The 288358-nt window shown below is 39.2% G+C and overlaps 1 long non-coding RNA gene and 3 pseudogenes across 1 annotated transcript; 3 read left to right on the top strand and 1 right to left on the bottom strand.

Moving 5' to 3' along the window:
• The window catches only part of LOC127494006 (heterogeneous nuclear ribonucleoprotein A1 pseudogene), a 139715-nt pseudogene extending 17612 nt beyond the window's left edge, over positions 1–122103 (top strand).
• Positions 15025–15132, bottom strand: LOC149126922 (U2 spliceosomal RNA; annotated as a pseudogene).
• A 3966-nt stretch (positions 122104–126069) lies between the features above and the next one.
• Positions 126070–262548, top strand: LOC100338670 (pyruvate dehydrogenase E1 component subunit beta, mitochondrial-like; annotated as a pseudogene).
• Positions 262549–266624: 4076 nt separating this feature from the next.
• Positions 266625–272517, top strand: LOC108177928 (uncharacterized). The gene is made up of 3 exons (XR_001794589.3): positions 266625–266798; positions 269300–269369; positions 272182–272517. It is a non-coding gene; the product is annotated as an uncharacterized LOC108177928 (long non-coding RNA).
• The last annotated feature ends 15841 nt before the right edge of the window (positions 272518–288358 follow it).

The raw sequence follows: 288358 nt of genomic DNA, 5'->3' as shown, positions 1-288358 counted from the left end.
GAAAGCACTAGGTAATTAAAATTGATGGCTTGTCTCATATCTTTGTCTTACGATGCACTGGCTTCATACACAGAATTCCAAAAATCTATGTACTTGATTAAATATTTAAAAACCTAAAACTATAATTGTACTGCCATTTTGTGATGTCAAATTATTCCCAAGATAAAACTACTCCTTTCACACAGTGATAGTTTTAAAAAATAGATGACTATGGAAAAGTCATAACATAAAAGACAAGCATCATCAGGTCTTTTCCAAACAAAATATTTGCGTGTCAGTCTTCCCATTGTAAATGTAGAATTTTATAAATCCTTACCCAGGGGTCAGTGTTGGGGAAAAGAGGGTTATGCCACTGCTTACAACACTGGCATCCCATACCAGTTTGAATCCTGGCTGCTTCACTTCTGATTCTTCTTCCTGCTAATATCCTCTTGGAAGACAGCAGAAGAAGACCCAAGCACTTGTGTCCCTGGTCTCGTGGGAGACCAGGATGGAGTTCCTGGTTCCTGGTTCCTGGTTTCTGGCCCAGCCCTGGCTACTGCAGCCATTTGGGGAGTGAATGAGCAAATGGAATATCTCTCTCTCTCTCTCACTCTCCCACTCTCTCTCTCTCTCTCCCATATCTATCTGCCTACCCTCCTTCCCTCTCTCTGTCACTCTATCTTTCAAAGAAACAAATCAACAAATCTTTAAAAATAAAGAGGTAAATCTTTACCTATTACCTAATACTATTTTGAGAATAAATTGAAATAATGAGTATGAAAGTATTGGAAATCTGAACCATATCATTGTAATAAAATAACTACATGAGGGAATTTGAAAATGTTCAGCTCAGAGGGAAGACTAAGACTGGATAGGATAGATGACATCAAATATTTCAAACTGAATCATGGAAGTGAGTACAACTTGCCATATTACCTCTAATACATGTGTGCATATGTGTCTGTGTGTGCAGGATGTGTGCCCCAATAAATAGAAATAACTGAAAAATCGATTTGGGCTCACTAAAGCAAAAAGGAAAATATTTCTAATAAACTTTTTGGAAGCCATGCAGTACCTGGCACTAGAGATATTCAAATGTAAGTTAGAAGTCATTTTTATAAGAATACTGGGAAGAAAGTGCATATATCAAATTGACAGCTGAGCTCAATGGTCTGCAGAGCCCCTTCTAAAGTTAAGAATCTGTGTTTGAAACATGTCAAGCTTAATGGTTGTTATTTTCACTGTGCTTTGTGTAAGTATCCAAACCACCTGAAGCATAGGCTATGTGAACCTATAAGGTCCCTTTAAAAAGGCAAAATTCTTGCTTAACTGTATGTCTACAGTATAGAAGAAGTAGGTGAGCAGAAATGTTAGGAGTAAGCAAACCAAGAAATACACCTGACAAAGTAAATTTGCAAAATGCTAGAAGACAAAGCAGGAAGTAGAGGTACAAAGAGAAAGATGAAGTTATATAATAGAGTTGCTTTTTCCCAAACCTACACACAATGGAAAAAAACAGATAATTGTATGCTTTGAATTTAATCAAACTAATAGGATCTGTGATGATAGGGTCTTTATATTTAAACATGAGTAGTTAAGACTTTTTCCAAAAATGTTAAAGTAAGTAATTAACTAAGTAATTTATTATAATTATCAAGCAAATACATGAATCAGGAATTACTTACTATATTACATGCAGTCTAATTTAGTCAGGTCCTAACCCTTTTTCCTTAGTATCAGTGTTGTTATTGCTGCTTTTGCATGAATTACCTAGTTAATGTCCTCCAAGTTCTGTATAGTTGCCTCTCTGGGAACATCCTAAAATGCTGTAAACACAATGGAAAAATGCAGAAAATATTCTAAAAATTTTAGCAACATCCAACCTTTGCTAAGAGGCCTGGAACCGCCTGTTAAGACCAAATCCTCCATTACCAAATTCAGAGCATACCCAACATTAAATCAAAGGGACACACATTTTTATTTAATCAACATGTTGGGATGTTTTGTTGCTAGGGATTGGAGTTATAAAGATAAAAATCATCACTAAGGATATCTTGTGGTCAAAAAGACGCATTTTTGATTTCTCCAACTCTCACCCCTATATATATATGTATGTGTGTGTGTGTGTGTGTATAGTATATTTACAATTGAATACATAGTATATACATATATATACATACATCTAGTTACCTAGGTGAACAATATTTTACTAGTATAGAATTATATAAATAGGTAAATAAGGTAAACATTATTTCTGAAACACATTAAATATAGTATCATGTGAACTAATATATTTGAGTTTAGAGCAAATAATAATTCTGTAAAGTTGACTATATATAAAATTTCTATAAAATCCGAATCCTAGCCACTAGACCACCAGGGAATCAGCCCTAAAGGCATTCGGATCTGGCTGAAAAGCCCATGAGAGTATTTCAGGCATGGAAAGCCAAGACACTCTGGCAAAAGATCTCTGTGAGTGAGATCCCAGTGGAAAGAACAGGTCTTCAAAGAAGGAGGTACCTTTCTCTGAAGGGAGGAGAAAACCTCCACTTTGACTATGACCTTGTCTAAACAAGATAAGAGTCGGAGAACTCAGAGGGCTTCCATAGCCTTGGAAACTCATGACTGGAGCATAGGGAGATTACTGATGCCATAGACAGGAGTGTCAATTGGTAAAGTCAACAACAGGAGTCACTGAGCACTTACTCCTCATGTAGGATCTCTGTCCTTAATGTGCTGTGCATTGAGATTTAATGCTATAATGAGTACTCAAACAATATATTTCACTTTGTGTTTCTATGGGGGTGCAAACTGTTGAAATCTTTACTTAATGCATACTAAACTGATCCTCTGTAAAAAAAAAAAAAAAAAAAAAAAAAAAAAAAAAAAAAAAAGAAATTATCAACTCCCAACTTGACTCTCACTGGGATTAAACATGACAATAGGTCTGATCTGATTTCATCATCATTTTAAAAAAAATCATCTATTTTTTTCACTTTATGTTTCTGTGTGGGAGCAAACTGTTGAAATCCTTACTTAATGTATACTAAGCTGATCTTCTGTATATTAAGATAATCGAAAATGAATCTTGATGTGAATGGAAGGGGAGAGGGAGTGGGAAAGGGGAGGGTTGTGGGTGGGAGGGACGTTATGGGGGGGAAGCCATTGTAATCCATAAATCGTACTTTGGAAATTTATATTCATTAAATAAAAGTTAAAAAAAATTAGATATCTAGAAATACAATTAGCCAAAGAAATGAAAGATGTTTATCATGAAAATCATTAAATGCTGATAAAATAAATCATCAAAGACACACAAAAAGAAAAAAAAATTTCTATAAAATCCAATAAAAAGAATTTATTTTATTATCATTTCTTATATTACCTTTTAATTATAAATAAATGAAAAGTCAATTTTAGGTGAATATAGAAATATAGTTAAACTGTGTCTTGCCTAAAAAGCTGAGTCATTATCATTCAAACATCTCACAGAAATGGGGACTCTAGTGAAATACAAAGTTCTTGAAGTGCTAAGAAAAAAAAAAAAGGTCATCCTATAATAAAAGCAGCAATGGTTTGTTCATTCCTCTCCCTTTTTTTTCTTCTTAGCCACCAGAACCCACTAAAATAGTTATGCAAGCTATAAATCATTTCATCAGAATGAAAAAGTTCAGAAAAAAAATCAAAATATTCAACTGGCTAGAAACCATAAACAAAACAAGGTTCAAATTAAAATTCTGAACTAACAAGATGATTACAGTTATTTGTGTTTTATTAACATAAAATATATTTAATTTGTGGCAACTAAATAGAGCGCCGATGAAGGCATAAAATGAAAATTTGCCTTTTTCTTAGTAACTCAATGTGATAATATGAGCACCACGTGTCAGCTCAACTGAGACACAGTGGCAAACAGCAGTCATACCTGGTTCTTTATCCCTTTGTTTCAATGTCTTCATCTCCATCATGAATCTTGACTCTGAAGATGAGAAAGGCCAAGGAAGAATGAGATGGGCTGCACGTGGAGAGGGACAAGTCAAACAGCTGTGGAAGAATAGCCGGGCAAGAAGAGGAACCCTCCAGGCAAGTAGGATCCTTCAGCCTCAGGCTATTTTATGAGATTGAGAACTCAAAAGAAATTTTTATAAATTATTTATTTATCTGAAAGGCTGAAAAAAATGAGAGAGAGATGGAGAGAGAAATCCCCCATCCTCTGCTTCACTAACTAAATGCCTGAAACAAGTAGGGCTGGACCAGGTTGAAGCCAGAAAGCTGAGAATTCAACCAAACTTCAGGCACCCTAGAACCTGAACTATCATCTGCTGGTTCCCAGGGCGCACATTAGCAGAACGCTTGAATTAAGTGCAGAGCCAGGGCTCAAACCCAGACACTGGATTATTGGATGTGGACATTCCAAGCTGCATCTTAACCACTTCTCCAAACACCCACCTCAAGATTGACTCTTTTCAACACATATTTATGAAGATGCACTTAGAATGAAAGTCACAATCAAGAGAGAGTAGTGTGTACCCCAAATCAGCCTGACTTCAGTTCCACTCAGATGCTTAAGCTGTGAAGCCAGATTCAGACACACACTTCTGTGGTCCTCACATGCATGCTAACAGATCTAAAATACAGATTCCCAGCCTCTTGAGTTGGAACCCCAAGAGTTACTTTTTAACAATAACCCAGCTGATTTATTCTGAAACTCAGTGACATCTGTCATGAAAGATGATTGATTCTTAAACTATCAAATCCAACTACCTTGCTCAAAAAAGGGTGTCTCAAATGATTTACGAAGACCAATAGCATTGTGCTTCACTTTCAGTTTATTATCTTCATGAACACCTTCTTCTAGGACCTGGGTCTTCTCTATTTCTAATTCCCCAGGGCCAACACAATTATTTGGAACAAAGTACATGACAAGCATATATGAAGGGATTGCTTTCTCCCATTGTCCCAGTCTTAGAGTTGTTTTTTTTTTCTTCACTTTTTTCCTTCTCTTCTTCATATCAGTCTTCCACTTGAGTAGCAGGAACACAAGTAGTTGGATCATCAACTCAGACACATTGGGATAAAGCTGGATTGGAGCCGTAGATTAGCCAGGACTCAACAAGACACTTAGGGAATGTGGGCATCCTAAGGAGCACCTTTAACCTGCTGTACATTGTTGCTCACTCCTCCACAAACTGTTTGAAGTACCCTCACTGTTGGCAGTCAGCTGGATGGAACATTGGGCCTTGCCAACATTTACACATGTTTGAGGCTCTCTTGGGCATCTTCTAACCTCAAGAAGGCAGCCAGGCAAAGACCCAGCCTTATGTTGTCCTTTGCCATTGGCAGCAGCAGCAGCAAACACAGCAGCAATGAGTGAGAGAGGAGCAACTTGGAAAGAAATGCCTCCCAGCAGGAAAGGACCGTGGGTGGAAGGCCAGCTGGGAGCCTTCATCTTCTGGAGCCCATCCATGAAGTATGTACACCAATACTGACTCTGGCTTATGCACAGGGACAGGAACTTCTAGTGCTCAGACAACATATTTTGCTAGTAAATTATTACAAATTAAAATCAGGGAAGTGTTAAGATAAAAATATGATTTTTCAAGAAATGTTATAATCTCTTTTTAGAATTGCTTGAACGTTGCAAAGCAACTATCTGCAGACTTAGAAATTAAGTTTGCAGGGCCAGTGTTGTGGCTCAGCAGGTAATGCTGCCACCTGCAATACTGACATCCCATATGGGCATTGGTTCATGTCCTGTCTGCTCCACTTCTGATCCAGCTTCCTGGTAATAGCCCAGGAAAAGCAGCAGAAAATGGACCAAGTACTTGGGCCCCTGCTACCCGTCTGGGAGACCCGGATGAAGTTCTTGGCTTCTGGCTTTCACCTGGCTCAGCTCTGGCTTTTGCAGCCATCTGGGAAGTGAACCACTGGATGGAAGATCTCCCTCTCTGCCTCTCCCTCTTTGTAACTCTGACTTTCGAAAAAAATAAATTAATTAAAAAATATTAGTTTACTGCATCTGATAGGAAAAAAAAAAAGTCCTCTTTTCTTCTTGCATCCACTGGTTTACTTTCCAAATGACCAAGAAAGCCAAGTCTGGTCCAGGCCACTCCAGGGTCCCAGAACTTTATCCAGGTCTCCCACATGGGTGACAGGGAACCAACAACCCCTTCCACTGCTTTCCCATGCATATGAGCAGGGAGCTGGATTAGAAGCAGCGTAGCCAGCACTCCTGTATGGGATGCTGGCATCCCAAGTGGAAGCTTAACCCACTGTGCCACCAGACCTGCCTCCAAAAGGTGCTCTTTTAATTTCTAAAGTTTTCTGTATACCCAAAGATATAGTGGTAGAATTATAGACAAAATATTTCAATTATATACAAATCATGAACATACTTTCAGTCTCTTGTCCAACCTTCCTAAAATACAGAAATGTTAGAGGAAGAATTAGCATGCAATTGTAGAAGTGGTCAATTATTTCAAACTTATAAAAACTGATTTACTTGAATTCTTTTAAGATTTTATTTTTCAAATTCTAGCTGTGTTCCCAATTCTAGTTTCCTGCTAACACACACCTGCAAGTCAGTAGATTATGACTCAAGTACTTGGCTCTCCATGCCTTCCTTGCAGAAGACCTGAATTTAACTTCCAGTTCTATACTTCAGCTTTGCCCAGTTTCATGTGCAGTGGGAATTTGTGGAGTGAACTAATGGGTGTGAGATCCCTATGTTTTTCTATTACTCTGCCTCTCATGTAAGTAAATAAAATACATTTTATTCAAAAAATTACATGGACTTCTGTATGGTTTTTATTTTGTCATCAATTTAATTCTCAGGAATTAAAGTCAAATTTTTAAAAATCCTGTCACTATGGACATTTGGACACCCAAAGACAGTGATGAATTCAGTTGATGTTACTAATTTAGGGGACAAGTATGGCAGAACAGATACATCCACCACTAGCAACACCAGCATCCCTTTATGTGCACCAGTTCATATCTCAGCTGTGCAACTTCTGATCCAGCTCAGGGCTACTGGACAGGGAAAAGCAGCAGAAGATGGCCCAAGTCTTCTGGCCCCTGCCACCCACGTGGGAGGCTTAGATGAAGCTCCTGGCTCCTGGCTTCAGCCAGGAATAAGCCTATGGACAAAAGACCTCTGTGTGTGTATGTGTGTTTGTGTGTGTGTGTGTGTCTTTCTCTCCTGTAATTCTGACTTTCAAAATAAAACTTAAAAAAAGAACTAATTAGAGGAATATTTTAAGCAAGAAACTTGGGAGAATCTATCTCAGAATTACAAAATTTTAGAGTTGGAAAGAACTTCAGAGATCTGGTTCAATGTTTCTCTCTCTCTCTCTTTTTTTTTTTTTTTAATTTTTTGACAGGCAGAGTGAACAGTGAGAGAGAGAGACAGAGAGAAAGGTCTTCCTTTGCCGTTGGTTCACCCTCCAATGGCCGCCGCGGCCCGCGTGCTGCAGCAGGTGTACCGCGCTGATCCAATGGCAGGAGCCAGGTACTTCTCCTGGTCTCCCATGGGGTGCAGGACCCAAGGACTTGGGCCATCCTCCACTGCACTCCCTGGCCACAGCAGAGAGCTGGCCTGGAAGAGGGGCAACCGGGACAGAATGCGGCGCCCTGACCAGGACTAGAACCCGGTGTGCCGGCGCCGCAAGGCGGAGGATTAGCCTAGTGAGCTGCGGCGCCGGTCCAATGTTTCTCAAAATATACTTTATGGACAACTCATCCTATACCATACTCCATTGTAAAAGGCTTCTGTGAAAGTCAGCTCACAAAAGCCATACTTTAAGTACCATTCCTTGGTGACTGCCTGTGAATAATAGGAAATGAACTATTCAGTTTTAATAAACCAGCCTATTTGTATTCCATAACTTTTCAAATTCCCAAGTGTACACCATTCACCTGGGCTTCTTGTGGAAATGCAGATTCTGATCCAGAATGGCTAAGGTGGGGCCCTGAAATCTGTTTTTTTAGCATGCTCCTACAGGATCGAGATTCTGTCAGTCCCGGGTCACATCTGAGAGAGCATAGTGCCTTTTCCTGCAGTGCAAGGGTGCGAGTATGCAGACACTTGGAGCCATTTAGGTTATGAAAATGCTGATAGACTTCAAAATCAACTGATATATTGTCACTAAACACTGAACAGTGCCTGCTTTCCAACTAACCCTGTTCTTCCCCGACCTCCCCAGGATCCATCAAGGAACCTCAAGCCCCTCACACCACTGGCCACTGAAAAGCCCCTCAGAACTGTAGCCAGCATTCGTTCTGTTTGGTCATTGACAGGCTGGCTGGTTGCTAACTGTTTCATAGCACATTTCCTTGGCAAAAGGAGGGCCAGACAGAGGCTCCGGGCAAAACTATGTTGACTCTATGGAAAGGATTCAAGAATTGATGCGGTATAGTCCCATGCTTATCTATCTCCTCTTTCTCCAGACTCATTCCATCAAGGGTACTTTTCAGAGACACTTTGATCTACTTCACCCTATTCATTTTGCCAACGTGAGAAATGGAGATCAGAGGGTTGCAGTGCCAGAAATCAGTTCTTCCCGCTCCCGCAAAAGCCATGCCCAATTGAATTTTCCTCAAATAAAAGACTATTTAGTTTGGCTGTCAGATGGTGGTGACAACCTATAAAGCTTATATTGGGAACCAGTTGCACTATTTGAATTAGCATTACTTGAAAGAAATTTTTGCAGTCATCATTCAGTATTCGGTATCCAAGGGGGACCGGCTCCAGGATCCCCACGAATACCAAACCCTGTGAATACTCAAGTCCCTTGTATAAAATGGCACAATATTGGCATTGATCTACACACATCATCCCATAAACTTTACATCTCTAGACCACTTATAATACCTAACACGGTGTAAACGCTGTGTAATTCTTGTTATACTGTATTGCTTAAGGAATAATGCCAAGAAAAAGTCTATACATGTTCATTTCAGAAGCTGGGTTTTTTCCTGAATATTTTCAGTCCTCAGCTGGTCTATTCCACAAATGCAGAATGTGAGGATACAGAAGATCATCTGTATGTCTTGAACTTCAAACCCTCAGCTTAGAAATGTAATTTTTAACTGGATTATAGAAATCTTATATGAAAATAATATATCTATTGTATCTAAAATCTTTATGGCATGCTGTCAAAAACCTCTCACGACAGATGCTGAATTGAACCTGCCTAAAGGGACTTGTTTGGCGTCACGTGGTGATTTAATGACAACTCCAAGAGCAAAACTGAGATGTCTTTACTCTCACCGTGGCACTCATTCCTCCAAACCACAAACGCATTCACTTTTGTTGTTTAAAGGAAGTATCTGTAGGAACAGCTCAAGCAGCTATGTAACTAGGTTACTGACTACAAATTTATTTTTCCTGGGAACAAGGTGTGAACACCCGCTGCCCTGTGAGAAGAGTGGGAGGCCTGCAAAAGTGCCTGTATGCTTGAGGAAACTGCCCCCTGCTGGCACGCGGCGATGTGGCCCTGAATAGCACCTTGGGAAGAGAAATGAAACTATTAAAGGTTCCCTGAGGTTCAATGAGGAATAAAGGGGGCATGCGGAGATACTCATACATGGAAGCAAAATGTTTTGTCATATCTTTCATAGAACATTATTTCCAAGCTGCGGTCAAGGTCACTTTTACAACTGCATGTGGAGTTGTAGCCCCCACTCAGCATCTGGCTGCTCAAGGATGACCCTGGGGCGTATCTGTTACAGGGCTAGATGCTCTCTTGTGAGGAATCTGGGGGCTATAATCCCTGCAGCTTGCCCACCCCAAACCACAAGGACACAGTGGCGACCATTGTGTGTTTACAGAGTGCATCAGAGACGTGTCTGTGATTCAGTTTAAGGCCAAGATAATTGCTCCAGCCCCTGCACTAGAGAGCTTTGCATAGGAAATAGCACCATCAAGCTGCAACGCTGATCTTCCTGTCTAATACTCAAAAGGAACTGCCCTCGATAAATCATCTTCCTAATGGAAATGACAGAATTATTATCCCAGGAGGACGGCACAAACCACACGCTCCTCTCAAGGCGGATAGGAAGGAAGTGTGGAGCCGTAGCCACCTGGGAGGATCTAAGGCTTCCTTGGGATTTGTTACCCTCTGGCCCTCTCTGGTCACTCATGTAACTTTTGCAAGTCATTGTTTGCACATAAAAGAGAGAACCCTTCTCAGAAAGTTCACTCCCTGATTTTTTTTAAATAAAACTATCTCAATGGTTAACCACAAGATAAATCATCATATGTCCTAAGCAAAAAAAAAAAAAAGTTGTGCATCAGTATACCTTTTTATTAATACATGAAATAAGTTCAATGGAAACAGGAGTAACTTTGGGGGAATACTATGTGTGACTATCCACCCCTTCTGTGAGCTTTGCTTATTTTAAAATTTCCTATTTCTCCAATTAGATTATAAGGTACTTGCTATTTAAAATCATTTAGCATATGGAAGCAATGTAGTCTACAATAAGGGTATAGAGGCACGCTAATATCACTATCTACTTTTTGAAGTGGAGCAGAAAGGAACAGATAATATGAAATTCACAAAAAAAAAATAAAAAATTTAAAAAAAAAGAAATTCACAGCCAGGCCTGCTAACTTACATTCACATCAAGGCATTACTTTTATTAAGAATTTATAATGAACTTTGAATAGGGCATTTGGCACAAAAATTTCAGCTCATTCTTTCTTAAATGAATTTGATAAAACTCATGGTTTCTTTTCCAATCAAAATGTTAGGAAGTACCACGCCCAGACCACTCTGTAGCCAGGCTTTTGATTTCTGAGAAATTCTTGTCCAGGCCACCAGGGAATGAAAGGTCAGCTTTAAGGGAGTTTCCGGAACAAGAAGAATATCAATGAAATTGGCTTGATTTTTTTAGGTGATGAAAAAAAAAAATCCCTTAACTAGAGCAAGTGTATGGGAGTAAGACCATAGTTTTATCAAATTTAACATAAGCATTTGTTCAGATTCTTCAAAACTTTTTCCCATGATTAAAATTCTTGTTTGCTGCATTTTTGGCATGATAGCTATGTGACTTTGAGCACTGGTCCAAAAGTCATAGTACAGTTTTTTGTTGCTGTTACAATAAATTAATAAATTGGAGGAAATAGTTTTTTTGACATTCACAGTGAATAGCCCACTTTGGGGGAAAATAATCACAATTTGTTATCAGATATGATCTTTATGCATTCTTCACTTGTTTTGCCAAAAGTTGCCTGGATAAATCTTGGGGAACACTTAAATAAGACAGTTGTCCATGTATGGTCCAAGGAACACAGAGGTTCCCAAAATCCTTTCAGGGAACCTATACTTTCCTTACTTTTCCATCAAAAGATCTACAAGAAGTCAGCATTTCTCTAAGCATTTGAACCAAAACAACATAGTGGAACACACTGAATGTAGAAGCAGTTAAGAGAATTTGTGTTCTGTTCAAGCCAGACTCCTAGAGGGATCAACAGGTGCTGAATTATGGAAGACAATAAAATTGCCCTCAAGCAGCTAAAAATAAACATGTACACCTCAGCATACAGGAGTTTAAATTCCATGTATGTTTCTGTATTGTATTTGATGAATGTATGATCCATCCTGTCCAGGGATTCTGATTTATAGTAAATACAAGCCAAACCAGCTCCCATAAGCAGCTCAGTACATGCATAATCTTGTGTCACATGTTTGCAGAAGCAGATTCCACATTCCTGCTATTCTCATCCAACTATGGTTTCTCCTTTCCATAAATGTCTTCTGGGCTTACATCCAGAGATCAAACTGTACCTTCTCTAACGAACAGTTCCTTTATGAAATTCTCTGAAATAAGATGAATCTGAAAATGTCTCTAATTGTCTATATTTCCTTTTACCCAAGCATTTTTCAAGGTTTTTTTTAGTTCATCTCATTAAGAAGTAGACTCTGTTTCTCTATTCCTTAAAACTTGGATGGTTTCATGATTTACTTTGTCCATTAACAAATAATAAAGCTTACTCTACCAATTCCAAGTCTAGACCTTTCTCTCTTGCTCCTTTGCCGTCTTCACAGGAACAAGCTCGGAAGAGCATCTGGAAGATGAAAGAGCATGTATAGCGTAGCCGTGTCACCCCAGTTGGGGCAACTCCGGGTCAGCCAGCCCCAACTTCCCACTATTTGACCACAGAAGCATGAATAAATCCAACCAAGAGTAGATATTTCTGGCCTGTATTAAAAGAGCCACACGCAAAAGAAAATACCCACCCCCCCACACCCAGCCAAAATTTAAGCTTATGATAAATAACAACATTTTTTTTGTTTTATACAAAACATCATACTCTGAACAAACTGTTCCCTGTTAGACCAATTATAAATAAGAAAAATAAATGTATTATTTTGCTTTCACTGATTACTTCTATAATGTTTTGTTTTTGTAGGAAATTTGTAGATTCAACTTTCTGAACTGTATGACATTTTCCTTCTCTCTGAATGACTCTAACAGTTATTGCAAGGCAGGTCTACTGGAAATAAATTTCTTAAATTTTTGTTTCTCTGGGAAAACATCTCAAATTAACTTTTCCATAATAATTTCACAGGTACAGAATTTTAGGTTACTTGCCCCCTCCCCAACACTCTCAATTTTTTCTCCACTCTATTGCTTGCATGATTTCTGAGGAAAAGTTATATGCAATTCTTATCTTTGGTCCTCCAAAGGCAAAGTGCCCCCTCCATCACCACCACTTTCAATCTTTTTTCTTTTTTTTAACTTTTATTTAATGAATATAAATTTCCAAAGTACAGCTTCTTGATTACAATGGTTCCCCCCCATAACGTCCCTCCCACCCGCAACCCTCCCCTTTCCCTCTCCCTTCCCCCTTCCATTCACATCAAGATTCATTTTCAATTCTCTTTGTATACAGAAGATCAGTTTAGCATATATTAAGTAAAGATTTCAACAGTTTGCACCCCCATAGAAACACAAAGTGAAATATACTGTTTGAGTACTCGTTATAGCATTAAATCACAATGTACAGCACATTAAGGACAGAGATCCTACATGAGGAGTAAGTGCACAGTGACTCCTGTTGTTGACTTAACAAATTGACACCCTTGTTTATGGCATCAGTAATCACCCTAGGCTCTTGTCATGAGTTGCCAAGGCTATGGAAGCCTCTTGAGTTCACAAACTCTGACCTTATTAGGCAAGGCCATAGACAAAGTGGAAGTTCTCTCCTCCCTTCAGAGAAAGGTAACTCCTTCTTTGATGACATGTTATTTTCACTGGGATCTCACTCACGGAGATCTTTCATTTAGGTGTTTTTTTTGTTTGTTTGTTTGTTTGTTTTTTCCAGAGTGTCTTGGCTTTCCATGCCTGAGAAACTTTCATGGGCTTTTTAGCCAGATCAAAATGCCTTAAGGGCTGATTCTAAGGCCAGAGTGTCAAGCTTTTTTTTTTTTTTTTTATCTTCACTTTTCTACAGTTTAAATATGCATGTGCATAGCCTCACTTTTTTGGTTTGGGAATTTTTCTATGTTTTTGTTTTCATTTTATTCTTTTTCTGTTTGTTTTGTTTTTCAGGGGCATGCAATGATTATCCTGTCTTATGTTCTCTGAACTTTCAAGTAGTTTGGTGTAGTTTGGTGTCCAGGTGATTCAATTTGGGGAAATTCCCCATTTTTGTTTAAATTATTTCTTAAGTTACTTGAGCCCTTTCTTCTTCTGAAATTCTCATTATACATTTGCTATGCATTTTGTAGTTGTCCCATAGTTTTGGTATCCTGATTTTTTTTTTAGTCTTTTTTCTGTTTGACTTTTAGAAGTTTTTACTGATAATACCCTTAAGCTCAGAGATTTGTTCTCAGCTATGTGCAGTCTACCAATACTACCATCAAAAGCATTCTCCATTTCTGTAATGTTCTTGATCTCTATCATTGTTTGTTAGCATTTCTTAGAATTTCCATCTCTCTGCTTAAACTGCCCTTCTCTTCTTGCATATTTTTCACTTTATTTATTAAAAACCTTAGTATATTAATCATAGATGCCTTAAATTCAGTCTGATGGTTTCTTGCCTTTATAGCATGCCTTATATTTTTTGTTGAAAGCAAGGCATAATTTATTAGGTAAAAAGAATTCTGGCAAAAAAGCCTTTTTGATGGGGTGGTAAGTCACAGGAATGGGAGAAGCATTGAACAGCCTTTGAGTTAGGTTTCAGTCTTCTAATAAGCCTGTGCCCCTACTCTTTGAAGTTCACCAATGATTCTCAAACCGCCACTCCCACCTTTAGATGTTACAGAATGGCTAGAGGGGGCTAGAATTGGGTATTTTCCTTTCTCCAATAGGTTGAGTGTTGATAAACTTCATAAGTTAGGGTCTGGTAAAGTTACCCGTGAAAGCAGGTCCAGGGAAAACAGAACACTCTGGCATACTTCCATACGGCAGTTTTTCCTCTCCCCTCATCAAAAACATGAGCCAATTTTTCTCTAATCTGGTGGAGATTGTAGAGGTTCTTTCACCACCTGGCAGATCTGGAGGTAAACACAAAAGAGATGATGGTACCCTAGAACCGTATCGTCCTGCAGTAGTAGATCATGGCTCAATACCTGAGTCTGCCACATATGTAGAAGGCCCAGGCCTGGCTGTTGTGGCCATTGGGAAATTGTTTCTTGGATTAACATGTAATACTTCCATGTTTTTAAGGGGTACAATCAACTTTTCAACACATATACATAACTTAAACCAACCATACCAGTCAACCATCCTTGGAGATCATGAGTAAAATAAACCAAAAAGACAAATCTGGCAATTCTTTAAAAAGAGTTTAGATTTTCTGATCACAGTACTTTTTCCCCAATAAGTTTCTGCATGTGCATTTATACTCTACTGTTTCATTATTCTCTGTATGCACACATCTTTTACTCCAGTTTTGCAGGTACTTTTTGCCTTGTGTTTTCATTTCTTCACTTGATCTTAGCCAAAAGGCCAAGACATAATGGCTTCATTTCTCTAAGAGTTCATTTTCAGTTTTTATTTTAGGATGAAATAAGAACCCCTTAGTCCCTTAAATGTTGAACTAGAACCTGGAAGTCCTAAAGAAACTATTAAAAAGAACTTTTAAACTGATAAGAACAGATACTACACTTGATCTTAGCCAAAAGGCCAAGAAGTGATTTTTAATTATTTGAAAATTCTGACCATGCCTCAATCCAGTCATTCATTCCTAAATCATGTATACAGCCAACTCAGATATGAAATCAAACACAGTAGTCATCAAAACTACCTCCAATGGGATAGTGACTGAATGTAGTTTGAGAAAATTTGTTCTCAGGCAATATTCCATGTATGGCTTATAAGGACTGTAGAAACCATTGTGTTCAAGACTGTTCAGGGGAAGGTATAGAGGCATTGTGTCCTGGCTACTTTGCCTCTAATCCAGTTCCCTGCTAAGTAGCATATGATGGCTCAAGTACTTGAGTCCACTACCCATGTGGGAGGCCCAGCCCTGGCTTATCTGTCCATTAGGGAATTACACCAGCAGATAGAATTACACCAGCAGATATGTCAGTATGAAGCCAGGGCCAGGAGTATCATCTGGGTCTCCCATGTGGATGTCAGGTACCCAAACACTTTGTCTATCTTTCATTGCTTTTCCCAGACACTCTTATTTATGACGTCAGTAATCACCCTAGGCTCTTGTCATGAGCTACCAAGGCTATGGAAGCCTCTTGAGTTCACAAACTCCGACCTTATTAGGCAAGGCCATAGTCAAAGTGGAAGTTCTCTCCTCCCTTCAGAGAAAGGTACCTCCTCCTTTGATGGCCTGTTCATTCCACTGGGTTCTTTCACAGAGATCTTTCATTTAGGTTTTTTGTTGTTGTTGTTGTTGTTGTTTTGTTTTGTTTTGTTTTTTGTTTTTTTGTTTTTGTTTTTGTTTTTTTTTGCCAGAGTGTCTTGGCTTTCCATGCCTGAGAAACTTTCATGGGCTTTTTAGCCAGATCCAAATGCCTTAAGGGCTGATTCTGAGGCCAGAGTGCTGTTTAGGTAATAGGCAGGATTATTTTTAAAGTTAAAAATACACCCTAAACTGAATAACATAAAATCCCCCTTAAATAATTTTTCTACAATTGCAACCTAAGCTTACTAGTTAACAAAGCACAGTATTCCTTTCAAAAATCTGGTTTTTTAGACATGCCTGAGAGATTTCTCCCATAAGTTCTCAAAAAACAGTACATCATCATGAGGAGAGCAGCATCTCAAACCACCTCCCTAAAATTACACCAATGGCATGGCTCCAACACGTATTTCTATAAAAATTATTTTATGAGCAAATAAAAACATGGTTAATTTGGCATAAACTGCAGTATTGAAAAGGTTCTAAAATCCCTCTAATTCTAAATGTCTGTGACTGCTAACTCATTAGCACATATTGCATTCTTTACATCTGGGTAATCATGATAATTCACTTTTAAATGATTAACAGATCTGCTGCTATATATAAATACATGCTTTTCCGAAAATCATACAATAAGCGGCTACATACTTTACTTCAAGTAAAACTGCCATATCCAGTCCTACAATTGTAAATAAGACAGTTTCAATTGTTCAGCATTATCAATTATAAATTCCAATAGTGTAGCAATAGTCATAAGAATAAAGGGGCCGATGCTGTGGCGTAGCAAGTAAAGCTGTGGCTTGCAGTGCTGACATCCCACATGGTGCCACTTCAAGTCCTGGCTACTCAAATTACTATCCAGCTTTTTAGGCAAGTAAGACTTACTATCCAGGCCCTTGGGCTCCTGCACCTGCAAAGGAGATTCAAAAGAAGCTGCTGGCTCCTGGCTTTGGATCGGCACAGCTCCAGCCATTGTGGCCAAATGGGGAGTGAACCAGCGGTTGGAAGACTGCTCTCTCTCTCTCTCCTTCTCTCTGTGTGTAACTCTGACTTTCAAGTAAAATAAATGAATCTTTTTAAAAAAGGACGAAATAACTTTTATTTAATAAATATAAATTTCCAAAGTACAGCTTTTGGATTACAGTGGCTAAAAAAAAAAAAAGAATGGAAATTAAAGTGCATTCACAAACAGATAGATTGCAAATTCCTTAGCCAGCTCTCCATTACTAGTTTCCCAAATTAGGATTTTGATAAAAATTGCACAATTTTAAATTATTTCTCTGGTGAAACCTGAAGTTCATATGTGAGATGTAGGAAATAACTCACAGATCATTATGTTTTGATAATCAATTGAGTCCACAGGGAGACTGACATCCCCTTATTAAAATGAAAGTTCTAGCAAAGACTTAGGTTTGAGTAGACTTTCATCCAACTACTGCAAGGAGTTTATCTAGCATAATGACTCTGGACAGAGCCAACAGTTTACTTAGTCTATCTTGGAGGTGCTGCAAACATGTGCAAATCAGTAACTGAGGCTCCAATGTTCTCCATTTGAAAATATGAGAATATAGCTACAAATATTTTAATAAGAAAATATGACCAGGTGTTACAAATCTTCTCAGTATCCATTTATAATGTCAGTTAAGTATCTCCATAGTACACTGACTATTAAATACAGAATTTAAACTACATTTGCCTTTTGGTGACTTTCTATAGTAAATTTAAAAAGCATCGTTACAGGTTTTTCTCCAGCCCAAGTAAGAAACTGAGGAGCAGGAAAAGTTGCGCACTTAGACTAGTTCAAAGTCTTGGGATTGTCAGGATATCATGGCGTAATATTCTCCTGCCTCAAAAGAATTATAAACAGAACTTCAATGATTTGCTAATTGCTATTCCATATTAACTTATGTAAGCTTCTTAGTTGAACTGATTGGTTTGAAAACAAAAGCCATGGAATTAAGTTCCAATTGGTGGAAGATCCAAGTGCAGGCATGCTCACTTCAGCTGCCCTGGGACACACAAATAACAAAAAAAGAACCACATTTCCAGTGGTCTGACCAATGAAAATTTTCAGTGGAGAAGTGAAAAAAACAACAAAGACTCCATGAACAAGAGAAGGGAGGACAGAGATGCTGCTCGCTGCTGTGGCAGAATGTGCTGTGCAGCCATCTGCAGTCTGGGAGTAACCATCTTCTCAAACCAAGATAAGAAGAAACCATTGCATGCCCCACCAGCAGCAGCTTTAGCTGAGAGAGAATTCTGCTTTCACTCAACAAATTTCTCTCCAGCCCAGAATGACTGGGTTCTGACCCACGTCTTAGTTATGCAAAGGGAAGGCACATTGCCTCTCCCCTTCCCTCTTCCACCCTGCAGAGTGACAGACTGCTTTTAAAGTAGTGCAGCAGATCTGTGGTCTGCTGCTACCAGAAGTAACCATAGTCAGAGTCAGGGCAACTTTTGGGGTAGAGGAGAGATCTGCATCCTGTAACTGTGGGAGTTTTGGGGGCATTAGGTCCAGAGCTATGCTCACTCACTCTGCCTGAGTGGGGGCATTTCCCTGAGCTTCTGGGGCTAGCACCAGCAGCAGCTCATAAAAATTCCATTCCCATCCTGGGAGATCTAGGAAATTACTCCATTGTGCCCTGCAAATCCAGGACTGTAACTGTTAGTTCCATTTCCCTCAGTTCCTCTGGAATCTGCTCAGTGAACCTAGGAAAGAACCTGCCTGCATTTCACCTCACCACTAGAACAAAACTTCCTGTAGACGCTGTAGGCACCCTGTGGGATGGGACCAGGGCTTAGTTTGCATCCCCCATTCCCAGTACTAGAGCCACAGCACAAGCTGCACTCTCATAGCAGGACCTGAGGAAAGGCCCAGCCACATCACAGCCCTAGAGTCAAAGCATTTTGTGCCCCAAGTCCCAGCATCACTCAGGCTTGCCATCAGGAAAGGGGTTAGCAAATTTCGTCACCCTCAGCACCAAGAACAAGGCCCTGGCTATCACAATCTCCAGGATGGCTGACATTGAACTCTGGACTGAAGATACACCCCTAAGAAACCCATTTTCAGATCAAAGACACACTTCTGTCCCCACAAACTGCAGCATACTAGAATACTGTGTCACTTGTAGACATAAATGACATTCATTAAAGCAAAAGAATCACCCAGAGGCTATACTCCTGGGCTCACATAGAACCATATCCAAAGCAATAATCAAGTTGAACCCTGCATTCCATCTAAACCATAAGTTCTATTCCAATAAAACCTACATCATAAAAAAGGGACAATTACACCAGATGTAAAGACATCAATGTAGGGACATAAGAGACATGACGAAGCAAAGTGGCATGATGCCTCCAAAAGAAAGCCATAGTAGTCCAAACTTAAATCCTGAACTAAATCAATGAAATGCCATAAACAGAATTCAAAACTATGATTTCAAGGAAACTCAATGTACTGCAAGAGAATATAGATAGAAATCACATGATACCACCAAATTTACTAACAGACTAGGTCTAGTCAGTGATAGTTTTTACATATCAGTACTAACCTTGAACATAAATGAATTAAATTATCCATCCAAAAGACCAAGATTGGTTGAAGGAACAAAAAACAAAGAACCCACTATACGCTGCCTACAAGAAACTCACTTCACAAGCAAAGATACACACATACTGAAAGTAAAGGGCTAGAAAAAGATATTCAGGGCAAGGAGAAATAGAAACCAAAAATAAGCAGGAGTAACATTCCTTCCATCAGATAAAACAGATTTTAAATTAAGTCTATATTAAAATGATACACTTAAAAAATTAAAAACTATAAAATTAAAAACTATAAAAAGAGACAAATAAAGACATTATATTTTGACAATAGTTTATGTTTAGCAAGAAGACAAAACATAATAAGTATATACACACCCAACACAAGCCCACCGAGATATATACAACAAATACTATTAAATCTAAAGTTAGAGATAGACTACAGTACAAGAATAACAGATGACTTCAACACCCCATTCTCATTAATGGACAGATTATCCAGAAATAAAATCAATAAAGATACATCAGAGTTGAAACATACTATCAAGCAAATGGATCTAACATATTCACAGGACATTTCACCCAACAGCTACAGAATACACATTCTTCTCATCAGCACATGGAACATTTTCAAGGACTGACCATATATTGGGGCTCAATTGAACTCAGTAATTTTTTAAAAAAAATTGAAGTCATATCATGCAACCTCTCATACAACAAAAGTTTAAAATTAGAAATCAACAACAAGAACAATAGAATACTTACATATATGTGAAAATTAAGCAACATGTTACTAAATGATCAATGGACCCATTTTTTTTTTTTCAAAAAAAGAAGAAATAATCAGTATGGAGGCATCACATTACCAGACTTGAAAGCATACTACAAAGTAACAGTAATTAAAACAGCATGGTTCTGACATGAAAATTGACAGAGATTAATAGAACAGAACAGAGGGCCCAGAAATTAATCATTGTACATACAGCCAAATGATTTTTGACAAAAGTGCTTAGACCCATAGGATGGAGAAAGGACAATTTCTTTAACATATGATACAGGCAAAACTGAATGTATATATGCAGAAGAGTGAAATTAGATCCATATCTCTTAACCACCTAAAAAATTAACTCAAGATGTATCAAAGACCTAAATTTAAGACCTGAGATTATGAATTTGCTGGAAGAATATGTAAGGGAAACACTCAGAGACATTGCTATAGATGACAATTTCTTGAATAAGAACTCTAGAGCACAGGCAACAAAAGCAAAACTAAACAAATGGGATTATATCAAGCTCAGGAGCTTCTGCACAGCAAAGGAAACAACAGGCAGAGTGAAGAGACATCCAAAAAAATGGGAAAAATCTGTGTGAACTACCATTCCTATAAACTATTAATATTCAGAATGTCAGTATCTTAAAAAACTCAATAACAAAGAAACCAATCCAGTTAATAAATTCACAAAGGATCCCAAGAGACAGTCCTGAAAAGAATAAATACAAATGCCCATCAAATATATGAAAAAATGCTCAACATTACTAGCTATCAGGGAAATGAAAGTAAAAACCACAATGTGATATCGCGTCACCCTTGTCAGAATGGCTAAAATCCAAAACAGAGATTAACAAATGCTGGCAAGGATGTGGAGAAAGGGTAACACTTATATGCTATTGGTGGGAATATATATTAATCCAGCCACTGTGGAAAATTCCTTGTTTAAAAAATTTTATTTAAGGAATCCAAAATTCATGTATTTTTTATATACAGCTTTAGCAAAATAATGATACTCCCCCTCCCTCCCTCCCACCCATGCTCCTATCCTTCTTCCTTCCTCTCCTAATCCCTCTCTTTAATTTTTACAATGATGTACTTTCAGTTCATTTTATACTCATAAGGTTAACCCTACACAAAGTAAAGAATTAAATAAATTGATATTTCGTTCTAACTAGAAATAAAAATGTCATATGATCCAGGAATCCCATTTCTGCACATATACCTAAAAGACAGGACCACATTGTATCAAAATACCTAAACCACCATAGCAGCACTGTTCACAATAGCCAAACTATGTAACCAACCAAAGTTTCCATCATCAGATGAATATGTAAAGAAAATATGGCCTCTACACAAACACAATAGAATATTTTTCAGTTGTTAAAAAGAATGAAATTCTACCATCTGCAACAAATTGTAATCCAATGGAGGATTGTAATCCATGTTGCATGAAATCAGCTGGACACAGAAAGAAAAAGACCATAGTTTTCCTTTATATGTGGGAGCCAAAATTAAAAGTATAGCTGCTGTCTATACTTCTACTAAACTAGGATGTTTTTTGCCTTTTACTTGTTGAAAACTTTATTTCCTGGATCAGTAATCACTTGATTGCGATTTAAATTAAAAGTATATAATCTCAAAAGTGAAGGAGATAAAGGGGAGAGAGAGAGTGATAATAGAAGGGAATATCATTATATTCTCAAAACTGTATATATATACTATATTGAACTATATTGAATACTATATTGAACCTGTTAGTAAATTTTCAAAAATAAAATAAGGTACAAAAATGGTTAGTAACTAATCCATTTTGTTCAAACTAATCAAACTCTGCATGTTAAGAAATTTACCATCAACAATGATGATCAATAAGTGAAAAGGGGGATGAGGAAAATATATGAATTTGAACTTACAATGTGGTACAGTATACTGGAGTTTCAAAAAGATGCTGACACAATGATAACAGATGGAAACGAGTAGTGGTGGAGGAAGTGGTTAAAAATTTCACAGAAAAACAATTGCAAAAGAAAGACCAAGTTCAATTGCTCATCTTCTACATGAGTCTTTATAATCATCACTTTTAACAGAAAGTTTTATTTTCATTCTGGTTACTAATACATCTGAGTGACTTGCACATTATTCTCCAGGGTTATATATAAAAAGTCAATGGAGAAATAAATGTCCTTGATAGATGCAGACTTATTTGTAAAAGACATTATCAAGGTCAGCCTTAAAGGCAAACTGGATTGAAAGTCTGCTGGTCATCAAAACAGTGAACACATTGACTCACAAGGAACTCATTTTGCTGGGATTCCATTAGTCACGAATATTCTATGTTGGTAGCTCCAACCTGACCTCTATACCATGAATAACATGCTATGACAGTCGAACTCTTTGTCCAACTTCCAAACTGGGAGATTCTTTGGCACATTTCTGACAACAGTTCTGGGATGTATAGTTATGGAAGTCAGAGAAATGTGATTTTCTTTGAATTCTTGATCTGGGACCAGTTAAGACTGAGAAGACACTATGACTTACTGATATATCATTCCCAAAGTGAGTCTGTTGATGATACAATGCTTGGCTGAGGCCCACAGCGTAAAGCATATGCAGATACTCATGATCGCTGAATGGGCGTGCCTGATGTAGTCAGATGTCATCTAATAAGTCAACACAGTATAGAGTGAAGAACCATCTTTTATCAGATTAAATGAGCATGAGAGCTAAATGTCACTTGGTAAGAAACAGACTGATCATCTCTCAAATATTTTACATTGTGCTAAACATCTCTGTACATTATTCCGTTCTTTCTTTTCAGTACAATATTTGGGTGGAATTCTGTATCCCAAGAATTCATGTGATAGAATCCTGGCCACTAGTGCCTCAGAAGGGGACCCTATTTGGAGTTGGGGTAGTTGAAGGTACAATTGGTTAATATAAGATTATGTGGGAAGAATAGCTATATTCCTAAAGTTGTACTTATTAAATTTATATTCCTTAAAAAATAAATTAAAATAAAAAGACACACACACAATAAAAAAGATTATATAAGAGGGTGTGGTGCAGTGGGTTAAAGCCCTGGCCTGAAGCATCTGCATCATATATGGGTGCCGGTTTGAGTCCCAGCTGCTATACTTCCAATCCAGCTCTCTGCTGTGGCCTGGGAAAGCAGCAGAGAACTTGCCAAGTTCTTAGGACCCTGCACTCACATGGGAGGTCTGGAAGAAGCTCCTGGCTTCAGAACATTTCAGCTCCAGCCATTGCAACCATTTGGGGAGTGAACCAGCGGATAGAAGACCTTTGTCTCTGTCTCTACCTCTCTTTGTGGTTATAGCACCTCTAGCAAACTAATACACACAATATTGGATAAATATTTAAACATAAGTAAGGTGGACTAAAACTGTTTTAATATCTAAATTAAATTAAATCTATGAATCAAATCTATAAGTCTATCAATTAAATGTTATGCTATCAATTAAATGGTATAAATGTTAAACAGACAAGAAAAAAGAACACTTCTCCATTCTTCCTAGCTCCATGGCAAATGTAGAAAAATGCTAGCACAGGGAATGACGGTCTTGTGTGTCATAACAAGTTCAGACTCAAGCATTTTCGTTATTAACTCCCCTGCATGTAAGTCTGGCTAAGAGAACAAGATTGCTGTTTTTGGTCAGGTGCTTTCCAGTCCATTCAGGATGGTTATTAACAAGCTGTTACGCTCCCATTAAAAATGATAACTATAAAGTAGTGAATAGGAAGAGTACAGAGGGTTTTTAGGGCAGTAAAAATGATATAAATGATACTATAATGACGGATACATGCCATGCATTTGTCCAAACCCATAAAATATACAACACAAAGCATGAATCCTAATGTAAATTCCATGATGTGTCAGTGTAGGTTCATCAATGGTAAAACATGTAGTACTTTGGTGGAGGATGTTGATATAATAATGGCTATGTATGGGACAGGAAATACATGGGGAAATCTTGTATCTTTTACTTTTGCTGTGAACCGAAAGCTGCTCCAAAATAATGAAGGCTTTAAAGTCACCACAGTGCCCACTACTAAAAATCCCTTCACTTTTGTGAGCCCTCTCTTTACTGTAAGATTGCGAATAGTAATAGAAATCTGTCCCCTACCAAGCAGAGGGAGATAAGTGCCAACAGTAGGAACCACTCTCATTTTCTAAATGAGAGAAACAATGCTTAAATAAAAAGCATTCTGCTTAAGTTCTTACAGTTCATAAATAAAAGTCCAGTTTAAGTTTCTTTTAAAAAGGGCCGCTGTGGCGTTGCAGGTGAGGCCACCCACCTGCAGTGCTTGCATCCCATATGTGCCCTGGTTTGAGTCCCAGCTGCTCCACTTCTGATCCAGCTCTCTGATGTGGCCTGGGAGAGCAGTGGAGGATGGCTTGAGTCCTTGGGCCCCTGGACCCACGTGGGTCCAGGCTCCTGGCTTCAGATCAGTGCATTTCAGCTATTGCTGCCAAATAGGGAGTGGGTAGAAGACCTCTCTCTCTCTCTCTCTCTCTGCCTCTCCTTCTCTCTTTGTGTAACTCTGACTTTCAAATAAATAAGTGAATCTTTTTTAAAAAATTTTTAAAAATACTACAAATGTGTGTTCAGAAATGTTATGTATACTGGGCATCCTCTCAAAATCCATTTATTAGCTTGAGATAATAATAGTATGTGGAATAAGATTTTCAACTTTGCACTTTTTATGTAAAAAAAAATGCATGGTTGTGGCAGAATGAGAAGGCCATGCCGAGATGGCCGCTGGCAACGAAAACTGCCTGGCAACAGGCTGTGGTTGGTTAGGGCATAGACCACCCCTTGACCAGATTGGCTGCCTTTGCTATTTAAGCTGCTGTACCAACTGAAATAAATAAGTCTGAAGGCTGCTCCCCTCTGGCCTGCTTTCCCTGACTCCCGGGTCTGTGTGGTGACTCCGCTCCTCTTGCCCCCACCACGCTCCTCCTCTCAGAACAAATCCACAGCAACAACGGTTGTTTCCAGTATTTCAACACTAGTAGGTTATAATAAGTATTATTATTTATATCTTTTGTATTTAATCTTTTATGTGCAGAACAGATTCCAAAAGTTGATAGTGCTATGTCAAATACGGTATTAATTTTTAAATCTTTTATAAGAATTATCAAATTACTTTCCAAACTGTTGTATCCATTCATACTCCAATATCATGGCATAAGAATAGCAACCTCCCCACACTCTTGCCAGTCCAGAATTTTATTAATATACATGATCAAGCACAGGCAATTACAAACTGGTTACTTTAGCAGCTCCCTTATGTTCATTCTCCGCATTAACTTATTTGGGATTCATTTAGTTATCCCCTTTATTCACATTATGACCACTGAATTTCTAGAGCACGTTTCTTCCTGTGGACATGTAAGCAACAAAGACTACCATGGTGACATAAACATGAAAATAACTTGTTAAAAGACTAAGAAGTATCTCACAGAACCACTGGAGAGACAGGAGAACCAGGTGTAAGGACCAGCCAAAACAGCAGTCAGACTGACACAGAAACTTCAGACCACTTAAAAATCATGAAACAAAATCATGGATATGACTGCCAGTTCTGCACCAAGAAAATTAGTATTTCAGTAACCGCTAATTACTTCCAGAGAATTCGCTACTCTGATATTGTAAAATATTTATTGGCTCTCTACTCTGGTTCCTGACATGGTTCCTAACACCCCTGTAGATAGGTTTGTTAGGACAGCCATTTATTCTGGTATTTGGTCTTTGACCCCATTTCCTAACACAGAACTCCGAGGACTTTCATAGCTTCCTGAGTTATAGGAGTGTCCAACAAAGCTTCTAAAATGCTTTGAATTTCCTGGGTGGCAGGAGTATCGTTTGTACTAATGATGCAACTCTGATAGGCTCCTGGATAGCTTTAGAATGAGGACTGATTGCCGGGGCAGTCAACCTTGTGGTCAATAGGTTGACACTTCTGCCTTGTCCCCCAATCTTGAGGCAGGAGGTGCTGAAGATAGAGTTCACCACCAATGGTCAGTTAATGGGCAGGAGCAAAGAGCTTCTAGATGCTGAACAAATGGAGACACGAAGAGGGTAGCATGACTACAGTGGGTACGGAAGCACTATGAACCTCCTCTGCACTTTTTTTCTTTGTCTCTTCCATCCAGCTGTTCATCATTTTCATCCTTTGTAGTATCCTCTACAATTTATGTGTAAATGTGGAATGTTCCGTGAGTTCCATGAGCCACTGAAGCAAATTAGCTGAACCTAAGGAGTGGGTTGTGGGAAGCCCAATTTATAGTCAGTGGATCAGAAGCACAGGTCACAACTGGAGTATGTGGTTGACATTTGAAGTCAAGGAAGTCTTTTAGGATTTAGTTCTTAACCCAAGGATATGATGCAAACACCAGGTAGACAGTGCTAGAAGGGAAGTGAATGGCAGATAGTACACAACTTACAAGGTTTAACTTACTGTTTTTGACTTCACAATGGTTTGTATATATATATATATAGTATAAATATATTATATATTTATATGTTTATATAATTTTAATATATAAAAATATATTTACATATATATTTATATAATTAGAAATTATATATTTATATGATTTTAATATATAAAATATATTTATATAATATATTATATTTATAATATATATATTAACCATAATTTGAATTTCCAATTTTGAACCTTATCTGGACTGTGCTGTGCAATACATTCTCATGATGCTGAGCACTGGCAGCAGCCACAGCTTCTATGCAAGATCATGAGAGGTAAACAACTGAAAACTCAACATTGTGCTGTGTTGCTAAGCTACATTTGGCAGGTTAGATGTATTCAATGCATATTCCACTTAAAATGTTTTCACCTTAATATGGGTTTAGCAGGCTATAACATTATAATTTGAGGAATATCTGTATAAGATCCCAGGTTGGTCTGCTGGAGAATTCTTTGCAATGTGGGGGAAAATCTACGCACATTTTGGGAACCAGAGATGAGGTCTTTTGTGTAGTATATTGAGAGTGGAAAGTAGAAAAAAATGTTTGCTATTTCATCAGACTACCATTTCTTTTTATCGTACCACTTGAAGGAGTCAAGGTCATATTGTATGATGTCACAGACCATTTTTGTGCTAATATAACATAATACCTGAGACTGACTAATTTACAAAGAACAAAGATTCATTTCACAGACTTCTGGAAACTTTATGTCAAAGACTGTATAGCCACATCTGGTGAAGGTCTTCTTGTTGCATAACAACATGGTAGAAAGTATCACATGGTGGGAAAATGCACACGTGGGAAAGAGCACACAAAAGAAGGTTAAACTCACATCTACAAAACATCCACTACCATGATAATGACATTTATCTATTCATGATGGCAAGTCCCTCTTGACCTATGATCCTTAAAGATTCTACTTTCGGGGCTGGACTGTGGCGCAGCAGGTTAAAGCCCTGGCTTGAAGCACCAGCATCCCATATGGGTGCTGGTTCAGGTCCTGACTGCTTCTCTTCTGATCCAGCTCTCTGCTATGGCCTGTGATAGCAGTAGAAGATGGCCCAAGTCTTTGGGCCCCTACACCCATGTGGGAGACCCAGAAGAAGCTCCTGAATCCTGGTTTCAGGTCAGCACAGCTCTGGCCATTGCAGCCATCTGGGGAGTAAACAAGCGGATGGAAGACTTCTCTCTCTGTCTGTACCTCTGTCTGTAACTCTGTCTTTCAAATAAATAAATCTTTTGAAAAAAAAAAAAGATTCTACTTTCAACACAGTCACACAGGGGATAAATTTCCAACACATAAACTTTGGGGTACATATTCAAACCATAGCAAACAGGAAGATATTTAACTTGGTATCTAAAGATTTCAACATTTCTATTAGAAGGTAGTCTGTACCTCCCACCAAAAATCATGAGAATGCTTCAAAGGATAGAAAGATGATTTTACACGGTAGTTAGCAAGAAAGAATAATCAGCATTTGCTGCATAGATTATTTTTTGATTTAGCCATCCTGATATGAAAAAAATGATTTTCCATTCCTTATTATATTTTCCCAGTATTTTAAATGTTATTTTATTTCAGTTTCCTAATTGTGTTATTGTCTTTTTGAATTATAATATTTGGCTCTTAAATTTCAATGCAATTTATTTGTGCTGTTATAAACTATCAATCATTTTATGATATATTCACCTTGAAATATGGCTAGGATTTGAACTTTTGAATTAAGTAATGGCATTGTAATTCAGCCATAACTGGCAAAAACTATCAATGTTTGAAATGTGGTAAAAACAAAAGTTCCAGTTCCTGGAAGAGGGGATTTCAAGTGAACATATTGATGTGGTGTAATCCAGGACAGCCAAATAGCCTGTCTGCCAATAAAAATTAACATTGCCAGCATGAAACCTGTTTTCTGATTTAGGACATCAAAACCTAAGAACCATGTGAAAACAAAGAAATTAGCATTCATTGAGTTGTTCACTCATCAAAAATTTTTAAACTTTATTTGTTATGATATATAAAAACAAATATATTTATGTGGTACAATGTGACATTTTGATATATGTATACATTAAAGAATGATTTCATTAAGCTAATTAACATATCTCTTCATATACATTTTTTGTTGTGTGAACATCTAAAATCTACTCTTATAGCAGTTTTGAAATAGAGATTACATTTTATTAGCTATAACTATCACATTTTGCAACAAATATCTAAAACTGATTCCTCCTATCAAACCAGAATTGTAAGTCAAGCTAGCAGGCATATAACTAAGGGCAAATTATGTCAGCTCTTTTCAATGTTTCCACATTTAAAATAGGGATGTTAATATTACTGATCTCATGATTTGCTCTGAAACTTAAATGATACTCTAAAGTTCTGAGCACTCCGCGTTTAGTGCATAGTTTAGAACCAACAAATCCCAGGTAACATAATAAACATTTTATCATTACATTTATTTATTCATTTATTTCAAAATCAGAGTTCCAGAGAGAGAGAGACAGAGATATTCTATTCATTAGGTCATCCTCCAAATGGTTGTAATAGCCAGGGCTGGGCCAGGTCAAAGCTAAGAGCCAGGAGCTTCTTTTGGGTTTCCCATGTAGGTGCAGAGACCCAACCACTTGGTCCATCTTCTGCTGCTTTCCCAGGAATATTAGTAGGGAGCTGGATTAAAGTAGAGCAGTTGGGACTTGAACTGCCACCTCTATGGAATGACAGTATCGCAAGTGGTGGCTTAACCTGCTACACAACAATGCCAGCCCTGTCATTATTAATAAACCCAGAATCAATTACAACAAGATGTGCTAAATTCATAAAAGACATAGGAAGTAGGTGAGGCTGCATGACTGATGAGAGGACAGAAAAAATGGTACTGCCAGAACTGCAGCAGGGTAAAGAAAATTTATAAGAGGATTGTAAGATATTAACCTTACGCCAAATTGTCAAGAACGATCATGGAATATTTTGAAGAAAGTACATGTATTGGGTGATAGACAAATGAAATAGAATATCAGGCTATGGAGCTGTGAAAGAATGAGGAAAGCAGTTATTAAACATAATTTGGGCCAGGACATAACCCATCTGTGGGAGATGGATAGAGATAAGGATATTCAAATTATGAATGGTCACAAACACAATGCTGAGTTGAGGTTTTATCTTCAAAAATATGAGAAGACATTAAAAGATTTGGGAGATCACGGTGTTCGTGTTTTACATACCCTACTCATATAGTATGGATAAAATAATTAAGGGAGTTTAAGATTAGCGTATAGGAAACCTCCTTCTCGTCGTTGCACTAATCTCATAGGGAGCACTAATGGCTGGCCCAAGGTGGCCATGAGGGAAACGCTCAGATACACATTTAGGAGGTGGAAAGGACTTGAAATATATTGGCCAAAAAACAGAGAAAGTTCTTCAACAGTTACCAGATTTCTGGTTTGGGCAACCATGTTAATGTGGTATTATCAACAGGTTTGGAATGTAGAAGGCAAGGGTCAGCTTGGTGATTTCATGCAAACACTGAGATGTTTGTAGAACACTCTTCCCATGAACTTTGAACTCACTCTATGTAGTTGCATTTTTGTAGCACACAGGTCATGTGTAAATTGTGCTGGGCTTACGTTCCCAGATCGTCTTCTTCATGTGATTCCTATATATATGGACAGCAAGACACACCATGTAAAGATATTTAGAAAACAGAAATTAAGTAACAGCCAGATTATTTTTGTATTCCAGAGGATAGAACTGGAAATGAGATGCCAGAGCTACAACAATCATATTCTATCTGCTGACCTATCTCAGGGGAAGCATTCAACGTTCAAGTCTGTATAGCTTCCTGCTCCTGATGAAACTCTTTCTTAAGCATCTATGTAACTTGGGCCATGTGAATAACAAAGGGCACTGGCTTCTATTACAGGACACACCTGTTATCAATGTAGCCATTAAGAGGAAGTAAGAGACTGATGTGGGTTCCAGTCCATGGTCAAAATCACTTCTCTAAGACATTCCAGTTGTCCTCATGGGGTCTAGCTCACTTTTCGGTTTCCAGCATATCCATGCTGCCCTTGTTGAAGACCAGCTCTGATCATTTCTAGCCGCAACACCACATAGAAGAAAGAGCTTCCTGTATATTATTGAACTAGTTCCCTGAATTACACAAGATCAAATCTCTAGAAAATATCTGATGGTTCTGCTTCTCTGATTGAATCCTGGCTTTCACAACAAACATGGGTTTACAGGCCTCCTTGTCAGTTAACACAGCTTTGTATACATTGTCACCTTCCAGAGACTTTAGCCTTGGGAACAGTCAGCGATTTTAAAGCACCACCAGCTGAAGGCACTGTAGTTCAGTTAGTTAGCTTTATGCCAACAGTTCATCTTTCAGATTCAGATATTATAAGTACAATAGAAGGATAATTTAAAGCAGAGACTGGCTGACATCTTCTGTTAGAGTCAGATTGTAAATATTTTAGAATCTGTAGCCCATAAGGTCTCTATTATAACTCTTCAGTTTCCACTGTTGAACGAAAACAGTCATAGAAAACACGTAAATAATATATCTGTGGGCCACTAAAATGTTACTAATAAAACAAATGGAATGTTAGATTTGTCCATAGAGACAAAAATAGGACAAATCCTATATCATAAAGGTGCACTTATAATAAAAACATTTAACACTGAGAAAAAATAAATAAATTCGGTTTTAGAAAACCTGAGACAGTTGGGCTACACCCTGGTGCTTCTGTTTCCCATTAATTTACTTGAAAAGGTTAGTGCAATAGTTGAAGAAGATATGTTAGAAAATTTCTTTCTTATGCCTCCTTGTAAAAGCATCTAGTATTTTTTCCTTGAATCATAGACTGGACATAATAATTCATTCCAAATAAACAAAATATCTCAGAACTGGCAGTTACATAATTTCCAAAGCTAATTTAGAAATTGATTCCTTTGGGGTGGGTGCTATGGCATAGCAGGTTAGCTGCTGCCTGGGACACTGGCATTCCATAGGGGTGCCAGTTCAATTCTCACAGCTCCACTTCCAATCCAGTTCCTCACTAATTCACCTTGGAAAGCTGGGCCTTCTGCACCCATTTGGGAGACCTGATGAAGCTCCTGAGCTCCTGGCTCCTGGCTTCGATCCGGCTCAGCCCTGGCTGTTGTGGTCATTTATGGAGTACCAGCAGAGGCACGCTCACTCTCCTCTCTCTCTCTCTCTGACTTTCAAATAAAAATAAATCTTTGAAATAAAAGAATTAGACTGTCTCTCTACTCACACAACACAACAATGAAATCGTGAGAAAGCAAAGTGGCCAACTTTGTGTTCTGACCATCAGCCTGACAAAGGGTCCCAGCCAGCAGACAGAATTATCTGTCCAAAAAGTGAGACAGCAAACCATCATATGGTTCTAAACCTCAGTCTTTTAGGCTGATTCATTCGATGCCAAGTGAAGCAGACAATATTTGTCTCCAAAGGACTTACATAAATTGCAGGAGCTTAAGCAAAATAAACGTCATTATTTTAAGCCGCTAAATTTCAGGATGGTTTGTTTCATAGCAGTAGATTACTGAAACAAAAGGGTGCCCAGATATTCCCCAGTTATTACAGGAAAAGGACTTTGTAGGAATCTCCAAAACCTATTGACTTTCTGACTCATATCTTAATACTATTGACGATTATGTGTGTTCCCTCCACTATTAAAGAGATTCCCAACAATGTAAAGCAAATACCAGGAAAATAACTAAGAATACCCTCAAAAGCCAAAAAGAGGATTTAAGAGGCAGAACTAAATGACCTAACCTGGAAGTCGGCCAAAACTTTCAAGTTTGACACTCTTAACTCTGAAAAACAATGTGATGGGGCATTTAATGACCACCCTAGGTCAGGACTAGAGCTGGCCAAATCTTTTCCAAGTGGAACGGAACACCATTGCAACCTAATAGGCTAATGAATTTTTGAACTATTAAGTCTTTATTTTGTCCAGAATGCTTTTCAAAAGAAATGTAAATCAAAGAAAAGTATTGGCTTTAGGAGACATAAATATCCACAGGTCAGTTACAATCGGTGTTTAAGGATCTTTCTTAAATTCAAGATAAGATAGTGTGTGTGGTTTGAGGAAACAATATCTACACTTTTTGATCTGAGTATTGAGACAAAGGAGAGATAAACATTGGAAACTAAAGATGAACCTTAGAACAGAATAAGAAAATCTTCCAAATTTGTTGGAGCACCTTTTCCCTTTACCAAGATTGTATGCTCTGATGACACTGACCTAGCTACTCTTTCTCCAATTTTCTAATTGTTCCCCTACTGCCATAACTTCGCCTCCCTTAGCTCTTTTCCTGGAATATCCTCAGGACCGTGTTTTGGCATAGGAAAACCATGAAGTCACATAAATGTGCATTTAGAGGTCATATCTACTCCTAATTAATCAGGTAAATTAGAGCTTTGTTATTTATGACCATCAGTTTCAAGGCCTGTAAAATGAAGATAAAGTATCAATCCATATGTTAATTATATGGCTCAAATAAGAGAACATTTATTATATATCACAATGCAATAGGAAAGGTAAGGCAAGTCTGGAACCCTAATTCCCCACATCAATTTTATAATCCTGATGCTGCATCACTCCTCCATGTTATTCTTGCCAAGGTCCCTAAGCAAAGTTCAGCATCTCCCTGGGCCATCACAGACCTTAGATACATGGTATTGTCTTATTATGTGTCTGTCTGCTCTGTGTGGGTTTGGGACTTTATTGATTCCTTCTGTGTTTTGTACCTACATGATGATAGTCTAGGAATTTTTGTTTTGCAATAAAGGCATCAATAAACATGCCATTTATAAAAATTAGTATGTGCTATTTGAAACAGTTGGAATGTGAATTACTCAGTATTTGGGAATTTTTTAGTCAACATCACAGAAGGCATCTTTTTCGTTCGTCTGGTTCCCCTGGACCAACTGTCACTCTCCAGTGATTTATGAAAATCTGCTCTTCTTATGACCTTGCTTCTCATACCCTCTCAAGTCAGTTTGTTTTTGTAAACCTATACCTTATTAGTGACACTGTAAAGTACTCTTTAAAAATGTAAATCGACATATTACACACTGCCCAAAGGGGTACTGATAATTGCAAGGGGTGGAAAAACCACAGTTGCAAATGGTTATCTTTAAGATTTTTCTTTTTAGGAAAGGAGTTACATTTAAAAAAAATATTAAAGGCATGCATTTAGCCTACAAGCTGGGATGCCTGCATCCCATACCAGAGTGCCTGTGTTACTCAAACTTCTAGATTCACGTTAATCAAGACCCTTGGGGTAGTGGGCCATCAAATGAAGGCTCAAGGATTTCGACCAGGTAGGAGACCTGGATTGAGTTCTTGGTTCCTGGTTTTGGCCTCAGATCAACTCTGTACATTGGTATTGTTTGAGAATGAACTAGCATATAGGAACTTTCTCTTTCTCTAGTCTGTCTGCCCTCAAATAAATATATAAATACAAACTTTTAAAAAGGAAAGATTAATCTCTGATCCCTTTCCATCAATCTACCTAGTCCTGAACTGCTAAGTTTCTACAAATAATGATTATAATATATGTAATCTTTACTGAGTATTTACTATGGAACAATACCAGAATGAGAGCTTTTCATGTGTCTTCTAATTTTTATGGCTAACAGGAACTTATGAAAGGGATATAATCATATTAATTTCCAAGATAAGGAAGTCTACTTCGATGAAACTAATTCTATCAACCTGATTTGAATATTCTGTGAAATTTATTTATGAACTTATATATTGACAAATTTAGCCATCACTTAGAATTTATCATATTTTCATTGTTATCTTTTCTAGCATTTGGATGCAAGAGCTTATGTTAAGAATTTACAGTAAAGTCAATTTGGTTATGTGATTATCTTCTGTCAGCTTACTAGGATACATATGAATGTTTAACAGATAAGTGCACATTATTAAAAATTAGAAGCAGTGAATTAAAAAGTAAAGAAAAGTACAGGAATGGATGCCTCCTGCAACAGGCACCTTACAAGAGGTTCCTGGACAGTTAAAGAATTTCATGAATTCAAACAGCTCCCTAAGCAGATGAAATATGCAAGGAGAAACTAAAGCCCTCCTGCCAGTCACATTTTTTTATCTTTGCCAAAGCTGCAGGGGTCTAAGGCCTACAGTGCACTATTTTTTTGAAGACTTATTTATTTATTTATTTGAGAGGTAGAGTTATAGACAGTGAGAGAGAGAGACAGAGAGAAAGATCTTTCGTCCGTTGATTCACTCCCCAGATGGCAGATCAGCTGTGCTGATCCAAAGCCAGGAGCCGGGAGCTCCTTCTGAGTCTCCCACTTGGGTGCAGGGCCCAAGAACTTGGGCCATCTTCCACTGCTTCCCCAGGCCATAGCAGAGAGCTGGATTGGAAGAGGAGCAGCCAGGAGTAGAACCAGCGCCAATATGGGATGCCGGCACTGCAGGCGGAGGACTAACCTACTGCGCCATGGTGCTGGCCCCTACAGTACAGTATTAATTGCTGTGTTTATTAACTTTGAGGTAATAATCAGAAAACTTATCCCTGTTAATGCACCTGAGAAACCAGCAAAACCTGGGGAGACATAGATGAAGCTCCAGGCTCCATGATTCAGGCTGGCCCAACCATTGCATCTAGAGAGAGAATCAGCAGATAGATCTCTGTCTCTCCCTCTCTCTCTAACTCTGCCTTTCAAGTTGAATGAATCTTTTAAAAAAAAAAAATAGATACTGGTCAGGATGCCCACACCCCTCATCCAAGTATCTCAGTTGATATCTGGCTCCGGCTCCTAAAGCCAGCTACCTGCTCATTTTAGTGCTCTGGAGGCAGCGATGATTGCTCCCGTTTTTGGGTGTCTGCAACCATGTGGGAGAAAAGAACTGAGCTCTTGGCTCCCCATTTCAACCTGTCCCAGCCCCAGCTGTTGTGAGCATTTGAGAAGTAAATCATTGCATGGGAGATATCTCTCTCTCCCTCCCTCTCTCTCTCTCTCTCTCTCTTCAACTCTCAAATAAAATAATAAATAAATCTCCCCCAAACTCAAACAAAAAGAGGAAATATTGAATAACTTTTTTTTTAATTTTTTTGACAGGCAGAGTGGACAGTGAGAGAAAGAGAGACAGAGAAAGGCCTTCCTTTTTCATTGGTTCACCCTGCCATGGCCACTGCGGCTGGCGCACTGCTGCCGGCGCACTGCGCTGTTCCGAAGCCAGGAGCAAGGTGCTTCTGGTCTCCCATGTGGGTGCGGGGCCCAAGGACTTAGGCCATCCTCCACTGCCTTCCCAGGCCACAGAAGAGAGCTGGACAGGAAGAGGAGCGACCAGGACAGAATCCGGCGCTCTGACCAGGACTAGAACCTGGTGTGCCAGCGCCGCAGGCTGAGGATTAGCCTAGTGAGCCGTGGCGCTGGCAAGAAATTGAATAACTCTTAAAAATACCTTAAAATAATAATGTAAAATCTTCCCACAAAGCAACAGAGAGCTTCAAAGATGGATTCACTGATAGATTCTTTGAGATATTTACTACAAGTCTTACATAAACTCTTAGAATGTAGAGAACGAGTAAATACTTCCCAAAAGATGTTACAACATCCTCATAGCCTTGCTAGCAAAACCTAAGACGTTACAAGAGATGATATCACAGACCTATATTCCTCATGGATATAACAGCAATCATTCTAATCAAATCCAGTAAGTCAAATCAGCAATACAAGGCTACTTTTCGAAGTTTATGCAAAATGGGATTTGACTGATAAGTTTATTTCAGTGCAAAAATATTTGTAATACTTGCATAAATTTTTTCACAATGTGCATTTTTCCATGAGCTCTTTGAAAACTCCTAGTATATAAGAGGATAGTATGCTCTAAATCAGTATTCAATACTGATGTTACATTTATAAATTAATAAATATAATTGTCAAAATAACAGAGAAAAATCATATAAGCATCTAACACTTGAAGAAAATTGTTATCAAAATGCAACAGCAACTCATGATTTTAAAACATCTCAGCAAACTAAAACCAGAAAACAAAATATTGTAACAGACTTCTATATAAAATTTTAATGGTAAAATATTGATCATTTTTTTGAAATCAAGAAGTCTACTTTCACCACATCAATTTAACATTGTACTAGAGATCCTAACCACAGAGATGAACTAAAAAAATAAATCTAATAATAAGTCAGGGCAAGCATGTGCCGCAGTGGGCTAGACAGTGGGTTGTCACTCCTGCATTCCATACCCTAGTGTCTGATTCAAATCCTAGCTACTTCACAAATCTGATCCAGCTTCTTGATAATACACCTAGGAGGTAACAGATGATAGCCGAAATACTTGGGTTTTTGTCACTGAGGCGGGACACCCAGATGGAGCTTTTGTCTGCTGGCTTCCTCTGACCTAACCCTATCTGTTGAGAGAGCATTTTGGTAGTGAACCAGTGGATTAAAGATTTTTCTCACCTCTCCTTGGCCCCATCACTCTGTCTTTCAAATACACACATACATTTATACAAAAATCTTTTTTTTAAAAAAAGGAGCCAAATTACAAAGATTTGAAAGAAGGAAACAACACACTGAGGGACTACATGATTATATACATAGAAATCCCTTAGAAATATTATTAATATTCATGAATTCCTAGTGTGAAGTTAATTACATCCTAAGAAGCAAGATAAAAATTCTTTGTAAGCACATGCTGTTGGTTACCATAATCATCAGTAAATTACAAGTTGCATTTGACCATAATCTGCATCTAGAAGGGTAATATTAATTTAAGAATGAAACATACACTGAGTTATGTTAAGTAGCTCTAATCAAAATTAGTTGCTGCCATCTAAGAGTTTATGGATTATGAAATCCATTTTTTCATATTTTTATCTGAGAAATAGAGAAATAGACTGACAGAGAATCTGCCCATGTACTGATGTGTTTCACCAGCTTTCTATAACATTCAGGGCCAGACCAGGCTCCAAACTCAGTCCAGAACTTCCACATGGGTGGCAGGGCCCCACCTCCTTGAGCCATCACCTAATGCCTCCCGGGGTCTGCATTAGCAAGAATCTATAATTAGGAGAAGAGCTGGAACTTGAACTCTGCCACATTGATATGTCTTGCCACTACACCAAGCACCTGTCCCCAAATCCAAATCTTACTGTGAGGCTTAGACTGCAATTACATTTTACAACTAAATTCACAGTTAGTGTGTGTTCTTCTATGCGTGAATCATAACTTAGTCATCAGCACCCACTGTTAGTTATCACTACAGATAGATTAATTGCCCTCATCGTTATTTAATAGTCAAATGGGATAATAAAAATTAAATCTGAAAGGTGATTATTTTGGGGTAGAACAGAGTCATAAAGTGCTATTTTCAATCAAAAGATAAATTATTATTGAGATTTTCTTCAGATAATCTCCCCTAGAAGATAAATTGCATATAGCTCTTTAATTATTTCCACCTTATAGGTCAGGACAAAATTCCATCAGAGTCACTGTTCACAATCTCAGGAGTGAGAAATTAAGGACCATAATTGTAATAACTGTATAGACAATGATTATATTCTTCTTTCCCCACTTCAAAGATTGGTTTCTCTGTGAAACAGACTGAACGCAGTTGAATTCAAGTGTGTAATTAAAGGAGCCCATCAGGAAGATACACATGAGGACGTAGTCTACGAACAGGATTAAGGAGTTCAACTGTGATGTAGTTGCAACAGATTCCACCAATGACACATGTAACTCTAAAGGTAGTTGGGCCTTTAATGGTGGTCCAAAGTGAGGCAAGGGAGGCAGACCTTTGTACTTGTTTATCAGTCTATCACTGGATGTTGACTACCCCACACCCAAGAGTGCAGAACTTTGGGCAAGGCTGTTTCTTTGGCAGACTGGATGGAGTCAGCTGTGAATTATCAAGAGGTAACAAGCCTTGCAGCAAGAAGAATGAACACCTCTGGAACTGAACAGAGAGACCTGAAAGCATGTGATGGCATCCTATACATTCCATGGTAGATTGCAGAAAACTCTCTCTCTCTCACTGTCTACAAAAAAAAAAAAACTCTTTCATGATACCCATTTTTCTTCAATCAGTAATGTAAAAAGGGGGCAGATGTTTGCTGCTATGAGTAAGACACCACTTGGAATGCATGCAGCCCATATCAGGGTATCTGAGTTAGAATCCTGGCTCCACTTCTAACTCCAGCTTTCTGTTAATGTACACCTTGGAGGCAGTGGATGATGGTTCTAGCACTTGAGTCACTGTGTCCCAAATGGGAGGCTCAGATTAAGTTCATCCTAGCCAAGCTGCGGTGAGCATTTGAGGAGTAAACTAGCAAATGTGAGCATTGTCTCTCTCTCTCTTTCAAGTAAAAAGTAAATAAATAATTTAAAAAATCACATCACAATAAAGTAAAAGATTGCATTGAGATCTCTAGTACTCTCAGTTCTTTATGGATGGACTAAATGGTATTCACAAAAGTTTGTTGAATTTAATGGTGCTTTTGTTAAGATATAAAGTTTATATTTTTATTTTTATCTTTTAATTCCATTTTCCATGAACTTTTAAAGCCTCTTTGTACTGAATTCATTACTATCCACATTTTCAGGCATCCACTGGGAATAATCATGACTCCTATTATATATATATATATTATATAAGTATAATATTTCATCCTACTATATAATTGTTTCTATAATAGCTATTATTGTAAATGATTTGTTATTCTAGTTTATAATTGCATCTTATTCAGTCACTTTGCTTTGCTTTAATCTGTAATAGTCTTTGCAGGTTTCAACATTTTATATCCCCAAATGTATGTATTCAGGTGAATTAAATAAATGACTATGTTTCTATAGAAAAAAAACTTGGTCTGGAAAAATTAAAAAGTTGCTTAATCTTTTACAGAGACAGAAACTCACTATGTAGCCTTTCCTAACACATTGGAAAACATACCTTTGACAGCGACTTTTTCTATGCTCCAGTGACACAGGACTATCTGCAGCCCTGCTACATGGCCCAGATATTTGGAAAAGTCAGGGTCATTATGACCTATTATGATCTCAGTTCTTGAGAGAATGACTAGTTTAAAACATCCAGAAAAGATCTGTAGATATCCAGACAGGTGACTATAAACAACAAGAGAAATAATTATTCTTCTAAAACTGAAATAAGGTTTCAGAAAGTAATTTATTGCTCCATAAATTTGCAAAAAGAGACCATGGCGTTATGGTCTAATGATGGTTTAATCAAATAACTGAAATACTTTACATGTTATCAAGATTTTAGATACGGTGATAATTTTCAGTATAATTTCTCCATATTAGCTATCAATTTGTTGATTGTTGTCCCTAAAATGAAAATGAATTGTAAAATGGACCCAGAATATTTTTGATGATTGGATATTCAATATATTGAATGTTCTTTTGCATAAGAACAAAACCTAGCTTAGCACTTTCAGGGAAAAATATAACTTGCAATATATAGGACAACAAAAGCTAAAGAGACTGGAAAAATTAGATGACCTTCCAGAAAGTGTGTATTCCATTGATTTTTTGAGGAAGCATTAAAATACAGATAAGGTGTTTAAATGATAGAGAAGACCTTGAAGGAAAATTTTAATACATTCTTGTAACTATAAGGAAAATAATCAAGTTGTGTTCTATATTTTGTAAGAACATGGCGTTGAACCAGCTAAGGTGAATTCACACCAATTCTACCTTCTTATCCATGGCTCTGCCAATCCTAAAAATTGCTATGTTTATATCAACTGTGGGGAAATTAGGCACAGGAGGCAATTCAAAGATGGCACCTGCAGGGAAATTGGGCACACGAGGTAATTCAAAGATGGCGCCCAGAGGAAGTAAGGTGGTCGGTACCCAGAGTTGTTTACCACCAAAGCTAATTGGCCGTGCAGCATCAAGGGAGGTGACGACAACTGATGATGAGTGTAGAGACATATGGCTGGTCCTGTAGAAAACCACCCCGTAAAATGACCTTTTAAGTAATTGGTTGGTCCTTATGCCCTGCCCCAGTAATCCTGTGGTCTTGTGCTTTAAACAGCTTTGCTACGCTTGCAATAAATGAGTTCTTGCTTACTTGACTTGACTCTCGCTATGTCTGACTGTCCCCGGGATCGGGGGGGCTGGGGAACAGGCAAGTGGCACACTTACCTTTCTTCGGACCCAGTCCATCCTCATTCGGGTGGACTAAGACCCTGCAATCAACCAATTCATCCATCTGTTTTTTTTTATAGCAAAGTTTTACTGAACACTCACTAAATGTCAGGTTATAACTATAGATGATATATACACACACACATATACACATGCATATATATGTATATATGTCTGTGTGTGTGTATGTGTAAATACAATCACTGTCTACAAAGGGACTCATGAGCCAAGTTATGCACAACCATCTATTTTGACTTTATACTGCACACATAGTTTTGCTCCACTCAGCACAAATGTGAAACATATATAACTATTGCTTTTTCTCAATACAGTGGAATTATAACATATATTATTAAACTTAAGATACAATTTCCATTCTGAATGCTTATATCAATAATCTCAAATACTTTGTGAATAAAATTAGGCTAATAAAAATGCAATATCCCTATTGAATAAAATGAATTAATTAAATAGATTGATTAATTGATTCACCTCAATTATTATTAGATATTAGCTCACACAATTATGGGGTAGAAAAACCCATGGATCTGTCTTTTGCAAACTGGACATCCAGAAAAGCCAGTGTTAGAGTTGGGAGGCCTGAGAGATAGAAAGCTGTGGTCAGAAGTCTCAGGTCTAGCAATCAAACAGAAGAAAACTCAATCTTTCTCCTCCTTTTTGTTCTATTAGGGCCCTCAACCAATTGGATGATGCCAAAAGTGAGCTGAGTTAAATAGGATGGTCTGCTTTCCTCGGTCCATTAACTCAAAGACTGTTCTCTTCCCAAAACCCTCTCATGGTCACAGCCAGAAATAATAATTAACTAGCTATCTGGGCATCCTGTAACCCAGTCAAGTTGATAAGTAAAATTAACCAGCAAGATCCAGTGAGAATTTTTCTATCATCTGTTCACTTGAGATATATGTTTATCCTATAAGTACACATGTTTGAAATACACAACTCAATAAGTTCCATATAAACCCACATGATCACCAACGAATGAAGATACAGAACATTTCCATCACCTAAGAGAATTCTCTTTCTGTCCCCTTCAGGTATCCCAACCCACACCACCTCAGAAACAGTCACTGTTTTGATTTTAATTTCTTAAATGTCATATAAAGAGAATCAGAAAGATGTTTGGGCTTCTTCCACTCAACATAATTCTCTGAAATGCATCTATGTATTGACATGTGCATGTCATGATGCCATGTATCAATCACACATTCCATACCACAACTTGTTATTCACTAGTTGATGAACATTTGGATATTTTTCTATTTGGGGTTACTATGAGCAAAATTGTAATGAACACTCTTTTATACATATTTTTTAACTTTTATTTAATGAATATAAATTTCCGAAGTACGGCTTATGGATTACAATGGCTTCCCCCCCCATATTGTCTCTCCCACCCGCATCCCTCCCCTTTCCCATTCCCTCTCCCCTTCCATTCACATCAAGATTCATTTTCGATTATCTTTATATACAGAAGATCGGTTTAGCATACATTAAGTAAAGATTTCAACAGTTTGCTCCCACACAAAGTGAAAAATAATAGATGATTTTTTAAATGATGATGAAATCAGATCAGACCTATTGTCATGTTTAATCCCAGTGAGAGTCAAGTTGGGAATTGATAATTTCTTCTTTTTTTTTTTTTTAAAGAAGATCAGTTTAGTATACATTAAGTAAAGATTTCAACAGTTTGCACCCCCATAGAAACACAAAGCGAAATATACTGTTTGAGTACTCATTATACCATTAAGTCTCAATTTACAGCACATTAAGGACAGAGATCCTACATGAGGAGTAAGTGCACAGTGACTCCTGTTGTTGACTTTACCAATTGACACTCCTGTCTATGGCATCAGTAATCTCCCTATGCACCAGTCATGAGTTTCCAAGGCTATGGAAGCCTTTTGAGTTCACCGACTTTTATCTTGTTTAGACAAGGTCATAGTCAAAGTGGAGGTTCTCTCCTCCCTTCAGAGAAAGGTACCTCCTTCTTTGAAGACCTGTTCTTTCCACTGGGATCTCACTCACAGAGATCTTTCATTTAGGGTTTTTTTTTTTTTTTTTTTTTTTTTTTTTTTTTGCCAGAGTGTCTTGGTTTTCCATGCCTGAAATACTCTCATGGGCTTTTCAGCCAGATCCGAATGCCTTTAGGGCTGATTCTGAGGCCAGAGTGCTGTTTAGGACATCCACCATTCTATGAGTCTGCTGAGTATCTCGCTTCCCATGTTGGATCACTCTCCCCTTTATTTATTCTATCAGTTAGTATTAGCAGGTACTAGACTTGTTTATGTGCTTCCTTTGACTCTTAGTCCTTTCATTATGATCAGTTGTGAACTGAAATTGATCACTTGGACTGGTGAGATGGCATTGGTACATGCCACCTTGATGGGATTAAATTGGAGTCCCCTGTTTGTAGTCATATGTTACACATCTCTAGTGTAAGTTTGTAGTAAAGGAATCTCTAAACAATATGGTAAACACATATTTAATCTTATATGAATCTTTCAAACTATTATTCAAAGCAGTTGTACAATTTTATTCTCCCATCAGCATTTATGAGTTCCAGTTTCTCTTTATTATTACCAATAATTCTGTCAACCTTTAGCTTCAATCTAATCTTCAGAAAAATACCAGCTAACTTCAAAAAGCTCACAGAAATAGAATTGAAATATAAGTTCATTTTGGTGAAAATAAAATTAAAGCTCATGATAGCTTTTTCACAATATGTATTTTCTATTAATTGATCTAGCTCCCTGCTTATATGCCTAGCAAAGCAGAAGATGGCCAAGTGCTTGGGCCCTTGTATGTAAGAGAGAGATCTAGAGAAAGTTCCTGGCTCCTCCCTTCGGCCTCACCCAGCCACTGTCATTGCAGCCATTTGGGGTGTGAACCAGCAGAAGGAAGATCTCTCTCTCCCTATATCTCTCTTTCTCTGTAACTCTGCCTTTCAAATAAATAAACCTTAAAAGCAAAAACTAAACATTTATTTTTTAAAATGTCATTCATTCATATTTAACAATGATTTGATTAGTTTATAAATTTCCAAAAAATGAAATCCTGTATTTTGCAACAAAATGGATGCAAGTTGAAACCATATACAATGATAAATCTTTAAGAAATTTAAGTAAACATATTACAATGCTAATGAAATGAAACGTGACAATTTAAATTTATTGAAATCACTTTATACATTATATATAACTTTATATGCTATGTATGTTTTACATATATAAAGTAAATGCTATATATTTGTTCATTTTTATGTATTTTGATATATGAAATATTACACCAACATATTTTATATATTTCTAGTCTGATTGAATACTACAGACATTATCAATTCTTTGCATAATAATGTTGAAAAATGTTACCCTTGAGGAATACAAAATGCTCCAGTTTTGATTTCCTTCACATTCAAAATTAGTGGTTCACTCTGCTGATTAAACTTTCTTTGAAAAAACTTCATTCTCATGTCAAGCTCTCCTTACCCCATAGATAGCCTAGATCACACCTAAAATTTTCAAGTGTCATATTGACTAACAAGGAATAAAAAAAGCAAGACTCCTCATATAGCCTCTAAAAGACAATTCTGAATTTCTTAGAGATCACTAAAAAATCTAATGGTTTACAAAAACTTAGATATTCTTGCCCCAATTAAACACTATCAGTTTTTCAATATAGTTGATATGTGACTTAGCTGCTGCCACTTATGCACTTCTCCTGTGACATTGGTGAAGAGTAATGTCTGCAGAAAGCAAGTAGACAGATAGAATAGCTGATAGAATAAAAAAAGGGAGAGAACAATCCAACATGGGAAGTGAGATACACAGCAGACCCATAGAATGGCAGATGTCCTAAATAGCACTCTGGCCTCAGAATCAGCCCTTAAGGCATGCGGATCTGGCTGAAATGCCCATGAGAGTATTTCAGGCATGGAAAGCCAAGTCACTCTGGGGAAAAAAAAAAAAAAAAAAAAAACCCTAAATGAAAGATCTCTGTGAGTGAGATCCCAGTGGAAAGAACGGGTCATCAAAGAAGGAGGTACCTTTCTCTGAAGGGAGGAGAGAACTTCCACTTTGACCATGACCTTGTCTAAATATGATCAGAGTTGGTGAACTCAGGGGGCTTCCATAGCCTTGGCAGCTCATGACAAGAGCCTAGGGTGATTACTGATGCCATAGACAGGAGTGTCAATTTGTTAAGTCAACAACAGGAGTCACTGTGCACTTACTCCTCATGTAGGATCTCTGTCCTTAGTGTGCTGTACATTGAGATGTAATGCTATAACTAGTACTCAAACAGTATTTTTCACTTTATGTTTCTGTGTGGGAGCAAACTGTTGAAATCTTTACTTAATGTATGCTAAACTGATCTTCTATATATAAAGAGAATTGAAAATGAATCTTGATGTGAATGGAAGGGGAGAGGGAGTGGGAAAGGGGAGGGTTGCGGGTGGGAGGGACGTTATGGGGGGGAAGCCATTGTAATCCATAAGCTGTACTTTGGAAATTTATATTCATTAAATAAAAGCTAAAAAAATAAATAAATAAAAGAAAAAAAAAAAGAAAGCAAGTAGACAGAGAAGTTTCCAAAAGAGATGCAAGCCATTCTCTCCCTCTAACACAGGTGTAGGGAAATGCTCAAAAAAAAAAAAAAAATTTAAATTAAATTAAATTGAATTGAATTAAATTTAAAAAGTCCTCATTTCACATTCTCTTGGCCTGTTCTCATCATGATGAGGCCCCAGAGAGGGACTTTTCCACCTCAGGGCAGGGAGCAGCTCTGTACAGGGCCCTGCAAGGTCAGGTGTTTCAGAAAAGGAATGCAACCTGGAGGGAGGGAGGAAGGGATTAGCAGGACTGAGCTCTCCAAAGAGTCACTTGCTGAGTCTTGTTTAGCCTCCCACCCCCCTCTCCACCCATTTTAGTAAAATGAAAGCATTCCCTGGCTTCTGTGTACCATCCCAACCCTTTTTCTCTGTGCTTTACTGCACAGAGAAACCTCTAATGAACTAAAGGAAGATTTAGCATGCAAAAGTAAAGTGTTTTCCCTGTTGCCTGTAAAATCTGTAAAAAGAAACTGTCACTCACTTTGCTCAGTGGCAATATCATAGCCAGTGAAATTACCCAAGGCACAATTCTTACTAATAGTAAATGTCGCTGAAACTCACCACAAACAGCCTTTTCCATGAAACTCCTTCCAACTCAAGAGTCAGCAATTACCCTCTTGCATTGATCCCTAGAAATATTTATTATTGTCAACGTCTTCCTACTGTATGTATATACTGCTCCTCTTTGACTCCCAAGCTTTTACAAAATGATCTAAGAGGAAAAAGAAATAAAGAAAACATGAGAGACAATGGACTGTGCCTTTTGTATGCCCAATTTCTTATATGAACTTTGTCACAATCCATACTGAGGTATATAAAGGCTTCATAACGATAACGTTTCCTCATTCTCCAATCTCCAATGTGGTTATTGTCCTTTTTTTCTGGAACCCATGAATCTTACATGAACTTCAGGAAAAGGGCAAGGGAAAACATCTTTGTCGATCTACCCAAAAGACAAAGGTCTTTCTGTGAAACACATTCAATCATCCTCTGGACACCAACTTGTCTGAATCTGGTGAGATAATATTCATATGCCACTACAGGAAGTGAATTTCCTACTTACACGTGTAGCATGGGACAGAAGACTAAGATCTATTGTGAGCCACTTTCCCAAGGCTCAAGAAAGTTGCCTAAGGCAGCTAGGGTCTCCCTATTTGAACCACACACACAGCTCAAGGGTAATGTGACTCTCAGGGCTAAAGCTTTAACGGACATCCTATTCCCAGCAGACAGAACAGTGCCTTTGCTGTCCTGAGCATTTCTTCTCAACTCATGATGTTACATTCTCTGGGAGGAACAGGAACAAAGCCCTAGCTATTCCAGGAAGTCACTCCCTATCTCAGGATGTTATATTCCCAGAGGATCCTATAGCTATTCTTGAGAATGATAAATAAGAAAGCGAGAAGGGAGGTGGGAGAGTTTACCAGAAGAAATATCCTTCACCTTTTTTATTCCAGCCAAATTAAAAGAGAAAGTTAAGTCCAGTGATCTTTATAAATTCTGAAATGCTGTATGAAGCCTGGCTTGCACTGGATAACACATTTTGAAAGGAGAAATGAATCATTAAAAATGCCTTAAAACTCATAATTGACATGATACAGTAGACATAACCTTTGAGTGTGTTCCTAAAAAGTAGAGAATATGTTTCTAAATTATGTAAACTGCATTGGTTTTGTTTACATGCTTTCCTTTGATTTTGTGTCCAGCAGCATATTATGAAAATTCACTGAAAAGGAGTCACAATCACTGATATGATTACTCCACTAATGGGGAGTAGTTTATTACAGAATATGGTCGAATATGGTATAGCAAGGAAATGAGCTCTTGGGTTTTCTACTTGGTGACCATTCAGTTCAGGCAGTTTAAACTGAAGCTCACATTTTAAGTGAGCTTATTAGTCACCCTTTGTCCCAGGACTAGACAGTAGTTCAGCTCATACAAATGGACACCTTTGTGGTTGTGCAACTTAATCCAAAAGGGACATATTAATATCATTTTTTATTCATATGGCAAGCTTGTAAGGCTGGTTCTTTGATTTGATGTTATAGAGCAGTTTGGAGTTCAAAGTTCCACATAAAATACCTGGGGAAGTATGTTTACCAGTAAAATATTATTCTGCAAATTGCACATATGGCCTTTGGGGTGAGTCTCCCAAGGCTCTGCAGAGGATCTTTCAAGGCACCCAATATGTGAACTAAAAATTTAGAGTAAGAATAAAGTCCTTCCAGAAAACTAAGATAATCCAGTTACCAAGATTAAACTGTAGAGAACAAATTAGGAATGTATGCAGAACTATACAGATTTACAGTTACAAGCTTCTTCCTCCCTCTCTTATTCCCACTCTTATTTTTTTAATGAAATCTATCCTCAATTGGCTTTGTACATACACATATGATTAACTCTATGTTAAGTAAAGAGTTCAACTAATAGTATGAAGCAAAAAACAACAACAACAACAAAAAACCGAAACTGTTCCTCGACAGTCAAGACAAGGGCAGCTCAAGTTAGGAAAGATCAAGAGCAAATATTATAACCAATATCTTTCTTTAATATAAAACACTTTATCAAATAAATTCCAATGCATAATTAACAATATAATCATCTATAGTCAGCCTGATGTCATAATGCAGTTGGCATAATAACATGAGGGAACTTGTTTATTTTGTCTGGTGGTATGGAAAATTGGCCAGCAAACCATTGAGGGACATATGAGAAAGAAGTATTAGTCCTTACTCCTACCTGAAAACCTTCTTTTGATATTGATTCATGAGACCAAAAGAGGACAAAAATCAACATTTATACAATGGGTGTCACAGGAAGAGAATTTGAGAGACAATAGAAAAGCATTCTCAGGAAATGCTAGACTAATACAGACTTATGTGGTGATGCAGAGAATTGAGTCGTCCTGGAAGCTGCTGTTTAGGAAGAGGCCCCACTGCTGGTTCCCAGGTAGTGTGACCTTTCAGCAAACTTCAACCATAACCAATAGAACATCAGCTGGTGGCGAGGAAACATCTACTGTACATTAAGAAGTAGTCAGCTTTATGTCTTAGTGCCATTGTAGGAATAGTGATTAGTGACCCCATTGTTTGCCTTTCCCTGCATATAGAAACATACAGGGAGGGAACAAATATGGGGATGTAATATACCCCCTTCGTAAGGAAGTTTGTTTGTTATTACCAGGTGTTTTTCTATTTTTAAATGATGTGTTATTTGATTTTCAGTGGAATTGATAACCATACATAAATCTATGTTGTTTAAAACTGATTCAATGCAGGCAGTCACCCTGTAAGAAAAGTGTAAGAATCTAGAATCAAACTCTAGCTTGCAGAACAGTCAAATCAGGCAACTGAGTGGTTGGCTTGGAGTTTGCATTTTCAACCTAGCTAAAGAAACTTTAACTTTGATTTTTCAAATAAACTCTGATTCTTTCAATTAAAATAAAAAGGGAGAAAACATTTGCAAAATATTCATCTCACAAGAGATTGATATACAGAGTATATAAGGAAGTCAGCAGTAAAAACAAAAGTGATAAAAACAGTTCAGTTTTAAAAATAGACAAATCAACCAGACATTTCTCAAAAGAAGATATACAAATAGCCAAGAAGCTTATGAAAAAGTGTTCACCATCAGTGGCATCAGATAAATATAAATTAAAACTACAATGAGGTATCATCTCATCCTGTTTAAGCAGGTAGTTAGGTAGATATAAACAGGGAACTCCATGCCTGGAAACCTGCTCTCCAACAATTAGGCATGGGCAAAACCTCAGTTTAGCAACTGGCACTATGGCATAATGGGTAAAGCTGCTGCCTGCCACTCTGGCATCCCACACAGGCACTGGTTCATGCCCCAGCTGATCCACTTCCTGTCCAGGTCTCTGCTAATAGCCTGGGAAAAGCAGCAGAAAATGGCTCAAATATTTGAGCCTCTGCACCCACATGGGAGATACAGATGAAGTTCCTGGCGCCTGGCTTCAGCCTGGTGCTAGCCCTTGCAGCCATCTGGGGAGTAAAATAACAGATGGAAAATCTCTCTCTGTCTCTCCCCCCCCCCCTGTAACTCTTTCAAATAAATAAATAAATCCTTAATACACACAGAGAGAGAGAGAGAGAGAGAGAGAAGGAGAGGGAGCAAGTGAGTTCATCAGAAGCCATAGAGAGACAAAGTGGGGTTAAATCTTCCTTTGTCCCAGAGAGGACCCTGCTTTCATAATTGCCGTGACAGATCTGATCATGCCATATTGGGGCTAAAATTTGTTCCCTACTCTTTGCAGGTACCCCCTCACCATTCTACAGAAATGCCACCTTGTGCGAGAAATGGTTCATCTTTCAATTAACATAGGGATAACTCCCTTGCTGGTGGGAAAGCCATTCTTTGAACACCTGGCCATTTGATTCTTTCATGAATTCACTTTGTTTTTTTTTTTTTTTTAATTTCATGTAATATATTTTGCAATTTGGAGCATGAAACAGAATTTCATGGTTCGGCGTTTTCTTCTCATGAATTTTCTTTTTTTTTATTTTTTATTTTTTTTATTTTTTATTTTTTTTATCTTTTATTTAATGAATATAAATTTCCAAAGTACGACTCATGGGTTACAATGGCTTCCCCCCCCAATACCATCCCTCCCACCCACAACCTTCCCCTTTCCCACTCCCTCTCCCCTTCCATTCACATCAAGATTCATTTTCGATTCTCTTAATATACAGAAGATCAGCTTAGTATACCTTAAGTAAGGATTTCAACAGTTTGCTCCCACACAGAAACATAAAGTGAAAAATAATAGATGATTTTTTTAAATGATGATGAAATCAGATCAGACCTATTGTCATGTTTAATCCCAGTGAGAGTCAAGTTGGGAATTGATAATTTCTTCTTTTTTTTTTTTTCACAGAAGATCAGTTTAGTGTACATTAAGTAAAGATTTCAATCGTTTGCACCCCCATAGAAACACAAAGTGAAATATACTGTTTGAGTACTCGTTATAGCATTAAGCCTCAGTGTACAGCACATTAAGGACAGAGATCCTACATGAGGAGTAAGTGCACAGTGACTCCTGTTGTTGACTTTACAAATTGACACTCCTGTTTATGGCATCAGTAATCTCCCTATGCACCAGTCATGAGTTTCCAAGGCTATGGAAGCCCCTTGAGTTCTCCAACTCTTATCTTGTTTAGACACGGTCATAGTCAAAGTGGAGGTTCTCTCCTCCCTTCAGAGAAAGGCACCTCCCTCTTTGAAGACCTGTTCTTTCCACTGGGATCTCACTCACAGAGATCTTATTGCCTTACCCAAAGGAGTTTAAATTGATAAACAAAAAAGCGGTCTGCACCCTAATGTTTATTGCAGCACAATTCACAATAGCCAAGACCTGGAACCAACCTAAATGCCCATCAATGGTAGACTGGATAAAGAAATTATGGGATATGTATTCTTTAGAATACTATACCGCAGTAAGAAACAAGGAAATCCAGTCATTTGCAACAAAATGGAGGAATCTGGAACACATCATGCTGAGTGAAGTAAGCCAGTCCCAAAGGGACAAATACCATATGTTCTCCCTGATTGGTGACAACTGACTGAACACCAAAAAGGAAACCTCCTGAAGTGAAATGGACACTATGAGAAATGGTGACTTGATCAGCATAGCCCTGACTGCTAATGAACAACTTAATACATTATCCCTCATAGTATTTTTTTTGTCTGTTCTACTTAATATGACTGGTTTAATTCTGTAATTATCACACAGTTATTCTTAAGTGTTGAAAATTAACTGAAATGCGATCCCTGTTAAACATAAGAGTGGGAATAAGAGAGGGAAGAGATGTATAATTTGGGGCATGCTCGGGCTGACTTGCCCCAATTGGTAGAGTTGGAAACATACCAGGGGATTCCAATTCAATCCCATCAAGGTGGCATGTGCCAATGCCATCTCACTAGTCCAAGTGATCAATTTCAGTTCACAATTGATCATAATGAAAGGACTAAGAGTCAAAGGGAGCACATAAACAAGTCTAGTATCTGCTAACACTAACCGATAGAATAAATAAAGGGGAGAGTGATCCAACATGGGAAGTGAGATACTCAGCAGACTCATAGAATGGCGGATGTCCTAAATAGCACTCTGGCCTCAGAATCAGCCCTAAAGGCATTCGGATCTGGCTGAAAAGCCCATGAGAGTATTTCAGGCATGGAAAGCCAAGACTCTCATGAATTCACTTTGTTTAGTAAACTTCACTTCTCATTTGACTGATACTGTTTCTGAATTCTTTCTCTGACAATTTCAAGAACTGAGGTGCCCTTTCTCTTCTTTAAAAATCTAATAACAATCCCAGATAGAATGTATATTATTACAAAGACAAAAATAAATTTTGGCAAGTATGTAGAGAAAATGGACTGTTGGTGATACTGTCAATTGGTACAGCCATTATGGAAAATGGTATGGTGATACCTCCAAAACCTAGATATACTCCTAAAACTGCCATATGACCTAGTAATCCCACTTCTCAGGATCCATATCCATAGGAAATTAAATCAGTGTGTTGAAGAGGTGTTTCTATTCCTATGTTTATTGCAGCAGTAATCAAAGTAGCCAAGCTATGTCTTAAAGTGTTTCTCATATTTTCTTCTAGCAATTTCAAAGTTTCGGGGCTTACTTTGAGGTATTTGTTACATCTTGAGCTTATTTTTATATACAGTGAGAGGTAGGGATCTAACTTCATTTTTCTACATATGTATATCCAGTCATCAACAACAGATCAGCACCCACAAGAAATTCTGAAGGGAGTCCTACATTAGAAGTAGAAAGATCACAGCAACCATTACAAAAACACACAAATTACAAAGTTCACTCACAAAGCAAATATACAAAAGAAGAGAGGGGTTGGTGTGTTGCATCCAATCAAGCTGCCATTTGTGATACTGGCATCCCATATTGGAGTGCTGTTTTTACTCCCATCTGCTCTGCTTCTCATCCAGCTTCCCGCTAATGCGGATGGGAAGGCAGCAGGTAATGGCCCAAGGCTTGGGACACAGCAACCCACATGGAAGACCAGGATGGAATAGCATGGCTGTTGTAGCCATTGAAAGATGAACCAGTAGATGAAAGGGCGATTCTCTCTTCTCTCTCTCTCTCTCACACACACACACACGCACATGCACACACACACACACATACTCTGCCTCTCAAATAAATAAAATCTTTTACAAAGAGAAAAGAGGAAAGAATCCTGTCTTATCAGGCAGAAAACTACCACAACACAAAGTAAATAATAACAAAGGCATAAAGAAACAAAGAATGCATAAACAATCAGTAAGCAATCAATAAAATGAAGTTAGTTCTGATCCACCTATATTAATCTCAAATGTAAATGGATTAAATTCTCCAGTCAAAGGATATAAGTTGGCCAAATGAACAAAAGGAAAAAGAAAAAAGATCCAACTATATATTATCTGAAGGAAACTCACTTCGAAAGATAAACTTAGACCAGAAGTCAACAGTGAAAGATATTCCATGGAAACAGAAACCAACGTAAGCAGGAATAACTATACTTATATCTAATAGAACGAACTTGCACACAAAAACTGTAAAAATAGACAAGAATATTACATATTGATAAAAATAGTTTCAGCAGGAAAATGTTATTTTTAATGACTTGAGATAATCTGAGAGAGTTATCTTTGTCATCAAGATAAACACTCTGTATCATTGGTATATAGCTATTTTCTTCCATGATGACACAAGGGAACACCAATTGTCTATGTTCATCTGAACTGATTCAAGAAGGAAAATTTTACTATATTCACAATTTGAAATTTGAAAAAGTTTTATGATGCTTTTATTTTTTGCATGCAGTGTTTTATTTTAGGAAATTCCAAAACTTTAGAAAAGATGAAATGTTTGTATAATGAACACTAGAAATGTCACCTAGATGAATATTCTGCCTGATGGAAAAGTAAATTGTATACAATATTATATTTCAACTTTAAATACTTCAGCAAGTATTTTGTACATATAAGGATATCCTTCTATATAACCACAATACGAATACAACCTAACACTGAACTAATGTATATACAATGTATATACTAATGTATATACAATATAATATATACAATAATGTATATACAATATAATAACAAATACCTATGTAGCATAAATTTCTGTTTATCTTTTTTTTAAATCCAGTTTAGAATCAATAAGCACCCAAAGAATATGGTGAGTATGTCTCATTTTTTTGTAGAGAAGTCCCACAAAGAGTCTGGGAAAGACATCTCATAAAATATCCCATATTCTGGATATCCCATTGTTTGTTCTTGGAGTATTTATCTTCTGCCTTTATTTCCTGTAAACAGGAAATTAGGTCTTTTTTTTTTTTTTTTGGACAGGCAGAGTGGACAGTGAGAGAGAGAGAGAGACAGAGAGAAAGGTCTTCCTTTCCCATTGGTTCACCCTCCAATGGCCGCCACAGCTGGCACCCTGCAGCCGGCGCACCGTGCTGATCTGAAGCCAGGAGCCAGGTGCTTCCTCCTGGTCTCCCATGGGGTGCAGGGCCCAAGCACTTGGGCCATCCTCCACTGCCTTCCCGGGCTATAGCAGGGAGATGGACAGGAATAGGGGCAACTAGGACAGAATCCAGCACCCTGACCAGGACTAGAACCCGGTGTGCCGGCACCCCAGGTGGAGGATTAGCCTATTGAGCTGCGGTCCCAGCTGGAAATTAGGTCTTAAGGGATTAATTAAATGCAAGCAATCATTATTTAACTAATGCTTCACAGCTGCTATTATTATAGCATATGTGTCACTTCAGAAAGCATATAGTATCAGGTTATCGTCTATTAATGATATTGAATGTTAACATTAAATATTGATGCTTTCACTTATTCACCATTATAGAAAAACATTTTTTCTTTGTAATTATGGGGGTGACAGTTTAATGCTGTGCCTCATGAAATTTAATTTTTAAATATTTAAAGATTATTTATTTGAAAACCAGAGTTAAAGAGAGAGAGGTAATGATAAAGAGATCCTCTATCCTCTAAGGGCCCCAATGACCAGGACTTGGCCAGTCCTAAGCCAGGTACCAGGAACTTCATCTGAGTAACCAATATGGTTGCAGGACCATCTTCTGCTGCTTTCTCAGGTCCATTAACAGGGACCTGGATCAGAAGTGGAGCAGCCAGGACATGAGAAGGCACTCATTGGATGCTGAAATCACAGATACCAGTTAATCCACTGCACCATGACATCAGCTCTGCTTCATAAAAATTTTATTCAATGAGTGTAGCATACATAATAAAACTTACCAAATAAATTAGTCCACTGATATTTTGTTTCAGTCAACATTTTCCCTAAGAATAATTTATTTAAAAACATTAGTTATCTTGTCTACCTTTTCTTTATTATTATGCTTAAGTACTAATAGATCTTTTAAAATTTAATGTTATAATCATAAACATAAGTAATGTTACAGGTGCTTTAATTTTCCTAATATTGGCCAGCAGTTGAGTTTCTGAAATGGCTCCCTTCATGAACCTGTTTCCATGCTTTCTGTCAAAAGAAGATAATAGAGGCTCACCTCTCAACTGATCCCTGAAATAAAATCATTTCTAAGGTTATTTCCTTAGTTTAAAAATAATATCATTAATTTTATAATACTACTTTAGATTCTCTGCTAAACAGTTGGATGCTACAATTATAACCACTCTCATTCTCATAGCAACCACTGAGAGATGAGAAATTTTCCATAATACCTCATCTCATCTTTGCAGATGTGATAATAATATTTTATTACCTTCCAAATAAGAAAATAGGGGCTTAGTGAAATTAAGAAACATGCATAAGGTTACACAACTATGTCTGAATCTTAATTCTATAACCTTCTTTTTTTCACTATGCCAAGATGTTTCTCAGAGATTACAAAAAAGGATCCACGACAGGAGTTGCCCTGGTCTGAAATTCTTATGTGTGAACATTCATTTTCCACCGATTGAATAGATGACATACTAAAAGAGTTGGTCTTAACTTTCCATACTAACTTACTAAAAAGTCTGTAACAAGCCATTTGCTCAGGAAGCTAATGACTCAGCATACTACCCTAATAATATATGTTCCTATTTTGAAAATGCAATGCCTCATGAATACAAAATTTCTTTTCCATATGGATCTAATCAGCATTTGGTTTACATAACAGTAAATCTATACTGGTGGGAAAAATGTTTCAAGCCTCATCTTAGTTTAGTAGTCGGTATTTTTGACCATAATTAAATAGAAGAGTTAAAAAATTACAGTACAAATTATACTGCATAGTTTTCTAAAAGGATTTCTACAAACATAATTAATGGACACATTATCTTGATTAGGCTACAATTTCTCTGACATGAAAAACCACTCAATTCGTACACCTACAATTAAGATTATTGGCTTAAACCACCAAAGCCTGATCTTTTGAAAACCATGACCACAGTAAACACCTCTGGTCAATTTCTACAAATAGAGGCCAATATGACCATTTCGAAAAAGCAAGAACCAAAAGCTACCATAACATTTATCAGTCGACTTGTCACTGTGTAATTACTTACCCCACAAGCTTATATCTCATATCACTACATACAACAAGGGCCTTACACTTAAGTTGTACCTTTAAGAACATTTATTAAATAACTGAAAGTCAGCAGTTCAAACCCTTCACCCATTTTTAATCAAGTGATTAAGGGGATTTTTGTTATTGAGTTGTAGGAATTTCCTACATATTTTGGATATTAACAATTTATCAGATTTGTGGTTTGCAAATGCTTCCTCCAATTCCTTAGGTTCCTTCTTCACTCTGTTAATTGTGTCCTTTGCTGTGCACAAAATTTTTAGTGTAAGAGGTTATTGCATGCCTATTTTTGTTTTTGTTGCGTGTGCCATTGGTGTCATTTCCAAGAAATCAATGCCAAGGATGACATTGTGTAGAAAACTTCTGTTTATCCCAGGAGTTGTACTGTTTCAGGTTTACATTTAAGTTTTTCATCAATTTTGAATTGATATTTGTGTGTGTATAGTGTAAGATAATAATCCAAATTCATTAATTCAGATGTGGTGATCCAATTTTTATAATAAAATTTACCGACGAGATGATATATTTCTCCCATTCCATGTTCTTAGCACCATTATCAAAGATTAGTCATTGTTATTTGCATGGATTTATTTCTGTGTTCAGTATTTTGCTCCATTGGTCTTTATGTCTGTTTTTGCATATAAAACTCCATTTTAATTTCTGTACCTTTATAATATATTTTAAAATTAGCAATTTAGCACTTTCACTTTTATTCTTTCTTGATTGTTTTGGCTATTTAGAGTGTTTTGTGGTTCCATGTGAATTCTAGGATTCCCTTCTCTATTTCTACAAAAATAGATGTCATTGGATTTTGATAGCGATTGTGTTGAATCCATAGATTATTTTAAGCATGAACATATTAACAATGTTAATTATTGCAATATGTGTATACACACAATATCTTTCCATTTGTTTGTGTCTTCTTCTGCTTTATAGTTTTCAGTCTTTTGTTTTCTTGGTTAAATTTGTTAAGTATTTTACTCTTTCTGATACTATGTGAGATTTTTCTTCATTTCCTTTCCTGATGGTTCATTGTTAATATATAGAAGCACAATAGGTTTTTCTATGTTTATTTTATATGCTACAACTTATTGAATTAATTCTTTGGATCATTTTTGTATGTGTAGTCCTATAGAGTTTTAAATAAGAACATATATAAACTTGTTACTTGAAAAAAATATATTTTTATTTCTTTTTTTTTCAATTTTGATGCTTCATATTTCTTTTTCTAGCCTAATTACTGTGACCAATACTCCTATTACTATTTAGCAAGTGTGGGTATCCTTGTCTTGTTCTTGTCTTGTTGAAGAAATTATATATCCACATTCAAAACAATGAAAGCATAGAGGAAAAGCTTTCAGTTTTTCACTTTTTCATTTTATGCTATTTTTCTTGAAAATATATATCATAAAGTGATGGGATCAGAAAAATGATCATTACATGGGAGAAGAAAAGAGTATTGTCATTTACATGCTATGATTCAATAAAGCAATACTTACACACTATATACCAAATGATGTGACATCCACACATTTTATCTACTCTATACTAACTTCCACAAATAAGAGAAAATGTAATATTTGTATTTCTGATGATCTGCAGTTCCATCAATTTTGACGCAAATGACAGGATTTCATTCTTCTCTATGGCTAATATCCCATCCTGTACGTATATCACGTTTTCTTTATCCAATCATCAATTGATGGACATCTAGGTTGATTTCATATCTTTGCTGGTGTGGATTGAGATGCTATAAACATGAGATTGAAGATAACACTTTGATGTGCTGATTTCATTTATTTTGGATATTACTCCCAGGAGTGGGGTATCTGGGTCCTATGATAAATCTTTTTGTTAGTTTTCTGTGAAATCTCCGTACTGTTTGCCATAATGATTATACTGTTTTGCATCCACACCAAAAGTGTGTTAGGCTACCTTCATTACCACATCCTCATCAGTGTTTATTATTTTTAATCATTGAATAATAACCATTCTAAATGAAGTGAGGAGATAATTTCACTGTAGTTTGTATTCACAATTCCTTGATAGCTAGTGATCTTGTACTTTTTTGTGTGTCTGTTGGCCATTTGTATTTCATTATTTGAAAAAGCCTGTTCATATTCTTTATTCATTTGTTAACTATATTGTTTGTTTTGTTATTGTTGAGTTTCTTGAGCTCCTTATATTCTGGATATTACTCCTTTATCAGTTGTATAGTTTGCAAATATTTCCTGCCATTCTGTCATTTGCCTCATTACTTGCTAATTGTTTCCTCTGCTGTGCAGAATCTTCTTGACTTGACTTGTCTATTTTTGTTTTTATTGCCGATGCTTTTGGGGTCTTCAAAAAGAAGTCTGCCTAGGCCAGTGTCTTCTCAAATTTACCCTATGTTTTCCTGAAGTAGTTTGAAGGTTTCAGGCCTAAGGTTTAGAAACTTGATCTATTTTGAGTTGATTTTTGTGTAAAGTGTAAGGTAAGGTCCATGTTTCATACTTCTGCAAGTGGAAATCCAATTTTCCCAACACCATTTGTTGAACAGATGGTCCTTTCTCTAGGGAATGATTTTAGCTCATTTGTCAAAGATTAGTTGATTATAGTTGTGTGGGTTAATTTCTGGGGTTTCTATTGTATTCCATTGGTCAAATCATGTTTTCAGGGAGCTGGACTGGAAGCAGAACAGCAGGGACTGGAACCAGTGCACATATGGCACAGGCAGTAGCTTACCCTAAAAAAGAAGCAAATGATAGCTCAAATGCTTGTACTCCATGTCCTGCCACACATGTGGTATACTGGATAGAATTCCAGTCTCCTGTCTTCAGCCTGGCCAAAGAGAGATCTTCCATCTGCTGATGGTTCACTTCCTAATGCCTGCAACAACCAGGAACTAGGCCAAGTGAAAGCCAGGAGATTGGGACTCAATTTGATTCTCCCATAAGGATGGCAGGGACCCAAATACAGGAGCCATCATCTGCTGCCTCCCACAGTATGCATTTCCAGGAAGCTGAATCAGAACCAAGACTTGAACGCAGGCACTCCAGTATGGGATCAAGCATTCCAAGCAACATCTTTGTGTGTGCATGTGCATGTGTATACAAAAACACTCTATGTGTGAGCAGCTCAGACAAATTATAGAAAATGGTGCTGACTGCTAGGTTTGCTTAAGATTCTAAATCATCTAGCAGTCAGGTGCCATGTTGAAAACCAAGGTAGTCAAGGTTATGGAGCCACCCTTTGGGTTTGCTGCATCCTAACCACGGTGTCGAATTCTTCCTAACACCTGAGATCAAATTTTTTAAAGCTAAATCCATTTTTTCTTAAAAATAGTCATTTACTTCTTTAATCAGTGAATATCAAATTTAAACTCTAGAATTATGCTGGAATGAAGTATATTGTATAAGGTAAACAATCAGCAAATATGAGGTCTATTAAATTATATTGCAGAATCTCTCACAGTAGTTGAGATCGTTGGACACTGTCTGATATGATTTAAGACTGGTTTGCATGTCCTTCAGGATATAGTAAGATAGGAGGTTTGCCCTACAGGCTGACAGTATTGGAAAATGCTGTGGAAACTTAAGAGGTAGTTCTAGTGAGAGGTCCTTAGTCATTTGGAAGCATATCCTTGGAAAGTAGATCTTGTGGGAGTCCTTGGTAGTTCTTGGGAGAGGATTGTTATGAAAGCCTGAGTGTGGCTTACTCAGCCTTTCTCTATTCCTGATTTGAGATGTGCCCTCTTGCCTCAACACACACTCCTGCATTGCTATCTGCCTTCTACCATTTGCCTTCAGTTCCTCAGCAGAATTGAGCTGATGCAGATGTCCTGCCCTTGAACCTCAAAATTGTCACTAAACATACCTCTTTTCTTCATTTATGGCGTGTGTCAGGTATTCCCCTATAGTGATGAAAAGTTGACTACCTGTTTGATTCCAGATTATACCAAAGTGTTCATTGTCTCTGAAACAGAATATGAATTTGGAACGATCAATTAATTTTACAGATAACATATAAGAATCCTTATTATGCTTTCACATAACCTTCCCAACTTAGGTTAGGCAAATACACCTTTTCATGAAGTTCATGGTCTTCCCAAAATTATAATTATACCCCCTTATCCCTGATTTAATTTTCCAAAGTTTAAGCTTCCTGCAATCCACCATAGCAGAAATGGAAAATTCTGGAAATAAACAATTCAGAAGTTTTAAATTGTGTGATGAAATCTCATTCTGTCCCACTCTGTCCAACCTAAGATGTGAATCACACCTTTGCCCAGCATAGTATGCACTGCACAACACTCACTTAGCAGTCATCTCAGTTATGAGACCAAGTGTCGCAGTGTCGCAGTGTCGCAGTGCTTGTGTTCAAAACCCTTTCCCAGTAATCTAACGCTACCTCACAATGCCTTCTACATTCACCTCACTTCATCCCATCACAAAGACATTGTGTCATGTGACAACATCAGAACAAGAATGGACCAGCCCTGGCTGTTGGCAGCCATTTGGGAAGTGAACTAGCAGATGGAAGATCTCTCTCTCCCTCTTTTTCTCTGTAGCTCTGCCCTTAAATAATACAACATTTTTTTTTAATTTAAGTGCAGTGTACTATTTTGAGAGCAATCACATTCTCTTAACTTTCATTACTGTATATTGGTATAATCGTTTTTATTATGTTATTGTTCATCTGTTACTTGACTAATAAATTAAAAAGCATCATATGTATTTATGTCTAGGATCTGGTACAATTCAATATTTCAAGTATCTATCAGGAGTCTTGAAATGCATCCCTTGTAGATAAGGGGAAATTACTATAACAAATAATTCACATACTAAGTCCCAAAATCTTTAGATTATAGGGAATGCAATAAATGTCTCTCTGAACCTCTCAGTGATGTGTGTTTTTGTGTATTGATATTCCTATAAGCTGGAATGGGCATTTTGCCTAGCATTCAAGAAGATATATCCTCCATGGGAGTGCCTGGGTTCTTTTCCTGGTTCTGGTTCCCAATTTCAACTCTGCCAAACAAAGCAAACCTGGGAGGCAGCAGGTGCTTGCTCAAGTACGTGGGTCCCTTCCATGTACAGGGGAGACCTTGATTGAGTTGTGTGTCTTCCGGCCAGCCCCAACCCATCCCTGGCCATTGTGTGCTCTTGGGGAGTGAACCACTGGATGAGAGATCTTTCTCTTTAAGTGTCTCCTTGTCTCTTTGCCTTCAAGAGGTTAAAACATTTTCTTTAAAAAAAATTCCTGCAAGCAAAAATGAGTTTCAAGTAACTACCAAGTTAGAAAAGCTTTGATTCAGAATATTCATGATATCATAATTCATTGTAGTGCGAACAATTTTTGATTTTTTTCCCATATGGGAAAGTTAAAATATAATTTAAAATGGAATTTTACGTTTTGTTTAATCTATGGATGTAGCTAGAATCAAAACATATTATAGGGGCCAGAGCTGTGGCATAGCAGATAAAGCCACCACTCGCAGTGCCGGCATTCCATATGGATGGTCCCAAGGGATCTTTAAGACATAGTGCTTCAACAGTAGGAAAGGGATTGTCAGGGCTTGGAGGGTGGGACAAATAGAAAGATGTTGGCCAAAGGGTATAAACTTTCAGATTTAAGAAAAATTATATTCTGGGGTCGGCACTGTGGCACAGAGGGTTAAAGCCCTGGCCTGAACTGCCAGCATCCTATATGGGCACCAGTTCTAGTCCCAGCTGCTCCACTTCTGATCCAGCTCTCTGCTATGGCCTGGGATAGCAGTAGAAGATGACACAAGTCCTTGGGCCTCTGCACCCATATGGGGACCCGGAGGAAGCTCCTGGCTCCCGGCTTAGGATCAGCACAGCTTCAGCCATTGCAGCCAACTGGGAAGTGAACCAGCAGATGGAAGACCTCTCTCTCTCTCTCTTTGCCTCTCCTTCTCTCTCTGTGTCTCTGACTTTCAAATAAATAAAAAAAAATTAATTATAAATTCAGAATTGAGAGACAGAAAATACAATAGTTTTTAATTAAAATATGTCAAGAAATCACTGTGTGTCAATGGAATTCACCATGGAATATTACTCAGCCATAAAATAAATGAAATTCTGACATTGGCGACAAAATGGTTGGAACTACAAATAATGATGCTATTGAAATCAGTCAGACACAAAATGACAATTTTCATGTTATCTCTCAAATGTGGACATGCATATATATAATATGTATATGGTAAAAATATGTGACTGCCATATGAATTGATATATAGTTATGTATTGAGGTTGCCTTAACTGAATTATACACATTTCTTTCCTCAGTTTTGATTTTTGTCATGGATCGCACATTGGGTGATATTAATATATTCACATTTGTTTTCTTTCTTTTTTTTTTTTTTTTGACAGGCAGAGTGGACAGTGAGAGAGAGAGAGAGACAGAGAGAAAGGTCTTCCTTTCCCGTTGCTTCATCCTCCAATGGCCACCGCGGCCGGCGCACTGCGGCAGGTGCACCACGCTGATCCGAAGGCAGGAACCAGGTACTTATCCTGGTCTCCCATAGGGTGCAGGGCCCAAGTACTTGGGCCATCCTCCACTGCACTCCCTGGCCACAGCAGAGAGCTGGCCTGGAAGAGGGGCAACCGGGACAGAATCCGGCGCCCCGACCGGGACTAGAACCCCATGTGCCAGCACTGCAGGCGGAGGATTAGCCTATTGAGCCACGGCGCCGGCCCACATTTGTTTTCAAAAAAGAATGTGTGTGTATGTGTATGTATATACATATATGTGTGTGTTTGTGTGTGTATATAACATCTATATATGAAGTGAGTACAGCAAAATGTTCACAATTGTGAAATCTGTGTTATCATTGAATTTACACATCTCTGTATTATTTTTAAATAAAGAGATGAATAAAATGAGTATAAAATACATTTTATGCTTCATATTAAGAATAGTGAAATTATCCTGTGAATTCATAGTTTCCATAATTTTTAAATCATAATTGATAAATGACCCCAAAAGAGCTATATAACTTAATAGGAATTCTCTTAGTTTCTCTTTTTTTTTTTTTCAGTTATCACTCATATAGTTCGTTTCCTACTGTCAGTCACTGAACTCAGGAAATCAATGAACAGAGCCTTACCCTCAAACATTCCAGTCTGTTGAAAAGCAGAGACATGCAAAAGAAATCACTTCAACACAATGAGCTGTAGTAGGCAAAAGAGAATAAGAACATAAGCAGATGGACTTAGCAAAAGCTTCACAGGCAAGCTAATATTTGAGTTAAGTATTGAAGGATAAGTAGGACTTTATCAGGTGGAAAATAAGGAGAATAAAAATTTCGAACAGAGAACAGCCTGGACAAGTTAGCCCAGAACATATTCTTGGAAATTCCTGGAACTGTCAGGAGTCTGATAAGATGAGAAGTAAATGGGGAAAAAATGACACAGCCTGCAGCAGTGAGTATAAACCCATTTTTCCAGGATCTTATAAACCATGCTAAATAGTTTCTACTGAATTCAATAGACAAGGGACAACTTGATTTATTCAGTGACCAAATTTCTTCTGCAGTAGTTTTCAGGAAAGAATTGAGAAACATCAGACTTTGGAGAAAGGGCTTCAGTCAGATTTCTGTCGTGATGCTGCGTGGAAAGATCATAAACTGGGAAGAAACATTCATATAAAGAAGAAAGATATTTGAGAAAAGGACTCAATAGAGTTTGAACCAGTCACACTTCAGGAGTGCTAATTAGAAAAAGGAGAGGTATTTTTAGGATGAAGGGGACTTGAAGGAGCAAGCATTTAGCCTTGAGGTTAAAACACCCATGCCTACAGCAGAGAGACTGAGTTCAATTCTTGGCTCCAGCTCCTCATTCCACATTCCTGTTAGTGCAGGTGCTAGGAGCCAGTAGGTGACGGCTCACGTGGAGATGTGAGTAGTGTAATATATCTGCCTTCCTTGCAGTTGTGGATGTGGATAATATAATCAGCTTCTGGGTTTGGCCCCAGCCCAGCCCCTTCCATTGTAGGCATTGGAGAAGGAACCCAGCAGATTGGCATACTCTTGTTCCTTCTCTCTCTTTCTCACCTTGTCCCCCATCAAATAAATAAGTAAAAAAAAAAAAGATGCATACAGGACAGATTTAGGCTGATAGGGGGAAAAATGTCATAGCAGAAAAAAATCTGTGCAAGTCCCAAAGGGTGGGGAGGTATTCTACTCATCACTGTTTCCCTGCTACCAAGAACTGAAGGTAGCAGAATAGGCACTCAACAGATACTGTGTTTGTTGAATGAATTAATATTTGAAAATCAGTGCAGAAGGTAGCACAGCTGATCATTTTGTAATCTGCAGGCTCATCATCAAACTTAGTCCTTGGACATGATCTGCCAATACCTGGTCAGGAAGCAAAAAGTTTAAGGCTCTCCACACAGCACAGCTTCTCCTGGGGCAGCCTGCAATGTTCTTTCCACATAATGCACTTATTTTGTCATCAAATAATGGGTTGTGAAAGCCCAGTATTTCTTCTTTGTGATGAGTATTCTGGATTCCAAAATAAGGTAAATTTTTTCTCAGTATTTTTTCTAAATATTAAGGAAAAAAATAACTTGATGCATTCTTACTCCTCCTGGAAAACTGGATTTTATGGGTTGCCTTTAGTAACAAATATATTGTCTGGGGGCTGGCACTGTGGCATAGTAGGTAAAGTCACCACCTGCAATGCCGGCATCCCATATGCACACTGGTTCGAGTCCCGGCTGCTCCATTTCCGATCCAGTTCTCTGCTATGGCCTGGGAAAGCAGCAGAAGATGGCCCAAGTCCTTGGACCCCTGCACCCACCTGGGAGACCCGGAAGAAGCTCCTAGATCCTGGCTTCAGATCAGCACAGCTCCTGCCATTGTAGCTAATTGAGGAGTGAACCAGTGGTTGGAAGACCCCCCCTCTCTCTGCCTCTCCTCTCTCTATGTAACTCTTATTTTCAAATAAATAAACAAATCTTAAAAACAAATAAATATATTGTCTGTATTTTGTTAAAATTATAACATTGTATTAATTTGTAGAATTATTTACAGAGCATCTAAAAAGCTTCATTTATGTATTTAATCACCAAATAGTTAATTAATACTCAATATGTAGCAGAGAATGTGCTAAACAACCAAATAAAATTTCAAACTTTATTTTACTTGATTTTTACTTTCATTACAATAAAAATTATATGAAATAAATAAATAAGTATCTAGGACTTTAAAATTGTTGCAATCTGTGTTTTGTGACCCATTGCAGGCTACTCTGAGTCTACACCTCCAGGGATCCTGTAGGGCATTACTGATGCTTCCCTGTTATGTTTTGACTTTGGGCACCAAAATGCATCTTAACCAGGCTCCAGACTGCTCAGGAATGAAGATCTCTGTCGCTTTACGAATATCTAGGTCACATTTTGAAAGGAATCCCCCATTCCAAAGAGAATGAATAGAGTCTGGATGGATGATGGAAGCTGAACTTTGGGACAAACCACAGAGGGAGGAATGACTAAAGCTCATCTGATCAACCCTGTATCCACCATATTGAAGAAACCAGGGCTTCTTTGTGGAGTGAACTTCATGCCATGCATCTGAGCTATCCCAGATCTCTTTGGGTTCCTTTAAATGTCTCTCCTAACAGTCAGCACCCAACACTCTTCTTCAGACAAATCCCCTCAAGAGTTCCTAGGGTCTGTTTGCCAGCAAGCCTCTCAGAGACCAGTAGATGCTAGGAAATCCTCATTCCTATGAAGAATGCACCACTCACTGGCCTCCAGTGGTGATAAACTGAGGCATAAACCACACAGCATAGCTCCTCTGAAGAATCAACTTGACACCATCCTCCATGATCAGCTTCCTCTTATCCTTTACCTGCTTCTTGCTCTTTTATGGATGTATCCTTGGGACACTTCCCTCAAAAACCACTTGGCCACCGACTCTCATATCTCAAAACTGCTTCTGAGAAACTCAATCTAGTTTATCCCTAATCTCACTTTTAGGCATCCCCTTAGATACCTCATTCAATGGTGACATAAGGAATTCATAGCAACCTCTTAGTGACACATGGCAGATGACAACATTGCTTTCCAGAGTAAACCAAGAAAGTTCCTCTCTTCCACAATACTGAGGAGATAGACAAGTGTGTTTGTGTATGTTTTATGTGGAAAGGGGAAAATTGAGTAAAATCTTTAAATAAACTATAATATTGTTTTTAATAAGAAGTTATTCTCATTTTTTGCATTTTCCTCTTCATACTTACGTAGCTATAGCTCCAGGGAAGCTTTATTTTTTTTCACTCTTTTGTTCTCTGAATAAGCTCATAACTCCATGAAATCACTCCCACTGTGGTATTTAGTTTTAGTTGCTCAATCTCAGCCTGTAGTTGTGAAAAATGCCCTTTCCGTCTTTGCTCAAAGTTAGAATGATGGCAATGTGGTCTTCACAGCAAGGCTCAGGTTCCTACTTGGTTCACCCAGAGGTGTGTGCCTAACAGAGGGTGGCACTGAGAACTGCAGGTGGACTGTCTAAACTAGTCAATACAGCAACCTCTGCACACTCATTTGGTAGAGGTGGAGCAATTGTCCTAGGAAGAAGTCACCACCGTCCATGGAATCCCTTGGTTTCGATCCAGACTCTGCTCTAATTCCTACTTTCCACTGAGAAGATAGAGGTAACTCAAGGTTACCTAAAGATTTTTTGCAGAGTTGGAGATTAGAATCAGGTTATCCAGACTCTCACTGTATTCCACTTCATACAGGACTGGATTTGGTCTCTTTGCCTTAAAAAGGGATCCTTCAAGTGTTTTCCTATGATAGTAATGGGTTTTGCCACTCCCTTTATGGGAAAGACAGATGGAGTTTTTCCAGATAAGTTGCAGGTTTGATTTTTATGGAGCCAATATCTATAATACATGAAATTAGACATAATCATTTTATATGATGTTGGCCTGTGAATGACCTCATTTACAAAATGCTCAGCAAGGGGGAGGATATTGGAAGGCCCTGTTACCCAAAGTTATAAAATGGAAATTTCTTTCTCCTAATCTATTATAATCACATGGTGGAGCTGGCACCGTGGCTTAGCAGGTAAAGCCACCGCCTGCAATGCCAGCATCCCACAGGGCACCGGTTCAAGTCCCAGCTACTTCATTTCTGTTCCAGCTTCCTGATAATGCACCTGGGAAAGCAGTACAGGATGGCCCAAGTGCTTGGATCTCTGCACCCATGTGGGAGACCTGAAGGAAGCTCCTGGCTCTTGACTTCAGGTCAGCCCCGCTCCGGTCGTTGCAGGCATTTGAGGAGCGAACCAGTGGATGGCAGATCTCTCTTTCTCTCTCTCTCTCTCTCTCTCTCTCTCTCTTTCTCTCTGCCTCTGCCTCTCTGTAACTCTGCCTTTCAAAGGGAAGAAGGAAGGAAGGAAGGAAGGAAGGAAGGAAGGAAGGAAGGAAGGAAGGAAGGAAAGAAGGAAGGGAAGAAGGAAGAGAGAAAATCATATGGCAACTAGACTCCTGTGACCCAAACTAGTAGCAACATATTTTTCATCATGACTGAATATTTCAATTAAAAATAAATTTACAAATAGTGGACTACTCAAATAATTTGTGTTATTACATGTTCTAGTGCTTTCCTGATTTGGATCATTTTTGGTAGTGATGAAACAATTACTATTATTATGAATAAAATAATAAATAATTCATTATTTTTCATTTAAAATAATTTTGTTGAAAAGGAAATATGACATTTGGATTTCAGCAGAACTGTAGTTAAATGCATTCAGAGGGAAAAAAAGAGCATTTCTATTCACTACCGTTAATAGAAGGCATTTATAAAGCACAAGGATAGGTGGTTTTGTGTGTCAATTTGACTGTGCCACAGAGAGCCCGTATATTTGGTCAAACACTATTGGTGGGTGTTTTTCTGAGGGTATTTTGATGGGTTAAATACTTAAATTGATAAGACTGAGAGCAAATTAGCTACCTGGATGTGAGTAGGTCCCATTTGATAAGTTCAAGAGCTGAATATAATGAAAGGTTTTCCTTCCCCAAATAACAACAAAAAAAGGAACAATTCCTCATGCCTGATTGCTTAGGCTGACATATTAATCTTTTCTATCCTGATTATAAATTAAATATGGACCTTTTCAGGGCCTCAAGCTTACTGATTGTAGATCTTGAGATTTGTCAGTCTCCATACTTGGGTGAGTCAACTACTCTTAATACTTCTGGTCATATATGTGTGTGTGCATATGTGCGTATGTGTAAACATATGCACCCTGCAGGTTCTATTCTCTGGAGAACCCTAATACAAATGCCTTCTATGTGCCAGAAATTATAAATTGAATTTCGCAATAAAGCAGGAGGATATGTATTATTTCCCACCCCCTCATTCTGCAGATGAGAAAACAGAAGTAATATTAGTTTAGAAAACTTAACTTGAGATTATATGGTATAGGATATTTCCAGGAATCAAATTCAGGTTTGTCTGCTGTCACAGTCTACACTCAACATTCTGCCTTCAAAGCCTTACAACATCATTTTTTTTTTTCATTTTACACATATCTTCCTAAAACGTCTTGGTTCCCTCTTCTGCTTGGTAATGTAGTAAAGTGGTCAGAACCGAAGACTTCTTGGATGCATTGGGATCATGCTGTGCCTCAAAAAGTTGCTCTTGCGCATTAATTTTTCTTGTACAGGTCTGTGCATATGGCTATTTTAAGAGAAGTGGGTTGTCAGAAATCAGTAGTGACCACAGGGTATGTTCTTGAATGTTACTTTCTCTCTGATTTTAGGTATAGGCTTTGTAGGATGGATCCACTCATTAATGTATTTATGGCAACAAAAAGGATGCATAATTTCAACTTTCAGGCCTTGGTCTACTCTTACTCATAGCTCTCTTCCTCCCAGAGAGCCAAGGAAGGATTTCCATTTGGTAAACAGAAGCTTTACAAAGGACGTCCATTGGAATGTGATACAGTGCTGGACATTTTGGCAGACCCAGTACATCCCAGGGCTCAATTGTACACAGATAGGAATGTTGACTTCCAAACACAACAGAAGCGGAAGAGGGACAGATTGTTTCCCTGTGTAGAAGCTTCATTCTGAAGAACTCTCTTTGAAGTCAAAGAGATGGATGCCTCCAACAGATAGAGAGGGCAGAGTGCAATCAAGAATGGTGCTCATGTGTCACTCTTGAATACTTTTAACTTGGCTATTTTTAAGCCAAATGTCTTCAAATATGTCAAAGACACTTGTTCTAATTAAGAATAAAGGCCTTGGTAAGTTTGAATTGTTTTAACTGAGTAAGTTTTGTAGCTCTTTAAACATGATTGAATGCATCTGGAAGCTTTTGTTCAATTATGAAAACCATATTACTCCATCTTCATGAGTGGCCAATCCAAATTTCCTGATACTTAAAAATTTTAATACATATATATGTAAATATATATTCTATATATGTGTATCTATGTGAGTTAATGTATATATTACATGTGTATTTATTATGTACATATTAATATCAAGTATGGGAGTGTTAATCCAAAGGCCAATTTTGAGTGGAAAATTCCATATACTTTATCAGCAAGTTCCATAACTTTGATTTTTCCATTTCAATGCCAAAAGAGGGCAACAATAAAATTATGACAATTATGTTCCATTAAAATTTTCTACAACATTTTGTACAAAAATGTTATCTTGACCTATTAGTGATTTTTCAACCACAAAAATTATCGTTAGCCCACTTGTTAAAGAAAAATCTCCATGACAACAAGCATAACACACACTCTCACACAGTGTTTTTCAGGGTAGGAAAAAAGAAATTACTTATCATCTTGGCAGGTATTGTTGGAAATGCCAGATTACACAAAAATTCACTAATCAAGATCATAAACTTGAAGTAATAGTAGATATAGAAACAATAATATTACAATAATATTGGCCATACAAGTCCTAAGAGATCTATTCTGACCAGGATTTTTATAGATGGGAAAAACCACATGGTAGTAAAAAACGAAGGGATGTCATAAGTGAAGACACAGAGATCGGGTAAAGTAAGTCAGGAAAAATTCCCAATTAGAATTCTAGAATTCAGTATCCTGGGTAACACATGTCAAGGAGTAGGACATTGTAAGATCATGGGAGCTTCCAAGAAGTATTCAGATTGGAAAAAATATTAAAGTTTAGTTTATTTTTAATATGATGATGTGATAAAACTGGTATTTGAAGAAAATTGATATAATCATTACAGACATAAACAAATTTGTCTAGGTTTGCTGACACGTAAAACTAGGTTTGCTACATGCAAAATGGGAATCTACTCTTCTTCAACCTAATCATCAGGCCTACCTGGCCTCTTCTATACCTTTGCCATTACACTTTACACTTCATGGAGGCAGGAACTATTTCTTTCTTATTTGTTACTATAACCACTGTGCATATTGTCAGGCACATAATAGTTGCTCATCTTTAAAAAAAAATATTTATTTATTTATTTGAAAGGTAGATTACAGAGAGAGAGGGAGGGAGGGAGGGGGGGTGGGGGTAAACAGAGAGAGAGAGAGAGAGAATATCTTCCATCTGCTGTTTCACTCTCAGAATGATGGTAATCCCTGGCCAGAGCGAGGAATTTCTAGTTCTCCCATATGAGTGCAGTCCCAAGCACTTGGGCCACCCTCTGCTACTTTCCCAGGCATATTAGTGGGGAGCTGGATTGAAAGTGGAGCAGCAGGACTCTACCTGGAATTCATATGGGATACTGATATGCAGGCAGCAGCTTTACCTGCTACGTCGCAAGGCCTACCACAGCTCAGCTTTCAGTAAATGATGCAGCTATTACTGAATACAAGCCTATGACATAATGAAGATCTGACCCAAGATTATGTATATGAAAAGAGAGACAATGATAATGCAGCCACTATATGTTAACATGATTTTATAATAAAGATATCAAAATTCCAAAACTATACATCTGTGGAGAGCTTGATAATCTATGCAGTGTTTTTACAAATAGCTGAAGAATTTTAAGCTGCATTGTCACAAATTTTTAATCCTAAACAGACAAAATATGATGATGTCATTGACAAAATCCAAGAATTGAGTTACATCACTAATTGAATGGTATTTTCAAATTGTGGTCAGATTGGATATGAAAAGAAGGTACAACACTGACATGTGAACATCTAGCATTCAGTTGAGTATATGGATTGCTTAATGAAAGGACGAGTCTGAAACTATCAATCAATATGTTTTGTCAGAAGAAATTATGGCATACTTTTAAGAGAAAACCAGGTCAGTGTCATGATGTGTTCATTCTCCAATTATTAAAAAATTCGTTTTAGGATAGATATCAAAGGCATTTGTCAATTTGTGTATCCAAACAAACCAAAAACTTCCATCAACTTCAAGATTTTATTTAATTTTTAAAAATGGCATTGGAAATAGAGGTAATGTCCTCGAATCCAACCCTTAGTAATCTGCTCTGATGAAGCTTGCTGACTAGTATCTGTATTTCTGTTATAAAGCATCATTATACAATTGTACTTTTCTCAGAGGGGAGAGAAACTTGACTTTCATTCAGGGAGCAATGCAGGTGCTTTATTTACGATGGAAACATTTCTTAAGCAAAACTAACAATCTAATACCTCTCACATTATGAACTTCTATTGAGGACAGGCATATTGATGAACAAGTTTATAATTCTTCTCCTCCTAACCTCCATCCAGGAATTGAATCCAGAATCACAATGCTAGGTACATCCATGATTTCCTATACCAGTCAGGTAATTAACTCAGGAAAGATGAAACATGTAGGGTACATAAAATCAAAATTACCTAAGATGTCTATTTCCATCTACAAACACATATATCCTTTACGATTGATTCATAACCTCATAATCTGATATGGTCAAAATTTTCTATGGACTTTTTCTTAACTTTTGGCTAAGGAGTTGTTCTTTGATTAAATTGTTACTTATAATTCGTTTTAGTATTTCTCACACAGGGAAAAAAATACTTGAAACCTGCACATCAAATGTTTTTCAATTTAACACAACCTTGAAATGGAAAGTTTTCCAAAAGTTTTCATAGTAAAAAAATATGATCAAATAACTTATAGAAAGCCAAGATTTCAATTATAGTCTTTGCCATTTTCTTGGACTCTAAGACTATCAGGGGAAAAATGGGCAATTTGTAAAATTTAATGACTTTTTTTGAAGAAAATGCCTTTATAAAAATGAGATTACAGCAACATTTCATTGACATGGCTTGCTATAATATGGAATTTCAAAGATATCTGACTTAAACCTTTTCCAAGAAGTTGTTATCAGAAATGGAACCAGTGTCCCACATGGCACACAGCACAGCCTCACCTGCTAATTCAGCAGCCTCTAAGGAGAGCACAAATGTGGTTTCAAGTTTTGAAGCATTTTTGGACAAAGGATCTTTTTCAATTCTGTATGCATTATGTCTTCAATGAAGTCTTTTTTTTTTTTACTCTACATAGGATAACATAATCCTTTCCTGACCTTCCAGTGTTTCTAGGAAATGCATAGTTCAGAGTGCCTCTTCTTCTCTACGAGGACAGAATTTCTAACGTGTACAATAAGAATGCTCTAGCATGCTAAGATATAAGGAGAATAAAGAGGAGTTCCTCGTTTAAAACTGGCTCTCCAATTTGCTGCCTTAACTTCCCATCCTGAGTGTTGGCACTCAGGTTTTTCTTGGTAAAACACATAGTTCTTGAGCAGAATGAGGTAGGAAAATGCTATGAAGAAGCAAGAGATGAAAAATACATTCTTCAGTATTTTGCTAGCACTTTCTCTCTTTCCTTTATCCTTCTTTACCCCCTTTCTTCTCTACCCTCTCCCATCCTCATCATCATTATCATCTCCTTCTTTTTATTTCCTACTCTCTCCCTCTCTCTCGGCCCCCCATACCCTTTCCAACCCCCATAGTGAGATGCCATTGCAACACCAACAAAGGGGACTATTGGGACATGAGCACACTGGCATCAGCATCAGCACCAAAATTCCACAGTAGATTATCAGTGGAGTAAGATTTAAAATTGCATATTACAATAATTGCTGTTCTGGTTTTCCATAGAATAGTACAGTAATTATAAATTATAATTGATAAAGGAAATTAAAGGGGTTCATTGTCTCTTATGATTGGTTTAGGTTGTGTATATCTGCTGAGATATTCCAATATGCCCCATAACAATTTATACGTAATTCATATTAATCCAAAATTTTAAAAAGTCATTAATTGTACACCACTTCTTTGAATTCTATACTGGAATACCCAAAGTGAAACAATGAGAATCATAACCTGTCTGGCATGAAATGTCACACTTGTCTTCTGCAATGCAGGAATCTTATTTACTAATGCACTATAATTAGGTTTATAGAGCAGTGGTCTCCAAAGTGGGCCATATAAATAGAAAGAGATATGAGAATATATCAGAAGTAATGTAGATTTTTACATCAAAGGGAAACATAATCATAATAATTTAAGTATAGATAAGGACATCTTCACAAGCTTCATATATCAGGTTCCACTCACTGTGTTAAGTACATGAAACCTGAAAAGGAATGCTTCCTAATATATAGGGGTTGGCAGTGGAATTTTAATTCATTTGATAACTTTCAGCTTATTATAACCATAGGGATAAAATTATCTAGACATAATTGCTGTAATCCTCACACAGGGGGAAAGGGTCTTAGAAAGATTCTTGGGGATGTGAGGTGTTGCCAATAACAAAAGCAACTAGGAAATGGGTCCTGCTTTAGGGGCAAGTTCTTCAGTAATCATATCGTGAAACTTTAGAAACAATGACAATTTTCATCAGATATCACAAAAAGTCCTGCAATTTAAACAGTAAAAATCAATTGAAATATGGATTTATATCTAGCAGTATTGATTTTAACCTTGCCTTAAATGTGTTAGTGAAAGATAATAAAAAGAGATTAGTTTTTTACGAAAAATTGTTATGATTTTTATTAAAAGCCTTGTGATATTAAAATGCCCTATTTTTATATAAAGATTTATTTATTTATTTGAAAGAGTTACAGAGAGAGAGAGAGAGAGAGAGCTGGATCAGAAGTGGACCAGCCAGGACTCAAGCCAGCACCCATATGGGATGCTGGCACTGCAGGCAGCAGTTTCTAGGCCCCTAGAATGCCCTATTTTTTAGAACTGTAGAGGTTTTTAATAATTTGATCACCTACAAAATTCTTTCTGAAAATTCCCTGATATTCAGTTATGCAGTCTTTATATGGACATTTCTTGTGCTGGGGTACTAGTCTATTCCTATATGGGACAATTCAAAATTATCAGAAATTATTTACTTTAACAAGTTGAATATTATGTCCTTGTAGCTTCTTTTTCAATTTCCCATTCAAATACTTTCCAAATTGAGTGTTACCAGTTCCTCTGACATCACAATTGTTAAATCCTTCACTACCAGTCTAGTCTCTCATCCCAGGGTGGATTCCAACTTGCCCTCTATACCATGGGGAACTCAAAATATCACTCAGGATAGGAGCTAACCTGTGTGGTGGGCAGGTAGGCAGTAAAATAATTGTCTTTCATGTTCATTTATTCCCAAATACTAAGTGAGAAACTACTATGTGCCAAGCATTATTCAAGGCTGTACAGGTATGGTGATTATAAGGTAGGTAAGGTTGGGGTCAGGGCTGTGGCATAGCAGGTAAAGTTGCCACCTGCAGGGCCAACATCCCTTATGGGTGCCGGTTCGAGTTCCAGCTGCTCCACTTCTGATTCAGTTCTCTGCTATGACCTGAGAAAGCCATAGAAGATGGCCCAAGTCCTCAGGCCCCTGCACCTTCATGAAAGACCTGGAAGAAGCTCCTGGCTCCTGGTCCCTGACTTCAGATCGGTGCAGCTCTGGCCGTTGTGGCCATCTGGGGAGTGAACCAGTCAATGATAGACTTCTCTCTCTGCCTCTGCCTCTGTCTCTCTGTAACTCTGCCTTTCAAATGAATAAATAAATCTTTTTTTTTTTTTTTTAAAAAAAAAGGTAGATAACATCTTGCTCATAGTTTGTTTCAGTGAGGTGGCCACCAACAATTAGGTAGTCACAAATAAACAAGAAAAATATGACATCAACATACAGGAGTCAGAGAAGTACAGGGTGACAGGACAGATGATGACTTAGTGGCTAATTTGGATTGTTCCAGAATAGTCTTGCTCAGGTAGGCTATTCTTATATTTATTCTAAGATCCAGAAGAAGAACCTGCCCGGCAGAGGCATTATGTGTGCGAAGTCCCTGAGATGGGAGATAGTTTCACGATGAGAAATCAAAGCAAGTCTGTCAGGACTGGAGTGCAGGGGGTAAGGGAAAACTACATAAATCGAGGATGGAGAAGCAAACATGGGCCCATAAAGATGTATCTTCTCTAAAATGCTAAGAATGTTACTTTGTGCTGATTTTATACTGAAGAAGCTTAATTTGAGGAACACCAACTCTAACACCGTCTCTCTTTCACATTCCATAATTATTTACTGTTGGACTCTCAATCTGCCAGCCACTGAGAGAAGTTCCGGGATATGCTACCTATAGTTAACAATGCTATGAATTTTCTCTCTCTGCTGTAAAAGGCATTCAAACACTGCTTTCTGGTGGCATGCAATAGTCATTTCTTCACAATCCAAAGAATCCACTGATTCCTGCCACCCTGGCAGCCTATTATGTAGAACTTCCTTTTTCAGTCTCTGGATAAAAATGTATTTCAAAGGCCTTAAATTCAAATTCTGGGGCCCAGGCTGTGGCCCAGTGGATTAAACCGCCACCTACTGTGCCAGTATCCCATTAGGGTGTGGTTCAATTCCTGGCTGTTTCACTTCTGATCCAGTTCCCAGCTAAGGCTCCTGTAAAAACAGTGAAAGATGGCCCAGTGCTTGGGCCCCTGCCACCCATGTGGGAGACCCAGACGAAACTCGTGCCTCCTGGCTTCAGTCTGCCCAAACTCTGGACCTTGCCACTCCTTGAGGAGTGAACCAGAGGATAGAAGATCTCTCTTTCGCTCTCTCTTTCTCTCTCTATCTATCTGAACTCTGCCTTTCAAATAAAAAATAAATCTTGTTTAGAAAATTCAAATTTGGGGTTTTTTTCTGGAAACAGCAACATTGGAATGCTTTGATGATGTCTAATACTCTAGTATTTGGAATTCTTGAGTGCCTTAAAGATAAAAAGAATAACAGGAAAGATAAAAGTATCAAAGTAGAATAATCACTTAAATCTTATAAGATGAATGATGCAACACATATTAATATAATATGTAATAATACATTATAATATATTACTATGTATAAAATGTCACTCAAAAATTTCAAATTCCTCATAGTCTTTCCTTCTGCCATCTCACTGTTCAAAATAAAATGTTCAAGTTTTCATGACTTGCAACTCTATATCCAGAAAAACAAAAATGTGTTTTGCTTGAATGTCTTACAAAAGGAATTCATTGGCATATTTTCTTATAATTTCTGGACACTTATTCTTTGATTAATGACTTATATGTTTACACAGAGTTCATAGTTTTATACTTTTAAGCCACCCTCTAGTATAAATAAAAAAGTTTTGTGTCAAAATTGAACTTCAAATCTTATTTTGAATTGATTATTAAAGCAAAGTTAGTTAAATATCATTAGACAACACATGAAGCTCACTTCACTGTATATTTTGGACACATCTCTCTTTTCCCAAAAGTTTCTAAGTAAATTGATATGGTTTGAAAGATTAGTCTTTCATCTGTCACTGATCCTCTTGAACACTACCCCATGGCTTCCTGTACGCTTGGGTAAGAACACTGGTCCTCAAGTACTTCTATTTTTGACAGCATCTTGGCATATGTATCATTCAAGACTATTGTACATTTTCAGTATAGTTGTGAAAAATTACCATCAGTTCATAAAGTTTCTGAGCTTAGCTTTATTTATTTATTTATTTGGCAGGCAGAGTTAGACAGTGAGAGAGAGAGACAGAGAGAAAGGTCTTCCTTTTTCTGTTGGTTCACCCCCTAAGTGGCCGATCCGAAGCCAGGAGCCAGGTGCTTCCCCCTGGTCTCCCATGTGGGTGCAGGGCCCAAGGACCTGGGCCATCCTCCACTGCACTCCCGGGCCACAGCAGAGAGCTGGTCTGGAAGAGGAGCAACTGGGACAGAATCCGGCACCCCAACCGAATGCTAGCGCCGCAGGTGGAGGATTAGCCTAGTGAGCCACGGCACTGGCCGAGCTTAGCTTTATTTTAATAATAAACTAGGTGGGCATTTGGTTCAGCAGATATATCCCATAGTGCAGTCCTAGATTTGAGTCCTAGCTCTGCTTCCAATCCAGCTTCCAGCTAATGTGCACCATGGGAGTCAACAGGTGATAACTCAGTACTTAAGTCCCTGCCACCTACTGGAAGACTCAGACTGAATTATGGGCTCCTGGTTTGGAAATGATCCAGCCTGTGGTATTGCGGGCATTTCAAGAGTGAGCCAGCAGATGGGAGATTCTCTCTCTCTCTCTCTTTCTCAAATAAAATGAAAATGTAAGCAAATTTTAAGAGGTAATTATAAAGTCGCATTTGGTGGTGTATCCTGTGTTCACTGATAATAATTGGCTGAAGTTCATTCCCCTAAAAAACTAATGTGAGGGGCTGGCACTGCAGCTCAGTGGTTTAAAGCCATGGCCTGAAGCACCAGATCCCCTATGGGCATTGGTTCAAGTCCTGGCTGCTCCACTTCTAATCCAGCTCCCTGCCTGTGTGCCTGGGAAGGCAGCAGAGGATGGCCCGGGTCTTTGGGTCCCTGCCTCCATGAGGGAGACCCAGGTAAAGCTCTTGATTACTGGCTTCTTTCTCACACAGCCCTGATTGCTGCAGCCATCTGGGGTGTGGACCAGCAGATGAAAGAACACTCTCTGTATCTTCTCTCTGTGTTTATAATTCTGTCTCTCAAATAAATAAATAAAGCATAAAAAATTACTGTGAAATCCAACCCCAAAAACTTCAGAATGTGACTCTTTTCAAAGACATAGGTAACTAGGTTAAAAGAATCTAATTAATGTGGGGTTCTAATCCAATATGATCAGTGTCCTCAAAAGAAGAGATACAGACACTTAGACAGCTACAGATAGAGGATGATGTGAAGAGACATCTACAAGCCAAAGAAAAAGACCTACAACAGATCTTCCCTCACATCCCTCAGAAGGAACCAATGCTGCTGGTACCTTGATTTCAAATCCCTGGTCTCCAGAACTAAGAGAGAAGACATCTTTGTAGCTTATGCTATCCAGATCGTACTTCCTTGTAATGACAGCCCCAGTAAGCTAATAAACTGGTTCTAAATAGTTTGTGAAAATTTAAAACAATTCATATAATTTTATGTTTATGAGAAGACACTTTCTGTTATGTATCTGTTATATATATATTTTGAAATACATGAAATAAATACCATATACTGGTATAAAGACACTGAAATAATGACTAGAGCCAAAGCAAAATTAATGTGATTTCGTAAGTTAAATTTGCTTCACCAAATCACATGATCCTGTGATGATATTATGAAGCCTTACATTTTATCACTTATTGGTACCTCTCCCAATGATGCTAGAATAAAGTAGCCAAAAAAAAAAAAAACAACTTTTAGGATTTCTTTCCATTTGCTACCATTAAAATCTTCATTTTATCTCTGTTATTTCTTAGTAATCATCATTTTTGGATCCTTTAAATCACTGTGTGGATAGACTGTGTCTTCACTAAAAAAATATAGCTTAGAGCTATTAATTTGGTGCTCTCCTTTCTCCATCATCAACAATAATTAATGTTACTATTAAAGTAATATGATTTTAATTTGGTTTTGGGTTGCTAAGGACTAAGCATAACATGCAACTCAACAGAGCATTAAGGAACTACTAGTCCCACAAACCATAATCTGAGGTAAACATCATATGACTCAGTAAATCTAAGAAAATGTCTCTTAAAATTCAAATGCCAACTTGCAGGGCCAAGCACATGCCAGCAGTTTCATACTCATGACCAAGCAAAAACTAGAAGACTATGAACCTCAGAAAACAAATATTATCTTATCAGTAAAACAATTTTGCTCTGTGTTCTGTTAGCTATATTAACTGAGATGTATGACCCTTCTTTAACAAAGGAACAAACAACAACAAAAGTATTCATTTCTAGTCTTTACAAAAACAGAAAAATTGTATTAGGAGTTTATCCAGTATATGGAAAGTTTCTGCTAATGTAAACTACAAGTTTGAATAATGGGGTGAAGTAGCCTCTTTTGTCCACTGAGATGCCACATTATCTTAGCAATCCAGTTTGTTATTAGAAACATTTCTAAACCAATCACTTCTCTCCAAAAGACATGGCATATTCTCCCAATTCTATCTAAAACAAAGGACATGAGAACATGGATGAAAACAGATATGACTTCTGCTTTTAGCTGACACTTGAGGGGAATTCCAATTCAGCAAAAGGAGGGTTGCACCAGTGGTTTCTAGGTGGTGACATGCTCCGTCATGTGTCTGATACCCTCAAGGTTCCAAGTCAATGGTCTATTTCATATCCATCTCCACAAGTGACCATGATGATTCAGACTCTACAGCATCTAGAAAAGCATTCTGAAAAGAGCTGGATAGACCATCAAGTTCCTGAGTGGAGAAGTCAGTGAGGACTGCGATCACTAATCAGGGACCCAAGGAAGAAAGCCAGTTATGCCAACTGAACAAACAGTGTGCTGCCGTGAGCTGTTTGTAGCTGGGGTACTCACAGTTATTCATGATTCCATGTGAATACACCAAGTACCAAAGTGGCCAGCTCTAGACTACACATTGTGAAAGAACATGGCTTCTCTGTACTAAGCAGAATGAACTCCTAGATATCAAAGTACAGCCAAATTAGAGAAAAAGGCAATATTTAACACCTTTTTCTGGTAACAGAATAGATGTAGTTATTATTCTAATAAAATTATTCTAGAATCATCCACAAATTTAAAAAAAGCTGTGTATTCCAAAACAGAGTACTTCTTGATACTAATACTTGTGGAACTTCTACTCAAGGAAACCAAGTAGTAAGAATTTACTTTTGGAAAAGTCTTGAAATATTATAGCATTTAGGATCTCTAACATAATCCAATCTAATTCTTTATTTTGTTTATGAGAAAACTGAATTCAAGAAAATTGTTTTGGTCATGTAATTGGGATAATGTAGATAGGGAATGATAGCATATGAAAATATGGACTTATATTGAGTAATGAACAGCACCAGAAATAAAACTACAAGGGAAATGTATGTACTGAAAATGTCCTTTAATTCATTCAACAAAGAAAAATGTTGTATGCTATCCGTTATATGTGGGAGCTAAATTTAAAAAGAAAAAACAAATGCCTGTGTGGATTAGTATTCTTGCAAAAATAGCTTTGTCAAACTTTATTTTATATCTTTTTCAGAATATGCTACTTTTAATGATCTGTGATTATGTTAAAATTTACTGTATATGAGTGAAATAAACATTTTTCCAATTGATTATTATTTATAAACTTTGCCTATATTCCCACTGAACTGTGGTCTATTTATTTTTAACTTGTTGAGCTCGTTATTTAGTGGAGCATTTATGCCTTTGACTATAATCTAAATTAAAATGTGCTATCTCAAAAATTAAGATGAAAGGAAGGAGGAAGGAAGGGGAAAGAGGGAGAAAGGAAAGTATCGTTATATTCTTATAATTGTATCTGTGAACCAACGGCAAAAGGAAGACCTTTCTCTCTGTCTCTCTCTCTCACTGTCCACTCTGCCTGTCAAAAAAAAAAAAAAAAAAAAAAGAAAGAAAATTGAAAATTGGTAGATAGATGCTGGACAAGACAGGAAAATGGGTAATGGGCATAGAAATTATTTTTAAAGTTGAAAAATTCTTTAAGATTGGTTACTCAACAATGCAAATATAATTAATAATTAGCTGTGTACTAAAATTAATTTTTTACTATGTGAATTTTATCACAGTTGCAAAAATCATTATGTGAATACTGATTTCTTTTCTTTTTCTTTTTTTTACAGGCAGAGTGGACAGTGGGAGAGAGAGAGAGAGAGAGAGAGAAAGATCTTCCTTTTGCCGTTGGTTCACCCTCCAATGGCTGCCGCGGCCGGCACTCTGCGGCCTGCTCACTGCGCCTATCCGAAGGCAGGAGCCAGGAGCCAGGTGCTTCTCCTGGTCTCCCATGGGGTGCAGGGCCCAAGCACTTGGGCCATCCTCCACTGCACTCCCTGGCCACAGCAGAGAGCTGGCCTGGAAAAGGGGCAACCGGGACAGAATCCGGTGCCCCGACTGGGACTAGAACCCGGTGTGCCGGTGCCGCAAGGCAGAGGATTAGCCTAGTGAGCTGCGGCGCCGGCCTCCCTTGTACTTTTACTGAAATGTACTGATTTCAAAAAGAATTATGCACATTCAAAGAACAATGTAACCAAGGTAAATTGCTTTCATAATTTCAAAACATGAATAAATGTATATTGTCACTGAAGTAACAAAACAGAGAAAATGTCCTTTAAAGAAGGATTTTGAAGTTATTTTAAGATAAGCAAAAGACAAAGGAATTTTCCAGCACCAAATCTGCACTAAAAGAAGTTCTGAAGGATCTTTTTCAAGATGCAGAAAATAGTAATGACAGACATAGACTCATATCTTCAAGAATCAAGATCCCTGGAAATGGAAATATGTATTTTATGATAGAAAATACATTTTATTATGTATTTTATGATATAATACTGGGCAAATATGAGCCATGTTTTTTTTCTCATTATTACATTTTTCCTTAAAAGATGAATGACTATTTAGAGCATAAAGAAGATGGACTTTTCACATGACATGTGACAGCCACCCCAAAAATGGCACAAAGGTTGGATCATGTGGAAAACAGAATTAACTCATGGTAAAGTTATTGCAAGGGAAAGTGGTAAGTACTACCTGAGTAAGGTGGAGTATGACATTTGTATCATATTGATTCTAAACAGACTTTGATATATTTTAAGTCAGAGGCAGCTATTAAATATTAACTAAATATAAATAAAGAAAGTATAGCTAATAAGCCAGTAGAGCAAATAAATACAAAAAAAAAAAAAAAAAACAGAAAGGCGAGTCACAGACTGGAAGCAAACATTTGTCAGGTGTGCGTACATGTGTATGTGTATACAAAAGACATAAACAAAGAACTCTTAAAACTCAATAATAAAAAAAAGCACTTTAGGAAAGAAATTGACAAAAATTTTGAATAAACAAAATATATATATGAATGGTAAACAAGCCACAAAAAGATATTCTAGGGCCAGCGCCGCAGCTCACCAGGCTAATCCTCCGCCTACAGCACCGGTACCCCAGGTTCTAGTCCCGGTTGGGGCACCGGATTCTGTCTCGGGTGCTCCTCTTCCAGTCCAAGCTCTCTGCTGTGGTCCAGGAAGGCAGTGGAGGATGGCCCAGGTCCTTGGGCCCTGCACCTGCATGGGAGACCAGGAGGAAGCACCTGGCTCCTGGCTTTGGATCGGTGTAGCGTGCCAGCCGTGGCAGCCATTTGGGGGGTGAACCAACAGAAGGAAGACCTTTCTCTCTGTCTCTCTTTCTCTCCCTCACTGTCTAAATCTGCCTGTCAAAAAAAAAAAAAAAGGTATTCTAGATAACCTATGATTAGAAATATGCAAATTAAAACCACCATGTAATATCACTTCAAATCCACTTGGATACTTAATACATGACTCAATGACTCTAATCTTAGGAATAATTTAACCAAAATACATGAAAATATATATTCACAGAGGGGTGGGTGCTTGGTCTAGTAGTTAAGATACTATGTAAAATGCTCATATTTCACATCAGAATACCTGGGTTCAAACCCTGGTTTCACATTCTGAAATAAGCTTCCTCTTAATCCAGGCCCTAGGAGGCGGTGGTGATGGCTCAAGTAATTGAGTCCCTGACCCATGTGAGATACTTGGATTGAGCTCCCAGCTCCTCGCTTCAGGCTCACCAAACCTGGGCCATCGTGGGCATTTGGAAGTGAATGAGAATATACAAGAGCTCACTTCCTCTCTCTCTCTCTCTCTCTCTCTCTCTCTCTCTCTCCCTCTAGATAAATAAATAACATTTAAAGTATGTATGTGTGTGTGTATTTGTACAACTGTTCCTAGGTACCCACATGAACTGGTTCCACTATCTGCGAGGATAATCTGAGATGTTCAAATCCTTTATGGAGAATGGCATAGTATTGTGTATAATTTATGTGTATCCTCCCCAATGCTTTAAACCATCTCTAGGTTACTTATAATAACTAATACAGTAGAAGTGCTATATATAAATAGTGTTATATTTCATTTATATTGGCTGGCACTGCGGCTCACTGGGCTGGTCCTCCACCTGCAGCGCTGGCACTCCAGGTTCTAGTCCCAGTTGGGGCACCGGATTCTGTCTCGGTTGCTCCTCTTCCAGTCCAGCTCTCTGCTGTGGCCCGGGAAGGCAGTGGAGGATGGCCCAGGTCTTTGGGCCCTGCACCTGCATGGGAGACCAGGAGGAAGCACCTGGCTCCTGGCTTCAGATCGGCGCACATGGCGGCCATTTGAGGGGTGAACCAACGGAAAAAGGAAGACCTTTCTTTTTTTCTTTCTTTTTTTTTTGGTCAAGGCTTCCCACTGCATTTTTATTTGATCTATTTTTCATTTCTAATACTTCATTTTTGTTTCCTTTTAAAATCTCAATTTCATTGGGATAATTTTCCTTCATGTCATTGATTGCTTTTTAATAATGCTGTGATTAATCTTTTGAATTTCATTTCCAGGATTTTTTAATCTCTCATATTCACATTCTAATGTTGAAATGTTATGTTCCTTTGGGGTACTCATAATGCATTTTTTTATTCTTGTTTCTTGAATTTCTGTGCTTATTTTTAGGCATTTGTGGAGTTAGTTGTTAGTTTTTTTCTTTTGATGGCTTTTATCTTTGAACTATATGCTTCTGTGGCTTTTGGAATATTTGCACTTTAAGTAAATAGCAAGAGTTGAATGTTGGGTGTGACCAGAGAGCTCTGTTCAGTGCTCCAGGATGCAACAAGTATTCAGGGTTATAACCAAGTTGGGCACCACAGATGAACTTTTAACAGAGAGGGAAATGGTCACCTCTGTTGGTATGATCACCCCCATGCCTCCTCTCTAAGCTGAGCAATCCAGTGTTATTCCCCAGTGGGTTCAAGACTCATCAACATCACTGTATGAGCCACACAAATGACCTATGTAGTCCTCACTAAGAGTGCAGTGCCCACTGCAATGATCAGCCCCAGGAAACCAAGGAGGTCTGAGTATGTGAATCCACACCCAGTGATTGATCCAGAGACTCAGCTACACCTTGCACTGTCTCATGTAACCACAGAGTCCACACAGTTTCAGCACACAAGTCTGCCACAGTCTCTGGGTGCAGAGTTGCTACTCTGATCTGCCAGCTTGTCCGGTGACCAGAAGAGCGCATATTCCCTGAGACAGCTCCACTGATGCAGCTTGATCCCCAGAGCCTGTTTTATGCCTTACTCGGGTTGCCTCAGAGTTCTTCATGGGTGTCTTACCACCTGCCAGTCCTTCCAGTCAGACTCAAAGTAAGTGGGGAATTTGGCTATTTCTCTCCACTAGAATCTGGATCACACACATACACAAGAGCCACTAGCCAAGTGTTGCTCTCTCCTGCCACTGCTGCCAGTGCTAGTAAGACCATGGGATCCCGTCTCAGCCAGTTGCTGTGCATGCACACAAAGGCTTTGGCAGCTGCCACCCAAACCCCAAATGGCATCCATACTTTCTAAGCCAATCAGTGGGTGTTGTGGGGAGACTGAGGTGAGATAAATACACACCTTTTATTTACACTGAGTCCGTGGGTAACCGCTAGGACCAGCTAGTCCCTAGAGCTCTAATCTGGACTCACACTGTGCTCTCCCTCCAACTCTATCAGCACATGTTGCTGCAGTCTGGTCTCACCTTTGTCTCTAAGCTGCCACCCCCTCTGACTTTGGCTGCAGCATCTGTGTGTTGTGTCCTGGTTCATGCTGCATGTCCATATCTTCTACACAGGTCTATGGAAGTCCTCTACCTTTTATAGTTTCCAATGTGATTTTCTCTCTAATCTCCACTGAGAGTGCATTACCTACAGGTTTTTTTTTTTTTTTATTCTTTATCCCTAGCCTAGTTCAGTGTTTTGCTCTCTAATCAACCATGTTGGAATCTCCTAAACCTTATTTCCCACAATAAAAGATTTATATGTATGTATGTAGATGTGTATTCATTCTGTTTTCATTAGAGCAAATGACTTGTCCATGGTATATTTAAATTTATAATGAATTTGATATTATAACAGTTTATCTTCTCTGCAGAAAAAGTAAAGGATTTCTCTTAACACTTCAAATCACCAAACAAGATAGTTCCATTTACTTTTGGTTCTCAGGGGTATATTTACATCTTCCTGATTTATAACATCATGTCAGTTTTACATTTTAAGAAAAATGTATTTTTCAAAAGCCTGTATTTTGTATCATCTTTTTAGTTTTCCTTTGGATTGTTATGTTTAAAAGTCTTCTAAAGCAAAACTTGGCTCATGCAGTCAAATGTGCACACTGATATGTGGCTAATTTCACTCATTTAACTGGGCTAATCTTTACCAAACAATGTCTAATGGTTATCATAGAACAATCATTTCCTTTTAAATTCTCTAGAAACCAAAATGACTTTTCTACATAGAAATATTCACTTCCTCATATGTAAATGAAATAAAACTATGGATAGTAAGTATATAATATATCTCACCCAGATAGATTTTACTTATTAATATTTAGAAATCTATCTGAGAGGTAGAGAAATTTAATTCTCCAAATGTCTGCAATGCTTCTGGGCATGTAGGCCCTGAAGCCAGAGGCTAGGAATTTAAACCTGGTTTCCCACATTGGTGGCAGGAATTCGATTACTTAGTCAACTCTACAGACCCCAAGAGTTGTGTTATCAGGACCATGGAGTCAGGAGCTAGAATTAGGAGAAAACCCAAATACTCAGATGAGGGATGGGTGCCTTTACCTGCATCATCATAACCAGGTCAAACGTCCAGCCCAGATGCATTTCAAATGAACATATTAGGATTGTTAATTTTTATCAACAATGAAGATTTTAGTATTCCTCTTTCCTTAAAAGTTTACTTAATTATTTGAAATGCAAAGTTGGAGAGGGAAAGAGGGGGAGAGAAAGAGATAGGGAGAGAAACCGTCCTTCAACTGGCTCACTCCCTAAATGGCCACAATGGCTGGAACTCGTCTAGATGGAAGCCAGGAGCCAGGATTTTCCTCCAGGTAGCCCTTGTGGATGAAAGGGGCCCAAGCACTTGAGACATCCTCCACAGCTTTTTGAGGCCATTAGCAGGGACCTGGATCAGAAGTAGAGATAGTGAGATCTGAACCTGCACCCATATTGGATGCTAGAATAGCAGGCTGTGGCTTTGCCTGCTTCAACACAATGCTAGCCCAAAATATTTTCTTGATTTATTGCTTGAAAATCACACTTATTTACTAGTCTTGGTATACCTGGCCAAGGGGAGCTTCTCTGTATACACTGCAGAGTGAAACTGCCCAGAGGGTGCAGCATCAACTTTAGTAGATATGGCCAAATTGTTTGCAAAGTGACTGTCAACAATCCAAACCATGCAGCAATTTACTTTGCTCCAAAACCTAGATACACCTCATACTGTCAAACTTAGTTTATGTTTATTCTAATGAATTTAATGACTATGGAGTCAGTCTGGAGATTCCTCAGAAACCTGAATATAACCCTACCATACAACCCAGCCATCCCACTCTTTGGAATTTACCCAAAGGAAATGAAATTGGCAAACAAAAAAGCTGTCTGCACATTAATGATTATTGCAGCTCAATTCACAATAGCTAAGACCTAGAACCAACCCAAATGCCCATCAACAGTAGACTGGATAAAGAAATTATGGGGCATGTACTCTATAGAATACTATACAGCAGTCAAAAACAATGAAACCCGGTGATTTGCAACAAGATGGAGGTATCTGGAAAACATCATGCTGAGTGAACTAAGCCATTCCCAAAGGGACAAATATCATATGTTCTCCCTGATTGGTGACAACTAACTGAGCACCAAAGGGGAAACCTGTTGAAGTGAAATGGACACTATGAGAAACAATGACTTGATCAGCTCTTGTCCTGACTGTTGATGTACAATGTAATACTTTATCCATTTTAGTATTTTTTTGTTCTAGTAATATTGGTTGAACTCTGTGATTAACACACAATTATTCTTAGGTGTTTAAATTTTAACTGAAAAGTGATCCCTGTTAGGAATTTGGAAAACATTATGCTGAGTGAAATAAGCCAGTCTCAAAGGGACAAATATCATATGTTCTCCCTGATCGGTGACAACTAACTGAGCACCAAAAAGGAAACCTGTTAAAGTGAAATGAACACTATGAGAAATGGTGACTTGATCAGCCCTTGCCCTGACTGTTGATGAACAACTTAATACGTTATCCCTCTTAGTATTTTTTTTGTTTATTTGTTCTACTTAATACTTTTGGTTGAATACTGTAATCAATACACAGTTATTCTCAAGTGTTGAAACTTAACTGAAAAGTAATCCCTGTTAAATATAAGAGTGGGAATAAGAGAGGGAAGAGATGTGCAATTCAGGACATGCTCAAGCTGACTTGCCCCAAACGGTAGAGTTAGAAACATACCAGGGGATTCCAATTCAATCCCATCAAGGTGGCATATACCAATGCCACCTCACTAGTCCAAGTGATCAATTTCTGTTCTCAATTGATCATCACTATAGGACTAAGAACCAAAGGGATCATATAAACAAGAATAGTGTCTGCAAATACTAGCTGATAGGATCAAAAAGGGAGAGAATGATCCAACATGGGTAGCGAGATACACAGCAAACTCATAGAATGGCAGATGTCCTAAACAGCACTCTGGCCTCAGAATCAGCCCTTAAGGCACACGGATCTGGCTGAAAAGCCCATGAGAGTATTTCAGGCATGGAAAGCCAAGACACTCTGTCAAAAAGATAAAATGACCTAAATGAAAGATCTCTGTGAGGGAGATCCCAGTGGAAAGAACAGGTCATCAAAGAAGGAGGTACCTTTCTCTGAAGGGAGGAGAGAACTTCCACTCTGACTACGACCTTGTCTAAATATGAAAAGAGTCGGTGAACTCAAAAGGCTTCCGTAGCCTTGGCGACTCATGACAAGAGCCTAGGGTGATTACTGATGCCATAAACAAGAGTGTCAATTTGTTAAGTCAACAACAGGAGTCACTGTGCACTTACTCCTCATGTAGGATCTCTGTCCTTAATGTGCTGTACATTGAGATTTAATGCTCTAACTAGTACTCAAATAGTATTTTTCACTTTGTGCTTCTATGTGGGTGCAAACTGTTGAAACCTTTACTTAATATATGCTAAACTGATCTGTATATAAAGAGAACTGAAAATGAATCTTGATGTGAATGGAAGGGGAGAGGGAGCGGGAAAGGGGAGGTTTGCAGGTGGGATTGAAGTTAAGGCCGGGGGGAGCCATTGTAATCCATAAGCTGTACTTTGGAAATTTATATTCATTAAATAAAAGTTTAAAAAAAACTTTTTCAAAAAGCTTAACTCAGTATGATTAGGATTATCCATATTGAATTCTGCTGATCTCTGGCCTCAGGAAGTAACAAAGGAGTGTTAGAAAAGATCCCAGTTGAGACTAGGCAAGTTTCCTATACCAATTTATTTGATTTTCAATCTGTTCATTATAAGTAGTGGATCTCAGTAGTGAAAGAATTACTGCAACAACTGTCTTTGGAACTCAGTTCGAACTCCTGCCCATCTCTGCTCATCTTCAACCCCCATAGAGCATTGGCAAGGTGTCAAAGAACTGGAAAAAGCATTCTAACCAAGAGTCCTTTATTTCTTTTGTCATTGCCAAACATTCTCCAAGTCTTACTCACCAGAAATTAACATAGCTTCTTCATCTCTCCTCCCTGACAACCCTCATCTGCTGAAAGGGCATTACCGGGTTAATTGCCAATGAAAATGTGGAGTGGATACGCCATTCCCTTCACTTGTTTCCAAGTTCCCTATGCTGGTAGTATCAAATGCAGGATTGGATGCTCCCTTGTTTGAAAATGGTCTTCACAGAAGCCCACATTTTAAAGATATTTGGAGGAGCAAAGAGAACAAAAAAGTGGAGCTAGACTTTCAGAATTTGGAAAGGTTGTACTCATCCATATCAGGGTTAATTTTTTATATGACATATGCCACAAACAGGAAAGAATATTTACGTAAAAGGGGAAGAGAATCCAGAAACACAACAAAGCTGCTCTAACCAATGCTCCAGAGAAAGCAATTCAATTTTGTTGATTTCTTTTCTAATTTTTATTATTTATTTTCTAACATTAGTTTTGGGTTTGTTTCACTGTTGTTTTTCTAGATCCTTGAGATGCATCAATATTTCCACTTTCTTGCTGTAGGCATCTCTTGCTATAAACTTTCTTCTTAACATGGCTTTTACTGTATCCCGTAAGTTTTGAAAAGTTGTTTTGTCCTTTACTTCCAGAAAGTTTTGATTTCCCTTTTGATTTCTTCTATGACTCACTGTTCATTCAGAAGCATGCTGTTAAGTCTCCATGTGTTTGCATATGCTCTAGGGATTTCTGAATTCTGATTTCCAGCTTCATTTCATTGTGCTCCAAGAAGACGCATGGTATGATTTGGATTTATTTGAACTTTCTGAGACTTGCTTTATGGCCTAGTATGTGGTCAGTCCTAGAGGAAGCCATTTGCCGCTGAGAAGAATATGTATTCTTCAACTGAGGGATGGAAAGTTCCATAGATCTCTGTTAGGCCCATTTTGTCTACAGTGTCAATTAAATCTTCAGTTTTCTTGTTGATTTTTTCAACTTTGATTTAATGAATATCAATTTCAAAGTACAGCTTATGGATTACAATGGAGGAAGACCTTTCTCTCCGTCTCTGTCTCTCTCTCTCTCTCACTGTCTAACTCTGCCTGTCAAAAAAATATTTCATTTGTACTGAATTTTTATGATAAAATATTGAAAATATCCTTTGAAACTGAACAGCTGCTATGAAGGAACAACTGTACCTGAGTGTCAACAGCAGTTTTCATTCCTAAGACCTTATAACTCTCTGCAACCCAAATGTGTACAAAAGATTGATAGATAAGCTGACTGAGGAAGATCCATTCAAATATTGATCAGCAATAAAAAGAAACACACTACTGAAATGTGCATCAACACAAATCACGAAAATCAGTGACATTAGAGTGAACAAAAGAAGCCAAGCACGAAAGATCACATATGGAAAGATTTTATTTGTGTGAGATTCTAGAACAGGTAAAATTAGCCTGTGATGGAAATCAGAGCAGTGGTTGCCCGAGCCTGGAGGTATAGGTAACTTACTGTAAGCGGAGGGTGAGGAAAGTCTCTGGGGTTGTGTAAATGTTCCATATTTTCAACAGAATGATGGTTACACTTGTATCAAAACCTTCTGAACCATACAGTTAAGATGTATGCATTTTATTTTTTTTTAGATTTTTTTAATTTATTTGACAGGTAGAGTTACACAGACAGTGAGAGAGAGACAGAGAGCAAGGTCTTCCTTCCTTTGGTTCACTCTCCAAATGGCTGCAATGGCTGGAGCTGTGCCGCCAGGTGCTTCTTCCTGGTCTCCCATGCGGGTGCAGAGGCCCAAGCACTTGGGCCATCCTCCACTGCTATCCCAGGCCACAGCAGAGAGCTGGACTGGAAGAAGAGCAACTGGGACTAGAACCAGCGCCCATATGGGATGCTGGCACCGCAGGTGGAGGATTAACCTAGTATGCCATGGCTCTGGCCCCCAGATGTATGCATTTTCTACCATGTAAATCTCACTTTGTTGAAGCTTACAGTATTCAAAGGGCAACAGAATTAAATAAATCCTAAACCATGGATTCCTGAACTTGCCTGGTTGTATGAATCACTTGCCTCTTCTCCCAACAGACCCTGTGAGTGCAAATGCTTGATAAAGCCTGGTCCTGTATATCCTGTAAGTACAGCCTTCCCTCACCCTACTATGCCCACAATGACTTGCAAGTTCAAGGCAAGTCTGGGAAACAGGCGAAATGTGAGAAATGATAGAATTTACCTCAGAGTCTTGGCAGATTGTGTCTCAAAGACAATTGATACATTTAGTTTGCTTGGATTTAAATGGTCTCTTTCTCTAAAGTCTCACTGGTAATTAGAGAGGAAGAGGTGGGTGGCAAATCATAACCAGACAGCCAGATTCTGTGGCCAAGGGTGAAGTCACTGTGGCGTTGTCTTGAATTATAAATGTTTGCCTCGGTCCATTATTGTCAAGCAATCACCCTATTTCCAGGATATATTTCAACTTGGGCTTTGCATATCAAAACAAATCAGGGCATTTCTCATCCCAAATAGCCAGAATGTGCATTTCCAAAGCAAGAGTCCCAAAGTAAATGCAAATACACTGGTGGACGTTGGGTGTGGCTATGGTAGCCAAATGTTAGCACTAGGAAAGCAGCTATGAGAGTGAATGGTAGGCTGGGTGACAGACCCATGAGACAGTTCATTTAAAATGTCATTTTAAAAGTCCGCATTTTTAATGTCTTAAAGACAAGACTCAACTCTGATCCAGAAATAACTGTAGCTGTCATTTTTAATTGAACAAGGAAATGATAATCTCATTTTCCTGCCCTCTTTTCATGTAAATATTATTTATGTTTCCATAGATCCATAGCCTATAGGCATCCAGGTTCCCTCTGGAGTCTGGAAGGTTGAATATGAGGTCAACCGCATCAGGGATTGAAGGACAAATTGAATTCACTAGTCTAGCAAGTCAATATAACTTAGCCCCTTCAAAATCTCCTTTCCTCAGTTTCTCATTTTGACTTACCAGTGGCTAAGAAAACAGAAGTCACTAGAAGTTATGAGTTCTCTCCAAGGAAGGTATGTGTACCCCTCTGATCCATTTCAGTAGGGTGGAGGTGCAGAAAGAGATTTAAATACTCTGAAATTTGGGCCACAATCCAGGTTCTCCTTGTTGCTGGCTTACAGATGAACTATTTCAGAGAGGTTGGTAGATTCAGCCTGAGAAAACCATCAAAAAAAAAATCACACCATGAAATGCAAATGATATTCAAAAGGTTATCTGTGAAGTCAGCTGAGATTTTTGTTTTACTATTTTTTTAATTATGAGAATCCTGAAAATTTTTAGAAACTATGTTAGTAGTTTTTAAAAGATTCAATGTTTTTGTAGATACAATTCTTGTGTGTGGTTTTTTTTTGTTTCTTTTTTTGTTTGTTTTTTTGTTTTTGTTTTTTTACAGGCAGAGTGGACAGTGAGAGAAAGAGAGACAGATAGAAAGGTCTTCCTTTGCCGTTGGTTCACCCTCCAATGGCTGCCACGGCCAGCATGCTGCGGCTGGCACACCGATGGCAGGAGCCAGGTACTTATCCTGGTCTCCCATGCGGGTGCAGGGCCCAAGCACTTGGGCCATCCTCCACTGCACTCCCTGGCCACAGCAGAGAGCTGGCCTGGAAGAGGGGCAACCAGGACAGAATCTGGCGCCCCAACCGGGACTAGAACCGGGTGTGCTGGCGCCGCAAGGCGGAGGATTAGCCTAGTGAGCCGCGGCGCCGGCTTGTAGATACAATTCTAAGACCATTATTACATTCCCTTTGTTGCTCCCTCAGCTCTCTCCCACCCTCCTTCCTTGTCCTTTTCTTTTTCATTTTGGTTTCTGAGATAACATATTTTAAATTTTCATTACAGTAAGAATCCTTAAGATTTTGCCAAATAAGAAGTTTAACAATAAAAAGCAAAAACACCCTCATAATATAGACAAGGGCCATAACAATAAATCTGTTGAATTTCTCATGTATTTGTAGCATTGATTGATACATCAAGAGTCTATAATACAATAATTTGCAAGCCTCACTTACTGCTAAATGTTTTTAAAAATACATATTCTGAGCTCCACCCTAATTCAGTGGTCTGTGATAAGAGCCAGGAATATGTAGTAAGAACACTGACAAAATTATAACTGGCATTCAGTCTGATAAAGGCAAAAGTTCAACAGAGTAGGAAACCAGGGGAAAAAAAAACAGATGCATCTTTAGGGCATAATACCTGATATGAAACTAAAATATGTAACTAAGTATACAACCATTTGCAACTTTGATATAGACAATGGGCTTTCTTTTCCATATATGTCTATTGATGGAACAGTAAAGTCATCTTTCTTGTGTGTTAACATCCACAAGGCAGGGCACACAATTTCTGGTTTCAGTTTCTTTGAACTAAAGCAAAGACTTAGAGATATTTAGAAAGGGGCCGGAGCTGTGGTGTAAAGGATAAAGCCACCACCTGCAGTACCAGCATCCCATATGGGAGCCGGTTCAAGACCCGGCTGCTCCACTTCTGATCAAACGCCCTGCTATGACCTGGGAAAGCAGTGGAGGATGGCCCAAGTCCTTGAGCCCCTGCACCTACGTGGGTGACCCAAAGGAAGCTCCTGGCTCCTGACTTCAGATCGGCACAGTTCCAGCCTTTGCAGCCAACTGCGGAGTGAAGCAGCAGATGGAAGACCTCTCTCTCCCTTTCTCTCTCTCTGCCTTTCCTTCTCTCTCTGTGTAACTGTGACTTTCAAGTAAAATAAATAAATCTTTAAAAAAGATATTAATAAAGGAACTAGAGTCTACATAGCTATTAGAGTTTTAAAATTTCTTAATCACTTACAGTTGCTATGTCCACATACAATAAGCAAACAGAACCACTATCTTCACACTCAAGATTTTATCCATTTGCATTGTAGCATTAGCAGGTTTAGGAACAAACACAGCAGACATCTGGTAAGCATATATATGTCAAGCATAATGTATAGAAATGTTTTTGGAAAACTAGAGAGTGGGCTACCAGCCAGAACTATCTTTTATCGAAATTTGTGGCATTGTCTTGAATTATAAATAAGTTTGCCTAGGTCCATTCTTGTAAAGCAATGCCAAAGGGAAAATTTTGTAAAACAGAGAGTTGTATGAATAATTAATAATAATACAATTAATAATAATTAATAGACTTTCTATAATATTTCTTAACAGTCCACCACCCGAAGGTGTTTAGGATGACTGTCTAGAAAACATTACCAGCTGTATTTTGAGTGTGCTTCCTACTGTTCCTGTGTTGAAACCATGTTCTTTAGTGTTGGGATGTTAATAGATGAGATCTTTAAGAAGCAGAGCCTAGTGGGAGATCACAAGACTAGACTTTCCAAGTGTTCTATCTTCTTGTCTCACCATTAATCTGTCTTTCATTCACCATGATGCCATCTGTCATGAGTTCATCACCAGCACCAAGTCAATGCTGCTTCTATGACATTGAGCTTCCAGAACTGTGATCTAAATAAACCTCATTTCTTTAAAAAGTTACCCAGCTTCAGGTATTTCAGTATTGTAATAGTAAGTGCACTAATATGTTAACCTAAACCAGGGTTTCTCTAACATGAATGAGCATACAAACCCCCTGACTGCCCTGTTAAAATGTAGATTTTCTTTTGGGTAATCTGGGGTGGGATGCAAAAATTTGTATTTCTAAGAAGCTCCTGGATTTTTGGCAATTGGAGTGAAAAAGGGCAAAATAATCTCTTTAGCAAATTTCATGTTCTCTTTAGTTATAACAGCACAATTATGATTGAAAATGGATTTTCTACACTCTAATATTTTTAATTAAGTAACTTCTATTCTTTTGAATGCTAGAGGTTAATAACAAATCTTGTCCAATAATAAAGAAGATATGTTTTGTTTCCTGTATTTGATGAATAAATTTTATGTTTAGTAGAAAGAAGTTTAAGGGAGACGTAACAGGACCTATTCTCATTTTCTGTTGCTGTCAACATTACCAATTCCCTTTAACTGTCAAAACAGTGAATCAGAAATGGAATTGTTTGTTCTTGTTAACTTTTGGCTTATAGGGAAGGGAGCTCTTTTTATAGAATAGTTCATCAAGATACCTTCTCTCTCTTCTAATGCCTACTGTACAGTTTGAGTTGAGCCAATGAATGTAGCTAATAGAAAGCCAAAATAAGTGATTTCTTGGCAGCAAATGGCTCCTGGATGAATCACCATAGGAAAGATGGCAGTGGAGTTTGACAGTGGGATGAGGAAGAAAGTAGAACCAGTTCTAACAAGTTTTCTCTTGCTGTAGGTGGCTTATTTCATTTATCAACACATCACACAAGACATTTTTAGTCAGAGTTCCATTTCCTCCCATTTGTGCAGCTCCTACCACGCTTGCCACCTTATCAAACCCATGTTTTGCAACCCACAGCATTACTCCCGCAGCAGCATCTAAACCAGAGTCGTGATGTGCTTGTGAATGGACAAGATTGTGCAGACCAGCATCAATATAAAAGGGGCATTTGCTCCCAAATGGCCTGAGAGAAAGCAGGTCTGAATCTGTGTGCCAGGCAGGGAAGGCTGGGTCTCTGTAGAGGTTAGGAATGGAGGCCTCAATTGTCAGAGTTCACCTAACTATGCAGAGCAGTAGAAAGTAGCTGGGCCCTCCACCTTAAGCAAGAACACTCAATAACTACTTCTGCTTTACAGGATATAATTCACTACTGAAAATCCATAGCCAAGATTTTAAACTCTTACTAAGTGGCAAAGGGACACATAGCAGTTCTTTTGGTCTATTGTCCTTCAAAACCGTGGCAAGCTTTTTAGAGAATAGAAGAAACTGAACAAGAAAACCACTGAATAAATGAGCTGCCACTAGCTAAGCCTGGTGTGGCAGTTATGCTGACAGTCTTCTGTGTCTTACAAATACCTTCCCATGAGAACACTGAAGGCTTTCATATCAACAGATGAAGATGCCGCTCCTGAATCAGCAGGATCCATCTAAAACTCACTTCAGGGGCTGGCGCTGTGGCATAGTAGGCTAAGCCTCCGCCTGTGGCGCTGGCATCATATATGGGCACTGGTTTGTGTCCTGGCTGCTCCTCTTTCAATCCAGCTCGCTGCTTGTGGCCTGGAAAATCAACAGAAGATGGCCCAAGTGCTTGGGCCCCTGTACTCATGTGGGAGACCTGGAAGGAGCTCCTGGCTTCTGGTTTTGGATCAACCCAGTTCTGGCCAGCAGATGGAAGATCTTTCTCACTCTCTATGTCTGTAATCATAAATAAACATATATTTTAAAAAAATCTATTTCACTGTCATAGGTCAGAAAAGTTTGTTTTTGATCCTGACTTTGTAATTACAGGAACATTATTCAAATTGTTTAGTGGACAGAGACATCTGAGAATGTGATGGAAACTGTGGACCATTTTCCCAGGACACAAAATCAAACTTTTGAGTACAACTTCAAACCGTTCATAGGTGGCCTAATTTTCTTTTCCTCTACATTTGTAACCAAGTCAAAAATTTTTATTCTAATGCAATAGAATATTCTATGAGCCCTTCAAAAGACAGGCATGCACCAAGCACTGTATATCAGGCTCCGTGTGAGAAGTTCACCACCTTCTGTACCTTGCAGAAAACTGCTGTGAGCCTCCCACTCCAGGAAAACGCTGGGGCGGTAACAGGAATCACCTACTGTGAAGTTCTGATAGCCACCAGCTTCCTGTGCCAGAGCCAAGGGAGCAGACTTCAGTAGGCTAAGATCATTCATTTGGTGCCAAAAACAGTGCCGGTGTAATTGTTCAGCATTTCCATGTTCGGGAACTCCTCCCCAGTGATTGACTGCCCCACGTCACTGCCATTCTGAATCATGCAAATGAGGATGTCATATCCTCTGACTCAGTAGCCTTTATTTCATTGAAAATTGTTTTAAGAACTGCAAGCAGATAGTTGGTCTTCGCAAATGCATCACTTTTCCTTTTCTCAAACAGCCCCAGCTGTTGGGGAGGAAGATCAGAATGTGTTCACAGGGTATCTTTGGGATCCGAACTTGCAAAGCACATGCATTTGCATGCTGGGAAGGGCTCCTCCTTGATGGAGGCTACGTGCCACAGTGTTTGCCAAATCTGGTGCAGCAGCAAATAGCACATTTCCATGTATGTACATTTCTCCCTATGGTTCCCAAGGAAAGGGCGAGTCAGGATATGCACACACATCATGCAGGCTTAAAATAGCTTATGGAGCTGGGTATCTACTAAGTGAAGTTCCTTGGCTTTGTTTATTGTGAGTACCAGCTTCTAGTCTGCACTTGTGAGGTATCCAACTAGACTAACACTCTGTGTACTCTTGTCATCTGTATGCCCACGGTTATGAAAACAGACATCTGAAATTGCATTTGAGTCCCAAGGAGTATTGCAAGACTTAGTTGTGTAAACTTAAGTGGATTACTGAATCTCTGAACCTCTATTGACACTTACATAAAATGAAATGATACTAGTGCATAGCTCACAGAGTTATGAGGAATAAATTAATTTAATATATGTAAAGCCCCTACATTAATACCTGGCATACATTTAGTACTTATGGTGATAGTGTGTTATTATTAAATCTGTAATCCAAAATCATTCCTTTAACATTTCTCATCATGTATCTCTCTTGGTTTATAAGACAAGACAATATAAGATGAATTTTGGAATATTCACAGTGGAAAATGCTCTAGAAGTTAAAAATCAGCCAATTTCAAAAAAAATATTCTCTTAGCTGAGTAACCTTTGGGATAAATATTCTCACCATCATGGAAATTTAATGGCACTTAAAGCAGGTGAAACACTTGGCCCACAAAATTTCAATATGCAATTGATGTTAGTTTCCATGAATTACTAAAAATTAGCATGAGTGATTCCTTACAAGGTAAAGAGGCAGCCAACACAATGGGAGAAAATATTTGTAGCATGCAACTAATAAAGGATTAATATTCAGGATCTATAAAGAGCTCAAGAAATTCAACAATAATAAAACAAACAATCCAGTTAAGAAATGGGCAAAGGACATGAACAGCCATGGCTCAAAGAATGAAATACAAATGGCCTATAGATACATGAAAGAATACTTGGGATCACTAGCCATCAAGGAAATGCACAGCGTTAATCTTATGTGTATAAAGTTAATTAAAAAGAGATCTTTGCAAAAAATGGGAATGAAATAGGAGAGGGGGGAGTAAGAAGGGTGGGAGTGTGGGCAGGAGGGAAGTTAGGGTGGGAAGAATCACTATGCTCCAAAATTTGTATGTGTGACATGTATGAAGTTTGTATGCCTTAAATAAAAGTTTTCCAGCTTAAAAATAAATAAAACTAAAAAAATTAAAAAAGAAACAGCTCTAAAATCATACCAACACATAAACACACACACAAAAAGACCACAGTGGGTTTTCACCTCACCCAGTTAAAATGGCTATCATACAAAATCAAAGTAATAAATGATGGCAAGGAAGTTGGGAAAAAGCTAATTTAAGATGCTGTTGATGGGAATGTAAAATCGTGCAACCACTATGGAAGACATTATTCAGATTCATTAGAAATCTGAAAATAGATATACCTATATATGACCCAGCCATCCCACTCCTGGGAATTTATCCAAAGGAAATGAGATAAGTATATGAACAAGCTGTCTGGCAAAAAATGACCTAAATGAAAGATCTCTGTGAGTGAGATCCCAGTGGAAAGAACAGGCCATCAAAGAAGGAGGTACTTTTCTCTGAAGGGAGGAGAGTACTTCCACCTTGATTATGGCCTAAATAAGGTTTGAGTTTGTGAATTCAAGAGGTTTCCATAGCCTTGGCAGTTCATAACAAGAGCCTCAGGTCATTACTGACGTCATAAATAAGAGTGTCAATTGTAAAACCAACAACAGGAGTCACTGTGCACTTGCTCCCCATGTAGGATCTCTGTCCTTAATGTGTTACTAATGAGAATTAACAGTAAAACTAGTATTCAAACAGTACTTTATACTTTGTGTGTCTATGTGGGTGCAAACTGTTGAAATCTTTACTTAGTATATACTGTTTATCTTCTGCATATAAAGATAATTAAAAATGAATCTTAATGAAGAGTGGGATAGGAAAGGGAGTAGGAGATGGTATGGTTTTCAGGTGAGAGGGAAGTTATGGGGGGAAAAACTGCTATAATTCAAAAGTTGTACTTTTGAAATTTATATTTATTCAAGTTTTCTAAAAAAAAATAAAAATCCTTATATCACCAAAAAAAAAAAAAACAGAAAAAGTTGTCTGTATCCCCATGTTTATTGCAGCTCAATTCACAATAGATAAGATATGGAATCATCCCAGATGTCCAACAATTAATGACTGCATAAAGAAATCATGGTATATATACAAATAGAATACTACTCAGTCATAGAAAAGAATGAAATCTTGTCTTTTGCAACAAGATGGAAATCACTTTATTTAGTGAAATAAGCCAGTCTCCAAAAGAAAAATATTATATGTTTTCTCTTATTTGTAGTAGTTAATATAGAACACAAAAAATGTATAGGAATGAAATGAACATCTTATGATTTGATTGATGTTTTTAGCCCTTGTTTATACTTCTGTGGAACTGTGGTCTATATGTATTATTTGTTGAATATTATGGTTAGTGGTATATTAACCCTATGATTATAGAGTAAACTGAAATTATGATTTTGCAAAAATTATGAAAAAAAAAAACAGAGGGGCCGGTGTTGTGACATAGTTGGTTAATCCTTCACCTGCTGTGCCGGGATCTCGTAGGTCACCAGTTTGCTTCCCTAGTGCTCCTATTCCAATCCATTTCTCTGCTTAAGGCATGAGAAAGCAGTGGAAGATGGGCCAAATGCTTGGACCCCTGCACATGTGGGGGAGACCAGGAAGAAGCTCCTGGCTCCTAGCTTCAGATCAGCCCAGCTCCAACTGTATGACCATTTGGGGAGTAAACCCATGGATGGAAGACCTTTCTCTCTGGATCTCCCTCTCTCTGTCTGTAACTCAAATAAATAAATAAAATCTTTATTTAAAAAAAAGAAGAAAAAAGCAGAAAAGAAGGAAGGAGGGAGCTTGAGGGAGGGAGAGAGGGAGAGAGGGGAGCACGGCTATTTTCTTAGAATTGTACCAATGAAATACATTAAATCTGTTCTCTTTATGTTAATAAAAATTTTAAAAAGAAACTGGAATTTATTATAAAGAATTTTTTAAGTCCAGATCTTGAAAATCTATAGAGCTAAGGAAGGAATGCTAAGACATTAAGAATGTATTTGCAGGAAAGTAGCTACTGCCCTTAGGATTGGAAGAGAAGAATAATGTTGAAACTTGGAGGATTAGGGGTACTAGAGAATGAATGGTTCTCCAAGGAGGGAGTCTCTATCTAGCTGGTACTAATATTGCTATTATTCAGAGGATAGATCCTGAACTAAAGCTTAAAAAAGAAACTAAGGTGAGCATAAAGGTATGCAAAGTACAGATTATAGGCGGTAGGTACCCATTTCTTTAAAATCTATTGATATATCACCACTGTGTATCAAGCATTGTTCTACATACTTAATATAAAAATTCATTTATTTAACCTTCATAACTCTTGGAGGCAAACACATTCACCTATGCCCATGTTACATAATGGCAATCAAAGGCCATGTCATTACCAAGTTGTAGACCCAGGGTTCAATCCCAGGCTTCTGGTTCTATCCAATAGAACTGATGACTCTGTGATGTACAACGTGATACTGGACATATGTGGCAATTAAGGCAACTGAGCCTCTGAATCATGGTGAAAGTACCTGAAAAACAGAATGTTTTTACTTTTATCTACTATTACTGAACTTAAATCACATGGCTACCTGTGGAGCTGACATTGTGGTACAGTTAAGCTGCCACTTGCCACGGTGTCATTCCATATTGGAGCACCAGTTCGAGTTCCACCTGTCCTGCTACTGATGCAGTTCCCTGATAATGTTCCTGGGAAGGCAGCAGATGGTGGGCAAAGTGCTTGTTCCCTTGCCTCCCATGTGGAAAACCCAGATATAGTTCTGGTCTCCTGGCTTCAGCCTTGCCCAGCTCCAGTTATTGTGACTATTTGGAGAGTGAACAAGTAGATGGTACATCTCTCTTTCTCTCAGTTTATCCCCCTCTCTCTCTGTCACTCTGCCTTTCAAATAAATCTTTCTAAAAATTGAACAAACATCTACATGTGTTTAGAGTCTACCATACTGGACGGTGCAGCCTAGATCATCAATGTTGCATTGTTTTGCTAAAGGGCTAGTTCTACTACAGAAACTGCTACAGACCTTTCTCCACATTATTCTTCGCACTTGTCTACATTGGTTGTGTTCCGTTACTGGTTTCTTTTGATTAATAAAGTGATATTTTTAATATACTATCTTCAATAGAATGAGATTCTGTCTCCAAGGAACTCAACCAGCAATGGCTCAACGCTTACCTTTTTACCATTTGCTACAAGAAGTACTTTTTGCTGTGCTTGCTCAAAGCCAGACACTATTCTTAGCTACAGGTCACATGTGAGAAGTTGCTACACATGCCCACCCGTGATTCTCTACTTTGCTCTCTTTTACAGAACCAGCAACGTTTGTATGGTTATTGGAATGTAAAATGAGCTTTGATGGACAGAAAGAGACATCGTGACACTTTCTATGAAACAGCATCAAACTTTGTTTTCCTTTAAGCCATCAAATTATGCTCTTATTTTTGCTTGTTTCACAAACTGAACCTCTCTGCACATGGCAAGTGGCCAATCCTCTTATCACCAACCTCCACCCTCCCACCACACCCATGTTACTTGCCAGGTCTGACCTGTCCAAGTTCAAAAACAAAAACAAAAAACAAAACAATCAAAAACAGGACTACACATTTTTTTTTCTCCCAAGTTAAGCCTCTATTGAAATCTGGAAAATGATTTTATTTGATCCATAGTGTAAGCACTTTGCTGCCCATTCCCACTATACCTTCTTCATTTCTGAGTTGTGATGATCTGTCTGGACAAACACAACCCTACTTGTAATCAAGGGAAAGGGTATGACTGTCAATTATACCCAAACCCTTTTACGATATTACTTATACTCATTTTTTAAAACTGTATCACCAAAATTACAAGTGGAAAATTTTTCTGAAAAGCCACATGGTAGAAGCCACACAGATAAATTGGAAACCCCAAACAACTATAAAAATATGATGGCATGATTTTTTAATAATTTCTTAAAATCAAGCCAGTGCCACCTGCAGAGAATGGAGATCGCGTTGCTATGCTGGGAGTATGTTAGAGTGCTCACGTACAAATCTCCTGCTAAGTCATTTCCTCTCTTTATTTTCACTTTGGATTTCCAAGCAAAATATTCATATCTCTTTCTGTATATAGACTGACTCAGTCTTGTCATAATTTTGTGGGCAAAGTGAGTACATGTGTTATATGTTTATTCTATTATTTCTTTCCATATTAGGATATTGATTTGGGGCAATTTTAATTTCTCCTGTTTTCTTTGGATTCTCTTCTCTCCAACCTTCATTCCTATTGATATGTGCATAGATTATCACATGTCTGATTTTTATCACACAGAGATTCACCGGGTTTAACAGATTTGATGTGCATTTTTTTTCCTTAATAGAAGCAACTTCACTCATATACAGGAAAGTTTAAAATATTCACTTGGGGCCAGCACTGTGGTATGGTAGGCTAAGCCTCAGCCAATGGTACTGGCATCCCATATGGGCAACTGTTCGTGTCCCAGCTACTCCTATTCCAATCCAGCTCCCTGCTGATGGCCTGGGAAAGAAGTGGAAGATGAATCAAGTACTTTGGCCCCTTAACCTATGTGGGAGACCCAGAGGAAGCTCCTGGATCCTGGCTTCAGATAGGCCTAGCTCCATCCTTTGCTGCCATTTGGGGAGTGAACCCACATGGAAGTAGATAGAAGATATCTCTCTCTCTATCTCTCTCTCTCTGTGTGTGTGTGTGTGTGTGTCTGTCTCTGTCTCTCCCTCTCTGTCTGTAACCCTACCTTTCCAATAAATAAATCATTTTTTAAAAAACACATATCATTAAAATTTTAGTAGTATATAATTCTTAAGTTTTTTGAGAAATATATAAAACAAAGTTTTATAAAACACAATTGTATTGGCAATACAAACAGGCATTTCCTTTTTTTTAATTTCTTCTTAATTTTAGCTCCCACACATAAGGGAGATCATGCAGTATTTGTCTTTCAGTATCCAGCTTATTTCATTCAACATGATGCCCTCTGGTTGCAACCACTTTGATGCGAATGAAAGAATTTCATTTTTTAATGGCTAATTTTAAAATTTAGTAAGATAAGAGTTGGAGAACTCAGAGGGCTTCCATAGCCTTGGAAACTCATGACTGGAGCATAGGGAGATTACTGATGCCATAGACAGGAGTGTCAATTGGTAAAGTCAACAACAGGAGTCACTGTGCACTTACTCCTCATGTAGGATCTCTGTCCTTAATGTGCTGTACATTGAGATTTAATGCTATAACGAGTACTCAAACAATATATTTCACTTTGTGTTTCTATGGGGGTGCAAACTGTTGAAATCCTTACTTAATGCATACTAAACTGATCCTCTGTAAAAAAAAAAAAAAAAAAAAAAAAAAGAAAGAAATTATCAATTCCCAACTTGACTCTCACTGGGATTAAACATGACAATAGGTCTGCTCTGATTTCATCATCATTTAAAAAAAATCATCTATTATTTTTCACTTTATGTTTCTGTGTGGGAGCAAACTGTTGAAATCCATACTTAATGTATACTAAGCTGATCTTCTGTATATTAAGATAATCGAAAATGAATCTTGATGTGAATGGAAGGGGAGAGGGAGTGGGAAAGGGGAGGGTTGTGGGTGGGAGGGACGGTATGGGGGGAAAGCCATTGTAATCCATAAGTCGTACTTTGGAAATTTATATGCATTAAATAAAAGTTTAAAAAAAAAAAAAATTCCAAAAAAAAAAAAAAAAAGCAACTCCCATGCATCCAGTCATAATCTCATCTCTTCCAGAATAAAAGAGCATACTTATTTATAATTTAAAAAAAAAAAAAAAAAAAAAAAAAAGAAAAATTAACTTTGCATAAAAATGATAGCTTTTTATGGTAGCATTGAATCTTTAGATTTTAAAATTTTGTATCTTCTGTGTCTTATTATTTATAATTACTTTAAAAGAACTGTAATTGTCTTTATCAAGATTTGACTCATTATAGTGATTTTAAAAATTGCTCAATCTTTGTTGTCAGATAATTTCCTTAAAATTCTGTAATATTCATGTACAAAATATTATAATTAGAAAAATAAAATCATTCTAATGTTAGTTACTGGATACATAAAAAAAAAAAAAAAAAAAAAAAAAAAAAATTTAGTGTATATGTGTGAAAGTGAACATATTTCATATGATTATTGTTTATAACCCTTGCCTATATTCTTGCTGAACTAGCTCATTATACTTTTATTCATATGAGTCTTTATTTAGTGTAGAATTAAGCCTTTGACCAACATAAATTAAAAACATGTTATTTCAGAAGTAACAAGTAAAATACTAAGTTGAAAAAGAAAGAAAACACTTTTGAACAAAAGAAAAAGAATAAGAAATCAATTGCCTTAGCACTAAACAACTTTCTTTTTTCAAAATGAAGCTTATTGTGCTGCTTCAAGAGACCTGAAAATGACATGATCACAAAGATGACATTTTTCATCTGACTGCCACAGATGTCCTCTCATCCACACAGATCGCTTGCTCCTTGTTCTTAAGTAAGCAAGACTTTCAGTCATTTAGAGTTCATGTATTTATAAAACTGAGGAGTCCCTCTGCTGAGTGGGTTTGTATGGATAGGCAAGAGTGTACTTCAAAACTGGTGGTAGAATTCGTCCAAGAAGTCAAGTTAAGTAAATTCAACAATCACAAGTTCAGAATTGTGAAAAGGAAAGACATCAGTTTTATCACTGCCTTTAATATTGAAGTATTTTATATAAACATGACAGTTTATAATTATTGTATGAAAAAAATTCTGTGTTCCTACTTTTAATTTGATTTATATCAATAAAGCTTATATTAATTAGGAAATATTTCCTTAAACAAGGGAAAAATAGAATTCATAGACAGAAATAAATAGAATGGCTATTATTGATCTTTAGAAAGTGAAGAGCAACTGCAAAGTTATCCATTTTATGCCAAATTTTATTCATTTTTTCATTCCTGAAACATATATAGGGCATTTTTTTATTTTTTTTAACTTTTATTTAATGAATATAAATTTCCAAAGTACAGCTTATGGATTACAATGGCTTCCCCCCCATAACGTCCCTCCAACTCGCAACCCTCCCCTTTCCCACTCCCTCTCCCCTTCCATTCACATCAAGATTCATTTTCGATTCTCTTTATATACAGAAGATCAGGTTAGCATACATTAAGTAAAGATTTCAACAGTTTGCTCCCACACAGAAACATAAAGTGAAAAATACCGTTTGAGTACTAGTTATAGCATTAAATCTCAATGTACAGCACACTAAGGACAGAGATCCTACATAAGGAGTAAGTGCACAGTGACTCCTGTTGTTGACTTAACAAATTGACACTCTTGTTTATGGCATCAGTAATCATCCTAGGCTCTTGTCATGAGTTCACTGATTCTGATCATATTTATATAAGGCCACGGTCAAAGTGGAAGTTCTCTCCTCCCTTCAGAGAAAGGTACCTCCTTCTTTGATGACCTGTTCTTTCCACTGGAATCTCACTCGCAGAGATCTTTCATTTAGGTTTTTTTATTTTTCCCCAGAGTGTCTTGGCTTTCCATGCCTGAAATACTCTCACGGGCTTTTCAGCTGGATCCGCATGCCTTAAGGGCTGATTCTGAGGCCAGAGTGCTGTTTAGGACATCTGCCATTCTATGGGTCTGCTGTGTATCTCACTTCCCATGTTGGATCGTTCTCTCCCTTTTTTATTCTATCAGCTAGTATTTGCAGACATTATTCATGTTTATATGATCCCTTTGGCTCTTAGTGCTATCATTATGATCAATTGTGAACAGAAATTGATCACTTGGACTAGTGAGATGGCATTGGTACATGCCACCTTGATGGGATTGAATTGGAATCCCCTGGTATGTTTCTAAGTCAGCTTGAGCATGTCCCGAACTGCACATCTCTTCCCTCTCTTACTCCCACTCTTATATTTAACAGCGATCACTTTTCAGTTAAGTTTCAGCACTTAAGAAGAATTGTGTATTGATTACAGTATTCAACCAAAAGTATTAAGTAGAACAAACAAAAAAAAAATACTAAGAAGGATAACATATTAAGTTGTTCATCAACAGTCAGGGTGAGGGCTGATCAAGTCACCATTTCTCATAGTGTTCATTTCACTTCAACAGGTATTTATTAAGCAGGAAGAAATATAAGATTAAGATCCAAACCTGTCTCAGAAAGATTGATCTACTTAGCAAAGGAGCACAAATAATGGAAAAGAAAGTCTTCCAGGTCTTAGCTATTGTGAATTGAGCTGCAAGAAACATTAATGTGCAGATAGCTTGTTTTGCCAATTTCATTCCTTTGGGTAAATTCCAAGGAGTGGGATGGCTGGGTTGAATGGTAGGGTTATCTTCAGGTTTCTGAGGAATCTCCAGACTGACTTCCATAGTGGCTTAACCAATTTGCATTCCCACCAACAGTGGGTTAGTGTCCCTTTTTCCCCACATCCTCGCCAGCATCTGTTGTTGGTAGATTTCTGAATGTGAGCCATTCTAACTGGGGTGAGGTGGAACCTCATTGTGGTTTTGATTTGCATTTCCCTGATTGCTAGTGATCTTGAACATTTTTTCATGTGTCTGTTGACCATTTGGATTTCCTCTTTTGAAAAATGTCTATTGAGGTCCTTGGCCCATCTCTTAAGTGGGTTGTTTGTTTTGATCTTGTGGAGTTTCTTGATTTCTTTGCAGATTCTGGTTCTCAACCCTTTATCAGTTGCATAGTTTGCAAATATATTTTCCCATTCTGTCGGTTGCCTCTTCACTTTCCTGACGTTTCTTTTGCAGTACAGAAACTTCTCAATTTGATGCAATCCCAAATGTTAATTTTGGCTTTGACTGCCTGTGCACCTGGGGTGTTTTCCAAGAAGTCATTGCCGGTACCTATATCTTGCAGTGTTTTTCCAATGCTATCTAATAATTTGATGGTGTCAGGTCATAGATTTAAGTCTTTAATCCATGTTGAGTGGATTTTTGTGTAAGGTGAAAGGTAGGGGTCTTGCTTCATGATTCTGCATGTGGAAATCCAGTTTTCCCAGCACCATTTATTGAATAGACTGTCCTTACTCCAGGGATTGGTTTTGGATCCTTGATCAAATATAAGTTGGCTGTAGAAGTTTGGATTGATTTCTGGTGTTTCTATTCTGTTCCATTGGTCTAGCCATCTGTTTCTGTACCAATACCATGCTGTTTTGATTACAACTGCCCTGTACTATGTCCTGAAATCTGGTATTGTGATGCCTCTGGCTTTGTTTTTGTTGTACAAGATTGCTTTAGCTATTCGAGGTCTCCTGTGTCTCCATATGAATTTCAGCATCATTTTTTCCAGATCTGAGAAGAAGGTCTTTGGTATCTTGGTTGGTATTGCAGTGAATCTATAAATTGCTTTTGGAAGAATGGACATTTTGATGATATTGAATCTTGCAATCCATGAGCATGGAAGATTTTTCCATTTCTTGGTATCCTCTTCTATTTCTTTCTTTAAGGTTTTGTAATTTTCATCGTAGAGATCTTTAACCTCCTTGGTTAAGTTTATTCCAAGGTATTTGATTGTTTTTGTAGCTATTGTGAATGGGATTGATCTTAGAAGTTCTTCCTCAGCCATGGCATTGCCTGTGTATACAAAGGCTGTTGATTTTTGTGCATTAGGGACGTTATGGGGGGAAGCCATTGTAATCCATAAGCTGTACTTTGGAAATTTATATGCATTAAATAAAAGTTTAAAAAATAAATAAATAAATCTTAAAAAAAAGAAAAGAAAGTCTTTAAATGCAGTGATCAGGAAAAGAGAAAAGTATCATGAGAACACAGAGGAGAGACATCTAACACATCAGGCACCCTGGAGGAGGTGGGGTCTAATCTGTGACCAGGTAGTTATGTGGAAAGGAGTTGGAGGAAGAACAGCGGCAAGGGAAGGAAGCATACGGCGCACAGGGAGAATTACGATTGTTTCCATACTGCCAAGCAAAAAACCATGACACAGACTTTGAAGAGAAATAACAATCGAGAAGTCAAGCAGAACCAGATCTTAGGAGCCTTGTTTACAGCAGTTGATGGAAAGAATTTTAGAATTCTAAGCAAAATAAACTGTCCAATTTGGTTTTCTTTATCTCAGAGGTATATCAATTAGTAATTAGTTTGTTCTGCTTACCAAAAAAAAAAAAATTCCAAAACCTAGAAGTTTGAAAGAGTGATGATTCAATTTGTAAAAATGAGAATGATTCTTCCGGTCAGGTAAGCTCAATTGATTCTACCTGATTTCTTAAGGATCTGAAGGCAGCTGAGGAGTTGGATAGCAGCAAGAGTGCTAGCTCCCAGATCCCTTGAGTTCTGAACTCACAATGTAGAATATTCCATCATCACCATATTCCATTAGTCAGAGCTAGTCACAAGGCCAGCTTAGATTCAAGGGAAGTGCAGTGCAGAGAAATGGGCTCATTCTTAATGTGAGAAACTACAAGCTTTTATTACAGAGAAATAAAACCAAAGGTAAGAAAATCAGTTAAGAAATATTATGGTAGCCTAAACAAGAGTTAACAAGTCTGACCTGAAAGAGTGACACAAATGGGGAAGAAACCAATTTAAGAAATGGTCAGGGCCAGCATTGTCATACAGAAAAGTAAAGCCGCTGCCTACAATGCCAACATCGTAGATGGGTGCTGTTTCTTCTCCTGACTGCTCCACTACAGCTCCCTGCTCATGACCTGGGAAAAGCAGCAGAAGATGGTTCCAGTGCTTAGGCTCCTGTGTTCATGTGAGAGACCAGGATGAAGCTCCTGGCCCCTGGCTTCATCCTGGCTCAGCTCTGGCTGTTGCAGCCAACTAGGAAATGAATCAGCAGATAGGCAGGCACTCCCCTCACCCTCTGCAACTCTGACTTTCAAATAAATAAAGAAATTTTTAAAAAAGAAAAAAAAAGAAGCAATGAAGAGCAAAATGGCAGCATTTCATGACAGATTGGCTCATGACAGGTAAAGAGGAGTTTGCCTTTCATTACTACAGGGGAATACCTGAGACAACTTATGAAGGGAAGACATTTATTTTGGCTCACAGTTCTGGATTTCAAAATTTAGTGACCCCATTGGTTTGGCAGCAACTGGCAGTGGCAGAGCCAGTGCGTGGGAAGGGTCATGTAGCAAATCAAGAAACGGAGAACCCGTGGCTGTATTGTATAACCAACCATCTTGTGAGAATTGTCTTCTCAGGAACTGCCCCAAAAGATCTGCGACTTCCCACTATGTCCACCTCCTAACTATCATACTTGGATAAAGTTTCTACCCCCTTAGTAGCATCATCCATGACTTTGGGGTTTAAAGCCCAGAATGAGTTCAAGAATCGAATCTTGTTCAAACCATGGCATCTAGTTAGGCCAAAAACAAGACATAAATCAAATATTTGAGGGCTCAAAGTAATTGTTGCTCCAATTATCTTAACAACAGACTTCCAAAAAGGCAGGCCTTACACAAGAACCAAGGCATGCATGAGGAAAGTAAAGAATGCAGATCAATTCAATACAGCACATTTTAATTCAACACTACCAGTCTTAGTGTTGGGCAATGGCATTACCTTCCATGAATTGATACTACTTCAGTTCAAGAGACAAGGCATACTTGAAAACAGACAATAATAGGAAATAGTAATTGATCAAATTACAAAATAAAGAATAAAGATGGAAAATAACATACTATGGAGAAGTAAAGTCTGAAAAAGTCAAGGAAGTCTTCATGGAAGAGGTGAAACCTAAGGTGAAATTTTTATAACTAAAATGTCTTATAAGTAACAATGAATTATATCAAACCAAATATCATTTATATGACTGGTAGACATGATTTTAATGTCTTGTTTCCAACCTCTATTGTTATAAGAATTGAGAAAACAGTTGTTGCAATCATGTTCTGTATTTGGTGGTTCAGACAACGAACCCTGATTAAGAAAAGCTGTTTTGTGTATTATTTATTGGACTCAGAATTCCAGTTGTTAAAATCTGTCAAAACTTGTCCCAGCTGTGAGAGCCAACTTCAAAGTTATGCTAGGGACAAAGCCAGACTGAATCAAGAGAAAGTATTAGTAAACCAGCAGGTTTCTGAGATGAACTATGGTAGAGAAGAGAAAATAAGGCTAAGTTTTGTCCTGGATGCAAGGACCTATCAGCAGGCATAGGTCTAGGGAAACTGCATTGAAATTTAGAAGAGGAACACATTCTAGAAGAAATCCATAGTCTGTGGCACATAATAAATATTTAAATAAATGAAAAGATAGACAAACATAAATAATGGAGTGTGTGCAGATGGGGAGGAGATACTAAATTATTTGTAAATTCCACAACTCAGAGCAGGAACTAGAAAATTCAGAGCAGAAGAAACAAACATGAAGCATTTCTAATGATTTTCTGTACTAACCAGTGGCCTGGAAAGAGATGGACACACAATGGAGATCCAAGATTGTTACTCAAGACATGGCTCAGAAGGAGAGGCGACCATTTAAGTGTCCTTCAAGAGTGTTGGCATCCTCGTGTGAGGGCAGAGAATAAAAATGCTTATTTCTAAATTTTTCAGATAGCCAACAAGAAAATTGTTTACATGATTCACTGAGTTTCAGGATGTGTGAATCAATGTGTAGATCCTGGGAGTAATTGCAGTGGGGTTAAAGTGGGGTCAAGAGTTAACCACAAGCCAATGGAAACATTTCCATTCTAAATAGAATTCGTGTTGGAAATCCCTAGTTTTGCAGAAATCTAGCTACCTGAAAAATATTATCTCACTACCAGCTCCACTACCACCAGATAATCCTGGGAGTCTCTATTTGAGATCTAAAACAAATCATATCAGCTAGGACATGGCATCCATCAGTCATTTCTTTTTCTCTTGCAGCAATTCTCTCCTGGTTTAAACAATATGCTTTATACTAGCAGCCCTCCCCATATTTTGTTCTGGGTCTATTTCTAATTACTGCTTCTGCCTGACACTGCTGTCATCTGTTGGAGACTGTGCCTGCTATCAACAGCACGCACAGTGCCACGTGTGTATGATATTCTAAACAAAGCCAGGAAGAATAGATCTCCATTTCTTTGATACTCTCAGGGTGTTGCTAATAGAATATTACAAATATTAGACATTTTAATTTATATTGTTATAAATTAAATATTAGACAAATATGTGAATATTTTAATATCAGACTAAATATTAGACATTAGACACTTTAATTTAAAAATTACTTGTAATAGAATGTACTATAAAAAAACTAAATAGATCCTCATTTTGTTTTTTCCTTTTTTGTTTTGCTTTTGCATTTTGCATTGTTTTGTTTTTACTGCTATAGATTTACAACGGAATTTAAAAAAAAAGGCTCCTTTTCCTTCCCACACTATTATGCCAGATAGAAGATGCCTGCACTGTGCTTTTTTAAAACTTGATCTTCTCATGCCACAACTGCAGGAGAGGGCACAGTTTTTGTACTCAGTAGAATAAGGCAGGATGAGCAAGGGAAGGTGATGTGTTGGTGTGAAAGCAACCATCTCAGGTTCTCCACGGAATGGGAATTGTGACCCCTGCCTCTGTACTAAAGGACAGAAGGGACTTTGAGAATGGGCTGTCTAAGGCTTGCAGCTTGACCACTTATATGTCTTCTTATCCAGAACACTTAACTGCCACCTCTGATGAAACAGCAGCCCTACACAATGAGCATCTCAGGAAAGACAGTCACGTAATTTACACCAGAGAATCTTTACCCCAGTCGCCATATCGGGAAAGCTCCTTGGATGTTGTAAAGCTACTAGGGCAAGGGAGATAACCTCTAAAACATAACCAAGTTTGAACACCCTACGAACTCCAACTAAACAACTAAACAACTCATAGGATCTTAATTCTTTCACCGAAAGTCAAAGCCTATGAATATTTAAGTGAATCAATTTCTCATTTTAATAATTATTTCATAGTGATTCACTAATTTCTTCTGATGGTTATGATGACCAGGCAATGTAAAATATGAGAAATCTAATTTTTGGGTCCTCAGGCACAAATACTGCTTCACTCCATATTTTCACTAATGCAATGAGAGATTGGCATTGGATTACAAAGCCTCTCCTGGTTGAGGTCAGTGCCCTGGGCCATGGATACTTGGCTTCAGGAAGGAAAACCACAAATCTGAAGGCTCCTTGGTGAGTTACAGGAATGAAATTGCCTGTGCCTGCCCTCAGGATGCGGGTGTCTTCACCAAGGACACTGTTGAGTCATCTCGTCTCCTGCTCTTCTTCTTCCCATTCTGGAAGCCTGCAGAGTGTGGGTTTGGACCAAGCAATTTATCTACCTGTTTTTTGGAAGAGCCTGGGATACAAAGAGTAAACTTTTCTGCTAGATCTCTGTTACACTACTGTGCTCTGCCATTTTACTGCTCTCAGAAGTTCCCTCTTATCCATGGGGACACACTTCAAAACCACCAGAGGATAATTGAAAATGAGAATCATATCAAACCTTCCACATACTGTTTTTTCTATTTATCAATTAGGCAATAAGAGAATAAAAGCAAGAATAATAGTAAATAGAACAAGTATCATAATATACTATAATGAAAGTTGTGTAAATTCTCCCTATATCTATTCATCTATTTCTCATTACAAGGCAGGTAACTAAGGCAGCACAGAAATGCTGGACAAAGGGATCATTCATGTCCCAAGATGGAAGAGCAGATCACACTATATTTTGTGATGCTACTCTAACCTCAATTTAAAAGTTATGGTTTATTTCTAGAACCTTCCATTAATATTTTCAGACCATGGTAAACTGATAACTAAAAATACAGACAAAGTAACAACAAATAAGAAGAAACAATTGCACATGCACCCCAAACCTACACCAAGAAGCTAGTTTAGGGATGGCTTCAGATAAGACTTTTCTTAGCATTCAACGATTTCGATCCAACTCAGTCAGCCTACAACTTCTAATGAATGCCTTCACTTCTAAATATGTTTTAATTCATTCATCTCATTGTCAATTTTTCCCAAGATCATGTTCAGTAATGACATGCCTAATATAGGGTAAGAATAACAAAAATTTCAGGGACAGTTTAAAATGTCTAAAGATTGAGAAACACAGAAAAGAGTCCAAAGAAGTCAGAATTTTTCACGGTGTGATCCCTTGAGTTTGTGTATAAAATCATCCAGGCAATTTTTTTTCCCAAAAGAAATTCCTGGGCCCCACTGCTGTAATCTGAATGTTTGTTTCCTCTCAAAACTCGCATGTTGAAACATAATCACCAATTGTTGCTATTAGGAAGTCTGGCCTTTTGAAGGGGATTAGATCAGGAGGGAAAACCCCTGGGATCGGGATTAGTGTCCTCATACAAGTGACCTAAGGGAGTTTGTGTGTCCCTTCCACCATGTGAAGTCACAGAAAGAAGATCTCAGCTCTGCACCAGGAAACGGGTTTTCTCCACACATCAGATATGCCAGGGCCTTCATCTTGGACTTCCCACCTCCTGGACTATAAGAAATAAATTTCTGTTGTTTTTGTCTGCCCAGTCGAAGATGTATTACAGAAGCCTAGAGGGACTATGATGTTGGATATGCTTAATCTCCAAAGGATAAAGCTGAGATTCAGCATGTCTGATTCCAACAGATTAAAGTTGACAATCACTGAAGTAAAGGATGATTAAGAATCAAAATACGGCTCTGAAGAACATTTTGATAAAATATCTCTATCTCAAGAAATAACATTCAGCATGCATAATGGTTTGCTGTATGTATGCCATCATTATAATATGGGTAACATAAGGATGACCATGAAGAACACTGTCAGTCTTCCTCATTGTGGGGAAATCTGGAGGTATCCAAATACAAGGAGCTTGGTAAGCCTCTCCTGAGGGACATTGTGCCCTATCCCCATTACACAGAATATTGTAAACAGGGAGAAGAGGATATGAGGAAGCAGCTGCCTCTTTCTTGTTGTCTCCTGTGGATGGGGGTTAAGGGGGTGTGGTACTTCTCTCCTCCTCCTCCAAAGACTTGACCCAAGAGACTCATAAGTTTTGGAAGTATTCTGGTTTTCTATTAACTACTACAGAACTGAGTGGCACAACATAGCAATGTTATTGTCGTGGTCCTTGTACTGTTGACTGGGTTCAGGTGAATGGTTTTATTTGGTATTTCTCAAATAGAATCAGTCAGGTAGCAGCTGGATGTAGAGATCTCTGAAAGTTCGTGGATTAGGTGTGCAAAATGATTCACTCACATGGCTAAGAATTGATGCTGAGTAGCATATTGGAATCCAGCTAGGGCTGTCAAACACTGAACTTGCATGTAGCCTTTCCATGTAGCTTGGGTGTCTCACAGCATTGCTTTGGGCATGATAAGCCTAAGAAGGGCTGCTACAAGGGCAAATATTCAAGACAAGAGCTACAAGATTTCTCATAAATTAGTCTCAAAAGTACCAGAACATCCCTTCTAATTTACTCTGGTGGTTGAGCAACTCATATAGGCCAGAAACATAAGGAGCAATAGTCAACTTTTTGAAGGAATAGAATGGAGAATTCACACTGAAGGAGAACATCAGCAGTAAGAGATATTGAAATAATCATCTTTTAAAAAATATAACCTTCCATGACATGTGGCCACCAAGGGGAGTTGGCAGAGACTATAAAACATATTCAGGATTCAGAATACAGGCTAACCCAGGTTTTAAAGGTATTAGAGAAAGCAGCATTAGTAGAGTTCTGAAGGGGGAAAGCCACAAATTCTACCCAACCTCTACCTGCTGTGGTTCACTTTGTCTTAGTGTTATAGCAAAGGAAACAAAAGCTGGAAGTATCCATTGCCTGTAAGAATTCCCCACGAGTGAAGGATGAAGGTTTTAGAAGTCCACCCTGCTCAGCTCTCAGTTGGAGTGAATAGAAACCACATACCCTATGATTCTTGAATATCACTGAACACAGGATTTACTCTACATGAGACTGAGGGCTTAATAGCCAGAGTAAAATGTAAATCACTAGTCAGGGCCAAATGTTTCAGCAGGGGCTAAGGTAGTCTAATGGTGTTTTATAATTTCACCTCATCACTGTCTCTCCTACCCACTCTACTCCCGGTCCAAAATGCAAGAACAAGAAATTAGGAACTTGGAAAATTAAAACACCTTAAAAATAATCCATTCCATTGTTAAACATTGCTATCATGCTGGTTGCCCAAACAAACCTCCTGTGTGTAAATAGTTTTTTGAAATAAAACTTTGACTCACTTTCTAATGAAAGTCCTGAAAGTTACTAGCTATGCCATAAGCTGATTTCTGGAAAAAATATGTGAAATTTAGAGTGTTTAATTCCTGTGGAAGTGCCTCTTTCATCCCAGGAAAAGAGTTGTGTTATTTTAAAATATCTATCCCTGCTATTAGTCTGTAAGATCCTTATGGGCTCAAGTCTGCCTTGTCCACTGTTGATCGTATCTCTACCATCTAATATGGTGCTTCTTTGGGAAGAAAGTTAATAAGCATTGAATGATTGAGTTAGGCTGATGAGCCAAAGAAGCAAAGAACTCTAAATATGGAAGAGAATTTTGAGATCAGTTACTGCAACCTTGATCTTGTGAATTGTGAGTCTGAGGTCCACAGAGGTTAAAGAATTGCCTCACCATGATTATGTATAGAAAGTGGCAGCCTAGAGAATAAAACTTGAGTCTCTTGTGTCTCAATTCAGAGAGTTCTATAAAATACTACAGGGACTTTCCCTCCCAGTGTTACACCAGGAGAGCCAGACAACAATTAGCTGGATTAAATCTGGCTCTGTGTTCAAGATAATATCAACCATTTTCTTTGCTTTTCTCCTCTCTCTTTAAAATAATGACTTAACTAAATTTAAAAAAAGAGAAGTTTGAAATGAGAACATCATTTTCATAAAAACTGAACTCATCTAGAAGAAGGGACTGAAGACACAAAGGGCATTCTTATCTGAGATTCAAAAGCAGTCACGTGATATACCAAAGAGCCAAAATACATCGCTTCAGTGAACAAGATTTTCATTCATCGATTCATTCAACAATATAATTGAGCATATACTGTAATATGTAGTATTTTGGAATTAGAGGGCAATGACAAGACAAAATGCTTTCTAAAAATAAGCTCTATTCTTGTTGAGGAAGCAGAAATAAACCAATACATAAACAAAATTTTCCCATCTATTTTTATTAACATAAAGAGAACAGATTTCATGTATTTCATAAATATAATTCTAAGATAACCATATTTCCCTCCTTCCCTTTGTTTGCCCCAAACCCCCTCCTTCATTCCTTTTTTATTAATTTTTTTTGACAGGCAGAGTGGAAGTGAGAGAGAGAGAGAAAAAGGTCTTCCTTTGCCATTGGTTCACCCTCCAATGGCCACCACGGCCGGTGCACTGCGGCCAGCACACCGTGCCTATCCGAAGGCAGGAGCCAGGTGCTTCTCCTGGTTTCCCATGGGGTGCAGGGCCCAAGCACTTGGGCCATCCTCCACTGCACGCCGGGCCACAGCAGAGAGCTGGCCTGGAAGAGGGGCAACCAGGACAGCATCTGGTGCCCCGACCGGGACAAGAACCTGGTGTGCCGGCGCCGCAAGGCAGAGGATTAGCCTATTGAGCCATGGCGCCAGCCCTTTTTTATTAATTTTTGCAAAGACAATTGTAATCCACTCTATAATCATAGGCTTAATTCACCATGAAGCATAATATTTAAAAAATAAGAAGTAGGAAGACCATAGTTCATCAGGAGTATAAGAGCTAAAAATGACAAACATATCCCAAGATGTCCATTTCATTCCTATACATTTTGGTATTCTATATTAATGACCACATATCAGAGAAAACATATATTTGTATTTTTGAGACTGGATTATTTCACTAAGCATAATGGTTTTCAGTTGCATCCATTTCATGGCCAAAGACAGGATTTTCCTCTTTTTCCTAGATGAGTAATATACCACATTTTCCTTATCTAGTCATCAGTTGCTTATCTATTGTGAATTGAACTACAATAAACATGAAGGTATAAGCAACTTTTTCATATGCTGATTTCATTTCCTTTAGGCAAAGTCTCAGGAATGGGATGGCTGGATCATATATTAGATTTATTTTCATATTTCTGAGGAATCTCCATACTGTCTTCTGTAATGGTTGTACTAATTTACATTGCCACCAACGTTTTAGAGTATCTTTTTTCCCACAAGCTGACCAGCATGTATTATTTTTCTTCACTTTTGGATGATAGCCATTCTAAGTAGGATAAGGTGAGACCCATTGTGGTTTTCATTTTCATTTCCCTGATGGCTGGTATCCTGAGCATTCATTCTTTGAAAAATGGCTGTTCATATCCTTTGTCCATTTCTTAATTGCACTGTTTGTTTTTTTGTTATTGAGTTGCTTGAGTTCTTTCTATATCCTGGATATTAATCATTTATCAGTTGCATACTTTGCAAATATTGTCTCCCATTCTGTCAGTTGCCTCTCCACCTTATTGAGTGTTTCTTTTGCACTGCAGAAGCTTCTTAGTTTGATGTAAATTCATTTGCCTATTTTGGCTTCGATTGCCTATGCTTCTGGGATCTTTTCCAAGACGTCTTTGCCTGTGTCAATACATTGCAGCGTTTTTCTGATGTTCTCTTCTAGTAATTTGATGATCCAATTTTAGTTGACTTTTTATAAGATGTAAGGTAGAGTTCTAGTTTCACAGTTCTGCATGCATAGATTTAAATTTCCCAGCACCATTTGTTAAAGAGACTGCCTTTTTTTCAGGGATTTACTTTAGGCTATTTTACAAAAATTAGTTGGTTGTAGACACATGGCTTAATGTCTCGGTTATCTATTCTGTACCATGGTCTACATGTCTATTTTTGTGCCAGTACCAGGCTCTGTTGTTTACAACTGCCCTATAATATGTCTTGAAATCTGGTATTGTGATGCCTCTGGCTTTGTTTCTTTTTTTAAATATTTATTTATTTATTTATTTGAAAGAGTTACAGAGAGAAAGTGGGAGAGACACAGAAAGCAAGAGACATGTTCCATCTGCTGGTTCACTTCCCATTTGGGGGACCTTTTCAAGATGTAAATTCTTTTAATCCATAAACATGGAAGATTTTTCCATTTTTTGTGTCTTATATTTCTTTCTTGGTTGCAGTCTTTCACATCCTTGGTTAAATTTGTCCCAAAGTATTTAAATTTTTTGTAGCTACTGTGAATGGTACTAGTCTAATGAGTTCTTTCTCAGCCATGGCATTTTTTGTATGCAGAGACTATTGATTTTTGTGTGTTGATTTTATAGCCTGTAACTTTACTAAATTCTCTTAATGAGTTCCAACAGTCTTTCACTGGAATCCTTTCATTTCCTGTGTAGAGGATCATGTCATCTGCAAACAGAGATAATTTGATTTCCTCCTTTCTAATTCGTAACCATTTGATTTCTTTTTCTTGCCTAATGGTTCTGGCTAAAACTTCTAGAACTATATTGAATAGCAATGGTGAAAGTAGGCATCCTTTCTGGTTCTGGAAATGCTTTCAACTTTTCCCCCATTCAATATGGTGCTGGTTATAAATTTTTTGGAATAATTAGTAGTCAGAAGTAAATAACTATGCTAGAATATTACTAGAGAAGAATCTCCTTTGGAGTCTTAGTCTGGAAAGCCTCTCTGAAGTGATGATATCTTATCTAGAATCATGAGAAGGAGTTTGTTCTACTAAGCATTAAGTAAATTACCCAGGCCAAGAGAGCAAAAATGCCATGGCTCAAAGGTGTAAAAATTTGAGGAAAGTGGGAAGGAAAATCAAAGCAGAACACATAGCCTGAGAAGAAGCAAAAAAAATTTATATTCATTAAATAAAAGTTAAAAAAATAACAAAATAAATAAAAATTAAAATGATAAAGAAAGTAAAATAAAGAGAAAATGACAAGGAAAAAAATAAAATAAAATACATGGCATATTTTGAAATAAGTATTTCTTATGTAAGTATGAGAATGTTGCTAAAAATCTATGTTAGAAGGCTGTGAAAGACATCAGAGAGTTCGGACATAGTTCTTCAGACAATAGAAGTCAAGATGTGTTAAAATGGATGAATACGGGGAATGGATTGAAACACAAGAGGCAGGGAGTTCAGACAAAAGATATTAAGGTGCAGAATTATCAAGGGAAAAATGGTCATGGAAAGGAGAAGAAAGAATTAAGAGACATTTCAAAGGTGGATTCATGATGTCTCTAGTGACAAATTGGACATAAGGGTTGAGACAGAAGGAGTCACAAAACTTTACGGTTTCCATATTTTAGAAATGGGGGAGTGGGGAGTACAAGTAGACAACATATGGAGGAGCAATTTTGTGCAATGAGTTCACTTGAGGCCATATTTAGAGGGACAGACATCTGTGTGACAGCCAGGGAGTACTGTCTGGCCAACAATTGGGAACTGAAGTCTGGTTTTCAGAAGGAAGGGGTGAAGTTGCCAATTTGGAAGATGTATGCATAGAAATGTGTGTTGGATCCATGAGATGGTTGAAGCTATTCAGAGAATGAAGGGGGTTTGGGGAAAGAGGAAGTTGAGAAAAGGCTAGAGAAGAGGAATAGAAGAGTACCTTAGGAGGTTATTTCCATTCAGAAGTGAGGAAACAGAGTAGAGTCAGAAAAGCATTCGAAGCTGAATGCAGTGGTAGGAGGCAAATCAGAAATGAATATTATTTCAAAAGTGATTGGATGAGAGAAGAAGCAGGGAATCAAGATTTTCAAGAATGCTGTCAAGAAGAGAGTAGACTTCACTGAGAGTTGCATAATTATTATTTCTATGAAATAAGTAAGCTTAATTCTGAAGGATAAAACTTCAGTGTTCTTCTGAAAATAAGTGTAAATTGTGCTGACCAAAATTCTTTGTTGTACACTCCCATGACATTTTTGCCCACTATCAAATGCAAAACCTTTTACTGCTTAGTAAGTACCTACTGCACGATAATAGTGACTGTCTCCCAATATTTCATGGGAACTATGAATAAAGAATGCAGCTTATGCTGGATTTATTTAATGCTGTAGAGAAGTTAGATAATACTTTACTAAAAATAGAGTTATTTGATGAAGTACAAAGTATCATAGATGCATGTCTTACATATACAATTGATATGACAGTGTTATTTAGTTACTAACCACTGTCACTTGAATAGATGATCACCTAAAATTTTTAATTATAGCTTGCAATCTCAACCCAATTGAAATTCATACCTATCACAATAGATTTCATTTTGTCTGTACTGTGTAATTACCAAACTGACATAATATCTTCCATAGAGCACTATCATTAAGATCACATTATGCTTTTTCAAAACACATCATTTTCCTTAGGATCTCTCTGACATCAGTCACCCCAGAGGCTCTTGGCTAATGTCATTAGAGGGAAATAGAAAATGAGGTCTCCTATGCATTAGTGTGCCAGCATTTTACTAAAATAAAAAATAGAAATTTAAGTAAAAAAGAATGGATGGGAAGAAAAAACATCAAAATGTGAAAATCGTAAGACAAAATGGTCAAATTTCAACAGTCCACAACATACTATATTACACCTGTCTCCTAAATTTTTTAGCATTGTGTAGAAAATTAAATTACCACATTTATGTGATCTAAGATCTTTGAATCTGATTTGAGTCATTGTATTTCTGAGGTTGCTTCATTACATTTCTTTACAAGAAGGCAAAGCTTTTCATTGTTTTAAAAGTGATTCACAAGATATGTTCTCTCTTGGCTTACTCCTTTCTACATGTGGACACCGTTAAGGAAACACCATCAACTTCTCTCTTCCCAACACCATAATATCTAAGTTAGAGTCTCCTAAAGAGCCCAAACCATGGCAGAAGCTCTTCATTGGAGGGCTGAGCTTTGACACAATTGATGAGAGTCTGAGGAGCCATTTTGAGCAATGGGAAATGTTCATGGACTTTGCAGTAATGAAAGACCCGAACGCCAAGTGCCCCAAAGGCTTCAGATTTGTCACCTATGCCACCATGGAGGAGGTAGATGCATCTATGAATGCAAGAATACATAAGGTGGATGGAAGATTTGTGGAGCGAAAAAAAGGGCTGTCTTACGAAAAGATCCTCCAAGACGAGGTGCACATCAAACTGTGAAAAAGATCTTTGTTGGTGACATTGAAGAAGATATGGAAGCCCACCAGAGATTATTTTGAACAGTGTGGGAAAATCGAAGTGATTGAGGTAATGACTGAGTGTGGCAGTGGAAGGAGAGGGGTTTTGCTTTTGTGACCATTAACAACCATGACTCTGTGGATAAGATTGTCATTCAGAAATACCATACTGTAAATGGTCACAACTGTGAAGCAAGGAAGGCCCTGTCAAAGTAGATGACCAGTGCTTCACCCACCTCAAGAGGTCGAAGTGGTTCTGGAAGCTTTGGTGGTAGTCATGGATATGGTGTTGGTGGCAATGACAACTTCGGTCATGGAGGAAAAGTCAGTAGTTGTGGTGGCTTTGGTGGTCCCTGAGGTGGTGCTGGTTATGATGGCAATGGGAATGGTTACAATGGATTTGGTAATGATGGAAGCAACTTTGGAAGCCGTGGAAGCTACAATGATTTTGACAATTACACAATCAATCTTCAATTTTTGGACCCATGAAGGGAGAAAATTTTGGAGGTAGAAACTCTGGCTCCTATGGTGGAAGAGGACAATATTTTGTCAAAATGTGAAATCAAGATGCTATGGCAGTTCTACCAGCAGCAGTACCTATGTTAGGAGCAAAAGGTTTTAATAATTGTCAGGAAACAAAACTTAACAGCAGAGGAGAGCCAGAGGAGTGAAAGGGAAGATACTTGTTACAACAGATTTGTGAACTTGGCCAAGTACAGTGGTGGCAGGGTGTAGCTACTACAAAGAAGACACATTTTAGACAATACTCATGGATATGGGCAAAAAACTCAAGGACTGTATTTGTGACTAATTGTATAACAGGTTGTTTTAGTTTTCATCTGTGGAAAGTATAAAGCATCCTGACAAGGGGTTGTAATGTTTTTTCTTTCTTTTTTCTTTTTTTGTATGCTGTTGATTGCTAAATGTTATAGTCTGATCATGATGCTTAATAAATGCGTTTTTAAAAAAATAATTATTCACACCATATTTTAATCTCTTAAGAACTTAAAACGCAAACAATGTTTGCTGACTTTACTAAGAGGTAAAAATAATCAAGTAATTCTCATGAATACTGGCTGTAGTGTTTTCTGCTGTTCACTGCCAAATGCAGCTCAAATGATAGAGTAACTTACCTGAGGTTTTAAGAATAGCATTGTATGTTTATTTTTTCTTTCCTCACAACTTTGGGTAGCATGTTTCTAATATATTTGAGAACACAGAGTCACACTAAAGCCAAATTATGTAATAAGTCTAGCCAAGTTATGACTAAAATGTCCAGAACAGAACATATGAACAACATATGACAGTCCTTTAAGAAATGCTATGCCTTTACAATGTTGACAATATACTTTTAGTCTCACAATCAAGGAGATGCAATACTAACAAACACCACAAACTCCTCCACTTTACCACATCCCCCTAGTTTCACTGTAATTCAACTCATTCCTATTATTTTTCACCTGAATCTTCCTCCAGCTGTCTAACATTTTTTTGTTGCTTTCTCTAAAATGTATGGCTATACTTCTCACAGAAGCTAAAGTAACCTTCTTAAACATAAACTAGTTCATATCATCTTTTAACATTCTCTAATGTTTCTATCCTTCAGGGGCAAAAAAAAATCCTATAGTACTTATTCTACATGTAGGAAGGCCTACATTATCTGTACCTCAGTTCACTTACTAGACAACAACTACATCAAACTTGTGGTTCTAGTATATTCTACCCTTCTTTCCAAAGTAAGGCTCATTGCTCTAGTTATTCACCTCACCTGGTATACTCACCACCCCACTACCATAAACTATCCAAGCATAATGTCTTCTTTTAATTCATACCTTGTTTTAAATGAAACACCTTCTTGGGCCTCTCTTGTTCACCCATGCTAAAATAGCCCCCCTGTCATCTGTGGAACTATTCTTCATAGTCTTTCCTACCATCTGGTAATTTTCATGTTTGTCTATTGTTTCCATTGTCCAAATAAAAGAATAAATAAATGAAAGCATTACTGCTTCTGTAGATATCTAGAGTTCTGGATAAATTTTTTTTAGTTCAATAATATTATAAAGAACTTTGAAATTCCAAATGTCAACTGAACTTGGTCTAATGCATGCATTAATGAAAGAATCCAATATGGAAAAATCATGCAAGCCAAAAGTGATCATAAAGGATGTGTCTGACACCATGGCTAGCAAAAAGAAAAATGATTCCAAATTGGTTTGTTCCTTGGGATAATTAGCTTTAAGTTCACAAAGACCTGTGAGATACAAGAGATCCACATTGACCCGCATTCAATCTATGTTTTCCAATAGGAATTATTGTTGACCAATGGTATTTGAAACTTGTTAACAAAAATGATTTAACAATTATTAAGTAAGCAGACAGCACAGCAACAATGAAGAGGAAAATTTATGAAATTCAGAGAGATCGTGTGAATTTAAGTCACAGAGTATCACAGTGGTCTCACTCTTCTTGTAAGCCATCAGGACAGTTCCTCAAGATGAGAGAACATTAAGGAAGTATCACAGTCTATGTCCTTTAAAGCCACATGTTTAGTAATTTTGGAAATAGCAAATGTCTTATTCAAGTACACTCTGACAGTACACACTATGAAAAGTGGTTTTGTCCACTAATTGCTTTCATGGTTTTCTCTAGCATTTTCTTTTTCTGCTTAGTCACTCATTTTGGAAAAAAAAAAAAAGACTAAAGGTCAGCCTTAGACATATGAGGATCTTTTTAGTAGTGAATTTGTACAAAAATTACAGATCCATTAGGCTATTATATGCCAGTTCCCCAACAGAGAAAGCTTAAAATTTTATTTCTGAGCAGATGCTCTCTGAGATGGAAATTGCCAGAGCCAAGTTCCTTTTATGAAGAAGAAACATAATACACACATTTTAACATATCCATTTTTTTAGCTTTCCATTTAGTGCTATCCACATAAAATCCTGGCTAGAGGTATAGACTTATTGCAACATGTAAATAAAATCTGCTTGCAATTCACAGTTGTAGCATCACATGCCCAATTTTGAAAAACTGGTAACATGCTCAGTTGGTTGTTCTTGAAACTCAATTACTGCAGGTTTCTGAAAATACAAGTCTGACAGTTGAGGATTCCTTATGCCAAGGACATAAAATGCTAAATATAGAAGACAATTTCAAATTGCCTACTTGAATATTTTGCCAAACTATGTAAAAATATGCAATTGCAGAAAGCATTGTTTTTCCTCTCATCACTCCATGATGCATAAATGTCCATCTTCAGAGTTAATTGAACTCACCTACAAGCTAATTGATTTTGAATTCAAATATTTCTCAAAAGATTTCAGATTGGCATATGAGCACTGTGGAATAATTGCATGTGTTCTCAATGCAAATTTTGGGACCAATAATCCTTAGAAATAAGAATATCTTTGTTTTTCCTGTGAATTATTATGACAAAATGTCCTGCTGTTGGAAAATAACCAAGTCCTTTGCTTTCTTCTTATTTTCTATTTTTCATACATTTCAATTAGTAAAATGAATTTTTATTTGAGCTTGTTTTGGATAAGCCAGAATATAGAGAAAAGGCAAAATATGAAAACTCTGTGGTTAACTGCATGAGGCAAGTGTGTTTAACTATGATAATATCAAAATGCATAAAGATTTGCTATAAATAAAAAAGTGAACATAGCTCAAAGCATTTTTAAATAATCTATCTAATTTTATCAAAGATAATAGGAACTCTATTTTCTTTTTCAAATACATCTCAGTTGAATTAAAACTCTTTGGAAGCAGGGAGCATTTAATACCAGTGTATAGCTCAGTAGAAATTGATATAAGATAATCAGAATTTGTGACCTCTGAAGGATACTTATTCTCTCTAGGCCTAAAATCCTCAACTATAAGACAAAGATAATAATATCTACTTTGTGAGGCTATAATATGTATTAAAGAGCTGAGCATCTGATTCATGATAAGCTTTCAATAAGTATTAGATTTATTTGTATTTTTCAGCTCTGGCTTTGTATAGAATGTTTTCTGAATAAAATGAAATATATTATATGTGAAATTGATCTTCTGTATATAAAGATAATCGAAAATGAATCTTGATGTGAAGGGAAGGGGAGAGGGAGTGGGAGAGGGGAGCACTGTGGGTGGGAAGGAAGTTATGGTGGGGGGAGCTATTGTAATCCATAAGCTGTAATTTGTAAATTTATGTTCATTAAATAAAAAAAGAAATATATTATGTCCACACTAAGAAATCTTTATTACTATATATTCTTCTGCAATTTACATTGCTTCTAATTTCACATTTGAAATTAACCTAAACAACTCTTCATTTCTAAAATATGGAAAATTTGTGTATTATTACAGCTTATTTAGCTGGACAAAATGTCCCACTTTATATCAGTATAGTTTGGTCAGGAAAATAAAGGCAACATCCACATTATAGGAAAAATAGATGACATACAAATTGAGGTTACGTATATATGAGTGGATGCAGCAGTGAAGATTTGGACTGTCTCTCTACGGAGAAGGGAAAAGTCATATTCCTGGACAATTTAAGAAACGGATACAGGTCATTAGGCAGCATTTAGAAGACATGGTGAAGATGGCGGCAGTTTCTGGGCTGGTGGTAAGATCCTCTTTAGCAGGTATTTGGGCTGCTGGAAAGGCAATTTCATCAGACTGTGTTGGTGACACTGCAGGTAGCAGTTCATGATGCTGGAAATCAAGCTATGGATAAGGAGCTGGAAAGAGATGAGAAGGTATTTTTGCGAGGGGAAGAAGTTGCCCAGTATGATGGGACATATAAGGTTAGTCAAGGCCTGTGGAAGAAATATAGAGATGAGAGGATCATAGACACTCCTTTATCTGAGACGGACATTGCTGAAATCATTGAGGGTGCAGCTATGGCGTGTTGCAGGCTACTTGTGAATTTGTGACCTTCAATTTCTCTATGCAAGCCATTAACCAGGTTATGAACTCACACGCCAAGACCTACTACTTGCTGGCAGGCCTTCAGTCTGTGTGGATAGACTTCCAGGGACCCAGTGGTGCCTCTGTACGTGTAGCTGCCCAATACTCACAATGCTTTGCTGGAAGTTATGGGTATTACCCAGGATTAAAGGATTGTAGCACCTGGAACTTAGATGATGCAAAAGGGCATATAAAATCAGCCAGGTGATGCTAGAGAAAAAACTGATGTATGGAGTCCCCATTGAATTGTATGCCAAAGCTCAATCAAATGATTTTCTGATTTCTGTGGAAAAGGTCAAAGCATGAAGACAAGGGACACATATAACCCTGGTTGCCCCCTTCAAGAATTGTGGAGCACTGCTTAGAAGATGCAACAGTGCTTTCTAAAGAAGGAGTTGAATGTGAGGTAATAAATCTGCATCCCATCAAACCAATGAACATTGAAACCATGCAAGTCAGCATCATGAATACAAATCATTTGGTAATGGTGGAAGGAGGCTGGCCACAGTTTGGAGTAGAAGCTGAAGTTTGTGGCCAGTGCTGCGACTCACTTGGCTAATCCTCTGCCCACGGAGCTGGCACCCTGGGTTCTAGTCCCGGTTGGGGTGCCGGGTTCTGTACTGGTTGCTCCTCTTCCAATCCAGCTCTCTGCTGTGGCTGGGAGGGTAGTGGAGGATGGCCCAAGTCCTTGGGCCCTGCACCGACACAGGGGACCAGGAGGAAGCACCTGGCTCCTGGCTTCTGATCTGCGCAGCATGCCGGCCGTGGCGGCCATTTGGTGGGTGAACCAATGGAAGGAAGACCTTTCTCTCTGTCTCTCACTGTCTAACTCTGCCTGTCAAAAAAAAAAAAAAAAGGAGCTGAAGCTTGTGCCAAGATCATGAAAGTCTCTGCATTCAATTTCCTAGATGCACCTGCTGTTCATGTCACTGGTGCTGATGTCCTTATCCCTTATGTAAAGATTATAGAAGACAATTCTATACCTCAAGTCAAAGACATCAGTAATAAAGAAAACTAAATAATTAGGACAAGATTATCAAGCCATTAAAACTTCTTTAAAATACCTGGTAGTACTTTACTTGGATCGTACTGCAAGACCTCACTATTCATAAAATAATTCCTACAGCAACAACATGTGTTTTGTACTGGAAGAAGTTTAAACATGTCTGCATGTGGAAAATTCTCTACTCTCCTGCCCTAGACTCCTGCTTGCTTTTGCCTGTTACACTTGCCTTGTTTTTTGAATAAATAGAAAATTTTACCCTTTCTCACTAGGACAGATATGGATGTGGCAGTCTTAAAGATTTATCCTATATATATATTATATATATATTAAATAATATATATTATATATATTATTATATATTATATATATTAATATATAATATATATAAAAATATATATTAAATAATATAATCTATACATTTAATGTAGATTGTTTTGATAAGGAATAAACAAATTCCAACCTATGGGGGCAAAAAAAGAAACTGATACAACCCAGGAACTGGGCGTTGTGAAAAGATCTGGACACCACCTCCTCTACCACGATCTCAAGGAAACATGGCCTGGAAAGTCCAAGAAAGTGGCAGAGCCACTCTGTGGAAGCTTGCGGAGAGGTCAATAAACCAGCTGCATCCAAAGATTGGCACCTTCACAGGGTATCAGCCTGCACTTCACCCGCAGCTTTTAAATCTCACTGAAGTGCCTCTCATTGGCAAGTTCTTTTTGCTTTCTTTTTATTTTTTTTAAAGATTGATTTATTTATTTGAAAGTCAGAGTTGCACAGAGAGAGGAGAGGCAGAGAGAGAGAGAGAGAGAGAGAGAGAGAGAGAGGTCTTCTATCTGCTGGTTCACTCTCCAGATGACCGCAATGGCTGGAACTGTGCCAATCTGAAGCCAGGAGCCAGGAGCTTCTTCTGGGTCTCCCACATGGATGCAGGGGCCCAAGGACTTGGGCCATCTTCTACTGCTTTCCCAGGCCATAGCAGAGAGCTGGATTAGAAGAGAAGCATCTGGGTCTCAAACCGGCACCCATATGGGATGCTGGTACTTCAGGCCAGGGTATTAACCTGCTGCACCACAGCACCAGCCCCAACCCCAACAAGTTATTTTTTGTTTAAGATTTTATTTAGTTATTTATTTGAGATGCAGAGTTACAGATAGAGAGCGGGAAAGACAGAGAGACAGGCCTCCCATCCCCTGGTGTATTCCCCAAATTGCCGCAACAACTGGAGCTGAGCCGATCTGAAGCCAGCAGGAAGGAGCATCTTCCAGGTCCCCCACATAAGTGCAGTGGCCCAAGCATTTGGGCCATTTCCACTGTACTCCCAGGTCATAAGCAGAAAGCTGGGTCAGAAAAGGAGCATCCAAGACACAAGCCAGTGCTGATATGGGATGCCAGCACTGCAGGTTAGAGGTTTAGCCTCCTATGCCAGAGTGCCAGACCTCATTGGCAAATTCTAACCCAGCACCACACAGAGAAGTGTGTGTGGGTAAAGGGAAATATGATCTTCAGCCTCAGAAGAGGATGATGATGGTGGTGGTGCCACATTGAAAACAATCAACCCAGGGCCGGCACCGTGGCGCAGCGGGTAAACACCCTGGCCTGAAGTGCCAGCATCCCATATGGTGCCAGTTCGAGACCCAGCTGCTCCACTTCAGATTCAGCTCTCTGTTGTGGCCTGGGAAAGCAGTAGAAGATGGTCCAAGTCCTTGGGCCTCTGCACCCATGTGGGAGACCTGGAAGAAGCTGCTGGATCCTCGCTTCAGATTGGCTCAGCTCCAGGCATTGCAGCCAATTGAAGAATAAATCATCAGATGGAAGACCTCTCTCTCTCTCTCTCTCTCTCTCTCTCTCTCTGCCTCTCCTTTATCTGTGTAAAATAAATATAAAAGAAAATCAACCCAGCACTTCCCATATAACATCCTTATTAATTCAGTAACTAGCGTATTGCTATAAACATTTTTAAGAGAATGAAAAAATCACACTTCCACCTAAACTAAAGCAATTTTCTTCATACACCTTAGGATATTCTATCATCTCTTCCCAAAAGGAAATAGATTTTAAAAAAACTTAAAACACTCTTCATTCCTTAAAACACAATGCAAGATATGTCTGTTGTCAAGAGGCAATATGATATAAGAACCTCAGTGTCAGAGGGACCTAGATTCCAATTCTAGCTATACTACTTGACTGTTGTGTGATTCCCAGGAAATAATATTTCTCTGAACTTTAGTTCATCCTACAGAAAAATGGGGAAACCCATCTTCTAAGATTACTATAAGGATTAATAATATCTGTGAAATTCAGTTCATAGTAAATGCTCAGTAAACACCAGTGTTAAAATCTGTTTTAAATGGCATGGACCAGTTAACGACTCTTGCTGATAAATTTTTCTCATGCTCACCAGCATATTAAATTACTTTGAAAAGCAATTGTTCATATATTTTCTTTTTTTAGATTTATTTATTTGAAAGAGTTACTCAGAGAGAGAAGGAAAGGCAGAGAGACAGAGAGAGAGGTCTTCCATCTGCTGGTTCACCCCCGAATTGGTCGCAACGGTCAGAACTGTGCCAATCTGAAGCCAGGAGCCAGGAGCCAGGAGCCTCCTGCAGGTCTCCCACATGGGTACAGGGGCCCACGGACTCAGGCCATCCTCCACTGCCTTCCCAGGCCATAGCAGAGAGAGGACTCAGAAGTGGAGCAGCCGGGACTCAAACCAGCACCCATACAGGATGCTGGCACTGAAGTCGGTGGCCTCCCCTTCTATGTCACAATGCTGGGCCCCCATATATGTTCATATTACAAAACTTTCTAAAACAAACATTGGCTGAAATTCACAAATTTAAATAACCCAATTTCATAATCCTTCTTAGGTACAAAGATTTTCTATATAACGCAATACAGAAGCAGTTGAAGAGCCAAGAGGTTACTGAAAAATCTAAGAAAACCGAAGGAAAAAGACAAATTATGCACAAGTTGCATGATCAGCTACTGAAAAAAAAGGAAATGAACTGTTTATCTAAAACAACAGCAATTTTTTTTGTATCTAAATTATGACCAGGGTGACTTCAGGGAGGAATCAGCTTCCCCCACTACAAAACTAACCCAAAGGTTTACAACTTTAATACTCTGACTTCATGTCAGGGCAGAAAAATCTCAATTCAATTATCCCACAAGAAAACATAAATTTGTTGACACTGGCAGGCTGCCGTAACACTATGAAAATTATAACTGCAGAAATAACAAGACTGAAAGAATACTTGAGATATAGCTCTTTGTAACTTAGATGGTTATTCTTTCATTTGCACAAAGTATACTGGAGATTTTTTTAACATTTGAACTGCAAACTCATCCACATTTAGTATATAATATTCAAAAAGGAGCCAACAATCCCAAATTTTAAGGCTGCCAACCACAAAAAAATTACTTAGCAAAACTATGATCTTACTTAGCCATAAATGATGCTAAGCTTCCTAGATATACATGGATTGAAAAAGCTCTCTACCCTAGGGATATTAACTATATAACGTGTGTACCAAGAGGAGAAAGGCAAAAAAAAAAAAAAAAAAAAAACCAACAGGGTGAATAAAATTAACTCTTAAAATGCCTCAATTTTTATTCAGTTGGGGACATAGACCATTTGAATTGTCATTCTCTGAGTTAAAGCAATTCATTTTTAGCTTAGTGTGTAAAATCTCAAAAAGTGTAGGATGTTTAGGACTCCAAAAGTCAAGCCTGCACACCAAATATAGGTTGTATGGACAGATCTACAATAATTAATCTCAATACAGTATTTGCCTTAACACCAAAATACCACTTAAATTAAAAAACACTAAAATAGCATGATTTATAAGAAAAATTATGTCAGAATCATAGCATTCCCAACCCAAAAGCTTTACAACCACAGTTCTAACAAAAGAATAATTGGAATCTTCTCGGGATCATGGCATAGAGAAGCAGGCAGCTCAGCGTGGCCACAGACTGTTTCAGATAATATTATATGGACATATAAGCAAGTGTAACCAGCCTCAAGTCAACGTAAAATGAGGTACTATTTTTAAATTGTCCTAAAGTAGAACTGAAGGGGCTTCCATCTGTGAAACTGCCTGGTAAAAGGCTTCTGCCCTGATGCACAAGGTGGTTATCTAGTCCCTCTTCTGATTCTCATTGCCTAGATACAAGTAACACAAACCAATGAAGCATCCATGGTACACTGACATGATGTCACAGGTCAAGTTTATCCCACATATATTGCCTATGATTGGAATAGGTATCAAGCATATATACTATATGGTTGATCTGATGTTTTTATTGTACATTCACATAAAGGCATATTTGTCCACTCTATATTTATTTTCCCAGTTGATCTTTAGACTCACTTTAACACTTTATATTCATCCCTATGCCAACCTAACTGACTCAGATAAATGATTAATAATATTTAATTAGGAATAAAATAGTATTGCAATGAGAATATGTCATAATAAACTATAAGAATATTCCATGAGGTTAGGCAAGAGGAAGTTTTTAAAGGCATAGGATGTTTTGGGCTGGCACCATGGCTCACTTGGTTAATCTTCCACCTGTTGGGCGCCTGGTTCTAGTCCCGGTTGCTCCTCCTCCAGTCCAGCTCCCTGCTGTGGCCCAGGAGGGCAGTGGAGGATGGCCCAAGTATTTGGGCCCCTGCATGCACAAGGGAGACCAGGAAGAAGCACCAGGCTCCTAGCTCTGGCCATAGCAGCCATTTGGGGGGTGAACCAATGGAAGGAAGACCTTTCTCTCTGTCTCTCTCTCTCTCACTGTCTAACTCTATCTGTCGAATAAATTTTTAAAAAAAAGGCATAGGATGTTTACAAATAATAGTTTCTGGCCACAAGGATTAAAAACAATGGGAGATGCCAGGCTGAGGTTGAAGAGATGTTTGCTATGCAGACGTTTTTGCAGAGTATTTTTTGTGTAACATGGTCGTGGTCTTTGTGCTAGGTTGTAGTTCTCGCAGAGTCTTTGGTGATACAGTTGCTATCAGGCAACTGTACATAAAAACCCTTCTTTACAATGTCCTGCCTTTCTTTCTTTTTTTTTTTCTTATTGCTTCTTTTTTTTAAACTTTTATTTAATGAATATAAATTTCCAAAGTACAGCTTATGAATTATAATGGCTTCCCCCCCATAACATCCCTCCAACCCGCAACCCTCCCCTTTCCCACTCCCTCTCCCCTTCCATTCACATCAAGATTCATTTTCGATTCTCTTTATATTAAGAAGATCAGTTTAGCATACATTAAGTAAAGATTTCAACAGTTTGCTCCCACACAGAAACATAAAGTGAAAAATACTGTTTGAGTACTACTTATAGCATTAAATCACAATGTACAGCACACTAAGGACAGAGATCCTACATGAGGAGTAAGTGCACAGTGACTCCTGTTGTTGACTTAACAAACTGACACTCTTGTTTATGGCATCAGTAATCACCCTAGACTCTTGTCATGAGCTGCCAAGGCTATGGAAGCCCCCTGAGTTCACCGACTCTGATCATATTTAGACAAGGCCATGGTCAAAGTGGAAGTTCTCTCCTCCCTTCAGAGAAAGGTACCTCCTTCTTTGATGAGCTGTTCTTTCCACTGGAATCTCACTCGCAGATATCTTTCATTTAGGTTTTTTTTTATTTTTTCCCCCAGAGTGACTTGGCTTTCCATGCCTGAAATACTCTCATGGGCTTTTCAGCCAGATCCTCATGCCTTAAGGGCTGATTCTGAGGCCAGAGTGCTATTCAGGACATCTGCCATTCTATGGGTCTGCTGTGTATCTCACTTCCCATGTTGGATCGTTCTCTCCCTTTTTTATTCTATCAGCTAGTATTTGCAGACATTATTCATGTTTATATGATCCCTTTGGCTCTTAGTCCTATCATTATGATCAATTGTGAACAGAAATTGATCACTGGGACTAGTGAGATGGCATTGGTACATGCCACCTTGATGGGATTGAATTGGAATCCCCTGGTATGTTTCTAACTCTACCGTTTGAGGTAAGTCAGCTTGAGCATGTCCCGAATTGCACATCTCTTCCCTCTCTTATTCCCACTCTTATATTTAACAGGGATTACTTTTCAGTTAAGTTTCAACACTTGAGAATAACTGTGTATTGATTACAGTATTCAACCAAAAGTATAAAGTAGAACAAACAAAAAAAAATACTAAGAGGGATAACGTATTACGTTGTTCATCAACAGTCAGGGTGAGGGCTGATCAAGTCACCGTTTCTCATAGTGTTCATTTCACTTTAACAGGTTTCCTTTTTGGTGCTCAGTTAGTTGTCACCTGTCAGGGAGAACAAGTGGTATTTGTCCCTTTGGGATTGGCTTATTTCACTCAGCATAATGTTTTCCAAATTCCTAACAGGGATCACTTTTCAGTTAAAATTTAAACACCTAAGAATAATTGTGTGTTAATTACAGAGTTCAACCAATGGTACTAGAACAAAAAAAATACTAAAATGGATAAAGTATTACATTGTACATTAACTGTCAGGACAAGAGCTGATCAAGTCACTGTTTCTCATAGCGTCCATTTCACTTCAACAAGTTTCCCCTTTGGTGCTCAGTTAGTTGTCGCCAATCAGGGAGCTTATTAATTTCTACCATCTTTATTTCATTTGATATTCTCTTTGTAACTTCTTGATATAGATACTTGGCTTACTAATGTTCCAAACTTTAATCTTTTGAAAATATTGAGTTAAGGCTCCAAATGTTCCTCTAACACTACTTTACTCATAAGTCTCAACCTACATATGAAATATTTCACTATAATCATGCTTTATCATTAATTTTCAACTATATGGAGGTTTCCTGTTTTCGTGGATATTTACCATAATTGCATTGTGATCAGAGAATCTCTCTACTTTTTATTTCTATAATTTGTTTTGTTTTGTATTTGGTTATTTATTTTATTTGAAAAAGAGAGACAGAGTTCCCATTCATTGGCTACCTCCCCAAATATCTGTAACAGCCATAATTAGGCCAGGCTGAAGCCAGTAGCCAACAACTCAACCCAGGTTTCCTATATGGGTGACACTAGTCTCTAGAACTTTTGCCATCATATGCTAATTCCTAGGATGTGCATTATCAGGAAGATGCAATTAGGGATGAAGCAAAGCTAGGACTCAACCCCAGGTACTCTGATTAGGATGCAGGAGTCCCCAAGTGCAATTTAACCACTGCACCAAAAGCCTGTCCCAATCTCTATATTTTTCTGTCTTCCTCAAGTAGGGCGCATCCTGAGTTCCTTCCACTTCACACCCTGGTTCTAATGGAAATCTTACCTTCACATTTCCCTCTCATCCCTCAAATCTAGCACCATGCAGTGGAACACCTGTGATAACAGAAATGTTCTCTATCTGCACTGGCCAATACAGTAACCCATGGTCACATGTGGCTATTGAGTCTTTTTTTTTTTTTTTTTCGACAGGTAGAGTAGACAGTGAGAGAGAGAGAGAGAGAGAGAGAGAGAGAGAGAGAAAGGTCTTCCTTTGCCATTGGTTCACACTCCAATGGCCGCTGAGGCCGGCACACTGCGGCCGGTGCACCACGCTGATCCAAAGGCTGGAGCCAGGTGCTTCTCCTGGTCTCCCATGGGGTGCAGGGCCCAAGCACCTGGGCCATCCTCCACTGCACTCCCGGGCCACAGCAGAGATCTGGCCTGGAAGAGGGGCAACCGGGACAGAATCCAGCGCCCTGACTGGGACTAGAATCCAGTGTGCCGGCGTCACTAGGCGGAGGATTAGCCTGTTGAGCCACGGCGCAGGCCGGCTATTGAGTCTCGCGTGTGAATAACATAACTGGGGAATTAAGTTTTTTATTTTAATTAACTTTAAATTTATATTTAAAGATGACTACAATGACCATATTTGACAGCACAACTGGAATAAGCCCTTCCTCTCTGTCAGGCAGCAACTGGTCAGGAAAGAGTTATTTAAATGGAGAGAAAACACCATAAATAATTATTAACTTAGTTCAAATTTGTTAACTAGAGAAACAAGTGAACTCTTAGACAAATAAAATTAGCAAAGACAGGAAGCAGCTGCTATCCATAGAGCTGAAGGAACAAAAGGGTCTAGAATATTTGAACTTAAAAGCTTGGAGACGACGGGAGAATCAAAAGCTGACACACTCTTTTATTGGCCTCTCCATTCTTTCTTCATCTCTCACATCCCCTTTGCCTGATCTTACTTGGTCTCTGGGAGAAAAGGAAAACCAAGAAGCATGCCTCTGAGAACCTTCCAGTATTCACCCTGATCATTGATGGAAAACAGAGAAGTTCCTGTCAATGTCTGAGAGAAAAAAGAAAGGAGCAAAAAGTATTCAATAAATAATGAGATTGGAAGATACATCTGCCAAATTGTTCACATTCTTTTGACAAAGACACTGCTTAGAGAGAATTTTTTACCGAGAGAAACAGCACAAGTGCAATGATAAGTGCTATGAAGCTTTGAACTGGTGAGAACTGGAGAACACATGCCTGTCTAAAGAGGGCAGCAGCTTCCCAGGCAGCCATAGACTATGACTCAGTAATGTGAGTTCACTGTTCCCAGATCTTCTAATTTTTTGAGAGACGCCAGAAATCTGGATTTTTATGTGAAACCTTCCAATTTCCAAATATTGGCTCTAAAAAATTTAAACACTGTACAAGCCAAATGAAACATGACTGCAGGCCAAATCCAGCCTGTGGGCCTTGGTTTGGGACTTCTGCAGTATAGCATGCAGATGAAAGGGGATATGCAGCAGTAGTATATGCACCTCAAGATTCCCATCCATGACTCATGGGAAAGAACCAACTAGTTCAATGTCATGCAATAACCCTAATTTTAATGCAGTGTTGGTGTCTTTTGAGGGATTTGTTGTTGTTCCCTTTGTAGTTTCTTGTTCCCTTGCTCCCTCTTTTTTGTGGTTGTTATCATTGATGATGTTAAGACAAAGCCAACCTAACCTAACACCATTAGCCCCTAGCATGCTCTCTCACTCCAATGTGGAATTAATTTAAAATGTGCACTTTGGGGGAAATAAACTGTAGAAATCAAACATATAATCATTATTCTGTGGGTTTGGCATCTGCTTCAAGACAATTGGCATCTCTTTACTTTTGTTGCAAGAGCGAGAGTCCATCAGTGAGGCATCTAGCAGGATATGCAAACTGAGAGCAAGTAGAAATAAACTAACACAAATAAACACCAAATATATACTTATATAGGTACATATATACATTATAATACAGTACAGTAACCTATGACATCCCATGGCCTTTAGCACAAACTTCTGTATAGTCCTATTACAAAATGATGGAACATATAACAAAACAAAATGTATAGACATTAAAACTAAAATTAGAAGTTTTATGATACATGTTGACATTTGTCAAACCACTCCATAGGTTTAGGTATTAAAAAATATTTTATCCGATACGGAAATTTCATGCATATTCCTAAGTCACATGGAACAAACATTTTGACTTGTATGGTATTTGTATGGTCTTTGCCAAGCTGTTTTGATTTCTTTTGGTACAGATGAATCCATAAATAAATATATGTATATACATTGTGTAAATTGTGTCACATGTTTTTGAGTACTTTGCTTGCTCTTTCTCATCAGAAATAAATCACTACAAAGGTCCACATTTTAAAGGATTCATAAATGATGGATTTCATCAAATACAATATTTTTCTTCTTTCTCTCCCTTCATCTAACTCAAATATTCATACATTATTTCCACTACCACCAAATACCTGTACTGCAGTTTGCTCTTATAAATGAGGGGCATTGCAAGTATTGGGAGCATGATATGTTGCCTCTTAAAACTTGATCTTAAGAATGGGATTGGAGTGGGAGATGGGATGGTTGTGGGTGGGAGGGTGGTTATGGGGGGAAAAGCCACTATAATCCAAAAGTTGTACTTTGGAAATTTATATTTATTAAATAAAAGTTTAAAAAATAAAAAAAATCAAAAAAAACTTGATCTTTATATATTTAAGCTTAAAGAAAAGATATTCATCTACTAGAAATCTAGAAAATGGCATCTTCAGGTCTTTATTATGCTCTACATTTGTAGCTAGCCCTCTGTTGTTATTTGTCTCTAAGTCCTGCATGCTTCAGTCAGTAATAATAATAATTTCTCAGGCAGAAAGACTCAGAAAGGAAAACACAATAGGCCTTTAGAATACGACAGTATGTAACACTATTTTGATACACAAAAAGAAGAGTTTCTATTCAGAAGATTACTTTGGTTTTAAAAATTAATATTAACAATGTGAACAAATTCATAACCCTAATTGCTTCCTAAACTTTAAATTCAACACAAAACCTTTACCCCAAGTATTCCTCCAAAAGAATGTTGTCACTTTTAAACAGGTTTATGAACACATTAAAATCAGTTATTTAGATTTACTAATTTTTGCTTCAAAATAGTTTTAAATTAACAAGATATAAATTGTGAAGTTGTATAACATGTTCCCATATATCCCACACTTACCTTCACCAAAAGTTAACATCTTATTTTAGTATATTTGCCATAATCTATAACCCATACCAAGCTTCCTCTATTTTTAACATCTCATATTAATGTAATTTATTTGTCACAATTAATGAACTACGTCCAGAGTCCTCTATTCATTTAATCCAAACTCCCTCTATCCCTCTCACTTCCTCCAGATTAGCAGTAATTAATATTGTGTTCAGACTGAGTTTTCTAGCTACCAAATATGAGAAAGAGCATGCAGTATTTGTCTTTTTGCATCTGATTCATTTCAGGTAACATATTACATTCCAGTTCCATCCATCTTGCCAAGAATCACATAATTGCATTCTTCTTTGCATCCTAATAATATTCCATTATGTTTATATACTACATTTTCTTTATCCATTCATCTGAAGAGGGACATCTTAGTTGATTCCATGTCTTGGCTGCTGTGTCTGTGTTGTTATAGAAACAGTGTCATCGGTATCTCATTGACACAAAGATTTCATGTGTTTCAGATAAATTCACAGTAATAGAATTTTTGAATCATGTGGCATTTCTATTTCTAGCTTTTTTTTTTTTTTTGAGAATCTCCAGGTACTGGTGCTGTAGCATAGTGGGTAAAGCCTCCGCCTACAGTGCTGGCATCCCATATAGGTGCCAATTCAATTCCTGGCTGCTCCACTTCTGATCCAGCTTCCAGCCAATGCACCTGAGAAAGTAGTGGAAGATGGTCCAAATCTTTAAAAAAAAAAAAAAGACTCTCCATGCTATTTTCCATAGTGGCTACACCAATTTATTTTCCCAGCAATAATGTGTAAGATTCCCCTCTATCTATATCTTTATCAGCACTTGTTACTTTCTTTTTGATAGCCATTCTCACAATGATTACTTGGTATTCCATTGTGGTTTTGATTTGCATGTCCCTGATGTGTAGTGATACCAACATTTTTTCACATATTTGTTGGACATTTGTATTTCTTCTTTAGACACAGTTCAGAAATGGGGAAATGGCCTGGATTGGTTGTTTTTTTCCTTTGTTTGTTTTTGTTTTATTTTTCTGTTGTTCAGCTTTTTGAGTCCCTAATTAATTCGGGACCTCAAACCTTTGTCAGATAAGTAGCTTGGAAATATTTCCCCATTCCATCAAATGTCTCTTTCTCCATACTGATCAATGTTTTTTGCTTTGTAGAAGCTTTTAAGTTTGATATAATCCCATTTTTCTAGTTTCGCATTTGCTGCTTTTGTTTTTGAGGTTTTCTAAAAGAGATCATCGCCTCCACCAGAGTCTTGAAGTATTTCTCCCTTTGTTCTAGGAATTTCATAATTTTAGGTCTTAACACTTAGGTCTTTGATCCATTTCAAGTTGATTTTTGTATATGACTATAGGTATGGGTCTAATGTCAATCTTCTACATATGTATTTCTAATTTCGCCAACACCATTTATTCATAAATCTATCCGTTTCCTAGAGTATATTCTTGGGAAAATTGTTTAAAATCAGTTTCCTATATGTATATGGATTCTGGGTTCCTATTCTGTTCCACAGATCTATGTGTTGGCTTTTATGCCTGTATCATACAATACTACATCATTGCAATATTATTTGAAATCAGATACTATCGTGCTTCCAGCTTGATGCTTTAGCTGAGGATTATTTTAGCTATTCTGGATCTTTTGTGGTTCCATATGAATATTGAGATGTTTTTTCTAATTCTGTGAAGAATTTCATTGGTATTTTGATAGGGATTACATTGAATCTGTAAATTGCTTTACGTAGTATAGATGTTTTAATGATATTAATTCTTACAACACATGAACAGGGAATAACTTTTATATGTCCTTGATGATTTCTTTCATCACTGTTTTATAATTTTATTATAGAGCTCTTTCACATCTTTGGTTAAATATATTACTAAATAGTTAAGTTTTCATAGCTATTTTGTATAAGATATCTTTCTCGGTTTCTCTTGAGATTTTACTAAATTGATTTATTATATCTAACAGCTTTTTGGTGGAGTATGTGGATTTTTCCAAGTACAAAATCATGTCACCAGCAAACATGGATATTTTTATTTCCTCTTTCCAAATTGACTCATTCCTTTCTCTTCCCTAAGGGTTCTTGCTAATATCTTCAATGCCATCTTAAATAAGAGTGGCAAAAGGTGACACCCATTTCTTGTTCCAGATTTTAAGGGAAAGGCTCTCAACTTTTCCACATTGAAGATGATTTTGCCTGTTCCTTTGTCATATAAATAGCTTTTATTATAATTTTCAGATATATTCCTTCTATACATATTGAATTTTATCCAGTAGTATTTTGCATCTACTGAGATGATCTTATCATTTTTATTCTCTATTCTATTGATGTGGTTTACAACAGTTGTTGATTTGCAAATGTTGAATCACGTTTGCATATTAGGGATAAATCCCACTTGATCATGATGTATGCTGTTTTAATGTAGTGCTGAATTGTTTATTAATATTTTATTAAGAATTTTTGCATGCATGTTTATCCTTGATGTTGGTCTGTAGTTTCTTTTGTATTATATTTTGTTTGGTTTTAAAATCACAGTAATGCTGGTCTCATAAAGAGAGTTTGACAGAGCTTCATTCTTTTTTTAATATTGTGTAAGAGTTTGAGTATTGTAGTCAGTTCCTCTTTAAGCGATTTGAAGAATATAGTTGTAAAACCGTGAAGTCTTGGACTCTTCTTTGATGGGAAATTTTTAATTATCAATTCAGTCTCATTACTTGTTACAGGTATGATTAGATTTGTATTTTCTTAATATAATATTGGTAGGTTTTATGTATTCAAAAATTTATGCATTTCTTCAGGGTTTTCCAATTTGTCAGCGTATAACTGTTTATGGTAGTTTCTTATGGTCCTTTATATTCTGTGGTATCGGTTATAAAGTCTCTCTTTTCAACTTTAATTTTATCTATTTGAGCTCTTTCTTTTTTCTTTGTTAATTTGGCTAAAGTTTTCTCTTGCTTGTTTGTCTTTTCTAAAAACAGCTTTTCATTTATTTTTGCATTAGGGGGTTAGTTTTATTTATTTATGCTCTGACCCTTAATATTTCTCACCCTCTGTTAATTTGGAGTTTAGCTTGTCTTGTTTTTCTAAGTCCTAGAGATGCATCATTATATTATTTGAAATTATTTTTTTTTTTATTTTTTACAGGCAGAGTGGATAGTGAGAGAGAAAGAGAGAAAGACAGAGAGAAAGGTCTTCCTTTTGCAGTTGGTTCACCCTCCAATGGCCGCTGCGTCTGGCGCACTGTGGCCGGCGCACCGCACTGATCCGTTGGCAGGAGCCAGGTGCTTCTCCTGGTCTCCCATGGGTTGCAGGGAACAAGCACTTGGGCCATCCTCCACTGCTTTCCTGGGCCACAGCAGAGAGCTGGCCTGGAAGAGGGGCAACCGGGAAAGAATCCGGTGCCCCGACCGGGACTGGAACCCGGTGTGCCGGCGCCGCTAGGTGGAGGATTAACCTATTGAGCCACGGGACCAGCCGAAATTATTTTATTTTTAATGTCAGAACTTATTGCTATAAATTGCCCTCTTAACACTGCTTTAGTTGTATCTCATGGGTTTTGATATTTTATGCTTTATTTTCATTTGTTTTGAGAAACTCTCTTTTAAATTTTTTATTCATTGGTAATTCAGTAGCATGTTGTTCAATTTCCGTGTATTTGTAAAATTTCTATTATTGTTCTTAATGATTTCTGGTTGTATTCCTTTGTGATCTGAGAAGATATACAATATTGTTTCTATTTTTTTTTTCAAATTTACTGAGATTTTATTTGTGGCTTAATATGTGGTCTATGTCTTTTATAGCTACTGAGTGAAATGTTCTACAAATGTCTTAAGTGCTTAAAGTATGATTCCTCTCTGATTTTTTTTAACTTTTATTTAATGAATATAAATTTCCAAAGTACGATTTATGGATTACAATGGCTTCCCCCCCATACCGTCCCTCCCACCTACAACCCTCCCCTTTCCCACTCCCTCTCCCCTTCCATTCACATCAAGATTCATTTTTGATTATCTTAATATACAGAAGATCAACTTAGTATACATTAAGTAAGGATTTCAATAGTTTGCTCCCACACAGAAACATAAAGTGAAAAATAGATGATTTTTTTTTAATGATGATGAAATCAGATCAGACCTATTGTCATGTTTAATCCCAGTGAGAGTCAAGCTGGGAGTTGATAATTTCTTTTTTTTTTTTTTACAGAGGATCAGTTTAGTATGCATTAAGTAAAGATTTCAACAGTTTGCACCCCCATAGAAACACAAAGTGAAATATATTGTTTGAGTACTCGTTATAGCATTAAATCTCAATGCACAGCACATTAAGGACAGAGATCCTACATGAGGAGTAAGTGCACAGTGACTCCTGTTGTTGACTTTACCAACTGACACTCCTGTCTATGGCATCAGTAATCTCCCTATGCTCCAGTCATGAGTTTCCAAGGCTATGGAAGCCCTCTGAGTTCTCCGATTCTTATCTTGTTTAGACAAGGTCATAGTCAAAGTGGAGGTTCTCTCCTCCCTTCAGAGAAAGGTACCTCCTTCTTTGAAGACCTGTTCTTTCCACTGGGATCTCACTCACAGAGATCTTTTGCCAGAGTGTCTTGGCTTTCCATGCCTGAAATACTCTCATGGGCTTTTCAGCCAGATCCGGATGCCTTTAGGGCTGATTCTGAGGCCAGAGTGCTATTTAGGACATCTGCCATTCTATGAGTCTGCTGAGTATCTCACTTCCCATGTTGGATCACTCTCCCCTTTATTTATTCTATCGGTTAGTGTTAGCAGGTACTAGACTTGTTTATTTGCTCCCTTTGACTCTCAGTCCTTTCATTATGATCAATTGTGAACTGAAATTGATCACTTGGACTAGTGAGATGGCATTGGTACATGCCACCTTGATGGGATTGAATTGGAATCCCCTGCTATGTTTCTAACTCTACCATTTGGGGCAAGTCAGCTTGAACATGTCCCAAATTATACATCTCTTCCCTCTCTTATTCCCACTCTTATGTTTAACAGGGATCACATTTCAGTTAATTTTCAACACTTAAGAATAACTGTGTATTAATTACAGAATTAAACCAGTCATATTAAGTAGAACAGACAAAAAAACTACTAAGAGGGATAATGTATTAAGTTGTTCATTAACAGTCAGGGCTATGCTGATCAAGTGACTTGATCCTCTCTGATTTTTTTAAACTTTATTTGTTATACAAGTTTCATGTGTTTCATATGTATGGATTTAGGAAAAGTGACTTTCTCCCTTACCCCCCCTCCTGCCCACACTCCAACCCTTTCTCCTTCTCCAGCTCACATTCCCACTCTCAATTTTTACAATGATCTATTTTCAGCTTACTTAATGATCATATAACTAACCCTTGACTAAGTATAAGAGTTCAACAAATAGTATGAAGAAAAAAAAAAAAACCTGCTCCTAAACAAAAGAGACAGGACTGTAAACAATCATGAATCTCAAAATATCTATTTCACTCTAATACATTACATTTCAAGTACTCTTTTGGTTACCTCAGATCAGAGAAAACATATAGTATCTGTCTTTTTGGAACTAACTTATTTCAATAAGTATAAGGGTTTCCAGTTGCATCCATCTTGTTGTGAAAGACAGGATTTCATTTTTTTTGTTACAGCTGATTAGATCTCCATAGTGTATATATACCATAATTTCTTTATCCAGTCAACAGTTGATAGACTTCTGGGTTGATTTCATATCTTAGCTATTGTGAGTTGTGCTTCAATGAACATGGAGGGGTACAGATAACCCTTTCATATGTTGATTTCTTCTGTTTTGGGTAAATTCCCAAGGATGGGAAGGCTGGATCATATGATGGGTCTATATTCAAATTTCTGAGGTATCTCCATACTGTCTTTCGCAGTAGCTGCACCAGTTTACATTCCCGCCAATAATGGATCAGGGCATCTTTTTCCCCATATCCTTGTGAGCATTGGTCATTGTTGATTTCTGTATGAGAGTCATTCTAACTGGAGTGAAGTGAAACCTCACCATGGTTTTCATTTGCATTCCTTGATAGCTAGTGATCCTGAGATAACCATATAGTTTTTGTTCTTTAGTTTGTTAATGTGATGTATCAGATTTATTGATTTGCAAATGCTGAACCATCCTGCATACCAGAGATAAATCCCACTTGGTCTGGGTGAATATTTCTGATGTATTGTTGGATACGATTAGCTAATATTTTGTTAGCTAATATTTTGTCGAGAACTTTTACATCTATGTTCATCAGAGATATTGGTCTATAGTTCTCTTTCTCTTGTATCATTTTCTGGCTTAGGGATTCAGGTGATGCAGGCTTCACAGAAGGAGCTGAGGAAGACTCCCTCCCATTCAACTATTTTGAATAGTTTAAGAATTGGAGTTAGTTCTTTAAATGTCTGGTAAAATTCAGCAGTGAAGCTATATGGTCCTGGGCTTTTCTTTGTTGGGAGAGCCTTTATTACTGATTCAATCTCTGTCTTGTTTATTGGTCTGTTTTGGTTTTCTATGTTATCATGACTCAATTTTGGTAGATCGTAAGTGTCTAGGAATCCATCCATTTCTTCTTGGTTTCCCAACTTGTTGGCATACAGGTCTCTGTAGTAATTCCTGATGATTTTATTTCTGTGGTATCTGTTGTTACATTTCCTCTTTCATCTCTGATTTCATTGATTTGAGTCTTCTCTTTTTTTATTTTTTGGTTGATTGAGTCAATAATGTATCACTTTTTTTTTTTTTCAAAAAACAGCTCTTCATTTCACTGATCTTTTGTATTGTTCATTGGTTTAAGCTCTTTTTACTTCTCTAATTTTAATTATTTCTTTACTCCTAATTTTGGGTTTGTTATGTCACTCTTTCTGTAGGCCTTTGAGATGCATTGATAGCTCATTTATTTGGTGCCATTCCAATTATTCATGTAGGCACAGATTGCTATAACCTTCCCTCTTAATGCTGCTTTTGCTCTATCTTGTAAGTTTTGAAATGATGTATTGTCATCATTTGTTTCCTGAATTTTTTTGATTTTTGCTTTTATTTCTTCTACAACCCACTGTCAATTCAGGTACATGTTCAGTCTCCATGTGTTTGCATATGCTATAGAGATTCTTTATTTATTGATTTCCAGCTTCATTCCATTGTGGTCAAAGAAAACTCATGGTATGATTTTGATTTTTTTTTTGAGTGTGCTGAGATTTGCTTTATGGCTTACCATGTGGTCTATCTTAAAGAAAGGCCCATGCATTGATGAGAATAATGTATATTCTTGCAACTGTTTGATGAAAGGTTTTGTGGATATCAGTTATGTTCATTTTGTCCATAATGTCAGCTAGCTCCTTTGTTTCTTTTTAATTTTCTGTCTAGTTGATCTATTGATGAAAGTGGGGTATTGGGGTTCCCCATTACTATTCTGTTGTAGTCTATGTATCCCTTTTGATCCATTAACATTTATTTAAAATAGTCAAGAACCCTGAAATTGAGTATGTAATAAATATACCTTTTTTATAGTCACATAATTGATCACTACATAGTGCCCTTTTTCATCTTTTTTAACAATTTTTATGTTAAAGTCAACTTTGTCCATTATTAGGGTGGCAACACCTGCCTGTTTTGCTTTTCATAAGCATGAAATAGCTTTTTCCATCATTTCACTATAGTCAACATGTATCTTTCTTGGTGAAATGTGTTTCTTATAGGCAGCAAATAGATGGGTCTTGTTTTTTAATCCATTCAGCCAGTCTGTATCTTTTAACTGGAGAGTTGAGGCCATTTACATTCAAGGTGATTATTGATAAGTAAAAATTTTGCCCTGCCATTTTTCCTTAATATTCCTAATTTCTATTTCTTTTGTACTTTTACTGGAGGATTTTCTGTTTTCACATTCTTGCATAATGATAGCTTTCTTTCTATGTTTGGTTTAGTATATCCTTAAGCATCTTTTGTTATGGCTGGATGAGTGGGAACAAATTCTTTCAATTTCTGTTTGTTATGGAAGGTCTTTATTTCACCTTCATTCATAAATGAGAGCTTTGCAGAGTATAGAATTCTGGATTGACAGATTTTTTCTCTTAAGACGGGTTATATCTCACCATTCTCTCCTAGCCTGAAGGGTTTCTGATGAGAAGTCAGCTGTGAGTCTAAGTGGAGATCCGCTGAAAGTAATCTGGCATTTCTCTTGTGTACACTTTAGAATCTTTTCTTTATGTCTTACTGTGGAGAGTTTGACTACAATGTGTGGTGGTGAAGATCTTTTCTGGCCATGTCTATTAGGAGTTCAAAGTGCTTCCTCTGCTTGGGCATTCATCTCTCTCTCTCCAAACTGGGGAAGTTTTCTGTAATTATTTCACTAAATAAGGCTTCTAGTCCATTCTCTCTTTCTACACCTTCAGGAAATCCTAAGATTAATATGTTGTGTCATTTGATAATAACCCATAAACCTCCAACACTCTAAGTTTTCTATTTTCTTCTTTCTTTTCCTGACTGTAAGGCGTCCAAAGATTTGTCTTCTAAATCAGATATTCTTTCTTCTGTCTCATTAAGTCTTCTAATAAGGCTTTCCACTGCATTTTTATTTGATCTATTGAATTCTTCATTTCTAATTTCATTTTTTTAGGATTAATTTATTTTACTTGAAAAGCAGACTTACCGAGGGGCAAATGCAGAGGCACAGGGAGAAAGAGAGAGAGGGAGAGGGAGAGGGAGAGAGAGAGAAAAAGAGAATCCATCTATCTGCTGGTTCACTCCCCTAATGGCTTCAATGGCTGGAGTGGGCTGATCCAAAGCCAGGAGCCAGGAGCTTCTTCAGGGCCTCCCACATGCATACAGGAGCCCAGGGACATAGGCCATCTTCCACTGCTTTCTCAGGCCATATCATAAAGCTGGACCAGAGGTGGAGCAGCCAGGACATGAACCAGTGCCAATATTGGATATCAGCACTGCAGGCATCAGCTCTACCTGCTACACCACAGTGCCAGCCCCCTATTTCATTTAGATTTCAATTTAAAAGCTCAATTTCATAGGAAAACTTTCATTAATGTTATGTATTTTTTTTAGTTCATGGATTTGCTTCTGATGGCTTTTGAGTAAACCTATGATTAATGTTTTAAATTCTGTTTCTGGCATTTCCTCAATATCTTCATCTTCAGATGCTAATATTGAAATGTTGTGTTCCTTTGGGGTGGGTCATGGTATCTTCCTTATTCTTGTTTCTTGAGTTTCTTTTTTTTTTTTACTTTTCTTTTCTTCTTTTTTTCTTTTTTCTTTTTTTTTAACTTTTATTTAATGAATATAAATTTCCAAAGTACAGCTTGTGGATTACAATGGCTTCCCCCCATAACATCTCTCCCACTCACAACCCTCCCCTTTCCCACTCCCTCTCCCCTTCCATTCACATCATGATTCATTTTTGATTCTCTTTATATACAGAAGATCAGTTTAGCATACATTAAGTAAAGATTTCAACAGTTTGCTCCCACACAGAAACATAAAGTGAAAAATACTGTTTGAGTACTAGTTATAGCATTAAATCTCACTTCTCTTCAGATCGTATGAATCTTTCGCCTTTTGCTTTTTTAATTTATTTTCTATTTAGTAAATATAAATTTCCAAAGTATAGTTAATGGATTACAATGACTTTCCCCTCCATAATTTCCCTCCCAATCACACCACTCCCATCTCCCACTCCCTCTCCCATTCCATTCACATCAAGATTCATTTTCAATTATCTTTATATACAGAAGATCAATTCAGTATATATGAAGTAAAGATTTCATCAGTTTGCACCCACACAGAAACACAAAGTGTAAAATACTGTTTCAGTACTACTTATAGCATTACTTCACATTGGACAACACACTAAGGACAGATCCCACATGAGAAGTAAGTACACAGTGACTCCTGTTGTTGAATTAGCAATTTGACACTCTTGTTTATGGTGTCGGTAGTCTCCCTGGGCTCTAGTCATGAGTTGCCAAGGCTATGTAAGCCTTTTGAGTTCGCTGACTTTGATCTTATTCCAACAGGGACATAGTCAAAGTGTAAGTTCTCTCCTCCCTTCAGCGAAAGATACCTCCTTTTTTGATGGCCCTGTTCTTTCCACTGGGATCTCACTCACAGAGATCTTTCATTTAGGTCTTCTTTTTTTTTTCCCCAGGGTGTCTTGGCTTTCCATGCCTAAAATATTCTCATGGGCTCTTCAGCCATATCCGAATGCCTTAAGGGCTGATTCTGAGGCCAGAGTGCTATTTAGGACATCTGTCATTCTATGAGTCTGCTGTGCATCCCATCCCGCTTCCCATGATGGATAGTTCTCTCCCTTTTTGATTCTATTAGCTAGTATTAGCAGACACTAGTCTTGTTTGTGTGAGCCCTTTGACTCTTAGACCTATCAGTGTGATCAAATGTGAACTGAAATTGATCACTTGGACTAGTGAGATGGCACTGGTATATGCCACCTTGATGGGATTGTATTGGGATCCCCTGTCATGGTTCTAACTCCACCATTTGGGGCAAGTCCAGTTGAGCATGTCCCAAATTGTACATCTCCTCCCTCTTTTATTCCCACTCTTACATTTAACAGGGATCACTTTTCATTAAAATTTAAACACCTAAGAATAATTGTGTGTTAATCACAGAGTTCAACCAATAGTACTAGAACAAAACAAAGAGAAAATACTAAAATGGATAAAGTATTCACTGTACATCAACAGTCAGGACAAGAGCTGGTCAAGTCACTGTTTCTCATAGTGTCCATTTCACTTCAACAGGTTTTCCCTTTGGTGCTCAGTTACTGGACACCGATCAGGAAGAACATATGATATTTGTCCCTTTGGGACTGGCTTAATTCACTCAGCATGATGTTTTACAGATTCCTCCATCTGTTTGCAAATGACCAGATTTCATTGTTTTTGACTGCTGTATAGTATTCTATAGAGTACATGTCCCATAATTTCTTTATCCAGTCTACTGTTGATGGGCATTTGGGTTGGTTCCAGGTCTTAGCTATTGTGAATTGAGCTGCCATAAACATTAAGGTGCAGACAGCTTGTTTGTTTGCCAATTTAATTTCCTTTGGGTAAATTCCAAGTAGTGGGATGGCTGGGTTGAATAGCAGGGTTATATTCAGGTTTCTGAGGAATCTCCAGACTGACTTCCATAGTGGCTTAACCAATTTGCATTCCCACCAACAGTGGGTTAGTGTCCCTTTTTCCCCACATCCTCGCCAGCATCTGTTGTTGGTAGATTTCTGAATGTGAGCCATTCTCACCGGGGTGAGGTGAAACCTTATTGTGGTTTTGATTTGCATTTCCCTGATTGCCAGTGATTCTGAACATTTTTTCATGTGTCATTTGGCCATTTGGATTTCCTCTTTTGAAAAATGTCTATTGAGGTCCTTGGCCCATCTCTTAAGTGGGTTGTTGGTTTTGATGTTGTGGAGTTTCTTGATTTCTTTGTAGATTCTGGTTCTCAACCCTTTATCTGTTGCATAGTTTGCAAATATTTTTTCCCATTCTATCAGTTGCCTCTTCACTTTCCTGACTGTTTCTTTTGAAGTACAGAAACTTCTCAATTTGATGCAATCCCAGATGTTAATTTTGGCAGTGACTGCCTGTGCTTCTGGAGTATTTTCCAAGAAGTCTTTGCCAGTACCTATATCTTGCAGAGTTTCTCCAATGCTCTCTAATAATTTGATGGTGTCGGGTCGTAGATGTATATCTTTAATCCATTTGAGTGGATTTTTGTGTAAGATGAAAGGTAGGGGTCTTGCTTCATGATTCTGCATGTGGAAATCCAGTTTTCCCAGCATCATTTATTGAATAGACTGTCCTTACTCCAGGGATTGGTTTTGGATCCTTGATCAAATATAAGTTGGCTGTAGAAGTTTGGATTGATTTCTGGTGTTTCTATTCTGTTCCATTGGTCTAGCCATCTGTTTCTGTACCAGTACCATGCTGTTTTGATTACAACTGCCCTGTAGTATGTCCTGAAATCTGGTATTGTGATGCCTCCAGCTTTGTTTTTGTTGTACAAGATTGCTTTAGCTATTCGAGGTTTCCTGTGTCTCCATATTGTCGCTCCCCCTCTTCGTGGAGGAATGACACAGGACCCTGCGTTGTTCTTTCGTCTGCTCGGCCCTCCCTGGGTTTGCTGCTGGTTCTTCCCGGGTTGGCTACTGTCCCTTCCACCTCCGTGGAAGGGCAGTTCCCCCTGGCCACATTCCCCACTTCCGCAGGGGAGCAGCACACCGCCGGCCGGCTCTCTCGGGGACTGCACAGGTGTTCCCTTAGATGTTCCCCTTAGATGTTCCTGGTGCATGCCGTCTCTCTCCTCCTTTATAGTCCTCCTCCGCCAATCCCAACTCGGCTGCCCACATGCCGAGTACACTGCTCTCCAATCAGGAGCAAGTCCTACAGTTTATTGGCTGAACTGGAGGCAGCTGTGTAGAAGCTGTTTTCTTCTCTCCCAGCGCCATATTGTGGGAGAGCAGATGCATAGAATAAGTCTTAATTCCAGTAACCTAGTCTAGTCCGAGCTGCTCCCCACAGATCCCCCTTTCTTTTTATTTTTGGCGTTGATACGCGCCTGTCTTCGGTGCCCCGTGGCACACACTCTGCTCTGCTTGCTAGAGTTGCCACAGGTTCTTACAAGTCCTATCAATCAGGCAAACCGAATCCGGGTCCTCTCTTCGCCATGTTGTGAGGAGGTTTTTAGGCGCTGATGTGTGCCTGTCTTCGGTGACCTGTGACTCATACTCTGGTCGAGCTGCCTGCTGGTGCTTACCGCCTTACTAATCAGGCAGACCGAATCCAAGCTCTCTCATTGCTGTGTTGTGGGGAGGCCTTATTGATGTTAATTCGTGCCTGTCTTCGGTGACCTGCGGCGCATAAGCTGCTAGCCGCCCGCAGGTGCTCATCGCCTCACTAATCAGGCAGACCGAATCCAAGCCTTCTCATTGCAGTATTGTGGGGAGGCCTTTCTATTTCTCTACTTCTCTATCTCCGGGCATTCCTATTTCTCCCATTTTACTTCTATCTTCCAGCATTCCTATTTCTCTCATTTTACTTCTAAACTTCTGTTTCTCTTATCCCTGCGGCTTCCCGGCGCCCGCCCCGAGGCTGCCTCTCGGCGGCTTTCCGGCTCTGAGCCGCTTCAGCCCGCGCCTCTCTCATCTGCGCGGCTCGGCTTTGCGCGCACACTCTGCGGTCTCGCACTTAGCCCAGCGTTCCCTATCTCCTTGTGCCCCGCACGCTCTGTCTGCGCACGGCAGCCTCTGCGAGTCACACAGCGTAGCTCACGTCTCCACCACTAGCATTCAATCCAAGTTCCCCGAGCTAGCCTGGTGAATTCAACCCAGCTCACGTCTCCGCCCCACGATTTGGCTTCCCGTCCTCTGCTCCCCGGGCTAATCAGACGGATCCCAACCTGGCTTACGTTTCCACTTCTGGTTTCAACTTTTCGCCCCCCATTCCCGGGCTAACTTGAGAATCCCAAAGTGGCTTTCATCTCCGCCTCAGCCTACACTCGCGGCTTCAATTTCCCTAACATTTTTCTCTACCCGGTATGTTTCCCCAAGCTTTCCTCCAACAATACTCCTCCCTCATTTCTCCTGGCCTCTCCCCACAGTCCGCATCCGAGTCTGTTTGTTCTAGCTTTCACTTTCGCTTTCGACCTTAGAGATTTCTCCCAGCTTCCCCCCGTAGTCCGTATCTGAGTCTATGCCTAGGCTTTCAATAGCTTCTTCCGGCACCTTTTTCGTCCGGCTTTTCCCTAGGCTGTTTGCTAGTCTCTCTCTCCGGTATTTTCCCAGTTCTTCCCGTTTCTTCCCTCCTAGGTTTCCTATCCGAGTCATTTCTTCCCTCCTAAGTTTCCTATCCGAGTCATTTCTTCCCTCCTAAGTTTCCTATCCGAGTCATTTCTTCCCTCCTAAGTTTCCTATCTGAGTCACGGCACCATTATGTCGCTCCCCCTCTTCGTGGAGGAACGACACTAAACCCTGCCTAGGCTTCATATCCGAGTCACGGCACCATTATGTCGCTCCCCCTCTTCGTGGAAGAACGACACAGGACCCTGCGCTGTTCTTTCGTCTGCTCGGCCCTCCCCGGGTTTGCTGCTGGTTCTTCCCGGGTTGGCTACTGTCCCTTCCACCTCTGTGGAAGGGCAGTTCCCCCTGGCCACATTCCCCACTTCCGCAGGGGAGCAGCACACCGCCGGCCGGCTCTCTCGGGGGCTGCATAGGTGTTCCCTTAGATGTTCCCCTTAGATGTTCCTGGTGCATGCCGTCTCTCTCCTCCTTTATAGTCCTCCTCCGCCAATCCCAACTTGGTTGCCCACACGCCGAGTACGCTGCTCTCCAATCAGGAGCAAGTCCTACAGTTTATTGGCTGAACTGGAGGCAGCTGTGTAGAAGCTGTTTTCTTCTCTCCCAGCGCCATATTGTGGGAGAGCAGATGCATAGAATAAGTCTTAATTCCAGTAACCTAGTCTAGTCCGAGCTGCTCCCCACACATATGAATTTCAGCATCATTTTTTCTAGATCTGAGAAGAAGGTCTTCAGTATTTTGATTGGTATTGCATTGAATCTGTAAATTGCTTTTGGGAGAATGGACATTTTGATGATATTGATTCTTGCAATACATGAGCATGAAAGATTTTTCCATTTCTTGGTATCCTCTTCTATTTCTTTCTTTAAGATTTTGTAATTTTCATTGTAGAGTTCCTTAATGTCCTTGGTTAAGTTTATTCCAAGGTATTTGATTGTTTTTGTAGCTATTGTGAATGGGATTGATCTTAGAAGTTAAGTTCTTCCTCAGCCGTGGCATTGCCTGTGTATAGAAAGGCTGTTGATTTTTGTGCATTGATTTTATATCCTGCTACTTTGCCAAACTCTTCTATGAGTTCCAATAGTCTCTTAGTAGAGTTCTTTGGATCCCCTAAATAAAGAATCATATCATCTGCAAAGAGGGATAGTTTGACTTCTTCCTTCCCAATTCGTATCCCTTTAATTTCTTTTTCTTGCCTAATAGCTCTGGCTAGAACTTCCAGAACTATATTGAATAGCAGTGGTGAGAGTGGGCATCCCTGTCTGGTACCAGATCTCAGTGGAAATGCTTCCAACTTTTCCCCATACAATAGGATGTTGGCCGTGGGTTTTTCATAAATTGCTTTGATTATATTGAGGAATGTTCCTTCCATACCCAGTTTGCTTAGAGTTTTCATCATGAACGGGTGTTGTATTTTATCAAATGCTTTCTTGGCATCTATTGAGATAATCATATGGTTTTTCTTCTGCAGTCTGTTAATGTGGTGTATCGCATTGATTGTTTTGTGCACATTGAACCATCCCTGCATAGCAGGGATAAATCCCACTTGGTCTGGGTGGATGATCTTTCTGATGTGTTGTTGCATTCTATTGGCGAGAATTTTATTGAGGATTTTTGCATCTATGTTCATCAGGGATATTGTTCTGTAATTCTCTTTCAATGCTGCATCTTTTTCCGGCTTAGGAATTAAGGAGATGCTGGCTTCATAGAAAAAATTTGGAAGGATTCCCTCTTTTTCAATTATTCTGTATAGTTTGAGAAGAATTGGAGTTAGTTCTTCTTTAAATGTCTGGTAGAATTCAGCAGTGAATCCATCTGGTCCTGTTTCTTGAGTTTCTATGTTTTTAGGCATTTCTGGAGATTATTTTTGTTTTTTGTTTTTTTTTCCTCTGATGGTATTTATCTTTGCGCTATGCCTCTGTAGCTTAATGGGACTTCTACACTTTCAGTGAATACCAAGAGGTGTGTGGCCAGGGAGCTCTGGTCAATGTTCAGGGGTGAAGTGAGAATCTAGGGCAACATGCAAGTTGAGCATGCTAGACTCAATACCCGGGTGTTAGTCTCCAGTGTGTTCTGTGCCACCTAAGAATAGCACAAATGATCTGCACAGTCCTCACCATGAGCACAATTTCTGCTGCAATTATCTGCTCTAATTAACCAAGGAGCTGTGAGCATGTGGAGCTGCACCCAATGATTACCCAGAGACCCTGCTACACCCTGCACCTTCTTCTGTAACCATCAATTCCCCATGGTCTCAGTACACAGGGCTCCCACAGCCACTGGGTGCAGAGGTTTTTCTGCTGTACCAGGCTGTCCAGTCTATTAGAGAGGAAGATGTCCCCTGAGACAGCTACTTCAAGGTGTCTTGCTCCTGGGAGGCTGTGGGCTCCTCACCATCCTATTTGGTTGCCCAGCCCCCTCTCAGCCAGGCTCAGTCAGTGGGGACTGAGGATTATTCCCTCCACTAGAGTCACTGGATCACATGTTACACAAGAGCCACTGTCCAAATGTTGCTGTCTCCCAGCCACTACCACCAGTGCTGCAGAGAAGATGGCCTGTCAGCCAATTGCTATGCGAGTACACAAAGTCTTCCACAGCTCCCACCTTAACCCCAAATGGTGCCTGCCCTTTCTCAGCTTGGCAGCAGTATTGTGGGAAGTCAGGGTGAGATAAATGTGCCTCCTCTACTTCCACTGGGTCCGCCAGCAACGACTAGCAACCACTTGATCACAGAGCTCCTGTTCAGACTCACACCTCGTTCTCCTTCAACTATATCATCACAGGTTGCTACAGTCTGGTTTCAACTCCATCAACAAGCTGCCTCCTGCTACAGCTCTCGGATGCTGCAATTGTGCTTTGTGATTGTGTTCATGCTGCACATGTGTACCTTCTGCACCAGTCCACATCATTCCTCTTCCTCTTGTAGGATTTCCAGTATGGTTGTCTCTCCAATTCTCCCCTGAGAGTGCACTTACTATACTTGTTTTTTCACTGCTCATTCCTAACCTAGCACAGTATGTCATTCCCTATTCCACCATCTTGGAATCTCCTCAACTCTGATATATCTTTGTTGATTTCTGTCTGGATGATTTATCCACTAATGACAGTAGGGTGCTGAAATCCCCTATTATTATTGTAATGTAATCTATCTCTCCCAGCAATTTTGCTTTACATATCTTTGTGTTCTTGTGTTGTTGAATATATATTTATGATTGTTATATCTTCTGGCTGAACCAATCTTCTTGTCAATATATACTGTCCTTTTTTGTCTCTTTTTATAGTTTTTGATTTAAAACCTGTTCTCTTATATATCTACTCCAGCTCATTTTTTGTTTCCATTTGTATGGCATCTCATTTTCTAATCTTACCTTCAACCTATATGTATCTTTATATGAGTTTCTTTAAAAAAAATCATCTGGGCAACCTAAATCTTCTCACTGGGTAATTTAATCCATTTACATTAAAGGTTAATATTGATAGATAAGAACTAATCCTTGTCATTTTGTTTATTGGTTATTATCTGTTCTGTTAGTGGATTTTATACTCTTGTGTGTTTTAATTATGATTTACTACTAATGTAGGATTCCCTACAGGAATTATAAGGCTAATCTGGTGGTGATGATCTCTCAATTTTTGCTTGGCTAAGAAATACTCATTTCTCCCTCACTTCTAAAAGAAAGTTTCATGGGATAAACTGTTTTGGTTGAAAGTGTTCTTATTCTGAGACCTGGTTTATAACATCCTATTCTCTTCTGGCCTATAGGATTTCTGCTAAGAAAACTGCTATTAGTATGTTGGGTTTTCCTCTATATATAATTTGACATTTTTCTGTTTCTCTCTTGTGATTGGTGTACTCTATTTTTTAAACTCTCAGTTGTATTCCTTGTTTAATATTTCAGCTCTAAAAATTCTAATTTTTAGTGATTTTGTTGAGTTCCTCACTCATATCATGTATTGTTTTCTTTATTTCTTTAAATTGTCTATGTGTATTATCTTGCATTTCATTGAGTTTCCTTAGAACCATTATTTTGAAAGTTTTTTTTCATGCACTTCACAGATTTCCTTCAAATAAGGATATATTTCTATAGCATTACTACATTATTTTGGAATTATCATGCTATCATGCTTCTTCACGTCTCCCATGTTCCAATGTTGATGTCTGTGCAACTAGTTTAGTAGCTCTTATTTATGGAGTAGTTTAATTGGGAAAAAATTTTGTTTAGATGAAATATGGAGTATTACTTGCATTGTTGATTTGGTTTTAGTTCTAAGTTATCCCAGGTGTGCAAGCTCTGAGTGGTTTCTCAAGCTGTAATCAATATCTGCAGGGTCTATGAGTGCCATAGTTGTCTAGTCTGCAGCAGTTCAAGAGAGTAGTATGACTTTGAAGTGGATGTGGGCTTCTTAAACTCTGTATCTTCAGTCCCAGAGAATTGGATATCAATCAAACTAGGCATCATGATAGCTGTAGTCACATTCCTGGTGCTATAGGACACAGTGGGGATTATTCCCTTGTCCTGCCAGGCAAGCCTGAGTGATTCTGGGTCTTTTTTCACCAATAGCTATAGTTCTGGGACTGTGTGATGCAGAAAGGCCCTTCTCCAGGTACTACTAGGCAGGCATTACAGATGCCAGGGCTTATTGCACCAAAAGCCCTAGTTTCAGTATTGTGATATCTGAAGGGGACCTTGCCCTAGTCCTATAGGGTAATTACATGTACACTGTCAAGTATGGGTTTACAGTGGTAGAATGCAGACCAGTTCTTTCCTAGCTCCCATGGAGTAGAGTCCAGTGAGTCTGAGAAATCTAGTATACTAATAGTCACAGTACTGGAGCTACAGAATCCAATGGAGTACTTATCCAGGTCTCATGGGATGAGTGCCAGTTATGCTGGGGATTCAGGACCAGCAGCCACTAATCTGAAGCAGAAGAATGCAAACAGGGCTCTCCAGATACCACAGGTGACAAGAATTAGAGCTCCAACAGTGACAGTCCAAGAATTGCAGAGTACGTGGGAAACGGGAATGTAAAGATGATACTGTGGCTCATGCCCAACCTACCCAACATCATGTGCTAAGAGATTTAGATGGGAACTTTCTCAGGTCTGGCTGTCTGGTGATTTTATGGTTTGCTGCTTGTACCAAGCTCCAAAAAACTGAGGGGAGTTTCCCTAGGTAGCACATAGAAACCAAATGTGGCTCAGGAGCTCATGCCCAGAAATCCCACAGTTACATCATGCAAGGAGCCTGCTCTCTGCTCTGGAAAGCACCTTGTCTCTGAATCTGACAGCTGCCTGATGTTCCCTAAGATAGATGGAATTCCCCAGCAACTGTACCACAACAGTTCAGGTCTAGAGATTTGGAAGCAGGTAGAGGCAATGCAGGTTCCTTTTGTGAAGCAAAGGAATCACTTAGACCCAAGTCAGCTTTCTACACTGGATTTAAAGCCACTGAGGTCGGGGGAATTTTCCTGTTCTTAGGGCTGCGTCTCTTCAGGGATGACAGACATCATGGCTCTTTCTGCTTATCTTTTCCAAGCAAGATGGCATGTCACACATCCCCACCTCTAGTGCTTTGGGTAGGAGGTACAGCATGCTTTTTTCCTTTCTCTCTGCTGGATTTCAAACTCTATGTATTGGTTGTTGATCCTTTTTTAATTCTAAGATTTAATAATGTTTAACATTTTGTCATATTCATTTCATATTTAGATATTATATATACACAGGTATTTTTCTTGAAAATAAGCTCATTAATGACACATAATGTGAGATAGATGACAATGATCATAAAGTGAGAAGCGAAGGGTACATTGTCATGCAGATGATATAGCTTAGAGAAGCCAATATTTACAACTGTCTACATGCCAAATATTCTAACATCCACACAATTTTCTTACTCTATATATGAATCAGCTTCCACATATAAGGAAAAGCATATTTGTCTTTGTATGCCTGGCTTATTTCACTTAGAATTATAATTCCCTGCTCTATCAATTTTGTTGCAAATGTCAGGGTTTCATTCCTTCTATGACTGAGTGATATTCCATCATGTATATATATATATATATATATATATACATATATATTCCATCATGTGGAGAATGACTATATAAAAATATACATAAATATTATATACACATTTTCATTATATATACATGATGTGTATATATAATATACATATACATACATATATATACATATACACATGATGGAATATCACTCAGTCATAGAAAGAATGAATATATAAAAATATACATAAATATGTATATCCACATTTTCATTATATATACACACATGTGTATATGTATATATACATATGTATATATACACCTGATGGAATATCACTCAGTCATAGAAATAATTAATATATATAAATATATATATCCCACATTTTCATTTTCCAATCAACTGAAGTTCTTCTTCAGTCATTCTGCTGGAAATTCAGTCCTTCCTTCCTGTTTCTGATATTTTTCTATTTTTCTGTGGTTGAGGAAAGTGAAGCCCTTCTCTATGCCCCTATCTTGAGCTGATCTATAGAGATTGCTTTATTTTAAATTGCAAAACATGGGAAATTTATTGATCACTTTCAAAAATAAAAAAGAAAGAAACATTTACCAGCATTTAAATAACCCTTCCCTATTTAATAAACATAAATGCAAGTAGTCCCTGACTTACAATGGTTTGATTAACAATTTTGTTGCGAAAGTAACTCGTATTTGATAGGTGTTGTACTTAAAACTTTGGCTTGTGATCTGTTTCAGAGCTGGTGATTTGCTGAACAATGCTCTCTCATGGTGATGGTCAGTGGCAGTAAACTCAGCTCCACTTAGCCACATGATCATGTGTAAAAACAGCCAACACTCAACAGTGCACTGTGTTGCCAGGGTTTAGAAATATTATGTTTTGTGTTTTCATGTCTTGTCATGTCTACAAATTTCCCATCTATGTTGCCTGTTCCTTGTGTATTAAATGCATTTTCAAATTATATAATTTTAAATTTATAATTAATTTGCTGGGACATGAGTGAACTCATTTAAATAAGGAGAATCTGTACAATTCATATTGATTACCTTCAAATTTTCCAATACTGTTGATAAAATTCAATTTCATCTCTTTAACCTTGAAATCACAAATCTAAATTATGTAGATTGAATAGTTTGAATTAGAACCCATGTCTAACATTATTTAATGGATGATGGTTGCATTACCACTAATGATAAATCACCTCCTCCCAGTCTTCCAGATTTATGGCAATCGTGTGTTCCCTTGTCCATTGAAGTTTAGTCTAGCCATGTGCTTGGACAATAAAATATAAACAGAAGTGACATACGTCACTTTCTAGTCTGAAAACCTCAAGATCCAGTTCTATGTCTTCTTTCCCTGGAGTCATTTATTAGGAATGCTCCAAACCCTGGGGCTTCCTTCCATCTGCCCCTGATGAGGACAATTTGAAGCAAATCCCCCTTCCTTTCCTTGTGAACACACAGCAAAAGCAGGAAAACTCCTTAAATTCTCCATGATTTGGAATTTACTTGTTACTAAAGTCTTACCAAGCATATCCTGATACACAGCCCAAATTCCCCTAGTATAAATACTTATCATATGCGTACACGGAGGACAGTCTCAAGGCAACACATAAATCGTGGGTAGTATGGATGTCATCTTATTCAACATTTCTATGCTTGATTCAAAATTTTCCTGAGCCTAAAAGATGTTCATCTCCTGTAAGTTATCATATCAAGCCCTTGTGGAGTTATCTCCAGCTTTGATTTGAATGTGTCCCCCTCAAATCCATGTTAAAATCCTAATATTCAATATGATGCTATTGAAAGAACCCTCCTGAATTGCAACAGTGTCTTTACGAAACAGACTCAAGGGAATTCATGTGCTCCTTTCACCATGGTGTGACACACCAAGAAGGAACTATGAGCTAGGAAATGGGCCCTCACCAGACACTGGATGTGCTGGGATCTTGGTCATTGACTTCTCATCTCCAAGATGGTAAGAAATAGATGTCTGATATTTAAAAGCTACACAGTGTAAACTATTTTGTTAATAAGGCCTGAATGGGCTAAGATATATCTTAAAGTAATTTTTAGTACAGCCTCACAGTTTACTGAGATTTCTTAACCTTGGGCAATAAAAAGAAAATAAAATCTGGAATAGGGAAACTTTTCATATGAGTCTGAATGCCAGGCTAACCCCTTGATGTAGGCACTATCTGGTAAGTTCCAAAATGCAAAGAATTTGAACACAAACTCATAAAACTAGCTTTGAGTTCTATCATATTCTTATTTTCAAATCATATCAGTTAGTATTCATAATCACCTCCTAGCAATCGGGTCTGCCTAACACATCTGTGTTCTGTCCAACTTCTTTCTTTTAATATCCTTTGTACCTCCTAGATCATTTTTAATAATACAACAGTACCTAAGGGTATGTCAATATGCTATTACTTATACAACTTTTAGATTGCTACTTCTGCTTGTGCAAGCTGTTTCTCATTGCTATGAATTCATGGAATATATAAAAATATGTTGTTCTGATGGATTTTTATTCCAATGAAATGCTTTGCTAGAAATTGTATAATTTACCATCAGGCTTCTGGGTCAAAATGGAATGAAAAGCCATAATTTCTGTTTATTTGATGAAAGAATTAGAATACAGAGGAGAAAATAAGTGGTCTAAAGCAAAACTATGGGAAATTGAAGGTGGACTATGCAATAGAAAATTGTCATTCACTCTCAAGGATGTATTGTAGTACATTTCATCTCTGAGATCCAGAATCTTTCTGTTGCAGGTGCAAAGTAGACAGCTTGCTTTCTTTAGAGTATTATGTTGTTCTAAATGAAGTCAGGTTAAGCAAGTAGGATGGGAAATATATTTATGCTCTTAATACTACACATATTAAATACATTAAATTTTTCCCTTTATAAAAATAAAATGAAGAAAGAAGAGACACTCTAGTGGAAACACTAATATGGAGTCCTGTGTGGAACATCTTCTTCATAGGAAAATAGCTAATCCCACCCAGGATTTCCTGTGGTGTAATTTTAGTCATACTGTGGCGCTTGTTTCTTTGTTTTACTGAAATTTATTTGAATAAACATCCTTATATTATAACTTGTTTAGAAAAAAGCACTACTAGATGAAACAGCCAAAAGATCAAAAAAACAGGTTATGAGATCAGATTTCCCCATGCTATGACTTACAGGCTGTGTGGTCTGTGTGACCCAAACCTCCACCCACAAACTGAGGAAAATGTTAGTCCCCACCTTATAGAGTTGTTGGGAGAATTAAATGAATTAATACATGTAAAATATTTTGGATTTCCATAGTTATATATTAATAATCATTAGTGAGTTATCATTCTGATCAAACAAATAGAAAAAATACTCTTATTCTGAAGTATATTACTACTCTCAAATATTCTAATCTAGGAGAAAAGAAAGAAGTCCTAAAAGGAAAAATTTAGAATCAAAAGCAATCCTCTCTCTCTCTCTTTCTCTTTCTCTCTCTCTCCCTTCTACTCTTCCTCCTCTCTCAGTAACTCTGCCTTTTAAATAAATAAAAAATAAAACTTAAAAAAGAACAATCCTGAGAATGTTCTACTTCCTTGTCAGATTACTTTAGAAACTAATTTTCCCCTTCCTCAAGTATTTTCAAGCAGATTAGGTCACATTTAAAACAATCACTAAAGAAAGCCTCAAGTAAGTCATGAAAAAGGATCTTGAAATCAGGAAGTAATATGTGAAGAGAACTCAGCATAGAATATCTTATCCCAGTTTATACCCACGTTTAGTTATTGGATGTATTTTTCAGTTTGCTGTAGTAAAGCTGTATAAAAACAATCCCAAAAATTATCAACTTATAGTGATTAAAATTTATTTTTTATATTTAGACCCATGAGGTAGCTACAGGGACTGTGTTGCCAGTCATATACTTGGTTTATATCCTTCATTCCAGGGCCCTCAACACTCTAGTACTGACTGGTTCTGACCCCTCATGGGCTGATGAAGCTGTGGCTACCTGACATTAAGTTCTTCTCATGGCAAAGGGCAGGAGCAAAAGAGATAAAGCATAATGGCTTTCAAGCCTCACATGAATGGGGAGTATTTCCAACTGCCTACATTGTATTCCTCAAAATAAGTCACAAGGCCAGCTCTAACAGCTATGGAACAAAGAGGTACAGTACGTGTGGGAAAAGCTGAGTAATGTAATCAATCACATTTACCAAACTACCAGCATTCCATAGAATTGAGAACCAAGCTGGCCACGTAAATAAACCTTAGTGTTGTGATGTGGGTCTCAAACATTAAAGTACATCAAAATTACTTAGGAATTTTTTAAAAATATAAATGATAGGGCTGGTGTTGTAGCGTAGCAAGTAAAGACATCACCTGCAATGTTGGCATCCCATGTGGCTGCTGGTTCTAGTCGCTGCTTCTCCACTTCCAATCCAGCTCTCTGCTAAGGTACCTAGGAAGGCAGTCCTTGGGGCTCTGCATCCCCATGGGAGACCTGGAAGAAGCTTTTGGCTCTTGGCTTCTGCTTGGCCCAGGACACAGGCCTCTGCAACCATTTGGGGAGTGAAGAAGAAGATGGAAGATATCTCTCTCTCTCTCTAACTCTGCCTCTCAAATAAATAAATAAATCTTTTATATATATATATATATATATATATATATATAAATGAGTTGCTCTCCCACATTTTAAAGGGGAATCTAGTATCTGTACTGTATTATCCTCACCAGTAATCCCGTCATACACCAAAGGTTGAAAATTACTGGCCTAAGGAAAGCTAAATCATTTCTGAAAGCATTTACCTCCCTTTTTCTGACTGGCTGACCAGTGAGAGAGCAAAAACAACATAATATCAACCTTCTTGTTTGTCGGAAGAAGAGAATGAATTGGGGTTTCTGATGGGTTAAATTAATGGCTTCCAATTCTACTCTGCTCCATGCCTTTATCAATGGACGTTAGAGATCCTTACATGAAATTTCCCTTAGACTTAGCCATATAACTCACTTTGAACACTGAGACATGGGTGAAAGCAATACTGCACCAATTCTTTGCTTAAGCCATGTTCCTTCTAGCCCTCTTGAATTTCACCTTGAGAGGAGCTTGCTCTGATAGCCACTGCCCATCTAGACAGGGACCCAGAATTAACACATATTGACAAGCCTAAGCCCAAACAAGAAGCTAAGCCCAACTTGACCCAACCTGGAGCAGCACTACCTAGCTGAAACCAGCTAGGTCAACTATTTCTATATAAGATCCACATGCACCCCCAAAAAAGTGATTGCTATTTTGAGTCAATGAATTTGATTTGTTACCAGCCAAAAGGTAACTCATAGAGGATTGAGGAATCCTTCCTTAAATATTCTGCTTCTCTCCCTAATTCCAACATCATTCAAGTAGCAGCAGGAAAAAATGGTGCTCCCTACTTTGAGATGAAGTTCAAGTTATAAGCAATTTTTATGACTATGAAATATTAAGGATATATATATTTGGAAGCATTTTCATCTGAATTCCTACTATTTCATTTATTTGAGTATACCTGAAGAAAATAAGGACATGAATGTAGAAGAGTTAAATAAGAGAAAAAATGCATATTTAGGTCATATGATAGCACTACTTTTTTTTTCAAAATAGGAACAGACTGTGGTACAGAATCCAGTGATTCTGGTGGAAATACTCTGAAATGGAAGCATGTTTTCCATTAACTTAACCACTGTGTTAACCTCAATCAAAAATACACTTTCTTAAACTGAATACAGAATTTATAGTTTCGAGAAATTGTGCCTGCTTTCTAAATTTGCAAAGAATCTGATGCAAATGACTCTATCCCACATGATTTAAAAAAAAACTTTGCTTTATTTTGTAAAAATGAAATAAAAATATAAAGTAGCACTTATTCTCCCACACAGCCAACTCCTTCAGCCATGTGTGATATCTTTCAAACCTCCAGCGTACATTTTCGTTTCTTGCTGGTGTATGCTGTCTTGAAGTCATAAGAATATGATTTATCACTATTCACTAAAATAACTTATGAAAAGCTTTGCATACCTGAACATTCTTTGTTCTCCCAAGACTCTTGGTTGTTGACATTGCGTGGCAGTGACCTTTCCACTAAGCTAGTGAGTCTGAGGAGTGTCTTTGCAGGTCTGTCTTGTTAGAAACTGATATGACACATTGAACTTTGTGTCTTAGTTATGCTCTGGGCTTTGCAGCCAACAGAAGCACCTTTCTGTGAAGGACAGGGATCAATCCTATGGACTGAGGAGTCTTCACAGAGAGATTCTGGCTTAAGAGACTGTAGCCAGCTCTGGGTCTTCCTAAGATATGTATGTTTCTCCTGGGCCTCTCCTTTGCCCTTTGAGAAGCCAAACAGATGAGGAACTGTTAATCATATCTTGAAAAGAAGGTGAGAACAAGCCTTGGAGGGAGAGAAACAGAGTTGGAGGAAGGAAGGATAGAGATCCAAATAGATCTTACTGGAAAATCAAAGGCACCGTATGGTCACTACTCATGGGAAAAACTCAGGTCAATGCTCTCATGCATCCTCCCTTTTCAGACAAACTTTTCTCTGATTACAATAAAAGGAACTGTCCCTGCAGATACCCCGCCTTGGAGGGGAAAAAAGACCAACTTTATTTTCGTGCAATATGAAAGCAACCATTTACAGGACTAGATAAAGTTATTTCCTACCCAGGAAATACAACATGGATGATTGGCTGTGTAGAAACATGTTGTTTCTAATTGTTTAGGAGACTCAGAATCCTTGACACTATTTTCCAAATTGCTGAGTTTGGTATAGCAACACAAAGACATCATCATTCCATAAATCTCATTTATACCCTTAGTCACCAGCACGTGTGGCTTCTTTAATTACCTCTGACTGCTGCTTCCACAGTCATAAACATAATGCTCTGAATCATTTCCATTCTTTGGAAATGTTGGTTTCAATGTCACACATGAAATCTGCCATAAGACTAATATTTCATAATTTAATTTGCAAAACCTTTAAGCCAACATATAGTCTTTCTTACCATTTCACTAGAAGGCAGAAAATTACTAAGCCTATGACATACTCATTTCACAGTGAAGCAAAACAACTCTAGGCTCATGGACCACAGGGCCAGTCACATCATTTTTAAAAGTGCACATTGTCTTTCAAATGGCAGAATACACTAGACAGTAGGCTTTCTTGCAAAGCAAACTCCCGAGAAAGGAGCTGAACTGTGGGGAGCAACTCGGACTAGACTAAGTTACTGGAATTAAGACTTATTCTATGCATCTGCTCTCCCACAATATGGCACTGGGAGAGGAGGAAACAGCTTCTACACAGCTGCCTCCAGTTCAACCAATAAACTGTAGGACCTGCTCCTGATTGGAGGAGAGCAGCATACTCGGCATGTGGGTAGCAGAGTTGGGTTTGGTGGAAGAGGACTATAAAGGAAGAAAAAGACAACATGCACCAGGAACATCTATCTGAAGGAACACCTGAGCAGCCCCCAAGAGAGCCGGCCGGTGGTGTGCCGCTCCCCCGCGGAAGTGGGGAAAGTGGCAGGGGGAACCGCCCTTCCACAGAGGTGGAAGGGTCGGTAGCCAACCCGGGAAGAACCAGCAGCAAACCCGGGGAGGGCCGAGCAGATGAAAGAACAACGCAGGGTCCTGTGTCGTTCCTCCACGAAGACGGGGAGCAACATAATGGTGCCGTGACTCGGATAGGAAACCTAGGAGGGAAGAAGCGGGAAAATACCGGAGAGAGAGACTAGAAGAGCCTAGGGGAAAGCCGGACGGAAAAGGTGCCGGAAGAAGCTATTGAAAGCCTAGGCATAGGCTCAGATACGGACTGTGGGAAAGAAGTTAGGATTGAAAGCTAGGATTTAAAGTGAAAGCAAGAAGAAACTTAGACTCAGATACAGACTGCAGGTTGAAAGTGAAAGTGAAACCTAGAAGAAACTTGGACTCGGATACGGACTGTGGGGAGAAGCCAGGAGAAGTGAGAGGGGAATATTGTTGGAAGAAAAGTTAGGAAACATACCGGGTAGAGAAAAATATGTTAGGGAGGATGAAGCCACGGGGATAAGAGAAACAGAAGTTTAGAAATAAAATGAGAGACATAGGAATGCTGGTAGATAGAAGTAAAATAGGAGAAATAGGAATGCCCGGAGATAGAGAAATAGAGAAAAATAAGGCCTCCCCACAACACAGCAATGAGAGGGCTTGGATTCGGCCTGCCTGATTAGTAAGACGATAAGCACCTGCTGGTGGCTAGCAGCTTACCCGCTGCAGGTCACCGAAGACAGGCACGTTATCAACACCAATAAGTCTCCCCACAAGACGGCAATGAGAGGGCTTGGATTCGGTTTGCCTGATTGCTAGGGCTTGTAAGCACCTGCAGGCAGTTCTAGCAGAGCAGAGCATGCACTGCAGGGCACCGAACACAGGCATGCATCAGCGCCTAAAAACCTCCTCACAACATGGCGAAGAGAGGACCCGGATTTGGTTTGCCTGATTGGTAGGGCTTGTAAGCACCTGTGGGCAACTCTAGCAAGCAGAGCAGAGTGTGTGCCACAGGGCACCGAAGACAGGCACGTATCAACGCCAAAAATAAAAAGAAAGGGGGATCTGTGGGGAGCAACTCGGACTAGACTAAGTTACTGGAATTAAGACTTATTCTATGCATCTGCTCTCCCACAATATGGCACTGGGAGAGGAGGAAACAGCTTCTACACAGCTGCCTCCAGTTCAACCAATAAACTGTAGGACCTGCTCCTGATTGGAGGAGAGCAGCGTACTCGGCATGTGGGTAGCAGAGTTGGGTTTGGTGGAAGAGGACTATAAAGGAGGAGAGAGACAACATGCACCAGGAACATCTATCTGAAGGAACACCTGAGCAGCCCCCGAGAGAGCCAGCCGGCGGTGTGCCGCTCCCCCGCGGAAGTGGGGAAAGTGGCAGGGGGAACCGCCCTTCCACAGAGGTGAAAGGGTCGGTAGCCAACCCGGGAAGAACCAGCAGCAAACCCGGGGAGGGCCAAGCAGACGAAAGAACAACGCAGGGTCCTGTGTCGTTCCTCCACGAAGACGGGGAGCGACACTGAACACATTAATATGATCCTTGAACCTCTCTCTTTTCACATTCACAAATAAATTTTACAACATTTGGAACTTAACCTTACTGAGTCCTGTCTCCCACAAAGTCTCTTCCTCTCTCACCCTCATTTAGAATAATAATTGCCCCACATACCAATCTAGAAGGGATATTACATATCACTGGGATATTTAGTTTCCAGTGGAGATTTATCAAGACAGAGAAAATGGTATTTATTAAAATATTTTTCAAGGACAGAACTGCATATGTTTAGGAGAAAGTTAAGCAGTTGTAATCAAAAAGAGGAGAACTGAAAATAGGTCCTGCTCTGCTACCTATCTGGAGCGTGCTGGACTCTTGTTTGGTGGAGGAGGACGTGCAAATTTGGGGCCCAGAGCCAAATTCCCTTAACAATATAGAGAAACTGTGCTGTGCACCAGGTGGTCCTCCTCCTCCTGGGCTCTAAACAGTGCCCAGCCCCTTCTGTGCATTAAGTGTAGGACAAATGTTTAAAGACCATGGCTTAAAGTTGTGCCACAGGAGTAGGCAGCTCAGGATGTCTGTTTGTCTCAGGCTACCCACATGCTCTGTTCTTCTCTTCTTGGCTTCCATTGTCTCTTCCTATATCTGTCTACTTTTTTAAATTAAAAGTTAAAAACCTGGGGCTGGTGCTGTGGCACAGTGGGTTAAAGCTCTGGCCTGAAGAGCCAGCATCCCATATGGGTGCTGGTTTGATACCCGGCTGCTCCACTTCCAATCCAGCTTTCTGCTATGGTATGGGAAAGCAGTAGAAGATGGCTCAAGTCCTTGGGCCTCTGCATCCATGTGGGAGACCCAGAAGAAGCTCCTGGCTCCTGGCTTTGGATGGGCACAGATCTGGCCACTGTGGCTATCTGGGGAGTGAACCAGCAGATGGAAGACCTCTCTCTCTGTCTCTACCTCTCTCTGTAACTCTTTCAAATAAATAAAATTAATTAATTAAAAAAAAACTATTTGATTCCAGCTATCCTGTTCTTCCCTCCAAGTGAAAAAAGCAGAAAAAGAACCCAAAATAGAGAAATAGTGAAAGGAGGGAGGGAAGAAGGAAAGGAGAGAGGAAGGAAGTCAGGCAGGTAGAAAAGGAACAAAAAGTAAAGGAATAGAGAAAGAGAGGCAGGGAAAAAAGAAGAGAGGGAGGTGAGAAGACAGGCAAGAAAAACGCATGTTTGGTGTTTTGTCAATCACTTAAGTTAAATCCTTCATAATACTTCAACCAAAAATTTGCCTGACATTCTTTCTGCATTATTGGAAGTGGATTCAAATCTACTTTCTCACTCTCAAAGTGAACCTCAGATATTTTGTATTCCTCAGCAACAGTTCTAACATAAATGTAGCTCAGACACCAGCCACAAATATATATATATATATATATGCTCATGTGATTATGTAATTTGAAATAGCTAGACAATTGAAAAAAGAAGTGTGAGCCGGCGCCACGGCTCACTAGGCTAATCCTCCACCTAGCGGCGCCGGCACACCAGGTTCTAATCCCGGTTGGGGCGCCGGATTCTGTCCCGGTTGCCCCTCTTCCAGGCCAGCCCTCTGCTGTGGCCCGGGAGTGCAGTGGAGGATGGCCCAAGTGCTTGGGCCCTGCACCCCATGGGAGACCAGGAAAAGCACCTGGCTCCTGGCTCCTGCCATCGGATCAGCACGGTGCGCCGGCCGCAGCGCGCCGGCCACGGTGGCCATTGGAGGGTGAACCAACGGCAAAGGAAGACCTTTCTCTCTGTCTCTCTCTCTCACTGTCCACTCTGCCTGTCAAAAAAAAAGAAAAAAGAAAAAAGAAGTGTGAAAGTAGTGATATTTCTCTTGCTATTTACTTGACAATGTTCTTCAAGACTTCAGGAGAACACATTCGATAGGGTTAGCTACTCAAATAGCTCAGGTCGCACCAGTGGTCAAAGACCTCAAACACTCACATACAGGATTCATGAGAGCCTAACTCATTCAGAGGCAGGAGAAGACAATGATTCTCCTAGGAACACTGTATTGCTTCATACTCCACAATCAGTTACTTGCTTATCCCTCCGCATTTTTTAGATTTTTATTTATCTATTTGAGAAGCAGAGAGCACACACTCTCCCATTTGCTGGTTCATTTCCCATGTGCCCTTAATGACCAGAAAGTAACAATTCAGGTCTCCCATGTAGGGTTGAGGAACCCAACTACTGAGCCATCACCACTTCAGCAGGAACCTCGGATCAGAAGTTGGAGCAAGCTACTGGATATAGGCACAGCTATGTGTGAGGCAGCCACTCTAAACAGTATGTAACACCTCAAACACCAACCCCAATTTGCATTTTTTACAAGTTTTTCTCCAGACTAACGCATCAATCTTGAGAATTCTTTACTGTATCTCATGTCTCAGTCCATTCCTCCCACAATAATAAAAACCTCAAACTGATCAAATATCAGACATCACAAATGTATTCTCACAGTCTTTGAGGCTGAGAATTGCCAAATCAACGTGCCAGTAGATTCAGTGTCTGATGAGAACCTGTTAATCAGAGGCGATACCTCCTCTGTGCCTTCACATGACAGAAGGGGCGAGGCAGGCCCCTTCAGCCTCTTTTATAAGGGCAATAATCGCATTCATGAGGGTGAGGCCCTTATGATTTTCTATCCACCTAAAAGTCTCATCTCTTAAAACTGTCGCATTTATTAAGAGTTAGATTTTGGGGCTGGCCCTGTGGCATAGCTGGCTGAGGCTCTGCCTGTGTTGTCAGGATCCCCTATAGGCACTGGATCATGTTCCAGCTGCTCCTCTTCTGACCCAGCTCCCAGCTTATGGCCTATGAAAGCAGTGGAAGATGGCCCCAAGTGCTTGGGCCCCTACACTCACATGGGAGACCCACAGGAGGCTCCTGGATCCTGGTTTTGGATGGGCCCAGCTCTGGCTGTTGCAGTCATTTGGGAAGTGAACCAGTGAATGGAAGACCTTTCTGTCTGTCTCTCCCTTTCTCTGTAACTTTATTGCTCAAATAAATAAATAAAAATCTGTAAAATAAAAATAGAGTTAGATTTCCACATATTTATTTAGGGAGGGATATGCCCACATTAAAATCATAGTACCCAGTAACTCAGTGATTTATCAACTATACAAGGCTCTATGAGTTAACATATATTGGTAAATTTTAGAAAAATTACACTTTAAACATTATTTTTAGCATATTTATTAGGTGCTTCAAAATAATTGATTTGTTCCCATCCAAGTCTACTGCATGTAAGAAGACAGAACAAGTAAATGTACTTCCATTTTAAATATAAAATTCACAGAAGTAAAATAGAAAACATTTGCTATTAAAATATTTCTTTAAATGTAAGGATCCATAGGGAAAAAATGTGTCAATCCCAAAACATAAAAAACTGATAGATTCCAAATTGGTATATTCACAAATGACATCAGGCAGAATACAGCCTGATTCACCCTTCTTAGTTTCTTTATTTTGGAAAAGCCACAATTTATTTAACTGTGTTTAAGCGTTTCAAATATCCAAAGGGACTGCCAACAATATAATTATGGGGAGGAAGGCTGTCTATCATTGCCAACAAACAGGGCAAGTAGAACGCAAATACTAAAGCAAGAGACAGAATGAGGCACATCATAGCCTACCTTAGGACGTGCCATTGAAACCATAAGGGCCGATATATTTTGAAAGTAGTTGTGATTTTCTCCTCCCAATCCTAAGATCAATTTCCTCGTTTACTTTCTATTTTTTTAACTTTTATTAATAAATATAAATTTCCAAAGCACAACTTTTAAATTATAGCGGCTTTTCCCCCCATAACCTCCCTCCCACCTGCAACCATCCCATCTCCCACTCCCTCTCCCATTCCATTCTTCATCACGATTCATTTTCAATTATCTTTATATACAGAATATCAAATTAGTATATACTAAGTAAAGATTTCAACAGACTGCACCTACAAAGACACATAAAGTATAGTGTGTAGCATTTTTACCATTAATTCGCACAGTACAACACATTAAGGACAAAGATCCTATATGAGGAGCAGGTGCATAGTGACTCCCATTGTTGATTTAACAATTAACATTCTTATTTATGACATCAGTAATCATGCGAGGCTCCTGTCATGAGCTGTCAAGGCTATGGAAGCCTCTTGAGTTCACCAACTCTGATCTTGTTTAGACAAGGCCATATTCAAAGTAGAAATTCTCTCCTCCCTTCAGAGAAAGGTACTGCCTTCTTTGATGGCCCGTTCTTCCCGCTGGGATCTCACTTACAGAGATCTTTCATTTAGGTCAATTTTTTTTTTTTTTTGGCACAGTGTCTTGGCTTAACATGCCTGAGAAACTCTCATGGGATTTTTAGTCAGATCTAACTGCCTTAAGGGCTGAATCTGAGGCCACATTGCTGTTTAGAGCATTTGCCATTCTATGAGTCTGCTACACATCCTGCTTCCCATGTAGAATCATTCTCTTTTTTTAATTCCATCAATTATTATTTGCAGAAACTGGTCTTATGTATGTAATCCCTTTGACACTTAGTCTTATCTTTTTGATCAATTATGAACTAAAACTGATCACTTAAACAAATAAGATGGCATTGGTACATGCCTCCTTGATGGGATTTAATTGGAATCCACTGACACATTTCTAGCTCTACCATTAATGGTAACTTCGAGTGAGCATGTGCCGGACTGTACATTTCTTCCCTCTCTTATTCCCACTCATATTTAACAGGGATCACTTCTCAGGTAAATTTAAACGACTAAGAATAACTGTGTGTTAATTAAAGAGTTCAACTAATGGTACTAAGTAGAACAAAAAAATACTAAAAGGAATAAAATAGTAATTGTTCCTCGACAGTCAGGACAAGATCTGATCAAGACATTGTTTCTCATAGTGTCCATTTCACTTCAACAGGTTTCCTTTTAGGTGCTCAGTTAGTTGTCACTTGTCAAGGAGAACATATGATATTTGTCCCTTTGGGACTGGCTTATTTCACTCAGCATGATGTTTTCCAATACCTCCATTTTGTTGCAAATGACCAGATTTCATCTTTTTTTTACTGCTGTATAGTATTCTATAGAGTACATATCCCATAATTTCTTTATCCAGTCTTCTGTTGATGGGCATTTAGGTTGATTCTATGTCTTAGCTATTGTGAATTGAGCTGCAATAAACACTGAGGTGCAGATAGCTCTTTTATTTGCCAATTTAATTTCCTCTGGGTAAACTCCAAGTAGTGGGATGGCTGGATTGTATGGTAGGGTTATATTCAAGTTTCTGAGGAATCTCCAAACTGAGTTCCATACTGGCTTTGCATTCCCACCAACAGTGCATTAGTGACCCTTTTTCCCCACATCCTCACCAGCATCTGTTGTTGGTAGATTTCTGTATGTGAGCCATTCTCACTGGGGTGAAGTGAAACATTATTGTGGTTTTGATTTGCATTTCCCTGATTGCTAGTGATCCTGAACATTTTTTCATGTGTCTGTTGGCCATTTGGATTTCCTCTTTTGAAAAATGTCTATTAAGGACCTTAACCCATCTCTTAAGTGCAGTGTTTGTTTTGTTGTTGTGGAGTTTCTTGATCTTTTTGTAGATTCTGGTTATTAATCCTTTATTGGTTGCATAATTTGCAAATATTATTTCCCATTCTATCAGTTGTCTCTTCACTTTCCTGACTGTTTCTTTTGCAGTATAGAAACTTCTCAATTTGATGCAATCCCAAATGTTAGTTTTGGCTTTGACTACCTTTGCCTCTGGGGTCTTTTCCAAGAAATATTTTCCTGTGCCTATATCTTGCAGGGTTTCTCTGAGGTTTCTCTAATAATTTGATAGTGTCTGGTTGCAGAATTAGATCTTTAGACCATGTTTAGTGGATTTTTGTGTAAGGTGTCTTCCTTCATTATTCTGCACGTGGAAATCCACTTTACCCAGCACCATTTGTTGAAGAGAATTTCCTTGCTCCCGGGATTGGTTTTGGATCCTTGATCAAGTATAAGTTGGCTGTAGATGTTTGGGTTGATTTCTTGTGTTTCTATTCTGTTCCATTGGTCTAGCCATCTGTTTCTGTACCAGTACCATGCTGCTTTGACTATAACTGCTCTGTAGTATGTCCGAAAATCTGGTATTGTGATGCCTCTGACTTTGTTTTTGTTGTACAAGATTGAGTTAGCTTTTCGAGGTCTCCTGTGTCTCCATATGAATTTCAGTATCATTTTTTCTAGATCTGAGAAGAACGTCTTTGGTATTTTGATTGGTATCGCATTGAATCTATAAATTGCTTTTGGGAGAATGGACATTTTGATGACATTGATTCTTCCAATCCATGAGCATGGAAGATTTTTCCATTTTTTGGTATCCTCTTCTATTTTTTTCTTTAAGGTTTTGTAATTTTCATTGTAGAGATCTTTGACATCCTTGGTTAAGTTTATTCCAAGGTATTTGATTGTTTTTGTAGCTGTTGTGAATGGGATTCATCTTAGAAGTTCTTTCTTAGCCATGGCATCGCCTATATATACAAAGGTTGTGGATTTTTGTGCACTGATTTTATATCCTGCTACTTTGCCAAACTCTTCTATGAGTCCCAATAGTCTCTTAGTAGAGTTCTTTGGGCCCCCTAAATAAAGAATCACATCATCTTTAAAGAGGGATAGTTTGACTTCTTCCTTCCCAATTTGTATCCCTTTAATTTCTTTTTCTTTAAAAAAATTATTTGTTTGTTTGTATGAGAGGCAGAGTTACAGACAAAGAATGGGAGATACAGAGAGAAAGATCTTCTATCCTCTGGTTCACTCCCTAAATGGCCACAACAGCCAGATAGGCTAAACCAGAGCCAGGATCCAGGAGCCTTTTTCAGATCTCCTAATTGGATGCAGGGGCCACACACTTGGGCAATCTTCCACTGCATCCCAGGCACTTTAGCAGGGAACTGGATCATAAGAGGAGTAGCCAGGGCACAAACCATCAAACCATTGCCCATATGGGATACCAGCACTGGAGGCAGAGGCTTAAACACTAAGTTACAGCCCCTCCTGGTTTACTTGCTAGCAGATAGGGTGGATTTTCAGAGTTAGACAATCTCACTGAGAAGGAAGAGAGCCACAAACCCTGGGGCCTTTCCATCTTTGGAATTGAGAAATCATTTCCATTTCTTTAGCAGCAGAGTATGTGTTTTTTATTTGGAGCTAAAGGAAGATTTCCTCACCTGCAGAGAAGAGAATAAAAATTACCCAGAATGTTACATCTGCGAGGTCATCTTTAGAAGCACTTGGAATGTCCACAGGAAGTTTCTCATTTGGGAGTCTGAGGTTCTATCTGAGGCCACTTCCTCCTTTAAGGTCATTTGGGCATTAGGCTGCCTCCTGGAATTTGCTCTAATGGAAAGGAATGTTATTAGGCACCCCGCATGTTTAACCCAATTCCAGCCTGTGAGCCTTCAGATTGAGAGCCAAGGCCGTAGCCACACATGAAGGACAGAGCTCAGGGAGGCCAAATCAGAGACAAACTGCCCTGGCAGATTGGTCTGCTAGGCTGCCAGGCGACCACAACAATGTGACATAGGAAATGTGGCTGAAACCACAGAATTTTGTCTTCTCAGAAGTCTGGAGGCTGGAATTCTGAGACCAAAGTGTCAGCAGGGTTGGTTTCCCCTGCAGCCTCACTCTTTGGCTTGTAGATGGCCATCTTTCCCTGTCTCTACACATGGTCTTTCTGTGAGTGTCAATGTCCTAATTGCCTCTTGTAAGGACATCGGTCATCTTGGAGTAGGGCCCACCTGAGGACCTCATTTTAACATGATTTCTACAGCAAAGAGCCTATCTGTAAATACAGTCACATTCTGGGACTTTAATAGATGAATGACATGAATGGCAGAGCAGGGGGTAGGAAGAGACATAATTCAGCCCATAGCATCTGAGATCTCAAGTGAACCCATAACTCCCTTAAACTCCAAGCCCTCAGGTCAAAAATCCAACTTTGCTCCCCCACCCTGATGTCCTAGTACCTATGGGTCCAACTCTGTTCTACAAGGAATGATTCTGGAGCCCAACTGATCATGAGTTTTTGTGTCTCAAAAGCAGTAGCACCAACAAGGGCAGAAAGTTAAAGGACAGCAAAGCCAACCACTTGTCAGGAAGTCACAAGGATCCACAGCAGCAACTCCTGTTTTCTATAAATTCATTTGCAGTTGTGATAAAGGGGGAAGAAAAACACATTAAGGGATCAGAGGATTTAAGACCTCATCGACTCTCAGAATTATACACAGCCTATAGTTGTAAACTTGCTTAAGCCAGTTTGGTCATGCACTCCAGTTTCTAGTGGTTGCCAAAGGAAGTTGAAACGTCAACAATAAATAAAGCCAGACAGGACTTAAAGTGATAAGGACAGATTTTAATCAGCAATAAACTCTTGGAACAGAGAAAAAGTCCAATATGAACTAAACTCTTTTAGAGTAGTGAATGGGAGTTTTCAAGAGAGAATGAGGAAGTAAGGATAGGAGCAAGCAGGTACTCAGTAGTCAGGAGGTGGAAATTTATAAGAAGCTTGCAGGGGGAGTTGATTCACAAGAAATCCATCCATGTTTGCCAACTGGAGTCCATCAGGGTTAGCCACCTATCGTCCCACAAAGGCTGGGAGACAACAACCCCTTCTTTAAGTGTTGCCTGGAAGAGGCAGCGAATCTTTTTCACAGCTCTGCATTTTCTCAGTCAGGCACTCAATAAGGGGATCTAGAAATGAGGCCATGTTAGCATCCACTCATTTCCATAAAGGCCAAGGTTATGGCTCAGCCGAGAAGGGGGCTCAAAGAGCCTGGTTAGAGTACAGTCAGGTGCCTAATCCTGGCTAATGGTGACTACTATTTTCTCACAGCCTCACTATCAAGATTTAATGAAAATAAATATCCCCATTTGTTCATACAGACAGACATGTATTACCAACTATTTACTAGCAAGAAAGCATAAATGAGCTTATATAAATTGTCCTACACACTGGATAAGGCCTTTTTAGGTGAGCAACGTATGAAAGGTAATTGAAATGGATACAGATATTCACTGCTGCTCCTCCGCACGCGGAGGAGCCGCACCGGACCGGGCGCTTGTTGTTCCCTTTTTTTTTACAAGTCCTTTCTATAGTAAAGTAAGAATAAGTAAACAGCAAACTCCCAAAGCAAGAATGAGTAGAGAAATGAGAAAGAACGAAGTAACGAACTTCCCCGCGAACTCTCCAATGCACTCTCCAACCAACCCACACCCACCATGCCGTCTCTCTCCTCCTATATAGTCCTCTCCACCAATCCCAACTCGGCTGCCCACACGCCGAGCACGCCGCTCTCCTCCAATCAGGAGCAAGTCCTACAGTTTATTAGCTGAACTGGAGGCAGCTGTGCGGAAGCTGTTTACTTCTCTCCCAGCGCCATGTTGTGGGAGAGCAGATGCATAGAATAAATCTTAATTCCAGTAACAGTATAGTCCGAATTGCTCCCCACAGATCCCCCTTTCTTTTTATTTTTTGGCGTTGATACGCGCCTGTGTAAAGTTCAGTGTGATCTTCATGCTATTGACTCTTGTTTGTCGTGCTACTTCAGATTTTGTTGAAAAATGTCCCGTATTCCAAAGATCCCAGGGATTGGTTATTCATTGTTTTCTTCCTCAAATGGAGTTTTCTTCTTCTAGATCTTCTGCTGGCAGGTTTATCAACCGAATTCTTCTCTCAGGGGTCCATATTGGTTGTGCCGCCCCCTGTGGAAAAAAACAAACGGCGCCTCGTACTCTTCTGAGTAAGGGGAACGGGCCTTTCCATTGGTTGTCCTGTAAATCCTTCCACATTACCCACTGTATTGATTCCTTATCAACTGATTGAGTATGCATTTCTGCAGGTGTTTTACCGTTCTTTTTCTTGTTCAAAAAATTAATTGTATAAAGAGCTAGGGCCAAGACATCCTTGTTGGATGTGGCCATTTCCCCTATTCCCCCTTTTTGTTTAATTATTAAATTTTTTAAATATAAGTGAGCGCGTTCTACCACAGCTTGCCCCTGTGGATTGTATGGAATACCGGTAATATGGGAGATTCCGAATTCTTTCAAAAATGCAGCAAAACGCTTTGATGTATACGCTGGGCCGTTATCCGTTTTGATCACATGAGGAACTCCCCAGGCTGCAAAAGCCTGCAAGCAGTGTTGGATTACTTGTTGTACTCCTTCTTTATTCATGGCTGTGGCCATAATTACACCTGAGTATGTATCTACAGTGACGTGAACACAGCTTTGTCGCCCAAAAGAGGGGATATGTGTAACGTCCATCTGCCAGATATGTCCTGGTTTAAGGCCACGGGGATTGGCTCCCGTAGGAATCTTTGGAACTATGGTAACAACGCACTTTTCACAGGATCTAATGATATCTTCTGCTTGCTTGCGGGGAATATTAAATTTAAAACTTAAAGTGTGGGTGTTAACATGCCATTTAGAGTGATATTCTTTAGCTTGTTCCAAAGCGGTGCATGCAAGCAAGAATCTTGAATAGTGATCTGCCATCATGTTTCCTCGAGTAAGTGGGCCAGGTAAATTAGAATGAGCTCTTATGTGGCCTATGTAAATAGCATGCTCTCTTTGATTTAATAACCCCTGAATTTCACTTAGATAAGAATAGACTGAGGAGGATTTAAGAATAAGGCACTGTGTAGCGAGCATCTGAACTGCATTCACCACATATGCACTATCAGACAAAATATTCATGGGTGCGCTCTCTCTGCGTAATACTGTTGCGATAATAGCTAATTCTGCATGTTGTGGAGAAGGGGATGCTGTTAAAACAAAATATCGTTGATTGTTAAATATAGCTGCTCCTGTTCCGCCTTTAGCTCCATCCGTAAATACGGTAACTGCCCCTTGAATTGGATCCCTTCGCACCTTCTGCACCCGTTTTATTGAAACCTGTGTGCAGAAGTTAACAAATGGATGGCGAGGGTAGTGATTGTCAATCTCTATTTGTAGAATGAGAACTATGTATGCCCATTGCCAGCATTCCCTTGTAAAGGCTTCTACTGCCTCTTGAGCAAAGGGAACTACACATCGCTTTGGAGTCTTCCCCGCCATTTCTGTCGCCTTTTTTATTGCTGTTAATATTAAATCGGCCACCGCAATGCCTTGGGTGTATAGTACACGCGGTGCATGTGAATGTGGGTATACAAACAACAAGGGTCCTCCTTGCCAAATGACTGCGAAGGGATACAGCTGTTCCATAAAAATTAATATTTCTAGGGCTTGTTGTGGATCACATCTTTCCATCTGCATTGCTTTAATTTGTTTTTCAATTTTCTGTAACGCCAAGCGGGCTTCTATTGTCAATCTACGAGGGGAATCAAGCTGGGCATCTCCTTCTAAAATATTGAATAATGGCATCATATCTTCGGTAGTTAATTTACAATAGGGCCTCAACCAATTTAAATTGCCACATAATTTTTGGAAGTCATTAAGGGTCTGTAACCCATCTATTGCAATTTCAAATTCTAATGGGGTTACCTTTTCAGAAGTTACTTTAAGTCCTAAGTACTGTACTACTTCCCCTTTTTGTATCTTCTCTGGCGCTACTTGTAACCCAACTTTTTCCAAATATAATAGCAGCAGCTTATATGCTTCCATTAGGTGACTTTCACTTTCAGCCGTTATTAACAAGTCATCCATGTAGTGTAAAATTTGTACTTTTGGGCACTGTTGTCGAACCGGCTCTACTGCCTGGTCAACATATAGCTGGCATATGGCAGGACTGTTAGTCATTCCTTGGGGAAGCACCTTCCATTCATATCTTTTGTCGGGACCTTGATGATTAATGGAAGGTACGGTGAAAGCAAACCTCTGAGTGTCTTGTTCATGTAGAGGTATGCTAAAAAAGCAGTCCTTCAGATCGAGTACTATTAGTGGCCAATGCTTTGGGATCATAGTAGGAACCGGGAGTCCGGGTTGCAATGCCCCCATGGGTTGCATCTGCTGATTAACAGCCCGTAAATCATGCAACAACCGGTATTTCCCTGATTTTTTCTTTATCACGAATATTGGCGTATTCCATGGGGAGGTTGATGGTTGCAAATGGCCTGCCTCTAATTGTTGTGATACTATATCATTTACCGCAGCCAGCTTTTCCTGGGTAAGGGGCCACTGTGGTATCCACTTTGGCTTGTTGTCCAGCCATGACAATGGCAGCGGCTGCATCTCAGTGGCCCCCACGAAAAACCCGTGTCCTGTCTTTTAAAATCGCCTTTGGGCTGGGCTAGGTCCCTTCTGCCTTCTCTGGAGCCTAATCCTCTCTCCGGATATCCCTTTTTATACATAATACGCCGTTCTGTAGAACTCTCCAATTGATCCTCATTTGTTAACGTCAGTCCCAATTGTTCTAAAATGTCTCTTCCCCATAATGTGATGGGGAGTGCACTAACATAAGGTTGCACATTTCCCTTGTTCCCTTCTTGATCCTGCCAATGAAGCACCTGAGCACTCCTTGATGGTGTCATGGCCGCACCTAGGCCTACTAAAGTATTATCTCCTGGCTGAAGGGGCCATGACTTCGGCCAATCATTTTCCGAAATTATACTTACATCCGCACCTGTGTCTAGCAGGCCCTGAATCGACTTTCCTCTAATGGTTAAGGTCCACAGAGGTCGATCTGCTAGAGATAGGGACAAGGCTGCAAATTTCTCCCCTTGGGGTCCATGAACATCCTGCGCTCCAATCATGATCAGTATTTGAGCCACAGGTTCTTCTGGTTTGATTTGAATAATACCCTTTGTAGATTGTATTAGCACTTTTAACTTATCAAAAGGTAATTGAATGACTCCGGTGATGACCATTAGGCCTCTCAAAGCATTTGTTTCTTTTCCTACGATTATTCCAAGTCCGTTATGCTCCGCTGAAATTGCTTCTGCCCTCACCTCTATGGCTTGTGGCCCCATTTGAGGTGTCAGTACCGAATATTCGGTGGCTCGTAACTCTGCGCGGTAAATATTTGGTTTTGGGACCGTGGCACCCACCGATTGTTTTGGCCCCGGGGTGCAGGGGCCCACATTCCGTTTTTTTGCTGTTGACCATATACACCTGATCTTCTTATGGGGCCCGGCTCATTTGGCATCCTCTGGGGATTGCCTGCGCTGTTTATTTTAAAGTAACATTCACTGACCCAATGATTTCCTCTTCTACAGCGTGGGCAAAGGCCTGGTCTTCTCGAGTTCTCTATGCCCTGCCGATCTCGGGCTGGAAATCTGGCCCTACATTCCCTCATTAGATGCCCTTCTCGACCACATCTAAAGCATATACGTCCCCTCATGTTCTGTCTAAATTGTCGGGTTACTGCTACTGCAGCATGTGATCCAGAAACTACATCATCCATGACATCCCTACAGATTTTCAAAAAGGTAGGGATGTCCTTATGCTGCCATGGTCTAAGAGCTTCCCGACATGTTTTATTGGCCTGTTCATACGCCAATCTTTTGACTAAGGGCATTGCTTCTTCCACGGTTTCGAAAATGTTTCCTGCTGCTTCCATTAATCGGTTCACGAAATCAGCGTAAGGTTCGGTAGGGCCCTGTACTATCTTAGTTAGGCTGTGTCTTACTTCTCCTTTTCTGGGTATCACCTTCCAGGCTCTTCTTGCTATCTCTCTCACCTGTAAGAGGACAGCTGTTGGTAATCGGGCCTGCTCATCGGGACAGGCAAATCGCCCTTCTCCATTTAACATTTCCTCATCCCATGCTTGATTCCCTGTTTGATAGTTCTGCTTTGAATATTCTCGCGCAAATTCTTTATAGGCAGCTAACCACAAGAGGAAGTCACCCCCGCCTAACACCGCCTTTACTAAGTTTCTCCAATCCTCAGGTATTAGGCCTTGCTGCCCGATGTTATCAAGGATTGCCTGAGTGTAACTTGCATGGGGCCCATACAATTGTACTGATTGCTGCAACTCTTTAAGTAATTTATGGTCAAGAGGCGTCCATCCCCTGTTTCCCTGTGGATCCTGAATTACAGGAAACACCTGGCCTGGTTCCTGGTACTGCTCCCAAGCAGGTTTTCTATAAACAGCTCCCCTTTGCTTGTTTTCGGTTCTTGGCCTTTCTAGCTCCTCCTGCATACCTACTCCCTCCATCACTCCTTCTTCCTCCCACTCTTCTTCAATCTCATATGGAAAAAAGGGGCTTTTCTTTACAGGAGGAAACTTTGGTAGTACCAATGGGCGATACCGGGGTGGTGATTCATCCTTTGTGGTTGAATTTGCCAGCCTTGTATGGCCAGGCATCTCTCTCGGGGGCGAGGTTCCCTCCTCAGCTTCCTTCTCCCCCCCATAAGCTTCCTGGCTCTCTAAATCATTCTTTGATTTTCTTCTCACTTGTTCGTTACAATAGTTGCTCGCCTGGCTGCCCTGCCATAATTCTTCCTGCATTTCACTCCCCTCATTAAGCAACAACTCGATCCCTTCCGTGGGGTTCTGAAGCACCTGATCAACGAGTTGCCACAGCTTCAGCACTTCTATCGGTTCCCCAGCCTCGCGCATTTTCCGTCCCACCTGCCTCCACTGCTGTGGAAACCAGGGGGACGTCTCTACGATTGCTCTTACGAATGCATGAATTTTCCTCCCCCCTCGTTTCCCTTGCTTAGAGGAAAAGCTGCGACGAGGTGGGGAGTAGGAAGAGAGAGAGAGAGAAACCATATTTAGCCCATGGATGATCTTTAGGGAGAAACAGAGGATGGTGCCCAGGAGGAGGAAGAGGTAGCCAGTGGGCAAAGAGTAGCCAAAGAACTCCATTGTCTGTACCGTCTGTGACATGTTGGAGCAGTGAGCGTAATGGAAGACTGAGTCTCCCAGACGTTCCCAGTTAATACCTCCTTCCTAGCTTCTAATTTTCTTCCCCCGCGGCTTTTTTTCTAGGTTCTGACTAGCTTTTCACCGGCACTCTTTCCGTCCGGCCTTCCCCTAGGCTCTTTGCTAGTCTCTCTCTCCAGTAATTTCCCACTTCTTCCCGGTCTTTCCCTCCTAGGTTTCCTATCCGAGTCACGGCACCACTTGCTGCTCCTCCGCACGCGGAGGAGCCGCACCGGACCGGGCGCTTGTTGTTCCCTTTTTTTTTACAAGTCCTTTCTATAGTAAAGTAAGAATAAGTAAACAGCAAACTCCCAAAGCAAGAATGAGTAGAGAAATGAGAAAGAACGAAGTAACGAACTTCCCCGCGAACTCTCCAATGCACTCTCCAACCAACCCACACCCACCATGCCGTCTCTCTCCTCCTATATAGTCCTCTCCACCAATCCCAACTCGGCTGCCCACACGCCGAGCACGCCGCTCTCCTCCAATCAGGAGCAAGTCCTACAGTTTATTAGCTGAACTGGAGGCAGCTGTGAGGAAGCTGTTTACTTCTCTCCCAGCGCCATGTTGTGGGAGAGCAGATGCATAGAATAAATCTTAATTCCAGTAACAGTATAGTCCGAATTGCTCCCCACAATTCACAAAGCAGGAATCTATGAGGACACATAAAACAGATCATGAAAAATGGAATTAAAAGGAAAGTTTATGTTGATACAAAAAAAATGAAGCTCATGAATATTCTATCACAATATGTATTTTCTACAAAATTTTAAAGAACTCTTTATGCTTTGTTTTCAAAAAAATTTCACACCAAAATAAACTTTTAGTTTTTACACTGAAATAAACTGATCTTTTATTTCTGTTTTCCGTGAACTTTTTGAAGTTTTTTCATATTTCTTTTTTTTTCAATCATGTGAAAGAGAGAGAGAGGCACAAATAGAGGGAGAGGGAGATTATCCATCTACTACTTCACTCCCCAAAGCCAGAATTGGCCCAGGCCAAAGCCAGAAACCTAATAGAAGAACTCAATCCAAGAATCCCTGATGGGTGGCAGTGATCCAAGTATGTGAGCCATCATCACCACTACCCATGTTGTGTACATCAGCAAGAAGTTGGATTGGAAACACAGTAGCCAGTACTTAAACCAGGCACTCCAATACATTGGCCACTTAACCACTGCAACAAACATCTGCCTCAAAACTGATCCTTTAATTCTACTTTCTCCACAACTGTTTTGAAGTACTAGTACTTAGATGACACCATTTAATCAGAAATTAATATTTACACTGCCAATCAATTAAGGAGTCAAACTTTAACTGTCATCCTTACAAAGACCACTGAAGGCTTCCATGGATAATTACAACTTATTCACAAAATGATAGAAAGGAGTCTACAGTATTTTTGCCAATTTATATTTTCAAATACAGTTAATTTTTATAGGTTATTTATTTATTTACAAGTCAGAGTTAGAGAGAGAGAAAGCAATCTTCTATCCACTGGTTCACTCCCCAGATGGTTGCAATGCTCAGCGCTGGGGCAAGACTGAAGCCAGGAGCCAGAAGCATTTTTCAGGTGTCCCACAAGGATAGCAGGGATCCAAGCACTTGGGCCATCTTCCACTGCTTTTCCCAGGCCACTAGCAGGGAGTGGGTCAGAGTGGAGCAGCCAGGACTCGAATTGGTGCCCATATAGGATGCCGGCTTCTCAAGCAGCAGCTTTATCTGCTGTGTCACAATGCCAGCCAGTAACATACAGTTAATTATACCAGCAACAGCCAAAGCCTCTTTCTAACATCAATAATGCTAATCACAAACACAAGATTCAGCAAAGGAACCACAAAGTCAGTCAACATGCTAATTCAGTGTATCAGCAGTTGATCAAAGGACTATGGAATGGAACAGAGGCCATACAGAATCTGCCACCTGCCTCACCTTGGCTGTGCTGCCCTGCAAGCCCATTTGGGACACATCTCTTTGGACCTCATTTTCCTCATCCAGAAAATAAAGGAATCTACGTAGGTGAAATTTCAAATATTTGACCCAGAGAACCTTAGTGTATTCTGGAAGAGCTCCATAAATCCTACAAAGCTGTGGTGCACACTGACCAATATTTGACAGAGTACAACCTAGTGCTACCATAATAAGTTGTTTTTAGTCAGCTCTCATAACAAAGTTGCTCTAATCATGTCTATAAATGATATAGAAGTAGTTTGTAAATATGTGATTGAGAAGGTAAGTTGTGGCTAAACAATTTTTTTTAGTTTAGGCCTGGGGCTGGCACTGTGATGTAGGCGGTAAAGCCACCGCCTATAGTGCCAGCATCCCATATGGGTGCCAGTTCGAGACCCAGCTGCTCCACTTCTGATCCAGCTCTCAGCTATAGCCTGGAAAAGCAATAGAAGATGGCCCAAGTCCTTGGACCCCTACACCCATGTGAGAGACCTGGAAGAAGCTCCTGGCTCCTGGTTTTGGATTGGCACAGCTCCGGCCATTGCAGCCAATTAGGGAGTGAACCAGTGGGTGAAAGTCCTCTCTCTCTCTCTCTCTCTTTCTCTGCCTCTCAGACTTTCAAATAAATAACTCACTGTAATTCAGTGTGTAACTCAGACTTTCAAATAAATAAATCTTCAATAAAAAATGTAGGCCTAAGCATATCAACCCATATAAAATTATGTGAAGAAGGATACAACTGTGGGACACAGGTAAGGCACTCATGGTAAGGCCAGAAAAGGATTCAGGGTGGTACTCTTATCCCACTCTAATTGTCAGTTATACAATAGAAAGGGAATGAATTCTTCATGTTTTGTGCACTTACTGTAAATTCCACTTAATATTTGACTTAATTTTTGAACTTTTATTTAATAAATATAAATTATAGTAGCTTTTCCCCCCATAACCTCCCTCCCACTCACAACCTTTCCATCTCCCGCTCCCTCTCCCATCCCATTCACATCAAGATTCATTTTCAATTCTCTTTATATACAGAAGACCAACCTAGTATATACTAAGTAAAGATTTCAACAGTTTGTACCCACACAGAAACACAAAGTGTAAAGTAATGTTTGAGTACTAGTTATACCGTTAATTCATATAGTACAACACATTAAGAACAGAGATCCAACATGGAGAGTAAGTGCACAGTGACTCCTGTTGTTGATTTAACATATGACACTCTTACTCACGGCATCAGTAATCACCCAAGGCTCTCGTCATGAGTTGCCAAGGCTATGGAAGCCTCTTGAGTTCACCAACTCTGATCTTATGCAGACTCATAGAATGTCAGATGTCCTAAACAGCACTCTGGCCTCAGAATCAACCCTTAAGGCTTTGGATCTGGCTAAAAAGCCCATGAGAGTATTTCAGGCATGGTAAGCCAAGACACTCCCCAGATGGCCACAATGGTCAGGGCTGGACAAGGCTGAAGACAGGAGCCAGGAGCTTCATTTGGGACTCCCACATCAGTGGCAGGCACCAAGCACTTGGTCCATCCTCTGCTGCTTTCCCAGGCATATTAGCAGGGTTCTGGGTTGGAAGGGGAGCAGCCTGGGCAAAAACCAGTGCCCATATGGTATGCCAGCATCACAGGCAGCAGCTTAACCCACTACACCACAACAGTGTTGGCCCCACAGCAGCATGTTAACCACTACACCAAAGTTCCACCCTTTTTATTTTTAATTTTTCGAAAAGATATTTTTTACTTATCTGAAAGGTAGAATTACAGAGAGAGAAAGGGAGAGAGATGGATAGAAAGGTCTTCCATTCACTGGTTCCCTCCCCAGATGGCCACAACAGCTGAAGCTGGGCTGATCCTAAGCCAGGAGCTGGGAGCTTCCTCTGGGTCTTCCATGCAGGTTCAGGGGCCCAAGAACTTGGGCCATCTTCCACTGCTTTCCCAGGCCTCACAGTCATCCATACAGAATGTCGGTGTCACAGGCAGAGGCATAGCCTACCATGCCCAAGAGCTGGCCCCCACCGTTTTCATTTTAATGATAACGTTATTCTAAGTATTGTGTGCTCCCTGTCTCTTGCCATGTGTTGCCCTGCACCACCTCAGGACGCTGACAGAAGCAACATTTCATCAGAGGCTTGAACCAGTGGGGTCCAAAAACCTCTTTTCTTCGTAAAGTGCCTAACCTCAGGTATTTCATTATAGTAACAAATATCTAACACACCAGATATGAAGAATAATTTCCTCTAAAGCTGAAAATGAATATGGACTGCTGGCTAAAAATGAAGTTTCAAATAAGATTTGTTGATGTATAAGGTGAATTGATGAGGCTCAGTTAAATTGTCACATTATCTGAGAATCATCAGCAAATTCTTCTGTCAATATTGATTCTGCTGCTGAAAGAAAAATCAGAGAGCTTCAAAGCATAAAAATGGCCCTACCCACTAGTGCTCTTTGAAGGTGGAGGAGGTAATATAAGGGGCCAGTGGCCTTAAGCTGAGTAAGGCACCAAGAAGACAGCAAACAAGGAGAAAGATCTTAGTCCTGGAGTCGCAGGAGCTGAACTCTGTCAAAAGTCTGGATGAGTTTAAAAGCAGGTTTTCATTCAGAGCCTCCTGACAAGAACCCAGTTAGCAATATAATTACCACTTTATGAGACCCATAATGGAGAAACCAGGTAAGTGCACCTGGAATTCTTAACTATAGTACTGTGAAATAGGGGCCAGTATTCACAGACTGGGTTAAGCCACTGCCTATGACACCAGCATCTCATGAGGTCCCAGCTGCTGCACTTCCTGTCCAGATCCCTGATAATGTACCTGGGAAAGCAGTAGAAGGTGGTCCAAGTACTTGGGCCCCTGCACCCAAATGCAAGACCCAGGTGGAGTTCCAAGCTTCTAACTTCAGTCTGGCCTAGCTCTGGCAGTTGTGGTCATTTGTGCACTAAATCAATGGACAGATGGTACCCCTCTCTCTCTATCTATCTCATTGTATGTGTGTGTGTGTGTGTGTGTAAAACTCTGTCGTGCAAAAAATAAATCTTTTTAAAAACTGAGACAATAAATGTGATCGTTTTAAACCACTAATTTTAAGGTAATTTGTTATGGAAATAATAGGAAACTCATACAATGCCCTTAACACTCTCAACTGAGCTTTTCTTCCATGTGTCCTGTCCCAAAGATAGCCACCACTTTCCTCCACAAAGAACACACTTTCTTTACACTATTGCTTCCTTGCATTTTGTAGTCTCATCATTGATATAGTGAGGTCCCAGACATTATCTAGCCTTTCCCAACTTCTTAAAAAAATCAACATATCTGCTTAGTCACTTAGCCTACCACGTCCCCGTCCATCCCCTTCTTTTCCTTACAATGTGCCGATGAAGGAACACAGGCTATGTAATGTAGAGCTTTTCTCAGTGGCGATTTTGTTGGTTGCATATTCTCAGTGCAGCTCAGCAAGCTTCTCTGCCTTTTCTACTGCCCAAAAATTGGCAGCTTGATCATTCTCACGTTGGATCACTTTGGCAAGACTAGAGGTGGTAATATATTCTTTCTTCATATAACTCTTTTTTCAGTCTTTCCAAATGGATAATTCAAGAATACAGCACAGGAGTCAGAATATTATCTAGTAATTAAGACACCACTCAGGATGCATGCATCCCATATCAAGTACCTGTGTTTGAACCCAAGCTCCAGTTCCTGACTCCAGCTTCCTGTTTGTGCACATCTTGAGAGTCAGTAATAATGGCTCAGTTGCTTGGGTCCTTGTCACCCACATAGGAGACCTGAACTGAGTCCCTAGATTCTAAATGCAGTCTACCTAGCCCTGGTTATTGTAGACTTAAGGGGAATGAATCAGTGGGTAGGAGCACTCACTCTCTTTCTTCCTTTATCTCTCTGTGCTAAATAGAAAGAATAGAATAGAATAGAATAGAACATGGTGATTAAACTTGTAAGAACCAAAATTACAGAAATTAGTTAAAATCTACCTTTAATTAAAAATGCTGTATCACCAAGGTTATTCACAATATTATTGGTCTCTAGGAATCCTTTCAATCCTGATCCTTCTATGGTTCCACATATGTTATAAACTCATTTCAGCAAACATTTCAGGTACCCACCAGCTGCTAGTGGAAGGGAAAGAAAGGGAAAAATGGAGAATAATCTGAAGGAATTGTCCTCAAGAAATGTAATTCTATTGTACAGAAGACGGTAGTGAAATGGTGCCATCTTATCTAAAATCACCATCTCAAACCCTGGACGCCATCTTGGGCTCTAGCCCAACTACCGACTCCTATAGTAGGTTCTCCAGGACCCAGCCTGGCTTACTAGGAGTCAGGTGACCAAATGGCCCAACCATAAGTGGCAGTCCCACCCCGACTCTAACAGGTTTAGCTGTTCCCAATCCCTCATCCCTGTGTATCTATATCAAGGCCTGTTTCCTGGTCCAGTCCCTCTTTTTCATTCCCTCCTCCACCCTGACAAGTTTCTCCTGTCAATAAACCCCTTCCTTATTCTGGTGTTTGGTGTGTTTTGTGGTGGCCTTTCAGAAGACATAACTCAGTAATTAAAATAAAATATTGAAATGTATTCAATAATTAAAATTATGTCTTAGAAATATGTCTATATACACATACCATATGTACTTTTCTTTAGGGAAAGTAGAAACAAGTAGTATAATATAGGACAGTATTCTTTTTATATACCAAAATAATTTTTAAATGAATTCTGAAACTAAACAGAAAAGTCTAAATGAAGACAAGACAAAATGCTACTGGTATGTTTTATACATTTAAAAAATTTTCATATCATAGATATCAATAAATCATTTGAATATTAATTTTCAATTTTGATAAGTTACATTTAAATGTATGTGTTCTGTATAAAAACATAAATATTTATAGCAGCATTATTCATAATAGTTAAAAATAAAAACCACATTAATGTCACAAATTATGAATGGATAAATAAAATTGGTATATCCAAACAATGGAATATTATTCTATACATAAATGGGTTGAAGCCATGATATATCTACAATATGATGAATTAGAAAACATTGTTCTATACCTTTCTCTGAAGGGAGGAGAGAACTTCCACTTTGACTATGACCTTGTCTAAATATGATTAGAGTTGGCAAACTCGAAAGACCTCCATAACCTTGGCAACTCATGACTAGAGTCTAGGGTGATTACTGATGCCATAAATAAGAGTGTCAATTTGTTAAGTCAACAACAGGAGTCACTGTGCACTTACTCCTCATGTAGGATCTCTGTCCTAAGTGTTTTGTACATTGTGATTTAATGATATAACTAGTACTCAAATAGTATTTTACACTTTGTTTTTCTGTGTGGGTGCAAACTGTTGAAAGCTTTACTTAATGTATGCTAAATTGATCTTCTGTATATAAAGAGAATTGAAAATGAATCTTGATGTGAATGGAAGGGGAGAGGGAGCGGAAGAGGGGAGGGTTGTGGGTGGGAGGGAAGTTGTGGGGGGGGGGAAGCCATTGTAATCCATAAGCTGTCCTTTGGAAATTTATATTCTTCAAATAAAAGTTAAAAAAAAGAAAACATTGTTCTAAGTGAAAGAAGCCAGTTATGAAAAGACATTTTTATGCATCCATTCATGTGAAATGTCCACAACAGGCAAATCTATAGAGGTGGACAGTAAGTTGGTGTTTTGCCAGAGGCAGGGGTTAGAGGGAAGAATGGAGACTGACTGCTAATGAGTACTGGGTTTCTTTGTGGGGTGATGAAAATGTTCTGGAATTAGATGGTGGTAACTGCACAACCTTGTGAAACTACTATAATCCATTTACATGTATATTTTAAAGATATTATATGGCAGTGATTATATACCCAGTAAAAATGAAAAAACTGTATAATGTGGGCAGTAACATAATTCATTCAACAAATATTTAGGTTTTATAAAAATCTATACAAAGAGAAGATGGGGGAAACCAGAAAAATGGCATTTTCCAGGGAAACAGTGACTTGATCAGCCCTTGTCCTGACTGTCAATGAACAACTTAATACTTTATCCCTTTTAGTATTTTTTTTTGTTCTACCTAATACTATTGGTTGAACTATTTAATTAACATATAATTATTCATAGGTGTTTAAATTTTAACTGAAAAGTGATCCCTGTTAAATATAAGAGTGGGGAAAAGAGAGAGAGAGAGGGAGGAGATGTGCAGTTTGGGACATGCTCAATCAGACTTGCCCCAAAGGGTAGAGATAGAAATGTGCCAGGGGATTTCAATTCAATCCCATCAAGGTGGCATGTACCAATGACATCTCACTAGTGAAAGTGATCAGTTTCAGCTCACAACTGATCATAATGATAGGATTAAGAGTCAAAGGGATCACACAAACAAGACTAGTGTCTGCTAATACTAACTGATAGAATTAAAAAGGAGATAAGGATCCAACATGGGAAGTGGGATACACAGCAGACTCATAGAATGGCAGTTGTCTTACACAGCGCTCTGGCCTCAGAATCAGCCCTTAAAGCATTTGGATCTGGCTGAAGAGCCCATGAGAGTATTTTAGGCATGGAAAGCCAAGACACCCAGGGGAAAAAAAAAAAAAAAACTGAATGAAAGATCTCTGCGAGTGAGATCCCAGTGGGAAGAACAGGTCATCAAAGAAGGAGGTACCTTTCTCTGAAGGGAGGAGAGAACTTCCACTTTGACCATGGCCTTGTCTAAATATGATCAGAGTCGGTGAACTCAGGGGGCTTCCATAGCCTTGGCAGCTCATGACAAGAGCCTAGGGTGATTACTGATGCCATAAACAAGAGTGTCAATTTGTTAAGTCAACAACAGGAGTCAGTGTGCATTTACTCCCCATGTAGGATCTCTGTCCTTAATGTGTTGTACAATGTGAATTAATGCTGTAACTAATACTCAAACAGTACTTTACACTTTGTGTTTCTGTGTGGGTGTAACCTGTTGAAATATTTACTTAATATATACTAAACTGATCTTCTGTATATAAAGAGAATTGAAAATGAATCTTGATGTGAATGGAATGGGAGAGGGAGCAGGAGAAGGGAGGGTTGCGGGTGGGAGGGAAGTTACAGGGAGGAAAAAGCCATTGTAATCCAATAGTTGTACTTTGGAAATTTATATTTATTAAATAGAAGTTTAAAAAAGAGAGACATAGACTATAATAAATAGTAATGGGGGACTTCAGTACCCCACTTTCTGCAACAGACAGCTGAAATAGACAGAAATTCAGCAAGGAAATGACAGTCAATTAACACGGTAGACCAAATGGACCTAATAGATATCTACAGAATTTTTCATCCTACAGTTGTAGAAAACATATTCTTTGCACCAATGCAATGAACTTTCCCTAGGATAGACCACATGCTAGGTCATAAAGCAAGTCTCAGCAAATTCAAAAAATCAAAATCATATAATGCATATTCTCTGACCACAATGGAAAGAAGCTGGAAATCAACAAATCAAGAATCTCTAGAACATATGCAAATACATGGAGACTGAACTACGTGCTCCTAAATGAAGAGTAGATCATAGAAAAAATCAAAAGAGAAATTTAAAAATTTATGGAAATGAATGAAGATGACAATACAATTTATCAAAACTTACGAGATGAAGTAAAAGCAATGTTAAGAAGAAAGTTTATAGAAATTGGAGCCTGCTTCAAGAAACTGGAAAGGCACCATATAAGTGAGCTATCAATGCATCTAAAGAACCTGAAAAGCAACATCAAATCAAACACAATATTAGTAGATTAAAAGAAATTATTAAAATTGGAGAAGAAATAAACAAAATGGAAACAAAAATTCAAAATATCAATGAAAAAGTTTAAAAAATTATATACCATTGGCCTAAAAACTAAAAAAATTGAGGGTGGAGACTCAAATAAATTAAAGAAAAGGGAAATATAACAACAGATACCACAGAAATTAAAGAGTCATTAGGAATTACTGCAAAGAGCTGTATACCAACAATTTGGGAAACATAGAAGATATGGATTGATTCCTGGGCACATAAAACCTTCCAAAATTCTGCCATGAAGATGTAGAAAACTGAAACATACCAATAACTGAGACAAAAACTGAAGCAGTAATAAAGACCCCTCCCAAAATGAAGAACCCAGTAGCAAAAGGCTTCAGCTCAATTCTACCAGACATTTAAAGAAGAACTAACTCCACTTCTTCTCAAGCTATTCAAAACAATTCAAAGGGAGGCAATCCTCCTAAATTCCTTCTATGAAGCCAGCATCATTAATTCCAAAATCCGAAAGAGATGCAACAGAAAGAGAACTACAAACCAATTTCCCTGATAAACATACACACAAAAATCCTCAACAAAATACTAGCCAATCAAATCCAGTAGCACAGCAGTAAGATCATTCACTTGGACAAAGTGAAATTTATCCCTAGAATGTAGAGATAGTTCAACATTCACAAATCAAACAATGTGATACACTATTTTAACAAATTGAAGAACAAAAATCATATGATTACCTCAATAGGTACAGAGAAAACATTTGATAAAATACAACATCTGTTCATGATGAAAAGCTTAAGCAAATTGGGTATAAAAGGAACATCCCTCAACACAATCAAGGAAATTTATGAAAAACCTACAGCCAGAATCCTGTTGAATGGGGAAATGGTGGAAGCATTCCTACTAATGCCTGGAACCAGACGAGGGTGCTCACTCTCACCATTGCTATTTCAAATAGTCCTGGAAGTTTTAGCCACAGTAATTATGTTAGAAAAAGAAATCAAAGGAATACAAATTGGGAAGGAGGAAGTCAAACTATCCCTATTTGCAGATGACATGTTTATATATATTAGAGATACAAAAGACTCCACTAAGAGACTATGGAACTCATAAAAGGGTTTGGTGAAGTGGCAATATATAAAAATAAAACTAAAAAATCAATAGCCTTTATATACACAATGTCATGGCTGAGAAAAAACTTCTAAGTTCAATCCCACTCAAAATATCTACAAAAAATCAAATACCTTGGAATCAATTTAACCAAGGACATCAAAGATCTCTATAATGAAAATTAGAAACATTATAGAAAGAAATAGAAGAAGACAACAAATAATGGAAAAGTCTTCCATGTTCATGGGTTGAAAGAATCAATATCATCAAAATGTCCATATTACTGAGAGCAATTTTCATATTCAATGTGATACCAATCAAAATACCAAATACATTCTTCTTCGATATAGAAAAATCAATGCTTAAAATTCATATGGAAACACAGGAGGCCCTGAATAGCTAAAGCAATCCTATATAACAAAAACAAAGCGAGAGGCATCACAATACCAGATTTCAAGACATATTACAGGGTAGATATAATCAAAACTGGCACAAAGACAGATGCGAAGACAAATGGAACAGAAGAGAAACCCCAGAAATGAATTCACACATCCACAACCAACTTATCTTTGACAAAGTAGCTAAAATCAATCCTTGGAGCAAGTACAGTCTGAAAATAAATTGTGCTGTGGAGAGGGTGGTGCTGTGGCCTAGTGGGTAAAGTCACCACCTACAGTGCTGGCCTCCCATATGGATGCCGGCTCCAGTCCCAGCTGGTTCCACTTCTAATCCAGCTCTCTGCTATGGCCTGGGAAAGCAGTAGAAGCTGGCCCAAGTCCTTAGACCCCTGCACCCACATGGGTGATCTGGAAGAGGTGCCTGGCTCCTGGCTTCAGATCTGCACAGCTCTCATTGCACCCAATTGGGGAGTGAACCAGAGGAGGAAGACTTTCTGTCTCCCTCCCTCTCTCCCTCCCTTTCTCTCTCTCTCTCGCTCTCTCTGCCATTTCTCCTCTCTCTGTCTAACTCTTTCAACTAAATAAGTAGATCTTTGGCTGGCACTGCAGCCCAATAGGCTAATCCTCTGCCTGCGGCACCAGCACACCAAGTTCTAGTCCTGGTCGAGGCGCCAGATTCTGTCCTTGTTGCCCCTCTTCCAGTCCTGCTTTCTGCTGTGACCCGGGAGTGCAGTGAAGGATGGGCCAAGTCCTTGGGCCCTGCACCCTCATGGGAGACCAGGAGAAGCACCTGGCTCCTGGCTTCGGGTCAGCACGGTGCACTGGCCACAGCATGCTGGCCACAGCAGCCACTGGAGAGTGAACCAATGGAAAAGGAATACCTTTCTCTCTGTCTCTCTCTCACACTGTCCACTCTGCCTGTCAAAAATAAAATAAAAATAAAAAATAAGTAGATCTTTAAAATAAATAAATAAATTGTGCTGGGAAAACTGGATCTCTGCATGCAAAAGTTTGAAATAAGACCCCTATCTTACAGATTACTCAAAAATCCACTCAAAAATGCATCAAAGACCAAATCTATGACCAACCATCAAATTATCAGAGAACATTGGGGAAACCCTGCAAGACATTTCCATAAGCAAAGACTTCTTGGAAAAAGTCCCCAGAAGTGCAGGACATCAAATCCAAAATTGACAAATGGGATTACATTAAATTGAGAAGCTTCTGTACTGCAAAAGAAACACTCAGCAAAGTGAAGTCAACCAACAGAATGGGAAACAATGTTTTCAAACTATGCAACTGATAAAGCATTAACATGCAGAATATATGCAGTGTTAAAGAAAATAAACAACAAGTAAACAATCCAGTTAAGAAATAGGCAACAGACTCAAATGGGCATTTTTCAAAAGAGGAAATCCAAATGGCCAACAGACACATGAAAAAATGCTCAGGATAACTAGCTATCAGGGAAATGTAAACCAAAATGACAATGAGGTTTCACCTTACTCCCATTAGAATGGCTTGATATAAAAATCAACAAACAAATGCTGGAGAGGATGTGGGGGAAAGATATCCTAATCCACTGTTGGTGATAATGTGGACTGGTGTAGCCACTGTGGAAACAGCATGGAGATATTTCAGAAACCTAGATACTGTCCTGACATATGCTCCAGACAATCAACTCCTGGAAATTTACCCAAAGGAAATGAAATCAGCATATGAAAGAGTTATCTATACCCCCATGTTTATTACAGCTTCATTCCCAATAGCTAGGAAATGGAATCAACCCAAATGCCCATCAGCTGAAGACTGGATAAAGAAATTGTGGAAAATATACACCATGGAATACTATACAGCAATTAAAAAAAGTGAAATCCTGTCATTTGCAACAAAAGGGATGTAACTGGAAAACATTATACTTAATGAAATAAGCCAGTCCCGAAAAAGCAAATGGCATATATTCTCCCCGACCTGTGGTAACTAATAGAGTACCTAAAAGGTAATCTGTAGAAGTGAAGTTGACACTTTGAGATGCGATGACTTTGAACAGCCTTTGTCTTGACTGTTGGGGAACAGTTTTTTTTCCATGCTATTTGTTGAACTCTTTACTTAGAGTATGGTTAATTTCATGTGTACAAAATTAGTTGAAAATATATCTCAGTAAACATTAAGAATGGGAATAGGATAGGAAGGAGGATGATGAGTGGGAGTGAAAGTGGGAAGGAGGATACGGCAACAAGAATCACTATGTTCTTAAAGTTGTATTTATGAAATACATGAAGTTTGTATACCTTAAATAAAAGGTTTCTAGGTAATAATAAAAAAGGTTAGAATCCAATCAGACAAAAAAAGAGAAAAGAATTTAAAAGAATGAAGAAAGTCTATGTAAAATATACCATTAAATGACCAAATATTCATATGTTAAGTACTCCTGAAAGGGAAGAAAAATAAAAAGGCATTAAAAACTTGCTAAATGAAATATTTGAAAATTTCCCAGGTCTTAAAAGAGACATGGACATCCAGACATGAGAATCTCAAAGAATTCCAAGCAGACTCAACCAAAAAATTTCTTTTCCAAAACATATCATTGTCAAATTGTCAAAAGTTAAAGACAAGGAAAGAATCGTAAAGGCAGAAAAAGCATCAAGTCACATGTAGAGGAAAATCAATTAGATTAATATCAGACTTCACAACAGAAACCCTACAGGCCAGAAGAGAGTGGGATGATATATTCAAGATCTTAAAAGAAAAAAATACTTCCAACCCTGTCGCTGCCCCTCTTCGTGGAGGAACGACACTAAGCCCTGCCTAGGCTTCAAATCCGAGTCACGGCACCATTATGTCGCTCCCCGTCTTCGTGGAGGAACGACACAGGACCCTGCGCTGTTCTTTTGTCTGCTCGGCCCTCCCCGGGTTTGCTGCTGGTTCTTCCTGGGTTGGCTACCGTCCCTTCCACCTCCGTGGAAGGGTGGTTCCCCCTAGCCACTTTCCCCACTTCCGCGGGGGAGCAGCATACCGCCGGCCGGCCGGCTCTCTCGGGGGCTGCACAGGTGTTCCTTCAGATAGATGTTCCCTTTAGATGTTCCTTCGTGCATGCCGTCTCTCTCCTCCTTTATAGTCCTCCTCCGCCAATCCCAACTCGGCTGCCCACACGCCGAGTACGCTGCTCTCCAATCAGGAGCAAGTCCTACAGTTTATTGGTTGAACTGGAGGCAGCTGTGCAGAAGCTGTTTACTTCTCTCCCAGCGCCATATTGTGGGAGAGCAGATGCATAGAATAAGTCTTAATTCCAGTAACTCAGTCCAGTCCGGGCTGCTCCCCACACAACCCAGAATATTATATCCAGCAAAGCTATCCTGTAAAAATGAGGAAAAAATAAAGTATTTTCCAAATAAGCAAAAACAGAGAATTCACTGCCACCAGACCAGCCTTACAAGAAATACTGGGGGTCGGCGCTGTGGCGTAGTGGATAGAGTTGCCACCTGCAGTGCCTGCATCCCATATCAGCACTGGTTCAAGTCCCTGCTGCTCCAATTCCAAACCAGCTCCCACGTGGGAGAACCAGAGGAGGCACAGCTCCAGCCATTGCGGCCATTTGGGGAGTGAACCAGCGGTTGGAAAATGTGCCTCTCTCGCACGCTCACTCTCTCCCTTTCTCCCTCTCTCTCTCCCTCTCTCTCTCTCTCTCTCTCTCTGCCTCTGCCTCTCTATAACTCTGCCTTTCAAATAAATAACTCTTTTTTAAAAAGGACATTGAAAGATTCTATTCAGCAAGAAAACATAAGAATCATAAACATATATGCACACAACACAAGATGACCCAGACATAAGCAGTAAATACTATTAGATCTAAAGACAGAGATAGACTCCAATACAGTTATAGTGGGCGACTTAAACACCCCACTCTCATCAATGGACAGATCATCCAGACCAAAAAAATCAGTAAAGATACATCAGAGTTGAAACACAATCAAGCAAATGAACCTAACAGACATTTACAGTACATTTCACCCAACAGCTACAGAATACAAATTCTCATTAGCACATGGAACATTTTCTAGGATAGACCACGTATTAGGCCACATATCCAGTCTCAGCAAATTTAAAAAGATTGAAATCATATATTTTATCTTCTCGGACCATAAAGGAGTAAAACTAGAAATCAACAATGAGAAAAACAACGGAATACTCATAAATACTTGGAAATTAAACAACATGCTACTGAATGATCAATGGACCATTGAAGAAATTGAAAAGAAAATCAAAATCTTTCTTGAAATAAATGAAAATGAAAACAACATATCAAAATCTGTGAGAGGACTATCAGAAATGTTTGACAAAGAACTGAAAAAACAGCAAAAACTCCATAGGACAGAAGGAGAGAGGGCAGGGACATCACTGCAGCCAACCACATGGTGAAGCCAGCTGCCCACTGTGAGCCACAATCATTCCACAACAAGGGAGGAAGAAATCATCTCTTGTCCCTCTGCCCACAGTTTTAGCTGAGAAGGAATTCCACAGGCACCTACTGGCTTTTACTTCAGCCTGGAAAGCAACTACCAGGCTTGGAGCAAGGAAGTTGAACTGCTTCTTCCCCTCCCCTACTCCTGCAGAGCACCATACTCAGCAATAAAAAGTCAGGCAGTGGTCCTGTGTTCCCCTCCTTCCAGTATCAGAATCAGCATCAGGATACACCATCTTCTTATGGAGAAATAAGAGGAGACTACAGCAACCCGTGTCACTGGGGATATTGCCTGTGAGAGAACCCTGGGGACCACCAGGACTCTGAACATGGCCTGCAGCACTAGCTAGTGACAGGGTGCCCACCTAAACCCATGAAGCAAGACCACATTGTCTGTTTTCCATCCCCTCCACAAGGGCTCCCAGGAAATATGCCATCTTAAAAGGAAAGTACAAGCTGCCAGCCACGCAAGTACAGCTCCTGCATGTGTGACTAGCGGGTTATATCTGAGGGAAAAATCTGCGGTCTCCACTGACCTTGAGTCTGTCCTGGAGAGTTGGAAGGGGGCAGGACACCCACTTAAGCCTGTGAGGTGCACCCTCCTCATGTATCACCGGTGCCTGTATTTAAACTGCCAAGGCAGAACACCAAAAGGCAGCTGGGTCTGGGAAGGTCTCAGCTCTCTCCACAAATGGAGCAGCCTCATAGGGCTGAGAGTGGATGCCCTGCTCTCTGTGACAGGTGGAGCCCTTCATGCTATGACTGTCAGAATTCTGTGACTGCACAATGGGCATGGAATGTAGCTGGGTCTCTGGGCGATCACTGTGTCTGGCTTCAAGGATCAGATATCCCTGAGTACCTGGGGTGGGTACTCAGGTTCTGTGCACAGATGGCTCTGTGTTCACAGAGAGCACAGTACAATCCTTTGTGTTGCTCTTGTGGATGTGAGTGGGGTGTAGCCACTGTGGGCTCATGCTGGGCATTGGTCAACTTGGCAGAGGGGAGGTGAGAAAGTGATCACGCTAGCCACTGTGATCACACCCTCCCCCCTACTGAACTTAGAGGTCTACCATGCCCAATGTGGGTGTCACCCTAGACCCTTCTACCATTCTCAAACACTAACCAGAGATTCCTGGCCTCACCCAGCACACACCTCTGAATATCCACTGAAGGAGAGGAGACTGAAATATGTCACAGAGGCACATCACAGATAAAATCCATCAAAGGAGAAAACTAATAAGTAGCTCTACAAATACCTAAAAATAACTTTCAAACATGAGGAACAAGAACAAGGAAGACAGTATGACTCCCCCAAAGGAACACAATAATGCTGCAATATCACAATGTAAAGATGAAGAGATTGGGGCGGGCGCTGCGGCTCACTAGGCTAATCCTCTGCCTTGTGGCACCAGCATACCAGGTTCTAGTCCCGGTCAGGGCACCGGAGTCTGTCCTGGTTGCCCCACTTCCAGGCCAGCTCTCTGCTATGGCCCGGGAGTGCAGTGGAGGATGGCCCAAGTACTTGGGCCCTGCACCCCATGGGAGACCAGGATAAGTACATGGCTCCTGCCATCGGATCAGCGCGGTGCACCAGCTGTGGCGGCCATTGGAGGGTGAACCAACGGCAAAAGGAAGACCTTTCTCTCTCTCTCTCTCTCTCTCTCACTGTCTACTCTGCCTGTCAAAAAAAAAAAAAAAAAAAGATGAAGAGATTGATGAAATGCCTGAAAAGGAATTCAAAAGAATTATGATAGAATTACACAAAAGTGATGAAAAGCAAACTCATGGGTTAAGGAAATGCAGGGGCTGCTGCTGTGGCTTAGTGGGTAAAGTGCCAGGATCCCATATGGGCGCCTGTTCGAATCCCTGCAGCTCCACTTACAATCCAGCTCACTGTTACGGACTGGGAATGCAGTGGAAGATGGCCCAAGTCCTTGGGCCCCTGAACCAGCATGGGAGACCAGGAAAATGCTTCTAGCTCTTGGCATTGGATTAGCGTAACTCCAGCTGCTCCAACCATTGCAGCCATCTCGGGAATGAACCAGCAGATGGGAGACCTCACTCTCTCTGCCTCTGCATCTCTGTAACAGCTGAAGAATGCACACTGATTTCCTCAGTGCATGGAATTTTCTCTAGGATAGACCATATACTAGGCCATAAAGGAAGTCTCAACAAATTCAAAAGAATTGAAATTATATCATTTATCTTTTCTGAATACAGTGGAATAAAGCTGGAAATTAACAACTTAAGAAACTCCAGAAAATATGCAAACATATGGAGACTGAATGACATGTTCCTGAATGAACAGTGGTTCATAGAGGTAATAAAAAAAAACTCCTTGAAACAAATGAAGATGAAAACACACCATATCAAAACCTATGAAAGGGTCTGGCACTGTGTCATAGCAGGTTAAGCAGTGGCCTTGCAGAGGCAGCATCCCATGTGAGCACCAGTTTTATTACCAGCTGCTCCACTTCTAATCCAGCTCCCTGCTAATGCTCCTGATAAAGCAGCAGAGAATGGTCTTTGTGCTTGGGACCCTGCACCCCCAGGAGAGATCAGAGGAAGCTGGCTCCTGGATTCAGCCTGGCCCAGCCCCATTAGTTGAAGCAATTTAAGGAGTGAACCAGCAGATGGAAGACCTTTCTCTCTGTCTCTCTGTCTCTCTCTGTACCTCAGCCTTTCAAATAAATAATGAATAAATAAATCTAAAACCTATGAGATACAGCAAAAGCTTTGTTAAGACTGAAAATGATGAGGTTGTTGCCTATAGCATAGTAGGTTAAGCTTCCACCTGTGGTGCTAGCATCCCAAATGGGCATTGGCTTGAGTCCCTCCTGCTTCTCTTCAAATCCAGCTCTCTGCTAATAGCCTGGGAATGCAGTGGAAGATGGCCCAAGCACTTGGAACCTTGCACCTGCATGGGAGACCCAAAAGAAGCTCCTGGCTTCTGGCTTCAGCCTGGCCCAGCCCTGCCAATTGTAGACATTTGGGGAATGAACCAATAAACAGAAGATCTCTCCATCTCTGGCTGTCTCTTCCTTCTCTCTCTGTAGTTTGACCTTTCAAATAAATAAAAATAAATCTTTAAAAAAAAATTCTTTCATCTAGGAAAACCCTGGGATTTGATGGCTTTACTATCAAATTATACAAAGCATTCAAAGAGGAAGTAACTCCAATACTCTTTAAAATATTGAATGGCATGGAAATTTGCAAAACATTTTATGAGGCCAGCATTACTTTAATACTAAAACCATACATGACATGAAAAGAAAACTATAGACAAATATACTTAATGAACATAAATGCAAAGATTCACAACAAGATACTAACAAATCAAATCCAAAACCACATCAAAAAGATCATACATCACAGTCAAGTGGAATTTATCCAAGAAATACAAGGGGGGTTCAATATTCACAAATCAATAAACATCATAAATCACATCAATGAAGAACAAAAGCCATATGGTCATATCAATAGATGCAGAGAAAGCATTTCATAAGATTCAACACCCCTGGGGACAGTGCTATGGCATAGATGGCTAAGCCACCACCTGCAGCGCCGGCATCCTATATGGGCACCACTTCAAGTCCAGGCTGCTCCACTTCTGATCCAGCTCCAAGCTAGTGTGCCTGTTAAAGCAGTAGAAGGTGGCCCAAATTCTTGGGTCCCTGCACCCATGTGGGAGATCTGGAAGAAGCTCCTGGCTCCTGGCTTTGGATTTGCCCAGCTCCAGCCACTGAGGCCACTAGCGGACTAAACCATCAGATGAAGGATCTCTCTCTCTCTCTCTCTCCCTCTCTGCTTCTGACTCTCCTTCTCCAAAACTCCACCTTTCAAGTAAAATACATAAATATTAAAAAAAAATTCAACACCCCTTCATGATAAAAAGAAAAAAAACTCCACAAATTAGGTATAGAAGGAACATTCCTCAAAATTATAAAGGCTATATATGACAAACCAACGGCCAATATCATAATGAATGTTGAAAAGCTGAAAACATTTCCCCCAGATCCAAAAGAAGACAAGGATATCCACTTTCACCATCCTCTTCAATATACTACTGGATGTTTTAATAAGAGCAATTAGGGAGGAGAGAGATATAAATGGCAGCAAAATTGGAAAAGAGAAACTCGAATTATCCATATTTGCAGATCACATGATGCTGTGCATGGAAAAACCTAAAAACTCCACCAAAAAGCTGTTAGAATTGATAAATCAATTCATCAAACTTGCAGGTTACAAAATAAACATACAAAAATGATGAATTCACAGAAAGAGAATTCAAAAAAGAAATACCATTCACAATAGCCACAAAAATCAAATATCATTTATACAATTTAACCAAAGAAATAATAGATCTCTACAATAAAAATTATTAAACATTGATGAAAGAAATCATCAAGGACACAAAAATCATGGAAAGATATTCCTTCATCATGGATCAGAATAATCAATATCATTAAAATGTCTATACTACCTAAAGTAACCTACAGAATCAATACAATCTCTATTAAAATACCAATGACATTTCTTACAGAACTAGAAAAAGCAATCCTAAAATTTATATGGAATCACAACAGGCCCAGAATAGCCAAAATGATCCTGAGTAAGAAAAATCAAGCTGGAGGAATCACAATATCTGACTTCAAAAAATGCTAAAAAGCTATAATAATTAAAACACCATGATACTGTCATATGAACTGATATATAGATCAGTGGAAGAGAATAGAGGCCAGAAGTTAATCCACATACATACAGCCAACTGATTTTTGACAAAAGTGCTCAGACCATACAATGGAATAGGATAATCTCTTCAACAAATGGTTATGGCAAAACTGGATATACTATATACAATGGAATTAGAGCCGTATCTCTCACCATATTCAAAAATCAACTCAAGATGGATCAAAGACCTAAATATAGGACCTGAGACTATAATGTTGCTGGAAGAAAATGTAGGGGGAACACTCCAAGATGTTGGTGTAGAGGCTGACTTCTTGGATACAACCCCCACCCCCAACAAAGCACAGGGAATAAAAGCAAAACTAAACAGATGGGACTATACCAAACTCAGAAGATTTTGGACAGCAATGGAAATGATTGCTAAAGACATCAACAGAATGCGAAAAAATATTTGCAAACCATCTATCTGACAAAGGATTAATATTTCAAATATATCAGCAACTTACAAAACTCAACAACAAAAACCAACCAATCCAGTTGAGAAATGGGCAAAGGACTCCAATAGTAAATTTTCAAAAGAAGAAATAAAAGTGTCCAACAAATATAGAAAAAAATGCTCAACATCACCAGATATCAGGGAAATGCTAATCAAAACCACAATGAGACATCACCTCAGCCCTGTCAGAATGGCTAAAGTCCAAATCAGAAGGTAACAAGTGCTGGCAAGGGTGAAGATAAAGGGGAATACTTAAACACTATTGTTGGGAAGCTAAATTAGTGCAGCCATTGTGGAAAATATTGTATAAATCTCTTTAAAAAATAGAAATATGGGCCGGCACTGTGGCGTAGTGGGTAAAGCTGCTGCCTGCAGTGCTGACATCCCATATGGGTGCCGGTTTGAGTCCCAGCTGCTCCACTTCTGATTCAGCTCTCTGATATTTCCTGGAAAAGCAGTAGAAGATGGCCCAAGTTTTTGGGCCCCTGCACCCATGTGGGGGAGCTGAAAGAAGCTCCTAGCTCCCGGCTTCAGATCGGCTGAGCTCTGGGCATTGAGGCCAATTGAGGAGTGAACCAGCAGATGGAAAACCCCTCTCTCTCTCTGTCTCTCTCTGCCTCTCCTTCTCTCTCTGTAACTCTGACTTTCAAATAAATAAGTCTTTAAAAAAATAAAGAAATAGACTTGCCATATGATCCAGCTATCCCACTACTGGGTATATATCCAAAATCTTGAAGACATAGTATCCAAGAAATACCTGCATCACCGTGTTTATAGCAGCACTGTTCACAATAACCAAAATTTAGAATCAACCCAGGTGTGCATAATCAGATAAATTGATAAAGAAAATGTGCTATATATACACAATGGAATATTATTCAACCAAAAAAATGAAATTCTACCTTTTGCAGCAAAATTAATGAAACTGGAGGACATTTAGTGAAAAAAGCTGGACCCAGAAAGACAAAAGACCACATGTTCTCCCTTATATTTGGGAGCTAAGATTTAAAAAGACAATAAAAAAAGAAAAAAAGAAAGAAAATTCTGTGTGTAACAGTATTGCTGAAAATTTAGTTTTGTAAAATTTTGTTTTATAACTGTCAAACCAATGGTTAAGAATGTTACACTTGGGTCAGGTGTTGTAGTGGGTAAAGTCACAGCCTGTGATACCAGCATCTCTTATGGGCTCACGTTCCATACCTGGCTGCTCTGCTCTACTTCTAATCCAGCTACCCACTAATACACCTGGGAAAGCAGCAGAAGATGGCCCAAGTGCTTAGGCCCCTGAACCCACCTAGTAAACCTGGAAGAAGCTCCTGGCTCCTGGCTTCTGTTGGCCCAGCTCCAGACATGCAGCCATTTGGGGAGTGAACCAGCAGATGGAAGAGCTCTTCCTGTCTCACCCTCTCTCTCTCTGTAATACTGCCTTTCAAATAAATAAGTAAATCTTTATTTAAAAAAAATGTTATACTACTGTGGTTTTCATGATCTGTGATTACTTTAAAGTTTACTATATATGGGTGAAATGGTCATTTCTCCATGCAATTATTACCTATACTTGTTGTACATATTCCCACTAAACTAGGGGTTTTTTTTGTTTTTTACTTATTAAACTTCCTATTTGGTTAAGTATTAAGCCTTTTTACTGTAATATAAATGTAAAAAATATTATCATAATCTAAAAATGGAAAGAGGGAAGGAAGAAGTGAAGGAGAAAAGAAATATGTTTTTACAATTGTATCTACAAATCACTTGAATCTGTTAAAAATAATTAAAAATTAAAAAAGAAGTGATACTGTTCTATAGATTTAATTATAAACCTAAAAATAATAGATGATGTAAACAAAACAGTGGATCATGACCAAATATATGTGGGTGTGGTGGAATGAAATGTGATGGAATGAGAAGGCCATGCCAAGATGGCCACTGGCAAGCAAGCATCAGCTACTCAGGAGTGGCTTCAGAAACCCCCTGGGACACCACCTAGCAACAGACCCAGCCTGGCAACAGGCTGTGATTGGATGGCTTCAAATACTGCCTGGCAACAGGCTGTGATTGGTTAGCGCATAAACCGCCCCTTGACCAGATTGGCTTCATTGGCTATTTAAGCAACTGTACCAACTGAAATAAACAAGTCTGTGGGCTGCTCACCTCTGGCTCGCTTTCACCTGACTCCCAGGTTGTGTGGTGACTCTGCACCTCTTGCCCCCACCACACTCCTCCTCTCAGAACAAATCAACAACATCTGGCGCCCAACGTGATTGAGAGAGAGACAGTGTGTCGGACTTGGTGAGGTCCCCCCTTGATTTCAGCAAGTAGGCCCCTTGGGGTTTTGTGTGCTGTTTGGTTCTGTGAGGGTCAGCACAGAACCCTCTCCTAAGCCCCTTTCCTTGTCCTTGTACATGGTTGAAGTGACCCCAGGTTAGGCACACACCGCCCAGAAGCATACACCACTTCTTGGCTCCTCCTTTTACTTTCGGTTCATCCAGTGAATTCACATAAGGGACTGATCATCCCAGAATTCAGAATCAAGTCATCTTCCCTCACTCGAGAGAGGTGACACTCCGGAGACACCGTGTGGGCCTATGGCCTTGACCTAACGAATCAAGGAAGTCCCCCACTAAGCACAGGACATACATACAATCTGATACAACACTGCCTGTTCATCTAATGTAGGGAACCCCCTGCATAATGCCATCAGCCATTGAGGTGCTAGGAATTTGTTTTGTTATGGTAGCAGTTCTGTGTGTGTCTTTCCTTTGGCTAGAGTTGGCATGGCATGCCTCTCTTAAGCACTCAAACAAGGGAAACATAGCCCCCTCTCAGAAGCCCACTCAGATTACCAAACATAGTGAATCTGTGAGTGATAAGAGCCTGTCACTCCAGGCCTCTGCCTCACAGACAACAGTTGATGACTTAGGGAGAGAGAGCTCTGACAGTGAAAATGACAATGTAGCAAACAAGGTAGCAAACATGTAGCAATGCCTCTTCGGCCACCCCCCAAATACTCGTGGGATAAACACAGACAACCTTGAGGCAATAACCCATGCGAGGTCATAAAATCCACACCCAGTGAGGATCCCCACATTTGTGACAGTCCTCGGGTACCTCAGGCTCTCAGGGCAGCTGCTAGACGCCATCCCACTCGCATGTTTGCCATTAATGCAAGGGCAGTTGCATAATTCAGGCCCTGGATTCCAACACCCATAAATGACCTTACTATGCTAAAAAAGGCTTCCCAAGAGTCAGGCCCTGACTCTCCCTACTTTGAACAGGTGCTCACACAATAGGCAGTGAACCTTCAAACTCATTTTTACTGGGTTATACTGCTCAAAGCATGTTTGTTGAGACCACAGTTCTAACAGTGGAAAGCCTCCTGTGAGGAAGAGGCTGAAACTGTGGTGAGGAATAATGCTGCCTATGGAATTACAGTAACCTTTTATATGCTTACAAGACGTGGCATCTACATATATCCTCATGAACAGGCCCACATTGGATTAGTTGCCTATTTTGGTCAGGTAAGAGATTTGGCACTTAGAGCCTTAAAAAATATAAATCCTCCTAATTATAGTTAGCTCTTTAGAAACATAGTTCAAGGCCCAGGCAAATGGTTCCCTTATTTCCTTGCCAGAGTCTTGGAGGCAGTAGAGAAAAGATTACCACTTGGCCCTGATCAAGACAATCTGGTCAAACAATTAGCTTGGGAAGGTGCTACCAAAGAGGCAAAAGCTGCAATTATCCCAGTCTGTAATGAAGACATTTCTAAATGGATAGTAGCCACAAAGGAGGTAAACCCTGCTGATACACTTAGAACAAGCCCATATGCTACACTAAAATTCCATATGTCAGCAAGCAACATAAAATTGCTTTTCCTGGAGCTAATAATGAGCCAATGCAAACACCTAGTGCACTCTTGCAAGAATTGTGCACCCCTCGCCCCGTTAGGCCCACTGCAACAAGCAGGAGTGAACCCATGAGGCCTTGCTCCTAATAAGCTCTGGCAAGTGGACATCACCCACATTAACTCCTTTGGTAAACTTAAGTTTGTCCATGTGGTGGTAGATACTTATTCAAAGGCTATATTTGCAACAGCCCAATATGGAGAAAAGGCTAGTAATGTGATAAAGGCAGTTAGGTTAGCCATGCTGGTCTCTGGTCCCCCTAGACCATAAATACTGATAACGGGCCAGCATATACATCACAGGAATTTAATTCCTTCCTGAAATCCTGGAACATACAGTCTTCCACAGGTATCCCATACAACTTACAGGGACAGGCAATCATTGAAAGAACTCATAGGACAATTAAAGATCTCTTACAAAGACAGAAAAACAATCATATGCCCTCAGATCCACAGCTTGCTTTGACTGAGGTCTGTTTCACTACCAATTTTCTTACTTTTGATTCCCAAGGGTTCAGCCCAGCTTATAAACAGTTGGGATCTTTTCCATCCCAGACCCTAGCCCCTATGGTTAGGTGAAAAGACCTCCTGACAGGAGAATGGAAGTGACCACACTCTCTGCTAACCAAGGATTGAGGATATGCTTATGTCTTTCCAGAGAATGCGGGACAGCCTATTTGGGTACCAGCCAGAAACATCAAGCCTGCAACTGACAGCCAACCAGAACCAGCTGAACAAGACTGAGAGTCTGCTTTGTTAGCAGACACACCTGCCCTATCATCCTACCCTGAGAAACTTCCCATAGCCACATCTATTACTATTTTATACCCCACTAGTTCTGGTTAGCCACTCGAATGGCCCACAGCCTGTGTGCAGTCATGCCATTCCTGATTACCATTGTTCCTCATTCCTACCCCTATCTGAGCATGCACTCCTGTGGTCTCCTGTTTTGAGTGCTGGTTAGTCAATGACAGGTAAGATCTCCTGGGGGATCACTGTCCACTCCGTCTGTCAAAAAATAAAAATAAATAAAAATTTAAAAAAAAAGAATCTGTACCCTTGGGATGCTGGCACTGTAGGCAGTGGCTTTACCCACTACACAGTGCTGCCCCCCTGTAAGTGCTATTAACATAACATATTTGGGTTTAAAATTGTGCATGAGATTTAGAGCTGAGTAATATTCAATCTTAACAGTCACCTATGCTCAACTGCTTATTGGCTGTATGCTATTACTGTAGGCTTCCTAAACTCTCTTTAACTCAATTTTCTAATTTATTGACTGATACTTTATAAATTGACCACTTCATACTTTTAAATAAGTTGAAGTAAGTAATTGTTTAAAATTAAGCTAAGAACTCTGGCCTCAGAATCAGCCCTTAAGGCATTTGGATATGGCTGAAGAGCCCATGACAGTATTTTAGGCATGGAAAGCCAAGACACCTTGGAAAAAAAAAAAAAAAGAAGAAGAAGAAGACCTAAATGGAAGATCTGTGCAAGTGAGATCCCAGTGGAAAGAATGGAGCCATCAAAGAAGGAGGTACCTTTCTCTAAAGGGAGGAGAGAACTTCCACTTTGACTATGACCCTGTCGGAATAAGATCAAAGTCGGCGAACTCAAAAGGCTTCCATAGCCTTGGCAGCTCATGACAAGAGCCTAGGGAGATTACTGATGCCATAAACAAGAGTGTCAAATTGTTAAGTCAACAACAGGAGTCACTGTGTACTTACTTCTCATGTAGGATCTCTGTCCTTAATGTGTTGTCCAATGTGAAGTAATGCTATAACTAGTACTCAAACAGTATTTTACACTCTGTGTTTCTGTGTGGGTGCAAACTGATGAAATCTTTACTTAATATGTGCTAAATTGATCTTCTGTATATAAAGATAATTGAAAATGAATCTTGATGTGAATGGAATGGGAGAGGGAGCGGGAGATGGGAGGTATGTGAGTGGGAGGGAAATTATGGGGGGGGGGGGCATTGTAATCCATAAACTGTACTTTGAAAATTTATATTTACTAAATAAAAAATAAATTAAAAAATAATAAAATAAAATTAAGCTAAGAACATTATAAATAATATGTGTTAGTGCTTGTTTGTATTGTCACCTAAGCTACCCACTCAATGCATGGCTCTGCATCCAATTGTAGCTTCCTGCTAATAATGCAAACCTGGAAGGCAGCTACTGACGGATCAAGTCATCAAACCCTTGTTGGAGGCCAAAGTGAATTCTCAGCTCCCAGCTTTGGCTAGGCCCAGCCCCAACTTTTGTAAGCATTTGAGGAATAAACAACCAGATAGGACTCTCTCTCGCTCGCTCGCTCGCTCTCTCTCTCTTTGCTGCCTCCTAGAATTTGTATTGGCAGGAAGCTAGAATTGAGAGATAGAACCAGGGGCTGGTGCTGTAGCGCAGTGGGTTAAAGCCCTTGCCTGAAATGCCAGCATCCCATATGGGTGCCGGTTCTAGTCCTGGCTCCTCCTCTTCTGATCCAGCTCTCTGCTACAGCCTGGGAAATCAGTAGAAGATGGCCCAAGTCCTTGGGCCACTTCACCCACATGGGAGACCTGGAAGAAGCACCTGGCTCCTGGCTTTGGATCGACACAACTCCAGCCATTGCAGCCATTTGGGGAGTGAACCAGCAGATGGAAGACCTCTCTCTCTGTCTCTACCTCTCTTAGGAACTCTGTCTTTCAAATAAATAAAATAAATCTTTAAATATATATATATATATATACACATATATATAAAGAGATAGAACCAGTACTTAAAACCAGGTACTCAAGATCGGATGTGAGTATTCCAATTGGCTTCTTAGCCAAATCCCCTTCCTTAGACTTATGAACAACAGAAGTTTATTCCTCACCATTCTGGAGGCTGAGAAGCCCATTTCAAGGCACCTGCAGATTTGCTGTCTGATGAGAGCCAACTACCTTGTTCATATATGGTGCCTTCCACCTGTGTCCTCACATAATAAAATACAGACAGGCAAAAGTCCTTGCTCATTCATGCAAGTCATCATTTAGAAAAAGTACTGTTCTGCGGTGTAATGAGAAGGCCGTGCCAAGATGGCGCTGGTGAACAAGCATCAACTACTCAGGAAATGATTTTGGAATCCACCTGGCAAAGGAGCCTGCCTAGCAACAGGCAGTGATTGGTTACAGCATAAACAGCCCCTTGACTGGACTGGCTGTCTTGGCTATATAAACTGCCACACCAACTGAACTAAACGAGTCTGCAAGCCGCTCACCTCTAGCCCACTTTCACCTGACTCTCAGTGTCTGTGTTGTGACTCTGTGCCTCTTGCCCCCACCACGCTTCTCCTCTCAGAATGAATCCATAGCAACATCTGCCACCCAACGTGACAGGGAAAGAGACAGCATATTGGACTTGGCATAGTCCCCCCTTTATTTCAGCAAGTAGGCCCCTTGGGGTTTTGTGTGCTGTTTGGTTCTATGAGGGTCAGCCCAGAACCCTCTCCTAAGCCCCTTTCCTTGTCCTTGTACTTGGTCAAAGTGACCCCAGGTTAGGCACACACTGCCCAGAAGCATAATGTGGCTTCTCAGCTCCTCCTTTTACTTTCAGTTCACCCAGTGAATTCAAATAAGGGACTGATCATCCCAGAATTCGGAACCAAGTCATCTTCCCTCACTCAAGAGAGGTGACACTCTGGAGACACTGTGTGGGCATACAGCCTTGACCTAACGAATCAAGGAAGTCCCCCACTAAGCACAGGACATACTTACAATCTGATATACCACAATCTGTTCATCTAATGTAGGGAACCCCCTGCAAAATGCCATCAGCTACTGAGGTGCTAGGAATTTGTTTTGTTATGGGTTATGGCATAGTGCTGTGTGTGTCTTTCCTTTGGCTAGAGTTGACATGGTATGCCACTCTTCAGTGCTCAAACATGGGAAACATAGCCCCCTCTCAGAAGCCCACACAGATTACCAAATGTAGTGAATCTGTGGGTGATAAGAGCCTATTACTCCAGGCTGCTGCCTCACAGGCAACTGTTGACGACTTGGGGAGAGAGAATTCTGACAGTGAAAATGACATGACTGCAGACAACACAGCAATGTCTAGTCAGCCACCCCCCAAATATCTGTGGGATGAACTTAGATGACCTTGAGGCGATAACCCATGTGAGGTAATCCCATCTGCACCCAGTGAAAATCCCCACATTGTGGCAGTCCCTGGGCACCCCAAGCTCTCAGGGCAGCTGCTAGACTCCAGCCCACCCACAAGTTTGCCATTAATGTTGGAGTGGATGCATAATTCATGCCCTGGATTCCAACGCCTGTAAAAAGGCTTCCGCTAAACAAGGGCGGAATTGCCATTTGGGTACCAGCCAGAAACATCAAGCCTGCAACTGATAGTCAACCAGAACCAGCTGAACAAGACTGAAAGACCTCCTTGTTAGTGCATTCACCTGCTACCAATTGTCAAGCTGCTGCCCTATAATCCTGCCCTGAGGAAATGCCCATAGCCACATCTGCTACTGCTGTATACCCCACTAGCTCTGGTCAGCCACTCAAATAGTCCACAGCTTGTGTGCCCCACAGCCTGTGTGCAGTCACACCATTCCTGATTACCATTGTTCCTCATTCTTACCCCCATCTGAGCAAGCACTCCTGGGTCTCTCCTTTTGAGGGCTGGTTAGTCAATAATGGGTAAGATCACCTGGGGGACAACCTAAAACAGGCACAGCCACATGAGGAGACCACATGGAAATGGGGTCAACAATGGTATGGCCAAGGATCATGCCTCCTGTTGCTCAAAAATAAATGAAAAAGGGGAAATGTGGTGGAATGAGAAAGCTGTGCCAAGATAGCACTGGCAAGTGAGCATCATTTACTCAGGAAATGGCTTTGGAAACCACCTGGCAACAGCAACAGGCAGTGATTGGTTATGGCATAAACCACCCCTTGACCTGATTGGCTGCCTAAGCTATATAAGCTGCTGCACCAACAGAAATAAATGAGTCTGTGGGCTGCTCACCTCTATCTCACTTTCACCCAGCTCCCAGTGTGTGTGTCGTGACTCTGCGCCTCTTGCCCCCACTGCACTTCTCCTTTCAGAAGGAATCCACAGCAACACTGTTCCTCTTGATTTGGTCATCTCCTGAAGGTTCAACTTTATACTATCACACTGGTTTTATGTTCTAATAGATGACTTTAGGGCAAATACATTCATTCAAAGCATAGTGATGACCTATTTATCACAAGTGACTACAAATAAGTTCTAACCATTTCTAAATTTCAAATTCCCCTCAAAAGATTGAAGATATTCACATAATAGATACAATGCTTTGAACAATGTGTGAGAGGTTGAAAAATTCTCAGAGATATACAGTAAGGGATAAAAATTCAAAAACATTGTTTTTAAGAAAATTATGTTAATTATTCACAATAATGTATGTATAAATGTCTCTGTATTTATGTGAGGAATTATTTACAAAAAATACAGAGTACATCGAGGGTTCTTTTTTTTTTTTTTTCAATTATTTGCTGTGTCTTCATGCCAACACTTCCTTGTCAAGCTCCTCCTCATACAAAGGTTATACCACTCACTCCTTCAGTATCAGATTAGGCCATATTATTTGGAATGGCCAGTAAGTTGTAAACCATTGTGTGGTTCTTTCTTTGCTCTATGCTATCTGTCCATTTGGAGCACAGAACATAGAAAGAAGGCTACTACCAGGTACAACTGATGTTACCCCATGAGAAATACACCTCTGTTCTTTTAAGCATCTGAAATCTTAGGACTGTTTGCTACTACATTACAATTTGACCTAAGCTACCAAACAAAACACTTTCTCAGAGGAGTAAAAAAGTGAACTTGAGAAAACATCATCTGAAGCTAAACCAATTTCATTCTAAATTTAACATTTAAAACTCATGCCACACCTTTTGCTGTGAGTCCAAGGGAACAATGCTTCTTCATATTTATACTGAAAATTTTCTTCCCTGCAAGATAGAATTTGCACAGATACTCTCACTGAAGAAGCACACATAAATCAGATGACATGTCATAACTATAAGAAACTAATGCTATGGGGAGTGGAAGGTAAAAACAAACAGCTATATCAGGTTCATGATGTCATGGTGCTGTGAGGCATTTGCTATCTAAATCGAAGCGTGAACAGTCAGATCTTTGATAATTTGAACTCTGGGAAGTATGTTTACTCATGAGGAGTGTGCTTACTCTAGGGCTAGAAATGTGCTTTAAAAACAATTTCACAATGCTGAAACAAACTCAAGAAGTCAAAGTCACTGGATACTGACCACAAAGAATCCTGAAATGTATTGAAACAAAAATAGATTATGGTGGCTGAGTGAATACCCTCCATGACCCCGACCACATTTAAGAAAAATTCTGAATAAGTGGAAATTCTCCAAATAAGATTTTGAATATAGTAATTATGGACAAAATTTATAGCTAAGTGTATCAGTGTGCTGAATTTGGATACTTTTTAGATGAAAAATTAATATGGGACCAAGAAAAATAAAAGAATTTTAAAAGCTTTTGTAAAGTAAAATTGACATTTTCAAATCTTCTTTCCATTATTAAAATGTGTTTATTTTATTTACTTGAAAGGCAAAGAGAGAGACAGAGACAGAGGGAAACAAACATATAAAGATATTCCATCTGCTGGTTCACTCCTCCAAATGCTAGCAACAGCCAGCACTGGGTCAGGCCAAAGTTGGGTTTCCCATACATGTGGCAGAGACCCAAGTACTTAAACCAACACCTGCTGCTTCCCAGGGTGGGTATTAGCAGGAAGCTGAAATAGAGAGCAGAGCCTGTTCAAACCCAAGTGCTCTGATATAGAATGCAGGTGTCTCAAGCAACTGCCCCATCATTGACATTTTGAGGTTGAAAAAAGGTAAAAATGAATGCATGACCTTCAGTTCTATGTGAGTTTTCATCAAATTTAAGAGAAATTTGCTGAGAAGATATAATTAATAGAAGCATGGAGTATCTCACACAAGCAAATAGGCTTTTCATTAAAGGTAAAGAAAAAAGTTTGCAAGCACAGATAGGTCAATTGATGAGACTGTTCACACTGCAGGAATTCTGTTGTCAGGGTTTTGTCACTCTCAAGGAAATGGGGACAATCAATGCTGGACTGATATGCTGGGGATCCCCAATCAAATTGATTTCATAGCATTTTATCATTAAAACACCAAGATATTAGGTATGTTCTCCATATCAATTGGATTTGTTCAATATAGTTTAATAGACTGATGCCAATTATTTCCCCAAAAACATCTAAATGCTAACTAAATCAACAAATGATCCTTAAAGGGAGAAAGAAACATTCCCTGACCTAATATATGTGAGCATTAGCAAAACATCAAAGGGAAATAGTTGTTCTGTTTTCCTCTTCCCAACTAGTGGCCCCTTTCCCATCTGCTTCCCTCAGGGGACTGGTGTCACCTCCACCAAGTTGCTTGCCTCCTGAGCTTTGTTCTGAAAACCGCACCTACATTACAGCATCTGTCCAGTCCTCATTGCAATCAATGGTATTCAAAGATTTTGATTGCCTCAGAACACCTTTGCATTTGTAACAGACACCAAAATATTTAGCTTTCTCATAAAAAGAAAAATATTTTCCTTGAAGGACCTGGATAGAGGGAATTTTCAGGGAGGGGCCAACCTAAGCATCATTAGCCTTGTTTTCAAGAGTAAAGCTAAGAAAAAAATAAAGTCAGCATCATTAAGCACCTGGGTGTGTCAGGTGTTCTGTATAAATGTCTTGCTTTCTCTTTCTAACATGGACTTTAGAATAGTATAGCATTATAGAGCAAGGAGCTCATATAAGGAATTCCTCAGTACCTCACTCATCCCTTATCTGGGGATGAAGACAAGCTAAACCAGGGCTCCTGACTCTTGCTCCAGTTCCCTGCTCATGAGATCAAACCAACAGCAGTGCTTCCATGTGGCAATACCCACCACACCTCATTTCCTCTGTCCCCATCCCCTGCATTTTATCAGCATCCTCAGCAAATGAAAGATTGCAGTTTTTATGGAAGTATATTCTTCTGTTTAAATGTGTTGGATTCTCTTATTCTGAGTTAATTATGAGAAAAAAATTACACTGATAATAACAGTGTACTTAACAAGGTGTTACATGTTTTACATTTTTCACTTGACACTTCTCCTAAGTCAGAACACTGACATTTTATTCAGTTTTTATGGGTTTGCAGTTTAGTTCATCGTGGATAACACTCATTGATATCATGCAGTTGTAAAATAATGTCTGCCCATGTCATCTTGACAATTAAAACACCATCCAAACTATTGTTTGGAACTTTAAGGAACATAAGAAATAGATATCTGATGTACAAACACCAGCTGGGAGGTCAAGTACATAGAGCCTTCCATGTCTTCGAATTGAGCTAAATTAGCTGAATTTTCCTACATCAGTAGAGGAAAGTCAGAAGTAATTCATAAGGCTGACTAACTTATAAACTAAACACATTTGGTGTTCTTCCTATTTGATTCTTTAAAGTCCTCCAAATTCCTTTATCTTGCAACTAAATATTCTTATACCCATGAGACATTTGTTAAATGCCCTGAGACCTCAAATAAAAGGCACATCTGGTTAGAGGTTTGCTTTCCTGAGTCCTGATAGAAATTTATGTTGGATCTGGGGCACCATCTGGGTGAGACACAAATGATTAGGGAGTGGTTCTAAACTCCTTTCTTAGCAATTCTGTTAGATGTTATTTTCTTCTTACTAGGATGTTCAGAATGTTCTAAGATGTTTTGGACAAAAAAGTATTCCCTTTCCACTATGGTTATGAAATGCAGAGAGGTTTTCAATGGACACAGAGGGAAAAATGTGTCTAAAAATTTTTCTCTAGTTCTTTCAGGTAAGCCTTGTTGACTCCTGGGACATACTAATATGGCCCTAAGACTTACTAAAATAAATGATTGGCTTTAAATTAAATCAGTGACAAAACATACTAAGTTTCAAACCAAGAACACTGAATATAGATGTAAGCAAGTTTGTCATAGTCCCTGTACCAGGTGGATCCTATAAAGGCAGCAAGCACTGATGTGTTCATGACTTGGCAAACTTCCTCACTGGCTTCAAACTGCTTTGGCAATGATGATTTTACATTCAAAGTAGCTGCCTCATTCCCTCCTCACCACTGCTGTCATTGTACGGGATGATTTTCTCCTAGGCATCATTAGCTTGAAGTCCAAAACATGCAGGAAGGTCAAGAAATAAAAACTGTTCTTCCCTCTCTAGACAGCTTAGTAAAGTTTCATTGCTTCTTTTTTTCATGTCCCATCTTGACCTTCACTTTGCCACTGTCTAACTATTGAACCAGGCTTAACATATTAACAATAATTTCTTTATTTCTTTGTTTTTTAAGGAGTTGTCTTTACTTGCTTTTTAAAATTTATTTATATGCATATATCTCATTAATACAACATTAGGAACATAGTAATTCTTCCCACTGCCCCCATCATCCCACCCACTTCCTCCTTCCTCCCCCTTTCCTATTTGGTCCAGGAAACAAGATAGAAAGAAAGGAGGGAGGAAGGAAGGGAGGGAAGGAGGGAAAGAATAGAGTAAAAAAACTAAGACAACTTCGTCAGCAGTTTAAACAGGGGCTGTTCTTTGTTATTGCTTCTCAAAGGTGTGTTCACCTTTTTCCCCCTTCTTTTCCCTTCTTCCTACCTCTTCTTTCCTTTTTGAAATTTAATTGTCTTTAAAGAAGAACCTATGGATGGTACATCTTTTGTGAGATCTTAGACATGACTATAACTTATGAGACATAATAATATCCTCCTTTTAACATATTAAAAGGAAGTGATTCTTGAGAACAAATTTTACTGTTAAGTCTCATTATAAAACTCTTGTGGACATAGGTCCTGCATGGGAATTTAGTGCACAGTGACTCTTGTTATTTAACAAATAACACTTTTACATATGACAACAGAGATGAACCAAGGCTCTTAACATGAGCTGCTTCAGGTATGGAAGCCTTTAGGATTCTGTAGCTCAACAGGGCCATAAGCAAAGTGAAAGTTCATCTCCTCCCTTGAGAGAAAAGTACATCCTTCTTTGGTGGCCACTTCTTTCCACTGGAGTCTCACCCACAGGGGTCCTATATGCAGGGCATTTTTTCCAGAGTGTCTTGGCTTTCCATGCCTAAAAAGTTCCACCTGGGCTTTCCAGCCAGACTGCAGTGCCTCAAGGGCTGATTCTGAAGTCAGAGTGCTCAAAGCTATTGTCATTCTATGAGTCTGATTTATGGACTGCTTCCCATGTTGGAGTCTTCACTCCTTTTTAATTCTGTATACTCTTATTTCCAAAAACTGAGTCCTATTAATATGATCACTTTAACTCTTGATGATATCTACATAGTCACTTTACCACTTTTTCCTATCCATTTGATCTTTTTAACACATAAGCTGCTATTTTTTTCAGCCAGCTTAAGGGATTTTGGGGTCTTATGGCTAGTTGTTAGGTTGTACCCTTAAAAGTATGTCCATACGAATGTGTGTAGGACTATACGGCTTTGTGGTTGCATAATTCACACATTTTACAACTGTTTGATCTTGGTGATTCTTCCCATTATGCTTCCCCTCCCACCCTCCTTTCACTTCCCCTTATATTCTAACTCTTATTCTTTACTAAGATATATTTTCACCTAACTTTATACATATATGGTTAACTCTATGTTAAGTACAGCATTCAATGAATCATATGAAACAGAAAAATACAAGGACAATATTATATAGGAACAGATACAAAGATACAGAATAAGAAGCTGTCCCTCCACAGTCAAGAGAAGGGCTGTTCATAATCATTGTTTCTCAGAGTGTTAATTTCATTTCTACATGTTGTCTTTTAGATGCTCTATTAGAACATATAGAATTTGTCCCTTTGAGAATGGCTTATTTCATTAAGTATGATGTTTTCCATTTTGTTGCAAATGACCAGAATTTGTGTTTTTTTACTACTGTGTAGTATTCCATGGTGTACATATCCCATAATTTCTTCATCCAGTCTTCAGTTGACAGGTATTTTAGTTGATTCCATGTCTTTGCTATTGTAAATTAAACTACAATAAACATAGAGGTACAGATAGCTCTTTCATACACTGATTTCATTTTCTTGAGTAGATTCACAGGAGTGGGGTGGCTGGGTCATGTGGAAGGTCTATATTCATACTTCTGAGGTATCTCCACACTATCTTCCATAATGGCTTGACCAGTTTACATCCCCACCAACAGTAGATTAGGGTACCTTTTTCCCTACATCCTCACCAGCATTTCTGTATGAAAAGGTGAGGTGAAACCTCATTTTGGTTTTGATTTACATTTCTCCTACAGTTAGTGATCTTAAGTATTTTTTCATGTGTCCATTGGCCATTTGGATTTCCTCTTTTGAAAAATGCCTGTTTAAGTCCTTTGCCCATTTCTTAACTGGATTGTTTGTTTTGTTGTTCAGTTTTATAGTTTGCAAATATTTTCTTCCATTCTGTCTGTTGTCTCTTCTCTTTGCTGATTGTTTTTTTGTTTTGTTTTGTTTTGTTTTGTTTTGCAGTGCAGAAGCTTTTCAATCTGATGTATTCCCTTTTGTCAATTTTGGCTCTGGAGTCTTTTCCAAGAATTCTGTCTATGCCAGTGACTTGTGGGATTTCCTCAATGTTCTCTGATAATTTGAGGGTGTCTGGTCATAGATTTTTGTCGTTAAGTCCATTTGGAGTGGATTTTGATGACAGGTGTCAGGTGAAGGTCTTGCTTCATTCTTCTGCATGTGGCAATCCAATTTTCCTAGCACCATTTGTTGAAGAGACTGTCCTTGCTCCAGGGATGGGTTTTAGCACATTTGTCAAAGATAAGTTGGTTGGATTGATTTCTGATGCTTTTATTTTGTTTCATTGGTCTATCCATCTGCTTTTATACCAGTACCAGGCTGTTTTGATTACAGCTTCCCTGTAGTATGTCTTGAAATCTTGTATTGTGATGCCTCCGGCTTTGTTTTTGTTGCATAAGATTGCATTAGCTATTCTGGGTCTCCTGATTTAACATGAATATCCACATCAATTTTCCTGCATCTGAGAAGAATCTCTTTGGTATTTTGAGTGGTATCGCAATGAATCTGAAAATTGCTTTCTGTGAAATGGATATTTTAAAGATATTGATTCTTCCAATCCATGAACATGGAAGATTTTCCTTTTTTTTTTTGTATCTTCCTCTATTTCATTTTTTTTAAAGATTTTATTTATTTATTTGACAGGTAGAGTTACAGACAGTGAGAGAGAGAGAGAGAGAGACAGAGAGAAAGGTCTTCCTTCCATTGGCTCACTCCCCAAATGGTTGCAATGGCAGGAGCTGAGACAATCCGAAGCCAGGAGCCAGATGCTTCTTCCTGGTCTCCCATGCGGATGCAGGGGCCCAAGGAATTGGGCCATCTTCTTACTGCTTTCCCAGGCAATAGCAGAGAGCTGTAATGGAAGAGGAGCAACCAGGACTAGAACCAGCGCCCATATGGGATGTCAGCACTGCAGGCGGAGGGTTAACCAAGTGTGCCATGGCACCGGCCCAATGTCTTCCTCTATTTCTTTCTTTAATGTTTTGTAATTCTCATTGTAGAGATCTTTGACAATCTTGGTTAAATTTATTCAAGGTATTTGATTTTTTTTGCAGCTAGTGTGAATGGGATTGATCTTAGAAGCTCTTTCTCAGGTGTGGCAATCTCTGTGTATACAAAGCATGTTGATTTTTGTATGTTGATTTTGTAGCCTGCTACCTTTCCAAACTCTTCTATGAGTTCCAGTATTCTGTTAGTGGAGTCTTTTGGATCACCTATGTATAGGATCATGTCATCTTCAAATAGACATAATTTGACTTCCTTCTACTCTATTTGAACTCCTTTGATTTCTTTTTCTTGTTTAATAGCTCTGGCTAGAACTTCCAGGACTATATTAAAAAGCAGTATTTAGAGTGGGCATCCTTGTCTGATTCAGAATCTCAGTGGAAATGCTTCCAACTTTTCCCTGTTTAATAGAACACTGGCCATGAGTTTGCCTAAGTTGCCTTGATTGTGTAAGAATTCTGTTTCCAATTTGCTTAAATTCTATTCCCAATTTGCTTAAAGTTTTCATCATGGAAGTGTGTCATATTTTGTCAAATGCTTTCTCTGTGTTTATTGAGATAATCAAATGATTTTTTCATTAGTTTATTAATGTAATGTATCACATTGATTGATCTACAAATGTTGAACCATCCCTGCATACCAGGAATGAACTCTACTTGGTCTGGGTAGATAATCTTTCTGATGTGCTGTTGGATTTCTTTTGGCTAGCATTTTGTTGAGGATTTTTATGTCTATGTTCATCAGAAAGATTGCTCTGTACTTCTTTTTCTCTGTTGTATCTTTTTCAGAATAATGCTGGCTTCATAGAAATAATTTGGGAGGATTCACTCCCTTTCAATTATTTTGAATAGCTTGAGAAATTTAGTATTATTTCTTCTTTAAATGTCTGATAGAATTCAGCATTGAAGCCATCCAGTCCTGGGCTTTTCTTTGTTGGGAGTGTCTTATTATTGGTTTGAATTCTGTCTTATTGGTCTGTTATTGGCCTCTTATTGGTATGTTTAGGTTTTCTATGTCTTCATGGCTCAATCTAGGTAGGACATATGTGCCCAAGAATCTATCCATGTCTTATAGGTTTCCTGTTTTGTTGGAGTACAGCTCTTTGTAGTAATTTCTGATGATTACTTTTATTTCTGTTGTGTCTATTGTTACATTTGCTTTTTCATCACTGATTTTATTAATTTGGGTCTTCTTTCTCCTTTTTCTGGTTAATTGGGCCAAAGTTGTGTCAATTCTATTTTTTTTTTAAATCAGCTTTTCATTTTGCAGCTCTTTTGTATTGTTTTACTGGTTTCAATTTTGTTTATACTCTAATTTTAATTATTTGTTTCTACTAGTTTGGGGTTTTGTTTGGTGATGTTTTTCTAGACCCTTGAGGTGCATTGATAGCTTATTTATTTGGTGCTTCTCTAGTTCCTTGAGGTAGGTTCCAATTGCTATAAACTTTCCTCTTAACACTGCTTTTGCTGTATTCTATAACTTTTGATATGTTGTATTGTCATCTTCATTTGTTCCCAGAAATTTTTTGATTTCTCTTTTGATTTCTCCGATGACAGACTGTTCATTCAGGAGCATGTTGTTCAGTCTCCATGTGTGTGCATATGTTCTGGGGATTTCTGAGTTCTCAATTACCAACTTCATACCAGTTTGGTCAGAATATATGCATGGTATGATTTTTGTTTTTTTTGAACTTGCTATGACTTGCCTGATGGCCTAACATATTATCAGTCCTACAGAAATTTCCATGCATGGGTGAGAAAAATGATTTCTTTGGCTATAGGGTGGAAAGTTCTGTAGATATATGTTAGGTCCATTTGGTCTATAGTGTCGATTAATTCTGTATTTCCTTGCTAATTTTCTGTATGGTTTATCTGTCCCTTGCTGAAAGTAGGGTATTGAAGTCCCCTATTAATATTGTTATTGGAGTCTATGTCTCCCTTTAAATCCATTAACATTGCTTTTAAGTAACCTGGTGCCCAGTAATTAGGTGCATGTATAGTTATGATAGTCACCTCTTCCTGTTGAATTGATCCCTTGATCATTATATAGTGCCCTTCTTTGTGTCTTTTAATAGTGTTTGTGTTAAAGTCTATTTTGTATGCTATTAAGATGGCTGCACCAGCTCTTTTTTTAACTTTTATTTAATAAATATAAATTTCCAAAGTACAACTTTTGGATTATAGCTATTTTCCCTCATAACCTCTCTCCCAGCCACAAAAAAATCCCATCTTCTACTCCCTCTCCCATCCCATTCTTCATCAAGATTCATTTTCAATTATAATGATGTCAACAGATTACACTCACACAGACACACAAAGTATAAAGTACTGTTTGAATACTAGTTTGACTGTTAATTCACATAGTACAAACACATTAAGCACAGAGATCCTATATGGGGAGTAAGTGCACAGTGACTCCTGTTGTTGATTTAACAATTGACACTCTTACTTATGATGTCAATAATCACCTGAGGCTCTTGTCGTGAGTTGCCAAGGCTATGGAAGCCTCTTTTTTTATTTTATTTTATTTATTTTTTATTTTTTTAACTTTTATTTAATGAATATAAATTTCCAAAGTACAGCTTATGGATTACAATGTCTCCCCCCCCATAACTTCCCTTCCACCCACAACCCTCCCCTTTATGGAAGCCTCTTGAGTTCACAAACTCTGACCTTATTTAGACAAGGCCATAATAAAATAAGAAGTTCTCTCCTCTCTTCAGAGAAAGATACCTCCTTCTTTGATAGCCTGTTCTTCCACTGGGATATCACTCACAGAGATCTTTCATTAGGTCATTTTTTGCCATAGTGTCTTGGCTTTCCATGCCTGAGAAACTCCCTTGGGCTTCTTAGCAAGATCTGAATGCCTTAAGGGCTGATTCTGAGGCCAGATGCACCAGCTCTTTTTAAGTTTCTGTTAGCATGAATTATCTTTTTCCATCCTTTTACTATCAGTCTGTGTGAATCTTTGTTGGTGAGATGTATTTCTTATAGGCAGCAAATAGATGGGTTTTCTTTTTTAAGCCATTCAGCCAGTCTGTGTCTTTTTACTGGAGAGTTTAAACCGTTTACATTCAAGGTGATTATTGTTAAGGTAATGACGTTGCCCTGCCATATTTCCATTAATAGTCCTATTTTTTACTTTGGGTACCATTGTATTTTTACTGGGTGATTTTCTTGTAGTGATGACCATGTTTCTGTGTTTCTGTGTGTAGCTCACCCTTATCATCTTTTGTAAGGCTGGATGGGTGGTGACAAATTCTTTGAATTTTTGTTTGTTATGGAAGGTCTTTATTTCACCTTCATTCATAAATGAGAGCTTTGTAGGATACAGTACTCTGGGTTTAGTTTTTTTGGCTGAGGACTTGGAATATATCTTTCCTTTCTCTTCTAGGCTGTAGGGTTTCCGATGAAAAGTCAGCTGTGAATCTAATTGGAGATCCTTTGAATGTGATCTGGCATTTCTCTTGCACACATTTTAGAATCTTTTTTTAATGTTTTAACATAGAGTTTGACTACAATGTCTAATGGTGAATATTTTTTCTGGTCATGTCTATTGGGTGTTCTGTGTGCTTCCTGTACTTAGATATCCCTTTCTTTCTCCAAACTGGGGAAGTTTTCTGTTATTATTTCATTAAGAAGGCTTTCTAATCCTTTCTCTCTTTCCATGCCTTTAAGAACATCTAAGACCCGTATGTTGGGTCAATTGGTAGTATTTCCAACAGTATTTTTTAGTTATCTAACATCTTATTTTTTTTTTGGTCTCACTGTAAAATTTCCTGAAATTTGTCTTCTAGTTCTGATATTCTTTCTTCTGTCTCACCTACTCTCTTGCTAAGACTTTCCACTACATTTTTTATTTTATCTATAGAGTTCTTCATTTCTAGTATTTCATTCTGATTTCTCTTTAATATCTCAATTTCATGGGAGAAATTTTCATTTAGTTCATGAATTTGCTTTTGGTTGCTTCTAAGTAGTCTGATGATTAATTTTCCAAGTTCTGTTTCTGGAATATATTCAATCTCTTCATCTTCGCATTCTACTATTGAAACATTGTAGGATTCCTTTGGTGGGCTCATAGGGTCTTCCTTATTCTTAATTAAGTTTTTTTCTTTGTTTTTCAGCATTTGTGTGGCTTAGTGGGACATCTATACTTTCAGTGAGTACCTGTGGTGGGTGTGGCCTGGTTCCTCTGCTCACTATTCCAGGGTGGAGAAAGTATCCCAAGTAAAGCCACTGTGGGTCTTTGTAGCTCTCCTCCAGATATCTGTAGAGGAGAGTATTCACCTCTGTTGGTATGACCAGCCCTTCTCACAGCTACAGGACACCTTGGAGTTAGTCCCTAGTGTTTTCAGCACTAGTTGGGACTGCTTAATGAACTGCACCTTTGTTCTGTCACAATTTTCCTGTGAGCAATTTTCCTCTATTGTAAGCTGCTATAAGTCTGTGGGTCATGGGTGTGTACCTGCAGCACCCATCTACTGAGCTGGCTTCTCAGTGCGGGGGGGATGAGATTTTGATAGGCATGGCTTCCTCTTGTCATATCGCTTGCAAGTTTGGGGAAAGTATTCTTCTGAATTATTGTGTTCCTCAATGTTTGGGAGGAGGGTGAAATGACCCCTGCTATGGCTGAGAGTGCACACAGGAGGCAGGAGCAGCTGCCACATCTTGGTCCAAAATTGGGGTAAAAAAAAGAAAAAGAAAAAAAAAACAGATGATCAGAATGGCTTCTTCCTGTGATTGTCCATCCCTAAAGGGTGGGAGGAGGGAGAGGGAGGTGTACTGCCTCTCTTTCTGCTCATTTATTCTTTCCCCACGTGTAACTTCAGGAGCAGTTCACCAAGCACTCCCTCCCACTGCTATCTGTAGCTCTAAAAATCCCACAAATTCCACCCCCGACCTGGTCCACCAGGGCTGGCATTCTCTTTTCTGTGTAGAAGCTTCTGCTGCTTTTTTTGCCCCCTTTTTTTGTTTTTCACTCTTACAGTGCAGACCTGGACTGTCTCTGCCACTCTCACTGGGTTTTCTGCTGTGAATTCCCCATGGCTTTATCTCAGGTTTGTAGTTTCAACCTTTTTAAACACTAATTTTGTCCTGTGCAATTTGGACCATCCTGTTGCTATCTTGGAACCCCCACAACTAATTTCTAACATTTATCTGTGCTCATTCTCATCTATAAACTAAATTTTATATGTCATTAGACTTTAAATCAGCACAATAAATTATTTCATTGATTTAAGTAATTAAGATTCTACTTTACTTGTTTTCTTCCCTTTACCAAAGATAAGATTTTAGAATGATTTCTCCCAGGATGCTGTCTTCCTAACTCACTGCTGGAATTGAAGAATTAGAAATGGGATCCAAATCTTCCTGAAATAAACAGAAAAACAACATTTGCCTCATTAACTTGGTTACTGTAGCTGGCAAATTACAAGTGCAGACCGTAGTGCACTTGAAGATCAAATAAAGAACTGGGAGTTGGGATACTGAGTTCAACCCAGATATATTCACATTCTACCATGGTAAATCACCACCAACTTAGATGTATAAAGCAAATCACATGTATTATGTTATGGTTCTGTAGGTCAGAAGCCCAAAAAGAGTCTCACAGGACCACAATCAAGGTGTTTGCAGGATTGTGCTCCTTTCTGAAAACTCTAAATCAGTGTTTTTACTTTTTCAGCTTCTCGAGGCTGCGCACATTCCATGATTTGTAGCCCCTTCTTGCATCTTCAAAGCCAGGAATGCTGCATCTCTAACCATTCTTCTGTAATCATCTCTCCCTTCTTCTGACCACAGCTGGGAAAGGTTGTCTGCTTTTAAGGTATTATGTGATTAGGTTGACCCTCTTTGTATATTCCAAGACAATTTCAGCATGATACCGTCTTTAATACCACATCTACAAGTGTCCTTTTGTCAAGTAAACTAATATATCTACAGGTTTGAGGGATTGGTTTTAACATCTGGTGTGGGGAGGGGAGGGGTTATTCTACCTACCACATCAGCTATCAGTGTGTCTTTCCACATAGCCAAACTCATTGGTAGTTGTATCTTGAAAGTAAATCTAAATCCTCACAGGAAATCTCACATCTGGCTCTAAAACGCCTCTTTTTGGTTTATTTACCTGAGCATGCAAAAGTAGTTGATTGCGACTAGAATAGCCTTTAGTCTGCTTCACAGCACTTTGGTCACATTTAAAGGATCATTTAAGGAACCCATAGCATTTGGTTATATATTCTGAGAAATTTCTGGTCTTTATTAGGCCTCAATAAAATAAAATTTATATCATTTTTTTCCCTTTGGATTTTTTAGATGTCTTTTCAGTGCCTGTGTTCACCATAATAAAATTCCCTAATGGTTCCTTTTTAAAATTTTATTTGTTATACAAATTTTGCATATTTCATATATACAGATTTAGGAGCTAGTGACAATTGCCCCCTACTCTCCCTCCCACCCACCCACACTCCAACCCTTCTTCTTCCTCTCTCTCACATTCCTACTATTAATTTGTATAAAGATCTATTTACAGCTTCTTAATGATAGTACAGTTAACACTACACTAAGTAAAAGAGTTCAACAAATAGTATAAAGAGAAAAAAATTATGTTTGTCCCGATCTGAGTTAACTTTTAGAGTACCCAAAATGTAATGTTAATGTATTGGAGTGAAAAAGACAGTTTGAGATTCGATGATTGTTTATAGCCCTTGTATCTTCCATTGAGGAACAGTGTTTGGTTTTGTTTGGTTGTATTTTTTTTATTTCTTTCTTTTCTTCTTTCTTTCTCTGCATTTATATCTTATCTCAGATGTAGTTAGAAGAGGGGGTTAATGTAAATTATGGCCTTGTGATGGCTAAAGGGGCATCAATTTAATTCATGCTGGAAGCAGGAAGATTTAGCTAGCTTCATAAACCTTCCTTTGTCTTATTCTTTAGTTTTTCTCTATCTGAAATTATGAGACTTGTCTTTAATCCTTTGCGAAAACACAAAGTTTTGTAAGCATTGTAAGTCTTAGATGACTTTCCTAGACTTCACACTTTTATTTTACCTTTTGTGTACTTTCTCACTGCAGAAATAGAAAATCTGGTACTTTTTCCAAGATTATAAAACAAGTTCAATTGGTAAAATTATTTGGAAGCTAAATACTGCATTTTAGATACTCTGAGCCACAACAAAATACAAAATTAGAATTGTTCACTGTACCATACTATTTTTTAAAGATTTATTTATTTATTTATTTGAAAGGCCAAGTTACAAAGAGGCAGAGGAAGAGAGAGAGAAAGAGAGAAAGTCTTCCATCCCCTGGTTCACTACCCAAATGGCAGCAACAGCCAGAGCTGGGCTGATCCAAAACCAAGAGCCATGAGCTTTTTCCAGGCCTCCCATATGGGTGCAGAGGCCCAAGTACTTGGGATATCTTTTACTGCTTTCCCAGGCCATAGCAGAAAGCTGGATCATAAGAGGAGCAGCTGGGAATTCAACTGACACCCTTATGGGATGCTGGCATTTCAGCCAGCAGCTTTACCTGCTATGCCACAGCACCAGCCCCTGTACTGTACTATTGATTTTGCATATTTGTACTAATGCATGTATGTACTCTGTTCCACTTTAAAAACTCCACATTAGTAGGAAACTGATGCATGCTCTATGATAAATACAAATAACCTAGGAAATGAAAGAAATGTGATAGGATTCTTTGAAGTATCACCAATTTACAAACATAATGTAGAAATGACATTTGGATTCTCAAAAGTCCAACAGTTCTCATAATTGGGGTCTCAGTATCCCCTTACAATTTAAAAAAATTACTGCAGACCCCAAGGACTTTATTTTATATGGGTTAAATCCAGTGTTATAAGAGTACTTCAAAAAGATTGTGGGAATGTAGAATTAAGATATAAGCTTATTTGAGTGCAAAACACTTTGAAACTCATGCATATGAGAGAACTTCAAAATGTTCACAGAAAATATGTATTATTAAAATACTATGCTTTTTGAAATACAATCTCAAAAATAAATTTTACACCAAAGTAAACCTACAATAGTATTTTCTCACAAGACTCTGAAGCACCATTGTATTTGTAATTTAAGAAATTTAAATTCAAAATTTTAAAATATTTATACATTTCTCATAAAATAATAAACCCATTAAATGTTAACATAAATATCTTCATTTTAAAAAAATATGGTTTCCACATTAAAATCTTAGAATATTGGCATACTTTTACATTTTTTAGATCTCTTTAATCCATGGTTTTATGGAAGGCAACTACATTCACAGCAACTCCCTTATAAATAAAGTTTGCCTTCTACATTTAGTCAAATTTTTCTTCTCAATAAATTATAATACCATATGAAACTTATATATGGAGACTTGTTAAAGATCTTTTAAAAATGAAATTTTATTTTACTGATTTCTCCTTCTATAAATCCTTTCTTGCCACCCTTCAAAGAGCATGCTCTGCTTTCTTCCACCCATGTTGTTATCCTGCCTGTGGCAGACAACAGTTACTTAGAATTTCCATCAAGTTGTTCTTGGATCATAAACTCCAGGATATGGTTATAATCCCAGGATATGGATTTAAAAAAAGACAATTAAGATTTCATGTGAGAATAGATGAGGCAGGTAGAACAACTGATTCAAACTCTTTTTACAGGATTCTTATGGCCATTATCAATAATGGTCATGACCAGAAAAAATTATGTAGAGTAAATATGGTGTGGCTTTTGAAGAGGATGATCCCTGGAAAAGCTTAAACAACAAAAACAATACAGAGAGATGGCACAGTAGGGAGGGTGCTTACTGCTCTAGTCTAAGACAAAATGGTTTTTAAAAAGTGGTGAGAGTACAGTCTCGGGGAAGAGTTAGCAAGAAAATGGCAGATGAAACTCCACACAAATTAGAGGGACACAGCAGACTTATATGGAGGGTGTGGACACACACAAATCAGGACATCAGCAGCTGAGAGCCAGCTTTGGAGAGTGAGGGAATACCAGACTGCAGCAGTCCAAGTCACTGGCAATAAAGCTGCAGGAAAAGTCTAGAGGGAATCTGGTTTGGAGCCTTTTGGTGAATGGTGTACCTGCCAAACTTAAGGAGAAAGAAAGGGGGGGGGCATATTTTTCTCTCCCCTATTTCCCTGTAATGCTGTCCTGTAACAAGCTGACATAGCAGGTGCCATTTTGGACAAATGTAACAGCTGTGCCAGCTTGTGTCTGTGCCCAGCAACCAGCCAAGCAGAGACTCCTGAGTTTGGCAGGGAGAACTGTCAGGGGACTGAGTTCTCATGACTATGGGAAGCTTGTTGTGCCAGGACTGTGAAAACATTGAGGCTATGGAACTGTGAAAACACGGAGGCTGCATGGGAAGACTCAGGGTATGGCTGGGACTTTGGGCAGTCACTATGGGAGGCTCCACATGCTCAAGGCTCCCTGGTTCCATTGTGAGGGACATTGCTGAGAATCTGTTACATAAAGGACCATGCAGATCCTATGTGTGGTCCTTGGGAAGTGCGGATGAATATTATACCCACTGGAGCTAGCACCCAGGCACTGGCGCACTTTGAGGAAAGGAAATGAGCTGAGTCTCCTGGGTGTCATCTTAACACTCCCTTTACCCTGGAGCACTGAATAGAGCTCTTTGGCCACACCCACCACTTGCCTCTAGGTATTGCCTGAAAGCAGACACTCCATCAATCCACACAGATATAGTCCAAAGATAAAAGCCTATGGCTTGTCTTGCAAATCCACACTGTTGGGTAAGAGTAGGGTGGTGGTGTCCTTTCCCACAAAGAAGCACCAACTACAGGCTTCAGTGAACATGTCCAGGTTTATTAACAGCCACATAGGCTTCTAAAGAGCAGGTAGGAGGTGTAACTAACTCAGGGGCACACTGACTATAGGAAAGAACCAATACTGGCACCAATATGCCTCTCCAATCAGCTTGAAGTACATGTAGCTTTCCAGGAGAGCCTAATGGGTCTGGGTCACAGGCAGGAGCAGTTTAACTGATTGGCAAGAGGCAGGGTGAGGAAAAATGTGCTATGTTGGGATCACCCACAAAAGCCGCCATAGCAAAAAAAAAAAAAAAAAAGAAACCAATGAGTATCTCCACAAATGCCAAATAATAAACATACCAACTCAAGAAATAAGAATAAAGAACTCCACATAACACCCTCAAAAGAATATGCTATTTCAATAATAGAATGTGAAAATGAAGAGATTGATGGAATGCCAGAAATGGAATTCAAAAAGTTGATCATGGGATTACTTGGAAGTAAGTAATCAGAAGCAAATGAACTAATTAATGAAATCTGTACATGACATGAAAGAAAATTACTCCCACTAAATTGAGATCTTAACAAGAAAGCAAAATGAAATTTCAGAAGTGAAGAATTCAATAGAACAAATAAAAATGCAGTAGAAAGCCTCAACAACAGAATTGGTGAAGTGATAGAAAGAATATATGACATAGAAGACAAATCACAGGAAATAATAGTCAGACGGAAACAAGAAGGAAAAGTCAGAAAAATTAAAAAACAATGTTGGGAATCTACAGAATATAATCAAATGACCCAACATACAAGTTATAAGAGTTCCTAAAGGTGTGGAAAGAAAGAAAGGATTAGAAGGCCACCTTTTTAGTGAAATAACAGCAGAAAACTTCCCTAATTTGGAAAAAGAAAGGGATATCCAAGTTCAGTAAGCACACAGAACTCCTAAGAAAAGATTTTCACCAGTACACAGTGTAGTCAAACTCTCCACAGTAAAACATAAAGAAAATATTCTAAAATGTGCACAAGAGAAATGCCAGATTAATTTCAGAGGATCTCCAATTAGACTTACAGAAGACTTCTGATCAGAAACCCTATAGGCAAGGGAGAATGGCAAGATACATTCTAGTCTTGAGAGAAAAAAACTGCCAATCCAGAATACTGTACCCTGCAAAGCTCTAATTTATGAATGAAGGTGGAATAAAGACCCTCCATAACAAACAGAAATTGAATGAATTTGTTACCACCTATCCAGTCTTATAAAAGTTGCTTAAGGATGTGCTGCAGAGAAACACAGAAACATGGTCATCACTATGAAAGAAGGCAAAGGAAGAAAATCTTTCAGTAAAAGTACAAGGGAAATTCAAAGTAAAAAAAAAAATAGGAATATTTATGAAAAAATGGCAGGGAAAGTCATTACTTATCAAAAGTCACCTTGAATGTAAATTGCCTCAACTCTCCAGTAAAAGACACAGACTGGATGAATGGATTAAAAAAAAAAAACATCTATTTGCTGACTACAAGAAACCAAAAAAGATACAGACAGACTGAAAGTGAAAGGATGAAAAAAGATAATCCACACCAACAAAAACCAAAAATGAGCTGGTGTAGCCATCTTAATATCAGATAAAATGGACTTTAACACAAAAACTTTAAACAGACAAAGGGCACTATATAATGATTAATGGATCAATTCAACAGGAAGAGGTGACTATTGTAAATGTATATGCACCTAATTACAGGGCACCTGGCTATTTAAAAACAAATTTTAAGGGATCTAAAGGGAGACATAGATTTAAGTACAATAGTAATAGGGGACTTGAATACCCCACTTCCAGCAACAGACAGATCAACCAGACCAAAAATCAGCAAGGAAACAACAGAGTTAATTGACACTATAGACCAAATGGACCTAACAGATATATACAGAAATTTTCATCCTACAGTTTCAGATATACATGCTTCTCACCAGTACATAAAATTTTTTATAGGATTGACTACATGCTATTGTCGCTCCTCCGCTCACGGAGGAGCGGCACCGGGCCGGACACTGTTATTCCCTTGCTATAGGTTTTTTCTCTAGCAACGCAAGAACAGGTAAAGAGAAGAGTGAAATAATGAGCTCCCCAGTGAACTCTCCACCAACTCTCCAACCAACCACCCCTGAACTCTCCACCAGCCCGGAGACAGTAGTTGTCCCAGAAAGTGCAGTTGAGTTCCCTTTTATAGTCCTCTTCCACCAATCCGTGCTCCACTGCCCACGTGCTGAGCACACCGCTTTCCTCCAATCAGAGGTCAGCAGCTCCTGCAGCTCATTAGTCAAATTGATGAAGCAGAGGGGCGGAGCCAAGATGGCGGAATAGTGAGGGCGCACAACGATAGTCCGGGAAAATTTAGTTTAATAAAAGCGGAGTTACGGTAGCCTCAGAAAAAGGATCAGGAAAAAATTGCAGAGGAAACTCTTCCGGAGCTATTCGCTGTGACTCAAAGGACCTACAGGGAGAGCAGGGTTGCCCACCATGTGGAAGCCAAACCGCAGGAGCCACAGAGTCTGAGCGCCAGTGGGGGAAGGGGAGTCTATGTGACAAAGACACCAGCGGGGAGAGGAGAGACGCCCAGGGCTCCGAGTCCACACATCGGCGCTGGAAGCGGAGGTGAGCTCAGTAACTGGAGACATTGGCCGGGAAATGGCGGACAGAATTTTAGAGGGACGCGGGTTTTGAAGTGGGAAAGTCCAACAGACTACAGGAGAGAAGGAAAAATAAATAAATAAATAAATAAAAAGGTGGGGGCATACTGGTACAGACAAGTTCCACTCTCCGCCAACCTTGCAAAGGCTAGCAAGAGACAAAGAGCTGGGATATACATAATAAAAGGGGAGACTTAAGGCTACAATCCAGTAGCCTAGGCAACCCAGTGGGAGTCCACAGGAGAAACCCAGCCTGCACAGACTCTTTGGGTATTTGCCAGCTGAAGCTAAATACCATCCATTCTGCTCAGCCTTGCAGTATTACTTACCTCCTGAACAAAAAATAAAATAAAATAAAATAAATGAATAAATAAATAAATAAAGAGAGACTTACCACACATAAACTGAGGGTGTCACCTTTGTACACCTGTAACCCTGAAGAACCAAGCAGAGCTCTCAGGCCACACCCATCTCAAGCCTCCAAGACTCCTCCAACAGCAGGCAGTCCACTTAACACGGACATAGTATAATAAAAAAAAAAAAAAAACTCACAGTGAGGGAAACAGAATTAACCATGCCAAGCAATAAACACAGAAATCGAGGGAACAAGATCAATGAGGACATTATGATGCCTCCAAATAAACAAAACACCCCAAGCCAAGAGTATGAAGATGATGAGATAGAAGAAATGCAAGATACGGATTTCAAAAGATTTATGATAAGAACATTTAGAAGTTTTCAAAAGCAAATCCTTGAACTACAGAAATCCTTATTGGACAGGATTGAAAATCTCTCTCATGAAAATGAAATTTTAAGGAAGAATCAAAATGAAACGCAGAAACTAGTAGAGCAGGAAAGTGTGATAGTGAAGAGAAATCAAAATGAAATGAAGAGCTCAATAGATCAAATGACAAACACATTAGAGAGCCTTAAAAACAGAATGGGTGAAGCAGAAGAGAGAATATCAGACTTAGAAGACAGAGAACAGGAAAGGATACAATCAGACCAAAGAAAAGAAGAGGAAATTAGAAATCTAAAAAATATTGTTGGGAATCTACAGGATACTATTAAAAAAACCAACATTCGAGAAACCCTACAAGCGAGGGAGGAGGCAAGATGGCGGAATAGGAAGGGAGCACACTGATAGTCCGGGGAGAGATAGTTTAATAAAAGTGGAGATACTGCAGGTTCAAGGAAGAGTAGGGGAGGAGACAGCAGAAGAAACTCTTCCAGAATGTGTGATTCACAGCGGACCTGCGTGGAGAGCGTGGGAGCCCACAGTTCGGGACACCAGCAGCAGACTCAACACACCAGCGCTGGAACGCGAGGTGATCCGAACCTCAATAGCCCGAGACACCAGCAGGCAAGCAGAGAGAGGAGACTAGAGGGAACGACCCCCAGGGGGGAAAAGTTCACCAGGATAACTGAAAGAGAGAGAGAGAAAAAAAAGTGACTGGTACAGACACAGGTTTCTCTCTCTCCGCTCACCTCTCAAGGGCAAGCAAGACAAAGAGCAGGCGCCATCTTGGACATACGTCATAAGCAGAGCGACCTCAGGTCTGCACCAGCCCTGAGCCTAGCAGAAAAACCTGACTCTGGGCGGGGAAAATTAACAGGAGATTAGGACCAAGTAAATTTGTGATGCTACTGAACTGAGACTGTGAAAAAAGAGACGGTGGGGGAGAGAACTCACGGAATTCACCTGAGTACTCTCCAGAGACGCTACAATTCCGTAACTTTGGCAACCCAGTGGGAGACTGAAGGAGAATTTGAGCCCACTCTGAGGGCCAAACAGATTCCCTGTGTGGTCCTTGGGAAAGAGCTTCCTATCTCTGGCTCCTGTGGGTATATCATTTGCCTGCTAACTACCTCCAACTTCGCTCAGCTGTGTGGAATTACTTCCCTTTTGAATCAAAAAAAGAAAGAGAGAAAGAGAGATTTACCACGCCTCACCTGGGAGTGTCACCTTTGGCACACCAAACAGAGCTCTCAGGACACACACATCTCAAGCCCTAAAGCTCCATCAAAAACAGACAGTCCACTTAATCTAGAGTCTTAGTATAACAAGAAAAAGCACCACAGTGAAGAAACCAAATATCTCCAATATGCCAAATAACAAATGCAAAAACCGAGGTAATAAAAACAAGGAAGTCACCATGACGCCCTCAAATGAAAAAGACACCCCAATTCAAGATTATGAAGATGATGACATAGAAGAAATGCAAGAAGCAGATCTCAAAAAATTGATAAGAACATTAAGAAGTTCTCAAAAACAAATTCTTGAACTACAGAAATCCTTAATGGACAAGATAGAAAATCTCTCTCGTGAAAATGAAATATTAAGGAGGAATCAAAATGAAACGAAACAACTAGTACAACAGGAAACTGTGAAAGTGACTGAAGTGAAGAATTCAATAGATCAAATGAAAAACACATTAGAGAGCCTTACAAACAGAATGGGTGAAGCAGAAGAGAGAATTTCGGACTTAGAAGACAGAGAACAGGAAAGGATACAGTCAGATCAAAGAAAAGAAGAGGAAATTAGAAATCTAAAAAATATTGTTGGGAATCTTCAGGATACTATTAAAAAACCCAACATTTGGGTTCTAGGATTTCCTGAAGGCATGGAGAGGAAGAAAGGATTAGAAGGCCTTTTTAGTGAGATATTAGCAGAAAATTTCCCAGGTTTGAAGAAGGACAGAGAAATCCTAGTACAGGAAGCTCACAGAACCCCTAATAAACTCGACCAAAAGAGATCCTCACCACAACACATTGTAATTAAACTCTCCACAATGAAACATAAAGAAAAGATCCTAAAATGTGCAAGAGAGAAACGTCAAATTACTCTAGAGGATCGCCAATCAGACTCACAGCTGACTTCTCATCAGAAACTCTACAAGCTAGGAGGGAATGGCGAGATATAGCCCAGGTACTAAGAGAGAAAAACTGCCAGCCCAGAATATTATATCCTGCAAAACTCTCATTTCTGAATGAAGGTGAAATAAAGACTTTTCATAGCAAACAGAAATTGAAAGAATTTGTCGCCACTCGTCCAGCCCTGCAACAGATGCTTAAAGATTTGTTACACACAGAAACACAGAAACACGGTCATCAATATGAAAGAAGATAAAGGAAGGAAACCTCACAGCAAAAGATCACAGGGAATTCAAAGCATATATTAGAACTTATCTTTGGCAAATGGCAGGGCAAAGTTACCACTTTTCATTAGTCACATTAAACATGAATGGCCTGAACTGTCCAGTTAAAAGACACCGATTGGCTGATTGGGTTAAGGAACAAAACCCATCTATTTGCTGCTTACAAGAAACACATCTTTCCAACAAAGATCCATACAGACTGAAAGTGAAAGGCTGGAAAAAGATATACTATCCCAACAGAAATGAAAAAAGAGCGGGCATAGCCATCTTAATATCGGACAACATAAACTTTACCACAAAAACTGTTAAGAGAGACAAAGAGGGGCACTATATAATGATTAAGGGATCAATACAACAAGAAGATATAACAATTATCAATGTATATGCGCCTAACTACAGGGCACCAGTTTATCTAAAAGATTTGTTAACGGGCTTAAAGGGAGACTTAGACCCCAATACAATAGTACTGGGGGACTTCAATACTCCACTCTCAGAAATAGACAGATCAATAGGACAGAAGATCAACAAGGATACAGTAGATTTAAACGACACTATAGCCCAAATGGATCTAACAGATATCTACAGAACTTTCAATCCTACAGCTAAAGATTTTACATTCTTCTCAGCAGTACATGGAAACTTCTCTAGGATTGACCACATACTAGGCCATAAAGCAAGTCTCAGCAAATTCAAAAGAATTAGAATCATGCCATGCAGCTTCTCAGACCATAAAGGAATGAAGTTGGAAATTAGCAACTCAGGAATCCCTAGAGCATATGCAAACATATGGAGATTGAACAACATGCTCCTGAATGAACAATGGGTCATAGAAGAAATCAAAAGAGAAATCAAAAATTTTCTGGAAGTAAATGAGGATAACAACACAACATATCAAAACTTATGGGATACGGCAAAAGCAGTATTGAGAGGAAAGTTTATAGAAATAGGGGCCTATATTAAGAAATTGGAAAGGCACCAAATAAATGAGCTTTCAGTGCATCTCAAAGACCTAGAAAATTTGCAGCAAACCAGACCCAAAGCTAGTAGGAGAAGAGAAATAATTAAAATCAGAGAAGAAATTAACAGGATTGAATCCAAAAAAACATTACAAAAAATCATGCCAACAAGGAGCTGGATTTTTGAAAAAATAAACAAAATTGACACCCCATTGGCCCAACTAACTAAAAAAAAGAGAAAAGACCCAAATCAATAAAATCAGAGATGAAAAAGGAAACGTAACAACAGACACCACAGAAATAAAAAGAATCATCAGAAATTACTACAAGGACTTGTATGCCAGCAAACAAGAAAATCTATCAGAAATGGATAGATTCCTGGACACATGCAACCTACCAAAATTGAACCATGAAGACATAGAAAACCTAAACAGACCCATAACTGAAACAGAAATTGAAACAGTAATTAAGGCCTCCCAACAAAGAAAAGCCCAGGACCAGATGGATTCACTGCTGAATTCTACCAGACATTTAAAGAAGAACTAATCCCATTTCTTCTCAAACTATTCAGAACAATCGAAGAAGAGGGAATCCTCCCAAATTCTTTCTATGAAGCCAGCATCACCTTAATCCCTAAGCCAGAGAAAGATGCAGCACTGAAAGAAAATTACAGACCAATATCCCTGATGAACATAGATGCAAAAATCCTCAATAAAATTCTCGCCAATAGAGTACAACAACACATCAGGAAAATCATCCACCCAGACCAACTGGGATTCATCCCTGGTATGCAGGGATGGTTCAACATTCGCAAATCAATCAATGTGATTCACCACATTAACAGACTGCAAAAGAAAAACCATATGATTATCTCAATTGATGCAGAGAAAGCATTTGATAAAATTCAATACCCTTTCATGATGAAAACTCTAAGCAAACTGGGTTTGGAAGGAACATTCCTCAATACAATCAAAGCAATTTATAAAAAACCGACAGCCAGCATCCTATTGAATGGGGAAAAGTTGGAAGCATTTCCACTGAAATCTGGCACCAGACAGGGATGCCCACTCTCACCACTGCTATTCAATATAGTTCTGTAAGTTTTAGCCAGAGCCATCAGACAAGAAAAAGAAATCAAAGGAATACAAATCGAGAAGGAAGAAGTCAAACTATCCCTTTTTGCAGACGATATGATTCTGTACTTAGAGGATCCAAAGAACTCTCCTAAGAGACTATTGGAACTCATAGAGGAGTTTGGCAAAGTGGCAGGATATAAAATCAATGCACAAAAATCAACAGCCTTTGTATACACAAGTAATGCCATGACTGAGAAAGAACTGCTAAGATCAATCCCATTCACAATAGCTACAAAAACAATCAAATACCTTGGAATAAACTTAACCAAGGACGTTAAAGATCTCTACAATGAGAATTACAAGACCTTAAAGAAAGAAATAGAAGAGGATACCAAAAAATGGAAAAATCTTCCATGCTCATGGATTGGAAGAATCAACATCATCAAACTGTCCATTCTCCCAAAAGCAATTTATAGATTCAATGCAATCCCAATCAAGATACCAAAGACATTCTTCTCAGATCTAGAAAAAATGATGCTGAAATTCATATGGAGGCACAAGAGACCTCGAATAGATAAAGCAATCTTGTGCAACAAAAACAAAGCTGGAGGCATCACAATACCAGATTTCAGGACATACTACAGGGCAGTTGTAATCAAAACAGCATGGTACTGGTACAGAAACAGATGGATAGACCAATGGAACAGAATTGAAACACCAGAAATCAACCCAAACATCTACAGACAACTTATATTTGACCAAGGATCTAAAACCAATTCCTGGAGCAAGGACAGTCTATTCAATAAATGGTGCTGGGAAAACTGAATTTCCACGTGCAGAAGCATGAAGCAAGACCCCTACCTTACACCTTACACAAAAATCCACTCAACATGGATTAAAGACCTAAATCTACGACCTGACACCATCAAGTTACTAGAGAACATTGGAGAAACCCTTCAAGATATTGGCACAGGCAAAGAATTTCTGGAAAAGACCCGGGAGGCACAGGCAGTCAAAGCCAAAATCAACTATTGGGATTGCATCAAATTGAGAAGTTTCTGTACTGCAAAAGAAACAGTCAGGAGAGTGAAGAGACAACCGACAGAATGGGAAAAAATATTTGCAAACTATGCAACAGATAAAGGGTTAATAACCAGAATCTACAAAGAGATCAAGAAACTCCACAAAAACAAAACCAACAGCCCACTTAAGAGATGGGCCAAGGACCTCAATAGACATTTTTCAAAAGAGGAAATCCAAATGGCCAACAGACACATGAAAAAATGTTCAAGGTCGCTAGCAATCAGGGAAATGCAAATCAAAACCACAATGAGGTTTCACCTCACCCCAGTTAGAATGGCTCACATACAGAAATCTACCAACAACAGATGCTGGCAAGGATGTGGGGAAAAAGGGACACTAACCCACTGTTGGTGGGAATGCAAACTGGTCAAGCCACTATGGAAGTCAGTCTGGAGATTCCTCAGAAACCTGAAGATAACCCTACCGTTCGACCCAGCCATCCCACTCCTTGGAATTTACCCAAAGGAGTTTAAATTGACAAACAAAAAAGCGGTCTGCACCCTAATGTTTATTGCAGCACAATTCACAATAGCCAAGACCTGGAACCAACCTAAATGCCCATCAACGGTAGACTGGATAAAGAAATTATGGGATATGTATTTTTTAGAATACTATACCGCAGTAAGAAACAATGAAATCCAGTCATTTGCAACAAAATGGAGGAATCTGGAACACATCATGCTGAGTGAAGTAAGCCAGTCCCAAAGGGACAAATACCATATGTTCTCCCTGATCAGTGACAACTGACTGAACAACAAAAAGGAAACCTCCTGAAGTGAAATGGACACTATGAGAAATGGTGACTTGATCAGCATAGCCCTGACTGTTAATGAACAACTTAATACATTATCCCTCTTAGTATTTTTTTTGTCTGTTCTACTTAATATGACTGGTTTAATTCTGTAATTATCACACAGTTATTCTTAAGTGTTGAAAATTAACTGAAATGTGATCCCTGTTAAACATAGACACAGGAGACACAGGAAACCCAGTCATTTGAAACAAGATGGAGGAATCTGGAAAACATCATGCTGAGTGAATTAAGCCAGTCCCAAAGGGACATATATATGTTCTCCCTGATCAGTGACAACTAACTGAGCACCAAAGAGGAAACCTGTTGAAGTGAAATGGACACTAGGAGAAACAGTGACTTGATCAGCTCTTGTCCTGACTGTTGATGTACAATGTAATACTTTATCCATTTTAGTATTTTTTTTTGTTCTAGTACTATTAGTTGAACTCTGTAATTAACACACAATTATTCTTAGGTGTTTAAATTTTAACTGAAAAGTGATCCCTGTTAAATATAAGAGTGGGAGTAAGAGAGGGAGGAGTTGTACAATTTGGGACATGCTCAAATGACTTGCCCCAAATGGTGGAGTTAGAAACATTCCAGGGGATTCCAATACAATCCCATCAAGATGGCATGTACCAATGCCATCTCACTAGTCCAAGTGATCAATTTCAGTTCACAATTGATCACACTGATAGGTATAAGAGTCAAAGGAATCACACAAACAAGACTAGTGTCTTCTGATACTAACTGATAGAATCAAAAAGGGAGAGAACGATCCAACATGGGAAGCAGGATACACTGCAGACTCATAGAATGACAGATGTCCTAAACAGCACTCTGACCTCAGAATCAGCCCTTAAGGCATTCGGATATGGCTGAAGAGCCCATGACAGTATTTTAGGCATGTTAAGCCAAGACACTCTGGGAAAAGAAAAAAGAAGACCTAAATGAAAGATCTCTGCTAGTGAGATCCCAGTGGAAAGAATGGGGCCATCAAAGAAGGAGGTAACTTTCTCTGAAGGGAGGAGAAAACTTCCACTTTTACTAAGACCCTGTCTGAATAAGATCGAAGTCAGCGAACTCAAAAGTCTTCCATAGCCTTGGCAACTCATGACTAGAGCTTAGGGAGATTACTGATGCCATAAACAAGAGTGTCAAATTGTTAAGTCAACAAAAGGAGTCACTGTGCACTTACTCTTCATGTGGGATCTGTCCTTAATGTGCTGTCCAATGTGAATTAATGCTATAACTAGTACTGAAACAGTATTTTACACTCTGTGTTTCTGTGTGAGTGCAAACTGATGAAATCTTTACTTAATATATACTGAATTGATTTTCTGTATATAAAGATAATTGAAAATGAATCTTGATGTGAATGGAATGGGAGAGGGATCGGGAGATGGGAGGGGTGCGAGTGGGAGGCAAGTTATGGGTGGAGTAAGCCATTGTAATCCATAATCTGTACTTTGGAAATTTATATTTACTAAAAAAGTTTAAAAAAAAGAGTCAAAGGGATCACATAAACAATACTAGTGTCTGCTAATACTAACTGATAGAATTAAAAAGGAGAGAATGATCCAACATGGGAAATAGGACATACAGCAGATTCATAGAATGGCAGATGTCCTAAACAGCACTCTGGCCTCAGAATCAGCCCTTAAGGCATTCAGATCCTGCTAAGATCCATGAGAGTTTCTCTTGCATGGAAAGCCAAGACACTGTAGCAAAAAAAAAAAAAATGACCTCAATGAGAGATCTCTGCAAGTGAGATCCCAGTGGAAAGAACAGGTCATCAAAGAAGGAGGTACCTTTCTCTGAAGGGAGGAAAGAACTTCCACTTTGACTATGGCCTTGTCTAAATAAGATCAGAGTTTGTGAACTCAAGAGGCTTCCATAGCCTTGGCAACTCATGACAAGAGCCTCAGGTGATTATTGACGTCATAAATGAGTGTCAATTGTTAAATCAACAGGACTCACTGTGCATCTACTCGCCATGTAGGATCTCTGTCCTTTATGTGTTGTACTATGCGAATTAATGGTAAAACATTACTCAAACAGTACTTTATACTTTGTGTATCTGTGTGGGTGCAAACTGTTGAAATCTTTACTCAGTATATATTAAGTTGTTCTTCTGTATATAAAGATAATTGAATTTGAATCTTGATGAAGAATGTGATGGGAGAGGGAGTGGGAGATGGGAAGGTTGCAGGTAGGAGAGAGGTTATGGGGGGGTGGGGAAGCCACTATAATCCAAAAGTTGTATTTTGGAAATTTATATTTATTAAATAAAAGTTGAAATAAAAGATGCAATGACTTTGAACAGCCCTTGTCTTGACTGTTAGAAACAGTTTTTTGTTTTGTTTTCATGCAAGTTGTTGAATTCTTTGCTTAATATAGAGTTGGTCTTTTGTGTATAATGTTAATATAAAATGGGTCTCGGTGGGTCATAAGACTGGGAAAGGGAGATAGAGAAGGAGGAGGGGTGGGAGAGGGGTGGGAGTATGTATGGTGGGAAGAATCACTATATTTCTAAAGTTGTACTTACAAAATGGATGAAGTTTGTTCTCCATAAATAAAGGGTTTCTTTGGGGGGGATTAATTAATTAATTTAAAAAAAGTAAAGAGTGTCAGCAAAGAGGATCCCAAATTAAATCATCCAAGTCCATTATTCCAGATTTTATATCTGAAGCTGGAATACTCTGAGTAGCTGTATCTGACACATCTAAAGGAAAACATAGCTCCACTGACCAGAGTCCAAAGAGGATAACTAAAATTCTTAAGGTGATGGAGACATTTCTCATATAAAGAAGGTAAGAGGACTGAAAAAGTGAACAAGCCTGTCTTAGCCTGTTCAGGTACTATAGCAAATTTACATAAACCGAGTGGCTTAAAAAAAGAAATTATTTCTCACAATTCTGGAGGCTGGAAGTCCAAGATTAGGGTACAGTATGCTTGAGTTCTGGTGAGGGTTCTGTCCCAGGTTGCAGACTAGACTCTGTGTCCTTACATTGCAAAAGGAGCAAGATGGAGATCTTTTGGGCCCTCCTAACAAGGTCATTAAACCCCTCAGGAGGCTCCACCCTGATAGTTGCCTCTCAAAGGCCCCTCCTCCTAAAGCGATTGCATCAACAGTTACATTTTTAACACTTGAATTGGGTGGGGAGGGACACAAACATTCTGTCCATTGCAAAATATTTGAAATCATGAAAAGTATAGTTACAGAGATAATATGGAGGTAAATACAGATTTGTTTACCAAATTTCAGAATTCTTAAATGGTCTTTAATTGTGGAACTCATCACAATTCTAAAATATAAGTCGGTTGAGAAAGGGTTTGGAAAAAAGTCACAGATAACTGAGTCACAATGTGGGATGGAAATTTGGGATTCACCCTTCTAATGTCTTGGGATGCCTGTTATAAAGGACAACCATGTTTGCAATTAATAAAATGCCTGTAGAGCTATCAGATAAAGAGTTTTGCTATTTTATTATCCATTAAAAACTGCAAAATTTTTCTGAGAGTCTCATCTTTCCCATCCTTTGGCCCTGTGAAAAGATTACAGCTTTTTTTTTTTCTGGTCCCTATTCCCTCTTTTCCTCTCTCTAAGGAGTTCTCACCTTTGGTTCTTTAAAGCTTCTTTGCACAAATTCAGGCAGGTGGCAAAGGAGCAAAGCATGGGAAATTGGAGTGCCTTTCCTGAAAGAGTTTTCCCAGCTGAAGAATGTTTGAAAATAAAAGCCGACCTACACCTTCAGAGAATACACACAGTGGATAAGAAGGGGGTGAGAAAAGGAATTTTTTAAAGGCATTGCTTTTGGAAGTTGCAGAGGATTTAAGTTCCTTTGAAGCTAATTTTGGTTTCAGTGTTGTGTTCTTTTGACCACGACACTGCCCCAGAACTGACCACACCAGTCAAGACTGCACAAACATTCTCTCTGTAGCCTTACCCAATAGCACCCTCTGGGATTCCTTGTTAAAACACCTAGTATTCCTACTTAATATTCCTCCTCTACCACATGACACTTTTCAGTAGAAAGTGGTTAAATTAAACTCCTTGGAGAACCTCATAAGTTAGGTAATTGGAGCAAAAGGAAGCATCTGTCATCAGATGCCTTTCACTAAGTTAATTACAGAGAAAACCAACATGAAGTGGTTAGAGATAGAGGTTAAAATTTCACTCACTTGGACTTTGTGTAATAATGAATTAAACTGCTGGGCAGCATTGGCGTTCTGCTGGGAGTAGAATTTGGAAACAGAGAAACCAGCCAATGAGTGGTCTGATTTTTGTCCTTGAAAGTAATTTAAAGTAACACAAACCCAGCAAGACTTTGCCTCTCTTTGATTTTTTTAAATGTTATTTGTGATGGAATTATGCAGATCAATAAAAGAATCGGTATATCTTTTCTCAAGTAGAGACAGTTTCTCCATATATCTGTCAGCCACAAATCAACTACTTTATAACTCAGGAACTGTGACAGTATTTCTGTGTCAAGTCATTTCTCAAGAAATTAAAGTAGTCCACACCTGCAGAAATCACATCCCCTTAAAAAGCAGTGCATGTTGGAAGTGTAAAAGGGATAAGAGTGAAGAGAGGGTTCAATAGAAAATGATGAGAAGACAGGACTACCAGCTTATGGAAAATGGAACAAAAAGTCAAGTCTTTTTCAATCAAATGAGCCTGTCTCAATGTGTCTGCCTCATGCAAAACACTTTCACTAGTTTTTAAGACTTCAGAAAACATACTGCTAAACTGAAACCCCATCCAAATTCCACATTCTTCATTAAACAAGCTCTATATCATGTTGTTCAGGAGGAAATTCCTCCTTTATTAACTATGTGTTTAATAACTCCCATATTCCACGATAAGACTGCATAACCCTTTCCTTCTACTGGTGTACTCACAGGCCAAGACCTATCAGACTCCAGAGCACTGTTATTTTTCACTTTACTTCTACACGCACTATAAATTCAAGACCTTGGATTTTAATATGTTCAATGACTAAGATATAATAGCCAGAAACCCTAGGGATATTTAATAAAATACCCAGGTCCCTACCACACTCTCCTCTGGGAAGACCTTCTTTCCTTTCCAGATACCATGTCCTCCTAATTGTTTTGGAGAAGAAGTGTAGTCATACTGTCTATGACTGGGAAAATCCTCTACATGCAAGAGGTGGCAGGGGTGGGGGTGGGTAATAGGTATTCAAGACAGTACTAATGCCTTTTCAAACTGCAAATATCTACAATCTCTGGCTGTAGGGTCCCTCTGGCTACTGAAGTGCACTTTGCCTGTGGGCAGGGAAGTCCAGACCAGTCCAGAAGGGCTGGAAGTCAAGATCTCTTGGAGTGATCTTTAACTACCAACTGACATGAGAGGATGTCTTAGTTATCTTGGGTAAGACAAATTATCATGGACTGGCTTGGGCTTAAACAGGACACATGTATTTTTCACAGTATGCAGGCAGGGAGTTTGAGATCAAGGTACACCATAGTCAGGCTCTAGTGAGGGCCCCTACCAGGTCGCAGACTGATGTCTTCTCATTTTAGAAACTATTGATCATTTAGAAACTATTGATCCACAGGAGGAGACTGATGAGAACAACATAACTTTAACTCAATTCTGTCTGTAATACAAACTCACACAAGAACAAGGCAGCTGGGAATATTTGACAGGGATCCAGAAAAGCTCAGCAACATGGGAATAATTCAAAGGAGACCTTAAAAAATAAGCTGAGTTCAGCTGATGCAGACACATTTGGAGGACATCCAAGACAAAGGTACCAACAGAATCAGAGCCAACAGAACATAAGAACTTCAGGTGAGGTGGGAAAATGGTGAAGATGAGGCAGGAAAGTAACTTGGGGCCTTGGATATGATGTGAATGCTAATGTGCAAAGTTTTATTCCATAGACTACAGGAGGAAATACATGTCTGATAAGGAGACTGGTCCATGATTGTTATTCATAAACCTGACTATGAGGAGTAGATAGATTTTTTCACAATAATGGGAACAATATAAGATTTTCAAATTGCTTACATTAATAATAAGGCAAATAAGGGTTTTGACCAGTTTAAGGCAATCATGGCAAGCTCAATATTTGTCATGTATCTGGGCTTCCTTATGCCCACATATGCCTGCGAATATTTATGCTCTTCCATAAGTAAGGACATAGTTTTAGTCAATATATAGACTGTAGCTTAATATCTGTAAAATAAGAGGGTATGTTCAAAGGTTTGTGCAAATGGAATTATGAGTTTATTTTGTTGCAAAAAATGTTGAAATCCATATATACAAAATGTATACAAGAGGCATTCTAAAAGCTCATGGAAAATATGAATTATTTTAAAAAGTCATTGCACCAAAATAAATATCTTTTAATTTTATTATTCCACAAGCTATAAAGCACCCTCATGTGTCTGCATGGAAATAAAAAGACAAAGCCACTTTGCAACATTGGTATTTTTCTGGTATTGCTTATTGCAGTGAATGTACCACCACACACTATATTTCCAAAACAGATCAAGACTTCTCTTTAACACTTTCACTTCTTCAGTTGGCATATCCAGCCCACCATAAACCTCCTAAACAGCTCCAAGTTTTCTGCACTTGTCTCTTATGCCACCACCCAGACATAGTCACTGTCATCTTCATTTGGAGGATGAGTAGAGCGAACATTCATCCTTCCCCATCCATTGCATTCTCACCATGAAGCTGATATCCTTCTCCAGCTTAAAGCCCTGAACTGGCTCCCTAGGGCCCCCCAAGATAAAGGCCACCCTGCTGCAGACTTTGCCCAACTACATCTGTTGTGCCTCACTTGTCCATTCTCAATGCTCCAGGCACGGGGCACAACTCTCTGATCCCCACTCTCGAGGCCCTGCTCCCTTTCCCAAGAGACCCTCCTGTTTTCCACACTTAACCCTCATTCCTCCTTCTTCCAATGCAATATCACTTTCTCAGAGAACTTTCTCTGGCCACCAGACCAGGCCAAATCTCTCTGGTCGAAGCCCCACTAGCTATATGTAGTAACTCTTCTCCATCTGCGGTTATCCATCTGCCCACTCATTTGAGTGTCTGCCTCCCTACAGAGAGCAGAAGCTCCATGAAGATAGCACACAGCAGACATATGAGCTTAAATATGCTATTTTATGAGTGAGTTAACTTGCCTCAGCTTTCTTGTTCATCACGTTAGATGCATTCTCTTAGCCCACATACAGCTATGAAATCTAAGACTGAGAAATTCTGGAGTAACTTGCCCTGTCAGGAGTGATGACCTTCCAATTAATCCTAAGTCAGACTTCAGCTGCTATCCCTGAACACCATCTTACACTGCACTGCAGAAGAACAAATAACATTTATTGAGTTGTGTTGATGTTAAGCATTACAGGGTCCATTTTTCCATTTCTCAAAATTTTATTTTGTTGCCTTGATACCTTCTCCAATTTAAAATATAGTATTCTAAAAGGTAGGAAAGTTATTCCAAACTTTATCCAGATTCTAATGTATTGTTTACCTTCTTTTTAAAAAATATTTATTTATTTATTTGGAAGGCAGAGTTATAGAGAGACAGAGGCTGAATGAGGGAGAGAGGTCTTCCATCTGCTGGTTCACTCCCCAGGTGGCTGCAATGACCAGAGCTGAGCTGATCTGAAGCCAGGAGCCAGGAGTTTCTTCCAGGTCTCCCATGTGAGTGCAGGGGCCCAAGGACTTGGGCCATCTTCTACTGCTTTCCCAGATCAAAGCAGAAAACTGCATTGGAAGTGGAGAATCTGGGACTTGTACCAGCACCCATATGGGATGCCAGCACTGCAGGCGTTGAATTTATCCTCTACACCCCAGTCTCGGCCCCTACCTCCTGTTTTTTAAGGTATTTATGCATGGGTTGGTGTTGTGATGTAGCAGATTAAGCCACCACCAACAATACCAGCATTCCATATGGGTGCCGGTTTGTGTCTTGATCTATCCACTTCCAATCAAGCTCTCTGCTAATGTGCCTAGGAAAGCAGCAGAGGATGGCCCTGTCCTTGGACCCTTGAACCCATGTAGGAGAGCTGAGTGAGGCTCTTGGCTCCTGGTATAGCTCTAGCCATTGCAATAAGTTGGGAAGTGAACCAGTATATGGAAGAACTCTCTCTCTCTCTCTCTGTCCCTCTCTCTCTTTACTCTGCCTTGAAAATAAATAAATAAATACATAAATAAATAAATCTTGGAACCAGAGCTATGGCGTAGTGGGCTAAGCCTCCACCTTTGGTGACAGCATCCCATATGGGCTCCAGTTCTAGTCCTGGCTGCTCTTCGTCAGATCCAGCTCTCTGCTATGGACTGGGAAAGCAGTAGAAGATAGCCCAAGTGTTTGGGCCCCTACACCTGCATGGGAGACTCAGAAGAAGCTCCTGGCTCCTGGCTCTTGGCTTTGGATCAGCCCAGCTCAGGCCGTTTTGTGTCCATTTGGGGAGTTAACCAGTGAATGGAAGACCTCTGTCTCTTGCTCTCTCTGTCTGTAACTCTACCTCTCAAATAGATAAATCTTTAAAAATAATGATTTTTAAAAGGGAAGATTTATTTATTTATTTATTTGAAAGGCAGAGTTATAGAGAAAGAAGGAGAAGAGAGATCATCCATCTACTGGTTCACTCCCCAAAGGGCCACACTACAAAAGCCAAATCTGGAACTCTGTCCAGGTCTCCCACATGAACTGCAAGGACCCTAGTACTTGGGCCACCTTGTGCTGTGTTCTCAAGCTCATTAGCAGGAAGCTGGATCAGGAACACAGCAGCGGGGGACTTGAGCCAGCACTCCAATATGGGATGCAGGAATCACAAGTGGTGGCCTAACCCCTTGCACCACAACTCGAGCCGCTATTGCTTATCTTAGTACCCTGTTCCAACTTGATTATTTAGCTTCCCTGTATACCATTTGTCATTACAGATATGTTTTTTCCTACTGTTTGCCTATGTTCTCCCCTAATTTCTACAAAGGTACAATGCAGTTAGAAAATAAAAACACTCACTAGTACCTGTTAATTTTATTTAAAATATAAAATACCTTCCCAAGATGTAGGATGTGGAGAGTGTTTTGGAATATGTCAGAAAGAAATAATGAGATTAGTCCGAATAAGGAGCAGAAAACTTAGCTTCAGTTTGAAAATTATGGAGCCAGATCTTATTCCTAGCTAAAAGGATATCTACTATCAAATGGGATTGAGTAATACACTGGAGACTAAGCACAATCTCTATTTTGAAAAAGAAAATAGTTTGAGAAGATTTTCTCAAAGAGAATTCTGTATAGCAAATAAACTTACATAATTACAGAACCCCTGTATATTTTGAATGGGCTGCTCTGTCCTTGATAAAATGATAATCATTTGCAACATATACAGATACTTTTCTTGGCTTCAAAAAAAGAAATTATTTGAAAAAAGATAAGAAGTGAGCTTCTAGTGAATTTAGAAAACAAGGTCAACTTGATTAATGATGAGACAAGAGTATTTAATGAAAATATCAAAAATTCTTGCATAATCTGTCACTGATTATGTGCAATAAGCTTAGGCATGAGCCAGGGTAGTGTCTTCACTCACAATTCCATGCCTTTATTCCAGAGAAATCTACTTACTCCCCACACAGCCAGTTCCCCCAAAAGACAGCTCTGGCACCATAGCCCCACTTACCCAAGAGCATGAATTTTTAACTCCTGCTGATGCCTTGCTCTCAGCTCCTTCTCTTCGCATAGGCTCCTCATATTTCTTCTATATTTCCCAGCCCCTGCAGACTTTTTGCACACAGCCATCATTGTGCTTTGGTCTCCTCGGCCTGTACCTTGTTCCAGGGGGAAGACTCGCCCATTCTCTGGCTCTCTGTGTGTACAGTTGTCTCTGCCCAGCCAAGTCCTGGGCTGCTCTGCCCTCCAGGGGTAGGTGTGAGCATGTGACTGGGTCTGAAGGATGCAAGGAGCTTCCGAACTTCCTGCCCAAATACACAAGGCATCTCTGGAAATGCCAAATGTTTTCACAAAGCAACATAACTGACCTTCTTCATTGATAGCCTTGCCTACTCACTAAAATTTATTTGTAATTCCCAAATTAACACTTTCAGCCCAGTTGTGAGCATTCACGACATGCCTTAGTGTGCTGTACATTGAGATTTAATGCTATAACTAGTACTCAAACAGTATTTTTCACTTTATGTTTCTGTGTGGGAGCAAACTGTTGAAATCTTTACTTAATGTATGCTAAACTGATCTTCTGTATATAAAGAGAATCGAATATGAATCTTGATGTGAATGGAAAGGGAGAGGGAGTGGGAAAGGGGAGGGTTGCAGGTGGGAGGGACGTTATGGGGGGGGGGGGGCATTGTAATCCATAAGCTGTACTTTGGAAATTTATATTCATTAAATAAAAGCTAAAAATAAAAAAAAAATTTTTTTAAAGATTTTTTATTTATTAGAAAGGCAGAGTTGCAGAGAGGCAGAGGCAGTGAGAGAGGGAGATATATATATATATATACATATATATATATATATATAGAGAGAGAGAGAGAGAGAGAAGGAATCTTCTATCCACTGGTTCAATCCCAAAATGGCCGCAACAGCCTGAGCTGGACCAATCCAAAGCCAGGAGCCAGGAGCATCTTCCAGGCCTCCCTTGCAGGTGCAGGGACCCAAATTTAGGTCCATCTTGTATTGATTTCCCAGGCCATGACAGAGAGTTGGATCAGAAGTAGGGCAGCCAGGTCTTGAACCATTGCCCATATGGGATGGCAGCACTGCAGTACGCTACAGCACTTGCCCCAAGGTCTGACATCTTGATCTGCATATAGCAGCTGCCAGACAAACACAGCCACTGAGCACTTGAAGGTGACTGATCCACACTGAGATGTGTTATAAGTGAAACTTACACACCAGATTTCACCTACAGTATGACAAAAATAGGTAAAATTAAATGTGAATAATTTGTATATTGATTAACTATTGAAATACTTATATATAGTAGATTATATTATTAAAGTTAATTTTATTATTTTTAAAAAGCACAGGACCTGATAGCTTCACAGCTGAATTTTGCCAAACTTTTAAGGAAGAACTAATAGCAATTCTTCCTAAAATATTCAAAACAATTGAAAGGGTGGAACTCTTCTAGTTCATTCTAAGAGGCCAGCATTACCTTCATTCCAAAACCAAAGATACAACAAGAAAAAAAAAAGAGAACTATAGACCATGTCCCTGATGAACACTGATGCAAAAATCCTCAAGACAGTACTAGCAAATCAAATACAGCAACACATCAAAAAGATCATCTACCCAGACCAAGTGGGATTTATCCCATGGACGCAGGCATGGTTCAACAAATGCAAATCAATGAATGTGATATATCACATTACAAATTGAAGAGTAAAAACCATATGATTATCTCCATAGATGATGCAAAGAAAGCACTTGATAAAGTGCAACATTCTTTCACAATAAAACATTAAAATTTTATGCTACAGAAGGAACATACTTCAACACAATTAAGAAAATATAGAACAAACCCACTGTCAGCTTCATACTGAACAGGAAAAAACTGCAAGCATTTCTCCTATGATCTAAAAATAGACAAAGATGTCCACTCTCACCATTATTACTCAGTATAGTTCTGTTAATTTTGGAAATCAAAGGGAAACAAATTGTAAAAGAGGAAGTCAAACTATCCCTATTTTCAAAGACATAATATAGAGAGTATTTAAAATGTGTGGATGTCATGTCATTTGGTATATAGTTAGAAATATTGCTTCACTGAGTCAAATCATGTAAATGGCAATATATGCTTCTTTCTCACATTAAAAGAAAAATAGATAAATGGGGTGGGGGCAAATAGGACTCTTAGGGTGTGAGTAATATTTTGTTCTTTATTGGCTATTGGTTATGAATGTGATCAGAGGTCAAAAAACTCATTTATCTGTATACTCATGTGTATTTCCTGGTACATATGCTTTACTTCAATAAAATGATTTTTTTTCAGACATTGCCTCCACTTCCAATTCCAGTTCCCTGATAATAAACACCCTGAAGACAGTATGCGATAGCTCAAAGTAGTTGAATCCCTAGCACCAACATGAACATCACAGATTGAGTTCCAGACCATTCTCTTTGGCTTAGCCCTAGCTATTGGGCTATTGTGGGCATTTGAGGAGTGAACCAGAAGATGTGAACCAAAAGATGAATATCTCTCTCTCTCTCTCTCTCTCTCTCTCTTTAAAGAAAAAAATCCTAACTTTGTTGAATTGCTTTCCTCATCTACAATACATAGATAGTCATGCCCACCTCACAGGTCTGATGAAACAATAGAATAAAAGCATATTTGCCAAGAATTTAGCACAGTGTCTGGCACATGGTACAAATCCAGAATGATTTTAAAGAATTAAATGATCATCAAGCTTACTTCTCACCCAGACATTCTCTGTACATCAGCAGTCAACACTTCCTTGTTATGCTGTGTTCTTTTGTTTGACTCAAGTCTGTTCATTATTAAAACACTGCAACTTGGAAAGGAGAGAATAACTTCTTTAGTATGTCTGATCATCAAACAACAAACAACTGATAATAATGCCCAAGTAATGATTCTAAGTAGTAAAGGTTGTCCACCTCTTTTCAGGTGGAAATGAGGACACCATTTGCTCAGGTCACACATGTCAAGGATCCATCCAACACAGATCAGAAATTCAGTCCCTTCTTCCAACCCTCTGGCTTTTCTTGTTAATGACTTAGGAAAGTTACTAACTGCTTATTATTACTGTCTAATTTTGGTTTTCTGCAGATATGGCTACAAACAAAAACCTTTGTCAAAGGCTCCAGACTAAAAGCTGGGTAAGACTCGTATTCTGGCTGCCAGAACCTCTGTTTCAAAAACTTCTTTATGTAATAGGGCTTGTTTATAAACTTTATTCCATTGCTACAAAATGTCATATGCAAATTAGACATTATATAACATTACAGTTAAATCATAAAGGCAGCTCTCCAAACCCAAGTAGACATTTACATAATTGTATTACTGTCATTTGCTTAAGTCATAATGAATGTTAGATGGGGAAGCTTACTATGACCTATTGACTCCACAATAGAACATGATTCTTATTTGTCCTTACAAGTAAAGCATCACTGTTTTCTCAAAATAAACATCAAAAAAGGAAAAAAAATGTCATTGAGTTTTGTTATGGTTCTTGGTTGTAATGAAAAAGCAGCAGCAGATTTCATAAGAAAAAAAGAAGTCTAATGAGAAATTACAGCTAATCCAAAAGAAAACTCCCTAAATATTTGAGTTTATTATGCTTTACATTTGCCTTCCAGTTTTTCACAGAACAGCTTCTTTACATTAAGTATCATCTCATTTTAAGATAAATTTCTTCAAGGTCAGTTTTTTCCCAAATCTATGCACACCCCTGGAGAGACTCAGCTGATACTCCTGACCATTTCATCCTGATTAATTAATTCATAAATAGTCATTGGGTATCCTTAGAGCCAACCCAGCAGTAACTCCATAAAAGCTTGCTAAATTGAATTGAAATTAAATTTATTCTAGATAAAAAAGTAACTTACCTCATGTGCCTTGGTTTGTGTTTTCTCCAATCTAGATTCTGGGATAGAACCTGGGTACAGGTAGTTATGTTTGGGAGATGCTCTCAAAAGCAAAAGTACAGCAGTGGGAAAAGTGAGACATTCAAGCTGTCTCCCTCTCATTTTTGCAATAAGTAATACTCATTCTTGGAGAGATGAACTAATTAGGGAAAACAAACTTGTCCTGCTCACTTCGTTGAGATGACATTCCAGTACAAATTTAAATTGTTATGCTTATTTATAAACATTTTAAATTTGCTTGTATTCTTCTGGCTGTGTACTAAGTGAGAAGTATCATAACTCTTAGGAGGAAACGTTTCAAAAATTGGGAGACAAGCATTTATCCTATCAGTTAACACACCAGAAAAGACATTCACAGCCTACATCAGAGTGTCTAGATTTGATGGGTAGCTCCAGTTCATGAGTCCAGCTTCCTGCTAACATAGATATCAACGGCAGTGAAGGCTCAAGTATTCAGGTCCCTTTTGAACACTGGAAGACTTGGCTTGAGTTCTCTGCTCCTGACTTCACCCTAGCCCAATCCCAGGACTGCAAGCATTTGGGATGTGAACTAGCAGATCACAGATCTTTCTATCTCGGTATGTCCCTCTGTCAATTAAGTATATAAAACCTTTGAACCTATATACCCACAGAAAAATACTTTTTAAATTAATGTCAATATATATCCTTTTCTTTTTTTTAAAGATTTTTATTTATTTATCTGAGAGGTAGAGTTACAGACAGAGAAAGAGACAGACAGAAAGGTCTCTCATCCACTGGTTCACTCCCCAAATGGCCACCAATGGCCAGAGCTGGGCTAATCTGAAGCCAGGAGCCAGGAGCTTCTTCTGGGTCTCCCACACAGGTACAGGAGTCCAAGGACTTGGGCCATCCTCTGTTGCTTTCCCAGGACATAGCAGATAGCTGGATCAGAAGAGGAACAGCCGGGACTCGAACCATCAAACATTTGGGATGCTGGCTCTATAGGCAGCAGCTTTAGTCCACTATGCCACAGTGCCAGCATCTCCATGATTTTCATCAGTAAAATAGAACCTGTTTCCCAAAAATATGTATCAGCAACAGGCTTTAGCACTTAAAAATTAAAAAAAAAAAACTTGGCCAAGCTTTTAATCTTCAAATGGCAAACTATTTCTAAACCTAAAATGATTTTATTATCAAAATTGAATTATTGAATTTTCTGTTTACATTTCTTCTTTTGAGGTCTACCTGCTCAGAACTTGAGTCATCCCCAGCATGCCACCTTATTGTTTTCTCAACACTTTTTATTTAGGAAGAATATTTGCTGGTTTTCATCCCAGCTTCTCCTTAACAGGAACTCAGCCTCATGTAAAGGCCATACCCACCCCAATTCTGTCTTGTTCCTTCTCTTCTGTTGTCCTGCTATCCACCACACCATTTTCTTTTGTGGGCTATCTCAGTCCAGTCCTAACAGGAATCCACATAAACTGCTTCCTCCCGGGGCCAAAATATTCAAACCCACTCCACCTCACTGCACCGCCCGCAGAACCCCTGCCAGGTCCCCACGCAGGTCTTCAGGCCCTCACTAGCCCTTAAGTGCTCAGGGCTCTGGTTAGGGGCCAGGTCTTCACCAACCACTCTGGTTCCAGAAGCCAAGCGAGCACGTCCTAGACTGAGCTAGTTCTCCCTGCTGTATCTCAGCATTAAAACCCCCGCCCTAGCCTCCACGGCGGCGCTCCTGTGGTCTGTTGTGCCTGTGCACCACCCGTCACCCACCTCTACACGCCAGCGGCACACGAGTCCCTGCACTTCTTGTGTTTCACCGCTCTGTTGAAGCCCATGCTGGCTCTCCTATCGACAAGTGAACTCCATCAGTGTCCCAACACAGGGCCCCGGCCTCAGAAACCACATCTGCCTACAGCACAGGGTGTGTTACAATCTCCAAATGCACTGGATGCCAGGCTGTTCAAACCGGTGGTGCTGCTACTGTCTCAAGTGGCCAGCAGGACCAGAATGGAACTGCCAGCGACAAAATGAACAAGTTCATGATGAGGGGTGAAACTCCTTTTGTTCCTCGGGCTCTGTCATTACCAGTTCCCAGGCTAGCAGCTGTAAAGGGCGCACACGGTTCTAAGATTTGCTGTTCAGGGCTGCACAGCGGACCATAAACAAAAACGTGAGGTCCAACAGTTTAGTAACCGTGACCCGTGGCTGGCCACCCTGCCGGAAGCCCGTTTCCCCACTTCCACCTCAAGCCTTATAAACTGAACTCCTTTTGAGGGATTCATCCATTTCACTCGACAGTACCTTGAGGCAAAGCCTTCTAAATGAAAGTGCTGCCTTCTCAGGTAATATATATCCTTCTCTCGCAGCTAATTATGGCATACTTATTTAATAAAATTATTTCAATTATGATATTTTATTGTGTCAATATAAAGTTTTGTGGGAGAAATGGCCTAGAGATTTCAAGGAATATTATGAAACAAGATAAGCATGTACATTTATATTTAAAAATGGAGACTAGAGAGCAAAAAATACAACAAACCTTGAAAATTATGAGTTTCTCTGGAGAGATCAGTTTGAGAAGACAGGAAATTTGAAGCTAATTTGACATTGTCCATGCCCCCAAGTATTCCCCAAGGAAGTATATATGCCCAGGGTATACAGCACATGCCTGATTTACAGTTCACTGACTTTGGAATAACTTTATGACCCCAAGGTCCTTCTGAGCTTTGGCTGGTGCAATCCAAAGTCTAGAGTTCTTGAAATTCAAATACTGAGAATTAGCCCTTTGGCTTGGCAGTCACGTCCTCTGGAAAAGATAATAAAACACTGAAGCCTTATAGCCACCTGAAAGGGGGAAAAATAGTTACTATGAATAAGTAAATACATCAGCTAAGCCTTCAGAGTTGTACCCTGCCACAAATAATAAGAGCTTGCTCAAAATAACAAGTGAATCGTGTCTTGTCACAGCTGTGGTAGGGTTCAGAAACTTCAATAATTAGATTATGTCCTTCAGTTGGTAGAAATAAGATTAGTGGAAAAGAAAAGGAACATTTATTCTAGACTGGGAGAAAATGATATTACAGAAAATGGGAATTACCATGAATATCCAGACAAAACTGGGAGGAACAGTGCTGGTGAAATTTGTGTGACAGACTTGGAGAGAACAACCCAGGAACTATTGATACACGGCAGTGAGGAATCAGCAATTCCCAGATAGAGAAGTATCTGAGCTGGCTGTCTTCACTAATCTGCAACGTGCATTTTACAAGTGAAGCACAGACAACCCACCAGGACTTTGTTCTACCTGAACTAGGTGAAGAAACTGAAAGCAATCTTCTGGCCGATAAACTCAAAAGAAAATCATAACATGACTTGTTTTTGTATAAACTTTCCAGTGATTAGCTTACATTTGTATGGATGTAAAATACATCTTTGCTTTACCTATGGTGTGGGTAGCACATTATGTGCAAGAATCTGCTTCTATTTAATATAGTAATATATGTATAACTTCAGGCAATCTAAACCAGCCTGTTCCTAAACCAGGAGTTTCTTAACTGAATGGTTTACTTACTGAATTAAGAGTGATTCACTATATAGTTGGATAAGGTGACACATCAAAATGATCTCAGAGTTGAATTACGAAAATTTTAAAATTTTACCTAGGAATTCAAGAGAGGACAGCAGTTTCCTTTTGTATTTTTTCTACATAACTATAAAAAAAAATAAAATGATGAGGGTTGCTGTCTTTTGTTTCATCCTAGCCTTTATACCAACAATCACACAGGGATTGTATCCTATCACAACACAGAAGCAGGCATGCTTCTGAAAATGTCATACAGAGAATAATATACCTCTTCCCCTTGAAAGATGTCCACAGATTAATCCCTGGGACCTGTGGATTAGGGACCCTCACATGGCAAAAGGGACTCTGGATACGGAACGGAGTTAAGCATTTGAGATGAGGAGACATCCGTGGATTACTGTAATCCCAAGTGTCTTTTTAAGTGAAGGAAGGAGGCAGGAGGGTCAGAGAGAGAGAAAAAGCCATAATGATGGTGGCAGAAGATATTCAGCCACCAGCCAAGAGATGCAGATGTCCCAGAAACTGGAAGACAGGCAAATGGAATCTCTGAGCCTCCAAGGCAAATGGGCCTGAGAATACCTAGCGAAATCCAATTCAGACTTGTTGCCTCTGGAGTAGCACGATGGCACACTGCTATTGTCTTAAACACTAAGACTGTGATCATCTGTTACAGCAGCAGCAAGAATCTAAGAGTTCCCAAATGAAATGACAAATGTCTTTACAAAGCAACTACAGAGACACATCCCATACTCACCAAACATTAAAGGGATATAATGTCTCCGACCATAAACTCTAATTTTTTAATAATGACTATGTATAACTACTAATTACAGTAATTAATCTCATTCATATAGGAAAATAAGTGTGTTTTGGGGGCCAGCATCCTGACACAGAGAGTTAAGCCACTGCTTGGGACAGCAGCTTCCCTTATTGGAACATCAATTCCAGTCTCAGTTGCTCCACTTCTAATCCAATTACAAATTCTTGGGACCCTACCACTCATGTCTTCTTGGAGACTTGGATGGAGTTCCAGGCTTCTGACTTAGTTCTATGCCAGTCCTGGCTCTTGTGGCCACTTGGGGAATGAGCCAGCAAATGGAAGCTATCGCTCACTCTCTCGCTCGCTCTCTCTCTCTCTATCATTCTCGCTCTCTCACTCTCTCCCACAAACACACACATTTTCTGTGTGTGTGCTTCTCTCTCTGTAATTCGGCCTTTCGAATAGATAAATGAATCTTTTTTTTCAAAGTATGTATCATGCGACCAGTGCTGTGGTACAATAGCTTAAGCTGCCGTCTGTGGCGCCGTCATCACATGGGGGTGCTTAGTTCAAGGTCCAGCTGCTCCACTTCCAATCCAGTTCCCTACAGAGGATGGCCTAAGTTCTGGGGCCCCTACTCCCACATGAGAGGCCTGGATCAAGCTCCTGGCTCCTGGCTTAGGCCTGGCCCAGTCCTGGCCATTGAGGTCATTTGGGGAGTGAATCAGCAGATGGAAGATATCTCTCTCTCTCTCTCTCTCTCTCTCTCTTTCTATCTCTATCTCTATCTGTAATTCTGACTTTCAAATAAATAAATCTTTAAAAAAAAAAAAAACTGTGTCACCAAGAGGAAGACCAAAAGAAATCAAGTTGGGGGGGGGGGGGCAGGGGTATAGCTAAACTCAGGTTTTTGAAAATTGTGCAGTCTCCCTAAAGGGTAGAAAAGTAATCAACTGTGTGAGTCTCTCTCTCATCCACCCAGAAATCCATGAGTGTGGAAAAACTCTGAGGACAACTTCAGTGGACAAATACTTATTTTTCCCCTAAAATCATGATATAGAGAACAGCATCAAAGGCCAGAGACCACTGGAGGTGGAAAAGGATTAGTTTTTAAAATGTAGACTCTATCCAACTGTCATAGACCAGCTTGGATTCTGGTGAGTCTAATGATTTTTGAAAAATATCTGTTAGAACTGATTTTCATGCCAGGCTCCAGGGTAAAACCGCAAGTAGGAATTGATCTGTTGTATTTTATAAAATCCAAATGCTGTTTTTCTGCTCTAAATACTTGTTTTAGAAAAGAAAATACAATCTGAAATAGGACACAAGGGAAGCAATTGAGACGGTATGCCTGAACTCCTCAAACTTCCAGGCCACATTTTTCTCTTTCTCTTCCTCCCAAGGGGTCAAGCAGTGCCCATTTCCACCCTCCAGGCAGCTGGGACTCCTAGTGAGAGGCCATTTATACAGTGTCCCTTCCTAGACCGTGTCTGGGAAAAGGCCAGGAAAGGCTAAAGCTTTGGAATGAAATGTGTCCCCATTCAGTTTCACTGAATTGAGGAAGAATAAGTGAGAAAGGGAAAAGGGTACCCAAATGCGTGTAGCCTTGTTAGAGCTCTCTGGAAAATCTTAATGATATTTTTGGTTTCTCCTTATGCTTCTTCCCAGAGTAGCACGGGCATGCATGATGCTTGGGTGGGAGAATCTAGTCTCTCAACATGACCTCAATTTAGGGCTGCTTAAGCCTCTAAATTCCTGCTATGCTGATTTCACATGAACTTCAATTTTCCATCCCTAAAATCTAGGCCTCATATGGAAAGGTTTTGAAAGAAACAAATGGCAAGGCCAAGATAAAACTCTTGGGAAAGTTTGTGATTTGAGCTTGAAGGTGATGAGACTTCAAAGTACGTAACCCTCTGTCAAGTCCAGTGACCTTGGCTGGAAAGAGACTGTGGTAACATACAGTATAGGGAAGCAGAGTCTCCGGAGAACATGGCTTTCAAATACCTCACTCACAGCAATTCCATGCCATCAGCCTTCATGCCAAGATGTTCAGGTGGATGGATTGGTGAGTGGGTATGAACACACCTCCCCTTTGCCTAAGTTTTCTAATAAATAAATAATGAGGAAATAGGCAAAGACAAAACTGCAAATGAGGAACAAACTATCATCTTTATGACCAATATAGGCCTGACCAGAAAATACACTTAAATTTGCAGGACAAAAGTCTTTCTAAAACTGGACACAATAATAATAAGTCAGGATTGTGGCATAGCAGGTTGGGCCACCACCTGCAACTCTGGCATCCCATATGGGCACCAGTTCAAGACCCAGCTGCTCCACTTCCAATCCAGCTCCCTGCTAATGTGCTTGAAAAAGCAGAGAAGATAGTCCAGGTGCTCGGTTCCCTGTACTCACATGGAAGACCTGGAAGAAGCTCTGGGCTCCTGGCTTCAGCCTGGCCAAGCCCCAACCATTGCAGCCATTTGGGGGGTGAATAAGCAGATGGAGGATATTTCCCTTTCTCTCTCTCTCTCTCCCTCCCTCCCTCATTCCCTTCTTCTCTCCCTCCCTCCCTCCTCTGTGTGTATGTGTGTGTGTGTGTTTTTCCTCCTCTCTCTGTAACTCTGCCTTTCAAATAAAAAAATAAATTTTAAAAGAAAGAATTTGCCACAACTATTGGTGTGTAATATAATCCTAAAGCTGATCAAGGACAGGCATTTGACCCAGTGATTAAGATGTAAGTTGAGATGCTTGTGTCCCATATCAGAGACCTAGGTCCAATATCTGGCTCTATTCTTGACTCCAGCTTCTTGCTAATGCAGACACTGGGAGACAGTAGTGATGGCTAAATGATCTGGATCCCTGGCACTCACATGGGAGAACCGAATTGAGTTCCTGGCTCTAAGCTTCAATCCAGCTGGACCTGGGTATAGCACAGCAGGGTACCTGGCTAATGATTTCTCAACAGACTGCAATCACGCTATTGGCCAGGGCTGCAGTGATCTCAAGATTCAACTGAGAGAGTACTGCTTTCAAGCTCACGTATTAGTCCTCATAGGCTACTGGACTGAGGGCCTCAGTTCCTTACTGACATTGGCTGGAGACATTCATCTTGCTAGGCAGACTTCTCCACTGGACCACCTGCAGCAGCAGCTTCCCAGGACAGCCAGGGCTCCCAGAGAGAGAAAGGGAGGACCACAAGATGGAAGCCATAGCTTTTTGTAACCTAATATCAGAAGTAATATCCAACCACTTTGGTCTTATTCTGCTTGTTAGAACTGAGTCACCAGGCCCAGCTCACACTCGAGAGAAGGGGATTGCACCAAGGACCTTCTCAGAGATGGTCAGCCATGACAGACAAGTCAGGCAGTGCTGGGAAAGCCTGCCTCATACTTGCAGAAAAAGCTTTTGTTTCCCATAAGAAGCTTGTCCCCAGGAGAATGTATGGGATGGAGTACAGTAGGTATGCTTCCGCAGACCCTCCAACTGGATCCGTATACCCTGAGTGACAGTAATGGTGAAGACTACAAGCCTTAGGCTGAAAAGGTAGGGGAGAGAGGATGAGACCTTTCCAAATTGAAAGAAATATCAGAATTAATGAGTGCCCCCTAATATTCAAAATAGCCTATTTATATTGTGATGTTCAATTTTAAAAGATATCAATAAGAAATTGAAGCTTAAAGAGATTGAGCAACCCAAGATCACACAGATACTATGTGATAGAGCCAGGATCTATAAATACTCCATTCCTGAAAACTGTGCCATGGTTTGTAATATAATTATACTTCGCCATATTCAAAATCTGCTTGGAAGCAGCTATGTGATGGAGGCGCTGCATTTGCCAGTGAAAATATCTTATTTCAGGAATGGCGCTTCATTGTTCTTTCTGTGTCCTTAAATGTTCCCTAAATTCAAAGTTTTATGACAGTGATGAAACAATAGCTCTGCCAGAAAATAAAATACACACCTGGCTTAGGAGTCAAGCCAACTGCCAGCTGCCTAGGAAGCTGTAGACACCTCTGGACTGTGCAACCTTTGGTTTCAGCCAAGAGACATGCCAATAGCTTGTAGCCCACACAGAGGTGGTGACATCCAAAGGAGGTTTGTTCAAAGTACTTGGGTTGGATGTGTCACTCGTAAAAACATAACAGATCAAGAAAGCATTCCTTTCATCACTGACCCAGTCTCTCCTGACCCTTTTGTTCTTTGACGTAGGATAAAGCAAACATTTGTACTTGGCTTCCGGTTGCATTTGACGGACACGGTCTATACGACAGATATTTCTACCCTTACATGCTGCAAAGAAATATGATGCATGGAGACCTTTGTCTCCTCAAAATTTTACATCCTTTTTAAGAAAATGGGAGCAAAGTATACTCTTATATTTAGTGTCATTTATTCAGAAGTACTTGAGTACTGTGTGCCATGCTCTGTGTTGTGTGCTGAAGGTCAGAGATGAATAAACATGGGACTTGTATTCCAGGAGCACTGGGTCTAGTGTGAAGTTCTGAGAAGCAATGGAACTTTCAAGGATGATGCAACAGGTGCTACCATAAAGGGATGTCCTGGTCATGTACAAATTTGAAGAAGATTCATGGAGGTGGAAGACTCTGGGTCTTGGGGCCACTTACCCATTTTCCTCTCTGGAACTCAGTTCAGGAAACTGCTTTTCTACTGCTGAGAGAAAAAAAAGAAGGATGTAGGAATGAGAAGTAGGGTGTACAAAGGGACTGGACTGGGATCCACAGGTCAGGATAAAGGAGCTTGTGCAAATGATATTCCCCAATAAGAATGATATAATGGACCACTAGTCCATAATGACATATATGAAGTATAGCAAATATTTGTGGAAAAGGAAATTAAAACATAAGTTGCAGCAGACATTTGGCCTGATAGTGAAGCCACCAACTGAGATTTTCATATCCCATATTGGAGTGTCTGGGTTCAGGTCCTGACTCCACTCCTGATTCCAGCTTCCTGCTAGTGAGAATTGGCAAGACAGAAGGTAATTGCTCAAACATTTGGTCTCCTGACACCTATATGAGAGACCGAGTTTAAGTCCCCAGCTCCCAGTCTGGCCTAGCCCCAGTCATTGCAGCCATTTGGAGAGTGAATCAGCAGATGAGAGCATGCTCTCTCTACTTCCTTCTCACTCTCTGTGTCTTTCAAATAAGGTAATATAAAAAGATAAACAAATTTTGAAATCCATGAATAATGAGGTTTTCAAAAAGCTCATGGAAAATGAGTATTATAAAAACATTATGCATAGATTTTAATATTTTTCATCAAAATAAGCTCATCTTTTAATCGCATTTTCCACAAATCTTGTTAAACTGTTGTGTGTCTCCCCAACCCTCAGAGGAAAAGACTGCATTCAAACAAGAAAAAACTGCATTTGCAGTGAGTCTCAGTCCTGCTCATTATCCCCCTCTTCTTTTTTTTTAACTTTCATTTAACAAGTATAAATTTCAAAAGTAGAACTTTTGGATTATAGTGGCTTTTTCCCCCATAATCTCCCTCACACCCGCAACCATCCCATCTCCCATTCCCTCTCCCATCCTATTCTTCATCAAGATTCATTTTCAATTATCCTTATATACAGAAGATCTACTTAGTATTTACTAAGTAAAGATTTCAACAGTTTGCACCCACACAGACACACAAAGTATAGAGTACTGTTTGAGTACTAGTTTTACCGCCCCCTCTTCTTAACGTCACGTAGAAATTTGTCTCCATTGGGAACACCGGGTCCTCTGGAGTAAGGTCTGTGCAAGATTGAAACTGCATGGCAGACCGATTTGTCCTCCTCTTTCCACCTCCCCACAATGTGAACATTATTCACAATCTTGTTTGCACAAATTGTCCAGTCTTCTCTTTTCCTCAGTGTGGCAGAAGTCTTCTCAGACCCTGCTGATCCTGTTCCTCACCGAAGCATGACCAAAATCTGGCAGCAAAAAGTCCTAGCAAGCACACTAAGCATGCAGTAGTACCTTTTTCTGGGACACATCTGCAGGACCCTGGATAAGTGAAACCCATGATGCATTCCTGGGCCCCATTAGAGTCCGATTTGAAAACTCATATCCTGGATTCTCACCTTTCATCTTGTTCTCCTGTTGGTCACCAAATTTTGCATTACTTTCCCTACCCACTCCTCCACCCCCATTGTTCTGCCACACAGGAATTTTCCCCTTTATGAACTTTCAGAATGACCTGCTTGTTATTTGCAAGTCACTGCTCATTCTTCTTCTTGCTGCAGTCTGTCCATACCTCCACCACTGGCCATTCCCCCAGCCATGGCAGCCTTGCTCCTAAACAGTTTCCTCCTTCCCACTGGTTCGACACAGACCTCCATCCACAGACATCTGATCTATTCTCTCATGATTCACTTAAGAATGGAGGTATATCACCATGAAAGGGAGATGAGCATTAACTGACACCCCCATCCGCCTGCTAATGTCTTTCCATAGAAGTTGGAAGTTCTAAACCCATGCTATATATATGAAATACATGACATCTGTATACCTTAAATAAAATTTGTTTAAAAAGTACCAAATACAAGGTCCCTAATGTCCATGCTGAGTTCAGAATGAAATCGAACAACTCACATCTTTGTTTCACAGACCTGCCTGTCACAGATTGTAGCCTGCTGGAAAAGATATCACAATTGCAAAACAGCCCCTCAGGTTCACCAAGGACAGTGCAAGCACACTACAAATATGTACAGATATGTGTTTTAAACCCTGACAACATGAGGACCCACTGAAATATCCTCATCTTCATTTTTTATGTTAGTTGTCATGGCTGCTACTGACCACAGGCAAAAATTTGGTGACATCCATTTTTTAATATTTTTTACATAATTATAATTTACAAGCATATTTACAATAATGAAAAGTTGAGTAGCTGAAAAAATTACCTTGAGCTCCTGATCATGAAAAAACGTTTATAAAATATTTGTTTCTGTATGAATCAAAGGGGCAATGAGGAATTTTGATACAAACTATATAGTAACTCGGATTAAAACCTGGCCACAGTTTTAATCAACTCAGCATTCATATCTTCTTGACTGTCTCATTGAAATGGGGTCTTATCACCAGGTAGAGAAAAGCTTCCTTTCTTAAGAACAATTAGTTCTATCATTACCAAGTAGGACAATGAATATATAAGCTTTAAGCACAAGCACCAAAACTGTGAGGTCTACTCAGGAAGAAAGACAACATATCAAGTGGACATTGCAAACTATTCGGAATATAGTAACACAAACTACAAATATTTATATAGTTCATGATTCCACTGAGCTGCAACTTAGACAGGATAAGCTGAATGGTTCTTCTGTAGGCTAAGTTCCCGCAGCCAGCTGTGGGTTGATTGGTTGGCTCTGCTGCCAGAAGTTGTCCAGCTGTCAGCAAAGCTGGCTCAGCTCTGCTCCCTGTGGTGTCACCCTCCAGAATGATAGCCTGGGTGTGACCTTATGACCAAGGCAAATTTCTGAGATAGAACAGACATGCATGTGGCCTTTAGAGGTTGTTTTAATTCTCTATTACCATAATACAATTACCATGAACTTAACACCTTGACACAGCATCATTTATTAGCTTACAGCTGTGTAAATCACAGAGTCAGCTCAATCTGACTTAGTATCCCCAGAATAAAATTAAGATATCAGTTGTCATCCAAAGGCTGTAGGGTGAAAAAAATCTACTGTCAGTCTCATCCTTGTTGTTGGCAGAGCTCAGTTCCTTGTGGTTGTAGGACTCAGGTCCCCATATTTTCTGTCAGCCAGAAGTCACTCTTTCCCCCACCAGAGCCGCCCACATCCCTTACCAGCTTACCGCAAAGCCTCTTTGGTCTCCAAGACAGCCAGGCTATGTGTGACTCCTTCAGATCTCCCACTGCCTCAGTCTCTCACTTCTAGACCCTTGTGATTAGATCATGGATACCAAATAACTGTTCTTCTTAAGGTCAACTCTTTGAGAAAATTTGTTATATATGCAAAAGGTTATTTGCTATATAAGGTAACATAATCACAAGAACAGCAGCTCATCATACTCCCAGGTGCTGATCACAGTCAAGGCATGGAGAAGGGGCATTGCAGATTGGTGTGGAATTCTGCCTCCTGCAAAGTCCTTAACTCTACTGCCTGCCCCTCACTTCTACCTCATTCTAAAAAAAAAAAACAAAGCAGATCAGTCCAAATTTGAAAAGTGGGGAAAAAGATTCTGTCTTTTGACAGAAAGAGCTACAAGATCACGTTGTGAGGGCAGCAGGCAGAGGAAGGGTGGAGAATTGAGAGAATATTTTGCAATCTGCGACAGGCCATACAATTGGGACTTGCTTAAAGTCTGGGCAAATGAACATCTATAGTAGCTCTTGCTGCTACAAGGTCACCTGCAGTGCCAGCCCACTTCTGATATTGGGATGAGAATATGCAAGGGTAGGCCATAAAAGGCAGGACACACTGTCCCCAGAAGCAGGCTAAGCCACCTTTATTTTCTGGCTCCTCCACTTCACAAAGCCTGGCTGTCTTCGCACCCTGATCTCTCACCAGTGCAATGCGATCACACACAGGGACTGTACCACACCTTGCTTCAGCCCCGAGTGGGAGCTTGCTGTTCCCAAATCACAACTGTACCACCACACCTCCCTTCAGCCAAGGGTGAGAGCTTATTCCCCCTAAACTGGAAGATGATGTGTTACCATACTCCCAGAAGCTCTGCCGGCTGTTTGTTCCAAAAAGAAAATATGAGAGAGGCAGGTGCAAAGGAAATAAAAGCCACAACAAGTCCAGATGAGAACCTCAAAACTGATAACTCAATTTCCTTTCACTTACTGATATTCCATGCTTCAAAGAGATTTCTAAGTCTTATCCTTATGATAATTCCAAACTGTCACCATGTATAAAACTGAGGTACTGGGGAGCTTTGAAAAAACGCTATCAATATTGCGGCGCCGGCACACCGGGTTCTAGTCCCGGTCGGGGCGCCGGATTCTGTCCCGGTTGCCCCTCTTCCAGGCCAGCTCTCTGCTATGGCCAGGGAGTGCAGTGGAGGATGGCCCAGGTGCTTGGGCCCTGCACCCCATGGGAGACCAGGAAAAAGCACCTGGCTCCTGGCTCCTGCCATCGGATCAGCGCGGTGCGCCGGCTGCAGCGGCGGCCATTGGAGGGTGAACCAACGGCAAAAGGAAGACCTTTCTCTCTCTGTCTCTCTCTCTCACTGTCCACTCTGCCTGTCAAAAAAATAAAAAAATAAAAAAAAAAAAAACGCTATCAATAAACTCAAAAAGAGACAAAAGTCTTAGTTAATAAAAAAAAAATAGAGTATTAGGACTGGCACTATGGCATAGTGGTAAAGCCACCACCTGCAGTACCGGCATCCCATATGGTTGCTGGTTCAAGTCCCAGCAGCTCCATTTCTGATCCAGCTCTCTGCTATGGCTGGGAAAGCAATAGAAAAGCCCAGGTTCTTGGACCCCTCCACCCATGTGGGAGACCTGGTTGAAGCTCCTGGCTCCTGGCTTCAGATTGGTGCAGCTCCAGCCATTGCAGGGATTTGGGGAGTAAACCAGCAGATAGAAGACCTCTCTCTCTCTCTTTCTCTCTCTCTCTCTCTCTGTATAACTTTAACTTTCAAATAAATAAATAAATCTTTTAAAAAATAGTTTCTGTCCTCAGGAGACATTGATCTACTTATTAAATGATTAAATGTTTTTGAGTCTTTAAGTGGAGGGCCAGAGAAAACAAGGCTTCAAAACTCTGCCTCCTTGGTTTTCTTTTTCTTTCCTTTTTTTTTTTTTCTTGAGTGCTGAAATCAAGGCCTATTTATGTTTACAGGGTTTTCAGAGTTAATTAGTTCATAGAATGCTAGAATTCTATGTTCATAGAATGCACCGTGTTTAGAAGGAAAGCACATTTAAAGAGTCCCCACAGCTGTCGAGAACCAGGCCTTTCTCTGCAGGCATCACTTTGCTGTCCTGGAATCTCGGCTAACTGGGCTAAATTTACCAAGCTCTGCGTAATTTCACAGGCCAGGTCTGCCAGAACTCACAGAAGTTTCCATGGCTGACTGGAGTCTCGCCCGTAATAGGCACCCAGCATCAAAGAGGGGTAAAGCAGATGACGCACAAAGCAAAGACTCCTTTTCAGAGAGAAACACGATGAAGAGTGAGTCGGGAGCAAACACTGAAAAGTGAGTTGCCTTGTTTTCACTTCTTTGATGAAAAAGTAATGTCAGAGGGTTTGTGGACTATCTCGTAGCTGCTTCTGATGACGTTCAGATCATTGCTGTGGGCGGAGAGCTGAGAAGAGCAATGACCTGCCAGCCACTGTGGGTCCCTTTTTATGTATTAATGTTTTGTCACCTTCCATGTATGTTATGCTATTGAAGTACCACTGGACATGCTCAACTTTCTTTTTTAAAAAAACTATTAGCTGAACTGAGCTGGTGGTCTCTATTATTTCCATATTTAAGCAATAAAGCAGTGTTTCGTTTTAAAACTCGTCATTTTTTTCCACTTAAGTTCATTGCCAAATCTTCCAAAAAGACAGCTGAAGTCTATTAAATATGTTGATCTCTATTATTTGAGGAAGGTGTTGGCAATCTTTTGAGGCGGGCTGTGACATTGCTGATGTGTTTTTCTGACAATGTAAGGATGACAAGAGAATGGGAAAGAAGCAGGGAACGGAGTGTTGATGTGGACGTGGGAATGTCTCCCCTCCCTGTCTTCCCTCTACTCCCCATCGGTCAGAATAGAGTCAATTTAAAGGGCCAGTGCCAGCTGTGACAGTTGAATCTATTTGGCCTTGACACTTGTATCTGCCTTTCAAAAATCTTTCTGTGACATTGGAACTAGCCTGGGCTCTCATTCTTAGGACTACGCATCCAAGGCACCACTCAACTTTCTGGACTCCAAATTAGTAAGGCCTAAGCCCCAAGACAATCAAGTGGAGATGGCCCTGCTCTCCAGTATTTTTGTATGGGCACTTTTGGAGTCACCTGTATTTACTATGGGGACAACATAGGCAGGATGTGTGCCCTCAGGGAGCTAATTCCTAGTATCTCTATGCAATTTGTTTCCCATGGTTTTTCTGATAATTCAACAGCCTGGCAGCCCCTTTGAGATCATTAGCAACATCCTAAACCTACATGGGATTACAAGCCACAGTGAAAAAATATATAAAGGTCTCCTTTTTCTGACCCTCCAGTTTACTTAAAGTGAGACCAAAGACTGCAAAATTAGGTATTCACAGATAGTCTTTGGAAAAATTAGTGACTGCAGCCCAAATATGTTGACACTCAGATTTCTGACCCCATTTGATGACCTAGAAAGCAACCTCCCTCTTAATTTTCTGTTGCAACACCACAGAATGTTTCTGTCTAGCATGACTAAAGAAAACAGCTCTTTCTCATTTTTGTTTTTCTCTCTGAGAATATGGAATTGGCCACTCAGTTATTACACTAAGGACTAGTAAGGACATTTCAAGCACAAGTAATTAAAATATTTCCTGAAGTTAGTATATTTTTGTTTGATTGTATTAGGAAGAGCTAAAAATAAGATGCTATGGATAAAAATAGAATTGCTCAGAATAGAGGGGGAAGAGTTAAGAGCAAATATTAAGATATGAGTAAAATGAAAGACTTCTCCACAACATTCTTTTTTTAAACTTCATCAGTTGGAAGAAAACTACATCTTCAAAGTTAAAAAACAAGTGTGTGAGCAAAAACTACGAGCCAGTCACCCTCTGGAGTGAGACTCCATCTAAAAAGAACTTTCCATGATGACAGAGCTGTTGTATAACTGTGCAATCCCATACAGTAGCCATTGGCCACACAGGTGGCCATTCAATTTTAGACAAAAAATCAATATAATTAACAATTCATGTTTTTGAATTTATTTGAGAGGCAGAAAGCAAGAGAGAGCCCACATCTTCTGGTTCACTCCTCAAATAGCCACAGTGGCCCTCTGCTATGGCTGAAGCCAGGCGCCAGGAATGCAACTGAGGTCTTCTGCTTAGGTGCCAGGGACTCGGTCACTTAGGCCATCACTGCCTCTCAGGGTCTACTGTAGCAGGAAGCTAGAATTGGAACAGAGCCAGGTATTGAACTCCAATGCAGGATGCAGGCATCTTAACTGCTAGACAACACCCACCTCCATCCAGTGTCTCAGTCCCAGTAGCCACATTTCAAGTGCTCAATGTGGACATGTGCCTAGGGGCTGACATATCATTCAGCACAGTTCTAGAACCTAGGAAAGAAGTTTAGGGACACAGTAAAAATAAAACCCAAGTTTTCCAAATATGCTATAAATGGGAAATGTTTTCCAAAAGACCTTCATAAAGCATGAAAAGAAAAGTCCATTTTGTGTCATCTGGAGGCTTTTGTCCTCTTTCCATCAAGTTTCAACCAAGAGTTAAAACAAGTTAGCTGTACTTTTCACCCCAACACCTTGATCAAATTCTCAAGACTCCTCCAGAGAGTTCCCTCCATATGCATTTTACACAGTCTATCTACAGAAAGCACATTTTCCAAGACCCCAGTGTATGTTTTGCATGCAAATCTCCTTTCTGGTCCTTTGAGGGTATTTATAATGGGAAGTCCCCCTACCTTAAGCCTGTATAGTGTAGAAACCACACTTTCCAAGGCTGCTCAATAAAGCAGTTTTCTCTTTTTATTTGTGTCTGTTTCTGCAGCCCAGAGCATGCAATAAGATTTCCAAACTGAGAAGAAGGATGAAAATAAACAAAGTCCTTTATTGTACAGGTAAGCCTTTAGACTGGCTTCATTTCCCCCATGTGAGCTGACACAAAGCACACACTCATTGATTTCTTTCTACTTTTCAGCTACCTGAGTATCCCAATTCATGTATGGATGATAAAGTTGATTCATCAATTAGCCCATGCAAAATATATCCAATCTAGCTTGAGACGTTGATGAAACAGAAGATACCCTTAACCAGCCCCAAAATAAAGTATTTAATCTCTACAATGTTCTCTCTGTAAGATTTATTTATTTATTTGAAAGGTAGAGTTACAGAAAGGGCAAGGCAGAGGTAGAGAAAGAAAGAATCTTCCATCTTCTTGTTCACTCCCCCAAATGGCTGCAAAGGTCCAAACTGAGCCAAGCCAAAGCCAGCAGCCAGGAGCTTCATCCGGGTCTCCTATTTTTGGATGCAGGGACCCAAACACTTGGGCCATCTTCCACTGCTTTCCCAGGCGCATTAGCAGGGAGCTGGATCAGAAGTAGAGCAGCCGGGACTTGAACTGGTGCCCATATGGAATGCCTGCACTGCAGGTGACAGTTTTACCCACTACACCACAGCACAGGCCTATCTACAATGTTCTTAGAAGCTTAGAATTTTTTTTTTTTTTCTTTTTTTTTTTTTTTTTTTTTTCTTTTTTTTTTGACAGGCAGAGTGGACAGTGAGAGAGAGAGACAGAGAGAAAGGTCTTCCTTTGCCGTTGGTTCACCCTCCAATGGCCGCCGAGGCCGGCGCATTGCGGCCGGCGCACCGCGCTGATCCGATGGCAGGAGCCAGGAGCCAGGTGCTTTTCCTGGTCTCCCATGGGGTGCAGGGCCCAAGCACCTGGGCCATCCTCCACTGCACTCCCTGGCCACAGCAGAGGGCTGGCCTGGAAGAGGGGCAACCGGGACAGAATCCGGTGCCCCAACCGGGACTAGAACCCGGTGTGCCGGCGCCGCTAGGCGGAGGATTAGCCTAGTGAGCCGCAGCGCCGGCCAGAAGCTTAGAATTTAAGTGCAGCCCTAAGCTTTCAAATTTCTATTTGCCTCACAAGAGGTTCACCAAAGTGAATTCCTGGGAATGACCTGCCTTATTTTGGAGTCTGTTCCAGTCTGGATAGGTAGGAAAGGAGCCAGTGGGTGCATCCCCAAGAAGTGAACTCCTTCAAGAAGCAAACCAGGTCCTCAGATGTCCCCTGACATGGCCCTGACTATCCCATTTTTTTCTGACTTCCACAGGTGGATTTATTTATTCATCATTATTACCTATACTTGGACTGTCTCCAACCAGAGACCAGACATTGGCAAGTGGCCTTGAGCAAACTATATTTAAAATTAGCTTCTCTGGAAACCATTGATAAATATATTTATAATACATTCCCCTTTTGAGAATTAGTTAATGGAATTTTTAGATACAAAACACTGTTCATAAACATCTCTCCCTCCCTCAATGTAATTACTCACAGAATCTCTTTCCTAACCTGATTTGTTTGCTCAGCAAACACATGCTTTGGTCTCAAGATACCTAAAGCACATTTGCTCTATTACATCATACTTACTGGGAAACTTAGGAAGCAAACGCAACCCCAAGCCTAAACTCTTATTCCTCAGATCAAATACAAATTAGATGGCCCCACGGAAAGAAATAACAAAAAAATGCAACTTGCCAGAGCCAACATTACGATTAGGTCCATCTCTAATGTGAAGCTCATGTCTGTTCTGTGTCCCACCCAACGCAACCTGCTATTTCACCTCCAAAAGAGATGACACAAGCTCACACTTGGCACAAACAAAAAAGCAGCATTGAATTTAAAAGACAAGGGAGGGAAAATTGTCTGTGGAGTGGTTCTAATCGAATTCAGAGGATTCCTTGGAGGGAAAGCAAGTTCAGCTTTTGTGGCCCTCAACCAGATGTGTCTGTCTCTGTAAATAAAGTTTTATTGGAACACAGCCCCATCAATTTGTGTGTGTATTGTCTGTGGCTGCCTTCAAGGTGCAGTGCAGAGCTGAGGATCTGTGACAGAGACTGTGTCACCCACTAAGCAGAAAATACTTACTGTCTGGACCTGTACAGAAAATATTTGCTGACCCCTGGGTTAAAGTTTTACCTTTTCCTGAAAACAAAATGATGGGAGTTCCTTCAAACAGCTATTTTTAAATGTTTCTTTACATTCATTACAGGGATCATCTGTGCCTCAGTCTCAAAGCACTTCTCAGTCTCATCACTTTTTTGTCATAATTTCTGAGAATAATTCTTTCTTTCTTAATACTTGGCAAATTTCTCTTTGAGACTTGAAAGAGCCTTGGGAACACCTCTGAGATTAAATTCCAAGCCATGTTTAAATCTAACAGTGGGTGCTGCAAGTGCTGGTGGCCAGAATAACAATGCCTCAGCCTCCAGGCTTGTCAGGGACAGGTTGCTGACTGCTACTTTGTCCTGGACGGCCATGGGAGTAAACTTGAAAAAACAGGCATAATTGCTTTTCCAAATTTTCACCATAAATAATCATTTTTAAAAGGTTCCAGTAACTTACCCACTAGGAAAAAAGAAAAAAGGGGAAAAAAGTAAAATGGGATACTGACATTGTGGGTTTTGCTCTAAAGCAGCCATGTGCAATGCCATGCTGCCATCTGCTGTATCTCTTTGTTTTCACCTGAATGTAGGAATCTGAATCAGCTGTACAGACACAGGCCCAATCTACTGAGGGAGAAAGCTTTTGCCAGAAAAACTCTTCCAGTTACAAGCCAAAGTATTCTCTTATTTTGTAGTGTTCCTTCTTCTGCATCCACATGACACCAATTTTATGTCTTCTCTTTCCCGATAATTTCTTAGGTATGCATAGTGATGTTAAATGTCAAAATACGAGTTGAAGAGGCCAGCATTGTGACGCAGAGGATAAAGCTGCCACCTGCGACAACAGCATCCCATTTGCGTGATGTCCTGCCTGCTCGACTTCTGATCCAGCTTCCTGCTAATGGCCTGGGAGAGGCAGCATTAGATGGCCCAAGTGTTTGAACTCATGCCACATACATAGGAGATCCAGAAGAAGCTCCTGGCTTTGATCTGGCCAACCCTGGCCATTTCTCTCTCTCTCTCTCTCTCTCTCTCTCTGTGTGTGTGTGTGTAACTCTGACTTTCAAATAAATTAATTAATCTTTTTAAAATATATGAAATGAATTCATGTGCCATACCTGTCAGAAGTACAATGAAACTCTTCAAAATGGGGATGGCAGAAAAGAAGAGAAGTAGTAACACTTGATGAATGACATGAGTGCTGATTGATCTGTACCAGAGATTTCATTTAATTAAAGAATTCACTACATCCATGACCACCAGGAGGAGAGTGGAGTCGAGAACAGAAGATGGTGAGATGATCCTAGCCATTAAGGCTGCTTTTAAGGGATAGAAGTAATCCATCGATTTCAGGAAACAAAAAGTAATGCGGCTTCAAATTTGGCCTCTTACGTCTTTACCAGAAAATTGGTGCCTTGAAACTACAGTGTCACTGTGACTACTGAGAAGTCTACCATTCTGAAGCTATCTAATAAGGGAGAGACTAAGTAGGTGCCAGCCAAACCTTCCCCAGACATGGTATTTAAAACGTGTGCTACAGACTCAATCCAGGTTGAGTAAGATAGACCGACATTGAGCTGCCCTTCTGGAAAGCTGTCTGTGATTAATTGCTGAACACTTTCATCTACAGTATCTCCTGAAGGGGAGAGCCCAGGAGGCAGATCATTCTCGGATCTTCTACAGTTTGGCCTCTGCTGGAACCCCTTAGCAATCGATCTTAACGCTTATCTCCAAGCTATTTATTCTTAACAAATGGAGCCACCACTCCTATTTATTATAATTCCTGCCATGTGGGAAGCGTGTGCTTCACACATCATCTTACGTGATAATCACATTTCAAGCTCTTCAACCACATAAATGCATTTACAGAGTGCAATTTTAGACAAAAATGGTTATAGGCTATGTAAACTATATAAAATCTGGTTTTTAAAACCATTTGTTTTGTGCTTTTAGAAAACCCCATATGCTACAAATTTTTAAAAAGTGAATTCTAAACTAAAAATCTTTGTGTTTTATTTTGTTCTGAAATTTGGCAACAGTTGACATAGTCTGACCTTAGGAATATTACATTGTAGCTCACAAGCTGATTCATTTTTTCACTGAGAATCTTCAATCAGAAAGCATATAGTCATGAACAATTCAACTGGTTTTGTTTTGTTTTGTTTTATAATTCAACTTTTAGGGATCTATTTTCCAAGACAATAAGCATCTGCTTTGACAAAAATGTATTCTCTGTGTATAGGAAGGGTGCCAGTAAAGAGCAATTGCTCCTTATAAGTCTAATTCCCAACATTCCAGAAACATGGGAAGCACACATGACTTTTGGGGCTAGATTTGAGAGTTTAGAAGCAGGGCCTGGCCCTGTACACCTTTTGTGGTGCAATACTGCCATCTGGCGGTCGATATAAATTATTTCAGATATAGTTGCAGAGGGCGACTACTCTAATCCTTAAGGATATTTCTAGTCTGCTTTCAGATATATTATGACTCTCCAGATCTCTAGAAGACACACAGAGAATGTGCTTTCGAGCCCTCAGCTCTGTCCCGCTCTGGCTGCGCCCCTCCCCACAGATCAAGGAGTCCTGGAGCTCGGAGGTAGCCCCCACGCAAGCCCAAGCCCCTTTCTGCAAGCTCCCTGCCCTCAGCTCACCTCATCAGCAATTCCTTAGGAATGCTCCAATGTTCCCACTGTGCCTGAGTTGTTAATGAATAACAGTGCGCTGCCGTTTCCCGCATATTACTTGCATTTGATCAGCTTCCCGACATTCCACCCACCCCGTCTCACAATAATAATGAAAAACAATTTTTAAGATATAAAAACAGGTCCTCGAAGTAACTTTTCAAATTCTACCCTCGAGTGTGCAAGAACGGTGAAGCATTTTCCAAACCTTAAGTCTCCACTGCCACCTTCAGGATGCTTGTGGTAACAGCAGGTACTAGAATAGTGGCTGACTGGGGCACATGTTCTGGTACCAGCAAGAGAACTTGGTTGAATCTTGTAATTGAACCAGGTGAGAAAGAAGCAGATGCCGTTTAGTTTATGGCATTTCACAAAATCTTGGAACGCATTTTATTTGCCACTCTGCTAGACAATAGAATTAAAAAAACAGGTAACACTGTATGTAATGTAAATAGAAATCTAAGAGCTTATAAATGTAACTGTATGTTACCTATATAATACATATACCAAAACTCTATGAATATAAAATTTATATACGCATGCCCCACACTAAGGACAACTGACACATCTATGGGGCTTTTGATGTGACAGGCTGTGATCTGTGTGCTTTATCATTGTTAACATGTTTCTACATTCTTAATTGCCTCAATAACTCCATGGAGGTAGCTATTACTATTAAGCCTACCTATTTTACAAAAGGGGAAACTGAAGTTCTGAGGAGTTTGCTTCTCTATAGTCACATAGCCAGTAAACGGCAAAGTCTGGACTTGAGCCTGGCTGTCTGGCTTCAGGGTCAGTGTTCCTTGCCATTGGATGAACCCTGCCTTTTCGGAACAGAGAGAAAGCAGGGTGGGTGCTGTGGGTAGCAAAAGCAGGCAGAGAACCACTTGTCCCTGGATGTGGTGATCACTAAGCTATGGAAGCTCTATGCTCACTATGGTACTTGCTAGTAGGGAGGAAGAAAACAGAAAACAAATAGTTTTAAAGGAAATCAGAATAAGACGATCTGATTTTAAAATGGCTGAAGGACTATTTTATATCAAGCAGTTTAAGAAGAGATTATATTAAGCTATGGCCAGTCTAAAAATTAATTTCAATCTATCTCCATGCAGATCTGTGGGGAGTATTCCAGACACACCTGCAGATTTAAGGCAAAGCTCCTGAGAGGGGTTTGCAGTCTGGACACACCGCAGGTCCACAATTAAGGCTCATTTGTCAGGAGTAGAGGGGAAGGAAGAAAAGCAAGCAGGGAGTTCTGAGAGCCAGACCTGGCCAAAGATGGACGGCTTGATAAGCCACACCAGGTGCAGGATTTTATTCCAAGTAGGAAGAGGAACTACGGAACAACTTTGAGCTTATCACAAAAGATCACTCCAGCTGCTCTATGAAAATAGGATTGGCAGGAGCACAAAGTGGAATCAGAATCCTGAGTCAATCATCAGTTGCATGGGAAGCGAGATACACAGCAGACTCATAGAATGGCAGATGTCCTAAACAGCACTCTGGCCTCAGAATCAGCCCTAAAGGCATTCGGATCTGGCTGAAAAGCCCATGAGAGTATTTCAGGCATGGAAAGTCAAGACACTCTGGCAAAAAAAAAAAAAAAAAAAAAAAAAAAAAAGAAAGAAAAAAAAAAAAAACACCTAAATGAAAGATCTCCACGAGTGAGATCCTAGTGGAAAGAACAGGTCTTCAAAGAAGGAGGTACCTTTCTCTGAAGGGAGGAGAGAACTTCCACTTTGACTATGACCTTGTCTAAACAAGATAAGACTCGGAGAACTCAAAAGGCTTCCATAGCCTTGGGAACTCATGACTGGAGCATAGGGAGATTACTGATGCCATAGACAGGAGTGTCAATTTGTAAAGTCAACAACAGGAGTCACTGTGCACTTACTCCTCATGTGAGATCTCTGTCCTTAATGTGCTGTACATTGAAATTTAATGCTATAACGAGTACTCAAACAGTATTTTTCACTTTGTGTTTCTATGTGGGTGCAAACTGTTGAAATCTTAATGTATACTAAACTGATCTTCTGTATATATAGAAAATTGAAAATGAATCTTGATATGAATGGAAGGGGAGAGGAAGTGGGAAAGGGAAGGGTTGCAGGTGGGAGGGAAGTCATGGGGGGGGGAGCCAATAAGCTGTATTTTGGAAATCTATATTCATTAAATAAAAGTTAAAAAAAAAAAAGAAACATACCAGGGGATTCCAATTCAATCCCATCAAGGTGGCATGTACCAATGCCATCTCACTAGTCCCAGTGATCAAGTTCTGTTCACAATTGATCATAATGATAGGACTAAGAACCTAAGGGATCACATAAACAAGAATAGTGTCTGAAAATACTAGCTGATAGAACAAAAAAGGGAGAGAACGATCCAACATGGGAAGTGAGATACACAGCAGACCCATAGAATGGCAAATGTCCTAAACAGCACTCTGGCCTCAGAATCAGCCCTTAAGGCATGCGGATCCAGCTGAAAAGCCCATGAGAGTATTTCAGGTATGGAAAGCCAAGACACTCTGGGGGAAAAAAAAACCTAAATGAAAGATCTCCGCAAGTGAGATCCCAGTGGAAAGAACGGGTCATAAAAGAAGGAGGTACATTTCTCTGAAGGGAGAAGAGAACTTCCACTTTGACCATGGCCTTGTCTAAAAATGATCAGAGTCAGTGAACTCAGGGGGCTTCCATAGCCTTGGCAGCTCATGACAAGAGCCTAGGGTGATAGTAATAGATGCCATAAACAAGAGTGTCAATTTGTTAAGTCAACAACAGGAGTCACTGTGCACTTACTCCTCATGTAGGATCTCTGTCCTTAGTGTGCTGTACATTGAGATTTAATGCTATAACTAGTACTCAAACAGTATTTTTCACTTTATGTTTCTGTGTGGGAGCAAACTGTTGAAATCTTTACTTAATGTATGCTAAACTGATCTTCTGTATATAAAGATAATCGAAAATGAATCCTGATGTGAATGGAAGGGGAGAGGGAGTGGGAAAGGGGAGGGTTGCAGGTGGGAGGGACGTTATGGGGGGGGAAGCCATTGTAATCCATAAGCTGTACTTTGGAAATTTATATTCATTAAATAAAAGATAAAAGTAAAAAAATACTTAAGAAAAAAAATCAAAAAAATAAAATATAAATAACTAGAAATAAATCATCAGTTGCAATAAAGAAGCAAACACAGGGTCTGGCCTTGTGGCGTAGGGGGTTAGGCCTCCGCCTGCAACATTGGCATCCCTTAGGGGTGCTGTTTCAGGACCCAGCTGCTCTGCTTCTGATCCAGCTCCCTGCCAGTGTGCGTGGGAAAGAAGTGGAAGATGGTCCAAGTACCTATGCCCCTGCACCCACAGGGAGACCGGATGACACTCCAAGCTCCTGGCTTCAGCCTGGCCCAGTCATGGCAGCCCTGGATGTTGAGTTGTCACTTGTGGAGTAAACCAGCAGATAAAAGATCTCTCTCTCCTCTCCCTCCTCCCTCCTTTCTCCTTTCTCCTCTCCCCTCTTTGCTCTCGCTCGCTTGTTCTTTCTCTCTCTCGCTGTCTCTCCTCTCTCTGTGGCTCTACCTTTTAAATAAAAGAAAAAACAGAACCAAGTGATGCCTTTGAGCAGCATGAGCATCAGTAAGGGGAAGGTCCATCCAGAAGATGAAAGACTGCTGTGGCCGTGGCCATGGAGTGTAGAGTGTGCACATGTGGCTGATGCTTCCAATGAGAAAGAAGGGGAAAACCAAAGTCAAGGCAATGCCCAGATATTGGGGGTTCCTAGGACCTGGGGGAGAAAGTGTAAGGGGGAAAGGGGCCCAGCTTAGAGTTGTTCTCCAGGTCCCAGGTCAGGGCACCCACTTCATCCCCTTCTGATTCTTGGACTGCAGTCCAGGGGCTGAACCACACCAAACCCAACATACTCATCTGTGAGCATGTAGAATATAGCCCCACCTGCCCCATCAGCTTCTTTGAGTCTAGGAGGAATTTAATTGTGGTTTGCACATAAAGACTTTAAAACTTTCCAAGCAATGGGTGGTAATAGAAATACATATTAAAGTTGCTTTGCATGATCCTGTGTGGAGAAAACAAATAGCTGTATTCAGTCCTCAAAGAAAACATCCACAGGTGAACATTAAGTTAGCTTCTCCAGCCACAATACCCCCACACCATTAATGGTTTAAAATGGATTCTCATGTTATATCATTGTGAAAATTTTGGAGCCAAAATTCCCCTAGGTAACAGAAGTATAAGCCTGCTTGTGGACACACACACACACACAGGGAATTCAAACTTTTCATGGAAATGCTGTACATATTATGGGAAAAGCTATTCATGGATTTCCATTTTTTTTTTTGCAGTAAAATAATCTTAATTCCATTGGCCACTAACTTCTTTAAGTACCTTAATATATGCCTATATAAATGAGCTTTGAATATTGAAGTAAGTTCTTTATTTGACAGTTATGCTGTTCTTAAACCAAGTTCCTTCAAGTATTAGACCACGTGGGCTCAACTCTTAAGTTATTTTTAGAGGATTTTGTGAGGTTCAAGGATTATTGCTGCAATATATGACTTCTTAAAAGAAAATTCTGGGAAATCAAAAGGATTATGGGCACAAAATTCATGAACTGGAAACATAAAAATGGAAAGAAATATTCCATCTTCTGAGAAAACATGCAGAATTATCAAATATAGGACACAAACCTACATTTAAAAAGCAATTCCTTATTCTGTTGTCAGAGACAGACTGTGATTGTTTGAAATACTACTGCTTTGTTCCCTAGCAATTTTACAAAATTTCCATTTTATAGTTTGCTTTCTCCAAAAACTTGAAGAACAGCTGAATTGTTCATATTACTGAAACTATTAAAATGTGTATCCCACTAAATGATCTATATTGAAGAAAATTGATCTGTATTTTTGATAAATCTTGTATCATAGACATGATACACATGGTGATATTATCAGACCAGAGATGTGGTATTTTAAATTCCTGAAGCAGGTCATTCAGCTAACCCATGATGGGCTACAACTGGCTCTCTAAATTTGCTCTACTTCCTAACATAGCTATTGTAACAGATTCAGGCATTGGCCAAGAAGTTAGACTAACAACCCTTAAAGATTGCTTGAGAGGTAAGCATTTGACATAGTAATTAAGATGCAGCTTGAAATGCCCCATCTCATATGGGAATGCCTGGGTGCAAGTCCCACCCTGGAAGGCAGCAGGTGATGGCTCAAGTAGGTAGGTCCCTGCCACCCATGTCAGAGGCCCTGATGCAGTTCCCTTCTCTTGGCTTTTGCCCTAGTCTAGCCCCGAGCTATTGAGGGGATTTGGGGAGGGAACCAGTAGATGGGAGTCTCTCTCTCTCTCTCTCTCTCTCTCTCTCTCTCTCTCTCTCCTCATTCAAATAAAATAAAATTGTAAGGAACTTTTGAAAATAGTCCTTGGAACTTTAAGACCCTATAAGTCTATGCCTCCATTACAAACAAGATGATTTTCTTCTCAACAATAAAAATAATGATCATTATATTGTAATTATAATAGCACAATCTTTGTATGTTGTGAACATTGTGCCACATTCATATTAACTCATTCAATTCTCACAAGAATGTATGGGGTAGGATCTGGTGCTGTGGCGCAGTGGATTAAAGCCCTGGGCTGCAGGACTGGCATCCCATATGGGCACCACTTTGAGTCTTGGCTGCTTCACATTGATCCAGCTCCCTGATAATGTACCTGGGAAAGCAGCAGAGGATGACCCAAGTTCTTGGCCCCCTGTACCCACATGGGAGACTCAGAAGAAGCTCCTGGTTCTAGACATGGATCAGCTCAGCTCTGGCATGTGTGGCCATTTGGGGAGTGAACCAGGAAATGGAAGGCGCTCTCTCTCTCTCTCTCTCTTTCTCTTTCTCTTTCTCTCTTTCAAACAAGTAAGTAAAATAAAAATCTTTAAAAAAGAATATATGAGGTAGATATAATTGTTAACCCATGTTTTGGGAGGAGGAAGCTGAGATACAGAAAGTTGAAATAATTTCAAGTTTGGAGGATCCATGAGGCTCCCCTCCAGAGTCCACTGAAAGATCACTCGATAGCACAAGTCTGTTTTGTGGCATATAAGACACATCCAAAATTCCACACAAAATTCCTCACAGCCATGTCATCTTTTTAAAAGTTTAAGAATCCATTCAAAAAGTCTTTGGTCACCTTGAACTTGATCTTCAGAACATGACCCACTAAAGATGCAATCTTGCCATGACATGTACCTTGATGCCAGCACAAGAGGATCGTAATTTCAGGAGCAAAATGAACATTTAAATTGAAGCCTAAGAAAATATGGCTGTCAGCCAACATACTTTAACTGATCAACCTACTAAGAAATTAGTGAATAGAACCAGAGAGAGATACTATGTCTCACAAGAATTGCAATGGTGCTTCTATGGCTGTGTAACACTGTAATTCTCTTCCAAATACTGGTATAATCTCTAAAAGGACAGCAAATCATTTATTTACACACCAAAACAATCATTTGAGAAATAAAAATAAAAGTAATTGGTTGTGAAGTCATTTGTTGTATCACCGCTATTAACTACTCTTGATCATTGTTTTGCCAGAAAGTAGATAGCCCATGCTCACCTTAAGGTATAAAGGACTACTAGCCAAACAAACATTTCAGAAATACACAATGTATTTTGAACCACAGTTTTCATAACACTGTGAAAAAATATAATTATTATTGCACACAATGCAGCACATTAAGATGCCACTGGCAATGTGAGTATCCCATATCAGAGGGTTGCTTCAAGTCTCAGGTGCTCTACTTCTGATGTAGCTTCCTGCTAATGTGCTTGGAAAAGCAGCCAAAATGGCCCAAATACTTGGCCCTGCCACCCACATGGGAGACTCCATTGGAGTTCCTGGCTCCTGGCTTCAACGAGGACAACCCACAGCTGCTGAAGTCATTTGGGGAATGAACCAGCAAATGGAAGGTCTCTTTCAAATCGAAAATGAATCTTGATGTGAATGGAAGGGGAGAGGGAGTGGGAGAGGGGAGGGTTGCGGGTGGGAGGGACGTTATGGGGGGGGAAGCCATTGTAATCCATAAGCTGTACTTTGGAAATTTATATTCATTAAATAAAAGTTAAAAAAAAAAGGAAGGTCTCTTTCTCTCTCTGACTCTCCCTTTCTCTGTGCCACTCTATTTTCAAATAAATAAGTAATTTCTTTTTAGGGAAAAAAAGAAATAAAATTATGTATTTAGGAATTAACAAGAAAGAAGCACATGAAAATCTTACAGAATGAGCTTGAGAAAAAGTAAAACATCTAAGTATGTATGAAATTAGTTTCCCTTGAAAAATTTAATCTTTGGCTGCAAGGTCAAGTTAATCTATCATATTATCTATCACATGGTCATTGTGTGGAACATCACAGTATAGGGGCTGGCATTGTGGTGTAGTGGGTTAAGCTGCCACCCATGATGCCATCATCCCATACATACACCAATTTGAGTTACAGCTGCTCCTCTTCTGAGCCAGTTCCCTGTTGATGTGCCTGGGAAAAGCAGCAGAAGATGATCCAAGTACTTGGGCAGCTGCCATCTATGTAGGAGACCCAGAAAAAGCTCCTGGCTTCTGGCTCCTGGCTTTGGCCTGGTCCAGACCCAGCCATTACAGCCATTTGGAGAGTGAACCAGTAGATGGACTATCTACCTCTCATCTCTCTCTCTTTCTCTCTCTTTCTCTCTCTCTCTCTCTCTCTGCGTGTGTGTGTGTGTTTCTCCTTCCCTCCCTCTCTCTGTAATTCTGCCTTTCAAATACAAATTTTTTTAAAAATTCACAATGTAAACAGCTTAATAGAATAACTCAATAACTATGGAAATGGCCATAGATATTTACTAGGCCAAAGTCTTTTTTTTTGTTGTTTGGAAACAAAGTCTTACAGAAGATAAGTGACGCTCCTAGCTCCACACAGATCATTGGTGTCAGATTGTGAACAAAAACAAGTCCCTCTTAAGAAAAGTTAAAGAATTTTTGCCAAAGAAATACACCCTAGCCTAAAATATTAGGTTAAAAACAACCCTTCAGCTGATTTTTTCGAATTCACTGTGCTTAGAGACTTCAAGGAATATTAAGATCTATTGTTCATCATGACGTAGGGAAATCCTGATGCAGTCATTACTTAGAACTTCTAAGAGCTGTTGGCTTCCTGTAAAATCTATGTAATCGTCTTAAGTGATTCTGAAAATGCCATCATCATGGCTGTTGCTAGTAAAAAATATCTATTGTTCAAAATGACATTGTTGAGCTTAGAATGACTGCCTTAGAAGATTGATATAGGAATATGTACCATATAATAATTAAAAATACTACTGTGGATTATTTTAGAAGTAGAAAACTAAATTTTTCTTTTCCTTTTTAAATTGGGAGTCTGAAAGCTGCAGTTGATTAAGAACAAAATTGATGTTATAAATTAAGACTTATTTAGATAAAATTAAAAGTCTACTTTTAACCTCCATGTATTTTTTCAGGACCACCGTATGCAAAATATTTAAGAAAAGCTTAGTTCATAACTGGTAGAATAAAAAATGGAGAGAATGATCCAATACGGGAAGCAGGATACACAGCAGACTCATAGAATGGCAGATGTCCTAAACAGCACTCTGGCCTCAGAATCAGCCTTTAAGGCACTCAGATCTGGCTGAAGAGCCCATGAGAGTATTTTAGGCATGGAAAGCCAAGGCACTCTGACAAAAAAAAAAGACCTATATGAAAAATCTCTGCAAGTCAGATCCCAGTGGAAAGAACAGGTCATCAAAGAAGGAGGTTCCTTTCTCTGAAGGGAGGAGAGAACTTCCACTTTGACTATGACCTTGTCTAAATAAGATCAGAGTCTCAAAAGCTCTCCATAGCCTTGGCAACTCATGACAAGAGCCTAGGGTGATTACTGACTCCATAAACAAGAGTGTCAATTTGTTAAGTCAACAACAACAATAAGGAGTCACTGTGCACTTACTCCTCATGTAGGATCTCTGTCCTTAATGTGTTGTACATTGTGAAATAATGCTATAATTAGTACTCAAACAGTATTTTACACTTTATGTTTCTGTGTGGGAGCAAACTGTTGAAATCTTTATTTAATATATGCTAAATTGATCTTCTAAGAGAATTGAAAATGAATCTTGATGTGAATGGAAGGGTAAAGGGAGCGGGAGAGGGGAGGGTTGTAGGTGGGAGGGAAGTTATGGGGGAGGAAAAGCTATTGCAATCCAAAAGCTGTACTTTGGAAATTTATATTCATTGAATAAAAGTTAAAAAAGTAAAGTTGATGGTAAAATTAAAAAAAAAAAAAATTTCCCGGATGACCGGGGTTCTATGTGGTGGGCTGTCATTCACTGAAGCTGTGTTATCAAGTACATAACTGAATGTAGTGTTTTCTGAGTAGTGAAATATTAAAAGTTTAATGTGCTACCAAAATAAAAAAAGAAAAGCTTAGTTCACAGACAAGAAATTGGAAAATAAAAAAGAACAGAAAATAAAACTCACCATGAGTAAAAACAACTGACTTAGTCTCTGGTTGCCACTCAATTTTTTAAAATCTCTAATGGGTATTTTTGAGCCCTGAAACCAACTTTTTTATTTGACAGGCAGAGTGGATAGTGAGAGAGAGACAGAGAGAAAAGTCTTCCTTTTGCCGTTGGTTCACCCTCCAATGGCTGCCACGGCTGGCACACTGCGGCCGGTGCACCGCGCTGATCCAAAGGCAGGAGCCAGGTGCTTCTCCTGGTCTCCCATGGGGTGCAGGGCCCAAGCACTTGGGCCATCCTCCACTGCACTCCCGGGCCACAGCAGAGAGCTGGCCTGGAAGAGGGGCAACTGGGACAGGATCCGGCGCCCTGACCGGGACTGGAACCTGGTGTGCCGGCGCCGCTAGGTGGAGAATTAGCCTATTGAGCCATGGCGCCGGCCCCCAACTTTTAATCTATTATTTCTCAGTGCCTGCTTGTCAGTAAATAGACTAGTTGTCCCAAAGCAAAATCACTCCCTTCTTACAAAGCTAAACAAACAGAAAATCAAAATAACTGGAAGTAGCACCATTAGTCTACTTATCTGGTCAACCTAGCATTAAGAGAGTGAATTATCAACCCTCATGAGAGCTCAAAAACAAATAAACACCTGTTATTTCAGTAAAGTGTGTTTTACTAGACTGAGACTTATCTGGATTGCAATGTCCTTACAACATATTTCTCATTTATGTGTGTAAGCCTGGTTTTCAACATATCTTAGAAACTTAGAAATGCCATACAATAGTCTTGAAGCTTCTTCTATTGTCATTTCTTGGAAATTCTCCCTCTTGCAATGTAAGTATGTGTTTTCCTTCCTCTCTCCAAAGGAAAAAAAATAGAAAAGAAAGAAAACAAAACACAAGCATTTTCTATTAGACTCATGGCTTACAGGTGTGCAGCCATATAGAGACAGACCTTACCTGGTTTGGGTACTCAGTACCCACACACAGAGCCCAGAACACAAAAATTAGCTGTCAGTGTCGCTCCCCCTCTTCGTGGAGGAACGACACTAAACCCTGCGCTGTTCTTTCGTCTGCTCGGCCCTCCCCGGGTTTGCTGCTGGTTCTTCCCGGGGTTGGCTACTATCCCTTCCACCTCCGTGGAAGGGCAGTTCCCCCTGGCCACATTCCCCACTTCCGCAGGGGAGCGGCACACCGCCGGCCGGCTTTCTCGGGGGCTGCACAGGTGTTCCTTCAGCTAGATGTTCCCCTTAGATGTTCCTGGTGCATGCCGTCTCTCTCCTCCTTTATAGTCCTCCTCCGCCAATCCTAACTCGGCTGCCCACACGCCGAGCACACCGCTCTCCAATCAGGAGCAAGTCCTACAGTTTATTGGTTGAACTGGAGGCAGCTGTGCGGAAGCTGTTTACTTCTCTCCCAGCGCCATATTGTGGGAGAGCAGATGCATAGAATAAGTCTTAATTCCAGTAACAGTCTAGTCCGAGCTGCTCCCCACAGTCAGTAATATGGGGACCTCTCTCAACCCTGTCTTTTGCTGGCCCTATGTTCTTGGGCAAATATCTCCACTACATGTAATTCTTTGATGGGGAACAAAGAGAGATAAGAGATACACACAAATCTGCATGCTTTATGGAGTTATTTTTAAAGACAATGAGTATGAGACAAAGAAAGAACGTAGAAGACACTATAAAATGGAAGGCTGTGTTGTTGCAATGTGACCTGTGCAGCCATGATTGTCCCAATGTCTTAGCAAAAGGAGCCACAGCAGAGACCAGGAGATGTGGTGCAGGTATGAGCAAGTGTGCCCTGTGCACAATGAGCCCATCTTTCTCCATTGGTGGTTGGCAGCTAAATGGGATTATTACAGCCTCAGTGGCACAGCAGTGACTTCTGAACTTAGCAATAGTGGTTCTTATGGTTCAGAGGTAGAAGGTTACTCAAATGTTTCCAGAATCCTTAGTGCCTACATTCTTAAAGTATGTGCTTCCCTCACTGTTCCAGGTGATCAGTTTCAGTTCACAGTTGGTCATGGTGGAGGGACTGGGAGTCAAAGGGAGCACATAGACAAGTCTAGTACCTGCTAACGCTAACTGATGGAGTAAATAAAGGGGAGAGTGATCCAACATGGGAAGTGAGATACTCAGCAGACTCATAGAATGGCAGATGTCCTAAATAGCACTCTGGCCTCAGAATCAGCCCTAAAGGCATTCGGAGCTGGCTGAAAAGCCCATGAGAGTATTTCAGGCATGGAAAGCCAAGACACTCTGGCAAAAGATCTCTGTGAGTGAGATCCCAGTGGAAAGAACAGGTCTTCAAAGAAGGAGGTACCTTTCTCTGAAGGGAGGAGAGAACCTCCACTTTGACTATGACCTTGTCTAAACAAGATAAGAGTCGGAGAACTCAGAGGGCTTCCATAGCCTTGGAAACTCATGACTGGAGCATAGGGAGATTACTGATGCCATAGACAGGAGTGTCAATTGGTAAAGTCAACAACAGGAGTCACTGTGCACTTACTCCTCATGTAGGATCTCTATCCTTAATGTGCTGTACATTGAGATTTAATGCTATAACGAGTACTCAAACAATATATTTCACTTTGTGTTTCTATGGGGGTGCAAACTGTTGAAATCCTTACTTAATGCATACTAAACTGATCCTCTGTAAAAAAAAAAAAAAAAAAAAAAAAAGAAATTATCAATTCCCAACTTGACTCTCACTGGGATTAAACATGACAATAGGTCTGCTCTGATTTCATCATCATTTAAAAAAAAATCATCTATTATTTTTCACTTTATGTTTCTGTGTGGGAGCAAACTGTTGAAATCCATACTTAATGTATACTAAGCTGATCTTCTGTATATTAAGATAATCAAAAATGAATCTTGATGTGAATGGAAGGGCAGAGGGAGTGGGAAAGGGGAGGGTTGTGGGTGGGAGGGACGGTATGGGGGGGAAGCCATTGTAATCCATAAGTCGTACTTTGGAAATTTATATGCATTAAATAAAAGTTTAAAAAAAAAAAAAGTATGTGCTTCCCTGCATATGCCCAGAATAAATCACTCAGCATCTCCTAGGTTCACACCAACTCCAGGCCCATATGGGAGCAGAAACATTAACATGCTCAGCAACATTGATGAAAGGGTGCAATTGGTGCTATTGTGGCATCTGAAGGGAGAACAGTACCCAGTAACTTGTAAATCTCATATCAACCTTGAAGTAGATGGAGTGAATTCTCAGCAGTGACTTCATCTCCAGGGGTGACTACTCACAAACCTCACAGAATTAACTCCATAATGTTAAAAGACACTCTTATAAAACAACACTCTTTTGGAAATAGAATTTGGTCTGTTATTCTATTTATTGTTTATAAGCCTTTATTTTAACCATTATTATCTAGAAAAATGGTCAGTCTTTCAAACACATTCATACACACACACACACACACACACACGCACACAGAGAACCCTAATTTCTACTTTTAGGTTATGTTTCTCCATCTGAAAGGCATTGAAATTCCAGGAGTTACTAAATAGAAGCTCATGTTTTATGAAGCGCAAAAATAAAATAGTACTTTCTTTTCATCCTTTTTTATTTTCCATTTATATAAAATGAGCAAATTTTATATATTTCATATATACAGCTTTAAGAGCATAATGATATTTCCCACTCTACCCTCTTTACTTACTCCCCCTCTCCTCCTCCCTTTCTTAATTTTCTTTTGATTTTTACAATGACATACTTTCAATTTACTTTATAATCATAAGTCTAGCCCTTCACTAAAAAAAGAATTCAACAGGTAGTACATATTAAAACCACTGTTCCTCAAAAGTACAGACAAGGGCTATAAACAATAATCAAATCTGAAAATGTCAATTTCACTCATGTGCATTGTATTTTTTGTACTCTGCATATTAGTTACCACAAATCAGAGAAAACATATGATATTTGTCTTTCAGGAACTGGCTTATTTCACTAAGCATAATGGTTTACAACTGCATTCATTTTGTTGCAAAAGATAGGATTTCATTCTGTTTTACAGCTGAGTAGTATTCTATCATGTATGTACCACAATTTTTTTATCCAGCCATCAGCTGCTGGGACATCTAGGCTGATTCCGTATCTTAGCTACTGATAACTTTCATGTCCTGATTTCACTTCCTTTGGGTAGATTCCCGGGAGTAGAATGGCTGGATCATATGGTAGATCTATTTTCAGATTTCTGAGAAATCTCCATGCTATGTTCCATAATGGTTGTACTAGCTTTCATTCCCACCAACAATGGATTTTTATCTTTTTTAAGTGAAAGATAGTATGTTTCAGAAATAAAACAGGAAGCCTATTGGATTTTTTCATCTAGAACTTTCTAAAATCTTTCAGAACACTTTTGGAGTTGAAGCCTGTTTGCCTTCATTCCTGTAGTCTCACACCAGAGAGTTTAAAAAAAAAGATTTCATTTCTTTATTTGAGTGGTAAAGTTACAAACAGTGCAGAAAGAGAGAGACAAAGAGAAAGGACTTCCATCCACTGGTTCACTCCCCAAATGGCCACAATGGCCAGAAATGTACTGATCTGGAGCCAGGAGGCAGGAGCTTCTTCTGGGTTGCCCACGTGGGTGTAGGAGGCCAAGAACTTGGTCCATCTTCTACTGCTTTTCCAAGCCATAGCAGAGAGCTGATTCAGAAGTGGAACAGCCGGGTCTCAAACTGGCACTCATATGGGATGTCAGCATTGCAGACAGCAGCTT

The sequence above is a fragment of the Oryctolagus cuniculus genome, chromosome 4 (genome assembly GCF_051225735.1).
Source record: "Oryctolagus cuniculus isolate XC-2025 breed Fujian yellow rabbit chromosome 4, ASM5122573v1, whole genome shotgun sequence".
Classification (NCBI taxonomy): Eukaryota; Metazoa; Chordata; class Mammalia; order Lagomorpha; family Leporidae; genus Oryctolagus; species Oryctolagus cuniculus.
The sequence above is the reverse complement of the archived record's forward strand: the minus strand, read 5'-3'. Positions and strand labels throughout refer to the sequence as shown.